Source organism: Periophthalmus magnuspinnatus, chromosome 1, assembly GCF_009829125.3.
Source record: "Periophthalmus magnuspinnatus isolate fPerMag1 chromosome 1, fPerMag1.2.pri, whole genome shotgun sequence".
Classification (NCBI taxonomy): domain Eukaryota; kingdom Metazoa; phylum Chordata; class Actinopteri; order Gobiiformes; family Gobiidae; genus Periophthalmus; species Periophthalmus magnuspinnatus.
Window position 1 is genome coordinate 3,103,066 of NC_047126.1, and position 213,098 is coordinate 3,316,163.

Genomic DNA, 213,098 nt, shown 5'->3' on the forward strand with positions numbered 1-213,098 from the left:
TGATTTTTTTAGATAAAATTGACAGTTTGGCTACATTTTCTGCAATATAATTTTATTTCTTTTGTATTTGTCCATATATATCGAGTGAAGTAACCCTTTTTATAATGAAAACATACATATTTGGAGATAAAATTGTCAGTTTTCAAAATTTTCTGCAGTATAATTTAAATTTTTGAGTGTCTTTTAATATATATCCTACATTTTCAACTGAAGTGACCATTTTTATAATGAAAACACATATATTTTTAGATAAAATTGACAATTTGGCTAAATTTTCTGCAGTATAATTAGAAATTTTTATTGTTTGTTCATATATATTGTGTAATTTCAATTGAAATAACTCTTTTGATAATGAAAACGCAGATATTTTTAAACAAAAATAACTAATAGCCAATAATTTGGCTACATTTATTGCAATTTAATTTGGATTTTGGAGTATTTGTTTGTATATATCCTACATTTTCAAGTGAAGTGACCCTTTTTTGTAATAAAAACACAGATGTTTGGAGATATTTGGAGATATTTGGAGATATTTGAAGCTCTTCTGAAGCTAAAACGTCCCCTGATTCTCTGCAGTATAATTCCCATTCCTCTTGTAGTTCCTGTGTTCGTACTCTGCGTATTCAAAGTATTTTTACTGCATGACGCTGATATCTTTGGGCTTGGTCGAGGTCTCTTTGAGCTTTAGTCTCGGGCCTCGTGTTTTGGCCAGTGGCTCTGCGGCTGCTCCAGGGCCCTGTGCTAAGAAAAGGCTTTTGTTAACACTCGCAATTCTGTTCTGCGTCTGAATAATCGCCCATGTGTTCTGCAGGTTCTGTCTCATTTGGGTCTTTTACGACCTCGTTTTCACTCCGTTTAAACTGGTTTTACTTTTTCTGCTTTTAGTTTGAAGGATTTTCCTGTCACATCCCTCGACTCACAGGCGTTTGGGGTTTTTCTCAGTGCGACACAGGTACGAGAATGTTTTAAATGTTTGTGTAATCCTCAGTGGTCCAGGTGTGCTCCAGAGTCAGAGACAAACTCTGCCAAACTGACCGTCTGACAGAGCCAAGAGTTTAAAATAGAAACAGAAAAAACACCAGATACTTTAGTCCCAGAGGAAATATTTCAGATTATGACCAGCTTCATAGACACAGGCTGAAACGCACTGAAACATAAATGTGTGAGATACAAAATGGACTCTGAGTTTGTTTATTTTAAAATGTTATTTTCATTATTGTGTTTGTGAAAGTGTCGTCTGATAAAAGAAGAGCAGCAGAAACACACACCTCACTCCTGAAAAAATGACAACACTTTTTTTCTTTTTGTTCCTTTTTTCTACAGATTTTATTAATAATGTGAAATGTTTTTATCAAGAAAAGATGGACTTATTTTTTGACATATTTTGAACAGTTTTGTTCAAATAAAATGAGGTCGACTGAGCCTCAGGATCAGAGTCAAGATTCAGTCCAAACACAACGTGTGTGTGTGTGTGTGTGTGTGTGTGTGTGTGTGTGTGTGTGGGGGTGTGTGTGTGTGTGTGTGGAGCTCAAAGCAAACATGTAAAATATATAAAGATCAAACATGTACGAGTCGTGTGTGTGTGTGAGTGTGTATATACACACACACACACACACACACACACTATATATATATATATATATATATATATATATATATATATATATATATATATATATATATATATATATATATATATATATATATATATATATATATATATATATATATATATATATATATATATATATTGCAGTATTTGTAAATCGACCCTTATAATTAAAACTCTTTTATTACATAAATAAAGGTCTGATTTTAGGGGAAAAAAAACAACAGAGAAAAGAACAGTCTGCACATTTATCAACAAACAGTGCATTTTTTCTTTTAACTGAATGAGATTTAATTGAGTATTATATTATTATTATTATTATTATTATTATTATTATTATTATTATTATTATTATTATTATTGTTATTGTTGTTACTTTATTTTATTACTTTATTTTATTTTATTTTAAAAATAGCAGTAGTAGTATTAATAGTAGTATTAATAATAGGCCTAATGTTTTTTTATTATTATATATAATTGTGTTGTTATTTCTGTAGGCTGTAGACCTACATTAATTAATTAATAAAAAAATAATAATAGAGAAAATCTCCTGATTAAAGGTAAAATAGTTCATATTTATTTTCTTAAACTGAGTCGTTTCTGTGGCTCCTCTGTCACATTTAAATCAGAATAAAAGGCTCGTGTCCAGCAGAATCTGAGGCCTCTGCGTTTATTGTGGTTCGTTCAGTGTTTTATTTTGTGACTGAAGCAGGAGCCACGTGTTTGAGCTGAAGCCCCTGAAGCCCCTGAAGCCCCTGAAACCTCGCACTGTGACACATGAAGCAACTCCACAGAGCAGGACAAATGTGCCACAGTCTGATCTTTAAGTGTCCGCGCGCGGGGGTCAGAGGCGCGCGGGGGTCAGAGGCGCGCGGGGGTCAGAGGCGCGCGGGGGTCAGAGGCGCGTTATTCGTGCCCCGCGTTCGGACAGAGACGGGGGCGCGCGCGGAGGCCGGAGGAAACACACAGGGTCAATGTGGAGAGTTCAGAGGCCACGACATTATGTTTATATTTTATTCTGTGAACTATTATAATGACCCTACTTAGAAAATCCAAATTACTTTATTTATTTTATTTTTCTAATGTCTAATTTTAACTTTACGCACGAGTTTAATCCCGCGGCGCGCGCACAGTAAACAGATTAAATCCACCACAGAAATAAAACTCACTGCGAATTAAACTGTAGCAGATTATTCTCCCTCAAGAGACACCTGAGGACCCGAGGACATGAGGACATGAGGACCTGAGGACATGAGGACCTGAGGACCTGAGGACATGAGGACATGAGGACATGAGGACCTGAGGACATGAGGACATGAGGACATGAGGACCTGAGGACATGAGGACATGAGGACCCGAGGACATGAGGACATGAGGACCTGAGGACCCGAGGACATGAGGACATGAGGACATGAGGACATGAGGACCTGAGGCCTGCAGGTGGGCCTAAAGCCTCAGACCCCCCCCCCCCCCACACACACACACACACTCACACACACACACTCTGGAGGTGTGTTACCGCGCGGCTCTGAGGAGAACAGGTAGTTTTTCTCAGAGTTTAATCCTTTTTCCACGGGGCCTGACGCTCCAGAGCCGCAGCTGCCCCGGGGCAGTGACAGGCTGCGCTCCGTGAGACACATTAATATTTCACCTCATCATTCCGGGGCGCGCCCTGTCGTCCTGAGCACGCGCCCTAAATTCTTGTCCCGTTTGAACATTTTGGAGGATCGTGAGGAGCTGCGTGAGGAGCTGCGTGAGGAGCTGCGTGAGGAGCTGCGTGAGGAGCTGCGTGAGGAGCTGCGTGAGGAGCTGCGTGAGGAGCTGCGTGAGGAGCTGCTGTGGAGCCTCCATTACGCGCGTGCTCCGCTGCTCCTCGCGCCTGTGGAGGCATCTGAAGAAGACTCTTTCATCAGCTCCAAAAGGAGGAGGCGACGTGGGACCAGGGGTGTCCCCCCGTTTGTGCGCGTGTGTACAAGAGCGTGCGTCTGTTCTTGTGTTTGCGCCGAACGAGAGAGAGCGGAGTGAGAGGAGTGAGAGGAGAGAGAGGAGAGAGAGATTCAGGCTAAAACAGATCGGAGCGCGGCGCTGGAGGCAGCCGCTTTTGGATAACTCCGCGCGCGGGAATAGAACAAAGACAACTTACGTCCACAGTCTTTCTTTTGGCTCGTGTTTATTTTCTCTGTCGTTATGAATGTCCCTGAACGCTTTCCGTACGACATGGACTCATCTGAGGCCACGCTGCGCTAGACTCCGAGGCTGAGCCGCCGCGCTCCGCGACTCTCCCGCGGCTCTCCAGACTGTCCACTCTGTCCTCTCTGTCCACTCTGTCCACACTTCTCTCTGTGACTGGAGCCACTTTGAGCCACTTCTTTAAACGGGGCTTTTTTTTTGCTTCCGGCAACAGCGGAGCCGCAGAGCCCGTGCGCCGCGGCGCGCGCCACTTCTGGAGCTGAACTTTTAAAGGAAAATGGGGCATTGAGCCTGTGATCCCCGCGACAATGGTACGTGCTGTGACTGTCTCACTTTGTCTCTGTCTTGTCCTACACCTCATCCACGCGCCGTGTTTTACGTCAGATCAGTTTAAATGTGCATAAACAGGCTCGTGCACACTGCGCGTGACTAAGCACCTGCGCGCGCCCGGTGCACGGACCAACTTTGGCAAAAACTTCATTATCCAGAGACAACTTCAGCCTCTTTATGTCTGAGTGACAGCAGAGGAGGGGAATAATGATAATAATAATGATAATAAAAAAAAAAAAAAAATAATAATAATAATAATAACAATAATAATAATAATAATAATAATAATAATAATAACACTGTGCTGCTGTTTGTGGATCAGGGACAAAGACTCATCATAAACACAATAAAACATGTCTCTGTGTCACACACACACACACACACACACACACTTTCTCTTTCACTTTACAGCGCGCGCGCCATCGTGATGAAAATGCACGGTGCGTGCACAGTGTGTGTGTGTGTGTGATTTTATTTATTCAGTGTGTGATATTTATGAGTTTTAAACATGTGTAAAAATGAGCATGATTGATGTTTTTATTAGAGTAAAAACATAATGTGTGTGACTTTAATGTGACATAATTATTAAATAATATCTGATATAATAATTATAATATTTATGATTATTACTGAATTAATAACACGCAATAACTGAAGATATAAATGTTACACAACATGAAACACTAAACACACACACTGTTTATTACACAACATTAAACACACAGTTTATTACACAACATTAAACATTAAACACACACTGTTTATTACACAACATTAAACACACAGTTTATTACACAACATTAAACACACACTGTTTATTACACAACATGAAACACTAAACACACACTGTTTATTACACAACATTAAACACACAGTTTATTACACAACATTAAACATTAAACACACACTGTTTATTACACAACATTAAACACACAGTTTATTACACAACATTAAACACACACTGTTTATTACACAACATTAAACACACACTGTTTATTACACAACATTAAACACACACTGTTTATTACACAACATGAAACATTAAACACACACTGTTTATTACACAACATTAAACACACAGTTTATTACACAACATTAAACATTAAACACACACTGTTTATTACACAACATTAAACACACACTGTTTATTACACAACATTAAACACACACTGTTTATTACACAACATGAAACACTAAACACACACTGTTTATTACACAACATTAAACACACACTGTTTATTACACAACATGAAACACTAAACACACACTGTTTATTACACAACATTAAACATTAAATACACACACTGTTTATTTAAATCAACTCGAGCTTTATACGACACGAGGCTTTGGTTTAATTTATAAATTCTGCTTTTTAAAAATAAATAGAATTATATTTGTATGAGATGAGACTGAAGGAGGAGTGTGTGAAGAGTGTGTTGTGTTGTAGGAGTGTGTGAAGAGTGTGTTGTGTTGTAGGAGTGTGTGAAGAGTGTGTTGTGCTGCAGGAGTGTGTGAAGAGTGTGTTGTGTTGTAGGAGTGTGTGAAGAGTGTGTTGTGTTGTAGGAGTGTGTGAAGAGTGTGTTGTAGGAGTGTGTGAAGAGTGTGTTGTGCTGCAGGAGTGTGTGAAGAGTGTGTTGTGTTGTAGGAGTGTGTGAAGAGTGTGTTGTGTTGTAGGAGTGTGTGAAGAGTGTGTTGTAGGAGTGTGTGAAGAGTGTGTTGTGTTGCAGGAGTGTGTGAAGAGTGTGTTGTGTTGTAGGAGTGTGTGAAGAGTGTGTTGTGTTGCAGGAGTGTGTGAAGAGTGTGTTGTGTTGTAGGAGTGTGTGAAGAGTGTGTTGTGTTGTAGGAGTGTGTGAAGAGTGTGTTGTGTTGCAGGAGTGTGTGAAGAGTGTGTTGTGTTGCAGGAGTGTGTGAAGAGTGTGTTGTGTTGTAGGAGTGTGTGAAGAGTGTGTTGTGTTGCAGGAGTGTGTGAAGAGTGTGTTGTGTTGCAGGAGTGTGTGAAGAGTGTGTTGTGTTGTAGGAGTGTGTGAAGAGTGTGTTGTGTTGTAGGAGTGTGTGAAGAGTGTGTTGTGTTGCAGGAGTGTGTGAAGAGTGTGTTGTGTTGTAGGAGTGTGTGAAGAGTGTGTTGTGTTGTAGGAGTGTGTGAAGAGTGTGTTGTGTTGTAGGAGTGTGTGAAGAGTGTGTTGTGTTGCAGGAGTGTGTGAAGAGTGTGTTGCAGGAGTGTGTGAAGAGTGTGTTGTGTTGCAGGAGTGTGTGAAGAGTGTGTTGTGTTGCAGGAGTGTGTGAAGAGTGTGTTGTGTTGCAGGAGTGTGTGAAGAGTGTGTTGTAGGAGTGTGTGAAGAGTGTGTTGTGTTGTAGGAGTGTCTGAAGAGTGTGTTGTGTTGCAGGAGTGTGTGAAGAGTGTGTTGTGTTGTAGGAGTGTGTGAAGAGTGTGTTGTGTTGTAGGAGTGTCTGAAGAGTGTGTTGTGTTGCAGGAGTGTCTGAAGAGTGTGTTGTGTTGCAGGAGTGTGTGAAGAGTGTGTTGTGTTGTAGGAGTGTGTGAAGAGTGTGTTGTGTTGCAGGAGTGTGTTGTATTGGAGGAGTGTGTGTTTTAGCAGAAGTGTGTTTTTGCAGGAGTGTGTTGTGTTGTATGAGTGTGTGCTTTAGCAGTGTGTTGTGGTGTATGAGTGTGTGTTGTATGAGTGTGTTGTGGTGTATGAGTATGTTGTGTGTTGTGGTGTATTAGTGTGTTGTGGTGTATGAGTATGTTGTGTGTTGTGGTGTATTAGTGTGTTGTGGTGTATGAGTGTGTTGTATGAGTGTGTTTTTGTGTTGTGGTGTATGAGTGTGTTGTATGAGTGTGTTGTGTTGTATGAGTGTGTTGTATTTGTGTGTTGTCTGTTGTGTGTCGTGTGTTGTGCGTTGTGTAACTGCAGGCCTGTGTCTCTGTCCTGGACAAACCTGTTTCTTAAATAATGTGCTGATTTGTGTTGGACCTGATCATTTCTCAGATCTTTCATTTCCGTTGTGTCTTTGTGTCGTTGTCGCCTCCAGAGCCAAACACCAAACACCTCGTTACATAAAACACACATCACAAAATCAGAGACAGTGTGTGTGAAGTTTGGCTTTTCCAGTTGTGTGTCACTGAGAACGACGTCCAGGAACGACCAGAGCAACACACAAACAACACTCTAGTCCTGGTTTAGTCCTGGTTTAGTCCTGCTTTAGTCCTAGTTTAGTCCTGGTTTAGTCCTGTTTTAGTCCTGCTTTAGTCCTGCTTTAGTCTTGGTTTAGTCCTGTTTTAGTGCTGTTTTAGTGCTGCTTTAGTCCTGCTTTAGTCCTGCTTTAGTCCTAGTTTAGTCCTGTTTTAGTCCTGGTTTAGTCCTGTTTTAGTCCTGTTTTAGTCCTCTTTTAGTCCTCTTTTAGTCCTGGTTCAGTGTGTGTTCTTTCTGTGTGGTTTGTGTGTTCTCTTCATGTTTCTCTGTGTTTCTGTTTGTGTAGTTTGACTTTTTTTGACCAGACCCAAAGACCCAAATCACACTTTTTTAGTCCTGTTTTAGTCCTGATCTACTTCTTGATTTAGTCCTGGTTTAGTCCCATTTGAGTCCTGCTTCAGTCCTTTTTGAGTCTTGTTTTACTCCTGGTTTTAGTCCTGGTTTAGTCCCTGTTTAGTCCTCTTTCAGTCCTCTTTTAGTCCTGGTTCAGTCCTGGTTCAGTCCTGTTTTAGTCCTGGATCAGTCCTGTTTTAGTCCTGGTTCAGTCCTCTTTCAGTCCTGGTTCAGTCCTGTTTTAGTCCTGGTCCAGTCCTCTTTTAGTCCTCTTTTTGTCCTGGTTCAGTCTTGTTTCAGTCCTGTTTCAGTCCTGGTTTAGTCCTGTTTCAGTCCTCTTTTAGTCCTGGTTCAGTCCTGTTTTAGTCCTGGTTTAGTCCTGTTTCAGTCCTGGTTTAGTCCTGTTTCAGTCCTCTTTTAGTCCTGGTTCAGTCCTCTTTTAGTCCTGGTTCAGTCTTGTTTCAGTCCTGTTTCAGTCCTGGTTCAGTCCTGGTTCAGTCCTCTTTTAGTCCTGGTTTAGTCGTGGTTCAGTCGTGGTTCAGTCCTCTTTTAGTCCTGGTTCAGTCCTCTTTTAGTCCTGGTTCAGTCCTCTTTTAGTCCTGGTTCAGTCCTCTTTTAGTCCTGGTTTAGTCGTGGTTCAGTCGTGGTTCAGTCCTCTTTTTGTCCTGGTTCAGTCCTGGTTCAGTCTTGTTTCAGTCCTGGTTCAGTCCTCTTTTTGTCCTGGTTCAGTCCTCTTTTAGTCCTGGTTCAGTCCTGTTTTAGTCCTGGTTCAGTCCTGTTTTAGTCCTGGTTCAGTCCTGGTTCAGTCTTGTTTCAGTCCTGGTTCAGTCCTCTTTTAGTCCTGGTTCAGTCTTGTTTCAGTCCTGGTCCAGTCCTCTTTTAGTCCTGGTTCAGTCCTGTTTCAGTCCTGGTTCAGTCCTGTTTTAGTCCTGGTTCAGTCCTCTTTTAGTCCTGGTCCAGTCCCGGTTCAGTGTGTGTCCTTTCTGTGTGGACTTTGCGTGTTCTCTTCGTGTTTGTGTGCATTTGTGTTTGTAAAGTTTATCTTTTTAATCAGCGTAAAAACCCAGATCACACTTTTTTTTTTTTGTAAACACTTGTTGAAAACGCATGGGGCCGTGAGTCAGAGCGTAAACCAGCTTCATTAAGTCCCGTCTCCCTCCGTGTGTTTGTGATACTCATTTACCACCGCTGCTTTTGTGGTAAACTCCAAAACCACAGAACAATCTCCCAGTGGATCAGCTGTAGAGCGAGACAAAGGCCGTTTTGTCCGGGAGCTAACCTTGTTGTTAAATGCACTTGTGTGGCTGCACCGTGGTTTGGACGTGAATGTGGCGCGCACACGAGGAGCTGCCCGTGGCGTTGGATTGGCGTGTGTTCTGGAGTCGGTGGCAAATGGTTTTGGATCTGGCACTTTCGTATCTAAAGGCCACGGTCCGCGGTGCAGCCAGTCGAGCAGGATCAGGGGTGTGTCGACGCCGTGTTTAAACGTGTCTCATCATGACACACTTTTGAGTTCGATGAAAGAAGATATCTAAGTATCTAATAAGCACAGACGCAACCATTCAGTTTAGACTTGTGCAAAAGGTTTAGTCGAGTGTGAAAATGCAGAAATTACTTTGGTTATGAATATTACGAGATTAAACCGAGGTCATACGGGTCTGTTTTTGTTGTGTTTATACAGTTTTTATGCAGGATTATAATGTTTATTAAATCATTTTTAAGAAGAGCGTTTGTGTGTAGAATATAGGATCTTTTCCCTTGTGACATCTGCACTTACTGTCCTGGTTTAGTCCTGGTTTAGTCCTGGTTTAGTCCTGTTTTAGTCCTGTTTTAGTCCTGTTTTAGCCCTGTTTTAGACCTGTTTTAGTCCTGTTTTAGTCCTGGTTTAGTCCTGGTTTAGTCCTGGTTTAGACCTGTTTTAGTCCTGTTTTAGTCCTGTTTTAGTCCTGTTTTAGTCCTGTTTTAGCCCTGTTTTAGTCCTGGTTTAGTCCTGGTTTAGTCCTGGTTTAGTCCTGGTTTAGTCCTGGTTTAGACCTGTTTTAGTCCTGTTTTAGTCCTGTTTTAGCCCTGTTTTAGCCCTGTTTTAGTCCTGTTTTAGTCCTGTTTTAGCCCTGTTTTAGCCCTGTTTTAGTCCTGTTTTAGTCCTGTTTTAGCCCTGTTTTAGACCTGTTTTAGTCCTGTTTTAGTCCAGTTTTAGTCCAGTTTTAGACCTGTTTTAGACCTGTTTTAGACCTGTTTTAGTCCTGTTTTAGTCCTGTTTTAGTCCTGTTTCAGTCCTGTTTCAGTCCTGTTTTAGTCCTGCTTCAGTGCGTGTTCTTTCTGTGTGCAGTTTGCATGTTCTCTTGGTGTCTGTGTGGGTTTAAAGTGGACGTTCCTTCACACTCGTCCCATCTGAAGCTGGGACTCCTCTGTTAAAGCAGCTCTTTATCTGAGCGGGACGTTCCAGGTTAAATGTTTCAGTTTGTGTTGATGAGCAGTCGTCCTGTTTACAGACTAACACACATCCAGTACAGGAGTTCATTCACACGGTGGGAAGTGTCTTGCTCGAGGACACAGTGGTAGCAGAAGGCTGGAGTAGTTCAAACTTTAACCTGTGGGTGAAGTTGTCGCGCCTCCATCGTCTTTCTCTTTGTATTACAGTATTTTTCATGGGGTAAATCAGTTTTTTAGGGAATCGAGAGCCGTTTTAAAGCCTCCAGAGAGTCGCTCAAGTGTTGACTCGTTGTTGCTCATAAACACGGAACATTTAACATAAACAAACTCACTTTAAATCAGATTTTTCTCAAATTCTCCATTGAAATGAATGGGATTCCCTCTTAACCGGAAGTGCAGGTCAAAAGAGGGCGGGTCAGAGTCAGGTCTATACAGGGATTCATTTGTAAAGTGGGAAGTGTCTTGCTCAAGAACACAGTGGTAGTGGGAGGCTGGAACGGTTCAAAAACTGTGGCCTCAAAAAGTAAAGTCCTGGTTTATTCCTGGATTAGTCCTAATTTAGTCCTGGTTGAGGTCTTGTTTTAGTCCTGGTCTAGTCCTGTTTTATTCCTGGTTTAGCCCTGGTCTAGGACTAAACCAGGAGTCCTGTTTTAGTCCTGGTCTAGTCCTGGTCTAGTCCTGGTCTAGTCCTGGTTTAGTCCTGGTCTAGTCCTGGTTTAGTCCTGTTTTATTCCTGGTTATTCCTAGTTTACTCCCGGTTTAGTCTTGTTTTAGTCCTGGTTTAATCCTGGTTTAGTCCATATTTAGTCCTGGTTTAGTCCTGGTTTAGTCCTGGTTTAGTCCATATTTAGTCCTGGTTTAGTCCTGGTTTAGCCCTGGTTTAGCCCTGGTTTAGTCCTGGTTTAGTCCTGCTTTAGTCCTGTTTAATTCCTTGTTTTTTCCTCTTATTCCATAATATCTTTTGTTTCATTTTTCCCTAAATAAACAAAGTGTTTTCTCCCAGACCTCCCGCTGTTCCTCCTCTTTTTCTCTCTCTGAGTTTCACACCGCGCGCTGCTCCTCATCCAAAGCGCACTGTTTACTATTGTACAAAAAAACCGCGCTGCATCTTTGCGCCAAACGCGGTCTTCAGCGCTATATCCTGGCTGCGCTTCTGACCAGAGCCAAACCTTCAGGACTCAGAATCGAAGTCAAATAATTATTTCAACTACTAAGTATTTCCAGAGCTTATCATGTTTCTTCTTCTCCACTTTCCTCGGTGGAGCCTCTCGAGAGCGTTGTGTGAAAATGGTATTTTTTTTTTTGCGCACTTTTTTCCCTGAGGTGTGTTTGGCAGGCGCTCACACGGCGGCCCTCACACACCGCGGAACAGATCGCCGATGCGCACCGTCTTTGAAGCCCCTGCCATTTCTGAGGCAGGTTGGCTGGACCGTCCCCCCCCCTCCCCACACACACACACACGCACCCCCACACACACACACGCACACACACACACACACACACACACACCCGCACGTGCCTATCCTTCAACTTGGCACGGCAAACTTTACGCACGGCATCACAATACGGGTTGATAATAATTATGGTTTTTAAAAATGTGCGCTTGGCTGTGTTTGTGTGTGTGTGTGTGTGTGTTTGGCGAAAGTGAAAGTAAACGAGCAGCGGCGTGTGAACCAGGTGTGCGCGCGCGGGTGAGGAGTGAGGACTGAGGACTGAGTGGGGGGAGTGAGGAGTTTTTTTGGAGTGAGATCCAGCGACGCGCGTCATTGATACTGTGCCATTCCAGTGTCTTTATAACGTCGCCATCCGGGGCTTTTTTACGCACGGAGCTGTGAGCGCGTGAGCAGGTTTGGGGGAGATTTTGGGCATATGGCTGTTGACTCACATGGCAGAGTATGAAGAACCAGCCCCGGAGAAGATTTTAGTCCTTTTGTCCGGCGTTGAAACACTACCTTAAGTCAGATCCCGTCTCCAGCGTCAGTTTAGCGCGTCTCAATTAACACGTTTGCGTCGGGAAAGAGGACGGACTCCAAATAGGTCACTGACTCAATCTCCCGCCTTCGAATCTTCCCTCTAAAATGTTAATTAAGGAGAGCTTTGAGATTCTGTAGCTCAGGGCTGGCCATATGGGCTGGGCATATGCTGTACATATATATAGTTCAATATATAATTCATAGAGTGCTGCAGGAGACGGGGTTTGGGGACATGTGTTTTTTGGGGTGCACTACAAAGACAGGCCTGTGTCTCTCAGGAGCGGAGTGTGTTCATTAGATACATGCTATTCACTGTCGCACAAAGGGACAGAAGTTCATCAGCTCGTGTTTATCAGGAGGTTTAACGGGCTTTTTGTTCAGGTGATTCTAATGGATAGATTTATAATTAAAAAGCTTCACTGATTGAGGTTTGTTCATAAAGTCACATAATGGGGTTTTTCTCTCTTGTATAATTCAATTTTAATGAGTCCCATTTCCAGCTCTCCACCTTCAGCAGAACAAGGCGACACGAGCCAATGGAAAGCACTCGGATTTTTGGGTCTCTGTCAACCAATCACAGATGACCCTCTAATTCACCTGACTCTGTTTCTGGCCCGTTCTGTCCAATCAGAGCGCGTCCAGCACACCTGCTCTAGTGAATTCATTAGGAGACTGTGGCTTTAATGTAGGGGCCACACAGGTGCCGTGGACAGGGTCCATGCTCCTGACCATCGTCCAGTCAGATCCATCGTCCCGCTCTGACCCGGGCTAAGAGCAGGGACACAGTGTGTGTGTAATACTCTGCTCTCTCGCTCCTGCTTCTTTCTCTTGTTACGCTTCAACAATAGGTGCAGTGTTGCCCATAAGAAGCTGGAGGCGAACGCAATAAACAACACTCAAAAACACCGATGTTTACAGTCTAATAAAGATGATTAGAAAGTGCACAACTGCAGAAACACGGAGGGTTGTGAGTGCAGATTATCTGTAATAAAAACAGAATAAACGCAGAGCGCTCGCTCCACAGGCCTCTCCTCACAGGGACATGAATAGTCTTTGTTTTCACCACAACTCAGGGCTGTGTGGTCCAGCGTCTGGCTCCTATTATGAGGCCTGTGTGTGTGTGTGTGAGGGGTGTGCACGTGTGTGAGGGGTGTGCACGTGTGTGAGGGGTGTGCACGTGTGTGAGGGGTGTGCACGTGTGCTGGGAGCATGCATGGAGCAGTGTGTGTACATGTGTGTGTACATGTGTGTGTAGGGGTGTGTACACATGTGTGTATACATGTGTGTACATGTGTGTATACATGTGTGTACATGTGTGTCTACGTGTGTGTACATGTGTGTGTACATGTGTGTGTACATGTGTGTCTACGTGTGTGTACATGTGTGTGTACATGTGTGTGTACATGTGTGTGTGATGCAGGTGATGATACTTTGAAGCTGTCACACTTCTTCTCATTGTCGTCTTCACATGTGCCACACTTCACACTTCACTGTTGTGTGTGTTTCTCTGCAGTGGCGCGCACTCTGCGCACACTCTGCGCACACTCTGCACACACTCTGCACACACTCTGCACACACTCTGCACACACTCTGCACACACTCTGCACACACTCTGCACACACTCTGCGCACACTCTGCACACACTCTGCACACACTCTGCACACACTCTGCACACACTCTGCACACACTCTGCACACACTCTGCACACTCTGTACTTTTTATCCGGTAAAGTTGCAAAATGAAATAGGATTTCACAGAAGTGCACAGTGACTGAGGATTTGAGCTCCTTTCAGCTCGAGCAGAGAAACAGGATGAGCCAATCCACAGAACAGTGAGGAGAGCACATTTCACAGCTCCTGGGCCTGTTAGCACCTGACAGAACGCAGCAGAACCCCATAGAACCCTGCCAGAAGCACGGCAGAACCCTACCAGGACCATACAGAACCCTAGAACCCAGAACCCTAGAACACAAATGATGTAGCTTTTTGTTACTTAGGCACAAACACAGGCTGCTTCATGAGCGTGAACGTTATCTGTTTATGAAGGTGCTGAAGGTCCATCTGAATGTTCCTCATGCTCCTCATGTTCCTCGTGTTCCTCATGCTCCTCATGTTCCTCATGTTCCTCATGCTCCTCATGTTCCTCGTGTTCCTCATGTTCCTCATGTTCCTCATGATCTGAACGATGTTTCTCTGTTTCAGGCTACTGACACCTATCTGGTCAACGACGATCCTGCCCGAGGCCCCGGGATGCCTGAGTGTTTCCTGGTGTCCGACACTTACAGGGTACACACACACGCACAAACACACCCCCACACAAGTGCACCCCCATACACACACACAAACACACACACACTCCCATGTCTCCTTGTCTCTCTGCTCTGTTGTTCACACACTTCTCTTCACACATGAAGCAGACGTGTGTCTGTCTCTGGTCATTGTTGCCGTGTTTGAGAGGCTGACACATGTCCTGATGTCCTGATGTTCTCATGTCCTGATGTTCTTATCTTCTCCTGTGAAGTCCATGTGACATTTTTACTCGGCTTTTCAGGTGGTTTTGTCCAAATCTTAAAATGCAGAAAAATGAGCGACTTCTGTCCCGTGTTTACTGTACGACAGAACTGAGCGTGTGTGTATGTGTGTGTATGTATGTGTACATGTGTGTGTGTACATGTGTACATGTGTGTACATGTGTATGTGTACATGTGTATATGTGTGTAGGGGTGTACGTGTGTGTGTATATGTGTGTATATATATGCATATATACCGTTCACTCACATAAACACATTATTCCCACTTTATTGACTCTGAGGCTGAATAAACTCTACAGTTCCACATCTCTCCACTCACAGGTTTTGTTGTTTGGAGCCTCACACGCCTGTCTCACACACGCCTGTCTCACACACACCTGTCTCACACACGCCTGTGTCACACACGCCTGTGTCACACACGCCTGTGTCACACACGCCTGTCTCACACACGCCTGTCTCACACACACCTGTCTCACACACACCTGTCTCACACACACCTGTCTCACACACGCCTGTCTCACACACACCTGTGTCACACACGCCTGTCTCACACACGCCTGTCTCACACACACCTGTCTCACACACACCTGTCTCACACACGCCTGTGTCACACACGCCTGTCTCACACAAACCTGTCTCACACACGCCTGTATCACACAAACCTATCTCACACACACCTGTCTCACACACGCCTGTGTTACACACGCCTGTCTCACACAAACCTGTCTCACACACGCCTGTCTCACACACACCTGTGTCACACACGCCTATGTCACACACGCTTGTCTCACACACGCCTGTCTCACACACCTGTCTCACACACACCTGTCTCACACACGCCTGTCTCACACACACCTGTGTCACACACGCCTGTGTCACACACGCCTGTCTCACACACGCCTGTCTCACACAAACCTGTCTCACACACACCTATCTCACACACGCCTGTCTCACACACGCTTGTCTCACACACACCTGTCTCACACACGCCTATGTCACACACGCCTGTCTCACACACGCCTGTCTCACACACACCTGTCTCACATGCCTGTCTCACACACACCTGTCTCACACACGCCTGTCTCACACACACCTGTCTCACATGCCTGTCTCACACACACACCTGTCTCACATGCCTGTCTCACACACACACCTGTCTCACATGCCTGTCTCACACACACATCAGTGTGACACATATTCATTATTTAATAGTTTCGTCACAGTCTGATGTTTGTGCAGATCTGTGTCGATGGCAGAGCGTAACATGCTAATGTTAAAGACATGCTAACATTAACATTACAGACATGCTAACACTAAAGACATGCTAACACTAAAGAGATGCTAACACTAAAGAGATGCTAACACTAAATCCGACACATGTTTTTCCGTGTGTTTGGCTGAACGTCTTTAATCGTCTTTAATCCGTCGCACAGGTGATGATCAGGGGCAAGTACAAATACTAAAATACAAAAAAAAAACTTAAGTAAAAGTATCACAGGGATAATCTACTTAAGGAAAAGTATTAAAGTATACATTTAAATATGTATTTAAAGAGTAAAAAGAAAAGGAGTTTGCAGATTTTGAGTCTTTTAAAGCTTCAAATGTGGTGATTTTTATAAAGATTTGAGCTGAATTTTTTTCAACAGAAACAATTGAATAAATCATTTTTTTTCCTGCTGTTTTTTTTATTTGTATATTTTTATTTTACTCAAATTATGAACATGTAAAAATTAAACCTCAGCCTTTTGAGCAGCTCTCAATATTTAATAAAAAATAGTTTTACTTTTCAGTTCAGTTCAAAAAATGTAGTGGAGTAAAAGTAAAAAGTATCCATTTAAACATTGACTAAAAAGTATTTGTACTTCCACCTCTGGTCTGGGGCGACTGTGACGATCGACAAAGTGACAAACAGAAATGGACTAAACCAGTGGTCCCCAACCACCGGGCCGTGGATCAATTGGTACCGGGCCGCGGGCCGTCCAAGAAATAATTAATTATTTCCGTTGTATTTATTATCGGAGTCTTAAAAATCGTTTATTTTGAAAAATCTTTTATTTTGAAAAATGACCGGATTCTCTCGGTTACATTTCCGTCACTTGAGCGCCGACAACTTAACCACTTATCGTTCCGACGGCCCGCGCGCGTTACACGTTACAACTTTACAGCAATGTACGTGTATTTCTGCGTCACCCACACAAACAATCTACACATCAAATGAAAGCTACGACATTCATCTTTCTGAATATGTAAATCATTTACACCTCGAATCACCACAGTGCTGACAGGAAAGACGTTTTTACAGAGAAGTCATAAATGTGGATTTGGACTTCACTTACCATTGAGGCTCTGGTTCTGTCAAACATCAACATATTCACACAAAGTTGGTCTCATTCGTTCCGTAAAGGTCCAGAGAATATAATCCAGTCAAGAAATTATGTCCACAAAGGAAGTTAGAGCCTCCATGTCCAATCTGCTGCAGGAAAGTGAAATCTGTTCCGTCACTTCTCCGCGTAAAAACACGAGACTGGATATAAAGATCCGCGCGTAAAATTACGCGCGCGTATTGCGTAATTTTACGCAGCAGTTTTGCGTTTTAAACATGACGAAACGGACAAAACAAAGGAAGTACGCGACCGAGGACACTGTGGATGTTTGTACAAGTGAAACTAGAGGCATCTGGACCCGGAGCGGTTCGTGGAACCGAGTGAAGATCTCACTGTGGACTCAGGAGCAGAGGACCTGATGTGCTGAGGGACTGGATGCTGTTCCTGGTCGGTGAGTGTGGTTTATTCTGCTATTGTGGGTCAAATGTGTATCATGTGTAATCATTAGCATTAGCATTAGCATTAGCATTAGCATTAGCCCCCCGGTCCGCGGTGATAAAAAGGTTGGGGACCACTGGACTAAACTAAATGAAAATGTTGTTGAGAGACGAGAGCACACACAAGAGAACATGTACACAAACACACACAAGAACACACACAAGAACACACACAAGAACACACACAAGAACACACACAAGAACACACACAAGAGAACATGTACACAAACACACACAAGAACACACACAAGAACACACACAAGAGAACATGTACACAAACACACACACAAGAACACACACAAGAACACACACACAAACACACACAAGAGAACATGTACAAAAACACACACATGAACACACACAAGAGAACATGTACACAAACACACAAGAACACACACAAGAACACACACAAGAACACACACAAGAGAACATGTACACAAACACACACAAGAACACACACAAGAACACACACAAGAGAACATGTACACAAACACACACAAGAACACACACAAGAACACACACAAGAACACACACAAGAGAACATGTACACAAACACACACAAGAACACACACACGAACACACACAAGAGAACATGTACAAAAACACACATGAACACACACAAGAGCACACACAAGAACACACACACGAACACACACAAGAGAACATGTACACAAACACACACAAGAACACACACAAGAACACACACAAGAACACACACAAGAACACACACAAGAACACACACAAGAGAACATGTACACAAACACACACATGAGCACACACATGAACACACACATGAACATGAACACACACAAGAGAACATGTACACAAACACACACAAGAACACACACAAGAACACACACAAGAGAACATGTACACAAACACACACACAAGAACACACACAAGAACACACACACAAACACACACAAGAGAACATGTACAAAAACACACACATGAACACACACAAGAGAACATGTACAAAAACACACATGAGCACACACATGAACACACACACACACACAAGAGAACATGTACACAAACACACAAGAACACACACAAGAACACACACAAGAACACACACAAGAACACACACAAGAGAACATGTACACAAACACACACAAGAACACACACAAGAGAACATGTACAAAAACACACATGAACACACACAAGAGCACACACAAGAACACACACACGAACACACACAAGAGAACATGTACAAAAACACACATGAACACACACAAGAACACACACACACACAAGAGAACATGTACACAAACACACAAGAACACACACACGAACACACACAAGAGAACATGTACACAAACACACACAAGAACACACACAAGAACACACACAAGAACACACACAAGAACACACACAAGAACACACACAAGAACACACACAAGAGAACATGTACACAAACACACACATGAGCACACACATGAACACACACATGAACATGAACACACACAAGAGAACATGTACACAAACACACACAAGAACACACACAAGAACACACACAAGAGAACATGTACACAAACACACACACAAGAACACACACAAGAACACACACACAAACACACACAAGAGAACATGTACAAAAACACACACATGAACACACACAAGAGAACATGTACAAAAACACACATGAGCACACACATGAACACACACACACACACAAGAGAACATGTACACAAACACACAAGAACACACACAAGAACACACACAAGAACACACACAAGAACACACACAAGAGAACATGTACACAAACACACACATGAACACACACGAGCACACACACACGAGCACACACACGAGCACACACACGAGCACACACATGAGCACACAAACATTTCCACACACAGGCTCTGTGTGTGTGTGTGTGGTTTGGAAACAGGAGAAAAGCAGCGAAAAAACGACTGTACCTCAAAGTTTGTGCGTTGTGTTTAAGTTCAGTAATGCGACCAAACGGCTCAGATCACGAGACGGGCTCAGATCACGAGACGGGCTCATCCTTCGCCGCAGAGAGAACGACATTTACACTAAAACTTTTATCGTCACGACTCAACAAAGAGCATTTACCCCCGAACTAGAGTCGAGTGAGGTCCCGCCGCTCAAACCTCTCGCTCACATTTTACATTAAACTAAGACTATCCTCCTGGACATATTTATTTATTTAAAGTGTGTTTTTGTGTGTGTAGTCCTACTGTACACGTGCGCGGTGTGTGTGTGTGTGTAGTCCTACCGTACACGTGTGCTCTTGTGGCTGGAGTGTCTTAAGTAGGAGACACGGGCTGAGGTCTCGTAAACTCAAAAAACTTGGCACCGAACCCCCGGGTGACTTCAACCCCCAAAACCGCACCCTATAGTCCCTGGAAACGCACGCCATAACACACACACACACACACGACTTATGCACATATGGAGCGGCGTTCACACGGTCTCAGTAACACGCGCGCGCCACACACAGGATTATGGGTAATTGGCGGCGCTCTGCCTGCATATATGAGTTTGATTAGGGCCGAGGAGCGAGAGGATAAAGCCGAGCCTGATTAGAAACAGAGAGTATTGCTTCCATACAATCGCCCTCACAATGAAACCGCTATACGCTATTTGTCTACGTTCCACTATTGTTCCGCTCGTATACGCGGCGCACAGCGGGGTTTAGCGCGGATACGAGTTTGGGCAGGTCTCGCGCTCGCTAATCGTCGTTTCTTTGTCTTAAAAATGTAAAGATTTTTTTGGGGGGGGCTGTTTATTAAACCATATGTGGGTCATTATTTTAACGTTTGGTTCATTACAAGAACAGCTGCGTAAAAAAACAGGCCCGGGGACCTCACATTTGACCCCGTCGCTTCACTTCGAGCACGTAGCAACTTTTATTTATGTTTTTTATTGCGGGAAAATTTTGAAAAAGTGGTTGTTTTTTAACGTCCGTGTCGCGCCTCAGTTGTTCGGGTTTGATCCGAAGTAAAAGACGAAGTTAAATCCGTCATTTTAACGTTTTAAAACCAGCACTTTCCGGTCCGATTATGTTAAATTAAAGCTCAGATTGAAGCCTCAGACAGTGCGGTGCCTACAGTTAGCGTCACACCCCCAGAGAATGTTCATCAATATCAATAATAATCCCTCGAAAATTGGCTACAGGTGCTGGGAGTTTGAGTTTTCGCTTCGTAGAAAGTTGTTTTTTTTTAACCTCGTGTCTGAATTGTTTTAAAAACCGAACGTGAAACAGGAGGCGGAGACAGGGGGAAGGTGAAAACGGACATTTTTGGAGCGGTCAGGCGTCGAGCGCGAAGTACACAGTTCGTAAACAAGGAATAAGAAAGAATGAAACATCACGAATTAAAACACAAAGCTCCAAAGTCCTACATATGTCTCCTTTAAAAGACACTGTAAAAGTGCCGTTAGAAAACAGGAGGCACTTTTATATAAAGGCATAGCGCGTGAATCCCATTGTTCCCCGCGCGCTCCAGCCTCACACTCGTCAGGTGAGACAGCTCCAGTGTCTGTGGGCTGCGTGAGCATGAGGACTCGTTCAGATGACACGGCTCTGAACGACCTCAAAAGCTCCGCACAGCCGCAGTGGGAAATCCGTGGCACTTCGTTTTTTTTTTGTTTTTTTTTTTCAGGCCAAACTCGTTAAAAAAAAGCGCAGGGTTGACTTCTTCTGCTACAGTGATATTATAGATACGCGTTGGCGGGGTTTGAAATCAGAACTGGGTGGGAGCGTGAATGCCAGAGCCAGAGAGAAAGAAGAAGAAGAAGTAGAAGAAGAAGGGAGGGAGGAGGGAGGGAGGGAGAGAGAGCGGCAGAAACTTTCTCTAAAGTTCGACTGGAGCGGAGCTTTCACTGTGGAGTGAGGCGGGGTTTCAGCCCGGACTAAGCCACGGCAGCTTTGCAATGCGGCACCGTAGCGATACTCCATCCAACTTTATTATCTTCTTCTCCAAATCTCATCCCTAGACCCGACCATGTACTCTCCTTACTGCTTGACACAGGTACGCACCGCTGCTTCTTTTCGCTGCTCTTTTTCTTTTTTTTTGCTGCATGTGCCTGTTTTCCGGTTTTTGCTCCGCGCGCGCGTTATTTCAGCCCCTGTTTGTGTCGTGTTCGTGGATTCGCTGCTTGTCATTTACTCCAAACTCTCGTGTCTCGTGTCCCCTGCCCCGCGCGCTCTCCTGGTGTGACCTCGCGCACATTTGGAGCCGTGTCTCTGCTTCTTCTTCTTCTTTTTTTTTTTTTTTCTTTCGCAGAGGAAGCCGTGAGCCGCCCTGCAGCTCCTTGCGCGTCTCGTTGCGCACGGTTTAGGAAGAAAATGGCGCTACTCCCAAATCTATTTGATATAAAAGGGGGAGGCTGGGGGTTGGAGCGCGCGCGTGAGGACTCAGTTGAACTTTTAAGAGCTTATTTATTCACGCGCTTTCGACCGAGAAGTGGAAGTTTTTCGCGTCCACAGCCCGAGGACCGAGCTGTGGCGCGACGGGCAGCAGCGGGACACTTGATGTTTGACCAGAGGGGACGGGCTCAGAGGGGACGGGCTCAGAGCAGCGGTGTCCCGGGCTCGAGCCGTGTCCGCGCTGACTGTCCGGGGGCCTTTAAGGACAGAGGACACATTCAGCTGCTGTCCACCATGTTTTCATATATTTCACCGCAGCGCCCGACTCTGAAAACAACATTTGGCCGACGGTTAAAAAGTGGGCGTGTGTTCCAGTGAAGTCACCTCAAAAGACGTTTGACCTTTTAAGAAAACAAACGCTTTAAGTTTTGATTTTAAAGGTTAAGTTTAAGTTGGATTTGAAGGAGACAAACCACAGCGGGGGCGCGCGTAAAAGCGAATTTATAACAGGTCAAAACACGGTTCATATAAAGGCTGCTCACATATTTTAGTATTTTTTTTTTATTGTCTGTTATAAAACCAGCACAAACCACAGGCCTGTACGTCTGTCTTCTATATTACTCTGTGTGTGATTTTATCCAATAAGAAAGAGCTTTAGTGTCGTGCTTTTTTACGCATGGCAGCAGACGTGGGGCCTTTCTGACTTTTACGCACGCACGTCTCCTTGGCACACGTTTGTTTGTTTACACAGTTTGACTTTACCCTTTTCTATGTGTGATATAATATTAATCCAGGCTATTTGTGTAAAATATAACACCTATTTTGCCATTAAAAATCTCAATTTAAAGTCTGTATTTTGAGAGATTGCTGTTGTGGCCTATAGCAAAAAAAAAGAAAAAAGAAAAGAAAAAAAATCTAGTCCATAGCCTATTTTATTTTTATTATCCTATTAACGAATTAAAAAAAATACATAATATTTTTGCAGTAATATATTTTATCTCCTGTGTTGTTTTTACTGGGCCTAAATAATTGTAAACCCTCCAAACTGCAAAGGTCAAGCCCTGCGTGACCTTTCATGCGTAAATTGTACAAACGCGCCGTTTTTCTGCTTTAATGACATAAAAAACTGCGGAATAATAAAAGTGAGCGCTTTTCTTCCTTTTGGACAGTCCGGGCTCAGGCTCAGGGCAGAGCTCCGCGCGCCGAGCCCCGCGTCAGGCCGCGCTGCTGGTCTCTGGAAAGCAGCGGTGCGCAGAGCCGTGTGCGCCAAATTTGTGTATTTTACAGAAGTATTTCGAGTATAAAACAGGTCAACAGTGAGGCCGTTCTTTGGACAAGCACACGCCCCTCTCTGTATGATTTTGTAAAATAAAAGCTGCATTTTTAAATATATTTAAGCGTCAAACAGCTCAGAGTTTTCAGAGTTTTCTCTCAGGACAAAGATTTTCTCTCATGACATTTCATTAGTTTTGGTCACGTGGACAGAAATAAAATAATTTGAACTCTTGGCCTTTGTCAAAATGCTTTTATTCATTTGGAGTCTGTGGACCACGGGCCACGTTGCACATATTGTTTTTATCACTGCTCTGAGCTGCAGTCTGTGTTTCGGCTTCGATAATCAATGGTGTATTTGATTTAGAGCCGCAGAAACGCGTCCATCAGCCTGCTGCATATTTAGAGCAGCGCGTGTTCCAAGCCCAGCGCTATGAGGCACAGGTCCGCATCGAGTTTCCTCTTTCTTTCCATTAATTAAAATTAATTGGCAGCAGATCCTGTCGCACGAGCCTTCATGAGCGCGTGCTTCCCATGTGCGCGGGGGCTGCATACAGGATCTTCTTCTTTAATGGAGCTGCTTTAACGCTGCGTCTCTCTGCGCATAAATGCTCCTTTACGCGCATAAAGGCACTACTTTACGCAAATATATGCGCTCCTTTGCGCACATAAACGCTCCTTGACGCACGCTCACGCACTGCTGTCACTCCTGTGCTGATGAGTGACTGACGTACATGAGGTGAGCTTAAATTAACTCGAGGTGTGATCTGAATTCCTTTTAGTTTCTTGTCTTCGCTCAGTGTCACTTTGTGTCATCGCGCTAATTACACATTATACATATTTACTGCGCGCTGTCATTCACCTGTGTAAGTGACACCATTGTGTTTCTGTTGGAGAGGCCTGGCCCCGCGCGCTCCTGACGCACGTGCCAAACACCTGAAGCTTTGATGCGCCACACAGCGCGTTTCTAGACTCTAGATTTGCGCATTTGCAGAAAGTTTGAATGCGATTTGAAGGTCAGGGAGGCGTCGTTAATTAAAACTTTTATGTGCTGCGTTTTGAAATCAATTACTCCAGTTAAGCCTTCCAGCTGATCCAAATGAGATGTGGGCTGTTAATATAGACTGCACGTCTCTGAGCTCTGCCAACTTTTGAAGCTTTTCTGAAAACTCTGAGATGTTCGACAATCTGCTGCAGATTGTTTAACTATTTGAGTTCAGTTCACACAAAACGCTCTTATTTGCTGTATAAGTGCACAAAGTCCAACAATTTGTGGTTCTAATGTCTTTTAGATTTGGACATCAAGTGCTTTCTTGAAATACACCCAGCCTGGGATTCTGGCAAGACACAGAGCGTCTAATGAAGCTATATGCAGTATACGTCTGCCACATAACCATGGCAACAAGGAAATAAATATGATTTTTGTAGTATCTTTGGTAAAGATAAAGGGTTCAGCTCAACAAAGCGTCTGTGCATATGGAGAAGAAAGAGAAGTCTGGACGACAATATGTGAGAAGCTCACACGTTCCACTTCAGTCTGTTCTAAATGTACTTAAACTGTTCTTTTATTCGACTCGTGCGTGTGGAGTTTGTGTTCATCTGTGCGACGATCTGCGCTGACCTCCGGGGTCAGAAAGACGAGACCGGCGCCGTGTCAGTCACTCCCGGTGGAGGCCAAAGTCGAGTTTCGCATCGTTTTCTTGGTCCACAGTACGACAAAACTAATCACTCTTTTGGCCAGTAAAGAGCCAGCGGAGGGTGAAACGCTCATGTAGTGGTCAGGGGGTAAAATGACAGAGGGTGTAGAGCTGTAGTGGTCAGTTTGGCCTGTTTTGGACCTCAGTATTCATCATGACGACTTTTTCTTTGCAAAAGTGCGGAGATTCGGGGTATTTTTGCTGTAATACGACACTGTTTGAGCTGTAGAGTGAAGAATAAGTCCCTTTTATGGCTCATTATTGGTCCATTCTGCTGTTTGTTTGTCGCAGCTCACGTCTTGTAATGAAACAGTCTATTTACAAACGGTTTACTGGGATTATCTGGCATTATTTCAATCTTAAGTAGTTTAAATATGACCGTTTATCTCAGTATTTCTCTGTAGACGTGTGACGGCGACAGTGTAGACGTGGAGCGGTCAGTGGATAAACCTGCAGAGGGTTGCAGGACGGCGGTGGTCAGTGGGTAAACGCACCGTGCCGCCTGTGCCAGGGCGTCGGGCAGGCCTGGGAGGTACATTGTGTTCTTTTGACTTATTCATCTTTTGTGCTGGAGGCAGACCAAGTCCCTCTTTCTCGGCTTGGCCCAAACCGAGCGCGTTTAAACAGTCAGAATCATTTTTAATTACATTTTGCCGATTTGCCCTGGGAGGTGACCGATCGGGGTTTGCTAGTGCGCAACAAAGTGAATTGAATTAATCCGAGAAATGTAGGAAAAAGCTCACGTTATGCTCCGCGCGCTCTGGAATGAACGCGTTTTTCGTATTATTGCGGTTAAAAGATTTGTCAAAGGGGCCGGTTTGTGCCGTGGGGTCGACGCAGGGGCTTGATTCGTGAACATTTGTGGACGTTTCAGCGTGTTTCCGGCGCCGCTTCGCTCCGCTCGTCCCTTATCTGTGCAGTGTTTCTGGCCACACATGCAAAATGGATTTATCACGCTTAACGAAGGCAGTTGGCGCAGAGGGGTGATAGGTGGTGCTCCCCTGGTTGGATCGCTCCGTGCGTGTGTGTGTGTGTGTGTGTGTGGATTAGGTGGAGTCTGGTCTATGGCCAGTGGAGGCAGCGGTCCTTATATCTCTCCGTGGTGTTGTTGTGTGATATAGTTGTGTTAACCTCTCCATACGGCGCACACATGGACACGGACGCACAGGCGCAATGCTCGTGTGTGGAATCAGACTCGACACCGCGGAGTGTTTCAAACGGGACGAGGACGCGTGTCTGCGGAGAATCACACACACCAGAAAGTGCAGCGTCAAATTAACTGTCACGTAATCGAGTTTATATGAGTTCAGTTTGTTTTAGAGAGAGTTATAGTAACACTTTGAGAGTAAAGAGATTTAACACTTTGTAGAGTTATTCTCATTTAGCCAAAACGACACACACAAGTTTTATTTTTTACTCTTGATTTGAGTTAATTTCCCATTTTTGGACGTGTTAATTCAGTAACACTGGACCAGAAATCAAGAGTTTTATTAACATTTTGAGAGTAAACTGATAACACTTTGTAGAGTTATCCTGATTTAGCCAAACAACACACAGAGGTTTTATTTTTACAGCTAATTTGAGTTATTTTAAGATTTTCGGACACATTAATCAAGTAACACTGGACCGGAGTGTCTGTTTAACCCCGAAATCAAGAGTTTTATTAACATTTTGAGAGTAAACTGATAATAATCTGTAGAGTTATTCTTATTTAGCCAAACAACACACACAGAGGTTTTATTTTTACACTTGATTTGAGTTAATTTAACATTTTCGGACATGTTAATTCAGTAACACTGGACCAGAAATCAAGAGTTTTATTAACATTTTTAGCATAAACTGATAACAATCTGTAGAGTTTTTCTTATTTAGCCAAACAACACACACAGAGGTTTTATTTCTACACTTGATTTGAGTTAATTTAACATTTTTTGGTAATGTTAATTAATTAACTCTCAACCCGAGTGTCTGTTTAACCCCAAAATCAGGCGTTATATTAACATTTTGAGAGTAAACAGTTATAACTTTCTATAGAGTTATCTCGATTTAGCCAAAACGACACACAGAGATTTCTTATTTATACGTTTATGTTTTATTTTTAGACTTAATTTGAGTTAATTTAACATTTTCGATCACGTTTATTAGGTAAAACAGCACCAAAGTGTCTATTTAACCCTGAATTCAAGAGTTTTATCAACATTTTGAGAGTAAACAGATAACACTTTGTGGAGTTATCCTGATTTAGTTACACAACACACAGACATGTTTTATTTCTGTTTACATGTTTTATTTTTACACTTAATCTGAGTTAATTCAACATTTTTGGGGAGTAGTAACTGCACACTGTGAAGTAAAATCACTCCGTACGTCCGTCTGAGCCAAACGTCTCGCGTCGCTCCTGTTTCAAAACACAAACGCGTTCTATTTTTGCCCTGTCATTATCTTTTGGCTGCGGGTAAAGTTGAGGTGAAAAATCTCTGTATGTGATAATTAAATTTTCTGTGTGTGTTGAGACTGTTAATTAAAATGTTCCCCAAATTTAATAATCAAATGTGCAACAAAACGAAACGTCGTCCTGGAAACACTGTCGTTGATCAATGGAAATATAATTTTTTGGGTTTTTTTATTCATCGTGGGGAGTTTTTGTTTGCCGTAGCGGGAAAATTTGGGATATTTTTCCTGTTTGACGATGAGATTTGAGCTGTAGAAGGTTGAATAACGAAGTTCTGTAACTCATTAGATGGTAGAGCGTTTGCCACTGATCTGAAGGTTGGCGGTTTGAACCCCGCTCTTGACATAAACACCATCGGTCGAGCGGAATTCCAGCGATTTGAGCGACTTTGCGCGATATAAAACGTGTCCATTTCCCAATACAGTGGTCCCTCGTTTATCGTGGGGGTTACAGTCGAAAAATAACCAGCAAATCCGCGAAGTAGCTTTATTTTTTACGATTATTCTATAGTTTTTGTCTGTAAAACCCCTCACCACACACTTTATACACTTTTCTCACACAGGCGTTAACATTTTCTCACATTTCTCTCTCGTTTAAACACAAAGTTCAAACCTTCGTAGGCGTCTTTGTCGGTGCAGAACGTTTCATCGACATTGTGGGTTTTGTCGGGGAGGAAACAAATCGCAAACGTACAGCACTTCAGAGTCACACTGCGATCCGACGTTTATGTAAATTTGTCTGAACACATTCTGTACTGGACAGGAGACACGGCACGGAGGAGACTGATGGACAATGGTCTACAGTCCAACAGCCAATCAGGACGCACGACACAATGGTCTACAGTCCAACAGCCAATCAGGACGCATGACACAATGGTCTACAGTCCAACAGCCAATCAGGACGCACGACACAATGGTCTACAGTCCAACAGCCAATCAGGACGCAGAACACAATGCATGCTCAAAATTGCACGAAAAAATCCGCGAAACAGCGACACCACGAAAGGTGAACTGCGTGGACCAACTGTACAAACACAAAGTGACCATTTAAGAGTTACTTTCTGTTATTCATTCATCACATCTTACATTTTTAACCAGTTTTCCGACATTTTCGCTTCACGATTTGGCTTCCACACCACCGCACTCTCAAAATGAGTCACCGTGACAGGCCCGACGACACACAGTTCACCACGGAGAGAGCGTCGAGTGTTGAATTGTGGGTTCTTCATGTGTGAGAAGATCCCGGCAGCTGCCTCGTCCTGGCTCGTCTTCCTCCACCTCTCCACCTCCTCAATTAGCTCCTTCAGGACCAGTAACGGCCGCTGAGAGGAGGCCATTGTGCCGGGATGAGCCTCGCTGGTTGTTGTTGTTTGTCTCAGCTGCTCCCATGCATCCTCGTCCATCCCCCTACGCCGTGTTTTCAGTCTTTTTGATATTCTCAGAGGCTTTTTTGTGCGGATAACCTTGTTGAATGGGACAATGCAGTCTAGCGTGAAATTAAAGCTCTTAGTTAGTTTGGAGTTGCTCAAAAGAGGATTTTACACATGCATGCATTCATACACCCTCCCATACGCTATAGATAGAGCTAATTAGAGGAAGTACACCCTATGTCGACCATCAAGGGCCCAATTAAAAGAAGAAGGGGGACCTCAGACGCCAGATCGAGGCCGAATCAGCTCAGGGAGAGTGTTTTTGTGCAGTGTGTGAACGTAGAACGCGCTGATCGCCGCCGAGGAGGAGACAAAAACAATGGGTTTGATTGTCCCGACGGCCGAGCGCTTCATTAAGAAACAGATTGAGGGGGATTATTTTTTATTTATGTATTTGAAAAAGCGGCGCCGCGCGATAATCGGCGTCGACGAGTGTTGGATAAAGCCGAGTTAGCGAATTTAAACGAAGGTAGACTCTGCAAAATGGACTCTCGTGAGGTTTAAGTCGTGTTTTAATGCCGTTACAGACTCAAAAATAGACCTGGAGTTGTGTTTTGTTTCATTCATTCGCTCTGTTCCACCTTGTGATGTCATCAAGTGGTAGTTTTCAAGTTAACAGCTACATTTTACCTTTTAGTTCAGTAGTACATCGTAAATTCCAGGTCTGAAATGATCCAAATGATTCTAGAAATGAGGGCGTACGGAGTTTAAAAACACAGCGCAGCACTTCCTGTATCACCACACGATGACATCACAAGGTGGAACAGAGTGTTTTCCGTCTGTGCGAAGAACTCAGCCTAAAAATTCATTCCTGTCACTATATTTTACCCAAAACTGACTCTTGTGAGCTTTAAGTCATGTTCTAATGCTGTTACAGACTCAAAAACAGACCTGGAGTTGTGTTTCGGTTCATTCACACATGTTTGCGTAGTCCTCAAAATGCTCTGTTCTACCTTGTGATGTCATCAAGTGGTTGTTTTCAAGTTAATCACAACATTTTACCTTTAGTTTAGTAGAAGATTGTCAATTCCAGAGATTGGCTGAAATGATCCAAATGATTCTAGCGAAGGCGCGCAGAGTTTAAAAACACAGCGCGGCACTTCCTGTATCACCACACGATGACATCACAAGGTGGAACGGCGCGTTTTCCGTCTGCGCCGCGAACTCAGCCTAAAAACGCAGGATTTATGTGTTTAAACGCGTGTGAACGAAACAAAAAAAACACAACTCCAGCTCTGTTTGTGACGAGAAAACGTTAACACACCTCAGAAAACATCGTGACGCGACCTCTTTAAGTTGCGTTCTGCCGTATTACCTCCTCGTATCAGCTTTACCGCAGCGTCGTTCTCTTAAGACGCTAAAATACCTTCGACATAATGAGACCCGAGGAGTTTACGGCAACATTTACACAATAACACGGCGTTAAAAGAAGCGTTACGAGCGAGACGGAAATAGAAAACGCGTTGTACTTACAGGGGGGGAGCTATGTGGCGATGTGAGGTCATTTATTTTAGTGACAGTGACACACACACACACACACCCCGACGGGAGCAGTTGACACAGCCTTTGGGACACACACTTAGATAAGATAAGATCTGCCTGTATTAGTTCCACAGTGGGGAAATTCCAATGTTGCACCGCACAGTTAAAGAACAGAAGGAAAATGGTACATGCGAAAAAACAAGAAAATGGATAAATAGCTTGAAATAATTAAAAAAATAGACTCTAATGTAACATCTTCGTAAAGTAAACACACTTAGACACACACACACACACTTACACACACACACACACACACACTTAGACGCACACACAGAGCTAACAAACATCTAATACCACGGCTACTTCCTCCACTACTACAGGCCCGTCCCAAATACTCCCAGTGTGTCCAGTGTGAAGGACTGGAACAAAGTGTGCTGCTGCTGCTCCGAAAACCCTCCCTCCTCTCTCCCTCCCTCCTCTCCTCTCTCCCTCCCTCTCTCCCCACGTCCTGTTGAGAGTCGTTGGCGGCGTTCCAGCGGTGGAAAAATCTATAAGCCATTGCGTAATATACCATATCTTTACCTTGGCTGAACCCGGTACAAGATCCACAGCTGTGCGCGTTCGCAAACAGAGGGGAGTGTGCGCGGCGGACGGGAGCGGGGAGAGAGTGGAGTCTTTGTGGCCGCTCCGCAGTGCGTCCCCCCCTCGTATAAAAACAGCGGGACGGGGCTTTGATGGAGACCGGCGTGAGATGTGTTTCCGTAGCCGACACGTATTCAAGTTGTAGGATCTGTTTTTTTTTTTGCTAAAATAAAAAGCGGTGTAATGTTTTTAAACCCCTGATCAACTTCTTTTTCTCGTTTTTTTTCGTTTTTTTTTTCGTTTTCTGGGACTTGTTTTGGCGTAGCGGGCTGGCTCGCACTGTCCCCTCCAGCAGCAGTGTTTGAACTCCGGAGGGAAAGAGAGTCATGTTTTTATTGGAAGCTCTTGTTACGGCGTGCTCGCTGACTTTCCAACTTCTCTGGCAAACGCGGTTTCGGTTCTGTTTATTTTCATTATTTCTTATACGTACGACGACAACCGAGTAACATTGTTAAACTTGGGTCTTTTTTTGACTTAAAGTAGAAGAAGTACTCAGCTTTGTTAAGTGGAAGTACAGAACAAATACTCAAGTAAAAGTAAAAGTATCACGTGAGGAAGTCTGTGTTAAAGTCTGTGTTTAAAAATGTGCAGAAAGAGGAAAAAGTTGAAGGATTTCGTGCAGATTTTGAGACTTTAAAGCTTCAAATGTGGTGATTTTCATAAAGATTTGTGCTGAATTTTGTTTAATTTAATCTGTATTTTTTTCTAGCTGTTTTTACTTGTGTATTTTTTTTTCCTCAAACTACAAACATGTTAAAAATAAACTCTCAGACTTTTCAACAGGTCTCAGACGATACTAAAAAATACTTTTACTTTTCAGTCTTGTTCAGAAATGTAGTGGAGTAAAAAGTACAGATACTGCTCTCAAATGTACTCAAGTAAAAGTAAAAAATATCTGCAAATCTACGTAAGTAAAGTACAAATACTGCTCTTTAATGTAGTGAAGTAAAAGTAAAAAGTATCTTCAAATCAACTTAAGTAAAGTACAAATACTGCTCTTTTACTAAAGTAAAAAGTATCTTAAAATCTAAAGGAATAAAGTACAGATACTGCTCTTTGATGTAGTAAAGTAAAAGTAAAGTATCTTCAAATCAACTTAAGTAAAGTACAGATACTGCTCTCAAATTTAGAGAAGTAAAAGTATAAAGTATCTTCAAATCTAAAGGAGTAAAGTACAGATACTGCTCTCAAATTTAGAGAAGTAAAAGTAAAAAGTAACTTCAAATCTAAAGAAGTAAAGTACAGATACTGCTCTTTAATGTAGTAAAGTAAAGTATCTTCAAATCTACCTAAGTAAAGTACAGATCCTTCCGTCAAATGTACTCGAGTAAAAGTAAAAGTAAGTAAAGTCCCGATACTTCAAACTGTGTAAAGTACAGAGCTTTACTGCTTGTACTTTGTTTATAACGTCGCCGAGTGATCGTTGAGCGTCACATTCCCGCCTTTATCTGATTAACGCCATAATTCAAGCCATAAATTTGAAGTTCTGTGTGAGTCTGTGTCGTCTTCAGCAGCAGAACTAAATAAAAATACGTACATGTTCCTCGTATTAGCTGTGATTCCAGTGAAAACACGTCCACCTGAGAGTGCGGACGTGTAAAGAGCGTCCCGCGGCACATGGGGCGCAGATGACGCAGCGTTTGGACGATTCTCTGTGAGACAAAAGTTTAAAACGCGGCACAACAAGAGGCCGTGTTGGTTTAAAGTGTCTGGACGGGTGATAAGTTTGTGTTTATTGACTCTGCGGTCGCTCGCGCTCATAAGAAGCGGTGTACGGGTGGCACGGCTCCAGGCGCGGAGGGAAAAACGGCTGTTTAAAGTACACACAGGCCTAATTATGCTGATTTAAGCATTCTTGTGGTCTTCCCTCTGGCTTGCGGCGAGTTAACTGGCTGTGGGACGAGTGCGAGAGATAAAGAAGCAGGCGGCAGATACAGGCCTGTCGCTTCAGACGTGGGACGAGGAACTTTTACTTTCGGAGGTCGATATTTCAATTTAATTCAGGTTATTTTTGTGAAGTTCTAAAACGCAGCCTTGCCTTGCCTTTTACAGCTGATTTAACCAACAAAAAGTCTGAAAATCAACAGTAAAATGCAAAAAAGACAAACTAATTCACCCACAGAAAACAAGGAAATCGACCCCTGTCCTTAGACCACATATGTCAAACTCAGGCCCAGGGACCAAATCTGGCCCGTGCTGTGATTATATTTGGCCCGTGACATCATAGAAAATGTGCGTTAGAGCTGGCCCGCTGGTGTTTAACGCACGCAGCACTAAAACTACAAATCCCAGAATGCTTTGCTGTCGAGACCAGTGCACAGAGTAAATCAGAGTGGAGTAAATTGAGCGTGAATATATTTTTTATCTTTGTACTTTTTCTACTCAAAGTCTGGACTGTAAATAGTTTAAAAGTTGGATTTTCAGTGAATTAAACTATAATTTTTTAGTTTTTTTTTGTTGTTGGCTTGTTAAGAAAAAATATTTAGTTTAAAAATGAACTTAAAAGGCTTCAGAGCGCGACATAATACATTTTATTTAATTAAGGCACTATCGGTACACAAAATAACTTAAAGAAACGCATTAAAATCACACAAATTAAAACATAAATAATCATAAATAATCACAAATAATCATCATAAAATTAGCATTAAAACAGAAAAGTGCAGAATAAAAACCTTATTATTTATTAAACTTGATTTAAATATGAAATAAATACTATTGATGTGTCTTTTATTTTAAATTTAATCTCTGATATGAAAAGATTAAACATTATATAAAGTAAATATGATGTTTGTCCCATGAATTTGTTTCAGTTTTTAAATTTCAGCACAGTGTGAGTTTGAGTTTGACACTTTTGCCTTAGACCCTCCTTCTCTGCAACGAAAAAAGCGAATATTTTCTTATTTTTTTGTACTTTTCTTGTACTTCGCGCAGTAAAGGTTTGATTAAATAACTTCTATGACTCATTACCCGTCTCATTGATAAATTGCAGCTCGTGGAAAATCCAAATCTGTCAAGTGGACCAAAAGTCGCAGGAGTGAAGACGGATTAAAATGAGGAATTACACCAGTGTTTTCCAACGTTTTTTTTGAGTCGCGGCCCAGTTTTGTTGGTGTAAAGTTGCTTCCGTTCACCGTCCACTGAAACTTTATGAAATGACACGAGTTTGAACGTTTATTTTGTGTTTTTTTTTCTGGAAAACTCCACACAGACAGAGACAGAGACGTTGCAGCTCACGTTCATTCAAATCCTGCACATTTAGGATTGTGTTTTGGGGGAAAAAATCCTGCTTCAGGGTGGTCGTGTCCGTTTATCGTCTATATTTTCTTTTCCAGCAATAAATCGTGCTTCAAAATGTGTTTTCGTGACAGGCGGAGTGTTGTACGAGAGCCACGGGTTTGAGGATAGAGATCAGAACTAAATTAAAGATGTTCCGGAGGTTTCAGTCGCCTTCGAATGTAGTTTTCCCCCGTAGTTTTCCTTCCGATTCGACAGGGGTGCAGTTTAAAGCGTCGCACCGTCACTACAAACCCTCTAAACGAGCGTGCACTAATCACTTTCGCACCCCGTTGAAACTGAAACACCCTCGATCCGATTAATCTAAGGTCCGGCGTATTTATTTTTATGTTCATGTTATGGATCGGTCCGGGAAAAACGACGCCCTCATTCCCAGAAACAGGAATTAATGCTGTTTTCTCCCTGCACCTAAAGGGAAGAATTTGAAATGTTAAATAAGCAAAGCGGGGCTCGTTTCAAAAGTCCCTCTTGTTTGGAGCGATCGCGAACAGTGTGAACAGTGTGTGCACCTGTCCGCTGGCCGTGAGAGCACATCTGTGTGGAAGAGCGTGAAAAAAAGAAGAAAAAAAACCAAAAACGTGCAGATTTAGTCGTAAAGGAGTCGCGATATTCAAAATGCATCTCACGATTACTGATACCGAACCCAAACACAGAAACCAAACACTGAAACTGAAAATTCTGACTTTTCTGTGTCTGATCTGCAGCTTTATGATGTCAGACTTTGTGAACGATAAAGTAAAGTTGATGCGACTTTGACTCCGGATTAAAAAGAAAGTTTAGAGTCGAGGTTTGGAATTAAAGGACCTCATTTTGCTTCTAATTCTCGACTCAAACGATCTTTGTTTCTTATTCTTGTCACGTGAATCTTCAAGTTTCATTAAAAAAAACAACTGTATATTTTGTGTTTAAGTTTAAAATCTATTCTCCTGAGACTCGAGCTCTTGCGTGTCATGGTTTTATTCATTTCTTTTAGCTTTTTGGACTGATAAGAGTAAAAAAAAAACAAATAATTATCAGTTTACATTATGACAAAAAGGATGTCCTCATACATTTGTTCTACGTTTGAATCATTTTGAGAGAACAAAATAAAGTCACATTTGAACTCTGACGGTGTTAAACTCTTCCGTCGCCTTTAAGTGTCAGTTTAATGTCCTCAAATGTGGACACCAGGACCTTATACAGACAAAAAAATAGACATCCCAAAATGTTTTCTCCTCATATGTGCCAGGCGCCAGGTCCTAAAAGGTAAAGTTTTATATTTAAGTCTGTTTTTACTTCATTTTAATTCATGCCCACATATATTTTTACACATATTTTTGTTCTGAAAGTCGCCGTGAGCGCCGCCGTCGTCATTCAGGTTGTTTTATTTTGTTGTGTACAGCGACTAAAGAGACGTTTTAACGCCTCCAGAGAATCAGCGCACTTGTTTGACACATGAACATAGAACATTTTACACAAATAAACCGACTTTATATCAGATTTTAGCGGCGAAACTGAACCCAAATTAACTGGAAAGTATCAACGTTTAGGAACCAAAGTGGGCGGGGTCTATTTTTATGTAAAGTGCAAGTTTTTACCTCATTTTAAAGCATGTCCGTATATATTTTTGCGCATATTTTTATTCTAGGAGTTGCTGTTTGCACCGATATCGTCATTCAGGTTGTTTTATTTTGCATGGAGCTGCTGATTTTGACAGAAAACGTGTTGTATCGAGACTAAAAAGACGTTTTAAAGCCTTTAAAGAGAATCAGCGCAGTGTTGACTTGTTTGACACATGAACATAGAACATTTTACACAAATAAACCGACTTTATATCAGATTTTAGTGGCGAAACTGAACCCAAACCAAAGCGGGCGGGGTCTATTTTAGTTTATACTCTTCCTCATTGTTTTACGTCGCCCCACGATGCCAAAGCAAGTTCTTTCTCTAGTTTCATTCACAATAAAACCGTAAACTGTGCGTCTGAAAACAGTAATTGTGCAAATCCAGACTCGTTCCGTTTCATTCCCGCCGTTATCTGAAGACGCTCACCTTGTGTAAACACTTTTAATGTCTTCCACATAAAAGGCCTGGGTCTGTGCCGGTCTGAGGGACGCTGCGGCGCTCTGGAGATGGATGCTTTGTCTGTGTGTATTTAAAAAGTGACACAACGCCGCTGCAGGGGACGTGAGTTTATTTTCCTGTACGACACCGCGCCGTCCTGAGCGTCTCCGAGTCGATACGTCCGGCTCTTTCTCTCCTGTTGCGGCTCCGTTTTTTACCTGTTTCTCTTCTGTTCTCGTTTGTGCAATCCCTCAGGAAGAGCTGCTGCGGTCTTATCTGGGATATGTTGGATTTGGTGAGCTTAAAAGCCACTTTGCTCGCTCCCCGTGCGCCTCTCACGAGAACAGAGCGGGTTATCTGAACCACTCACATGCCTCGCTTTACTGAAGGGCTGTTCTCAACATTATCTCTGTAATTCTGCTCTTCTCCTTCGTCTTATGTCTCTATTTCGTGAGGTTTCTTCGATTAATTATTGACTTCTTATACGTTTATTTCACCAGGAAGTCCCATTTTTACAAAGCAGACACCGGGACAGACGTCTGAAATGTTCAACTTTTTCATCAAGTTACTGTTTTCAGACGTAGAATCCATTTATTTTGCCGTTGTCAGCGAACGAAAACGACCAAAAGAACTTGTTTTGGCATCACGGTGCAACATTAAACCGTCGAATAAACGTATAAACTATGAGAAAATGCATTAAAATGAGGTAAAAACTGGAAAAATAGACCCTCAACGTCGTATAATCAGCGCAGTGACCACATGTTATTGTTTTTTTCCCCGCATCACGAAGCAAAACGTCTCAAAGTTCAGACGTTCGTTGACTTGTTCGGACACATTTCTCTCCGCTAAAGCTGAACCTGGCCGAGTCCGTGTCGCGTTGTGTTTCTTTGGGGGAGTGTGTCCGAGGATTTGTTGTGTTGAAATGCTGTTGTCACTTCAGTTCCGCATAATGTACGAGGCCGAAAACATGTGTGAATATCGTGGAGTATTTGTATGAGCCGCAGTCACAGTTTGGACGCCACATTCTCCAGTCGCACATGACGGAGACGCCGGTGCCAGCTGTGAAGAGCAAGAACAAAACAAATGACAAGAAGGGAAACGACGAGCTGAATGTAGACAGGTCAGACGGGATGTGACGAGGCAGGGCACGGCCGAGTGTGTGTGTGTGTGTGTGTGTGTGTGTGTGAGGGAATCTAAATGAGTTTATTCTTAGTCCTGTTGGAGCGGCTCCTGCTGTGACTCTGTGATGATGGGACAGAGGTCAGACCTGGTCCTGAGTGTGTGGCTGGAGAGGAGTGTAACAGAGTGTGTGTGTGTGTGTGTGTGGGGTGTGTGTGTGTGTGTCGTCTGAGGCTGTGACGTGGCGCTCTCTGTTCACAGTCCTGCTCTTTTCATAAATGAGGCTGATGTGTTTTTCATAAACATTATTCCTCCGTTAAGTTCTTCAAAAGGAAAAAGAGAAAGAACAAACCACCACTGACGTGAAGGAGGTGAAGAATAGTTCAGCGCACATACACACACACATACACACACACACAAACATACACACACGAACATATAAGTGCACATCGATACACACAAACAAAATGCTTAAATGATAAAAATCTAAGTCTCTGTTGTAGTTGATCTACTTGACCTACTTTTGATTGATTTTGTGTGCGGTCAAAGCCTGATGTGGTCAGAGGGTCAGAGGTCATCAGGGCCTGAGTCGTACCTGGAGACCACTGAGCCACACACACATCGTTCTTTGTGATGAATCTTTTTATATCTGACACACTTTGGTCTTAGTTGTGTTTTTATTGTGCAGGTTCTGGTCAGTCCGTGTGTAGAGCTGTAGTTTTACATGTCTGCGCAGAGCTGTAGTTTAATGTGTCTGCGCAGTAGTCGTGGCTGTCTGCGCAGTAGTCGCGGCTGTGTGCGCAGTAGTCATGGCTGTCTGCGCAGTAGTCGTGGCTGTGTGCGCAGTAGTCGTGGCTGTGTGCGCAGTAGTCGTGGCTGTCTGCGCAGTAGTCGTGGCTGTCTGCGCAGTAGTCGTGGCTGTCTGCGCAGTAGTCGCGGCTGTCTGCGCAGTAGTCGCGGCTGTCTGCGCAGTAGTCGCGGCTGTCTGCTCGGGGGGCTGTGGTGCTCCTCAGGTCAGCACAGGGAGGTGTTTGAGCTCCTCACGCTGACACTCTCTGACACTCTGTCCCTGCAGCTCTGCTTTGAAACCTCACCAAAGAAAGAGGAATATAATAGGACTAAAGTTTCACAATGATTTATCTATTGTGTTGTGGGCTGTGGGGGCTTTTTGTTCTCGCCTCACTTGGGCTTCTTCCGTCCTGGCACGGCACTGGCCCTGCAGGGAATGCCACTCAAAATGGGCAGAGCGACCTAGCCCCGTGATGCCAGCTCAGTGCTAAGTTTCGGGGGAGGCGTTGTGTGTAGTAGAGATTAAGACCCGGCGCTCGGGACGCCATTTGGACGAGACACCTTTCAACCCTGAGGGATCAGGATGGCACTGGGAGCAGACACCCTCGCCTGACCTCTCACATGAGCAGCGCTGCGGAGACAAAGCCGTGTGCACAGGCAAAAGCCCAGCGCCATTAACCCTCGCTGTGCCACACTCACAGGCCAGGCTCTGGTTCACAAGGAGCCACACACTCCACTTCCTCTAGAACAGTCCCCACTCGAGTGGAAAACACACGGTTCTGGATGCACACAATCACAAACTGGCTCTGAGAATTTACTTTCTTCTTTTACAGCAAATAAAAGTGCCAGTGAATTATGAATTGAAGATTACAATAATGTGTTTGGTGAAAGGGTCTGACTTTATGACAGAGTGTCCTTCTGTTCAGAGTGAGGTTTAACGCTCTGGTGTCGTGAAAGACGATGTGTGAATCCACTGCATTATTATGATGTGTTTATAACAGGCTAATAGATAATGTTATAATGTTATAATGTTATAATGTTATAATGTTATAGATAATGTTTATTGAATTATACCAAAGATTGTACGAATCGAGCTGCTGCTGGTGAATGTGAAAAGTTGTGAGTGTGAAAGTCGCTCCATAGAAACACAAGAGAACATTAGTCCTGGGAGTGTTGGTGGAGGGGAGCAGTGAGTTTGGCTGGAGCTGGAGCATTTGCATAAAGGGTGAGGGCAAACTGCCCGACTTTGGGGAGAGGTTGGCACCTCGCCTCGCCGTTGCCGACTGGCAGAATGAGGAGCGGCCGAAATAAAAGAACCAGGGGAGAGAGAGGGAAAGTCTCAATAGTGCACCTCTTGTGTGAGAGAGCGGGCCTTGGCTGCACTCGCGGGGCATGAGGGGTGAGCGTATCTCTGTTCATTATCTGCTCCATTCTGTGTCTTTGTGGAGCAGGAGGTTCACAGGCCTCGCTCTGCTGTGGACGGCCGCTCCGCCGTAGAGTCCGGAGGTGAGTCCAGGACACCAGGACTTCACCAGACTCGCTCCTGATGCTCGTCTGGGACGGCCCCACGGGGTCTGAGCGGGCCGGTCCCACACGCAGCACATGTGTGAAGCATCACTAAAACATCATAATGTAAACACTGGTACAGTGCACTCAGCATCTATTACATTAACTTCTGTCTTCATGAAACTGAACACGGCCGCAGCAGATTCAGGCCATATGCGCAAAACGATTTTCTTAACTCTTTAAAATGTATCCCATAATTCAGTTTGAAAACTTTAATTCCCATCAGCTTTATTTATACAGAGTCTGGATAAAGATTTAACCAGACTCTGCTTTATCAAGATGAGTCGCTTTTGTATTTTATAAACAAATGTCTAAAGTTTCAGTCGAGTCTGTTCCTCCAGGTTCAGAGGATAAAGATCTCACAGAAAAAACACTCGTCCAACTGTATTTTAGGACTAAAGTTCAGCGAAGACGACAGAAGCTTTGTCTCTGCACAAACCCACGAGAGGAGCCAGAACTGTGGCTCTGGAGGTGGCTCTGTCTGTGTCTCTGTCTGTGGCTCTGGAGGTGGCTCTGCTCGTGGCTCTCTATGTGGCTGTCTGTGGCTCTGTCTGTGGCTCTGTCCTTGTCTCTGTCTGTGGCTCTGGAGGTGGCTCTGCTCGTGGCTCTGTCTGTGGCTCTTTCTGTGGCTCTGTCTGTGGCTCTGGTCGTGGCTCTGGTCGTGGCTCTGCTCGTGGCTCTGTCTGTGGCTCTGTCTGTGGCTCTGGAGGTGGCTCTGTCTGTGGCTCTGTCTGTGGCTCTGGTCGTGGCTCTGGTCGTTGCTCTGGTGGTGGCTCTCTATGTGGCTCTGTCTGTGGCTCTGGTCGTGGCTCTGTCTGTGTCTCTATGTGTCTCTGTCTGTGTCTCTCTATGTGTCTCTGTCTGTGTCTCTGTCTGTGGCTCTCTATGTGGCTCTCTATGTGGCTCTATTTGTGGCTCTTCCTGCGCCTCGTGCCACAGATGACTTCCAGACTTTCACACGTTGTCGGGCTTCGGTGTAAACAGCCGTAAACACAAACGATGCTTCGGTGTCACGGGGTGAAGCTCTGGTTTTATGTTGTGGTCAGAGCTGAGTCTGTGTTTGAACAACTCAATGAAAAATGAAAACGCACTTATGTTTTATGAGACGCGGTTTATGACACAGAGAACTCTCCCAACGCACAAGGTTTTATCATTTATTTAACACTTTAATACACGAGCGAGATGATGATAGTAATAATAATAATAATAATAATAATAATAATAATAATAATAATAATAGTCGGGTTAGAACTGAAAAGAACATTGTAAATGGCGTCGTATCCACTGTATAAACCTTAAATCACAGTCTCGGTGGTGTGTTTGGGCTTTTTATTCTTTATTCTTTTATTCTGTTCTACATTCAGGTTAGTGACCTGCAAAAAAATCTAGTAATTTAATCTGATAGAAGAAACGGGGCTGTTTCAAATTGTAGTGTTTAAAAAAATATATTAAATTCAGCGTTGTTTTTTTTCCCAGTTAAAATCCAAGTCTTGTTCGTGAATTTTAATTTCAGGTTGAACATGAGTTTTATTTAATGAGGACAGTTTAATAAATGTGAGGGATTATAATTATACAATTAATAAACATGGTGCATTTTTGAAAAGTAAAGTATTTTTGAGCATGTATTTGTTAAAGAGGCTCACACACACACACACACACACACACACACATTGTTTTTCTACCTGTGTGTTGTTGTTGTTCTTGTCGTTGTGTTTAAATCATATTAAGCCTTTTGGTTTATTTGGTTTATTGGTATTTGTTTGTATAAATGTTACAATTGAAGCTGTGGCAGTGAGCCAAAGAAATGAATCACACACACACACACACACACACACACACACACACACACCACACACACACACACACACACACACACACACAGCTCTGTGCACGTGGATGTTTTTCCACACATTTTTTTAAAACACTTTTTTACCCATTTGAATTGTAGTATTTTATTTTTCTGACCTGTCTGTTCCTCTGGGCCCCTCTGAGCTGCGGCCTGCAGAGGGGCCCCGGACTCTGCGCACACACTCTGCGCACAGAGGGAGCGGCGCAGACTCTGCGCACACACTCTGCGCACAGAGGGAGCGGCGCAGACTCTGCGCACAGACTCTGCGCACAGTTGCGCTGCTCTGGTGAAATGTTCCAGAGGAGTTTTTTTCCTTAATCTCAAACGATGTAAAGATAATTATGTGACGTCAGCGATGAAAAAGCCGCGAGCCACGAGCGCAGCGTCACACGCGGGTTCACGCGGGTTCACGCGGAGGAGGCGCGTGCAGGAGGCGCGTGCAGCGTCACGGCGCACTGACACGAGCACGAGCTTTTCACTGTGAGATGTTTTATATTTTTATTTAGCCTAAATTTACGTCATATTTGTTGTTTTTGTGGAAAAGGAAACGCGCTTCCGTCGCGCGCTGTGGAGACTTCCTCTGGTTATTCTGACGCCTTTAGGACCAGCATGCACCGCGCAGGCCTCTGTCTGTGGACCAGCATGCACCGCGCAGGCCTCTGTCTGTGGACCAGCATGCACCGCGCAGGCCTCCGTCTGTGGATATTTACAGCTTTTTTTTTTTTTTACAACAAAACTTAAACCTGAAAACCTCCTGTTCAATGTGTGGAGAATGTGACTGACAGGGCTGAGTGTAGGCCTGTCTGACTGTAGGCCTCTGTCTGACTGTAGGCCTCTGTCTGACTGTAGGCCTCTGTCTGACTGTAGGCCTCTGTCTGACTGTAGCCTGTCTGACTGTAGGCCTCTGACTGTTGGCCTGTGTCTGAGTGTAGGCCTCTTCTCTGTAGGCCTCTGTCTGACTGTAGGCCTCTGACAGTAGGCCTGTTCTCTGTAGGCCTGTCCTAATCACTCCCTTGATCTCTCTGATCGTCTCAGTCGTGCTGTAAACACCTCGCTCTGCGCTGAACCGTGTCTTGGTCGTTTTTTCCTCGTTCTGAACAAAGGTCAGTGAATGTGGCACAAAGAGATAAGACGGGTCGGGGCTTAGGAGGCCTACGGGCAGAGCTGCGAGTGAAGCTCCTACAGATACAGACAAAAACAACACTTTGAAGTCCACATCCCCGTTTTATTATTTGTTTATTAAAGTGAGTTGTGGTTATTTGGGAAGAAGAGATAAAAGCAGACTGTGCAGAGTTAGCTGTAATAAAGGGTAACATCATTTTGTTTTTGTGATAATCTAAAAAGTAATTCCATGTAAGTCCTTTTTATTTGCCAGATCCTGCTTTATTAAATTCTAGATCCTTTCTTTGTTCTATAGGCTGCACACACACCTGCCATTATTCTGCAAAAACACTAAACAAATGTTCATGCTTTCTTCTTAATTCCTTCTCCTCATGTTCCCTTTGCCCATATTTTTAGGTGACGGCAATCGTCGTCTTCTCCTTTTTCCACATTTCTTCTTCTTGCGTTTGTGTGTGTGCGCGTGTGTGTGTGAGGCGTATGCTAGTCTGAACAATCGGCACTCGGCCCGGCTCGGCTCGGTCCAGATGGGTCTAGCCCCCTCTGCAGCGGCACCGACGAGCCAGCCAGGCGTCCAGGCAGTCGGCTCCCCGTCCGGGTGGCCAACCAGGCGCTCCCTCGTCCAGCTCGCCAGCCCTTACCCCCCCCTCCTCCCTGTCCCGCTCGCCTCGCCAGCCAGTCCCGTAGCCTTTGAGCCAACCTAAAAACAACCTGCCAGTCAGCCGCGGGCCCGTTCCTCCTCCTCCGTCCGTCCGTCCGTCGCAGGCCCGGGGTCGGTGCAAAAGAAAAACACCCCGCGTTACGACCTCAGTTAAACGTGTTTGCTCCCTCGTTTCAGGCTAATAAAACAATGATGGAAGCGTATTACGTTTGCAGCGCTTTGAAACTCGAACTCACCCTCGGTCGGTTTGATCTGCGCCCGGGCCTGGGACGGAGGAGCGGGGCCAGAATCAGCCTAATGGTCAGACAGGAGCCAACGAGAGGAGGGGCCTGTGTGTGGGGTCTGCACAGAGACGTCCAACCAGACCTCCATTTTCTTCAGGTTTTTATTTATACAGCACATTTAAAACAACGTCAGCTCGACAAAGTGCTTCAAATATAAAAAAACAAAATGAAAAAACACACACAAGAACAGTTTTTTCTTCAATATTTGCATTTGGATCGGACAAAAAAAGGGTTGAACTAACATTTTGAGAAGCCGTAGTTCCAAAAATTCAACATTAAAAACAGCAAGAATATTCCATAAAATCAACCAAAAATTATAAAACCCAAAACTGAGCTCAACCACACAATTTAATTATTATAAATCATATAAAAATCTCATTTCGTGGACTGAAACTCACATTTTGTCTCATTTTGTCTCAATGTCTCGCTCATTTCGACCATTTTAAACTTCATTTATTTCCCTCACGTTTTATCACAGACTCTCGTCCTAAAAAAAGACACATCCACCGTCCGGCATTTTCGCTTTTAACCCGCAGAGACCGGCGTAGACACAACCCGATCGTACGTAATAAGCCGAGCGCTATTAGCCATGACTGATCGGGTACAGCTGCTCTATTGTAAACATTAATACGGCATTAGCTTTTTACTGCTGCTTCACTTTAGTCACATTAAACGTCACGACACGAGCTCAGAATCCAGCTTCACCGCGAGGAAACTTTTTAACGTACGCGCGGAGCTATTAAAAGTTACGAATTGAGAAACCGGGGGAAAAAAAACGGGCGATAAATGAGCCAGTTTGGACGTGAAAGAGCGCGTTTTGAAGCGTTTTGAAGCGTTTTGAGCCATTTTGAAGCATTTTTGTGACGGGGAGCGCTTGTTTTTGGATGCTATTATTTCGCCGGGGTTGAAGTTGGGAGGAGAGGGAGATAGAGAGACAGGGTTGGATGGAGGTTGGGTGGATGGCGGATGGGTAGCTGGGTGGCGGAGGGGGCATTTTCTTTCCCCCCCCCCCCTCCTCTCTTTGTTTGTGTGGTAAATCCAGGAGCAGCTGCTGGACCCAGGGTCTAGTGGGATTTTGGGCCTGTTTTCTCATGCCATCCCATGCCAAGGTGGTGTAACGCGAGGAGAGAGAGGGAAAGAGAGGGACAGAGAGTGGCGGATGGGGGGGTGGGGGCACGAGTTGGAGAGGTTTTACTGGGCTCGATTGTGGCTACGCCGGTGACGCGGGCGCTCGGGTGGGGGCTTTAGGAGGCGGGCGCTGTCGGGATTGGACGCATGCAAAATGAATAAATATCCTTTGGACTTTGGAACTTGTCTATTTGGCTAATGATGTACCTTCTGCCCGCGCCGCACACACACAATCCCTGCTCTTTCTCTCTCTCTCTCTGCTCTCTTTTTCTCTCTCTCTACTACCACCACCACCCTCCCTCCCTCCCCCCCTCCTCCCCGCTTCTCGCTCTGCCATGTCTCTCTCATCCCTCCCTTTCGGTGCTTGGAGCGTGCGTATTGGCTGGGCCGGCTGCGACTCGGTGCCAAATAGGTGGGACCTGCGCACGTTGGCACTCACTCACTCAATGGTTAGAGAAGGAAAGTGGAGAGGAAGAGAGAGCCAGAGTTGGAGAGAAAAAGGGGAGAGCGGCATTCGGGTTTGCCAGCGGTCGTACACGCTCGGCCAACATTGATTCGCTCTTCTTGTTTTGCCGTTTTTTTTTTTTTTCCTTCTTCTTCTTCTTCTTCTTCTTCTCTACTCCTCCGTTCGCACCCCCCAAGTCCAGCCCTCTCTCCCTTCACCCGACTCGTACATATTATCGATTTGAAGTGAACTCATAGCATGCGCCGCTTTGACAACAACTTTTTATTCTTTACTATTGTTTTTTTTTTTTTTTTCTTTTCGTTGGGGGCTTCCACTTTCTAATTTAAACGTTTTTCCTAATTTGCACTTTTGACGTTGTTTTTAATGTGTCTTTTTTAAAAACAGATACACTTGCCCTCTTCTTCTGTGCTTTTGAGCAGACTTCTCGTACAACTTCGGCCACAGTACCTCCTGTGTTTCTGAGCTGCTATTACAACGCACCGCCTTCCTCCACCGCCTTCCTCCTCCGCCTTTGCCCCCTGACGCCTCTGAGGGACACTTTCTCAGCTTTTTTTTCTTTTCTTTTTTTTTGATTTTTCATTTTTTCTTTCTGGTATAGCGGTGTGACTTTTGACTTTTTGTACTCGTCGGGTTGAATTTATGATGAGAAAACAAAATGGTAACTACTCTGTGATTTCTTCTTTGTGCGTTTGTGTACACAATGTCATAACTGCAGTACGCAATCATAAGACGTGTAAACAAGTCAACGGCTGCTGTTTGGAGCTAATCTGGACGAGTTACTGTTGTCATGTCGTTTTTTAAAATCAAAATGCAAAGAAATGTAACGTTGCAGTGTTTGGCTTGGATGACTAGAGCTGTTTTTCTGGTTCTTCTCGTTGAAATGTATCAGAGTAAGTGTGTGTTTCATGTTGAAGCGGACAAGTGCCTGTAAGGTGTGTGTCTCCAGCATCCCTCTCTCTCTCCTCTCTTTCTCTCTGTCTGTTTGTCTCTCGCTCTGGCTGCTCAGTCTCTGAGCGAGCGCAGAGCAAGTGGCGCTCCTCCATGCTGCGTGCCGGTGCTAACTGCCTGTCTTCTCTCTTCCCCTCCTCACCCCCCGTGCCTCTCTCCCCATCCTTCTCTCCCCCGTTCTCCCCCTCCCTCTGCTCCTCCACCCTCCCTCCGTCCTCCTCTCTCGTCCAGGATGAATTCCACCCTTTCATCGAGGCCCTGCTGCCCCACGTCCGAGCGTTCGCCTACACCTGGTTCAACCTGCAGGCCCGAAAGCGCAAGTACTTCAAGAAGCACGAGAAGCGCATGTCCAAGGAGGAAGAGCGCGCAGTGAAGGACGAACTGCTGGGGGAGAAGCCAGAGATCAAGCAGAAGTGGGCCTCGCGCCTGCTGGCCAAGCTCCGCAAGGACATCCGGCCCGAGTTCCGTGAGGACTTTGTGCTCACCATCACAGGGAAGAAGCCCCCCTGCTGCGTGCTGTCCAACCCCGACCAGAAGGGCAAGATCCGCCGAATCGACTGCCTGCGCCAGGCCGACAAGGTGTGGCGGCTGGACCTGGTCATGGTCATTCTGTTCAAGGGCAGCCCCCTGGAGAGCACGGACGGGGAGCGACTGGTCAAATCACCACAGTGCACCAACCCGGGCCTGTGTGTGCAGCCGCACCACATCGGAGTCTCCGTCAAAGAACTGGACCTGTATCTGGCCTACTTCGTCCACACGCCAGGTATGTGGCCCCGGGTCAGAGGACCCAGATGCACACACACACAGACACTACACTCACACACACACTCACACACACACTCACACACACACTCACACACACTCACACACTCCAGCACTGACCAAACACACTGTGGTTTCATTTAAATACAGCACAGTAAAATATTATAATTATAGTGAATAATTGTAGCAATGTCTGTTAACATTATTTCACATTTCTTCACAGTATTTCTGTATTTACATTAACACATTTTTAAAAAACAGTAAAGTGTGTGTGAACAGCATGGTGTCGCTTTTTTACGGCTGCACATGAACATGATTTCAGAGTTTTATAGGTTGAAATTTAAAGCCTGTTTTTATGACGAATCAGATTACCCTGTCCAATGGTGTGTTCTGCTGCGATCAGTGAGACTTGCTGTTTATAGGATTGCCGTCAGTCGTCAGAGTGTGTGTGCCATGATAAGGCCATTGTAGCCGGGGATAGTCGCTTGGCCCCGGCCCAGCGCTCGTGTGTGAGGGAGAGTCTTGTGCTCCCAGGCCCCAGGCTGCGACTGCCTTCTCCGTCTGCCTGGATACTACACCACACAGGACCTGTCTGCCAAACGCACAATGCCTCGGACTAACGCACGAAACACAAGAAACTCTCACTCGTACTAATGCACACGTTTAGAATAAGGCGGGAACAAAACTGACACATAGTTTTAGATGCAAAACAGATCAGTCTTTGAGTCACTAATGTACACACTCCCCGAACGGCAAAAACAGCCAGACCAGAGCCGCACTGGAGCCAGACATTGTTGTGTGTGAGCCACCGTCATGGTGCACACGTCTCCCTGGGCCAAACATCACTGTAGTCTTCACATGCAGCCAAACACTGGCTGTGTTGTAGTTTTTGTCACATTAGAAAAAAAACACACACGAGAAACAGCATCACAGCGACCGCTCACACACACACACACCAAACACGTTTCACAGCCAAGTCCTGGAACACACACTGCCTCGCCATTGGCCGGCCACATATACATACAAACACATGCTCATGACCTAATGTTATCTCAGCTGGAATTTTCTGAAATTTCAAACAGTGCAGAACTGCTTCATGCACTTTTTCAGCAGCCGTCACACACACAATCTGCCCGTGCAGAAGTTTGTCCTTATTTATGTGACTCAGTCTCCCTCTTTGTTTTTCTCAACCTCCTGCTCTCCAAGCCAAACAGCGAACACCTCACACGGCCCCGGCCAGAGCCTGGCAGTAACAGCGGCTTAAGCGCGGATCCATCTGTGGCTGAGATAAAGCAGCCGCATTCAGCAGCTCTCACACCTAATCCTGCCAATATTATTACTACATGTGAGCCGCTATTTCAGACGTACATGTGATCACATATATGAAGACATTATATCAGACAATATTTATATTTGGTTTATTTGTAAATTATGCACAAAATGTAGATCTACATCTAAATTCTCTGTATTTACTGGACAGTGTAATTGAAATGTTATTTCTGTGCTTCTGTTGTTCTGACACTGAGACTCTGACCTTTGTGTGGAGAGAGGCCAGTGTCCTGAGTGTGAGTCTGCACCGAGCGGAGCAGCAGGAATGACAATAATAATCGTAATAATAATAATAAGACAGAGTAAAGAGTTTGTTCGGTGCAGTGATTAAAACCAGGAGCTCATTGTATGTTTTGTTTGCGTAGTGTTTTGTTGCTCTTTAGAATCGTTGTCGTCCTGGCTCCTTTTTGATCCCGTACACACTTTTGTTTTGTCTCCTTAAACATGGCCCTTATTGTTGTTCTCACAGAGGTAAAGCCTCTGCTGATCTCTTTTGTTTATATTGTAGTTGGGTGAGAGACAGCGATGGCGGGAGAGAGAGAGTGTTGGAAAGGAGAAGAGGCTGCGATAGTGATTGTTCTGTTTGGCAGCACCGAGCACCGTTGGTGTGGGAAGAAGAGAAAGACGTCTTGTGTTTTGTTTATGACAGAGTAGCAAAAGCTGCCACAGGGAATCTCTGGGCTTGCCGTCAGGCTTTCTCAGGCTGTTCAGCAGCCAGCCTTTGAGCGCGTCTCTCGTAACAGACCGCCACACGTAAACGTACGAGAAAAACTACGGCCACTCAGACCTGGCTCCACTGAACACACTGGCACCGAGAATCATCTGAGAACCATCTATTTTCTGGGGTAAAACTGACAAAAGTTTTCACTTTTAGTCCAGATTCCTCACATTGGCAGCAGATTTGAGCGGGTGTAAAAATACTTTTAGTTATTTTTAGTTTGAGACACTACTGAAGCTTCTTTTTAAAAGAAAAATAAAAGGCTCCATTTTACCTCTCGTCCCTGGACCGACGTCTTACTCAGCACAAATATGATATTTATTTATGATTGGAAAAAGTGAAGACAAAAGCAGCATTCGGTCCCAGGTTAGCCCTGTGCTCTTACTCATACTCTGGCTCTAATTCGTTATTTTCCTTTGTGAACCGTAAGTGTGATCATAAAAAGATGTTTCAAATGTGTTTCTAATCAAAAGTGCAGTACAGGAAATTTGCAGTCACTCCGAGGGAGGTGTGAAATGTGCTCGCCGTGCCATTTCTGCCATGACCGCTCCACACTCCACGCTCCGCGTTGCCAGATCCCTCCTCTTTCGCGCTATAGCAGCAGTCGAGCCTTGGACTGGCTTGTGAGAAAACCCAGAGAAACCTCGAGCAGCTGCCAGCCCGGGCCAATTTACTGACCACAGGAACGAATCACAAATAAAAAGTCCTCTAGTGAATATCACTGAGAAACATCTCTGAATATGAGGATTTATTGGGGGAAAGTGGACATTATGAGGCATCAGTGAGACACGTCCTGGCTGCAGCAGGGACACACTATTCAGACACGACTCAGACACGACTCACACTCATTCTGGGCTTTTTGCTTCTTTCCTCATGTCTGTAGTAAAATGTGTTGTTAACAAATAGATTTTTACCCTCAAGGACAGAACAAAAGTCAAAGTGTTTCACTCTCTTACATTTGTTTTGGATTAAAGTAAATAAAATGTCAGTGTTGAGGCAGCAGGGTCAGAGCTGTGTGGTGCATTGTGGGAACAGGCCCTACATCAGATAACAAAGTAGCGTCAGCACGTGTCTCCTCCAACACTTTTGTCATTTTATTTGAGTGAGAAACATCACGGCGTCCGAACTCCGAGGGGCTAATACGAGCGCTCTTTAAAAACACTGAGCACTATTCTTGGCTTTGGAAAAAAGTCGATGTGTTTGGACGGCTGACGTCGCGCTCCAGCCAAAGCCCTGTTGTGCTGTGAGCTTTTTCCCCTGCAAAAGATACACGCACGTCTGGAAACGAAGGGGACGTTACAGGCTTAAACCGTCCAGCACCACAGGGTCTGCGCTTATCTGAAGACCTAAACCACACCGCGGGCAAACAGAAGCACAGACACACTCTGGTTCACCTTGGGTTTACGTTAACCTGTGGAAAAGCCTTTGCACGAAGCTTTTGTCCTCAAACACCCCACACAAACACTTTTTATAGTCGTACGATTATAGAAATGTTCATATAAATGTAAAGCTGGAGCGAAATAGATGAAAAAAACACACCCGTAAACCAAAAAACACGCAATTTCCGTTTATAAATCCGCTATTTTCATAATATTAACCAAACATAACCTCTTCTCAAAATATAAAATCACGTCCAAAAGCGGCGCGCGGGTGGTAGTTTCTGTTCTGGTTCCATTTTACATTTTATTTGTAGCTGCGCCAACCCCCAAAAAATGTAAGTATTCCAAAAAGACGTATACAAACCCTGTCAGGATTCCCCCGACCTCAGCGCCGGAGCGAGACAGAGCAGGAAAAAAGGAGGAGTAACGCTCACGATCAAACAGGCCAAGAGCCGGGGAACATGGGCTTATTCAAACGTGCGCGTCGTTCACAGCGAGACCCTGGCATCGTCCGGCGAGTCTGGCCAGTCGCTCTGCACCGCACCGCCTCAGTAATGCTACAATTAGACACATAATAGCAGCATTACAGTTTTATTTGGTTTTCCCATACAGATGTTTTGTGCGTGTGCGTTTTTTTTTTTTTTTTTTTTCTCCCGCTGTTCTGGTTCAGCGTTTAGGGTTGATTTATTTCCGTCGCGCTGCGGAGAAATGTCAGAGTCTTTAAAAAAACGAGCGAAGGGTTGCGCGGTACTCGTGTTGGTGGCCGTTTTTTTTGGCTTGATGCTATCTCTGTTTTTTGGAAGACGCCAAATTTTGAGTCCGAGCCTGTGCCAAACGTCCTCCCTCACATCCTGCCGCTCTGCTCTTTTCTTCTCTTTCTTTTACGACTTGTTCTTTTTTCTTTGATTCCTAAACAAATGCCCTCGCTCGGCAGCCTCATTAGCACCTGGGCGTCCGTTTGTGGCGACTGAAAAATCTATAGTAACTTGTAAGCCCAAACATTTTACAGCTCAATAGGACAATTATGTGTGTGGTTTTTTTGTGGGGTTTTTGTGTGTGTTTTTTAAGAGCTGTGCTGGGAGTTGGCTTTCAGTGTTTAGATCTGTGTCTGCTTTACTAAACAAAGCTACTTGGATGAATTAAGCTGTAAAATGCATCGATCTGTTTGGGCGATATGGGGGATATCACCAAAAAAAAATTAATTAATAAAAATAAATAAATAAATAAAAATAGTAATAAAAATAAATAAATACAAAATAAAATAAATAAATACATAAATAATAATAAAATAAATAAATAAAATATAAATGCATACATAAATAAATTAATAAAAATGTAATAACTTTTTTCATATTAATCAATTACGGCTAGATTTTTATTTTTTAAAAACATAAAATAATATACATTTTCTGAACCTAAACTATTTAAACTTGTTATTATTCCCATTTAACACAAAAATCGGTGAAATTCCTCGCTCCATTGTTGGCTTTCTGCTCCATAAACTTTCACTAATGCACAATTGGTTATGTAAAATATCGAATTCCCGAATAGAAATGACAAAATCCCGATTTCGATTTCGATTCTGTTAATTATTCCCATTTAAAACAAAAATCAGTGAATTTCCTCGCTCCATAGTTGGATTTCTGCTCCATAAACTTTCACTAATCCACAATTTGTTATGATATAATATAGAATTCCCAATTATAAATGACACAATCCCGATCCTGATTCACGTTCCATTAATTATTCCCTTTTAACACAAAAATCTAGTAAATTTTTCGCTCCATTGTTGTAATTCTGCTCCATAAACGTTCAGTTGGTTTTGATATAATATAGAATTCCCAATTATAAATGACACAATCCCGATCCTGATTCATATTCCGTTAATTCCGCAGCCTCTCGATCAGTACACACTGATTAGCTCTATCTGTTGATATTAGCGTTAGCAGCATCGTATGGTAAGATAACAATTTATGCTAACTTTACTCATTTGACGAGGGTTTTGTAATGTATTTAGACTCACAACAGACGGCGTTTTTTTTTTTTTTTTTTTTTTTTTTTTTTTAAATACGCCACGAGAGATGCAGTTTGAAGAAGAAGATGGAAAACAGGGCGGGGGGATAGAATAAGTACACATCTGAGCCAGAATGCAGAGAATGAAATTTGGCATGGGTTTGTGTAAAGCGAGTAAGCTTCAAATCAGTTTGGACACAGATCTAGGACGCTAGAAGAAAGCGTGATGAAACGGGATAGGGAACGACATGGGATTGGAGGAGGGTATCGCTCGGCGGAGGGGGGGTACGGTTAAGTACGGAGGAGGAGGAAGAAGAGGAGGAAGAGGAGGGGGGGGTGGGGGGGGAGCATGTGTGAAGTTGAGGAGCCGGGGATTGTGGGGGATTGTAGGGGAGAGTGTCCCTCAATGACGACTTGAAAAGCAGCCGGTAAATAAAATGGAGAGGCGGTAAACAAGGCGCCGCGATTCATCAAAAGAGTTCATTCATGTGAGCGCAGGAGAGAGTCTTTACGAGGAGGACACCCACAAAAGGACTCGGCGAGGCTCAGGCGACACAGTGTTTTAAAGCAAAGGCGTACCGCGATAAACGATAATAATATTGAGACTATTTTACAAGACTGACACAATAATGATGTGTAAGATCATCTCACTGAAGCATTTTTAAATACAGTGTCTTTAAAAGGCCTGAAATGCAACATATGACCTGAAAAAATCAAGCAATAATTAGCCATAGAAGCACGATACAAAGATATACCGCGATAAACGATAACAATATTGAGATTATTTTATGACGCAATAACGATGTGTAAGATCATCCCACTGAAGCATTTTTAAATACAAATACTTTAAAAGGCCTGAGATGCAACATAATGAACCGCAAAATGAAGCAATAGTTAGCCATAGAAGCACGATACAAAGATATACCGCGATAAACGATAATAATATTGAGACTACTTTATGACACTGATGCAATAACGATGTGTAAGATCATTTCAGTGAAGCATTTTTAAATACAGTGTCTTTAAAAGGCCTGAGATGCAACATATGAACTGAAAAAATGAAGCAATAATTAGCCATAGAAGCACAATATATTGCTACAAAGATATACCGCGATAAACGATAATAATATTGAGACTATTTTACAAGACTGATGCAATAACGATGTGTAAGATCATCTCACTGAAGCACTTTTAAATAGACAGGATCATTAAAAACCTGAGCTGCAACTTATTAATAGCAAAATAGAGCAGTAATTGATAGAAACTGAACTGCTAGAAACAAAATTTTAAGTTTGATATATCGCTGAAGTAAATATAGACGATAAACGATAATATTGAAACTAATTTATGCCACTGACACAAACCAGTTTTAAACACAGTATCATTAACAGACCTGAGCTGAAACATATGAACCGCAAAAATGAAGCAATAATTTGTTATGGAAGCCACGATATATTGCTACAAAGGTAAACCGCGATAAACGATAATAATATTGAAAATACTTTACGCCACAGACACAGTAACGATAATGTAAAATAATCCCATTGAAGCATTTTTAAATAGACAGGATCATTAAAAACCTGAGCTGCAACTTATTACGAGCAAAATAGAGCAATATTTAATAGAAGCAGCTCTGTGACGATAACAAAATTTGAAGTACGATATATCACTAAGTAAGTATTGACGATAAACGATAATATTGAAACAAATTTATGCCACTGACACAATAATGATTATGAAAAACCATCCCAGTTAACCATTTTTAAATCGACTGGATCATTAAAAGTAGCAAAGTAATAATTAACCATAGAAGTAGGCCTGTCACGATAGCAAAACTAGAAATTTGATAAGTAAATATAGACGATAAACGATAATATTTAAACTAATTTATGTCACTGACACCATAACGATAATGCAGGATAATACCAGTGAACCATTTTAAAGTAAACAGTATTATTCAAAGGCCTACAACATATTAATGGCATAATGAAGAAATAATTAGCCATAAAAATCAGCCTGTCATAACACATTTTAAAGCACGATATATTGGTATACCGCGATAAACGATAATAACTTTGAAACTACTTCCTGTCATTAACACAAACAGTTTTAAATAGACAGTATGATGAAAAGGCCTGAACTGAAACATATTGATAGCAAAATGGAACAATAATTAACCATCGAAGTAGGACGGTGATAACAAAATATGTCCGATATATCGCTGATGTAAATTTAGACGATAAACGATAATATTGGAACTGACACAAAAACCCAAGAGCAGATTTAAACCACAAAAAACATTTTAAATCTACAATATTGTTAAAAAAAACCCTGAGCTGTAATAAATAAACAGTTTTAGTTGTTAGTTTGCGTCTGTAATGACTCGTGTAAATTATTAATTCAACTTTTTAGCGGCTTAAATCTGATCATAAAGACAAAAATGTTCCAGTAGGTCAAGACCAGCTTTTAAATATAGAATGACACGTGGATATAGTGATTATATGACAGTTACTCAAACCTCTACAGCTCAAATCCTTTCATATCACAACAAAAATACTCAAAATCTTCCAGCTTTTACAAAGAAACTGCGATTATTGTGACAGGCCGACACAAACGGGAAATTTATCTTGTGATCGATTAAGATTCTGAGAGATAAACGGTTTAAGGGAGTATGAAAAGGTGGGAAACTGTTAATAAACTGCACCTTTGCCTTCACGCCGTCGTTTATGGGGGTTTTATACCACAGTTTGAAACACGATATATCGCTACAGATAAACATCACGATAAACGATGATATTGGAACTACCTCAAGCCACAGTAAAGCCGGTTAATCCTGAAGTAAAACAAGAAGTGGACGGCAGTTTCATTAAAAAAACAGCATATAAATAGCAGAAAGAGCTAATATTTCGTTCTGGAAGTCACTTTTTCAACTTTGTGCAGCTCAAACTTTAGCGTATTACATAAAAAAACTGGAAAAACTCCCCATTATTGCAAAGAAATTACATATACTGATCGATAAATTGATTTTCTAATAATAATAGTGTAATATTTTTGGCCATTTCAGAACTATATTTGAACTTTTTGTCTGTGTAAACTCGTCGTCGTCATGCTAACACACACTATTTTATAACAGGTTTTTTACTTTTTATTTGCGGTTTTCCAAAGTTTAACAAACATACATAAGAGAACACATAATCGGCGGGTTCTACAAATAAAATACAGCTGGTTGTACGTTGGAAATAGGGAAATTGTCCATTTTATCCATCGTGTCTCAAATTTAGCAGCTTCCAATCTCAAATAATAAGTCGTTTTTTTCCATTACATACATTTCCTGTTTTATATCTGTCCATTTTTTTCCATTTCAAAGGGTCACTCTTCAACTTATTCCTTACTAAACCTTTCTCGTTCCCCAACAGCATCACTTTAAACAAACAGGCGTCCTCAGTTTGAATATCGTTTTATTTCTAAGTACAAAACGCTCGGATCATTGTGTGTTTTATCGACAAATACCATTTCCATTACTGTTGCAACATTTCTCCCAAAAGATTTCATTTTAAAACACTTCCAAACCACATGAGAACGACTGGCACCGACCTGCGGCCAGTCGGGGAGCGTTTTTGATGTTTAGAGCGATGAAATACCTCAGTAAATTCTCCGCATTGTCTGGAGCAGGTGGAAGTGCGTTTGAAACCGTTTAGCATACGCACACTGAGGTCGAGGTCGCTCTTCTTTTCAACACCGACAGGTAAATTAAACGCAAACATCTAAACGTCTCGATTTAACTCTATTTAGCTGTGGCCTTCCGCGTAAGTGCTAAGTGCTAGGTCCGTTTAAGTGCGATGTAATTCTCCGAGACGTTTGTATTCATCCGAGCGACTGTCAGTGCCAAGAGTTTAATGCGAACGCTTCCTCTTTATGCGCGTTCGGTTCACACAATCGATTTTTTTCACTTAAAGCAGTTAACGTCATCCATATAAACCAGTCCTTACACCTCCGCCGAAGCACTTAGCCTTAGCGTCGCCGCAACACACGGCCGCCGACGCTTCTTCTTGTTTTGTTCTCGTCGCCACCCTGAAACGGTCCCTTCCCGCTGCTCCCCTTCCCTTTTTATTGGACCCAAATTCGGCTGGCACCATGGCAACCAGGGCTCCCATGGAACCCTGCCTGGGACCGGTCCAAGGAGCCTCCAGGGTGGCGCTAGCTCTGCCCTTGTCTACATCAACGGTCGCAGTAGCAGGTTGATATTACAAGCGTTTTTTTGTTTTGTTTCGTTTTTTGTTTTTTTTTGGTTTGGCCCAAGTCGTAACTCTGGCCACAGTGGGAATGCTAGCTCGCTAACCTCCTTTAACTAACTACCAGCTAACATGACCTGCCGTATCCGGTGACATTAGCCACTGCTTCCACTGCTGCATGAGGCAAACGGGGGGGAAACATTTCACCAGCGCGCATATTGATGTGGCGTGGCATGGTGCCCAGTGCTGCCTCCCACAAGAGCGAGCGGGCAGGAGGGAGATGAGAGAACAGAGGAGAGAGACACTGCTATCTATAATAAATGAGACTATATCATTTTTTTGTACCGTTCCCAGTGCTGTGCGTGCGGAGGTAAAGCGAATGTGTGTGTGAGAAATGTGTTTTATCAAATACCGAGGTGTTTGTGAAGCAGAGGAATCAAAATGGAGACGAGAAATCAGACGAAATGTGGGGTTTGGGGTTAAAATAGTTTGGGAAATTGATGAATAATAGTGAAGTTTAAGCCTAAACCTAAACCTAAACGCTAAACCCTTACTCTAAACCTAAACTCTAAATGTAAATCCTAACCCTAAAGCCCAATCCTGACGCTAAAACATAAACCCTTACCCCAAACCCTAACCCTAAACTTAAACTCTGAACTTGAACCCTAACCCCTAAACATTAAACCTAAACCTGAACCCGAAACCCTTATCCTAAATCTTATATTTTAAACTTTTAACCCAATCCTAAACCCTAACCTTAAATCCTTAACCCTAAACTCAAATTCTAACCCTAAACCCTTAGTCTAAACCTGAACCCTTAGCCTAAACTCTAACCCTATACCCTTAACCCTAACTTTAACCTTAAACCGTAATCCTAACCCTAAACCCTTACTCTAAACCCTAACCCCTAAACACTAACCTTAAAGCCTATACCCTAAATTTGTAATCCAATCCTAAACCCTAAACCCTAACCTTAACCTTAAACCCTAATCCTAAACCTCTACTCTAAACCCTAACCCTTAAACACTAACCGTAAACCTAAACCCTTACCCTTAATCTTAACCTTAACCCTAAACTCTAATTCTAACCCTAAACCCTTACTCTAAACCCTAACCCCTAAACATTAACCCTAAAGCCTTAACCCTAACCTGAACCCTAAACTTTAATTCCACCCCTAAACCCTTACCCTAACCTTAAACCGTTAACCCTAAACCCAAACCCTAAACCCTTCTTCTTTTTTCCCATGTGTTGTCCTGGCTTGACTCCTGTGTTTTTTTCATCTCTTGTGACGATAGAGTGTTTAAATTGATTTATTGATCCATGGCTGGCGTCCAGAGCTTTGGTCTGAGCTGTGCAAAAAAACACGAGAGGCAGAAAAAAAAGAAAAAACTTTGGAAATATTCTGCAAAATTGAGTCTTCTTTTCCAGCTCTGGGCTTATCCCAAAATTAAGGGTTGAACAGTGACAGACTAATGAGGCCCCTTTTCCTGCAATTACTCCCGTGCCCCGCTCAGCCGACCCCCGTTCTGTTTCCACTGTGAGCGCCTCGTGCTTTGTACTCGTTTATCCCTCTGTTTTCTCTCTCTCTGTTTGGTTGTCACTTTCTTTGGGATTAGTCGTAAATCAAGGTGGCACTTCACTTTTAAAGAGAACATAACGGCCTATTAAAGAAATCTGTTGCTAATTTGTGTTTGATTGTTATCTGAGACGTTGCGCCGTGTTTGTTTAGGCTCTTTAGGTTTTATCTCCATCTGTGCAGATAAACGGCTGAAGTTGTGACGGTTTTGTGTGTTTTTATTGTTGTGCGTCGCTCTATAGTTATAATCTACGACACCTGTGGATTGTTGTTTTAATCTGCACATTTTAAATCGTGATATTCATCTAAAACAGGGGTGTCAGACTCGTTTTCGGATTAATCGGATGTAAATATAACTAGATGTAATGTAAAATAACTATTATTTAGTCTCGTTATTTAACCGTTTCTGTATTTATTACTTATTCAAGTTACAAATATTGCGTGTGAATTTGCTTAGATATGAAAAAATGGCTGTTTAACTGTGTGTCTCCTGATAAACTGATATTTTAAGGCAGTCGTACCTTTTAATTTACCTTGTCGCGGCCACATAAAATGACGTTGCGGGCCACATTTGGCTCGTGGGCCTTGAGTTTGACGCGTGATCTAAAACGACTTAACAAAAAAGAAACAAATCCGCTGAGTTCTGCTTTAGAAAACTGCGGTGTCCAATGGGAGCTGACGTCGCCGTAAATGTCATCACAACAAAGCGGCGCGTAGCTGTCGGCGCCCCCTATGGATAGCTACACATCACACTAGCGAGCAGCGGATTATTTTTACGCGACGCTGCCGAATCCTACGATTATCACCGGTTAAGAAAATAAAACTGGAGAAGGAAGTGCGTAGGTCACAGTGGGCGTGGTAAAAAACGGGGATTTATCGGCAAAATGGCGTCTTGAAAATAAACGATTAAACGATAAAGAAGCTAGCTGAGAAGAAGAGACAAGTATAACATCGTTTAAATCTCTGGAAAGTCCATTTTATTGAACAGATTTGCGTCAAACCTTTTCTTTTTCACTTTGTTTATGTTTGTTTTGCCTGCTTAAAACTAGCTAACATACCTCCAGTTAGCGCTACCTTTATTTTTGACTTCACAGACACAATCCAGAACATTAACAGGGGTCAAACGTGCCGAACTCTTGCAATAAGTGATAACACAACCCCGTTTAGCGCAGAGACAAAACGCCCGGCGCAGGTGCTAATGGGATGCTACCTTGTGGGCTAGCGCCAACTGTTTTTCACATGTGAGCCCGCAGTCCAGTGCCAAGTAAAAGTCACTCCGAAGGCTAAATCCCTTCCCTGTGCACCATGCTAATAAGTCCCAATCTAGGCTCATCCTTTTTAATACAGAGGCTAACGATCAGCCTGAAAGCCCTCGTGCAGCTGCCCCACGAGTGACCCGGCTCCGTGCGGTCAACCCAATGACACTGGCGCTGGCGGTGCGAGCGCGACCGCAATAGAAATACAGAAGGGTTCTCCATGTTCGTCTCACATGTACAAGCTCACGTTGATTAAAAGTTGTTGTTATAATTGCTGGGCTTAAAATGACAGGTGGCGGATGCGTCCTGCTAATCCCCCGTCTAATTTTGAGGTCCAGGGGTGAAGCTCTTAATCCGAAACATACACATACGCTCAGTCATAGTCTTACAAATGTGAGCGCTGCTAGTCACCGAGGCGCGCGCGACCTCTGCGGACCCTCGGACACTTTCTTTTTTGCAGAAATGTGGTTGTTTCAGAGTGAGCTACGTCGCTAACAGTTAAAAGTTTGGACATACCCTCTTTTTTTACTACTTTTTACATTTATAAACATACAGGAAGCATGAATATATCAAGTTAAATATATGGAGTTACATAGCAAAGAATGAAAAAACAAAGAATTCAACGTGTTTTTTTTATAAATTTATTTCATATTTCAATCCTCAAAGTAGCCACTCTTTTGGTTAGTTGGAAAATATTGAATAGAGTTATTTATAATGTTAAATGGAGGTGAGGTGTGTTAAATTTCTTGCCCAAGGACACGACAACAGCAACGCCAACCTGTGAATCAGTGGATCTCACCGCTCGACCAGTGACGTTCACGTCAAGCTACAAATATTGCATATGAATTCGCACAGAAATGAAAAAACGGCTGTGTAACTGTGTATTTCCTGAAAAACTGACATTTTAAGACAGTCATACCTTTTAATTTACCTTGTCGCGGCCACATAAAATGACGTGGCGGGCCATATTTGGCTCATGGGCCTTGAGTTTGATGCATGATCTGAAACAATTTAATAAAAGAAACAAATCCGCTCAGTTCTGCTATAGAAAACTGCAGTGAACAATGTGAGCAGACGTCACCGTAAACGTCATCACAACAAAGCGGCGTGTAGCTGTCGGCGCCCCCTATGGACGGCTGTAGATCGCGGTAGAGAGCAGCGGTCAAGAGCGGGATTCGAACTCACCCACGTAACTTTTAAACCTTTTCTTTTACTACATAATTCCACGTATCTTACTTCATACATTTGCTGTCTTCTGTGTGGATATAAAACGTAGAAAGTCGTAAAAATAAACCAAAAAACAAAACTCTGAATGAGAGGGTGCGTGCAGACTTTTGACTGGACGTGGACGTTTTATTTTGGTGTAATCACGAGGACATTTCCGCGTAGCTCAGACACCAGCCACGCAATGAAAATATGTCTTAAACGAGCGGCGTCTACAACGTCTCTGTGAAGCTCTTCGCTGTTTAGTTTTTTGTCACCAAACTAAAGCCTCCGAGTCGTTCGATACTGAGGAAAAGACTCGATTCTCAGTGCTCCAAGTCCCATTTGCTTCTGCGCTGCTGCTGCTCCAAGACGACTCTAGAACTGCTCACGAAGCGTCCCACTTTGTCATGTTTATGCCACTTTTGCAGCTTCGACACTTGTGCAACTGCGTATCTATTTCCTAGTATGGATTAGTGTCTGGTTTTGGATCGTTTTGACAACCCTAGAGGCCGGTGTTTATTTTTATGGCTGTGCGCTGAGAGCAGTTGTTGCTGGGGCCATATAAAGGTTCACTTAAGATAGAGGAAAGTGTCAGAGTGTCAGCGAGATAAGACTGGGCTCCACCCTTTACCTCACTTCACCCCTGCTCCGCTGCTGTATGTGGGTCAACCGCACACACATAACTACAGTACGACACCACCAGCCCCCGCGCCGCCCGCTACGACTGCAAACGCGCTCGATCGGTCCCCGCGAAAAAAAAAAACCATCGGCTGAGGTTAGACGACTTTCACGTGATCTTTTATCGTTTCACTTCTCTGTGAATCTGCACATGTAGTTTACAACTTCAACTCAAAAACCGACGAAGGAGAGAGACAGGGCCGAGAGAGGGAGGCGGGACGGCGGTGCATGGCCCACGGGGTCATCTCAGGTGAAATATGTCTCAGAGCCTTTGGGCGGAGCTACGAGCAGAGGGAGGAGCCAGAGGAGTCGAACCCTGCTGACATACTTAATGACTGACGAATTAGTTTCACATAAAGTTATTTTTATTTATAAATGTGAAATGAAGAAGAATGTGGAGATGTTTTTGGAGATGGGTGTTGACTGTTTGAGGCAGAAGTGTTTATGTAAGTCCTCAGTACAAGAATGTCTGTATGAGATGGATTGCGTGAGCCGGGCAGTGGATGTGTTGTGAATTCACTGTGACAGGAGTAAGACAGAGCCAGATCGCTGAGGATTCGAGTCAGGAGAAGAATATAAACCAGGACCAGCTGTGACTGACATGTGATTCCTTGAGTTTTAAATACAAAGGGAGAAGGTTGGAAAGGAAAAAGATGGATGTGCAGACGTGGAGAGTGGAAAGAAGCTGCAGCAGGAGCGAAGCGTCTGCAGGGCGGGTTTCCTGAGGTCACAGCACTGAATATCACACAGGAATGTGGAATGTTGAACCGCTGCCAAAGCAAACTCACCGGCCGAGCCACCGCCGCCTCCAATGACTGTCAGGGACCGGTCCATACACACATGTGTCATGTATGAAGCACACACACACGTCCTAATGCCCCCACCTGTGGATCAGATACATCAGAACACAACTGATCAGAGTTTTGACACCTGTGAACATTACAGCCAGTAACAGAAATGAAAACATCAGTGTCAGTTATGCCTCATGTTTGTATTAGTGCAGAAGGAACATTATAATGAGCCGTGATAGAACAGCTCCAGAGCACGGAGCTGTGAGTTTATGCAGCTGTGACGCACACACAGTGAACACATACACAGTGAACACGCACACACACACATAGTGAACAGGCACACACACACACATAGTGAACATACACACACACATACACACATAGTGAACAGACACATGCACACACAGTGAACAGACACATACACATGCATACACAAATGTGCACATACATGCACACATATGCACACACATGCACACACATGCACACACATGCACACACATGCACACGCTGATACGGTGTGAGTCATTTCGATTAAACATGTAAAAACACTGATCTGTGACTCACTCTCTGTGCACACACATGCACACATGTGCACACACATGCACACATGTGCACACACATGCACACATGTGCACACACATGCACACATGTGCACACATGTGCGCACACATGTGCACACATGTGCGCACACATGCACACACGTGCACACACGTGCACACACAGGCTAAACTGGCTTTTGATGTTTTGTCGGGGACTTAGGTTATATCCGCCAAGGGCTAAAAATAAATATAACCTTAGTGAGGAACTGCTTCTTTAAGAACTTTAGGACGGATTAACAAGAGAAACAAAAAAAATATGTTTAAATTGCTTCAGAAGTCTTCAGTTTGTCCAACATGTGAAGTAGTTTTTTCACCAGGAGCAGACTTCAGTCATGGAGCAGACTTTACTAAATAAACAGGATTAGAGACGGCGTGTGGCTGAGTGGACGAGGAGCAGGAGGAGTCACACGAGGAGCAGGAGGAGTCACACGAGGAGCAGGAGGAGTCACACGAGGAGCAGGAGGAGTCACACGAGGAGCAGGAGGAGTCACACGAGGAGCAGGAGGAGTCACACGAGGAGCAGGAGGAGTCACTGTTTCGACCTGTGTTCTGTTCCCTGTGATTTACTTGTGCGGCCGCGCAGGTCCCTATAAAAGTTAACAAGACAAATTACTGTCTTTATCCATGCCTGTTTTTTTAGCTGTTGTAAATTTGGAGGCCCACCCTTTCCCTTATGTCTGAGTGCGTCTCGGGCTCCTCCTCCAGCAGACTCCCTGTGTCTCGGAGCACGCCGGGGTCAGAGGTCACAACAACTGAGCCCCCGGGTTGTGCTTTGATGTGGTTCACCGCACACATTCATTCACACACACAGCGGCGCAGGTCAAGTCCAGACAAACACTCGAGGCGCTGACAGCTCGTGAGCAGCGCCGAGGCCGGGGTCCACGGGCTTTCGTGTCCCACCACAATAGCCACATTAGCAAATTTAGCTCTAAGCACAGGAAGGAAAACATCTGTAAAACCGTCTAAGGCTGTCGGTGGAAAACATGAGGAGGGGGAGGCGGCTGTTTAGTGAAATACAATCAAACCATGGACTGTGTAAAGACGTGGACCAAGTGTTCAGCTCCAAATGAAGCTCATCGACGCTAGCGGTTATAGCGGCTAATTTGGAGTCGAGTTCCTTATTTGGAATTACGAGCGCAATTGAAGAGCCAATCAGGAGCGAGGTTGTTGCAGATAACGCTCCTTCCTGCCTGCACCTTTACGCTGCGACTCAAACCTGTTGCTAACTCTTTAACGGGAGCGTCTCGGAGCAGGAAGGCGCTTGATTTGACTGTTATTAATGTTCATATCTTGATTTACGGACACAATAAAAAAAAACAGGATCATGTGGAGCGCGTTAATATGAACATTTAAGAGCAGAATAACAAATCTGACAGCAGCAGTTACAGAGAGAGGACACAGTTTTTCAATAGAAAGCGAATCAGTGCCAGAGTCGATGGAGCAGGAAGCGCACCCATGCTCGCTTCCTGTTTGGAACGTGACGGCTAGCAGGTTAGCGATGTCCGCTTTTATGCACAGTCTATGATTCAAACCAGCTAAAACGCACTGGACTTTGCTGATAAATAATAATTCCTGAAACTTTTGAATACTTAAAGCTGCAGGGCTGTGTCACGTGAGTTTCTTTTCTACACAAAGTAAAAAAAAACACACACTATTATCCGCCGCGCTCATTAAACACGTGCGAGTCATGTGCAAACTCAGGATTCCGACGTCCCCAAACGCGTCCTCCTCGCCACGTTTGTTCTGGCCTCACGGCTGTAATTGTGCTCATTTAGTTGTATTTAGACATATGCATTTGTTTATGCGGTCGTACAGCAGGCGTGTGTGTGTGTTTTTCATTCTGTCCACACCCTGTCATCTCCCTCCCCGGCCCGCGCTCGCGTCGGGAGAGGCAGCAGACCCGGAGTCAAAAGTGCAAGAGCGCCGCTGTGTTTGATGAGTCACCGAGAGCCAGATTTTCCCCAACTGTTTGTAAATATGTGGTTAGTCTAATTGAAGGCAGCTCCACTTCCCAACAACTTTCTCCTCTTTGTGCTCGGGTCCACGTGTGTGTGTGTGTGTGTGTGTGTGTGTGTGTGTGACGGGGAGCCGGTCGCAGCTGGTGCACCGGTGGGGGGGGGGGATCACGCGTAACGCCATCGCACACCTCCGAGCTCGGGGCGGCGTTCACAAACAGGGGTGTGTTGTGTCGTGGAGGACGGCGGCGGAGACACACTGAGTCTATCGTGTCTGTGTAATTACAGAGCGGGACATCCCTGTCGAGAGGCTGTGGTTTGGCTCGCCCTCCTCTCCCTCCATTAAGACGCTAAGTTGCGAGTGTCACTCAACAGTTGAACAGCTCTTCCCCGACGGTGACAGCGAAGGGGGCGGGGCAGTAAATGTGTGGTGTTTCTCTCTATCTCCTTCTCTTTCTCTCTCCTCTTTGTCTCTGGCTCTCACCCTCTCTCTCCCTTTCTCTTTCACTCTTTCTCTCTTTCTTCCTTTCTCTCCCTCTCGCACACTGCCCACTCTCTCTCTTTCCCTTTCCCTCTCTCTCTCCTCCCTCCTTCTCTCTGTCCCTCTCCCTCTTGTCTTCTCCCTCTCTTTCCCTCTCTCACACTCCGTCTCTCCCTCTCTCTCCCTCCTTCTCTCTCTCTCTTGTCCTCTCCCCCTCTCTCTCTCCCTCTCTTGTCTTCTCCCTCTCTTTCCATCTCTCACACTCCGTCTCTCCCTCTCTCTCTCTTGTCCTCTCCCTCCTTCTCTCTGTCCCTCTCCCTCTTGTCTTCTCCCTCTCTGTCTCTTGTCCTCTCCCCCTCTCTCTGTCTCCCTCTCTCTCCCTCTTTCATCCGTCGCTTTGTGGACGTGTTATCGAGGGGTCAGTAAATGTTTTCTCTTGATCGCCCTGACTGAGTGACACTCGTGATGAGGTGCCAAACCAAACCACTCCAGAGCTGTGTGTCCCTCTGCGTGTCTCTGTGTGTCTCTGCTTGTCTCTGTGTGTCCCTCTGCTTGTCTCTGTGTGTCTCTGTGTCCCCGTGCGTGTCTCTGTGTATCTCTTGTGTGTCTCTGTCTGTCTCTGTGTATCTCTGTGTCCCTCTGCGTGTCTCTATGTCTCTGTGTGACTCTGCGTGTCTCTGTCTGTCTCTGCGTGTCTCTATGTGTCCCTATGTGTGTCTGCGTGGCTCCCTATGGCTCTACGTGTCTCTGTGTGTCTCTGTGTGACTTTGCGTGGCTCCCTGTGGCTCCCCGTGGCTCCCTGTGGCTCCCCGTGGCTCCCCGTGGCTCCCCGTGTCCCTGTCACAGCTCCAGTAGAGGTGTTCCAGGTGCTCTCTGTAGATAAAAGTCTATTTGTGTTGACCGTGTTTCTCCGGTTTAATAATAACCTGAACATGAGCGGATATTTAAACACACACATATTTAAACACACACATATTTAAACACACACATTTTGTGCAGCGCGTGGGATTTAAGGTCGAGTTTTACAACATGTGGGATGTGGCTCGTGTGGGATCCAGAACACACACTTCTTTACGTCTTTAGAAGATGTGAGTCTGGTCAACGGTGAATCTCCCAGAGTTCAAATGGACGTGATTGACAGGTGGATTAGCCAATCAGGGACGCACATGATCCGTCCTTATGGGGAAAAAAACAAAAAAAACATGACAGGAGGCTGAAAAACATCACAGATTTCTGCAGAATCAATGAGCAACGCACTAAACTCTGAGGTTAATCCGAGGTGAGAGAAATGTAGTTTTATTTGTAAATCATAGACGACCAATCTGAGTCACAGCAGAGGACGAGGACACCAGACTCATATCAATCTGTGTCAAAAATACAGACGGACATCTTTGTGGATTTTACAGGCAAAGATCTGTCATCGTTTTGGCACAAACACCGGGAGTAGGTCTTTTCCAAAGTTCACAAAGCGTCCCCCGGCACGTCCCGCTTGGAAGAAAGACGACCAAGAGACTGAGACATAAAGTCAGAAGGGTTTTTACTGAGTTCCAAAGAAGCAACGGATTCTAAGGAAAGAACAGAAGAGAGTTTTTATAGCGTCTCTCACAGCGGGGGGGTCACATATTCCTTAGATAAGAAGTGTCCTTAATCAAAATGAGCAGAACATACCGTCGCTGTTCTCTTATTGTCCACGCGTCCCCATAAACCTCCACGCTGCTCTGCATTTGACAGAAAACACCTTAAACCAGAGCTGCTGAATTGGACGTTTTACTGCAAATTCATGTAATTCCACCGCGATAAACTCAGTGACTTTACAGTTTCGGGCCTAATTAAAGGTGCACCCGTGTTAAAGACGCACTGAAGTCATCTGTCTGTGGCTCTTACGCTTCAAATATGTTTAATGTTTAATTTATGACCCCAAAAAATAACTCACTCGCAGCAGAACTTTGACATTTCTGCATCAAACAGGTTGAAAATTGGGCCACTTGAAAAAATGTTGATTGTACAATGAGAACTGTCTGATAAACAAGTTACAAGTTACGTTAAAAGTTCAATTTGTCCCCAGTTTGTTTCTCTTATAACTCAGATCGACTTTATTTCCACCTCTGCACTCGACAAACACAGGACGGTGATGGAAATTAAGAGTTGCAGGAGAGTTTCAGGTCCAAAAAAAACGCACAATCTTTACTAAAATGTGGCCGACTAACCAAAAAAAAGAAAAGAAGTATGTTATTTTATGGCTGAGTTATACGAAAAATAAACTGGGGTCAAATTGAGCCCAGAGGAACGTCAACGTAACTCAACTGGGAGGAGCACGCAAGGGTTAAATGTCTGGCCCTCGGTGGAAGACGTTTGCACATCTTTGCTCCTCTACGTCTCTGTTCCTACGTTAAACTCGCCCCGTTACCTCGTCCTCGGGGTGAGCCTCGGTGCGCGTCCAGCAGGGGTCTGATCTCCGGTTGACCTGGCACTCCGCTCCCGTCCTGGGCGTATGTGGCAGACCCATATTAGCATTAGGCCTCCAGCTTGTGTTAGTAATGGGCGATTAATCGGCTGGTGACTGTATCAGAACGCGCTCAGCCCCAAAGCAGCTTAGCCTCCAAAACACCCTGTCTTTGTGCGGAACTCAGCTTAAGTCTAATTCTACAAAAAAAAAAAAACATGACATAAACATATAAACATACAAATAGTGCAAAAAAAAACCCAAAACAACCCTGTGCATCGTGGAGTGAAACGTGACGACGCTTCACAGAGGAACAGAGGCCAAACGTTAGCGCGCGGGACAGCTGCTCGGACACTGAGCACGACCACGCTCCGACTGTGACAGTAAACACTGAAAAAATCTACTCGGGGATTACAAATCCACTTACTCTGCAGATTGTGGGTCAACTTAACCCTGTCAGCTGCACACGGCTCACTCAGCTCCCGTAAGCTTCTAAAATTTATATTATTACCGCGCGGTCACTGCTGTGCAAATCCGCGCACGGACCCTGAACCAAATACTGTTTTTCGATTCCGAGCCGCGGTTTATATTCTTTCGTGACGGTTTTATCCATCTGTAATTTGAACTTCTTCTGATCTGCGCTGGCTCCACCGACGTTCCCTCGTTTTTGCTTTTCCTGGGAGATAAATTGTGAGCGTAGTTCGTCGAAATAGAAAACTCCAAAGGTAAAAAAAAAAGAAAAAAAGGGCCCCTAAGAGCTGTCAGCGCCGCCTCAGCGTCTCCCGCGCCGATGATGGAGTAGCTCTTCTCAATGAATAATACCACATATGATATTGACTTTAATCACATCTGTTTGGGAGATTTAATCCGTCTTCATTCCCACTAGACCTCCCCTAGTTCTTGGACCGGTCTGCCGCTCGCTCTGCCAAAAATAATGTCTTGTTTTCTGCTATTTACTTCAAACTGTCAAGGAGGCAGTGTGGGAGCCCGCGCCGTTACGCTTGTGTCTTCTGCTCACCCTTGTTTATGGATCTCCGCAGACTAAGCAGCGACGTGCCAATGTGTCTAATGTTCTATACCGTTCTGTCAGCCGCGTGTGAGACTCGGCCGTAACCGGGCGTCGGGAGCCAGTGCACACAGGAGCAGGAGCCAGCGCCAGTGCGAGAGACGCCATCGCATCTCTCACTCAGGAGCGAGCTGGCATCGGCAGCCGGGTTCATCTCCACGTGTCTCTATGTAAAGCCGCGCGCGTGAAAAAGTACCTGTCAGAGCGAGCGCGGAGACAGAGACGCGCTGCGAGGCTGGGAGACGGGGAGGCAGACGGCGGCGTCCAGTGCGGTTTGGACCGGGGGGGCGGAGCCAGACGTTTTGGGTTTGAGGAGTTAAGGTGGTGCTGAAGTCTTCTATGTTCATTTAGAGGCTTTTAAGGATGGAACGTACCTTCAAACCCGATGTTTTAGTCGCTGTTTTGAACAAATTTAAATGTAGTTTCCCCCTGTAGCGATTTAAAACTTTTTTTTAAATTGTAATCTAATTTTTAAGACTCTGTGGTGGCCATTTTCAATCAAAACTGGACTGAATGTTCTTCGAAAATGGGGTAAAACTCTTTGCGGGGCCTATGGGGAGGCACTGGCCCCCCTCACGTTCCCCCTCAAGCCCCTTCCCCGACACCGCCCCTGGTTTGGACGTTTGCCTTGTTTATAGGACCTTTAAGTACATTTTACAGTGGATACTTTTTACTTTTACTTCACTACATTTGAGAGCAGTATCTGTACTTTCTACTTCGCTACGTTTTTTAAACTCGTCTGAAAAGTAAAAAGTACTTTTCATCTGATTTGAGGGGTTATTTTTGTCATGTTCGTGGCAACATCTTGACTAAAGTTCTTGAGTTCAAGTTTTGACTTTGACCAAAACAAAATAAAGACACAAAATTCATGAGAAAAATAAGAAACAGACTTGTATTGTTACTGTTAACCAAAATATGCCTCATTTTTGACACACACTCAAATAAATGAACAACACTTGCGCAAAATACTTTTACTTTTTACTCTTTAAATATATTTTTAAAGAGGTTATTTAACACTTTAACATATTTTTTTCATGTGATACTTACAATATTCAAATTTTGTGTGACCAAAATAATTGTGATTAACAATTACATCACGATAATGATAAAAGTTGTTATGAATATGAATAATTATAACTTTAACAGAGAATATTACGGACGAGCAGGGCCGTCAACTGAAATTTGGAGGCCCAGGGCAATAAGCCTCACATGGGCCCCCTGTAATACAAATTAATAGGAAGAGGGTTCAATTCTGGGCCCCCTAAGACGGAGGGGCCCCGGACAACAGCCCCCTTTGTCCCCCCCACTGTTGACTCCCCTGCGGATAAATAAATAAGTTAATAAGTTGTTTTTTTCTGCACATTCTGGCAATTATCTTTGTCGCCGATTATCACGATTATATAAAACGTCTCACGAACGATTACTGTCGACCCTTTACATCACGATAAACGATATTTTTGTTTATCGTCCCATCCTTAGTGGTACTTTTACTTTTACACGAGTAACTTTTCACCTCCGTAGCTGTACTTTTTTAACTTTTTTTTTTTTTTTGCGCGTTCGCTCGTTTTGTGAAATACCCGGGAGCAGACAGAGCGGTCCGAAAGCGCTTCCCAAATCCGACCTCGCCGCCCTCTTCTTCGTCGTCTCCCGCCTTCGTCGATCCGGTGTCCGACCCTCCTCATCCTCACCCCCGCAGAGGTACGCGAGTCCGCTCCCAGCTGGCCCCCGAAAAGGATCCAGGGATGTATCAGTTATTATTAAAATAGCTCTCCCAGTGCCAAATACCTCATTAGTCATGTGCGTTTGTGCGTTTGTGTGTCCGTGTGTGCGTGTGCGTGTACTCCGGCTCAAAAAACATATGCAGACGTACACACACACACACACACACACACACACACACACACACACACACCACCTGGCAGAGTGAAGTAACGCTTTTTCTAACATAAGACAGACATTAAAAACAGAGGTACAAAAATATACCCTTGTGATTAAACGCGGAGGAGATTGTCGTAAATCCTCGCGCGTGTGATGGCGAAATGGCGAGCACATGTCGAAGTCGTCGTCGTCTCTAAGACAAGCGGCGTTTTCAAAGGTTTAGTTTTACTTCCAGACTTTTTAAACATTTTTTTTTTTTTACAATCGTTCTTTCAAATGCAAATATACGACTGATTATCGAGTTCGTCCGCGTTTGTCATTGGAGCGAATCAAAATGGAGGTTTGAGTTTGATGAGGTTCACGGCGTTTCGTTTTATATTCAGACGTTTTACTCTTTTACAGCGGCGGCGGTGGATGAAGTACTGCATTTTAGTACTTAAGTAGAAGTACAGATGCAGAGGTTAGAAGTTACTCGTGTTAAAGTAAAAGTATCGCATGAGAAAATCGACTAAAAGTGTTTAAAAATGTACTTTAAGAGCAAAAAGTAAAAGTACTTCACATAAGTGTTGTTCATGTAGTAATATAAATAAAAAAATGACACATATTTTGTTCAACAGTAACAAAACAAATCAATTTCTTAACTTTTCGTATGATTTTGTGTATTTATTTTTATTTTGCTCAAAGTCGACGCTTGAACTCGCAAACTTTAGTCAGGAAGTTTCCACGAACATGGTAAAAATAACCCCTCAAATCAGATGAAAAGTACTTTTTACTTTTCAGTCCTGTTCAAAAACGTAGTGAAGTAGAAAGTACAGATACTGCTCTCAAATGTAGTGAAGTAAAAGTAAAAAGTATCCACTGTAAAATGTACTTAAAGGTCCTATATGACACAAAACTGACTGTTGTGAGCGTTAATCCGTGTTATAATGTCGTTAAATCATCAAAAACAAACGTGGAGTTGTGTTTTGTTTCATTCACACATGTGCTCTGTTCCACCTTGTGATGTCATCAAGTGGTAGTTTTTTTCAAGTTAACATCTCCTTTTTACCTTTAGATTGGCAATTCCAGGTCTGAAATGATCCAAATAATTATAGAAATGAAGGTGTGTGGAGTTTAAAAACACAACGGAGCACTTCCTGTATCACCACACGATGACATCACGAGGTGGAACAGCGCGTTTTCAGTTTGAGAAAAGAGCCGTTTTGTGTTTTAAACATGTGTGAATGAAACAAAACACAACTCCAGGTCTGTTTGTGACGAGGAAACGACATTAGAACAGATCAGGAAACAGCGTAACGTGGGCCATTTCACTAAAGTACAGATACTTTACGACTTTTAAGACTTAATTCTTAACAAAAACACATCGTTTTTCTACATATAGCACAGATTTAACATCCTGACAGCACTTTGGAACATTTTTTTCCTGACACAAACACACTTCCCTCATTGTACCGTATCTCTACCCCATTTTTTTTAACCGTTTTACTTCCAAACCGATCCTTGAACTTGAACTTGTGAGTACTCCGTGGTCGGGGGTCGGTCAGGAGGCTGGAGGCTGTCCCCCCCCCGTCCGCTCTTCCCCTCCTCCCGCCCGTTCCTCCCTCCTCTTTACCCTCTGCGGTGGGATTAAGGGGTCCTGGTGCCATCAAAGGCCTGTCACCACTAGAGTTAATGGAGCATCGCACATGTGCTCTGCCGTAGACACGCACGCACGCGCACACACCGACGGGGAGACAGCCCGGCAACTCGAGACGGGAGGTATTCGGAGATTTGGGACTGGGGGGGTATTAAGGGTGTTGAAGAATGCTACAGTACGGGATGTGGCGAGCGGGTGAAAGTGGCGTTAGGAGGACGTCTTTTTTCTGGGGGGAGTTTAAGTCGTCTTTGGGGCGCGCGGTGGCGGCGGTGGGGGGTGGAGTTTGTCGTCTTAAGGAGGAGTGAAGAGGGCACTTGTTCGTCACAAAGCCTGATGTCACGGCTGCTTACACTTCAAACAGACGAGCAGGCGGACGGATCGTAATGTACACTGTTATCGCACACACGCATAACGCAAACAGCCATACATTACGCACACAATGGCACGCTCCCTGTGTGTACGCGGGCACACAAACGCAGACAGCGCGGGGTTAACCGGGTACAGTTCCCGCGGCTTCCCTCATCAAACAATAGTCGCTCTATTACAGGCCCGACAAGCCGGTGTGTGCCAAGGGAAAGAGAGAGAGAGAGGAGAGCGAAACGGAGTGAAACAGAGCAGCGAGAGAGAGAGAGAGAGAGCGGCGGGCTTCAGGAAAACGCAGACAACAAAACACACTTGGACCGCGAACGCTCCCAGATCCCTTTACAAACAAGAAAAGTATAACGTTTGTTTCCAGGAAATTAAGTTTACAAAAAGTGTGTTTGATTGCGTCCACCTGCCCACGTCCCGTCATGTCTGTCTGTCGGAAAAAATGGCGTCGTGGTTCAAAGAAGGAGCGTGATTTTACATTTGTGGAGCGGAAACGGGGGGAGAACACCTCGTTTTGTGGCAGTTGCTTCACCGCTGTGCCACTCTATATCTGTCTAAAGCGTAGAATAGATGCAGTGGTCCCTCGTTTATCGCGTACACAACCCGTGCTGTATTAGCTTTATTTTTTACATTATTCTCTGTTTTTGTCTGTAAAACCCCTCACCACACACTTTATACACTTTTCTCTCACAGGCGTTAACATTTTCTCACATTTCTCTCTCGTTTAAACACAAAGTTCAAACCTTCGTAGGCGTCTTTGTCGGTGCAGAACGTTTCATCGACATTGTGGGTTTTGTCGGGGAGAAAACAAAACGCAAACGTACAGCACTTCAGAGTCACACTGAGATCCAACATTTACTGTGTTTTCCGGAGTATAAATCAAAAAAATGTGTAATAATGAAGAAAAAAACCTGGACGAACTATGAAAAGAAAGAAAAGTGCGAGTTATAATCCAGAAAATGACACGGCACGGAGGAGACGGATGGACAATGGTGTACAGTCCAACAGCCAATCAGGACGCAGAACACAATGCTCGTTCATACGCTGTTAAAAAGCATGTAAAACGACGCTAAAAAACCCCACGAAACAGCAAAACCGCAAAAGATCAACCGCGATATAACAACGAACAACTGTAAATCCCTCGGTGTTCCCTTTTGGTTCATCGCAGCGTTTTGTTCGTCCCTGACTCTAAAATCTGTCACAAAAACCACTATTTCCACGTCTCTTTTAACACATTTCGTGCAGAACAATCTTTTTTTTCCATCACTTTTTCTTCGCCGTCGTTGGAAAAGTTCATTATAAACACAAACTAACTACGCACGTGTCTTAATTCCGTTATGTATCTTTTATATCATCGTTCATCGTGACACGCGGGGCGACGGTGGCTCAGTCGGTAGAGCGTTTGCCCGCGGATCTGAACGAATGTGTGCGTTGAACGAGTAAGTGTAAAATCTCGTCGAAGGAGCAGAAACGCGTCATAAAAACGTGATTATTTGCCGTTTCGCCGTCCGAAAAAAAAAAAGGTTTAACTACTGTACGACGGCGGCGTTTAAGAGTCCAGGTCGACTTCTGCTGTACATCCTGTGGGCCAGTCTCTGCAGGAAACACTCCTCCTCCCTCCCTTCCTTCCTCCCTCCTTCCCCCACTCGCCCTTTACTGCTGTCTGGGCCTTTATCGCTCTCTGCCTCCTTCCTCTCTATCTATCTGTGGGATGAAAGGGGGGGAGCGCGCACCCGTCTCTTTCACCTAAGAGTCTTTTTGTGTACATGCCTTTGTCTGAGCAAGTGTGTCTTTGTGTTGTGATTAAAATTCTGTTGACTTGTACAAGCGAGCCGTGTGAGGGCGCCCATTGAGCCCGAGCAGGTGGGCCATGGTTACTACAGTCCGGCTAATCACTCCTTCCTGCGGGTGAGCGAGTGGGTCACGCTCGGGGCAGGGGAGGTACAGACGGCCCACTGTTAAAGCCGCTATAGGGGAGCGTAAATGAAGGGATCGGCTCTTCGGGGGAACACAGATATCGTTTGAGCTGCTCCCGTTCGACCTGATATGACGCGGTGATAGAAAATACCATGATAAACCGGGGAAAGACCGATATTCTGTGAGTAATGTGCCGATACTTTGGGTTTAAGCGTCTGCCGAGCCCCGATATCGACCGATAGTAGAACAGAGAGAAAAAATATAAGTTATTCTGGTAAAAAAATAAAATCCAGATGTGTTTTGTATGTGTTATTTATTTACATTGTCCAGTGAATAATCAAAATGTTCAATATTTGCACCGATACTTTGGCTTTAAGTGTGTGTCGATCCCAGAATCAACCGATACTAGAACACACACACACAAAAAAAAGTTATTCTGGTAAAAAAAATAAAATCCAGATGTGTTTTGTATCTGTTATTTATTTACATTGTCCAGTAAATAATCAAAATGTTCAATATTTGCACCGATACTTTGGCTTTAAGTGTGTGTCGATCCCAGATTTAACCGATACTAGAGCAGAGAGAGAAACTACGGTAGAGAAATTATCCAAATGTGTTTTGTATCTGTAATTTATCAAGTTGGGCCACATATTTGGGCCAATATTGTTCAGTAAATAATCAAAATGTTCAATATTTGCACCGATACTTTGGGTTTAAGCATCTGCTGAGCCCCGATATCAACCGATACTAGAACAGAGACAGGAAATATAAACTAATCTGCTAAAAAGAAATATCCAAATGTGTTTCGTATGTTATTCATCAAGTTGGGCCAAATGTTTGGGCCGACATTGTCCAGTAAATAATCAAAATGTTTAATATTTGCACCGATACTTTGGCTTTAAGTGTGTGCCGATCTCCCGATATCAACTGATACTAGGACAGAGACAGGAAATATGGTAGAAAAGATATCGAAATGTGTTTTGTATCTGTTATTTATCAAGTAACACATGTCTTAATGTCTTTCTTATCCTGTAAAACACTTTGATTCACTTTGTGTACAAATTGTGCGATACTTTGGACCAGTATATAATCAAAATTTTCAATATTGGCACCAATACTTTGGCTTTAAGTGTTTGCCGAGCCCCGATATCGACCGATACTAGAGCGGAGACAGGAAATATAAGTTATTCTGGCAAAAAAATATCCAAATTTGTTTTGTAACTGTTATTTATTAAGTCGGGCCAAATGTTTGAGCCGACATTGTCCAGTAAATAATCAAAATGTTCAGTAGCGGCGATACTTTGGCTTTAAGTGTTTGCCGAGCCCCGATATCAACCGATACTAGAGCAGAGACAGGAAATATAAGTTATTCTGTTTAAAAAGAAAAAAAAAAAAAAAAAAAGTTTTGCAACTGTGATTTATCAAGAAACTACAGAACAACTTAGAAAAAAATACTATAAGGGCCAACGTAGAAAGTCTAAATATCGTTTTATTACAACTGTTTATAAAATAGGGTATCGACTAAACCGATATTGACTAAACCGATATCTGATCCATCAAACTTTTCTAAATTGGCGCCAGTATTCGTCGTCTTGCATCCCTAAATGTAACGGCATTGTCCTTTCGTAAATGCTCAAAGCGCCGTCACGAGTCAGAGCGTCGTCACGAGTCAGAGCGTCCTAACGAGTCAGAGCGTCGTCACGAGTCGGAGCGCCGTCACGAGTCGGAGCGCCGTCACGAGTCAGAGCGTCCTAACGAGTCAGAGCGCCGTCACGAGTCAGAGCGTCGTCACGAGTCAGAGCGCCCTAACGAGTCAGAGCGCGGTCACGAGTCGGAGCGCCGTCACGAGTCGGAGCGCCGTCACGAGTCAGAGCGCCCTAACGAGTCAGAGCGCTGCAGAGGTGATGACACTGAGGTAAAACTATGGCTGTATGTCTTAAGTTATTAAGCGTCTTCAATAAAAATGACACAGTCATACACAGTTACTTCTGTAACTGTACTACAGTTACAGAAGTATTGCAGTATTTGTACGTGTCTTTCTCTCTGGCCCATATTTGAAAGACACTGTGATAATTCTGTGATAATTCAGTGTAGAAATATTAAAAGTCCTACATCAAAACTGACTCTTGTAGCTTTAAGTCGTGTCCTAACGCTGTTCCCTCCTCAAAAACAGACCTGGAGTTGTGTTTTTATTTCATTCACACATGTTTGAGTCACATCTCCAAAGCTCCAAACTCTCTGTTCCACCTTGTGATGTCATCAAGTGGTAGTTTTCACGTTGACGGCTGCTTTTAGTTTTTGTTTTCTGTAGATATAGGAAAGGATTTTACTACAAAAATGGTAAAAAATAACCCCTCAAATCACATGAAAAGTACTTTTTTACTTTTCAGACGAGTTTAAAAACGTAGTGAAGTAGAAAGTACAGATACTGCTCTCAAATGTAGTGAAGTAAAAGTAAAAAGTATCTACTGTAAAAATGTACTTAAAGGTCCTATATGACACAAAACTGACTGTTGTGAGCGTTAATCCGTGTTATAATGTTGTTAAATCATCACAAACAAACCTGGAGTTGTGTTTTGTTTCATTCACACATGTTTGAGTCACATCTCCAAACCTCAAAACACTCTGTTCCACCTTGTGATGTCATCAAGTGGTAGTTTTCACGTTGACAGCTGCTTTTTACCTTTAGTTTCAGTACAGGATTGACAATTCCAGGACTGAAACGATTCTAGAAATGAAGGTGTGTGGAGTTTAAAAACACAGCGGAGCACTTCCTGTATCGCCACACGATGACATCACAAAGTAGAACAGAGCGTTTATAGTCCGAGAGAAGAACTCAGCCTAAATATCCAAGGTTTTTTTGTGCGTTAAACATGTGTGAATGAAACAAAAACACAAAAAAACACAACCCCAGGTCTGTTTGTGATGAGAAAACAACATTATAACATCAGAAAATCAGAAAATATAAAAAAAAACATAAAAAAAATAACGTAACACGGGCCGTTTAAAGCTTTTCATCGAGTTCTCATAATTAAAGCTGCACTGTGTAACACTTTCCATGACTAACTGGCGCTTTTCCTTCAAACCGACTCAAAAGAATGAGTTTGTTCTGGTCATTTCTCAGAGTTCGTGGTATAAATCTTTGAAATACGTTTTTTGGACCGAGCTCTCCAGTCGTACATTATCGCCGCCCGCCGCCCGCTGTTGCCCTGCTCCACTTTTCCTGGCGGCGGTCCAGTCCAAACTACACATGCACTATTCAGAATGGCTGAAGCATTACCAGTGAAAGGAGATCACCTCTAATCTGTGACTTAAAAGAGGAAAAAAAAAAAGTTACATACAGGACCGAGAGGAGCTGCGGAGTATTATTTCAGATACCCCTGGCCCGTCACCAAGAGCGTCTTAAGTCTGGCAGGGTTTGCAGTTCTTTTTTGTGCTCGTCCCCCTGGTGTAGCAGCACAGAGGGGGCATTGTGTCGTCTTTTTTTTTCGTTGGGGGGGGGTGGGTGTGCGAGCAAAAAGAGTACGCACAAATCAGAACGCCTCTACCTTTTTTTTTTGTTGAAATCCCCCTGTTTAAGTATGTTGTAAAGATGAAAGGAAGTCGACGCTAAAAAGAAACCTCCCCTCCCGCTCGGTTCTTCTTCCTCTCGTCCTCGTTGTCGTCTCTCTCGTTCGCTCTCTCTCTCCATCCGTCTATCGGTATTTTCTGCTTTTTCTCCCGTCGGGCTTAATGCCTGCTTACAGCTCCATTTAGGCTGCATGCGTGAAAATTGGTAAGGGAATCGTGTGGGTTTTGTGTCCTTGGAGATAACCGCTGTGTGGGAGGTGACAAAGGTAGTGTAAGCTGTGGAGTGTTTGCTTGCGCGGCTGCCGGGCTGTGTACGGCGGGAGTCTGTCGGGTGTAAAAATGGATCTGCGTCTCGTGTCAAACGCATCCCTGTCCAGCCGCGGTCTCACGCTCCCAACGGCCTAAATCGCACGTGTCAAACTCAAGGCCCGGGGGGTCAAATGCGGCCCGCCACGTCATTTTATGTGGCCCGTGAGAAGGTAAATTAAGGCTTGACTGTCGTTTTAAAATAAGTCTGTGCTGCTTTAATGTTTGCACTGACAATAAACTAATGAGATTTTCCCGACAAGTGACACTGAGAAATATTTGAAAATAATCATCCCAAATTGTTCGGGAAGAGGAAAATTGTCGGCGTGGAAGGAAGTTTCAAGAAAGACGCTAAAGGTGAATACAAGTTTGTGCTTTAAGGAGAAAATCTGTATGTTTTTTGTGTTATGAGGCGGCGTCGGTACAATCTACGTTGACATTTTGACACCAAACACAGAGCTAAGTATGAAAATGTTAGACTGCAAGAAAAACAACTAATCGTCCAATAATAAAAAGGGTAAAAAAGGCTTTATCAGGAAATACACAGTTACACAGACACGTAATATTTGCAACTTGAATAAGTGATAAATACAGAAACAGTTATTTAACAAGTTTAAAAGTAGTTGCATTTATTTCACGTGACATTTGTTTACATTTAGTGACATTTATCCTGCCGCACAGTCACATCTGGCCCTTGATGGCGGCCATTTTGCTGACGTGGCCCTCGGTGAAAATGAGTTTGACGCCTCTGGCCTAAATCAAGGGTCACGTCAAGGGTTTAGGTTCGTGCATTTGCTTTTCCTGCTGCCAAACGCCATTTTCTTTTACGTTGGAAGTCGAGATGTCTGCGTAATCTGTCCGTCGTCCAGGTATGAGCCGAAGTAAAACTAAAATTTAAACGTGCAAACTGGACAAAAAGTTGTGGGAGTGTCCTCTTCACAGATTCGATTTCTTCTTTTATTATCGGAAATCAACAAATTCCCACTTTGGCGTTTGATGGATTCATGAAGTTATGGTAAAATGTCGCATTTTTACGCAGCGCTTTTCCACCGTTAAGTCGCTCAAATCGCTTTACCGTTGGTTTAAGTGTCTTGCCCAAGGACACGCCGACAGTATTCATGTGTGAGAGCTGGAATCGCACCGCCAACTGATGATTTTTATGTCGAGAGCGAGATTCAAACTGTTGAACTCCAAATCCAAATGATTCTAGTGAAGGTTTGTGGAGTTTAAACTACTTCCTGTATCAAAACATGACATCACAAGGTGGAGTGGAGTGTTTTGGGAGAAGAACTCAGCTTAAATATGCAGGTTTTGTGCGTTAAACGTGCGTGAATGAAAAAAAAAACACAACTCCAGGTCTGTTTGTGACGAGGAAACATTAGAACAGCTCAGAAAACGGCGTCACACGAGCCTTTTAAAGCAGACGCCATTATTTTGAAATTTTGTTTGCGTTTTTTGGAGTCGTAATTATGTCGTTATGTAATTTTTATGTATGTTTTAGTCCTGTTTTAGTTCTGGTTTAGTCCTGTTTTAGTCCTGGTTTAGTCCTGGTTTAGTCCTGATTTAGTCCTGGTTTAGTCCTGATTTAGTCCTGGTTTAGTCCTGTTTAGTCCTGTTTTAGTCCTGGTTTAGTCCTGTTTTAGTCCTGGTTTAGTCCTGGTTTAGTCCTGTTTTAGTCCTGGTTTAGTCCTGGTTTAGTCCTGTTTTAGTCCTGTTTTAGTCCTGGTTTAGTCCTGTTTTAGTCCTGTTTTAGTCCTGGTTTAGTCCTGGTTTAGTCCTGGTTTAGTCCTGATTTAGACCTGGTTTAGTCCTGTTTTAGTCCTGGTTTAGTCCTGATTTAGACCCAGTTTAATCCCGGTTTAGGTCTTGTTTTAGTCCTCAGAGCGTGAGATGGTTGGCGAATTGAAAACACTCTGTTCCACCTTGTGATGTCATCATGTGGTGATACAGGAAGTGCTCCACTGTGTTTTTAAACTCCACACACCTCATCTTAAATATGCAGGTTTTGTGCGTTAAACGTGTGTGAATGAAACACAAAAACACAACTCCAGGTCTGTTTTTGACGAGGAAACAACATTAGAACAGCTCAGAAAACAGCGTCACACGAGCCTTTTAAAGCAGACGCCATTATTTTGAAATTTAGTTTGCGTTTTTTGGAGTCGTAATTACGTCATTATGTAATTTTCCCTCCAATCCTCTTCCAACAATCCCGATACCCCTGATCCATCATAAGTCTGTCAGTAAAACCCACAGCAGCCCCTAAGAAGATGTGCAGCTGTTAGCTTGACCGCGCGGCTAATCGTTATAGCAGCGATCAGGCTGTGCATCTGCTAAAGCGACGCGCCCGGGGCTTATCAATCACGCACATCGATCCACATGGGCACACGGAACGCCGCGCCGTGACGCAACTGAAGGAGACGGAACGGTGGCTCAGTTGGTAGAGCGTTTGCCCACTGGACCGAGTTAGCTAAGCGGTTTGAATCCCGTCATCGCTCTCGGCATAAACGTCATCGGTTGAGCGGTCACATCCACAGATCCGTAGCGACCCGTAGGTTTAAACGGCGCGATTCCAGCTCCTACAAACGAACGCTGTTGTTGTGTCCTTGGGCAAGACACTTAACCCACCTCCACCCCAGTTTTTCCGCGTAAACTTCTGTATCTCGTATCTGTATTCGCCTTGACGTAAAGCGATTGAGTGTTTTGAAAGTGGAAATGCGCTGTATAAAACATGACCAATTACCATTTTTATTGTTAATTTATGCGTAAAAATTGGAAAAAAACGCAAAATTCCGACATGAATCTGAATATCTGAGTTAATATTTGAGTAAACTAGATATGTCCCACCTGGAGGGACATCTTAGGACTTAGGACCGGAGGGACGGTGTCTCTCGATTGGCCTGGGAACGTCTTGAGGTCCCAACGGAGGCGCTGGAGGGAGGAGGAGGTGTCTGGGGTGAGGGAAGTCTAGACTGTTGACCCCGTGACCTCGGATAAGCAGAAGAATACGGATGACAGAAAGTAGAAAATTGATGTTGACATTAGACATAAACCGATATACGGGGTGGTCGATAAATCCGGACGATATTTGTAGTTTTTAGCGTATCTGTTATCGGCCAGCAGAGGGCGATATTTTGTTTACTGCCTCCAAAATAAAAAGCATAAAGATTAGACGTGTAACAAAGCAAATATAGACAATAAACAATAATATTTAAACTCATTTACGCCACTTGACACAAAAAACGAGCAGATTTAAACCACAAAAAAAAACAAAAACACGATCTACAATAAATAAACAGCAAAACGAAACAGTTTAGTCGTTATTTATTCAACTTTTTACAGCTAAATCTGATCATACAGTCAAAAAATAACTAAAAATCTCCCAGTTAGGCAAAAGAAAAAGTACCGAGGATGAGAATTGATGCCAAAAATATGTTATTCCAGCTCCAAATATTGAACGATAAGTTGATATTGTAGTAAAAACAGGGCTGAGGATGAGTTTGTAGTGAATTTAAAACACAGAATTTGGAGAAAATGATCAAAATCGGTCCTAGAAAAATATCGGCAGAGCTTATCGGTTTATTTTCTCTGGAGGCTGAATAATCGTATCGGCATCGGTCACGAAAAACCCATATCGTTCGTATTTTTCCGCGAAACATGTCACATAAAAAAGTCTGATGTGATTCTCAGTCCCTGTGTAAGAAAACTGCACATCGAGAAAACACAAAATAATTTACAGCGTCCCGTAAAATCTGTAAACAAACCGGTAAAAAAAAAACGTCTCGTCCGTGTCGTCGTCTTAAATAACAACGTCTATAAAACACGTCCCAGAGTTTGGACTTAGCATTAACCATATGGCCCCGTGTCCGTCCCGCGGGGGAGGTAATCAGTGCAGGCGTCCAGAGTTTCACCAGCGAGACCCCGGCGCATTACATCACCAGAGCTGTCCGTCAAAAGCTATCAGCCCAATGAGACATAGGCCCCGCCCCCCGGACAGACGCGCAGGAGACACCCCGACAACTTAAAGACCTTTACACTGGTTTAGGCCTGGTTTAGTCCTGGTTTAGTCCTGGTTTAGTCTCGGTTTAGCCCTGGTTTAGTCTCGGTTTAGTCCTGGTTTAGTCCTGGTTTAGTTCTGGTTTAGTCCTGGTTTAGTCCAGTTTTAGTCCTGGTTTAGTCCTGTTTTAGTCCTGGTTTAGTCTCGGTTTAGTCCTGGTTTAGTCCAGTTTTAGTCCTGGTTTAGTCCTGTTTTAGTCCTGGTTTAGACCTGTTTTAGTCCTGTTTTAGTCCCGGTTTAGTCTCGATTTCGTCCTGTTTTAGTCCTGGCTTAGTCCTGGCTTAGTCCTGGCTTAGTCCTGGCTTAGTCCTGGCTTAGTCCTGTTTTAGTCCCGGTTTAGTCTCGGTTTAGTCTTGGTTTACTCCTGGTTTCGTCCTGTCTTAGTCCCGGTTTAGGTCTTGTTTTAGTCCTGACTTAGTCCTCAGAGTGTGAGATGGTTCATATGGCTTTGGTGCTGAATTGAAAACACTCTGTTCCACCTTGTGATGTCATCGTGTGGCGACACAGGAAGTGCTCCTCTGTGTTTTTAAACTCCACACACCTTCATTTCTAGAATCATTTGGATCATTTCAGCCTCTGGATTTGTCACTTATCTCAACTGAACTAAAGGTAAAAGTCGCTGTTAACTTGAAAACTACCACTTGATGACATCACAAGGTGGAATGTCGCATTTTGAGCTTTGGAGATGTAACAGACTGATAATAAAGTGTGACTCAAACATGTGAATGAAACAAAACACAACTCCAGGTCTGTTTTTGAGGTTTTAGAACATGACTTAACGCTCACACGAGTTCATTTTGTGTAATATCGACATTTTTAACTTACATTTCTTCTTCTTCTTCTTCACTTTCTCGTGTTTGTGATGAACTGTACTGTGTTTTCCTTGTTTCCATACGACTAAATCCACTCCTCTCAATGGGACTTTGCTGGTTGATTAAAAGTTAAGTAAACATGATCCCCTCACATCTGCAGGGTTATGTTCCCCCATGTCACTATTTTCCCCGTTCAAAACAATTAAAATGATGGAAAAGTCTAAATGCTTCGTGTTTGTGATGAATCTGTGGGTTAAAGTTGCACAACACACAGTTTTCTACAGAGGACACGAGAGTTTTATTAGACTTCCTTCAAATTAATCCTAAAAATAAAACTCTTGGAATGTTTTTATTCAACTTTTACCAGCGAGTTTTAAAACAAATCCCTGTGAGTAAAACAGACCTGGAGTTGTGTTTTGTTTCATTCACATGTTTGAGTCACTATTATTACTCTGTCTTCATCTCCAAAGCTCAAAACGCGACGTTCCACCTTGTGATGTCATCAAGTGGTAGTTTTTTAATTTAACAACTCCTTTTTACCTTTAGTTAAATAGAAAAAAATAGGCAATTCCAGGTCTGAAATCATCCAAATGATTCTAGAAATGAAGGTGTGTGGAGTTTAAAAACACTTCCTGTATCACCACACGATGACATCACAAGGTGGAACAGAGTGTTTTTAGTTTGAGAGAAGAACTCAGCCTAAATATGCAGGATCTCCATGTCTGTTTGTGACGAGGAAACAACATTAGAACAGATCAGAAAATAGTGTAATATGGGACTTTTAACTGTGACATGGGATTGTGAAAAAATAAAATAAAAATAATAAAATAAAATAAATTATATAAATAAAATAAATATATTAAATTAAATAAATAAAAATAAATAGAATAAATAATTAAAATAAAATAATAAATTAATTAATAAAATGAATAAATTTAAATAAATAATAATAAATATCTCACGAATAGAAGTTGTTCATTTTTAGATATGGTTTAAATCGGAGCATTAGTCATGACAGTGGCTCTGTGATGTGAGTGACAGAACAGAGAATGGAGAGAAAAACAAAGACGAGGAGGGACTGGGATAATTACAGGAAAAAGTGATGGTTCGCACGTCACTATCTCCACCAAAAGACCCTCAGAGCAGAGCTGTGGATAAGTGAACTCAGATGCCTCGTCCTCACAGACAGAGGACGAGAGCTGGGGCCCAAACCTCCGGAAGTCCATTTTCCACGTGTTTTTCTCATAGACTTTACAAAAAATTACAACATTAAGAGTTCAAAGGCATCGCAGAAGCTAACGAGCTATGTGCTAACCAGCTACGTGCTAATGAGCTACGTGCTAATGAGCTACGTGCTAACCAGCTACATGCTAATGAGCTACGTGCTAACCAGCTACATGCTAACCAGCTACGTGCTAACCAGCTACGTGCGAACCAGCTACGTGCTAACTAACTACGTGCTAACTAATATCCATAATGTGGTTGTTTTAAGTCCAAAAAACATTTAAAAACACAAGTTTCGATTTAAAAAAAAAAAAAAAAAAAAATAAATTTATTGCAAGACAGACAAGTGGAAATAAGACAAACTAAGATGGACCGAGACGAACCGAGACAGACTAAGAAATAACATGGTTTTTAATTTGGTGAAATGTTTTAATAATGTTTTTTATAAACCGATTCAGAAACAGATTTAAATAAACTCTGGGTCGTTGTCATTAGTGACTCAGAGCTGATTATCTCTGAACTTTACAACTTTAATATTCTTTTTTTTCAGAAAGTTTATGAGAAAAATGTGAAATTTAGTTTTGGAACCACAGGGAGGCTCATTAAAACGGCTCCTCTTCATTCTACGGCTCATGTGGCTGCGTGTGGCTCGTATGTGGCTCGTACGGCTGTGTGTGGCTCGTATGTGGCTCGTACGGCTGTATGTGGCTCGTACGGCTGTGTGTGGCTCGTATGTGGCTCATGTGACTGTGTGTGGCTCATATAATTGTATGTGGCCTATGTGGCTCATATGTGGCCTGTACGACTGTGTGGCTCATGTGGCTTGTATGTGGCTCATATGTGTTTCTGATGGCTCTGTGTGGCTCATGTGGCTGTGTGTGGCTCGTATGTGGCTTGTATGGTTGTGTGTGGCTCGTATGTGGCTCTTATGGCTGTGTGTGACTCATATGGTTGTATGCGGCTCGTATGTGGCTCGTATGTGGATGTTATGGCTGTGTGTGGCTCATATGTGGCTCTTACGGCCATGTGTGGCTCGTATGTGGCTCTTCCGGCTGTGTGTGGCTCGTATTTGGCTCGTACGGCCATGTGTGGCTCATACGGTCGTACACATGTGCCTCCTAACATCTCTAATGCATTTTATTCTGTCTCTTTCTCGTGTGGCTGTGTGTGGCTCGTGCGGGGGTGTGTGTGTGGCTCATATGGCTCCTAACATCTCTCTAATGCACATTATTCTGCCTGTTTCTCTTTCGCACACGCTGTTATCGAAATTAAATCTTTTAGAGTGGGGTCTGTGTAATTGTTTAAAGCTCGAGAATCTCACTGCCAAACGTAAAATAGAACAGGAAAGATTTCTCGGTGAAAAAAAATTCTGGCAGATCATATTTACTCGTTTAAACGTCTTTTTAAAACAAATTAACGACGTGTGATGTGATCCTGACTGTGTGCCTTTTTATCTGTCATAACGTCAGGCCCGTCTACAGAAACATGGAGCCGTGGGGGCGAGGGGCCTCACGTGGGGCCCCCTCTGATATAAATAAATAGAAAGACAGTTCATTTCTGGGGCCCCGGGGACATCGGGCCCCTTCGCCCCCCTCTGGCGACGCCCCTGCACATAGTGACTCTGTGTTTCTCTGTTTAACGCGGCTCTGCGCTCAAACCCAGACACTTCCTCCTCACGCTCTTCTCCTATTGGTCAGCTCCTGTCATGTTCTGTGTGAGTGACAGGTGGATTCAGCCAATCACGGTGAAGTGTGGTGTGAACGCGCAGGAAAAGATGATTAGTTGCCCCATAATGGCAAATGTAAAGATACTAACTTGTTTGTGGCTCGTATGTGGCTCGTACGGCTGTGTGTGGCTCATATGTAGCTTCTATGGCTCTATGTGGCTCATGTGGCTGTATGTGGCTCATGTGGCTGTATGTGGCTCTTATGGTTGTGTGTGGCTCGTATGTAGCTTCTATGGCTCTATGTGGCTCATGTGACTGTGTGTGACTCATATGTGGTTCTGATGGCTCTGTGTGGCTCATGTGGCAGTGTGTGGCTCGTATGGCTGCGTGTGGCTTGTATGTGGCTCGTATGGCTGTGTGTCGCTCGTATGGTTGTGTGTGGCTCGTATGTGGCTCTTATGGCTGTGTGTGGCTCGTATGGCTTTGTGTGGCTTGTATGTGGCTTGTATGGTTGTGTGTGGCTCATATGTGGCTCTTATGGCTGTGTGTGACTCATATGGTTGTATGTGGCTCGTATGTGGCTCGTACGGCTGTGTGTGTCTCGTATGTGGCTCTTATGTCTGTGTGTGGCTCATATGTGGCTCTTAGGGCTGTGTGTGGCTCGTATTTGGCTCTTATGACTGTGTGTGGCTCATATGTGGCTCTACGGGACATGATCACACAAATTTAGGCGTCAAACTGCACAGAATCAGTGAGAAAAACCTTCACCAATTTGTGATAAACACCAAACAAATGAGGAAACACAAAATACTATAATTTAAATTCAACTCAATATAAAAGTATTCTAAGTATTCGGATTACAGTTCTGACTGGACCAGGCAACATAATCATAGACTGTTTATATAAATAGACGTCGCTAACCTGCTAGCCACCGCGTTACAAATAGAAAGTGATCATGGGCGCACTTCCGGCTCCGTCAATTCTGGCTCTAATTCAGTTTCTATTGAAAAACTGCTGCTGTCGGACTTGTCATTTTGGTCTTAAATGTTCGTATTAACTCGCTCTACATGATCCTGGGGTTTTTATTTCACTATTGCAGGTTTGTCAAACACATTTTCACCAAGGGCCACATCAGAAAATGGTCACTCTCAAAGGGCCACACGTAAAATAAACGCAACAACTTTTTTAACTTGTTCATTAACCGTCTCTGTATTTATTTCTTATTTGAGTTACAAATACTGCATATACATTTCCATAGATATAAAAATACGGCTGTATAACTGTATCTCGTGATAAACTGACATTTTAAGACAGTCAAACCTTTTAATTTATCTTGTTGTGGGCCACATAAAAAGACGTGGGGGGCCGCATTTAGCCCGGGGGCCTTGAGTTTGCCACATGTGCACTATTGTGTCTGTAAATCAAGATATGAACATTGATAACGGACAAATCAGGCGCCTTCTTTCACCGAGGTCACTCCCGCTAACGTTAGCAACAGGTTTATATTGACAGCGTTGCTAAACACTTCACAAATCACATTTTAATTCGGGTTTTCATTAACCTGTAACTGCGTTTTCAAAGTATTCTTCCCATCACTGTCCGCACGTCCTTTGTTTCACCTCGCACCAGTCACTTACCTTGAATATTTACAGTTTCCCCGAGAACGCGCCGCTTGAGAGCGACACTCGAGCTCCACAAAGGGTTGAATAGAGAAGAGTGATGATGTGTGCATTAGCGATAGCAGCAGACATCGCAGGCCTTTGAGCTAGCGTCTGATACAGGGCTGTAAACTCCACATCGCAGCTTGACTTATTAAGTGTTTGCATTGATTCAGATAAGCAAAGAAAATGCACATACGAGGACACGACGGCGGAGCGCTGCCAACTCCTGCCACACATTTACCCGTCTGTAAAGTGCTTTTCCACGTTCTACTGGTTAAAATAAGGTGTTAATACTGAAACTGTTTACCATAGTGACATAGAGTACTTCAGAGTACTTCAGAGATCCACTTTTATGTTGTTTTTTTTCATGGCTGATGCCGATATCCAAGGAAAAAGTGTCGATACGTTGGCCCGGTTTAGCTTATTTCCCCCAAATTGTAAATGTAACGTAACTAAAACTATTATTTTTTTTAGTCCTGCCACAATAATCACTACATCTTTATCTAATTTCATCTAATTTCTTTGCAAAAGTGGTTAGATTTTTGTTATTTTCATGCGATATGATCAGATTTGAGCTGTTGAGGGTTGAATAAGTCACTTCTACGACTAAATTTTGGTTGTTTTTGCTGTTGCTCAGGTTTTATAATGATTTTTGTTTGTTCAAAAAGGGTTCACTGGTGATTATTTAGCTTTATTTTAGCGTACTCGGTGTAGATTAAAACTCGTTCAAGTTTGTTTGTTATCGTGACAGGCCTAACTTTTAACCGCAGACCTATAATAGAGCTGTGTTGTCACGTTTTGTGCAGCAATCTTAGTATTAAAGTGTTAAAATAAAGCTTTATGTGCGTCTTTTAAACAGCAGATCGAACAAAAACAAAATATCAGACCGCGCTGGAGATTTAACGCGCTAAAAAGTCCAAATATCGGCCGTATACATCGTTATTTGTTTTGGGGTTTACCGATTTGGCGCAACATGAAAACGCCACACTAACATTAAAGTTTCATATTGTCCCGCGGGCCACAAAATATCATCTCGTGGGCCGCAATTGGCACCCGGGCCACAAGTTTGAGACTCCTGCTCTAAAGTATTTGCGGCTCAACTGGACAAAATACATGTTTGGTGTTGTGTTCTTACTACGATGCTTTATTTAATTTGTTGTAAGTGAATAAAAATTTTAATTTCGTTTGGTGCAATTATGACATCAGCTGAAAATGTTTATAAAACGTCCTGTGCAAAACAAAATACAGTACGTTTATTTCTTTGTGTAGAAAGAGCTTGTTACCTGTAGATTTAGATTCCATTTTCTTCTGCCTATCCTAGACTTCCCACACCCCAGACACCTCCCCCAGCTCCTCTGTCATTCATGTATAAGTTCATCAGTCCAATAAACTTCATCTGATCTGATTCTCATAATTCATTTTCATCCATCTTTTAATCCCTTTTTAGACCAAAGTTTAGTTCGTTTTCCTTCACCGTTTCGACTGCTCACTAGCGCCTCACAGTGGTCACGGGATGTTGTTGCGACTTGTCCGATCAGCTGGTTTAAACAGGTATTGCCGCTGTCTTCCTACCGGTTTAGGCGGGACGACAGCGCCATCTGCGGTGCGACAGTTTCCCGGCAGGTGTGTGAGAGTAAAAAGGCCCCCTTGTCCCGGTTTAACGTCTCGTCGGCACGTTTTTTGTATTTCAATCGCCTCTTTAAACCAGCGCCGATGTGGTTCTTTCTTTCACAATAATCCAAAATGTCCGGTTAGATTCAGTTGCTCGTGTGCCTCATTCCGTCCTATGTCCGTCCTATTTTTTTCCGTGTGCTGGATGCCCTCCCTGTTTCCCTGACGTATGTTTTATTGCGGGACATGCAGAGTATTTTGTATATGACATTATTATTTGTGCTTGGGGACTATTTTATCTTTCACGTGGACGAGTTTTCCGTGGAGTTTTACCTGCGTGTCTCTCGAGCGTTAATACCCTTGGAGTTGTTTACATTACGCAATCCGTTCCACCTTGTGATGTCATCATGTGGCGATACAGGAAGTGCTCCACTGTGTTTTTAAACTCCACACGCCTTCATTTCTAGAATCATTTGGATCATTTCAGCGCTGGAATTGTCAATCTCTACTGAAAAAACTGGTTTACGACTACCACTTTATGACATCACAAGGTGGAACGGAGCATTTTTGAGCTTTGTAGATGTGGACGGACTAATAATAAAGTGTTAGAATGAAACAAAACGCAACCCCAACTCTGTTTTCGATGATTTAACAGCATTACAACGCAGTTTCAAGCTCATGAGAGTCAGTTTTGCGTAATATATTTTGCGTTATTTAACACTTCTCTTTGACTTCACCACATGTCCCGTTCGTCAACATTCATCTCTTTTGGGACGTATCCGACTGTCTCTCTCAGATTTGTCCTCGCTGACCCTAACCGCGTGTTTTTTTTGAGTATTTTAGGCGCAGACATGACGAGTGATGAGCGTTCAAATGTTCAAATGAATCAAATCCTGCCAAAGCTGATCGACGGGGCTTATGTGTTCCAATGAGATCAACGGGGGAGTCTGGGGGAGCGTGTTTATTAAGGATTTCTCAGTGCAGAATTCAAATAAAAACACGCTCTTTGCTATTCTGTGTAAATTACTTTTTATAAAAATGTTTAGAATTTTGAAAAAGCAACAAAATAATGACGACAAATCCATCCGAGAAGCACAGACTTAGTTCTAAATCTAACTTAAAGCTCCTATATTACACAAAATTGACTCTCGTGCGCTTTAACCTCCTGAGACCCGAGCTCTTGCAGGACTTTATTTGCAAAACTATTAAGTGGTTGAACACATATATTGTAAAAAGCAAAATGACAATAACAATATAAAAAATACAAAATAATAATAATAAATATACAAAAAAAATACAAAAATATAAAATCAAATAAAAATAAATAAATAAAATAAGATAAATAAATTAAAATACAATAAAAAATAAAATAAAAAATAATAAAACAAATAAAAACACAAAAATATCAAATCAAATAAAAATAAATAAATAAATTAAAATAAAATAAAATAAATAAATAAAAAAAACAATTAAAAAATCGAATCAAATAAATAATAATAATTTAAAAAAAATCAAATCAAATAAAAATAAATTAAAAATAAAAATAAATATTCTAAACCCCTAGAAATATTCAAAATTGAACATGTTCTTGTTGCTGTTCTTCTAAAAATTTGCACTGTGGCCTAAACAACCCAAAAGGTGTTGTCCACAGATGAGGACGCCAGGTCTCAGGAGGTTAAGTTGTGTTATAATGTTATTTCCTCGTCACAAACTCTGCATTTTTTAGGCTGAGTTCTTCTCTCAAACTGAAAACACTCCGTTCCACCCTGTGATGTCATCAAGTGGTAATACAGGAAGTGTTTCTCCAGATATGTTTTTGATGAGGTAACAGCATTAGAACGTGGCTTAGAGTAACACTTAATTATCAGTCTGTCTACATCTCCAAAGCTCAAAATGCTCTGTTCCACCTTATGATGTCACAAAGTGGTAGTCTTTAAGTTAACACCTACTTTTTACAACTTTTTTTTTCAGTAGAGGTTTGAAATTCCAGCACTAAAATCATCCACATGATTCTAGTGAAGGTGTGTGGAGTTTAAAAACACAGTGGAGCACTTCCTGTATTACCACATGATGACATCACAAGGTGGAACAGCGTGTTTTCTGTTTGTTAACTCAGCCTAAATATGCAGCATTTGTGTTTTAAACATGTGTGAATGAAACAAAACACAACTCCAGGTCTGTTTGTGACGAGGAAACGTTATAACATAGATCAGAAAATAGTGTAATAAGCTCGTTTAAACGTTCTCTCGTTCAGGGGAGTGTAATAAGTTCGTTTAAACGTTCTCGTGTTCATGGGAGTGTAATAAACGTTCTCTCGTTCAGGGGAGTGTAATAAGCTCGTTTAAACGTTCTCTCGTTCAGGGGAGTGTAATAAGCTCGTTTAAACGTTCTCTCGTTCATGGGGAGTGTAATAAGCTCGTTTAAACGTTCTCTCGTTCGGGGGAGTGTAATAAGCTCGTTTAAACGTTCTCTCGTTCATGGGAGTGTAATAAGCTCGTTTAAACGTTCTCTCGTTCAGGGGAGTGTAATAACCTCGTTTAAACGTTCTCTCGTTCAGGGGAGTGTAATAAGCTCGTTTAAACGTTCTCTCGTTCAGGGGAGTGTAATAAGCTCGTTTAAACGTTCTCTCGTTCGGGGGAGTGTAATAAGCTCGTTTAAACGTTCTCTCGTTCATGGGAGTGTAATAAGCTCGTTTAAACGTTCTCTCGTTCAGGGGAGTGTAATAACCTCGTTTAAACGTTCTCTCGTTCAGGGGAGTGTAATAAGCTCGTTTAAACATTCTCTCGTTTTGGGCAGTGTAATAACCTCGTTTAAACGTTCTCTCGTTCAGGTGTTCATCGCTCTCATCGTTACCTCGCATCACTCAATGGAAAAGTGTCTCAAACGGAGAGTAAATCCTGTAAGACATTTCTAATCTAAGTCTGTAGTGTTTTTGTAAAGTCTTTTAGGAGACCCATGCGAGGCCGCGGCGAGCCCGAGTGGGAGTCGCTATAAAAACACGCTCGTTAACCATTTTTCCATGAACTTTAATGCTTAAAATTTGCCTATACTTTAGCCCTTGAACAACAGTGCAGATTTTTATCCACAAATGAAAAGCACATTTGAATTCTTTGCTTTGGCCACTTTCTGTCCCGCTCCGTCCCTCTCCACGCTCCAGCTCCTCGCTCTGTTTATTTTCTCTCCTTCCAACTTCCTTCGCTCGTCCATCCATCTCTGCCCCCTCTCCCTCTGTCAATTAGCTCATGTAAACTTTGCCTTCCCTTATTGTTTTTCCAGGGAAAGAGACTTCTGCGTTTGATTAAAGCCCCTGCCTCGCCGTAATACCGTAAAGCCCCCTCTTACCTTTCACGTACAAATCAAACCTCACGTCTTTTGAAACCAAACGCTCGCACTCTCCTTTCTCCGACGCTCAAACCCTCGGAGATCGTTTGCAGTTCTTCCTCGTGACGGGCACAGACGCTCGTACGCAGGTGCCGCGCGGGGAGTGGACAGGGAGCCGCACCTGCCCGCCAGCTGTCGGAGGTCCCCGGGGGCCGTTCAGACGCCTGACTGACAGGTGAAGGGGCACTCCACAGCTGGACCAGATGCAAACAAGGCTGTCTGCACCTCTGCTTCTGCTGTGTTTGAATAAGGACCGTGAACAAGTGTAAATGATGGATTTGACTGAAAGGCAAAGCGGGCGGATTTGTGCGGGAAAGTTCACGCGCAAAGTGATTTCAAGTGTTTTACGGAATAAGAAAGACGTTTAAAATCACAATACGACAAGTCAAGAGTCTGTTTTACGCTGTTTTCTGATCTATTTTCTAATGGTTCCTCGTCACAAACAGACCTGGAGTTGTGTTTTGTTTAACACACAAACCCTGTAGATTTAGGCTGAGTTCTTCTCTCAAACTGAAAACACTCTGTTCCACCTTGTGATGTCATCAAGTGGTAATACAGGAAGTAGAAAAGTTAATAGTCGGAACAGAAAAAGTATTACATAGGAATGCAGTGAAAAAAAAACAACATTAAAAATAAATAATAATAAAATAAATAAATAATAAAAATAATAATAAAAATAAATAAATTAATAAATAATAATAATAATAATAATAATAATAATAATAATAATAAATACTAGAGGTTGTCCATAAGCTTTAGGTCATCTATTACATTTTTAAGTTTTATAGCATCTTTCTTTTCCATAAAACTCACAGATTTATGAAATGTGAGGAGGGATGCTTTGGTTTTTAAGAATCTTCACTTGTGGATAAAGAATTTACCCATAACAAAGATTAGATTTAACATTTCACATTTTTTTTGTCATGCATAAGAGAAAAATTATACCCTTATTAGTGAAGTCTTTTAAAGGTCCGCAGTGTTTTTAAACTCGATTCACCCACACAAACTCTGAACATTTAGGCTGAGTTCTTTAGAAAATACTCTGTTCCACCTTGTGATGTCATCAAGTGGTAATACAGGAAGTGCTCCACTGTGTTTTTAAACTCCACACACCTTCATTTCTAGAATCATTTGGATCATTTCAGCCTCTGGAACTGCAAATCTCGACTGAACTAGAGGTAAAAGGAGCTGCTAACTACCACTTGATGACATCACAAGGTGGAACAGAGCGTTTTCAGCTTTGGAGATGTAGACGATAATAATAAAAGGTCACTTAAACATGTGTGAATGAAACAAAACACAACTCCAGGTCTGTTTTTGAGGAGAAACAGCATTAGAACATGACTTAAAGCTCATATTAGCGTAACATATGACCTTTAACCTTTATTTTAAGATCATAACCTGCTTTTGTTGCGATTTTTAGGTCAATTATTCACAATTCAGAACTCGGAAGAAGTTATATATTTTTTGTTTAAGCTTGGTTCGAAAGTGTCACAGTTACTTCTCTATATCCTGACACCTCTCTCTGTCTTACTCGTCTTCCTCTGTCTCCTTCCCTCGTCCCTCGCTCCCCCTGTTCCTTTCCTTGTTGCCTCTCTTTCTCCGGTTCCCTCCATCTCCCCTTTTCCACATAAAGCTGTTTTTCATAGAAGCCTCTGCAGCCTGGAATAGCATTCCCCCGGGCGCTGCAGGGTGAAACACTAGACTTTTCTGAGCTCCAGCCAAACAGATGCTGCTCTTGGAGTCCCACCAGAAACAAGTCTTCATGCTCCTCTGCTTTACTCTCTTTCTCCAACTCTTCCACACTCACTTACTTTTTTTTTATTCATCTGACATGCGCTCTGTCTCGTCTTTGTCCAGGCGTTTTCTCATATTTGTTTGAAGAAGAGGGGCGCAGGTTTTGTAACAGGTGTCATGAGGGCTCCACTGCACACGTGCGTTGCTATGTGGTCACCGCTGCGCTCTGATTGGTCAAAAATCAAATATGTATGCGCTCTTCACTTTTCTTCTCCTCCTCCTCTCTTTTGGCTGCCTCCTCTGCCCCCTCCTTCCCTCGTCCCTGTATAGCTTCTTCTCCTACAACTTTTTCCTTCTGCCTTTTCTAGTTCAGTCTTTAAATTTGCTTGAACCCAAAGACCCCGTCTGTTACGTAAATGGGTTAAGCGGAGCCACACATGTGCGTACAGTAACACACCGACGTATGGACGCAGAAACCACACACTCGCTCTCCACTCCTCCTCCTCTCTCTCTGTCTCCCTCCCTTTCTCTCTCTTCTCTCTCTCCTCTCCTTTCCCCCTCAATCTCTACTTTCTTCTCCCCTCCTTCTCTCTCTTCTCCCCCCCTTCCTCTGTCTCTCCTCTCCTCCTTCTCTCTTTCTCTCTCTCCCTGTCTCCCCGTCCCACTCCCCTCTCTTCCTCCTCTTTCCCCTGGTCTCTCCCTCTCTTTCTCTCCCCTCCGTCCCTCTCCCCTCCCCCTCCCTCTCTCTCCTCGTCTTCCTCCTTTTTCTCTCTATATGTCTCTCTTCTCACCTCCAGTCTCTTCTCTCTCTTCTCTCCCCCTCCCTCTATCTCTCTCCTCCTCCTCTCTTTCTCTCTCTCTCTATCTTCCTGTCCCTCTCTCTCTCTCTCCTCCTCTCTGTCTTTTCCTCCCCTCCTCCTCTTTCTCTCTCTCACACACACATGCTGAGAGCTATAGGGCCAAACGTGGCTCCTCCTGTCTCTCTCTCTCTTCTCTCTCTGTCTGTCTCCCTCTCTCCTCTCTCTCTCCCCTCCTCCTCCTCCCCCCCCCCTCCTCCTCCTCCTCTCTTTCTCTCTCTCACACACACATGCTGAGAGCTATAGGGCCAAACGTGGCTCCTCCTGTCTCTCTCTCTTTCTCTCTCTCTCTGTCTCCCTCCCCTCCCCTCCTCCTCCTCCTCCTCCTCTCTTTCTCTCTCTCACACACACATGCTGAGAGCTATAGGGCCAAACGTGGCTCCTCCTGTCTCTCTCTCTCTTCTCTCTCTCTGTCTCCCCCCCCCCCTCCTCCCCTCCTCCTCCTACTCCTCCTCCTCCTCCTCTCTTTCTCTCTCTCACACACACATGCTGAGAGCTATAGGGCCAAACGTGGCTCCTCCTGTCTCTCTCTCTTCTCTCTCTGTCTCCCTCCCCTCCCCTCCCCTCCTCCTCCTCCTCCTCCTCTCTTTCTCTCTCTCACACACACATGCTGAGAGCTATAGGACCAAACGTGGCTCCTCCTGTCTCTCTCTCTTCTCTCTCTCTCTCTCTGTCTCCCCCCTCCTCCTCCTCCTCCTCCTCCTCTCTCTTTCTCTCTCTCACACACACATGCTGAGAGCTATAGGGCCAAACTTGGCTCTGCAGCTCTTGGCCGCCGTTCAGCTTTTCTCTGCGTCTCCACAATTGCTCGCTCGCTGATGCAGTGTTTACATGAGCTGCCAGTCACAACCAAATCAAAAGCTTCGCCCCGTGAGCCGTGAGCCGTCAGGGGCCGAGGAGGTACTGTACACTTCTGCACGAGTATGTCAATGTTTCATGTTACTCTTTAACCGCAAATATTTATACAAACGTAGAAACTAAATATTTTTCGTGAAATCCACAAACCGAGGTGAAAGTATCTCGGGCGGGAGAGCGTTTGTCCACCGATCTGAAGGTTAGCGGACATTTTTTTGAGCGCTGACCCACAGGTTGGCGGTGCGATTCCAGCTCCCTCACATGAATACTGTTGTTGTGTCGTTGAGCGAGACACTTAACCCCGCCGTAAAGTGTGTAAAGAAGTGACTGAGTGAGTGACGAATGATATAGATAGAGGTGAATATGGAGCTCGTGAGTATCGTAGCAACCGAAGAGCCAATCAGGAGCGAGTCTGTTGAAGGTAACGCCCCTTAGCAACGCTGTCAGTCAGACCTGTTGCTAAGGCTAGCTGGGGGAAAGAAGGCGCCTCATTTGTCTGTTTTTAATGTTCGTATGTTGAAAATATAGTGAAATAAAAACCCGAGGATCATGTGTGTGTGTGTGTGTGTGAGTGTGTGTGAGTGTGTGTGTGTGTGTTTTCTTGATGTAAACAATTTAAAATTGGAAAAACGCTGCAAAAACATGAGCATTTACCATTTACCGAGGAGCTGCTGTACGCTTCTGCATGAATATGTCAACGTTGAGTTTAATCTTGACCATTTAAGGAGTAAATATTGACGTAAACGTAGAAAATCGTCAGATCAGAGCGTCCTACTCGATGATTCCGTTGTGTTTGTAAAGTCCTCGGTGTCGGAGCAGAGGAGACGGTTCTGTGTGACTCCGAGCGCTCGTCAGTGACAGCGGGGTGCACAGTTTGCCTCAGGATGGCCGTGGTCTCTCAGAGTTTGTCGTGTGGTCTTGTACTCGCTGCGATGTGGCTCTGGTCGGTTCCGAGGTTTTGGCCTGTTCGCAAGATTGGTTTTCGGCATCGGGATGTGTGTTGACGTGTTTTTCTGGACTTATTTACTTCATTTACTCACGTTTCTTGTCTGTGTGTGTTTATTCATGATTTTTTAAACCTTAAAGCTCCTTTATTACTCTAAATTGACTCTTGTGGGGTTTTACGTCATGTTTTAATGCTGTTTCGGTCTCAAAAACAGACCCGGAGTTGTGTTTTGTTTACACTTTACAGCTCAAAACGCTCTGTTCCACCTTGTGATGTCATGAAGTGGTGGTTTTCACGTTAGCAGGTCCTTTTACCTTTAGTTCAAGAGTAAAATGGACAATTCCAGGGCTGAAATTAACCAAATGATTCTAAAAATGAAGGTGCGTGGGGTTTAAAAACACACCGAAGCACTTCCTGTATCACCACCTGATGACATCACAAGGTGGAACAGAGTGTTTTCAGTTTGAGAGAAGAACTCAGCCTTAATATTTAGCCTTAAACCACAACTCCAGGTTTGTTTGTGAGGAGAAAACGACATTATAACAGATCAGAAAGCAGCGTAATATGAGCAACTTTAAAAATCAATCAAAAATAATAATAATTTGGCTGTTGAAGGTGTTTGTGCGACGTGTTTCGACAAAACACCGAGCTCAGTGTGAACTCAGTCAACTCCTGGGTCTGACCTGTTTGACGTTACATCACACAGAGCCGTGGCTGCTGTTGTTCGGGATTGCGCCTCCACTCGGCCTCAGTGGGATCAGGTTCTGTCCGTTTTACTCTCGGTGACACTGATTATTCCCTAAACGGACTCACGTCTGATTATCTGACACCTGCTCCATGTGAAAACTGGAGATTTTTGACTGGGCAAAGTTCTCCTAAAAGTATGTGAGGGTGTTTTTGGTAATAAAGATGTGAAATAGTCATGGAGGAAGTGATGAGCGTGATCTGTGGAGAGAGGAGCGGCTTCGGAAAACAAGGAAAAGTTGTAGAAATTGGAAATGCGCAAATGTGTTAATGTTAATCCCATTTAATCCATTTGTTTTTTTGTGAACAAACGTGACAAGTCCAGATATAACAGGCCGATATCGGGTTTAAATCTCCAGCACAGATCGATATTTTTCCTAAAAACTAAACACAAAGCTTTAAATTAACCCTTAAATATGAAGAGAAAGCTGCACAAACGTGACTCCACAGCTCTTATAGTGTAGATCTGTGGTAAAAAAAAAGGAAAAAAGAAAGAAAAAACTCAATAACTCAAAAAGAAAAAAAAACAAAACTCAAAATTACTCAAAAAAAATGAACCCCAGGATCATGTAGAGGGTTAATACGAACATTTAAGTCCAAATTGACGAGTCTGACAGCAGCAGATACAGAGACATGATCACTTCCTGTTTGGAACGCAGCGGCTAGCTACCTGATTGGTTCACCTGTGTCACTCTGCCTCCTGATTGGCTCACGTGTGTCACTCTTCCTCCTGATTGGCTCACGTGTGTCACTCTGCCTCCTGATTGGCTCACGTGTGTCACTCTGCCTCCTGATTGGTTCACGTGTGTCACTCTGCCTCCTGATTGGTTCACATGTGTCTCTCTGCCTCCTGATTGGCTCACGTGTGTCTCTCTGCCTCCTGATTGGCTCATCCGTGTGCCCGTGCCTCACTCGTTTTACTCTCGCCGCGGGCTGTGCAGTTCTCTCCTCGCTGTGAGCGTTGATAATGACGGCCATTTGTTCCATTCGCTCTTTGACCTTGTGCTTTTTGGACACGATATCGTCTTTACCGCAGCGTAAATGTGATAAATACTCACCTCTCCTCTAAATTCATCACCACGTCTTGTTTTTGAAGCACGTTTAGTCCGTGCCGGGCCGTTGAGACAGCGTCCAGTGTCCATCTCTAGCGCTAATAAGAGTCGCGCCTGGCTCCAGCTCCCTCACATGACCTCACTCTGCCATACTGCTCTCCCCATGTGTCCTTGTGAGCTGCACAATGAACAAAAGGGCCTTGGAAATGTGTCCACAGGCTCTGAGCGAGAATCTAGTCCAGATTTTGTCCTTAAAAACTGGAATCGTATCCCAGGTAACCCACTCCTTCACGTCAGCGCTGAGAGCCTTATCCGGCCCCGCACTTTTTCCATAAAAGCAGCTACAGTTTATCGTTTATCGCGGGGGTTACGTGCTAAAAATAACCAGCTTTATTTATTTTTTTACAACTTTTCTCTCTGTTTTTGTCTGTAAAACCCCTCACCACACACTTTATACACTTTTCTCACACAGGCGTTAACATTTTCTCACGTTTCTCTCTCGTTTAAACACAAAGTTCAAACCTTCGTAGGCGTCTTTGTCGGTGCAGAACGTTTCATCGACATTGTGGGTTTTGTCGGGGAGAAAACAAATTGCAAACGTACAGCACTTCAGAGTCACACTGAGATCCGATGTTTGAGGATGAAAAATTGCATTAAACAAATCCACGAAACGAGTCAGCGAAAAGTGAACTGTGATAAACTTTGTGACACACTGATCTAAAGTCCTGTGTTTGAGGTCTCTTTTCTGCACAGACCTCACACACACGTCCTCACACACACGTCCTCACACACACGTCCACACACACGTCCACACACACACGTCCTCACACACGTCCACACACTGATCTAAAGTCCTGTGTTTAAGGTCTCTTTTCTGCACAGACCTCACACACACGTCCTCACTCACACGTCCTCACTCACACGTCCTCACACACACGTCCACACACACGTCCTCACACACACGTCCACACACACGTCCTCACACACACGTCCTCACTCACACGTCCTCACTCACACGTCCTCACACACACGTCCACACACACGTCCTCACACACACGTCCTCACACACACGTCCACACACACACGTCCTCACACACACGTCCTCACACACACGTCCTCACACACACGTCCACACACACACGTCCTCACACACACGTCCTCACACACACGTCCACACACACACGTCCTCACACACACGTCCTCACACACACGTCCTCACACACGTCCTCACACACGTCCTCACACACACGTCCACACACACGTCCTCACACACACGTCCACACACACGTCCTCACACACACGTCCTCACACACACGTCCTCACACACACGTCCTCACACACACGTCCACACACACGTCCACACACACGTCCTCACACACACGTCCTCACACTGATCTAAAGTCCTGTGTTTGATTGACTGCTGCAGACTGATTTCATATTTGTGATTGGACGCCTCGTGCCCACACCCCTGACTCGCCGTCCCGTCCGCGCATGCGTCAGCTTAATGTTTGCTCTGCTTCTTGTGCTGAGCTGTCTGGCTGGCACCGGCCCTAAGCCCTGTGCCAGCGGGTCGAAGGTCACCGGCACTTGGCAGCGCTGCACCCGTGTCCTTCCGCTCTTCTGCGGCTCACTGTGGCTCTCCGTGGATGTTTGTATGTGAAGTTGTCAACGTGACAGTGTGACCTCTTTGAACAGCCCCTGCCTCCTGCTGTTTTTCCATACACTACAATGTACTCATCCCACCGCACGGAGCCCGCGCCGCCGTCAGCTTTACGCGCAGTGACAGGTTTTTCCAGCACTGTGCGTTTTCTTTATTTTAAACCCTATACGCAGCTTTCATTTTGCGATACTACCCCTGCGAGGCTTGGCACGTACCGACTGAATGAAGTTACTTTGACTGTACTTCACACAGGCGTATTGTGCGTGTTGTGTGTGTATCCACTTTGTGTTTGTGTAAGACCCAGCAGGGAACCGCGGCGGCTATAAAACACAAAAATAACAGTAACACAACGAGCGGCAAACAAAACCAAGAAAAACCTTAGTTAATAAAGCTTTCTCATGAGTTCACACGCGACTGAAGTAACTCTCGCCCCGCCCTCCGTCCTCCTCGTTCTATATTAGACTTTCAATCACGCTTTCCCCCGAGGAACGCTCATTACTTCCTTACGCGCTAAAATGACCCTCTTACGCCGCGCCGTTTCTCCAGAGCGCACGTGCGTAATTGGGTGCGTCGCCGCCTGTGCCGAGCGGTGCCCCCGTCCCTCTGACATATAAAAGTATTGTTATATTCATAAAGCGCCACATTCGCTGTAAATTTTCATTGAAGTGTTTCTCAGGAGGACGGGACTTGGCGGAGGCAGAATGTTTGTTATCGGTGTTATCTCAGCGGTGCGTTTGGAGGAGTTGGCAGCGGCTCGCGGTATCAGTGGTGCTCTGTGTGTTCACGGGCTGATTGTGGGGATGTTTTTTGCTCTTATCACCACGTCCTTGGCCAAGCAACTGCACGAGCCTCCTATTAGTGTAAATGCGTCGAGTTTCTTTTCGTAAATGCGTCGTAGACTAAGAAAGAAACGTACTACGCTCACCCCAAATAAAGAAATACAAACTGAGAGCAGATGGTATGGACAAGGAAGTATTTAATGAGGAAGACACGGTTTAATGTAAGTGTGCAAGCTAAAAATAAGTTTAAAAAAAGGAGGGAGAGTTTTGGAGGAGCTTACCTTAAAGCACCCCGCTCCGGCCAGACAGGAAGTGAGCGCTCAGCCTGTGCACAAAGAGCCACAGTGTGCGAGCCAGCAGCGAGAAGGACTCACTGCAGCCCGGCTCGACACACCAACACCCACAAACTTTGGTCTTTTTTAAACCTTTTCGCAGCACGTTTCGCCGTCAAATTCAGTGTTTCCGTGTGAGATTTAGCGTTTTGTTAACACTCAGCCGCGCGAATCGGCTCCATCTCTATCCAGAATGATCATATTATTTCATTTTGGTTGAATAAAAACATCTCAGACTGACACGATCCAACCTGCAGCGCACTCAGGGCCTTTCTCATTTCACTCTGATTTTCCCCACATCACTCTTTCATGTCGTCGTGTTCCGCGGTTTGGTTCTCGTCTGTCTGTGCCTTAAGAATGAGGACTGAGCCGGAGGAGATGCTTGGCTCAAGGCCTTGTTGCTTTATTTGCATTTCATCATAGTGCGTTTGTGCCAGGAAATAGCCACCTGGTGGTGAAAGCCCCTCACTGCAGCCTTCCCTCAGAGCGTGTGTGTTCCTGTGTGTGTTTCTGTGTGTGTGTGTGTGTGCGCGCTGCTTTGATGTGCGTCTCTTATAGGAGCTGTTCGTGCCCCCAGCCCCTCCTCTCCCTCCTTCCTCTGCCCTCCCCGTGTTCCCTTTCTCCTTCCCTTTCCGGCCTTTGTGCAGATGTATTTATTTGGGCTGAAGCAGAGACACTGGCCCTTAACACGCCGGGGCCCCCACCCCTGTTGACTCCTTTAAGCTGAGTGGAGATGAAGGTTGACAGGATAATAATGGTGATGTCAACACCACTTACAGGACAGTTATATCAGTATCAGCTCAGTGGGGGGACGTTCACACTCTGTTAGAGCGGCCTGTGAACTGTGCTGGGGGCCCCAACACACTCGCTCTGCCTCCTCTGTGCACCGGCCCACGGCAAAACACCAGCGCACGGTTTAATATTTTACACAAACGTAGAATGTAAAATAACACTTTGACTGAATCTATATGTAATCCATGTTTTAAAAGCGTTGAACTTTTTAAAGCGTCGCACATAAATAAACCTGCACACATGGATTTAAAACTCCACTATGAGAAAATAAGTGCGAGTGACAGTAGGCCACCACATTGTACCGCTCCCGTCCTGCACCCGCTCCCTGCTCCCTCCCTCTTATTCTCTCCGTCTCTCCACATCCCTCTCTCCTGGGTCTTCTTGCTGTGGTGCGGCGCTGTTGGCAAAGCGTGGGCGCAGGCGGCACACAGACGGGAGCACAGATGGGCAGCAAGCTGCGCAGGGCGGCTCTGCACACCTGCTCCATGCAAACACACACACACACACACACACACACACACTGAGAGCTGCCACCTCGCCACACAACCACGATGGCACCATGGCACTATGGCACCGCAACACAGAGACAAACAAATACGTAGGAGACTTACACATTCATACAGATATACGTCCACCGCGTTTAACTCAACACAAACATCAGACGCACAAACATCAGACGCACAAACATCAGACGCACAATCAAACTTTTATACTGGATTTTCAGGACTATAAGTGGCACTTTTTTTATAGTTTGTCCAGAGGTGCGACTTATACTCAGATTTTATTTATTTATTCTTTTTTATTTACATTTATTGTGCATTTTGTTGCTGGTGTATTGATGCGTCTTGTAGTGATGGGACGTTTGGCTCTTTTTTAGGATCTGAATCTTCGTATAAAAGAGCCGCTCGACAGACTGGCTCTTTTTATATTTACCCTATTTTCCAGATTATAAGTGGCACTTCTTTTCCATAGATGTGACTCAGACTCAGATGCAATTTATATGTGAAATATATGTTTTTTTCTTCATTATTATGCATTTTTTATACTTTTATACTCCAGAAAATACGGTATATTGAGCCGTTTTGTAGTGATGGGACTTTTGGCTCTTTCATAGGATCTGAATCTTTTTTTTTTATACTTGAAGTCGATGTGAAAAATCATTTTAACAACAGAATAACCACAGAGAGAAACGGTCAACACGTTTAAAAAATGGTTCAAACTCAGAATAATTGTGGAATCGTTTAAATAAAACACAGACCTACATTAATAATTTAAAATATAACTGTACATACAACATAATTATGATTTTTATTATGGTATTTATTTATTTTTTTGTGCATTAAGCTGTCACTCATGTCTCTTGCTCTGCTTTTGTGTTGGTTCTGTGTTGATCTAATAAAAACGTATAAAAATGAAAAAGGAAAAGATCCGGTTCGATTCGTTTACGTTAATGAGCCGTTCAAAAGAGCCGTTCAAAAGACTGGCTCTTTCTATATTTATTTAAATGACAGAAGTCGATGTGGAAACTCATTTTAACAACAGACTAAAATAATTAACACGTTTAAAATAATTCAAAATGTGTTTAAAATGGTTCAAACTAAGAGTCACTTTGGAATTATTTAAATAAAACCCAGACGTACAATAATAATCATTTTAAAACAAACCCTTACATAAAAAATACCGGTAATTATGATTTTTATGATGCATTTTTGTGCATTAAGCTGTCACTCGTGTTGCTTGCTCTGCTTCTGTGTTGGTTCTGCGTTGATCAGAATAAAAACGCATAAAAACGAGTAAGGAAAAGATCCGGTTCGTTGCGTTTACGTTAAGGAGCCGTTGAAAAGAGCCGTTTGAAAGACTGGCTCTTTTTATATTCATTTAAATGACAGAAGTTGATGTGAAAACTCATTTTAACAACAGACTAATCACAGAGAGACACGGTCAACGCGTTTAAAATGTGTTTAAAATGTGTTTAAAATGGTTCAAACTGAGATTCACTTTGGAATTATTTAAATAAAACACAGACGCACAATAATAATTTAAAACATACAACATAATTATGATTTTTATTGTTTTTTTGTGCATTAAGCTGTCACTCGTGTTGCTTGCTCTGCTTCTGTGTTGGTTCTGCGTTGATCAGAATAAAAACGCATAAAAACTAATAAGGAAAAGATTCGTCTCTTTTCAAAAAAACGAGATCCGGTTCGATCCGTTTCCGTTAAGGAGCCGTTGAAAAGAGCCGGCTCGTTGGCGTATCGTCACCTCTGCACTGGTAAAAGTGGAGTGTTTGATGTCCCCACGTACACAGAAAATATTAAAATTGAAAATGTTCACATATATTTAAATAAAAATAATAATGAAATAACATCCAATAAAAGAGCGGAGTGAACATCTGTGTGGGATCGTCAGGGGATTAGGAGGGTTTGGAACATTTTAAGCGCATTAAGGATTAAAAAAAGGTCAGAATGTTTAGCAACACACTGATAAACCTCTTAAGCGAAACCCAATTGGGAGGATGTACTGAGTTATCCTGTGTTTTGGGGAGGAGAAGAAGAAGAGGGGATGGAGAGGGGGAGGAGAGGAGGGGGAGGAGGACAAGGAGGAGGAGAGGGGATGGAGGAAAAGGAGAGGGAGAAGAAGAAGAAGGGATGGAGAGGGGGAGGAGAGGAGGGGGAGGAGGAGAGGGGGAGGAGAAGAGGGGATGGAGTAAAAGGAGGAGGAGAAGAAAAGGGGATCGAAGATAAGGAGAGGGAGAAGAAGAGGGGATGGGGGAGAAGGAGAAGAGGGAGAAGAAGAAGAGGGAATGGAGAGAAGGAGGAGAAGAAGAGGGGAAGGAGGAGGTGAGGGGATGGAGGACGAGGAGGAGAAGGAGAAGAGGGGCTGGAGGAGAAGGAGGAGAAGAAGAGAGGAGGGGGAGGAGGAGAAGAAGAGGGGATGGAGAGGAGGAGGAGAAGAAGAGGGGATGGAGGACGAAGAGGGGGAGAAGGGAAGGAGGAGGAGGAGAAAAAGGGGTGGAGGAGGAGGAGAAGGTGAGGGGAAGGTAAGGAGAGAGCAGAGGGGAAGGAAGAGGAGAAGACGGGAAGAAGGAGGAGGAGAAAGGAAGAAGAAGAGGGGATGAAGAAGGAGGATGAGAGCAGAGGGGAAGGAGGAGGAGAAGAAGAGGGGATGGAGGAAGAGCAGGAGAAGAAGAGGGGCTGGAGGATGAAAAGAGGGAGAAGGGAAGGAGAAGAAGAGTGGATGGAGGAGGCAAGGGGAAGGAGGAGGAGGAGAAGAAGGGATGGAGGAGGAGGAGAGGGTAAGGAGAGAGCAGAGGGGAACCAGGAGGAGAAGACAGGAAGAAGGAGGAGGAGAAAGGAAGTAGAAGAGGGGATGAAGAAGGAGGATGAGAGTACAGAGGGAGGAGGAGAAGAAGAACAGGGGATGGAGGAGGAGAAAAAGAAGAGAGCAGAGGGGATGGAGGAGGAGAGAGCAGAGGAGGAAGAGGAGAGGGAAGGAGGAGGAGAAGATGAGAAGGTGGAGGAGGAGGAGGACCACAGTGACATTTGCTCCGAGGAGGAAGGGGAGAAGAGGGGAGAGAGGAGGAAGAGGAGGATGAGGAGGAGGTGAACCCATGAGTGTGTGAGCGTACATGTAGCTGCACACTCGCGGGGACACTTACACACACACACACATGTAGTCGCACACTCGCGGGGACACTCCGCTGTTTAATCAGGTTTGACCTTTTAGAGCAACTTTTCCAGAGGCTTAGAATCATAATCCCGCCGTCTTCCACATTCTAAAGGCGAGTTCAACCAAAACATACAGGATATAAATAGTCCTTTTCCCAGGGCAGCATCACAGGGACTGGAGAGATGTTTCCTCTGTCGAAACGAGGACACGAGAACATACAAACATGTGATTTTATTTTACTTTAACGGAAATAAATGTTGTTTTCACTCCAGTCCAGTTGATTACATTTCGACGCCTTTATTACCATCGAACGCACCTGGATTACTGAGGAATAGGAAGGAAATCTACAGGGACGATATTGAAATTTCACCAAAATAACTGCGATTAACGATTATATCACGATAACAACTTTGATATAATTGTACTTTGTTATCAGTGAAAGTAACTAGGATCTAACGGAGAACATTTTGGAGAAAACTGTGCAATCGACACATATTTTTGGGATGTTAATTCAATTCTGGGGCCCCCTAAGACCCTGGGACCCCGGACAACAGACCCGTTTGTCCCCCCCGTATCGACGCCCCTGTGGTTAAATTGTTTTTTCTGCACATTCTGGCGATTATCTTGTGATTAAATGATTATTGTCCACCCTTTTATCACGATAAACGATATTATTGCTCTATATAATTACACTTCCACGCTTGTAAATGGAGCAGTCTGGGGTTGGAGCTGGGTGGTGGTGGTGGTGGTGGAGGCTGGTTGGAGGTAGAGGGGCATTCCAGAGGCTTTAGGGGAGTGCTGTTGGAAGATAAGGCCTGGATGTGTGCTTCAGAGACCAGGGGAGGCCGTGCGGGGAGCTGGCACCACCGTGATAACCAACAAACAAGCCTCCACCGGCACCACCACCTCCACCAGCACCACCAGCACCACCACACTGCCCATCCTGGTCATACAAAGGACCAAACGGAAATGTAATCTCCTTAGTCTTGATCTCATCTCATCAAACCGTTAATAAAACAGGCTGATAATTGGTTTAAAAATATTTGAATTATATTTTGTAGCAGTTTTGACACCAGGAAATTGAGCATTTAATTATAACTTTTATTTTTTAACTTTTAACTGTCATCGATATCAAATAAACGACTAGGACACAGCATCTTATTTATTTTTTAATTTTTTTTAAATTACAAATATATGAAGCAAAATATGTGGAATTATTTAGCAAAAAAAAAACCACTACTAAATATTTTTCGATAAAGCAAACAGTGGCTACTTTGAAAATACGGATATAAAAATTAAACATAAAAAAATAGTAGGCTTATTTCCCTTTTTTTCTTTACTACATAATTCCGTATATGTTACTTTATATTTTTGATGATTTCTGTGGGGATATAAAATGTAGAAAGCAGTAAAAAAAATAAAAATTTGAGGGAGAGGGCGTGTCCAAACGTTTGATTGACAGTGTTACATATTGATCACAGACTGAACGTTTCCCTCATGGTGACGTTTACAGCAGCAATAATTAACAGACTGGCTGAATATAAAAAATAATCATATTTTAATAATCCTGTGCTAATTGTTATGTGAACCATACAGACTAAACAAAACACAAATAACGACGACTGTGGCATTAAGACGTTAAAATGTGGGAAAAAACACATTTTTACCATCAGATTTTCATCCTTAAAACACTTTACTTATAAAACTTTGTGCTTTTCACTATATTTCTTTAGTTTATTATGTATTTAACTGTGAATTAGATGAAATACTTAAAGAATTGCAGTTGCAGCCAGTGATAAAAGAAGTAAAACTGCAAAAATCTGCTTAAGTAAAAGTATTAAAGTACTCGTTTAAAAATGTACTTAAAGAGTAAAAAGTACAGTATTTCATGCAGATGTTGAGGTCTTATGAAGTACTCCATTTTGTTACTTAAGTAAAAACGCAAATATCGAGGCAAGTAAAGTATCACATGCAAAAATCTGCTTAAGTGAAAGTATTAAAGTACTTGTTTAAAAATGTACTTAAAGTTTAAAAAGTAAAAGTATTTCACACAGATTTTGAGTCTCATGTCTCTTGTGTAGGATTTTATTCAACAGAAACAACTGAATTTTTATTTGTAGATTTTATTTTGCTCAAACTATGAACATGTTAAAAATAAACCCACAATAATAAAAAATACTTTTACTTTTCAGTCTTGTTCAGAAATGTACTAGAGTAGAAAGTACAGATACTGCTCTCAAATGTGGCGAAGTAAAAGTAGAAGTATCACATGCTAAAATCTGCTTAAGTAAAGTATTAAAGTACTTGTTTAAAAATGTACTTAAAGAGTAAAAAGTAAAAGTATTTTGTGCAGATTTTAAGCCTTTTAAAGCTTCAAATTTACTGATTTTGATAAAGATTTCTGCTGGATTTTGTTTCGTAGTGGAGTCGATAAGTACGAACAGATACCGCTCTCAAATGTAGTGAAGTAAAAGTAAAAAGTACCAACGTTTAAATGCACAGATACCTACATTTCCGATAGTATTTGTGTAGTACTTTTACTTGCTTCCATCCTCTTCGCTCTCTCTGCGTCTGTAAAATGAACAAAATACAGTTGTGGATTGGATTATGCAGAGAGCAACATTTGACGTGCTTAGTGTCATCGTCCTGTCAACCAAAAATGTCCCTACGGTTTTACAAATCTGGCTCCGGGCCCGCGCTCCGCAGTGAACCGCTGTTTCGTTTCTTTGTTTATTTTTCGGTGGGTTTGGTTTGGATGTCAGAGAGAGAGGGAGAGCTGAACAGTCAGGTCACGCTGGGGCAACGTTAAGAAGATTAAGAAGAAGAAGTAGTAAGTGTAGACGTGAGCGTACCAAACCAACTTACAGTACGCAGAAGGTCCGACCGTGTGACCCCCGAACGTCAACATCCCCCGAACGAATGAAACCTCGTGCGATCCCGGAGTGACCACGGCAGAGCTAAAAACCCTCGTGAAGTCCAGTTTTTTTTGACCCCACAGCTTCGGTTGGCCATCATATACATGTACGCCCCCCCCCCACCTTAACCCTAACCCCCCGTGCGTAGCGAGTGTCTGGGTGCGCGCGCGGCGGGGTGTAGCCTCATATGTTTGGAGCGAGTAGCGTCAGTTAGCTGGAATGCGACGCTACAGCCAAAACTAAGATGGCTGCCAAGCTCTAAGATGGCTGCCAGGATTACAGTCGGTGAGAGAGAGACGGAGAAAGGGAGACATTCAGGAGGAAAATAGAAGGCAATGGGAACCTCTCTTTTATATTTGTAAGCTGGTTCAGTGGCCGCGTGTCTCCTGTCCCGTCTCTCTCTCTCTCTGGATAAGCACTTCTTCTTCTTCTCCTTCTTGTTCTTCTTCTTCGTAGGCAGAGAGACAGGTCTGGTATTGTTTCTGCTCAGTAATCTGTGGCTTACTGTGGCTGCGAGGCAAGTGCTGCTGGCATGGGCCCGCGCGCCGTGTTACCCACAAACCGGAGGTAAACACCTGCTTTAGCTCGCTTAGCTTCGAGTTAGCCTTCGTCTGCGCAGGCCAAGCGGAGTTACGCGCGAGCTCCGGGGCCAAAACGGGATGAATTGCACCGTTTCTCCTCCGTTACGAGCTGTGTTTTTTGATCGTACTGGGCCTGGAAAGCAAGTAGTCAAGTTTGAACATATTGAGCTTGTAAAAAAAGAGACTAAAACTGATAAGTAAACACTGTTCTTTATCAAAAAAAATCCTACGGGGCTTTGCGGTTCAGCTGCTCGCGAGGCCTCCGTTGTGTTACATGTATTTGTGTGTCCATGCCGGGATTACATCATGTATTAAGTATGACACCGAATTTACAGGAGAAAACAGATTGAGTGCGGTTGTGTGGGTGTGCGTTCATATGTGTGTCGATGCGTAAGGTGCTCTGTTTACAAGGACTAAATCCCTACCAGCAAGAAGGTATTAAACGGGATTAGCGAGAGGGATATGATGCGTGGTGAGATACTAAATGGCAAAGCGGCACTCTGTAAATCAAGACACCTCAAGTCAGGAAGGACAGGGAGTGATGAAGATAACATTCTTGGATACATGCTGTCACAGAAAAACGTGCGAATTCACACACGACACTCGCAAGATGTACGCCATACAGCGGCACATACTGCAGGGGCTTCATATACTCGCCAACGCCTCCCATATCACGAGCAAACACTGTCACATTGTCTCCCGCTTTTTAACACGCAACCGCTCATGTTCTTCGCTTTACCTTTCCGCAGAATCCGGACAATCGGACAGCTCCAGTCAACAAGGAGACACAGACATCAAACCGCCGCCTAACGGTAAGCTCGCCCGCCTCGCCGTGTCCAAACACTGTCAAATCAACGCACCTGAACTGCCTCCCGTCACGCTCATCGTCCAATTATAGATCCAATTAGCAAACACGTCCACCCAGATGTTGATCCACAAATATAGTTGCAGATGGTCCAAATCTCACGGGGGGTTTGATTTCAGGGTTACGTTTAATCTCAGGCTTTGAATCTGGGATGTGACGGTTTTGGTTTGTTTTGCGTTTTGTCTGATCATTTGTGTGTTTTCTCTACCAGGACACCTTAGTTTCCAGGATTGTTTCGTCACTTCAGGGGTGTGGAACGTGGCAGAGCTCGTCAGAGTGTCGCAAAGTAAGTGCCGCACGCTCATTACGCTCGGTGAAGGGACGTCTCGGTGATACGTGTGTGTTTGTTTTACCCGCAGCTCCTGTCGCCACAGCATCAGGTCCTAACTTCTCGCTGGCCGACCTGGATAGTAGTCCCAGTTACTACAACATCAACCAAGTGGCTCTGGGCCGTCGCTCCCTGACCTCCCCTCCCTCAACCAGGTATTTTAATCTGACCGTTTACGCACCACTTTGAACGTAAGCGACTATGTAAAGGAAATAGCTGTAAGACACTGCAGCGTTTGTGTTGTTTGTGCTGAAGTCACCATGTGGCAGTAGCCGTGCTATCCAAATGTGCTTCTCTGTGAAGCCAAGGGCATACGAGAGGAAAGTGTGAAATCACAGTCATATCTGCCAACAGTATATTGGTTCTTAGTGGAAGAATGAGTTTTCTGGCAAAGAATGTTGTTTCAGTGAGGTTTGTTACTATGAATGGCATCTGGTACTAAAGTTCATCTGCATACTTGGAGCCTGTCCTACACTTGTACATGTTTGTGTGCGTCCTCTTGTGTTCTCATTTATCAACGTTCTCTTGGCTCTTTTTTTTTTTAGTTTCTCTGTTTCCTAACTTTCTCTCTTTCTTCACTTCTGTCGTCTGCTGCCGCTGTAGGTCTGAGGTGGAATTATACGCAAATCTTCCCCGGAGGTAGTTACCAACACAAAAACACAAAAACACAAATCTATCCAGACACACAACACTGTACGATGTTTACTGCGGCAATCCTCCTGTTCTGTCTGCTCTACCTCCGTCTGACGCTCCACTTCTCACTGTTCTTTGTTTATTACGTCTGAATTGTGTCGGTATTTGAAAGATAAACATTTTTTTCTTTCTCTTTATGGCATTAGCTCCACCAAGAGAAAGTCTTTAGACGACAGTGAGATGGAAAGTCCCACAGACGACGTCTTTTACCCCGGACGCTCCCCGGCCGCCAGCTCCTCCCAGTCCAGCGTGTGGCCCAATGACATGGATGCAGGTACTCCCCCTCCCCGTGTCCCCAGCCCCACCGCACCTGTGGGCCTGTTAACGTGCTTATTTTAACTCTCATTAACCATCCTCCTGTGTTTGCTCTGCCTTTTCCCTCCACACTCACTCGCTGTGACTAAAGCTACGTACGCACAGAGCCCTACACGCGTCTGACACTCAGCGAACGCTATTAGTTTGAATATTTAACCAAATTCGGGTCCAAATTTATCTATTTTCAGTGGATAATCAGCACTTTAAAGGTCCTTTACTAGAAAAAATTGACTCTTGTGAGCTTTAAGTCGTGTTATAAAGCTGTTAATGCCTCAAAAACACACTCAAAGTCGCGTTTTGTTTCATTCACACATGTTTGAGTAACACTTTATTATCTCCAAAGCTCAAAACGCTCTGTTCCACCTTGTGATGTCATGAAGTTTTTTGGGTTTTTTTCCAAGTTAACAGCTCATTTTACCTTTAGTTCAGTAGAAATGGGCAATTCCACGGCTGAAATGATCCAAATGATTCTAGAAATGAAGGTGTGTGGAGTTTAAAAACACAGCGGGGCACTTCCTGTATCACCACACGATGACATCACAAGGTGGAAAGGAGTGTTTTCAGTTTGAGACAAGAACTCAGCCAACGTTATTTATACAGGGAGAGCACTTGGGCTTACTTTTTCATGAGCGCCCTGTTTAAAATACAATACTAACAGGAAATAACCCAAAACAATCCCAAATAAAACATTAAAAACTTGAGCCGGCGTGTTTAAAAGTTTGTTATCACATTATTAAACTCTGATTGTGTCTCCAACGACTCTAGTTTTGCCTTCGTCTCTAGCATATTCCATTTTTGTGAAGTAAAACAGTGAAAAAGCCTGTTTCTCGTCTCAGTTCTGGTGCAGCTCGTCCTTATACAGTGTTGTGATTTTAAACGGTGTTAAATGTTTCAGTATCAGAGATTAACAAACAGGTGAGAGATTCTGCAGCGTTTTGTGAGTTTTACCATCACTTTACTAATAAAAACTTTGTGCTTTTCACTATATTTCTTTAGTTTATTATGTATTTAACTGTGAATTAGATGAAATACTTAAAGAATTGCAGTTGCAGCCAGTGATAAAAGAAGTAAAACTGCAAAAATCTGCTTAAGTAAAAGTATTAAAGTACTCGTTTAAAAATGTACTTAAAGAGTAAAAAGTACAGTATTTCATGCAGATGTTGAGGTCTTATGAAGTACTCCATTTTGTTACTTAAGTAAAAACGCAGATATCGAGGCAAGTAAAGTAAAAGTATCACATGCAAAAATCTGCTTAAGTGAAAGTATTAAAGTACTTGTTTAAAAATGTACTTAAAGTTTAAAAATTAAAAGTATTTCACGCAGATTTTGAGTCTTATGAAGCTGCAAATGAAGTGATTTTGGTAAAGATTTGTGTAGGATTTTATTCAACAGAAACAACTGAATTTTTATTTGTAGATTTTATTTTGCTCAAACTATGAACATGTTAAAAATAAACCCACAATAATAAAAAATACTTTTACTTTTCAGTCTTGTTCAGAAATGTAGTAGAGTAGAAAGTACAGATACTGCTCTCAAATGTGGCGAAGTAAAAGTAGAAGTATCACATGCTAAAATCTAAATAGTCAAGTCAAAACAAACAGGTGAGAGATTCTGCAGGGTTTTGTGAGTTAAACATGTGTGAAAGAAACAAAAAAACACAAATCCAGGTCTGTTTTTGACGAGGAAACAACCGTAGAACAACAGGAAACAGTTTAAAATGGACCTTCACATTACCGCACGGAAACTAAACTGTTATTTATTTGAATTATGAAGTCGTGAATGTGTTTTTTACTGCTTAGCGTGATTATTTATACAGTTATATCCACAGAAGACGGCGTCACGTCACTTCACCGTGGGCCAATCTGACTCCCGAACGATCTCAGAAACACACCGTCACTCTCAAACTCCTTTTCTACCTGTTCATTTCTTTCTGTTTCACACTCTACACCTCCGCCCTGACCCTGTCTCATTGTTAACAATACCCTTCTTGACTTGCAGTGCAGCACCATTTGGCGAGTGTGCAAGAGAGGAAGATAAAACATGAAAACGATGGCGTGCAGTTTCCTTACCATGGTTAGAGCATTGATTACACTCATATCTCTCAACACATCATGACAAAGTGCAGTCATTTCACTGTTTGTGCACAACCATGTACCATATTAACCTGTAAAACTCAGCAGAAAGACGTATTTCCTCCACCTAAACTGTGCAGAAACGTGTGCTAGACTTCACTCCGCGCGGCGCATTTATGGAATTTGTCATAAGTGTGTGCGGATCCCGGCGTCGCAAGTCGATAGCTTAGCGTTCATTCCGTATCTTTTGTTTTCTTGAGTCATTTTCCCGGCGTTTACTTTAACAGACAGATGTCACAGAGCTAACGCTGACGACACCAGCAGGCAGATTCACATGCTGTTTGCGTTCTGCCTTTCTCCACGCACACACACACGCACACATCTCACTCACACAGACCACCAGGCGATTCATTTACCCGGGCCTCGTGTCGATACACCCGCACTCGTGATGACAGCACCTGATATGCAGACGTTCGCACGAGAAAACACACTTAGCGCGCTCCCACCCCTGCAGGTGTTTAGGTGCTGCCCCTGCGCTTCAAATCCCTCATTAAGATGCTCGCCGTCTGCGGATCAAAGGTGTAAAAACCCCGCTCCTACCTCTACCGTTCAGGCCCCCGCCCCTGTCTCCCCCCGTCTGTCTAATTGAAAACATGTACAGCGGGAAGGACCTCAGGGAGGGACCGGTCCTGTCAGCGAGGAGGTAAATGAGGGAAGAGGGAAGAGGCCTAAGTGATGTGCGCTGGCGAGGGCTAATGGAAGAAGCGTTAGCTGGTTTGGATGCTCCTTCACTTAGCTGTAAATGTAATTAAGAGGCTGCTCGTTAGAGGGTCTCGTCTGGGTACGGCTCCACGGTCGCTCCGCGGTCGACTTAATCTCACTGCGAGGAGGGTTTTTTATATAACACGCGCTTTAGAAAACAGTATAGCGTCATATGTTTAGATTATAGCGTAAAATCAAGGACATTTTAAAGCGTTTTTAATCAGATTTCAGGATGATTTCGCCCACCGTTTTCAAATTAAACCATTGTATTCCAGCCCTACAACAAGTTTAAGACAAAAATATGGATTCTTTTGGGCGTAGAAGTGCGTTAAGTGTTTTTAAAAGTCCTGGAAAGTCCCGTTTTTTTCGTTTTTCAAAGGCCAGAATGTGTGAATGTGACGTTAGTGCGGTGTGTGTGTGTGTGTGCGTTCTGAAGGATCCCACCTGCCACAGACAAAGCTCAGGAGGGAATTCCCTGTCCAGGTGGGCGGCCAGGCGCACACACACCGACCAAAAGAGCGTACGCAGGTGGTCACAACGCACACACGCACGCACGGATACACACGGGTACGCAAGCATACACACACACGCTAACCAAATGAGCGTACGTAGGTGGGCACAGCACACGCACGCAAGCATACGGCAACCGAAAGACATCGTACACACATAAATACACACACACTGACTAAAAGAGCATACACAAGTGGTCACAACACACACACGCACGCACAAATACACACGTATACGCAAGCATACACACACAAACCAACCAAAAGACATCGTACACACATAAATACACACACACTGACTAAAAGAGTGTACACAGGTGGTCACAACACACACACATACACACACACACACACCAACCAAAAGACCATACATAGGTGTGCCCGGTGTGTTTGGTTACAACACACAGACACACACGTATACACACACATACACAAGCACATACACCCCCGCACACTTACACCAACCGAATAACGTACACAGGTGGTCAAAACACACACACCAACCAAAAGACAATACACAGGTATGCCCAGTCTGTTCAATCACAACACACACACGCACACACACAAGTATACACACACACGTATACACACACACACATGTATACACACACGTATACACACACACTAACCAAGAGCCATTCTACAAAGGTGCGCCTGGTCTGTGCGGTCACAACACACACACTTATACAGAGACACACACATGAATACAGCACACACTCACACACACACACACTAGTGTACAGTATTAAGATGCATTCATACATATGAATCACATAAACAGTCCACACACACGTCCACAGCTGAAGCATGGTCCCAGATGGTGTTTCTGTGTGTGAGTAGCCTTGGGATCCACCAGGATGCAGGAGACATCTGCTCCACAGGGGCTGCAGAAGGGGTGGGGGAGGTTAGTGGAGGCAAGTAAAAGACCCATGATTTCATATTAGTTCCAAATGATTGTGAAATTTCCTGAGACACGGGGGACTTGTGCTGTTGGGGGACACGCTTAGTGCTTTGAGTTAAATGTTACAGGCCCGTGGAGGTTTATGGCTGCGCTTCCATATGTGGTTTCAATCAGTTCAGGCAGGACGACTCCCCGACTTCTCCTCGCCGGTTCAGACCCTCTCCACTGTCTTTCTCCGGTTGTGTGTGTGTGTGTGAGCTTCTGCTTCAGAGGCGCATCTGGTGGTAGGCCTGTTAGTGCAAAGAGACAGAAGGGTCATCAAGGGAGTGCTTGATTGGTTGCCAGTGAAAGACGGAGGCTTTGCCAGAAGAGGAAACAGTGCAGTTGTGACACAAACACACACATTCACTGACTCCTCGACCCTTTCTCGCGCTTTCAGATATTGTCTTACACATTCCCATAGTGAGAGTTACAGCGTGCGTTCACTAACAGATGTCCAAATGTGATATTTATTGTTTCCTGATTGGAGCACTTGACCACATTGCATCATGTAATAAGTATTCAAAGATTATGAGACAAATATTGCTTCCAGTTTTTTGTTTTTTTCATTAAACCGTGGGCGATATTCGTGTCTCAACCACAGACTGTGTAAAGACGTGGACTGAGGGAGTGTGAGGTCATCCACAGCGTTCAGCTCCGGTCACACGAGTTTAGGAGCAGCGCAGTCAATTTAATCTATAAGAAAACACCTGATTTGTCTGTTATTAATGTTCATATCTTGATTTACGGACACTATAGTGGGATAAAAACAGCAGGATCAGGTAGAGCGGGTTGATATGAACATTTTAAGACCAAAATGACGAGTCTGACAGCAGCAGTTACAGAGAGAGGAGCCACAGTTTTTCAATAGAAAGTGAATTGGAGCCAGAGTCGACGTAGCCGGAAGCGTGCACATGCTCACTTACGCTAGCAGGTTAGCTTTGTCCATTTATATAAACAGTCTATGGTCTGAAATAAGCCAAAATGTCAGTAAGAAACAATTGAATTCTCCAATAATTTGTAGAAGTAAACCCACTAGCATATTTAGCATATTTTGACAAATGCTAATGATGTAAATAGCAGCTAATCCCTGTCCTGACCCTGTGTGAACGTTTCCCTCCAGCCCTTTCCTCATTTAAAGTCACAGCACACCAGTCTCATCCCCTGTTAGCGTCTGGTGTGACGATGTCAACGATCAGCGCTAACTCTTGGTGTCACAAGTGGGATCGGGGTTGTCTTCATGCTTGGAATCTGTCTGACAGTACAATACGCCCCCAGACTCTCGCTACAGTGGGGGGAAAATGGAATATATGTCTGCTAAAGACATAAATGGTTCACACATATTCACTCCCACCTGCTGGAGACTTAACTCTTTCACACAGAGAAGGGAGCTTTTACACGCCCACACACTCCCATAGACTTTCACACATCTCCAGCTGGAGAACTGAGCACCAATCGTATTTAATGCCTTGTTTGATGTGGAGGGGGGGCCAGAAATAGAGTACTAAACAACGGTCTAAAAAAGTTTCCAAGGCAAACATGATCAAATCGCTCAAAGATTAAAGACGAACTCAATGGAGCGAAAAAGTCAATTGTTTTATTAGTGAAACGTTGCCATGTTGGGAGCGCTTTATCTTCGTGATTAAATGTGCGCTTGTGCTTTGAGTGCGCTCCGACATGAAGCGTGTGAGAGTGAGAGATAATAACCATATTTAACATCTTATGACATCCCAATTTCATACAAGTCATCAAAGCAACGCATCGAAAACAACACGCTGCTGCATTTTTCACAGGTTCTGCTTTGCTCCCTCGCCTGCTCGCATATTTTCATGTCTCCCACGTTGTTCTCGCCTCTCTCGTTCCCTCTCTCCCTCTGTCTCCTCTCTCTGTCCGTCTGCTTGTCTTTCGCACTCAGCAGCTGCCGTGTCCATACTGTACAAAGTGTGCTATTTGTGAATGAAGCCTTCTTCTTGTACAGCCAGCCCGACAGCCTTTTGCTGAGACCAGACCACAAGTAGCTGACTGTGGCTGTGTGGTGCGGCGCTTGTACACACAGGGCCCCGAGCTGGCACCTGAAAGAGAGAGAGAAACCGAGATGAGATTCAAAACATACTGTGGCACAGGAAGGGGACTGTAGTCAGGCTAGAATGCAGCAAATTGAGCGGTGCATGTTTATTTACAGTGGTGGTATTGTCTACGTTCAGGGGGGGGACAAACGGGGCTGTTGTCCGCTGCCCCAGGGTCTTACGGGGCCCAGATTTGGACCTTTTTCCTATTCATTTATATTGAAACGGGGGGCCCACGTGAGGCTTTTTGCCCCGTGCCCCCCCGCATTTCTGTCGACAGGCCTGTTTACGTCAACTTTACAACTATAACGAGAGTACTGCCGCCAACCTCTCAAGAAAAGTCCAATCAGAATCCGTGTTTGTCCCTTGATTCAATTCATTTTTTTTAAAACAATTTGTTAATTAAATCCCCCTCTCTCTTCTCCTCCCTCTCCCTCCACTTTTTTGTTGATCCCATTTTTTTCGCCAGGATTGTCCTCGCCCGGTTCACTTAAGAAGCCGGGGAAGTTTGATTTCAACGCCCTGGGCTCCCAGACGAGGTCCCCCCGCATGGCGTTCACACACCACCCGCTGCCTGTGCTGGCGGGAGTGAGACCAGGTGAGACCCTGCGACCCAAACGCACGACGAACGACCCCGAGCCTCTATGGAGAGACTTTGAAAAAGAGAGAGAAGAAAAGGGAGTGTCAAACATGATCTCAAATTGAGTCTTTTACAAAAAAAAAACGACAAAGCATTGCCCTAAAATGTCTTAAAATGACCGAGTGAACGGCGGCGTTGGAGTCCCGCTGAGGACGCCGGAAGTGCTTCACCCGTCCAGCGTTCAGGACGACCATCATGGCTTTGGCAAAGTTTTCTCTCTCTCTCTTTCAGCTTTTTCCATTCGTCTGTGTGCTCTTAGTGTTAATATTATCATTGCATGGTTTCATCGCTGCATCATGTCTTTGTGAATGATTCAATTTCATGCTTTTTGTTGTGTTGTCCTGAAAAAAAAACACATTTTAGCTTCACGTCTGGAGTCAGCGTCGCACATTTACACCAAGGCGGGGGCTGTAGAGACGGTGCAAATCAGCTCCTAATGTACATTTTCATAAGCTGTCATCCTCGGACTTAGACGGCGCAATAGGAAACTCATCGCCGTCTCACGATCTGCAGTCAGGGCATTCCCAGAGTCTCAGACATGTTAACTTTGCCAATGCGTCCCTCTGGGCTGGTCTCACTTTTCAAACCCATAAAGTGCCCTCTCTCTTTACCCGTCTCCCTCTAATTCCATTTGTCTCTCTACGGGATCGTTTGGTCCGGAGCCAGACGGGGGCCGGACACAAAGGTCACTCAGACTGATAACTCCCTGTGTCCAAATTTACAGAGTTTAACCTCGAGTTTAACCCGCTCAGACCAGATTTTTGCCTCATCTCACCACCATTCACAGCAGATTTACAAAACAAACTTTTTTGTTTCATGTTGAGTTTAAAGGGTTCATATTACGCTGTTTTCTGACCCGTTATAATGTCGTTTCCTCATCAAAAACACACCCGGAGTTGTGTTTTGTTTCATTCACACACGTTTAACACACAAACCCTGCACCGAAAACACTCAGTGATCACCTTGTGATGTCATAAAGTGGTGATACAGGAAGTGCTCTGCTGTGTTTTTAAACTCCACACACCCTCACTAGAATCATTTGTGTAATTTCAGCTGTGGAATTGCCAATATCTTTTGAATAAACGGTAAAAGTAGCTTGAAAACCACCACTTGATGACATCACAAGGTGGAACGTCGCATTTTGAGCTTTGGAGATGTAACAGACTAATAACAAAGTGTGACTCAAACATGTGTGAATGAAATAAAACACAACTCCAGGTCTGTTTTTGAGAAGCTAACAGCATTATAACATGACTTAAACCTCACAAGCGTTAATTTTGCATAAATATATGACCTTTTAAATGGTTTTAAAGCTAACGCAAACTATTAAAGTAACAACATTTTGAGACTATATCAAGATTTTCAGACAAAAGTGGCCCGTATTAAACAATATAAAAGTGCAGTGCCTTCTGTAATAAAGGAGTATTTATATAATCATTCGGTGGGACTCGGGTTTGTAACTTCGCCCATTTTGACATTATTAACTACGCAGCACATTCCGCCAACGTTTGAACTCCACCCTCAAAGAGCTACCTGTGCGTCCATTTTAAAGATATTTTTCATGACCCAGTGAAGCTCCACCTCTGCTCTTTCTGATATAATAAGATATAATAAAACAAACAGGAACAAAGAGAACAGTAGGCGGCCGTCACAGGTTGAATAGGGTCGTTAAGGCTGAAACTGGAGACAATCGCTGTTCACGTTTTACAGTTTCAGTGTCGTTAGCTTCTCCCTTCAGACAGATATAAGTCAGTGTCCAGCAGAAATCTGACCAGAACTGAAGAAGCAGCGAAACGTCTTCAGTCCTACAGCGATTTGTCCAGTTGACTGATTTAAACTTTGTGTTTTGCTATAATAAGATGTAGTTTGCGCGTGTGGAGTCGTCTCGTAGCTAAGACGGCTGCTGCTCAAACGATCGATTTACTGACTCAATACGATACTGGAGGATGATGGAGAGAAGTTAAAAGAAAGATGGAGGTAGAGGTAAACCCATAAACTGTATAAAGAAGTGGACTTAAGTGAGCGTAACGTCGCCCACAGCGTTCGATTCCAGTCAAATGAAGCTCAACCAAAACCTGTTGCTAACGCTAACGGGGAAAGAAGGCGCCTGATTCGTCTGTTATTAATGTTCAAATCCTGATTTTTTGGACACAATAGTGAAATAAAGACCCTAGGATCACGTCGAGCGGGTTAATACGAACATTTGAGACAATTTCCGGAGTCGATGGAGCCTGTTTAGAACGCGCCGGCTAGCAGGTTAGCTAAGTCCATTTATATAAACCGTCTATGGGTAAATCATGTCTCCCCCTCAGGCTGTGGCTCGTAGGTTTGTCCGGCCTTTTGGAGTTGAACGTTTCAGAGTGTTTTATGGTGTGTTGTTGGCTGCGGATCAGTGTGGAGAGCTGCCAAAATGACTGTTGTCTGATTCTTCTTGTCTGAAGAGTCCACCATTGTGGCCGCATTTGTGCACACACACAAAGACAACAGCACATTCACATGGATATAGGACAAAACACTCAAGAATGTATTTATTTATGTTTCTTTACACAGGGAGAGCGCTCGGACTCTGCTTTCCACGGGGGTTCTGTTCAAATACAAAGAAAAAAACGCATATAAGTCAATTTAAAACATTAAAAACAGGAGCAGGCGTGAGTATAAATATTTATCACCTGAGTATTACACGGCATCGGCGGCACAGAAGTATCCAATTTAGCGTTTCCTTTTGACCGTTTCTTCCAGTATTCATTTGCAGTATCAGCGAGACATTTGCAGAGATGCTTGTTTGCTAGCTTCTCCTCACCTAGCAGCGTAGCGTTTTTTGTTCGCTGCACCAAATTACCCAGACCGCAGAGATATGCCAAAGTCTTTCACCGTGTCAGGGAGGCGTTCTGCGGTCGAACTGCGATTATTCTACATGTTTTTTGTCTGTAAAACCCCTCACCACACACTTTATACACTTTTCTCACACAGGCGTTAACATTTTCTCACATTTCTCTCGTTTAAACACAAATCGACATTGTGGGTGTTGTTGGGGGAGAAAACAAATTGCAAACGTACAGCACTTCAGAGTCACACTGCGATCCAACGTTTACTGGAGTATAAGTCGCTCTGGAGTATAAGTAAAAAAATGCGTAATAATGAAGAAAAAAACGTGGTTGTCATGTTGTCAGTGTGACCTTAACGAAGATGTGAAGTTATATACTCAGATGCGACTTATTTCCCACATATAAGTCGCATCTGAGTATAAGTCGCACCCCCGGACAAACTATGAAAAGAAAGAAAAGAGCGAGTTATAGTCTGGAAAATGACACGGCACGGAGGAGACGGATGGACAATGGTCTACAGTCCAACAGCCAATCAGGACGCAGAACACAATGCACGTTCATACACTGTGAAAAAAACATGAAAATTGAACTACAAAAATAAGCAAAACCGTGAAAGTTGAACCGCGATACAGCGAGGGACAGTAACACAAAGGCGGCTCAGTTGGTAGAGTATTTGTCCTCTGATCCGAAGGTTTCGACTTAAACATAACTGGCTGAGCGGGCAGATACACTGACCCACAGGTTGGCGGTGTGACTCCAGCTCCCGCAGATGAACGCTGTCGTTGAGACGCTGCTTAACCCACCTCGTGATTGTGTGTGTGTGAATTGTGTGTGTGTGAATGTGTGAGTGGTTCCTTGATGCAAAGCGCTTTGAGAGACTTGAAGGTAGAAAAAGCGCTGTATAAAAATGTGACCGTGACCATTTACACGTAGAAATGTGTGCGTGTAAACTCCCATCATCTGTACTTAACATTACCCGTGGTGTTTTAGGTTTAGTTCAGTGCGTACTCGTGTTTATTTTTATATTATACACGTATTAACTCATTTTGTAATCATATTGTAATGCTGTTCACGTGTGCGGTCAGTAGTACCGCACCGCACCCTCCTCATTCTGTCTCGTTTTCTTTGCCCGGTCCGATCAGGAAGTCCCCGTGCCTCAGCCTCCACTCTGCACTTCCCCTCCTCCTCCATCATCCAGCAGTCCAGCCCGTACTTCACCCACCCCACCATACGCTACCACCACCACCAGGACCCACTTAAGGAATTCGTGCAGTTCGTGTGCACCGACAGCCCCGGTCAGCCCGGCGCACAGGTAAGCCCCCTCACCGCCATTACTCTTAAACGCAGAAATACACTCCAGAACTGTGCAGCACTGTGAACGCAAACGCTGTCATCTGCTGTTTTTTTTTTGTTTGTTTTGTTTGTTTTTTTTGAAGCACTGATTACTGCCATGAGTTTTTTTTTCAGCGATCTCTCTGGAGACGATGTTGCGTTTTAAAACAATCTTTTTCATTTAGTGTTGACGAAACCTCACAGACACATTCGTTTAGGTGGCAGCTGCAAGACCACTGTAAACCTATACTGAAACCACAGACGTTTCATCCTCGTCTTCCTCGTTCACTTTCCATCCCCACAAGTTATTTTGGGACACTGCGCAACAAGCTCCCATCATCCTTTCCCTTTTACCCTCTCTGTTTTGAAATAGTACGCTGTGTTTAATAATGTTTTTGTACGCTTGGCTACTACTACTTGTGTCTTGTGTTTGAACATACGGATGTATTTACAGCTCGTGCATGTGACTCTGTTGGTTCCTCTCTTTTGTGTATGATCTTGGGGGGGTGCCATGTTCACCCCTGTCTGTATGATCCATCTGCAGCCTAATGGAGGAGGCCAGAGCAAAATGCCGGGCTCCTTCCTGTTGCCCCCGCCGCCCCCTGTGGCGCGCCCTGTGCCCCTCCCCATGCCCGACTCTAAAAGCCTCAGCACGCACTCTGACGGTGGACTCAGCTCACCCGCATCTCCGTGTAAGTCACCCCGGCTTCCCCCCCTCTCCACAAACCCACCCTGTGACTGCCCCAGGTCCCCCCTCCTTCCCCTCATAGACTTTGTAGAGGTGCTCTCTCAACCCCGGGTAGGATATTTTAGCGTAACAGTCCAAAAATAACGCACACCACCACCCTTAAATATGTTCATCGGAGTTTATCGGAGTTAGAAAACACACGAATCAAGGCAGAAACCACGCCTACGCCAAACCAGAGATCCACATTCACTCTTTCTCTGTCTGCTTCTATCACTCTTTTCTCCTTCAGAACATCTATACCAGCCAGCCCCACCTCTTTAATACCTCTTTTCATTTTGTCACTTTCTCTGGTGTTCGGTTTCCTCGTAGGTTTTTTTTTTTTTTGCATTATCGTTCGACTGGAGCACAGCAGGGCCTGAGCATGTTGCCTCTTTAGCTGCAAATCTTCTGTTTATCATTGCACAATCTATCCCTTATTTCCAAACCTACTGGATGTTTGTAGTCTCATCTCCTCCCTCTTTGTTCCCTTGTCTATATTTGTTTTGTTTTTTTTCCAAGGAACAAAATTAGGGCAGTTGGCGTGGACTCCAAAAAAGAAAAAAAAAAAGAAAAAACTTGCTCCACTTTATCGATTTCCCCCTTGTCCCCGTCACGCAGGTCGCACCACAATGAAATATTAACGACGTAACACATAAACACAAGTCAAACACTGCTTAAAGTTTAATTTAATCTGATCAAAAGTGTAAATATAGCGTGGAAGTGAGAGAGGGGGGTGTTTGAAGGAGCGGCGAGGCTTTGGTTCAACCCAGACAGGTGCCGTGCGAGAGTCGGGTCCTGGGAGAGGCACACCGCCGCGGGGCACTGGACGGAGCCAGCGGGTCACTTCTCCTTTTGGTTTTGACTTTTTCTGCTCTTCCTGTCCTGTCACGCTTTCCACCTCTCCCCCTTCCAACAATATCAGATTAACTTGTCACTTGCTACCAGCTATCTGATGATACTTTTATTTTTATTTTATTTTATTCGTGGCTATGGCTGTTACCACCACTCTCCTTTATAAATCATGTTGTTTTTTTTTATTTTTTTTTATTTCAAGCACACATTTATTTAGACACGTGTATGTATATTTCAGTGACAACTCATCAGTTTTTTTATTTGTTTGATTTTCGTTCTTTTCGTGCATACCATCCACCAAACATGACTATTCTCAGCCGCCATCTTGGAGTCCAGACAGCGCAACTGCCCTAAATTTGATCATCACTAAACGCTCACAAAGGCAACATGTCCGCCGCCCCGCCCCCCTTCGCATAAGAATTAGTTTTTTTTCCGGACGAAAGTTTAGTTTGTTTCCAGTTTCGACTGCTCTTTAGCGCCTCAGAGTGGTCACGTGAAGTCACTGCGACGTGTCCGATCAGCTGGTTTAAAGAGGTTTCGGCGCTGATTTAGTTTTTACCGGACGATCTGGACAGCGCCATCCACAGTCCGACGAAATATCGCAGGTGTGTGACAGTAAAAACAGCCCCTTCGTCCCGGTTTATCGCCCACAGAGCTTCAAAAACCTGTTTAAACCAGCTGACCGGACACGTTACCTTGACGAACAAATTGGATTATAGTAAATTTAACGCAAAATCAATACTCAATCGTCCAAATCTGCTCTTAAACTCGAGCATATTATGATTATTTTGATTATTATGATTATTCCGGGGCCTTCAGTGCCGCTCGATCTGACATTGAGCCGAGTCAAAGTAGAAAACGTGGCTCTGAGCTCGGTGTGTATCCGTGTGTGTAAAAGCATGTACACACTTCTGTCTTTGTTTGTAGCATACTCCACGCCAGGCTCCACAGCTCCCAACCGGTTTGTCGGCATCGGAACACGGGACAACTTTCTGAATATCCCCCAGCAGACTCAGGTACACCGTCAAGCACCCACATTTGAGTAACACCACCCATCATCCACCCATCCATCCATGTGACCCGCCTGCCATTTTTTTTTGTCTTTTATTCCCAGTTTTTCATCTTCCACCGCACAACACGCCCATGTACATACAACACACTGCCTGTTTGGAGGGACGAGCATGTTGTGATACAGTGGCAACACTACACTCGATTCGACGTGTGCGACTCCAGCGATCACAAAAATATGAACGTTATTTGTTTTTCGTTTAGTAAAAAGTGAATAAGAAAGTTTTGAATTTGATCGAAATCGTCCAAAAGCAATCTTCCTGGCTACGGTAACGTCAGTCTTCACCATAGACTGTATATAAATGGACAAAGGTAACGCGCTAGCCGACTCCAATTCGCTTTCTATTGAAAAAACGTGGCTCCTCTCGCCGTAACTGCTGCTATCAGACTCGTCATTTTGGTCTTAAAATGTTCGTATTAACCCGCTCTACATGATCCTCGTATTTTTATTCCGCTACTGTGTCCGTAAATTAAAATATGAACATTAATAACAGACAAATCCATCGCTTTCTTTCCCCGAAGTCGCTCCAGCTAGCGTTAACAACAGATTTAACTGACAGCGTTGCTAATAATACAGCGACGCAGGCGGGAAGAGGCGGGAAGGGGCGTTACTTTCAACATCCTCGCTCCTGATTGGCTCTTTGGTCGCTATGATACTCGTGGGCAGAATTCCAAATATGAAACTCGGCTCCAAATTTGCCGCTTTAACTCCTCAACGAGCTTCATTTGGCCGGAGCTGAACGTCTTTACACAGTTTATGGTCCACTCCAATCAACTTTAACTCGAATTTGGTGTTGTTTAAAGTAACTCCAGGCTCCTTTTTCCCGCTAAAACTGTCATAATCAGCTTAAAACTAAAGAAGATGCTCGGATGTGTCTTCCTCATGGTCCTCTCTGTGGTGGTGTTGCCAGTGTATTGTGGTTGTTAGTTTCAGTATTGGTTTACAGTGTCTGTTCTTCAGCAGTTGCTCCGAATGAATGTTAGCGTTGCCAGTTTGTTTTAGCTACAACACTGATTTATCTGCGAGGCCCCACAGTGTGTCTCTGTGGTTCGCTACACTGTGGTTACAGCTTTGACTCTGGCCTGCAATATCTTGGGCCTTCTCCATCACCAACACAACTTTTCTCATTAGGGGCTAACCGCACCTGCCTGAAGCCAACTCGGCTCCTCTGTCCTCCCCACACATGGAAGCAATCTGCATTCCTCCTCAGATCAGCCCCGCCCTCGCTTCTCTCCGCTGCGTCTCTCGGGCATTAGTCCCGCTTCTCCATCTCGTATTTTTTTGGGCTCCCACCTGTACCACTCAGCGCAGATCTAGGCCTGGCATCCAAACGGCGTCCAGAAAAGACAAACACACACACACACACACACACTCTGTCGGACATTATAAAAGAAGACTGCTGATAATAAAACAGCAGCTGTGTACAGGTGAACGTTCGGCGTGTCTGTGAGCAGAGCCTAGTAGGTCAGTCAAAGCCGCAGTGGGTAACCGAGGTCTTTTCTTATCCTGCTGTTCTCTGGCATATGGAGGGTTCAGACGGAGGCCTCGCCAGTCGCCAAGCCCACAGAGAAAGAGAGTTTGAAGAGCAGAGACGCGCAAAAGCTGGAGTGAGGGTCCCTCTGCTGGCGAGATGTTGTCCCTGCAGGCGAGTCCAGGGAGACAGTGGAGTTCCTCGGTCAAAAGTGTGGAGGACTGGATGGAAAGAGAGAGAAAAGAGGGAATTGGTCTAAGCTTGCTGCCCTCCACAGTCACGTCCAGGCTGTCTGGTTGCTGTGGGTAACCAGACATGATGTCAGAGGCAGTTGAACTTGGACTTGAAGCGGATGTGTGTGTGTGTGTGTGCGTGTGTGTGTGAGTGTGCGTGTGTGTGTGGGGTGGGGGGGTCACTTTCCTCTGCCAAGGATTATATTGAAAGAGTCAAGAGTAAGATAGGGGATAGAAAAGAGAGCTGGGTTAAGAAAAGTCAAACCAGGAGGAGGAGCAGTTATCTGAAAGAGGAATTATGGGTAAGAAGGAGGATCTACTTGAGTGTGGGACTGTTAAAAGTGGTGATGTGCTGCATTCCCTCAGCCGTGGCCTGTGGAATGTCAGCACGCAGCAGCCAAAAACCATCTGGGCCCGTGCCAGCGACTTCTCTCTGCCTCTTATCACCGAGAAATGAGATCCCGGGAGTAGCCGCTCTCAATGGCTGCACAGTGTAGCCTGAGCCCATTCGGACTCGCAGCACTGACATATTAGAGCGATCACCTTACATACAAAAAGGCAGAGCGTGTGACAGAGGAGTTCGAATCTACGGTTTGGTAAATAGAAAACGGCTTCATCGCAAACAAACAGCTGCTTCCTGTGTGCGTCTTGGAAATAACAAGTTTATGTGGCAGTTAAACCTGAGTTAGCAACTTTTGAGACTCTAAAACATGGAGTACGAGGCCATCTAGTGGACGTTTGTATATTACACTTCGATTACAAATTCTGATGTTTTCTTCCCTTTTTCTTTTTCTTCACAGTCCTGGTTCCTCTGACAAGGCATCACTGAAAACACAGCTTATATAGAAAATATTTCAAGAAAATTGGGATAACAAAAATCACAGCTAAAAACAGACTGTAAACACTAAAGTATTTTTCCTCTCCATCAATAACGAAAACACATCTGCACAACCTGAAGAACCCACCATCCCCCCTGAGGATGCCCTTATCTGCACTCATCCCCTTTATGTCAGAAGCATCTAACTGAGTGAACCGGATCATTACGAAGACGAAGGAGGCGGACGATGAGGAACTGTCTTTCAAACACTAAGTATCAAAAAACCAAGTAGGGCAAATTAATAATGACCAATATGCATTTTTTATCATTTGTATTTTTCATATGTTGTATCCATAATGAAACTCCATTCATTGGCTACGAGATCTAAATATACACAATTTGGAAATGGTCAGATTTGCTTATTATGTTTTGTTTTGTTTTTTTCCTAACCGCTAAACCGCTAAAACCGCTCGCTGCACAACACCTCCGCCGCCACAGCCCCTCCCCTCCACCTCCGCCTCTTTCTCCCGCTCACGTTTGACCAGCTACGGTGACATCATGAAATGGTGTGACCTAAATGCACTATGGGGCTAGTAGTCGTTGTTTACCTGTCGAAAAAAGTACCGGGGGGGGGGGGGGTGATAGCCATGAAGCCAACGTGGGAGATTGAACGCGCATCAGTCAGAACACTAACTCTACACACGCTCTTTTTTTTTCGTCCCGTCACCTATGCACTATTACGTCGAATTAGGGATGAAATATATTGCACATTAAGGTCAAACGAGCGAGCAACGAGGCGGTTAAGTCGGACCGGGCCGGCGCTGTGGCAACGTGGGCCCTTGGGATTTGCTATCACATACAATACACGTCACATACTACCAGCTACAGCTTTATATATTTTGATTTGTTATGATTTTTTTTCGCTTTTCTGTGCGTGGGGGCAGGCTGCCTTTTGGTCTTTCTTTCAGTCTCGGGCTTGCGTGTTCATTTTTAGCTGTAGAATACTCAAGGTACAGGCAAGGTTCACTCATGCGCTCGGTCAGACAATAAAAAATACTTCTCTGGTTCATTTCGGATAGCTCACGAAAGCAGCTGCTCGTTAATATCACTTACTGCAGTACTCTCCATCACCACCAGGGACCCAGCAATGCACCGTTTGAATTGTTTTTTTAGTTTTTTTTAACAAACAGAATCCATCACATGACAACCGCGACTGAAGGGAAGAAGCCTTTATATTTGGCTCTCAAAACTGCCTTTGTTAATGGTTTTTCATTACTTGTATTTTAGTTACATGTAAATGAAATGTTAACGTTGGAGTTTATATTGGTTCTTAATCACTGATTTGGTTCGTGAAGTCACTGGGCCGTCTGTCGGTGGAGGTTTTGGGGACACGGTTGAGAGTTTATGTTCGTACTAAAAAACAAATTTGATTATGAAGTGCCTCTGTGAACTCGACGTGTATTTGGTTTAATATAAATATAAATTATTTTCCTCTTCTCTTGTAGGTTTATAAAGACAATTGGGAAAGTAATAAAATCATAATATCCATTTTATTTATGAAGTATGCCCTTGTTTACGTTAGAGATTGACTGATTTATTGGGTCGAAATTTGGAATTTTTAGCCTTAAACTCCAGCACGGCACGATATTTTGTTTTGGTCGATCTGCTGCCTAAAAAAAATCCACTTTAATACAAAGAATATGGGAAAAATAATCAAAATTGGCTCAACATATCAGCCTAAAAACATCGACAGAGGCCCAAAAATATTGACCCATAAATACTGACGGAGCTTATCGGGCCAAAAAATATCGGCCCAAAAAATATGGACAGAGCTTTTTGACCCAAAAATATCAACAAATCTTATTGGCCCAAATATATCGACTCAAAAATATGGACAGAGCTTATTGGCCCAAATATAAAGGCCCATAAATCTTGACAGAGCTTATTGGCCCAAAAATGTTGACCCAGAAATATTGGCAAAGCTTATTGGCAGAAAAATATTGGCCCAAAAATATGGACAGAGCTTAATGGCCCAAAATATCGACCCAAAAATATGGAAAAATCTTAGTGGCCCAAAAATATCAGCCCAAAAGAAATATTGGCAGAGCTTATTGGCCCAAAAATATTAGCAAAGCTTATTGGTGCAAAAATATTGGCCCAAAAATATGGACAGAGCTTAGTGGCCCAAAAATATCAGCCCAAAAATATCAACAGAGCTTATTGTCTAAAAATATTGACACTGTTTATTGGCCCAAAAGTATCGACCCAGAAATATTGGCAAAGCTTATTGGCCCAAAAATATCAAAAAAGCTTATTGGCCCAAATATATCGGCCCAAAAATATCAAAAAAGCTTATTGGCCCAAATATATCGGCCCAAAAATCTTGACATAGGTTATTGGCCGAAAAATATCGGCCCAAAAGTATCAACAGAGCTCATCAACCACCATTTTCTCTGGAATCTAAACAATCAGTATCGGTATCGCCGGTGAAAAACCCATTTGATCCGATCTCCAGTTCACTCCTTCCACCTGTGAATGGCCCAGTTTCTTTCTGAACGTCACTTTTCCAAACACGAAAACGCCACATAACTGTTACCAACGAACTCCCCCCCTTTCCCCTCGTCACGACCCTCTGTAGTGCAGCACCCAAACCCCACAACCCCACCCCTACCACCACCACCCCCACAAACCCCCACTCCCCCTGTAGGTTTGAAGAAAAACGTCTTTTTGATGGAAAGTATTATTATTGAAAATGTGTTGATTGAGCCACGTGCAATGCATTGGGTAGATCATTGTGTTTGTCTGTTAGAGGTTTTTAAGAAAGCTACATGAAAAGAGAAAAAAAATGTATTTGTTTCAAGTCCATAAGCTCCAGGACTCTAAACCAGAGGGCCATGAAAAAAATCTTTGTAACTTGGGGTATTTTGTTTTTATTTCTCTTGTCTTTTTTTAATGTTTTATGTGTAATCATTTGTTTATAAAAATGTGGGAGGGCTGAAGGACACAAATCTACACAACTTCTACAGAGAATGGTATTTTATCAGATAAACCTGGTGCTTAGACACGATTAAATACTTTCAGAACTATTGTAAATGAAAGGTAAATGAACAAAACAGACGAGAAAACAGCGTTACTCCTCTCTATGTGTACTCTTCTGTTGTACGAGCGGGGGAGAGGTTCCTGATCTTCTAAGGTTGTGACGCAAAACGAATCCAGGATCAACCTTGAGAATAATCCTGCCTAGTCCCGTTTATTCTGACCCGCTTGTTTTCCTGGCATCAGTGGTGGAACAAAACAAAGTAAAAGTAGTGAAGTACTTAAGAATCTGTACTTTTAAGTCCATTTTACAGTGGATACTTTTTACTTCAGTATATTTGAGAGCAGTATCTGTACTTTTTTACTCCCAATAGGACTGAAAAGTAAAAGTATTTCTTATTGTTTGACGTACTGAGGGTTTAGTTTTAACATCTTCATAATTTGAGAAAACAGCAAACAAAAATGTACAAATAAAACCAGCGAGAAAAAAGATTTTCTGTTGAACAAATCTGTATCAAAATCAGTACATTTGGTGTTTTATTAGACCTCAAAATCTGCGTGAAATACTTTTACTTTTTCCTCTTTAAGTACATTTTTAAACAGGTACTTTAATACTTTTACTTACAGTATTTTCCGGAGTATAAGTCGCACCTGAATATAAGTCGCACCAGCCAAAAAATGCATAAAAATTAAGAAAAAAAAGAGCGAGAAAAGGATTGTTTCTGTTGAACAAAATCTAACACAAATCTGTATCGAAATCACTTCATTTGACACTTTTTAAGACCTAAAAATCTGCATGGAATACTTTTAATTTTTACTATTTAAGGACATTTTTAATGCTTTTACTTCCTGTATTTTCCGGAATATAAGTCACACCTGAGTATAAGTCGCACCAGCTAAAAAAATGCACAATAAGGAAGAAAAAAACTGCGAGAAAAAGATTATTTCTATTGAACAAAATCCAGCTCAAATCTGTATCAAAATCACTACATTCGGCACTTCATAAGACCTCAAAATCTGCGTGAAATACTTTTACTTTTTCCTCTTTAAGTACATTTTTAAACAGGTGCTTTAATACTTCTACTTACCAAATTTTCAGGCGTATAAGTCACACCTGAGTATAAGTCGCACCAGCCAAAAAACGCATAATAATGAAGAAAAAAAACTATATTTCACATATAAGTCGCATCTGAGTATAAGTCCCTGGCCAATCTATGAAAAAAAGTGTGTCTTATACTCTGGAAAATACTGAAAGCAGGTTTTTTCATGTGATACTTTTACCTGAGTGACAAAAACACAGTACTTCTTCCACCACTGCCTGGCGTCTCCTCCTTTTTCGAGGCGGCGTACGGCGTCCAGGACCCTCTTAGTCGATCTGACCGTGAGCAGGTTGCACGTTTTGTCCTGCAGAAGCGAAACACCTTTGGACTGCGAGTGAACCTCTCCCCTGTTCCGCTCCCTCTCTGTAAATTACTCTTAGTGCTTGTGCTGTAGTGTATAGATTCCCAGCAGTTAAAGGTTGTCCCTTAAAAGTGCCTTTTGTTCACAGACTCCATTTTGTAAACCCACATCGCCCTTCTCAAAATGGCTGGAGGTAGCAGGTTGTCCCCAAGTGCTGCAATGAGGAAAAAAATCTGCACCGTTTTAGCGACCGAGGTCAACTTTTACCTTTTGGCTTGTAAAAAAAAAAAAAAAAAAACACTTTCCATTTGACCCCATTAGCCTCTCTTCCTTTTTAAAGCCGTATATATATATCTACAGTATATATATATAGTACAAAAGGAAAATGGTGTGAATTAGTTCTTTACTTTTTATTGATAAATAAAAGGGGGGGGCAATGTTTGAAGTAAAAAATCTTCTTGTTCAGCTAATTTTTCTTGCCCCCTGTCTCCACTGTCTGTTTTTCTCTAGACACTGGAGTAGTCTGTAACTGTGTGTCTGTCGCTCGGCATCTTTCTCGCACATAAAACACACACAAACACACACAAACACACACACTCTCCTTCACTGTCCAGCTATTCCGCCCTCTGCTGTTGAGGAGGGGATAAAAATATTGCCGGCAAAAACCTTTGTCTGAGCAGAATGCAGTTAGCTCACATGTTATTCTTGTCTATATGCTTCACATTGTATTACCATACCCATCTCTTCAGCTTCTCCATTCAACAGCTAATGTAAGTGAACAAATTACACTGACGGGCTGTTGGGGGTGTCCCGAGTGGGAGACGAGGCCGGGATTCAGGGGGGTGTGTGTGCTGATGAAACTGGGAGGCTGCTTTGACTAGTTTATAGACAATGCGCTTTTAAATTTCTTGTATTTATATTTTTACTTAGTTTTATTCCCCCATTTGTTCTGTTTTCTTTTTTCTTTTTTTAGATTTTTTTTGCATAATATCAGGGTATGTCGTCATCGAGGCTGCCTTTGAGGAAGCCGAGGACTGTAAATTGAAGCTATAGCGTAAGCACCTTATAACCGAAAGCGTCTAACGTGGGGTCAAAGGAAGGGTCAACTCGGACATATCCCAGATGCGAATGAATGTGGAGAAAAGTGTTATTCCAGATGGATGGTTAACAGTATTTTCAAAAGATAAAGCTGAATCTGATTTCTCTGAACAGGTGAGAATACGGGGACGTCCCTCCATTCTCCCCTCTCCTTTTGGCTCAAGTTGGACTGCTTTGTGTCTTTTTGTTGTTTATTTTTGTTTTATTTTGAAAGTATTTGGCAGTTTGTGAAAAGCAGCTCCTGTGGCCCCTGACTCCCACCTCTGCACCTCCTATCCATGCCCTCAGTGCACTTTTTGTGTGAGAACACCCCCAGAGCTCTAGGTGAAATGCATGTGTTAATTACAGTTTCTTTTCCATAAGAAGAAAAACACAGTTTGAAAAGAGCAGCACCTGATTGAATAAAAGGATGTTCTTGACTGTACCTCAGTGTTGTGTGTTTTTTTCTTACTCATCGTTACGACTGAAACAGAAAGGGATTCTGTTAAATCAAATTATTGTCTTTACTGTAACAAAAATCAGTACATTTAGTAAACACAGCTTTTGTTTTAGTCTTTATTTTGCTGTTTATATGTTTATACGTTTAAAGCCCCAAATTTAAACACAAAATATAGTACTAAAGTGTACTAGTGTTCAGTTTTGGGGTTGGGTTTTTTTTTTGTTTTTTTTAGAGGATAGTGTTCTGTTTTTAGGACAGTGTCCATTTATTTATTTATTTTTTTAATTATTTTTAGTGTTCATTTATTTATTTATTTTTTGAGGACAGTGTTCATTTATATAATTATTTATTTTGAGGACAGTGTTCATTTATTTATTTATTTGAGGACAGTGTTCATTAATTAATTTATTTATTTATTTATCTATTTGAAGACATTGTTCATTTATTTATTTATTTATTTGAGGACAGTGTTAATTATTTTTTGAGGACATTGTTCTTTTATTAATTAATTAATTAATCTATTTGAGGACAGTGTTCATTTATTTATTTATTTATCTATTTGAGGACAGTGTTCATTTATTTATTTATTTATTTATTAATCTATTTGAGGACATTGTTCATTTATTTATTTATTTTTCTATTTGAGGACAGTGTTCATTTATTTATTTATTTATGTATTTGAGGACAGTGTTCATTGAGGTCAGCTGACAGCTCGCTGTGACGACACTTCCGGTCTACATTTAGTAAACACTGCTGCTCAGATTCTAAACTGTCGTGTTTTTGTGATTCAAACGTGTCATTTCCTGGTTGTTTTTCGGTCTCTCTGTGTCGTTCTTGTTTCCCTCCAGAGCCGTTCATGTTTCTTGTTTTGTGGCTCTTAAATGTCGTTCTGATTCTGATTCTTTAATGGGCTAGCAGATGTGTTAGCTAAAAACAAACACTTGTCTCTTCGCGTTAGCTAAAGGCTAAAGGCTAAAGGCTAGTTCTACTTTGACGCTGTTTCTCAGTTCGTCTGAGACTCTGATGGTGGTGGAACTTCAATGGGGAACTGTCTTTTTTCTCAAGGAGCAGACGACGTTTCTCTGCTGAACGAATCTGAGGGAGGAAGTCTGCCCGGAGAGCCTCCTCCACCAGACCAGGTGTGTGTGTCACTCAGACTCCACTACACCACCACCACCACAACACCACCACAGAGCATTAAACTCCACCAGACCAGGTGTGTGTGTCACTCAGACTCCACTACACCACCACAACAACACCACCAGACCAGGTGTGTGTGTCACTCAGACTCCACTACACCACCACCACAACAACACCACCACAGAGCATTAAACTCCACCAGACCAGGTGTGTGTGTCACTCAGACTCCACTACACCACCACAACACCACCAGACCAGGTGTGTGTGTCACTCACAGACTCTAGTACACCACCACAGAGCATTAAACTCCACCAGACCAGGTGTGTGTCTGTCAGGGAGCATTGACTCAACTGAGGCAGGTTTATTTGTGCAGCACAGTTCATACACAAGGTAATTCAAAGTGTTTTAGAGAATAAGAAGGACATTAAAATCACAAAACAACAAATCAAAACAAATAATCTTCATAGAATTAACATTAAAGGAGAAAAGTGCAGAATAAAACCCTCAGAGAAACAGAACCGTTTGAGTCTGGATTTAAACATCGTCAAAGTCGAGGCCTGAGTCACATCTTCAGGAAGAATGATCCAGGTTTTAACTGCACAAAACTGAAACACTGAATCCCCATATTTAGTCCTGGTTTAGTCCTGGTTTAGTCCTGGTTTAGTTCTGGTTTAGTCCTGGGAGCCACAGGAGCCAGTGCAGAGACCTGAGCACAGGACACATGTGTGAAGTACTTCCTGGTTCTAGACCTGAGCACAGGACACATGTGTGAAGTACTTCCTGGTTCTAGACCTGACCCGAGCAGCAGTGTTCTGGATGTTCTGGATGTTCTGTTCTGTCTTAAGGCTCGTTTGGAGAGGACAGTGAACAGGACGTTACAGTCGTCTGATCTACTGGACACAAACGCAGGATAAGTCTCTCTAAGTCTGGTTTTGACAGACTGATCCTGGTGTACTAGTGTACAGTGCATTAAAGCCGCAGTATGGAACTGTCTTCATGTGGCACCTGTATGATTCAATGGAAACAGACAGTTAAAACCATACTCTGGAACATTTTGGACTTTAACATACTAAGCATCTTTATTCATTCTCCATGTCTGAAAGTGCAGTTCCTCTCCTGTGTAAACACTAACTTGAAGCTCATTTTCTAGGAGCGTCCACAGCCGGTGTATCATCCCAGACCAGGTGAGAGACGCCTGGCGAGTCAGCTGACTGAAGAAGAGCAGATCCGCATCGCCCAGCGCATCGGCCTCATCCAACACCTGCCCAAAGGCCTCTTTGACCCCGGATCTGACCCGTCTGATAAGAAAGTCAAAGAGTATGGACCGTCTCTCAGAATCTCATCTCTCTCTGTCAGTATCAAAGTTAACGTGTGTTTGTTTTTCTCTAGGTGTGTCATCTGTATGATGGATTTTGAATATGGCGACCCCGTCCGATTCTTGCCCTGCCTACACATTTACCACGTGGATTGCATTGACCCGTGGCTGATGCGCTCCTTCACCTGCCCCTCCTGCATGGAGCCAGTGGACGCTGCTCTGTTGTCGTCTTATGAGGCCAACTAACGGCTCACGTCTGACCGCGTCTTATCACGAAGCACCTTAGCTGTTCTACCCGGTGTAGCCCAGGTAAAGAACACGTATCAGCACAGCATTTAAAGACGAAGTGAAACCTTTTTGCCTTTTCTCATTGGGCAGTGTGCCATATGATGCATAACGATGACTATTAGATTTTTTAGGTAGAAAATTAGTAATGCAATGTAATCAAAGTATTTTTTATGATGTTCCGTGTGTTCTGGTTTAGTGAAGCGTGTCCTTTTCATAGTTTGACACATTGTGCAATAGCAAAGTATAAAAGAGTAGCTGGAGATGACTGGAAAACCTTATGACCAGGGCGAGCCTGAAGTGACTGAAGTAGAGCTGCCTTGTATCAGTCATGATTTTTGTTTTTTTTTTCTAAATAAATATGACTCTTATTATTATTAATTATAAACCTAGAAACAACAGACTCGACTGAACGGTGAAGCGCCTCAGCTGAAGTGCACCTCTGTATTTGAGTCGACCTAACGACGCTTTGGGTCTGTGTAATCTGTTAATAATATTGTAGTAATAATAAAATGTGGTGTTGTATTCTGGCGTTCCAGTCAGCGGCGCACTGTCCGACGGCCCTTAAACAGCTGATGTCGATGTGATGATGTTTACCACACTGAGCAGTCACTTTTAAAACACATACAGTAACATTCTGCACTAGTCATGTGGTATGATCATTGAATGTAAATAAATATTTTGAATATTTTGCCAGTGCTTCTGTGTTTCTGTGCATGAAGTACATTCACAGTTCACCTCTGTGTCCACTAGGGGGAGACAGCACCGTTTCTTTTGGTGGTACTTTTATTTTTTTTTAGGAATATTTAAGTTTTAATTTCAAATGTAAACCACAATTAACAAGCGTGATTTATTTATTTTACAGTCAGGACACATTAATAAAACTGCTCTAATCAAAACCTTAATTCCTAAATCTTAACCTAAAACCTGGGAAGATTTGCAAATGTAAATATTTCTCTCCTGTCGATTGGAACTGGATTTCAAAGTAGAGCTTCAGGATGCAAAAAGACGAAAGAGCTTTAGTTTTAAAAGTGAAAAACAGAACTTCATGGCTGATTCTAGTCCAGAATGTGTTTGACAGAAGTATTTCCAGTCGGCCACAAGGGGGCGATGAAGGACAAATCTGCAGATAAAGTCATGACTAAGACCATTTCTCTTTTTCTCCTGAGGACTCTCATCAGGGCGAGCAGCTTTAGACTTACAGATATGACATTTAACTGCTAAGAGCAAACAGCCAGGGACGACACTCGGCCTGATCCTGTGACAGTTTTATTTAAAGGAAATGACAAAAAGGAAGGACAGAAGGACAGTTTTGTTGCCTGAAGAACAAAACATATTTAACTTTTACATTAACTCAGATGTTTCTAAATGCAATTACTCTCAGTTTGAACAGAACACGAGGCAGAGAACGATAAAAAGGCAATAGTTTTTTAATTAAATTCTATAAAACACTAAAATCCTACAGACAAATGTTTCTTTTTGCATTTATGTTCAGTTATTTACACTTACACAGAGTTTGCAAAGAGTCTGAAAAAACACTTTAATTGAATATTCACATCGTATTGCACAAGGAACATATTGCACGTGGTTTTCATTCGTTACAAAAGTGATATTTTACAAAAACATTTACATTTTTAAACAGGTGCATAGATTTACAGACACAAAACGACACGAGGGCGAAATCTAAAAGGCATAAACTCCCATCGTGACAGTGACCAACGCCAAGAAGAAACCCACAAACATCCGGAAGAGCGGGAAAACGCTGACGACGGACGGCTGCGTTTGCTTCGCCCGAGTCGACTCTGACCTTCGACCCTCGTCTTGGGGTTGACTTAGCATGGATTGTAAACCGTCAAACACCTGCGGAACGGAACAGAACGTACAGAATGAGTAAGAACGTGGTGATAAGTAAACCGCCGAGATCACTGGGACAAACATTTACCTGGATGTTTAACTCGAACGCGGTGGCGGCCTCCTGCAGGACGCTCTCCCGCTCCTCCTGCGCGAGCTCGATGCTGTTCATGCGACTGCGGTACAGCTGCTTGAACAGGTTGGGGCTGGACACTCCGGGGAAAGCGAAGAACGAGAGGCCTTCAGAACCTTTGAGCCCCATCGACTTCTGCGCAATCCGACCGAGCACCTGCCCCCCGGACAAGTCGCCGAGGTACCGAGTGTAAGCGTGGGCCACCAACAACTCGGGGTTTTCTCTCCCGATCTGCTCAAACGGATGAAACGTGCGTTAGTCGAGTCGTTTTAACGTTCGATTTGAAGGTTTTGAGGGAGATGTTTCACCTGTCTGAGTCTGTGGGCGTATCTCTTCGTCGCGGCGGGAGTTCGGATCTGCTCTCTCCACTCGGGTCCGTAGAAAAACGCCAAATCCTTCTCGATCGACTCCAGACGGGACAGTTCCTGAGGGAAGTAAATGGGAGCGACGGCGGGATGGTCGCGGTTTCGATCCATTTCTTCCTCCAGAGCCGTGTAGATTTCATGCAGGGAGCACAGGAGCAGCTGGAAACACAAGTCCGAGTTAACACGCCGGGTTGTTTTTGTTGATTTATTCGTTAATTTGATGGAAAAGTACCACACACAGCAGCTCTGGAGTATGGGATCTACACTTTATTTAACCTCCTAGGACCACATTTTGGGTTGTCAAGGCCACAACGCAAATTTTTAGAAGAAGAAGAAACAGCAACGATGCAAAAATGTTCAGTTTAGAATATTTTTAAGAGTTTAGAATGTTCTGTTTTTTGTGTAAAGGCAGATGTCTTCCTGCAGCAAGAGGCGCAAATATCGTTTCTCATTTTGTTTTCACTCAGGACAAATGTTGCGATGGATAGTTTGTGCAAATTATTCTTCAAATGTTCTCTCAAAATGATTAAAACGAATGTCCTCCTATGTTTTTCACACTCATCAGGTCCAATCAGCCCAAAAAAAAACAAAGAGAAATGAATAAAACATGAAAGAGCTCGAGTCTCAGGAGGTTAAGTACATTTTACAGTGGATACTTTTTGGTTTTACTTCACTACTTTTGAGAGCAGTATCTGTACTTCCTACTCATTATATTTTGAGACCTGCTGAAAAGTCTGAGGGTTTATTTTAACATGTTTATAATTTAAGAAAACTGTCACTACATTTGCTTTTCTACACCTCAAAATCTGCACAAAATACTTATACTTACTTATTTTTTTACTCTTTAAGTACATTTTACAGCGGATACTTTTTACTTTTCCTTGAGTACATTTGAGAGCAGTATCTGTACTTTATACTCCACTACATTTTTGAACAAGACTGAAAAGTAAAAGTATTTTTCATTATAGTTTGACCTGCTGAAAAATCTGAGCGTTTATTTTAACACGTTCATAATTTGAGCAAAAATAAAAACAGATTCAGTTGTTTCTGTCTCTACATTTGCTTTGCTACACCTCAAAATCTACTACTACTACTAATAATACTACATTTTATTTATAATTTACTCTTCATTCCACAGAATCTCAGAGCGCTACAATAAAACGAGAACTTCAAACCAACACTAAACCGCTAAATGTTAAAAAAACGCATAAAAAATGAGCTTTTCTAAATAAAAAGATCTTTAAATTTGCTAAAAGTCCAGGGTCTGTGCGGCTCTGGACACGGAGGCGAAATCTGCGTGAAATACTTGTACTTTTTACTCTTTAAATCTGTGTTTAAACAGATACTTTCATACGTTTTACTCATGCGCATCTTTTATGTTTCTGTGGGTTCGTTTGACTGAAGTAACCGCACGGAAACTGACAAATACAAAGACTCTGTTCAGTCACATCCTGACGCCGACGCAGCTGAGGTGTTTTGCACAAAGACACAACAACAACGACGTTCAACACTTTTATGAAGAGACACAAACCTTAAACTGTGGTAACGTGACCTGTCCTCTCTGGAAGCTCAGCATCAGCTCCGTGTTCTCCGCTCTGACGTGACTCTCCTTCGTCGCTGTTTTTATTTGTTCAGACAGATCCCTGAAAAAATGAGAGAAAACAGAGATATAATCAGGTTTGCACGCATGATTTTTTTTAATTTTTTATCACATTTTTATTAATTTTTGGCGTGATAATTAAACTATAGACGGACAAACATCAACAGAACATCACAAGTCCAGGAAAAAATGAGTAAAATAAAAGGATTTGTGCGTCTGTATTAAACTTAGACGTGGATAAACTAAATAATAAAATAAAATAAAATTACTAAACTTAAGATCAGACACTGTTTGGCTGCAGAAATTAACAGTTTTCTCTTTCTGTGGACGATTTTAAATAAGAAAAATGAATAAATAACAGCACGGATTGACAGTGAGATGAGGAATGACGGGGTTTCTGTGTGACTGCAACTTTTTTTTTTTGCACGATTTTTAAGAATTTGAGTAAAACAAATGACAGGAGTTAAACCAAACTTAAATCTGACCTGTCCGTTGTCGACTCACTGGACGTCCCGAGCTTCTTATCCGTCTCCATTGTTCCCTGTGTGTGAAAATGAACATTACTGAAGCTGTAAAACGATGCATTTGTCCCAAAAAAGCCTCAAATCCTCACCAGTTGTAGTGCAGTCTCTTCGTTTGTCCTGTCTCTTGTGTGCTCAGCTGCTCGGCCTCAGTGTCCCGTACAGGCTGTGCTTTTGTGTCTTTATACGCACCTCCCCAGGCTCCTCCTCCTCCTCTTCCTCCTCCTCCTCCTCGGCCTGAGAGGGAGAAAACAGGAAATCAGAGCCACCACAAGCTTCAGCTAAACATGAATCAGCTCCTCTGGCTTTAACATGAGACGGCAGGTTTGGGGAGAGAGAGCGGGACGGGCCCGAGTTAACGTGAGTCAGGAAGTTTAGTCTGGGAAAGTAAAGAGAGGAGGAGGAGGAGGAGGAGGAGGAGGAGGAGGAGCCCAGAGGAGGGGGAGGAGGAGCAGCTGGGACTTAACATGACTCTGGATTTTCAAGTGCAAAAGGGGAAACGTTGAAAGCCTGACTAAGCAAACACAGATCACATGGTTAAAGACACGTCCTGTGAGTAAAACACCAGGACATGAGCTGATCTCAACTGAAGAAGAAGAAGAAGAAGGTTTTTTTTTTGCATTTTTGTCTTAAGTCTGGTCCAGATTTGGTTTGGTGAAAATGTGTGAGGCCTTGATCTTTCCTTCGAACCATTAATATCAAACGCAAACGAACTATTTAATCGTTTTTGACTTTTTATCGCACATGGATTTCACCTTTTATAACCAAAATGAATCATACACAGATTATAAATGTGGAAAAGTGAACATTTACAGGTTTTTATTCCGCACTTTTCACGTTTTAATGTTAATTTTATGATGATTATTTGTGATTATTTATGTTTTAATGTCTTTCTTATTCCGTAAAACACTTTGAATTACTTCGTGTACAGACTGTGCTGTGTAAATAAACTTGCGTCGCCGTTTAAACTGTGGTTTTGATCATCGCAATAAAATAAATTCAACCAAAAAATAAAAATAAAATAAATTGAACCAAACAAACTCAGCATTTTCGTAGCAAAGGTTCAAACGTCTTTAAACCTTTAATCTTTATCCGTTTAACCATAAAACTCACAGAGGTCGTGGCCTCGGAGCTGCTGCCATCTACTGGTGAAATATAATATCTCTTGTACGAGGCCACACAGAAGTATTTTTACTCCAGATGCCGTGGACCCGTGGAGGTTTGTACACGGGCCGCACTTTGCCCCCGGGCCGGACTTTGGGTGTGCTTTATTTCTACACCCTGGAGCTTTGTAAACAGGTGTAGGGGTCAAGGGTCATCCAGGGCTCGTCAGTGTCAAGAGAAAGATTTTACATAACAACAAATACTTAGATTAAATGTAGCAGGGCCCAGACTGAAGCCGTTTTACACGATAAAAAAACACTTAAGAGACTTTGTTCAAAATGTTTAAAATAAAGTGATTTTCTGGGTAAAAACAGACAAACCTGAGGATATTTGGGAGATTAAAACAGAAAAGAGTCTGTTCTTTGTGTAAATGCACAGAGAGGATTATTGTTTTTATCCAGTGTTTCAAATAAATCTAAAGAAAACAAAAAACAAAACATAAAATCTGAACAACAGAAGTTTGACCTGAAGTGTCTCCAGTGTCACTGAGGGAACAGAAAGTTTAAGGTCATTGTATAAGAAAGTACAACAAGTACTGCCCCACCACAGAGCCTACAGCCTATACACTACAGCCTACACCACAGAGCCTACAGCCTACTGACTATACACTACAGCCTACACCACAGAGCCTACAGCCTACACACTACAGTCTACACACTACAGCCTACACACTACAGTCTGCACACTACAGCCTACACCCTACAGTCTACAGCCTACACACTACAGCCTACACACTACAGCCTACAGATTAGTCTACACACTACAGCCTATACACTACAGCCTACACCACAGAGCCTACAGCCTACACACTACAGCCTACACCCTACAGTCTACACACTACAGCCTACAGATTAGTCTACACACTACAGCCTATACACTACAGCCTACACCACAGAGCCTACAGTCTACACACTACAGCCTACACACTACAGCCTACACCCTACAGTCTACACACTACAGCCTACACCCTACAGTCTGCACACTACAGCCTACACACTACAGCCTACACCCTACAGTCTACACACTACAGCCTACACCCTACACACTACAGTCTACAGACTACAGCCTACAGATTAGTCTACACACTACAGCCTATACACTACAGCCTACACCACAGAGCCTACAGCCTACACACTACAGCCTACACACTACAGCCTACACCCTACAGTCTACACACTACAGCCTACACACTACAGTCTACACACTACAGCCTACAGATTAGTCTACACACTACAGCCTACACACTACAGCCTACAGTCTACACCTCAGAGCCTAGTCTACACACTACACCCTACAGACTACACACTACAGTCCACACACTACAGCCTACACACTACACCACAGAGCCTAGTCTACACACTACACACTACAGCCTACATGCTACAGCCTACACACTACAGCCTACACACTACACCCTACACACTACACCCTACAGCCTACACACTACAGTCTACACCCTACGCCCTACAGCCTACATGGTACACTCTACAGTCTACGCACTACAGCCTACACAGTACAGCATACACCCTACAGCCTACACACTACAGCCTACAGTCTCCTGACAGTGAGGACACATGTTTCAGTGTAAAGTTCAGAACAGAGTGAACCTGAAACAGCTGATGTCGAACATAAACAGAAAAAAGCGCCACGACAAAAACAAACAGGTGGCGCCGATTAATCATTAACGAGACTGTGAGCGCGCGCGCTGTGTGGACGCGCGCACGGTGTGACCGCGCGCACTTTAATAAACTCGTGTTTTTCTCGGTCGCTGGTCCCGGGGTCAGTCAGAGTCTGATCTGATGCAGAAATAAAAGTTTAAAGAAACATGGAGAAGAAAAGACGCGTCTGTGTGGAGCGAGACACGAGAGGAGAGGTAAAAATACACACAGTACTGCGTCTGAAATACACACACTACAGCGTCTGAAATACACACAGTACTGCGTCTGAAATACACACAGTACTGCGTCTGAAATACACACACTACAGCGTCTGAAATACACACACTACACACACTACTGCGTCTGAAATACACACACTACACACACTACTGCGTCTGAAATACACACACTACTGCGTCTGAAATACACACACTACTGCGTCTGAAATACACACACTACACACACTACTGAGTCTGAAATACACACTACACACACTACTGCGTCTGAAATACACACACTACTGCGTCTGAAATACACACACTACTGCGTCTGAAATACACACACTACACACACTACTGCGTCTGAAATACACACACTACACACACTACTGCGTCTGAAATACACACACTACACACACTACTGCGTCTGAAATACACACACTACACACACTACTGCGTCTGAAATACACACACTACTGCGTCTGAAATACACACACTACACACACTACTGCGTCTGAAATACACACACTACTGCGTCTGAAATACACACACTACACACACTACTGCGTCTGAAATACACACACTACTGCGTCTGAAATACACACACTACTGCGTCTGAAATACACACACTACTGCGTCTGAAATACACACACTACACACACTACTGCGTCTGAAATACACACACTACTGCGTCTGAAATACACACACTACACACACTACTGCGTCTGAAATACACACAGTACTGCGTCTGAAATACACACACTACTGCGTCTGAAATACACACAGTACTGCGTCTGAAATACACACACTACTGCGTCTGAAATACACACACTACTGCGTCTGAAATACACACAGTACTGCGTCTGAAATACACTATTTATTATTATTTTTCTTAATTTTTTTCATGTTTTCTTTTCTGCTAAATCAAAGTTCTGTGACTCTGACCTGGTGCTGGACTCGTCTCTAAAGACTCGCGCAGAACAGGTCAGGTTTTCCTAAACAGCGCCCCCTCGTGGCCATTCACGTCGCAGCCTAAGACCTGAACTTGAACCATTTTCTGGTGGCTTTTCCAGAGGGACGTCCCGCTGTTGGACACTGCACTGACCTGCTCCGTGTCTCGGGCGGCTCTCGTCTGGTCAGAGCTGGACGGTCGCTCTGCTCTCGTGTCGTCCCATGAGCCTTTGCCCGCTCTGGAGGTCAGTGTGTGTCCGTGCTCGTCTTTACCCGGACTCTGTGACCACGCCCCCGTGACCGCGGCCGCTCACCTGCACCTGCTCGGAGAAGCTCTGTCCCTGATCGGACTTTACCTCCAGGACACGGACGTGAGTGTCCTGCTCTGAACTCTGTGGTTTTAGTGTTTGACGAGGCTCTTTGGTGTCGATCATGTGTCACTTTAAACACTGAGCGCAGTTTGTCTTTGTCTTCTGTGTTTGCAGAGGCGGGTGTCCGTGTCCACTGCTCTGTCCGTCCTGCTGGACTCTCTGCTGTGCACTTTGGCTCCTCTGGTGTCCCTCAGCTCTCAGGTCCCAGAGCTGCAGGGCTGTGTCCAACACTCTGTGGTAAGTCACATGTTTAACGACACGTCCACAGCCCTGATGCAAAATGGAGATGTTACATTAGAGTCTATTTTTACTTTATTTTTAAGTCTATTTTTTACATTATTTTAAACTATTTATCTATTATCTTGTTTTCTTGCATGTACCATTTTCCTTCTGTTCTTTAACTGTGCGGTGCAACACTGGAATTTCCCCACTGTGGGACTAATAAAGTTATATCTGATCTTATCTTAAAATACTAAATGTTTTTAAGGACCTCACTCTGGAAAATGTGTCCTACCTGATGCCAGGGCTGTGAGGAAAAGGATCAGAGACAAAATGTGGCGTCGTCGTGTTTCTTTGTCACTATTAACTCATTTCATTTTGCATTATTTGAAAAAAAAATTGAACATATCTAATTTATAAAAGTCTTTGTATCACCTCTCCACCAGCTCCTTTCATTTTTTTATTTCCTTATTTTTATAGAACGCTCTGAATCGTCCATAGATGGCGCTACTTTTACAAACCACAGACCAGCGTAACACTGCTGCACCTGTAAATAAAACACATAACTCATTTCTTTTTGCATTATTTGTCTAAAAAAATAAAGGAAAACTCCCGCACTCTCTCACTCTTAATGCAATTTATTCCATACAACGTTTCGGTGGCTCTGACCTTCTTCAGGTGCGAGGACAGCCCCTTCCGCACACCTTATGTAAATCAAGGGACCGCCCCCTTTAGTTTAATCAACCAATAGTCGTAAGAGACGTATTCACAATCAGACCCAAAAAACACCCGCAAGATTGTGCAGAATTCCCTCTACAAACGGGAATTCTGCACAATCTTGTATGGAATAAATTGCATTAAGAGTGAGACGGCGTGCGGGAGTTTTCCTTTATTTTTTTTTAGACAAATGCTCCGCCTCCTGCGCACCTGTCGCCCAGTCAGGTGAGCAGAGTTTACACAGAAACACAGAACTTTTGCATTATTTGAACAACTATTGAATACATATAATTTATAAAAGTCTTTGCATCACCTCTGGACCCGCTCCTTTCATTTTTTATTTCCTCATTTCTATAGAACGCTCTGAATCGTCCATAGATGGCGCTACTTTTACTGTCGCACCTGTAAATAAAACACACGCTGAGTCTAATAACGACAGGAGCAGGAACAGTTTGACTCATTCACATTCCTCCCGGAGTTTCACTGTTCCTTTTAATGACTTGACTTAAACCTGAGTGATGTCATTATCTGCTCTGTCACACGGCGCGCGGCTTTTGTCCCGCCTCCTCGTCTTGACACTTCTGGCACAGTTGGAGGGCGTGCGTGGAGGCGAGGTCGGGGGTTGAAATGATTCACCGTTGCCTCTGGATACACCTGCTCCACCCTTTTTGGGAATGCTCCGGCAAAAACTCCAAAACCTGTTGTGCGAAAATGAAGCCGGACTGAACTGGGCGTGGTCAGACCCGTCCTGTCGTCTCACTGCGTCTCAGAGGAGTCATTTGTTCTCCGGGAGTCCAACGCCGCGCCGGGTAACGAGGCTGAACGCACACACAGGTCACAGGTGAGTACGATTCACCTTTTTTACGACACCGGATTTATTCGAAAACGAGACTTTAGATCAAGGTTATTCAAACTTTTCTCAATAACGGCCACGTATAAAAACACAAACAAAGCCGAGGGACGATTTAGGGACATAAACTCGTCGCCGACGCAGTGAAAACTTCAGATTTGCGTGTTTATTTCAAGTTAGACTGAACCTTTAGACCTTTATTCACGCTTACGTCCTCAATGGGACACGTGAAATATTAAATTTTCAGGAATATACAGTAAAAAAGTTCAGTTTAAAATAAAATAACATGGGACGATTCACCTGGAAGCTCGAGGTCACATGTCCAACTTAAGGCCCACGGGCTAAATGTGGCCCTCTACGTCATTTTCCATGGCCTTTGACGGGGGAAATTATAAGATATGATGGTTTAAAATGTCACTTTATTACATCTTTCCAAAAGCGTGTGTAATATTTGTAACTTGAGTAAGTAATAAATACAGGAACAGTTGATTAACAATTTAATCAAATCTATTTTTCATTTGGCCCTTTGACAGCAGATATTTCCTGATGTGGCCCTCAGTGAAAATATGTTTGACACACCTGATTTAGGGCCAAGAAAAATTGGTCTGAGGGCCACGTTTAGCCCCCGGGCCACAGTTTGGACACATCTGATTCACACTGAGGAGTTGAAAAGTTTCTCATAGGGATTAAAGACGATCTCCACACTGCGCTCAACGTTTTGTGTTCAGTTCTGACAGTTTGCAGCTTTTAAATACATGAATGGGGATTATGCGACAGTTTAAACTCAAAAATGATCCTTTTATTAGAGAAACAAACTTGTATCGCATTGAATTATGGAAAAGAAATGGCTCAAACTGCTTTTCTTTCTATATTAGATCGTGCAGATTTAATAAACGTGCAAACTTCAGCCTCGACTTTAAACTCGAGGCTGTTCGTTTCATAACAGACGATGAGTTTAAACCGTCGCTGCGTGACTTTGACGACAGACTCAATATTTCACCTGTTCGTTCAACTTTCGCACCAAAAACGAGCTGGAAAAAAAGAGCTTTGGGCTGTTTTTACTTCACAAAAATGGAAAACATTTAAACGACAAGCAAAACTGGAAACACTGGTGCCACCAACGCACTTTAAAAATGTGGAGATGAACATTAATAATCACAGCTGCTCCTGTTTTAATGTTTTAAATCGACTCGTGCGGTTGTTGTTTTGTTTGTTTTTGGACGTTTTTGAAAAATAGAGTCTTGTGGTGTCGAGATAAATGAAAAAATTGGTTCACTTTTTGTTCTATAGTTTGCTTTTCTTAAGTTTTTTTTTTTTTAATATAGCTCTGTTCCAAACAATGTTGTTGAACTGGACGGGTGAGGTGCGGTTTATCTTTTTATCAGACTAAACTAATTATTAATCGAATCAAATAAGCGCAGACGATGAAAGCTTTAGTGTAAATACTATAAATATCTGAATAAATGTGTCTTTGTTCAGTTATGAGCTTCAGCGGGACCAATCCACTTTATTTATACAGCACATTTCACAATAATAATACATTTTATTTATATAGCGCTTTTCAACACACTCAAAGTCGCTTCACAATACATAAAAGAATAAAATATCACAGAATTTACAACATAAAATCAAACATTAAAAGCGATTTTGAACAGGTGAGACAAACAAATACATTATAAATAAAAACAATTAAGTAATTCAACATTTAGACTAGAATAAAATAGCAAAAATAAAAAAATATGTATATAAAACAATTACCAATAAAACAATAAAATCAAATAAAACAAGCAAGTAAAATCAATAGGAGCAAATCAATAAAAGACGACAGACGCAGAGACGCAGACGCAGAGACACAGACACAGACGACTCATGAGTTAAAAGCCACAGAGTAAAAGTCTTAAGACGAGACTTAAAACTCCACAGTGGAGCCGTTTGGACGTGACGAGGCAGAACATTCCAGAGCTTTGGACCAGAAACAGAAAAGGCTCCGTCTCCTCTGGTTTTAAGTCTCGTCTTAGGCCCCACGAGCTGGACCTGGACCTGGCCCTCGGACCTCGGACCTCAGAGCGCCGGAGTTTAAATTTGGATGAGGTCCGAGATGTGATCTGAGGCCAGTCCATTCAAAGCTTTAAAAACAAACAATAAAACCTTAAAATCAATTCTAAAATGAACAGGGAGCCGGTGCAAAGACGCAAGAACTGGAGCGATGTGTTCATGTTTTTTATTTCCTGTTAAAAGTCGGGCAGCGGCGTTTTGGACAAACTGCGAGGGATAAAGTGCATTTTGGTTGAATAAACGTGTCTTTGTTCAGTTATGAGCTTCAGCGGGAGCGATGGCGACTCCTCCTCCGCAGACCTCAGGCTTCTTCTCCTGGGAAACATCGGCTGCGGAAAGACCTGCTCCGCGGACACCATCCTGAACGAGAAGGCGCCGCTGTCCGCGAGCGCGTCCAGGGGGAGCGTCCAGCGGCGGGGCTTCGTCGAGGGCAGGAGGGTCACGGTGGTGGAGGCTCCGCGGTGGTACTGGAGCGGCGGGGAAATGGACGAGAGCATCCGGAAAGAGACGGAGAAGGCGATGACGCTGCTGGCTCCGGGACCGCACGCCATTCTCCTGCTCATCCCCGTGTTTCAGTTCACAGAGGTGGGTAAAAAGTACAGATACTGGAGCGGAAAGTACACACGTAAAAGTAAAAGTATCACATGAAAAAATCTACTAAACCACTTGTTTGAAAATGTACTTAAAGAGGAAAAAGTTAAAGTGTTTTGTGCAGTTTTTGAGTCTAAAAAAGCTTCAAATGTGGTGATTTTGATAAAAATTTGAGGTGAATTTTGATCAACCACGGCGCCGTATAATCCCAAAGTGTTTTTATTTGTGTATTTGTACAAACGTGTTAAAAATAAACTCCTCAGACTTTAATAAAAACAATACTTTTACTTTTCAGGCCAGTTCAGAAACGCAGTGAAGTAGAAAGTACAGATACTGCTCTCAGGTGTCGTAAAGTAAAAAGTATCCTGTTTCAGATTTATTAAGTACATAAAAGTAAAAGGACAATGAACGGGAAAAAGTACAGATACCGGAGCAAGAAATACACACGTAAAAGTAAAAGTATCACATGAAAAAATCTACTAAAGCACCGGTTTAACTTTTTACTCTTTAAGTACATTTTTAAAGTGTTTTGTGCAGATTTTGAGTCTAAAAAAGCTTCAAATGTGGTGATTTTGATAAAGATTTGTGCTGAATTTTGATCAACAGAAGCAATACCACAGCGCCGTATACTTCTAAACAGTTTTTATTTGTGTATTTTTGCAAACGTGTTAAACATAAACTCCTCAGAATTTGCAGCAAGTCTCAGATAATGATAAAAAAACACTTTTACTTTTCAATCCTGGAGTGGAAAGTACAGATACTGCTCTCAGGTGTCGTGAAGTAAAAGTCAAAAGTATCCAGTTTCAGACGTACTTAAGTACACATTGTTGGCATCAGTACTTTACTTAAGCGCAGTACTTTTATTTGACTACTTTTAACTGATCAAGCGCAGCAAAACGTGTTCACTCCAACAACGATTTGACAGATTTAAACTTCGTCTTTCGTTTACTGCTTGTACTTTTATGTTCCGTTACGGGTCATTTGAGTTTTTTTTAATAATTCTCTTGAGTTTTTATGATTTACTTTGTGTTTCTGTTGCGTCAGATGGAAAGTCTTGTCCCTGCGGAGCTCGAGCGTCTGTTCGGGGAGGATGTTCTGAATCACACTCTGATCCTGTTCACGTGTGGGGATTATCTGATCGGACGGACTCTGGAGGTACAGCCCTGCGCTCCAGTGTTTTTACACAAATACAAAGCTACACACTGTGCTAAAAAAAAAAACGTTTTCTGTAGGAATACCTGAAGAAGGAGCCCGCCGCCCTGACGCAGATACTCGACAGGTGTAACGGCGGATGTCACGTGATCAATAACCGACACAGAGAGGACAGGATGCAGGTCCAGCAGCTCCTGGAAAAGGCGAGAAAATAAACACGCTACATTATTTATACGGAGCCCCGCATAGGACATTTGTGAAATATAATATTAACGCGTGGCCACGAGAGAATATCACGTTCCCACACGATATTATCTTGAGGGAACGAGTTAATTATCACGAGGGAACGACTCAAGACATGCGCAGATATCCTCATGAAAAGTCTTAAAATATAACCGTCCAAAGCGTCGCTAATACGTCATTGTAGCTCATCCCCAGCATAAAATAATGTTTGATTTTGAGGTCCCGACTTTCCCAAGCCTCTCTTCTTCTTTTTACCACGCTTCCTTTTCTACCTGTACTTCTAGCTCATGTGCGCCGCCAAGAGGTCGCCTGCTGCACCTGCTTGTCAAAAATATGTAATAATAATTTCTATACATATATTTTCACGGACGCACGAGATATTTAACTTAAAAAATAAAAATGCGCACGTCTTAATTAAGTCGTTCCCTCAAGATAATATAATGTGGGAACGTGATATTATCTCGTGGCCACGCGTTAATATTATATTTCACAAATGTCCTATGCGGGGCTCTGTAATTTTACACTTTAAACACATATTTTTTAAGCTGCGTTTCTCTCCTGATCAGCTCCAGTTCACACAAAGATCATATAAACACATAAATCACAGGTACAACAAGAGTTTTTTTATTTTTCTTCTCTCTCCGCTCTTCTGTTTTATGATGTTTACGCCCACACGGCCACCGACACAGAACTGGTTTAGACGTAAAAATAAAAGGAGACACAGATTTATCAGCCCGAAGTGGAAAAGTTAAAGACAAATGAGATAAAAACACACAAGGTTTAAAAAGTTTGTACATGTGACAAAGAAATGGATCAAATCAAAGAAGGTTTGGACCAATGTGTGAGAAAGAGATTTATATGTGTGTGTGTGTGTGTGGATAAATTGGTGTGTGTGTGTGTATAGATTGGTATGATTTTGTGTCTGTGAATAAATTGGTATAGTTTGTGTATCTGTATAAATTAGTTTGTGTGTGTGCATAAACTAATATGGTTGTGTGTGTGGATAAATTGGTGTGTGTGTATCTGTGTAAATTGGTGTGTGTGTGCATAAACTAATATGGTTTTGTGTGTATCTGTGTAAATTAGTGTGTGTGTGTGTGTGTGTGTGTAAACTGAATGTGTTTATAAAAGTCGTATTTGTGTGTGAGTTGTGTTGTTTTTGACGTATGTACCACACGTTTTCAGTCTTTCACCTTCACCAAACTGTTCTTCTGACTTAACCCCCGTCTGTCCAGGGGCGACACGTGGAAATTAGTTTTTTTTTCTATAACCTGACACCAAACATCTGCAAACGTCTTTACTGTTTATGTTTTTAACGTCAGTGTTTTGTTGTGCACTGTCCAAATAAAACTGTACCATAAAGTCTCCAGCAGAGGCCGATATTTTCTTTTTCCCGACCTATAAAAAACACACAAAACGTGACTACACAGGCGTCTTACGGGCTCGTGGTAAAATAAAAGTGTGTGGGTGAGTTTATGATCAATTTTAAATAACAGAATTTGGAGAAAATAATCAAAATCGGTCCTACATATGTCGCTTTCTGTGCCATTTGTGAATTTGTAATGAGACTCTGGTAAAGTTATGTAGGTTCTGTCAGTTTATGATGATTTAAAAGCTCGTTCTCCTCTTTTAATGTTAATTTTATTTATGTTTTCTTCCTCAGGTTGACGCCGTCGTCCAGAGAAACGGCATCCACGCCCTGAAGACGGCAGAGGAGCGCGAACTCGACAAAAGGATCCAAGAACGAAAACGAGAGCTGATGGAAAACTACAGAGCTCAAAGGGAAGCGCGGAGACAGAGCTTCAACACGGAGTTTGGGACCAACGCGGAAACCAAAAGCTTCACGAGCCGGGTCAGCGAGAGGGGGAGCGGCGGACGGGACGACGTCGAGGGTCGAGTGGAAATTAGACAAGTGTCCAACGGGCTCCGCTCCAGTCAAACGCAAGAACAAGAGCCAACGGCGAGGACGACGGGCCTTAAATTCAACTCGGGTGACTGTGAAAGTGTTAAGACTCAGAGCAGTGACGGGAAGAACCTGGAGAACAGAGGTCCCTCGTTTATCGTGGGGGTTATGTTTGAAAAATAACCCGAAATACGTGAAATCCGCTAAGTGTCAGCTGTGAACCCCCTCACCACACACTTTATACACTTTTCTCACACAGGCGTTAACATTTTTGGACTAAACCAGGACTAAAAAACTGGACTAAACCAGGACTAAAAAACTGGACTAAACCAGGACTAAAAAACTGGACTAAACCAGGACTAAAAAACTGGACTAAACCAGGACTAAAAAACTGGACTAAACCAGGACTAAAAAACTGGACTAAACCAGGACTAAAAAACTGGACTAAACCAGGACTAAAAAACTGGACTAAACCAGGACTAAAAAACTGGACTAAACCAGGACTAAAAAACTGGACTAAACCTGGACTAAAAAACTGGACTAAAACTGAACTAAAACTGGACTGAGACGGGACTAAGAACCAGGATTCAACAAGTCACATTTCTCTCTCGTTTAAACACAAAGTTCAAACCTTCGTAGGCGTCTTTGTCGGTGCAGAACGTTTCATCGACATTGTGGGTTTTGTCGGGGAGGAAACAAATCGCAAACATACAGCACTTCAGAGTCACACTGAGATCCAACGTTTATGTAAATTTGTCTGAACACATTCTGTACTGGACAGGAGACACGGCACGGAGGAGACTGATGGACAATGGTCTACAGTCCAACAGCCAATCAAGATCATGTTCTGAATAAAGTTGTCCCTCATGGATTTTTTTGTGCAATTTTAACAGCATATAAACATGCATTGTGTTCTGCGTCCTGATTGGCTGTTGGACTTATTTTCTGAACTCAAACTTAAAACACGCCAAAACAACAGCGGTCCCCCAAAACAGACTAGTAACCTTGTCGGCATAGCAACCAAATGTCACCAACAAAAGCAGCTAAGTTAATGACGACACATAAAAAAGAACAAACAAAGGCGGCTCTGGCTCAGTTCTGTGTGGGGGAGGACGGGGTTAAATCTAGAGCCAAAATGGTGGCCGAAAGTGCAGAAAGATGTGGTCAGGGGTCAAAATCGTAGCCGAAAGTCCTATTTGTGGGAGAAAATAGGTGAAACTAAACTGCCAAACAGGTTCCGAAAGGTGTTATCTCAGAACTATAACGAGAGACGGAGTTTAAATCTGTCAACTGGACAAGTCATGGAGCGAGGACGTCTTCAGTCCAACGACGATTTGTCCAGTTGACAGATTTAAACTGCGTCTTTTGCTTTGGATCAGACTTTGACGACTGAGGGACACGGACAACTCTGAAGTGAACACAAAATATCACATCACTACAACACAATACTAATTTTGCGTAACTGTATTCTGGTACTTTTAGTTACTACTTTTCACTTGGTGGTATTCGTACAATTACTTTTCTAAACTCAAAGAAACGCACAGCAGAACACGATCGCACAATTTGGCTTCAAACTGCACAGAATCAGTGACGGAAAAACACAAAACCTGCTCTTTTGGTGCGTACGTGTGTGATTTTAGTTTGTACAGTCAGCGATACGACGTGCATCAAGCTGTTTTTAATCTTACGTTGCGTTTTTTTTCTATAACTTATGTGCAACTTGATATAAAAGTACTCGCAGTATTCAGCAGTACTGTACTCCGTATCAGAATTCATTACAAAACACATTTTAATCCAAATATTCAGTATTGTGTAACCGAAAAACACACTTCCCATCACTGCTTCTGACTGTAAATTATTCTTAAAACTAACTCTAAATGTCCTAACTGGCATTTCTCTCTTTTGTCTACAGAGGGCGCCGTTTCCTCACAAACGTCTCACGCTGCATCTATCCCCAAAATCACCAGCACTTGTAAGTTTCAGCTTTTCTCATTCAGTTTTTTGTCACACTTTATACGTGCAGACTACATAACTGCACCGTTTGATCTAAATTCTGTTATTTCCAGTTTACGACGGAGAAAACGGCGTTGAAGAAACATCTCCCACAATTCCCACAACTCCCCCCCGCTCGTCTTTTTTGTCCTCATCCCATTCTTCATCCTCTGCATCTGCGTTCACTTCACCTTCTGCGTCTGCGTTTTCTTCACCCTCTGCTTCGGCGTTTTCCTCCGACTCGCCTCGCTCGTCCTCACAGTCTTCCGAACTCCGCCTGGTTCTGGTGGGGCGGTCCCGGGCGGGGAAGAGCGAGGTGGGGAACTGTATCCTGGGCCTCGGCGCGTTCAGATCAGACCTGGTGACTCAGGACTGCGAGAAGAAACGGGCAGAAGTCTGTGGGAGAAAGGTTTGTTATTTTAAACTTGACCAGCAGTGGCATTACAAGTTCTTTCTGTAAATATTTGTATTGGCAAGTAGCGCGTATTTCCATTTGGCGTACTGGTACACAAGTTTAGAGTATCCTCAGTGTGAAATAACGAAGATGTGAGGTTATGTATTTGAATAATTTCACGTATAAGTCGCATCTGAGTATAAGTCGCCCCCCCCGGACAAAAAAGTGACACTTATAGTCCGGAAAATACAGTAAACATGGATTTCAGAGATGTATAAAATATGATACATAGCGACGGACAGTTCAAATACTGTTGATACTTTACAGCTCATGTGGGTGTGATGCTAACTGGAGGCACTGCTCTGTCTGTTACTCAAATTAGACGTTAATCTGAGTTTTGTTTTAACATAATCGGACCAGGAAGAGCCAACTTGGCACACATGAAATCATCTGTTAGTTTTTTTTAACAGCTGAAACTACCTCACATGTAAAATTATACTCACAAGCTAGCTAGCGTTAGCCAACAGTTTTTCCATTAGTCACTCTCACCGTTTTTATTGAAAATCGAACTCCTAAACGGGACTATTAATGCTCGGATTGATCACGGGCTTCTGAAAACATGTAGTTTGAATCCATTTTGTGTTTTTTTTTGTTGAGTTTTCAGACCATTTTAAAACTTTTTTGATGGCGTTTGCTAATGCGTCACCATGGTAACCAACGAACACAGCCCAAGGTGACGTCATTACAAAGTGTCAATACATTCTGAGCGGCGAAAAGTTAAAATTAATCAAAGGTGAACGCCGTGTGAAACCCATGGATATTTAAAGTTGCACTATAGGAGTTTTCTGATGGAAGGGCATCAGCTTTGCCATAAAAATGTTACACAGTAGTTTTCAGACACTTCAGGAACAAAACGTAGTGCCTTTTTTTAATGAAACTGAACCGTCCCGCCCACTTTAAGTCCGCTCCACTTCCGGAAGTAAAAATTCCCTTAATTTTCCCCTTAGACTTTTGTAAAAATTAAAATATTAAGAGTAGACCTGTCACGATAATCACTATATCGACTTCGATCGTTTAATACGTTAAATCGAACAGTACTTTTTGGGGGTAAATATTTATACTGGAGACTTTTTCTTTGTACTTGTACTAACGTTTACTGTTTTATGACACGATTTGAGCCGTAGAGGGATGAGAAAATAACTTCTATGACTCGTTATATACACAAACTAATTACAAAGTGAGTTTAGCTATAGATTTATTATTGAGTTAATGTTTTTTAATGATATTGTACATTTAGAGTACTTTTAAAACATGATCCTGCTGTAGAGTCAGTGGAATATTGCATTTTCAATATTATCGTTCAATATTATCGTCTATATTTCCTTCAAGTAGCTCCGTGGTGACGATTATCCATAACACGCCTGTTTTAAAGTCCAAAAAGCTTGTTTAAAACACAAAATTGGGCAAAATGTTTGAATAACTTTGCGGTTTTTAAGGATTCAGAGACAGATTTGTGGTCATCGATTGTCATGTAGCTGGAAAAACCTGAGCAAACTTTCAAACTTTCCATTTTTTTTCCGTAAAGTCTGAGAAAAATTAGCTTCTAGAACCAGGGGAAAAGGCCTGTTACTGTTGACCTCCATCGCTCTTTTTCCATTCCAGTTCTTTCGTATTTACTTACCTGTGTCTTACCTGTAGGTGGCAGTGGTGGACACCCCGGACTGGTTTACCACGGAGAAGTCTCCAGACGACGTACGAGCTCAGATCACGTCCTGCGTCGCCCTCTCCAGCCCCGGACCGCACGCCTTCCTCTTGTGTATCCCCGTGGACCAACCTGCCAACATGGAAGTGCAGGCGCTCCAAGCTCTGGCCAGCATTTTCGGCACCGACGCCGTCCAGAAACATGCCATCGCGATCTTTACGTTCTCGGACCGACTCAGGGACAGCGGGAAAGCCAAGGGTAAAAGTATTGAAGCGTACATTTCTAGCGAGAGGCCGGATCTTTTAAAAGTGGTGGAGAAGTGTAGGGACAGGTTTCACATCATGGAACGAGACGGAGGTGCGGGGAACGTGGCCGAGCTGCTGGAGATGGTCGACCAGACGGTGAAGGAAGCAGGAGGACAATGCTACTCTTCGCCGGCGTTTCAGGAGGCGGAGAACAAAGTGAGGCAAAAGCAAATGGAGATCGCCCGGGAGCAGAAAGGTTTCAAGCCGGAAGCCCAAAAACAAGAAGACCTGAGGCTGCTGAACTCCGAAAGACGACGCAACTTCTCGTACATGCAGCCCCTTGAAGAGGACGTCGTTACTGAAGAGATGGAGAAGCTAAGGGACGAAGCGGAGATGAGCGTCAGCGCAATGGACATCGAAAGCCTCCCTCCGGTTGTACTTTCTAACTTCTCACCGTCGTTGCTGCAAACCGTCAAGGACAAGATGGAGGCGGGCATGAAGACGTTGCCCGGTTTGTTGTCAGACGGCTCGACGTGGGTCACCAAAGGAGCCGAGTCCCTGAGAAAGAGTCCCGTGTGGGGGAAGGCCGGCAGCGGTGCTCAAAGTGTCCAGAAGATGATTAAGGACAGTGCTGTTTGGGAACAGGTCGCAGCGAGAAAACAACAGATTTCCAAAGCTGTTGGAGGTAAAATTCCCAAAGTGGTCGTAGATGCCTCCGCCAGTCCAGTTTGGGGCAAAGTAGGTTCTGGAGCCAAATCCGGGGCAGATTTATTAGCAAAGACCTCGGTACAACTTGGATCTGGAGCAAAGAACCTGGCGCAAAGTCCTGTATGGGGGAAGATGGGTTCAGGGGCTAAATCTGGTGCCAAAATGGTGGCCGAAAGTCCCGTGTGGGGAAAGATGGGGTCAGGAGCCAAAGCAGGGGCCAAAATGGTAGCCGAAAGTCCAATGTGGGAGAAAATAGGCCAAACTGCCAAACAAGTGCCAAAGGTGGTCATTGCCGGAGCGGTGCTTGGACTAGTGCTCGGTGTGTTCCTCGGTGGTCTGTTAGGGGGCGCTATAGGGGCAGGGGTTGGATCTGCACTGAGTGAAGTGGGCAGACGCAAGTTCGGAAATAAAAGAACACTGGAAAATTCACAAGTTGGAAACGTGGATAGAAATGTGAGCAGCACTGTGGAATCTGTGGTCAAAAGTGGTGAGAAAGTTTTCAAACGAGAATAATCTGTAAAAGTACGACCGCCGTGGGTGTTTTTATGAGGATATTGATCTGCACAAAATCTATTTATATCATTAAATAACTTGTAAATATTCCTCTCTGTTGCACAACAGCTTTACCTGAAATAAAGAACTGTACCACATTTACCACTGTGTCACATTTCGTAATAATTCAGAACTCTTAATGAAACTCGTTAGTGTCAACACATTTTGATTGCTTAACTTAACTGATGACTCTGTGTGTTTGTGTGTGTGCTTGTGTGCGTGCATGTTTTTGTGCGTGTTTGCCAGTGGGCACGTTGTGGCAAAGACCTGCCACAGAATCTGGCGTGAGGTCCAAGTGTTTGGCGAGGCTTTATCTCGGGGTCTCAGGCTGGTCACCGTTGGCCCGTTTGGCGTCTTTTATTATGTGACAAATGGGTGAAACACTCTGGCCACATAATCTTTTTGTAGTATTTTCTGACCCGCTTTTCAATTAAATTGAGCCATTATTTGCACAATTTGATGACCCCCGTCCTTGTGTAATCTGCGGTTTACTGAGCACATCGAGCGGACAGTCGTGGAGACATTGTGAAACTCCTCTTCCTGTTTTGTGGTGAGGAGGTTTTGGGTGCATCCTGGTGCCTTGTCTTCATTCCTCCTGATTCTGTTGGCCGTCAGTGAGACGCAGCAACCGTAAAGTTTGCACCTCACCCCAAACCCCTCCAGCCCTGTACACGCTGCACAACCACATCCACCAGGCCAACCACACACAGTTACATAAATCATCACATCCACACAAACCTCCCACAGTTGGGGGCATTTTCAGTCCTGGTCAATGTTATTCCGTTTCATTTATTTGTTCTCATGTTGGAATTTTCCTGTTATAAATCTGTCATTAGTTGTTTTGCCAACAGTAAGTCATTGTGTCAGAGCGTTCAGGTATTAAGAAATGTACTTTTAGTTTTCTTAACCAAACATTATTCAGCGTTGCTTAATAGCGAAACTGCAAACTCGTGCTCTTAGACTTAAGGGGGATTGCTGACGGAGGCATTCTGACTGGAGCAGAGTAAGAGGATGTCAAATGAGGAACAGCAAACTCGAACATTTTATTTCTGGTGCAGGTTTGAGAGAGTTTGAAAAGCCACATACAGATTTCTCTCGGTTGATAATGTCACACATGCATTCCAACGTTAATAAAATAGTATCCACCACAAAGCCAAAACTCACTTTCTTACTTTGTATCATTCACAAAATCGGAAACATGAACCCCGTCAGAGGTTTGAGTACAGCTGATTTTCCCATCATGCTGTGCTACTCCTAAAAGTTACAAATTACTATCAAATATTTGTATCACATGCTTAAATTATTGCACTGTTTTAAACCCCAGTGGCGTTTGTCATTAAGGTTCCGGTTCCGTCCATCCCGTGTCCTGTCATCGCTCATCATTCGCAGACGGCACCAGTCTAATCTGACCTTTAACCTTTGTCAAAACGCTATGGTTCACTAAAGAGCTTTTACCCCCGAAGCTTTCCTCGCTGTCCGTGTCTCCGTAGCAACTGGAGGACGTCGGGGAGTTGGCCAGCCCGAGGACCGAGTCCGTGGAGTCCCTGTGAGCCGCGGTTAAGGCGGGCGGGTCCGAGGGCAGAGAGGCCGAGTGAGGAGTGGACGGACTGCTCGTTTTGTTAGAGTCCCGTCCTAGTACCACTGTCCCGTCCTCCGCCCCGCCCCCCTCGACCTCTCGCCCCCCCTCGCCCCCGTCCTGAGCCTGGTCGTTGAGCAGAGCGACCAGGAAGTGGATGTATTTGACGGCCAGTCGCAGGATCTCGTTCTTGCTGAGCTTCTTGTCAGGAGGATGAGTCGGGATGAGTTTTCGCAGCTCGGAAAAGGCCCCGTTGACATTTTGCTGCCTCCAACGTTCCCGGCTGTTGGTGAAGACACGGCGGGCTAGCTTCTGTGGCGGGCCTGCTAAAGCACAGAGGGAAAACAGTCAGTGTCCATGATTCCAGAGGCAGTTTAATGATCACTGTAAAGACATAAATAAATCACTTTAATCTCTGTGTTGTGTTTGGTTTCATTCATATATGTACAGATCTATTCACATCACACTGATACTAACATTCACTTATTTCGACCTCGTAGTGTGAGGATGGCCTTCTCCTCCGGCTGCTGGCGATGACCCCAAAGCTTCCTCCTGAGGGCCCAAAGTAAGTGCTGGACAAGAGAATGAGCAAAATGTTACACAAGAGCATCTGGTACAATGAACACAGTTTAAAATCATCACTTGACAACGTGAACATGGTGTAGTATTTAAGAATTTACACGATAAAAGGTCAAGTCTGGACACACCCTCTCATTCTATGTTTATGTTTACTACTTTTTACATTTTAGGCACAGGAGACATCAAATATATGAAGTAAGATATATGGAATTACGTAGGAAAGAAAAATAACTTATATTTTATATTACTTTGTTTTGCTGACAGTGCCTTCTCTCAAAAAAAAACCCCTCCTGAAATGGTTTTCACTTCACAGCTGTGCCTTATTTGGGTAAAAAAAAATCTAAAAAATGCAAACCAGGGTTCAAAGCAAAGGTTAAGAGCTATTTTTAAAACAAGCTTTGAGTCATTTTGAGTTTATCTTTGTTTACTACATCATTATGTGTCCATTCATGGAAATAAAGAAGAAAAACACAAGGAAGAGTGTGTCCAAACCTTTGACTGAGCCTGCATTTTATTAATTTATTCACTTTTATTTATTTATTTATTTATTATTATTACTACATTTTAACTTTAACTTCTTTCCTTTTTTTTTTTACCCTAACGTCTGAACGCCTAAACTCTAACCCTGGGTGACAGTTCCACCGTCACCACTCACATCCTGCTACAATTCCCAGGGAAATTATTCAAACCTCAGGCATGCGAGGTTTGATTTTCCGCACAGCTCTGCCACAAGATACATACTTTCACTTCTGAGTAAAAACAAGACGTGGTATTTTAATTGACATGTAATGAAACGTTTTTATATGAACAACACTAAGGTAAAAGATAAATCAGTATTTTTTCTTCAGTTTTTTCCTTCTCTTTGCTTTAATGCCTCGACATTAAACTAATAAATGCCATAACATAACTTAAATGTGGCCTATTTCAGTACAAAAATGAGATAATACTGTGTAGCATATTTCATTCATGTTTATTTATACAGAGACAGACCACACTGAGACACTGAGCATCCACGTTTCAACACTCTTCTGTGCTCTTTCTTTACGTCTCATTATTTTACCTGCCTAAAACGAGGGCATTCTATTCAGTACAACGCAAAAACACGAAGAAAACAAACAAATCAAACTGTGTCGGTCCATTTAAAACATTACAAACAGATACAGGTGTCATATCTCTGTGTATTAAATAAAGACGAGGGTTTACCTGGTGAAGAAGCTGTGCACAGGTGTGTACTGCTGCGGCATCAAAGCCCCGGACGACACACCCGGACCCCCCATACTGACCCCGGGCCCCTGTGCTCGCCGAGGGTCCGGGTGCAGGCCTGGGAGCAGGTTGGGGATCGGGTGCAGAGTCGTCAGAGGAAGAGGCGGCTTACTGTGTCCCAGGCTGATCACTGGGATGTGAGGAGGAAGAGGAGACGAGGATGATGAAGGCAGCTCCGGCCGCAGTGGGGACGTTTTCATCGGAGCGGGGAGCAGGGGCGGCGGAGAGGATCGCGTCCCGTTAGGAGTGTCTCGAGAGTTCGTCCCTGACCCCGGCTTCTCCTCGTCTTTAGCCTCCATGACGGCGTCCGCGTGCCTGTCGGTAGACACTTTATCTTGACGTGGCGTGCCGTCCGCAGGTTGATGGGGGCTGACGGGGTCTGGCTGAGTTGGCGTGTCGTTGGGGGATGGACTACGCCCCCCTGGTGTTGGCGAGGGGCAGGGCAGGTCTGGGGGAGATGCAAGATGTTGTTTCTCCATCATGTTTCGTCACATACGCAGGGTCAGTGTGTGTTACGCCTTTGCCAGTCGCTGAAAACCACCAGAGCTACCATGACGCCCGCAGTGTCTGTGTTATTCAGTAAAATACACGATCACGCCCACCTGATTTCAAAATGAACTTCACCCACTGGTCTAAACGGGATCAAATCATACTGTCAACACATTATCGTCTTCCATGAACAGTGGACAGGACGGATCCCATGTTTTTGTTGAGTTATTTTTTCCAAATGGATTTTTTTTTTTAATGGAGTCCAGAGCCTGTTATCCTCCAGTACTGGTTATACGTCTGAATCTGGGCAATAATTCCTCAAAAATTCCCCAAAATTCCAAAGATGTTCATCAAAGTATCTGTAAAAAACAAGAAAAAAAAATCAGATTAGATGCATTTACAAGACGAACATGGAAGTACACAAGTTTATTTGAATTGTGTCCCAAGAGAATCCTGAATTAAATAGTTAAACAATGAGTTAAACGATGTTCTCCAGTATTTCTTACCCCTTTTACTAAAACTAAACACTATATATATAATTATTTTAATACTCTTCCAGCAGCCATTGTAATTATCTCATGGAACATCTCGGTCATATCAGGTTTTGCAATCCTCATTGTTCTTGTTCTGTCTTTTCTGTCTTAGCTTTATTTTCAATACTTCCTCCTTTCGTCAGTAAATGGTGTCGTCTTATAAAAACAGCAAATCGAATTATAATTAAAATAGAAAATACGCTGTGTGATTCCATGCAGCACTTTTGTTGTCTTTGTTGTTAAATCTTATAAATATAATGTCGTATATTTTGTATCTTTGACTTGTTTTTAGTGCGTTCTATGTGATAAAAAACAGATTGTGAGAATAATTCTGAAATAATCTGAGTGTAAATGTGACGGGTCGTTATGTGAAGGGCATTTCAAACACCAGTCTGTGCCATTGGTGGATTTAAAGAAAAAAAAAACATGCACTTACTTCATCGTGGTGGTATCCAGTGTAGTTTGTATCAGGTCTCAGGTCTTGTTTTCACTCGTGGCGTTCGCCGTTGTCCTCGGGTCGTCCCCTCTCCTCTGCAGCTTGTCCCATCTGACGCTCTCTGAGGTCACGGGCGAGCCACAGTCCCCCGCCGCGAACGACGCTCTCAAATGTGTTTTACTGCGAGACTGAGTGACACCACGACTCAAACGCCGGAGCTTTTGGGGTTGTGAAGTTGCCCGTTTGACCAGACTCGCGGAGTAACAGCCGTACCATCCCTTCGCTTCACATGTCATCTTCACCTCTCTTCCTCTAACTCTCTGTTTTTACTTTCCTGTCTGCCTTGTGCCACTCTGCCGGCCAGAACGGCACCAGGCTTTACAGGAGTGCCAGTCGTTCGGCTCGGCTCTGGCAAACGCGAGGCTGGAGAGAGTGCGGAGTGGGAGGGAAGGGGCTGTGGGGAGAGTTTTCCGCTCCTGCTGGACAAGAGGATGTGCTCGTACAATGTGGTGGCTGCTGATAAGAGCCTCAAAAGCTGCCTGTGGGCCGCAGATAAGCAACCTGCACCCCCCTCCTCCCCCCCCTCCGCCAATACCAGCACACACACAGGTTCATATACGTGCACTTCATACATCACACACCAGGTTGGTGGTCACTCACTCCAAAAGGATCTGGACTCTTTCCAAAAAATATTTACTAATTTGAAAATACAGAAGGCTGAGTGAGCACCGGCCGACTGCGCATGTCCACACAAACACAATGGCTCCAAACATAATCCACTCAATGATGCCTACATTACTCCTTGTGTAAGATCGTGTTATAGTCATTTCCTATTTGTGTCTATGAAAAACAACTCTAGGTTTCACTAACAATTACAATAATATGGTTTTACATTTGTATTGAGTTGAACGGGTTTGACGAGCCTCTCAAAGCACTGCACCATTCTGTAGCCACAGCTGCCCTGGGGACGGCAAAGTGGCACCATCGGCCACCACCAGTCACTCTCATACACCACAGTATGTCAAAGGTCAGAGGGTAAATGACCGCGTCTCACTAGGGCTGGTGGATGAACTCACAGTTAAAACAATTTGATGTGGGATTATTTCTTATACTACACTTTGTTTTCTTTATTGACTCATGATTAAGGTGAACATGACGTCACTTTTGAAGCTTAAGCCCATATTTTTACTGTAAAAATCCTTGGTGTTTGCTCCTCTTAAAGGCCTGAGTGGTCTCGCTCTTCACTGTGGGACACCTGTGCCACAGTTGGCCCCGTCTCCCCTGGAGCGGCTGTAACTGTGGTAACTTTCCTCAACAGGAGCCCTGTCCTTCCTTCCCTGTGCTCATGGATGAGTGTCTATCTTTCCTTCTTTCTCCGTCGTTGTGTCAGTGGTCAGGGTCACCTCTTATGCCTCTCTTAGTCATTTCCCTCTTAGACAGTCTCGAATACAAACATGCGACCTACAGGCGTGTGACCTTCAGGGTCCTGGGAAAGATCGAAAGCAAAGCGCTTCACCGCTGCTCAACAAATCCGTCAGCACCTTCATCATCACATATCATCAGACTCCTGCCCCTGTCACTGATTGTCTATAGAAACAATGAGCCGTGCCGAGGTGTAGTGAGCTGTGATGTGCAGCTGTGGTCACACATGATCACACAGTGGCACCGCGGGGCCCGCACACCTGCTGTCATTTGCCTGTAGCATTTACAGAGCGACACAAGGGACTGATAAATCCTTCAGAGGTTTGGGTCACCATCAATATCTGACGATCAGCTATTTCTACGATATGAACCAGAACACAGTCCACGACGAGAGTTTATTACACAACTGTTTTCTGAAATGAGCTGAGTGCACACAGGGCCGTGTCAAATGCACTGTCATGATGCAGGAGATTTCAAACGTCTTAAGAGGCCCTGTGGCTAACTTCCTTCAGCTCATATAAACACTATTGTTTTCAGGCCGATAGACATCAATGCAACCTAATTGTTTAAGACAATATTTGCAGTTTATATAATGGAGAAAGTGACAAACAAGGCAGCGAGCGGCGGCCAGAGCGAGCGCTTTATGAGGGACATGTCCTGTGGGAGTCTAAACCTACTTTTGTCATTTTTCTAACATTTTGATAATTGAGATCATTATCCTTGTTCTGTTTATTTCACATTTACTGAAAAAACATGATTCTTACTAAATCATTCCATTTACTTTTGTTCAGCTGTTACTATTATTGCCAGTGTGAATCATAAGCTTTGCCTCGGTAATGTTTATTTTGCTTTTTTTTTTGGTCTATGGCTCCTTATTTAAGACGCGTACAGGTGCATCATGGGTAACGAGGAGTGCAGCCAAACAGTCTGTCGCCCTTTAACAGTAAATCCCCCTTGTCTGTGTGTCTTTGTGTGTCCTAAATAATGTGAGAACTCAGTGACGTGTTTTTAAAGACACTGGGATCACTCTCTGTGGGGATTCGTTTCATTTTTGGGGCATTTTAAAACTGAAACTTCATAAATGTTTGGACTTTACATGAGTGAATCGGTGGCGTGTGTGACAGATTATATGCTCCCCAAAATCAGAAACATCAGCAACATCAGAAATACACTTTATGTTATTTTAAAACACGTTCATCTTATCAGTGCGTAAAGCTCACGGTGGTCCAGATTACTGTAACACCAATGTACAGTGTCAAATGCACAGTATGGCCGCGCATAGCTTCATTCCCAGGATGCACCTGGGCTGGGGCGAGTGGCCGGATACTGGGGACAGCTGCTTCCTGCGCACACTTCCTGGTTTGGCAGAAGAGAGTTGGGAGGGTTTAAAGGGGGAAAGTGGTGGGCCATGGATGGATCATCAGACCTATGTGATTTTCCAAACGAGATAATGTTCAGTGCACCACAGAAACAGGTGTGACGGCGCCGATCGTCAGCTTAACGTCTAGGACTGAACAATATCATATTTGAAATGCACAGGAATGACTAAATCCAGCAGTTCAGAATGAAAATAACCAAAAACCAAGTAAAAATATGAATAAAGAAAAGAGGGGGTTAAAGATGGGGAAGTGACCACAGGAGCAAACCAGAATGATCTAGTGTTTTTTTGTAGAAACCACCAAGACAAACTCTAGAGCTGAGGATACTGCCATGTTTTTAAATGAGTTCGTGATTATTTCTGGGTAAATTGCAGTAGCGTGCGGTGACTTTTAAAGGTAGAAAAGCAGACGTCAATATTTAGTCGATAACGATTTAATAACGCCGCTTTTTACACAAGTATATTTATTTTTACTGACGTTAAATGCAAATATACTGGGCCATTTTGGAGTCGAGTCAGTAGACGTACATAGTTTATTAATATTTGTATATACTGGACTGTATTTGACCTCCTGCGCTGGTCAGTGGTCAGTGTTTCTTCACATGTGTCCCACACCACTAAAGTTTTCTATGTGATCATCATTAAACATCTGGACACCACATGAGCGACATGTGACACAACATGTATATTTATAAAGACACGCAAACAACAGCGCACAGGTCAGACAGGTGCACAGGTCAGACAGGTGCACAGGTCAGACAGGTGCACAGGTCAGACAGGTGCACAGGTCAGACAGGTGCACTGGTCAGACAGGTGATAGATGCTCTTATAAAACCTCCTCATGTGTCAAAAACATTCCCTGCGTTAGAACACGACGCTCACTCACCGGTCACAGATGTAGACCACGTTTTCTGAAGCGGATCCTGTACAGAGAAATATTCCCGTTATTCCTCTGGACGTCTCTGGTTCAATTTTCCCGTTATTCCTCTGGACGTCTCTGGTTCCATCAAGGCCCTAATAGAGCAGTGAGTGCGTAAAGATTAGGGTTAGTTGTAATTTCTTGCAGAAGTTAAAAATATTTCATTTAAATGTAGAGTAAAGGTAGTTTTTTTTTTAATTTTAGCTGAAGATCACCTAAACAGATTTATCAGAGGAAGTGGACCATGGTAATGTTACAGTCACAGAAAATAGATTTGTACTTGACATTTGACGTGTGACCAGAAAATGAATGTTTTAAAGATCAAAACACAACTTGTCCAGATTGACCAGTTGATAATTCGTGTTTTAATTATGTTTCTCTCTATAATGACTTTAGATTTACTGTGAGATGTTTTATGTATTTGATGTCTCTTTTAAATAACTAATTAATTTACATGAACTAAGGAATATTTAAGCCGTAGTAATCTACCTGTTTGATTTATAAACATAAAGAGTTTGTTTTGGACTGTCACAATTCAGTAAAAAGGAACACAATTTAAGAGTATATTGACATGCAAGGTTTTTTTTTCTAGTTTTCTAATGTGTGTAAAGGCTTTAATATTTGTCTATTCACATTATTAACAAAGCAATTACAGTTCTGTCTTATTCTCTAATAAATTTGAAGAGATATTTCTTTATAAACTGACATAAAACACCTTTACCATTTAACTATTCCCTTGTCAATATTAAAATCCAACTTTAAGAATTCAAACAGACCTAATTTAGTTGAAAGTTTTTTAGGGTCGTTTTATTACAAGGACATTGTCAAACTGATCATATTTATAGAAGTTACACTAGTTTTAATGTTTATGTTTTCAGTCATAAGATTTGGATGAGATTTATTATAATTTCATGGGCTCATGGTCCGACTGTTTGATCACGAGAGCTAATGCTGCGCGTGGTTAGCATTAGCATTAGCATTAGCATTAGCAGTGTGTCTGTTGCTGGGTGACAGGAGCGGCTCTTAGCATTAGCGTTAGCATTAGCATTAGCAGTGTGTCTGTTGCTGGGTGACAGGAGCGGCTTTTAGCATTAGCGTTAGCATTAGCATTAGCAGTGTGTCTGTTGCTGGGTGACAGGAGCGGCTTTTAGCATTAGCATTAGCATTAGCAGTGTGTCTGTTGCTGGGTGACAGGAGCGGCTCGGGGGCTGGTCCTGTCTCATTTCGGCGGGTCTTTGTGGTCCACAGACGCCACAGAGGAGCGGTCTTCGTGGGCGGCTCCTTGGAGGATGGAGTCGTTGAATTGTGGCTCTTAAACCGCTGTCACTCCACGGCTCTGTCCGGATCATCATTTCACACAAACTAGCGGTGAAGCTAGCTCACTGTTTGATTAAATAACTGTATTACTAACGAACATCTAATTATTACAAACTCGAAATTACAAACAAAGTCTTGCCACTAAAAGCGCAACTTTAAACTTGTGTTGAAAGTTTGTGCTGTCGTCTCCTGCTGCACATGCGCACATCGTCCTCTGATTCCTCTGTGGGGTTTATTCAGCTGTTTTTATTATCATCTTCTTCAGTTGTAGAAGCGGCTCGGCCTCTGTAGCAGAAATCAACAACACACAGACTGTCGAAACTGTAATAAACACTAAACTGTGACTGGCCCTGACCACAGGCCACACGACAATAAACAGTGAACCAACTGAATAAAAACAGAGTCTGAGTGGAGAACACTCTCGACTCCTGTGCGCTCTGTAGGCCCTTCAGCTCTGTAGGCCCTTCAGCCCTCTAGGTCCCTCCAGCTCTGTAGGTCCCTCCCTCCAGTTTAGACGCTCTGTAGGTCGCTCCAGCTCTGTAGGTCGCTCCAGCTCTGTAGGTCGCTCCAGCTCTGTAGGTCGCTCCAGCTCTGTAGGTCCCCGGCCTCTGTAGGTCCCCAGCCTCTGTAGGCCCTTCAGCTCTGTAGGTCCCTCCCTCCAGTTTAGACGCTCTGTAGGTCCCCAGGCCCTGTAGGCCCTTCAGCTCTGTAGGTCCCCGGCCTCTGTACTGTCACACTCTGCTCCAGGCGGTTGTTCCAGGTGTTGATGGGGATTGTGTCTGTTCTGTTTAGATTTATATGTCATATATTTTTCTTTTGCCGTGTAAATGCATCTGTGCTTCAAGGTCACAGTGTGGAACAGTGTTGTGTCTCCCACTCATATTTCTCATCGGTTCTGCTCGTCCACATCCCCTCATGTGTGTGTGTTGGGGTGTGTGTGGGTGTGTGTGTGTGTTTATGTGTGTGTTCAGGCTGCTGTCATCCCTCACTGTCGTAATAGGAAACTAAGCATCACTTTTCCCTCTGAGCCCATGTTAAAATAAGACAGTGCTGTTTGTAACTCACATCATTATTCAATATGAACCATAAACATTTGGCTTTGAAGAAAGTAATGGAAAAAAAATCATATTATTCTGGCAATTAGCAAACAGAAATAATTTTGGTAAATTTGATTTCATGTCAAACAGTGAGGGAAAAAAAGCGCATGTCTTTTTAAATAGTGTAGGTGAACTTGTCGTTTCAGCTGTGTGATCTCATGTCGGTTTGAGTTAAGTCCATTTTCTATTAGCCCTGATTTCAAAACGAAAACAAAACTAAACTGGTGACATCTGCGTAATCCCTCAGTCGTCCAGGTCTGATTCATCGCAAAAGCAAAATATAAAACTGGACAAAACGATGTAGGAGTGAAGACGTTTTGCCGCTTCTTCAGTTCTGGTCAGATCACTGCTGGACACTAACTTATCTCTGTCTGAAGGGAGTTTAAGAAGCACTTTTTGTTCGGAAAGACGCTCTAGACGATGCAGGATGTTGTTGCTCAAGCTCATACGCTGATGTTCAAGTTTGGTTCATGCTCTGATGTCTCTGTCCACCTCTGGACTCGTCACAAAAGAGTCTTCAGAGGCTGCAGGTGGATTATAACGACGTTTTACGGCTGCTCAAGGAGGATGGACTAGAGCGACTGAGGTGACACTTTGCTGCACTAAGAACTTTACTGTACAGTTTTATTTGCAGCTGAATAAGTCAGAAAATGAAATAATGTCACTCACAAACATAAAGAGTCAGTGCAGTCCACGTCAGTCCAAGATGGAGACACTGGTGCGGCTCTTTTTAAAACGTAAAAGTGACCGTTTGTGTGGTCACTGTCCTGGTCCGTTTTGAAAATGGACCATGATTTCAGAATAAAGATGATTTAAATTGAATTGAATCCTTTCTTGAACTGGAGTGGGTGTTTCAGACATGATCCATCCTCAAACCCAAAGCATAAAAGAATAACAGGGCTAGTCAGGACGCTAATGGGTGTGAAATCACTCATTAGGGGCTTGAATGACTCTGCTAAGTAGGACACAGGCGCAGCGCACACTTAGAATCGCACAATAAAACGAAACTACAAACAGAAACTGAAAACAAATGGGGGGGTTTGAGTTTCAGTGTCGTTAGCTCCTCCCTTCAGACTGATATAAGGCGGCGTCCAGCAGAAATCTGACCAGAACGGAAGAAGCGGCGACTTGGACGAGCAGCAAAACGTCTTGTCCAGTTGACACATTTTATATTTTTCTTTTGCTATAAACAGGTGACCCCAAAAAGTCCTTGGACGCGTTACAATCTTCACAGGTTCATTTAGAAAAAGCTTTAGTTTTCTTCCTGTAGATCATATTTGTCACTAAACACATGTCACTTTTTGGTCATAACATAATAAACAAAAACTGTACAGAAACAAGACAAATATTTAATTTGAAATACATGCAACAAGCCTCTTCAAGTGTCTCTTCAAAACAGCTCAGTCCCTTCACAAATACACAAACCAAACTTCTATTTCAAGATCAAACATGCAAAATAAAACACACAAGTCAAACTTCAGTCCAAAGCAAAAATAACTTATTATAATAGGGTTAATGCAATACAGTCACTGAACACCAGAGGGAGCTGTTCTTTAAACACATTCACAAAACATCGTGAGAAACTGATTTCACTTCCATCTTTTACAATTCAATAAAACACATTTTAGATAAATATTAAAGTAACTAGTACTTACTGTTCCTTGCATATAATCTGTAGTATTAGTGTGTATTTTAACAGTAGAATAAATAGTTTCATGGCTCTGTGTGTGTGTGTGTGTGTGTGTGTGTGTGTCAGACGGTGGGTCGTCTCTGCGCAGACGTCAGCCTCACAAAGTGTCCACATCGGCTGCAACGCGAGACCGAGTTTCCATCTTTCTTTGGGATATTCCAGCAGTTTATGCAACGCACTCTGTACTTCTTATACCTGAGGAAAACAAAGCTACTGTTAGACAATTTTATATACGCAAAAATATCCAATTAAAGCAGAACGAGCTTCACGCGGTTTTCGTTTGCATCGCCAGTTTTAATTCTGACCTATTCCGCAAAATGAACTTTTCAGAGCTTTGTTGTAGTCGTTTGCTTCTCATTTACCCTCTCAGAGTTGTATTTGGAGTGATTCACGTCGGAGTAATCTTTAATCGCTTATTTTCAAGACGCCATTTTGCCGATTAATCCCCGTTTTCACCTCCACCTGCACACGCCCACTTTGACGCACTTTGTTCAATTTTATTTTCTTATTTTCTTACTTTCTATTTTCTCTCAGCTACACGGCTCTTTGTTGTGAAGACGTTTACGGCGGCTCCATCGGACACCGCAGTTTTTTATTATGTCGTTTTAGATGAATATTGTGATTTAACGCTCCACAGTGTCACAGATTATAACTATAGAGCCGCACAAACACCACACGTCTGATTTAAAGATGAAATCGAGTTGGTGAAGGCACTTTGGTCCCCTGAAGCGGTTTATAAATGTGCTGCTATATGAATTTTACGTATTTATTTATATTGAGCACATATATCAGATACGCTTAAAGCACATTTCACAAATTAATCCTAATAGAAGCTCAAAAACGAACGGAAGAAGAAGAAAACTGAACTGTATTAAAGTGATTCCGCTGGACAATATCATCTTGATGGAGTAAACTGACCATATTTTTGCTTTTTTCAATAAACTAAACATTCACTAAACGGTCGTTACTGCTCTGGCTCAACACATTTTCTGTTTCGGTTCAGATAAACATTATTGCATCACTAAATATAAACATAATTTGGCTTAATATACGATTGTTTTAGCCCTAAACAGACTCATGAAATGTAATAAATGGGTCAAAATGGTTTAAACATTTTAGCGCAGACTCCAGACAGATCATAAAGAGGAAGAGACTCGAGACAGACACTTTTTTGCATATCTGCCATCAGCCTTAACTCTCCTCCTCGGCCGATATTTGGTTTGTGTTCACTAATTACTGCATAAAGCTTTATTTTATCACTTTAGTGCGATGACGGCATTCACAAAGTTAAACTACACAGCTCCATTATGGGTTTTTTTTCCTTATTATATAGCAAATAAAAAGCATAGACCGTATTTATGTTTGTTCATTTTTACCTTAAACTGAAATGGAATTAAAACCAAGTCAGCCCTACATATCATTGCTCTGGATTCTAAACAATAAAAAAAACAAAAAAACGCCGTATCCGTCCATCTCTACACGAGCGTTTTACCTGATCCCACAGGCGTTGCACAGCGGCGTCCCGTCCTCAGCATCTCGCCACATGGGGGTTTTCTTTGTGCAGCAGGACGCACACACTTTGTCCTCTAACAACACAAAAAATCCACACTTCAATATTCATAAACACTTGTGTAATGTCGCCCTCTAGTGGAGAAAACGTGGTGCTTCAGAGTAGAATAATCGTGTATGTTCTGGGAGTTTAGTCAACTCATTTAATACATGATTTTACTGCCAAAATCGCGAAAAAGTTCCTTAAGATGTCTCCTTTTTGGCATTGAAGATGTAGAAATTAATCCATTATTACAGCAACAATTGGGTATTACATCAGATTTATCCAAAAAATGCATTTTATTTAATTGAAATAAAGATGACCCTCCATGTTTAAGCAGCTGCTACAAGATATTCTACTCCAAAAGAAGGTCGTTAGAATAGTTCAAATCCTATTTTTGTCAAGTTAAAACTAGTTAAATTTGCCGCAATGATGCATAAGGCAGATAATTATAAGCTCCTCCTCGTTTACAGAGAGTCAATATCATCTTAGACGAACAGGTTTATTCAAAAAACGTGAGACTAGAACCAGCAAAAACCGTCATTGTGTTTGTGTTGGAGGGGTTAGTGATAAATTAAAAAGCTCCTACACAACAGAAGCATTTAAAAACCGTTATAAAACACATTGCTTTTTGAAAATTACAGGACTCGGGAATGATTCACGGTTTGTAGTTTTTCTTTTGTATAATATTGAGTCATTTGTTGTAGAAATGATGCTCCTTTTCTTGGATTTCTCGTGCGTTATTATTAAATACGGTTATGCAATAAGTCATTTTTCAGCCTAAACCCTTTCGAAATGTTACGTACAACCTGATAAAAGTTGAATAACGTAACAACCGAACACATTTCCTTCTGCTTTATCAAACTTTAAAACATAGGACGGACCTGTGTAATGATTTATGGCGACGCCTTATTCACCTTTGACATTTCAAACGGGGAAGAAGGTCAAAGTCCAGACCAGAAATCAACGTAATAAAATAAAAATTGTGAAGATCATACTGCGGATAACAGGAGTAATATTATATAAACTAGAGAATTATTAATAACTTACAATGAAAACTACTATAACAGAAGTAAAGTATAAATAATGTCTAATCTGGAGCGTGGATTAAATATTTTTAGTGACGACTGTTTTGTGGAGACGGGGAAGATGGAGAGCAACAGAGAGCTACAAAAAAAAAAAAAAAAAAAGGAAATATTTATGTATTTTATATTTTTTTATTTTACGAGGGTCATATTTCTTATTGTTTATTGGTTTGTACTTATCTGTGTGTGTGTGTGTGTGTGTGTGTGTGAGAGGATGTATGAATGTATAAAAATGTGTTAATTCTAGTGTATTTGTGTAACAGTTGTGTTTTGTTCCTGTGCTCGCCTGGCGCCACCTGTAGGGGGGAGGAGGGTTGGTGCGAGGGGTTGTGATATGTTAAAATGTACTTAAAAATATTAATAAAAAAATAATTAAAAAAAATATAAATAAATAAAATTAAAACATAAAATAAAGGAATAAAAACAAAAATAAAAATAGTGTGCATATTTCCCCATTGTTTTGGGCCCGTTTGGATGTTTATGTTTCTCTTACTGGCTTCACTAGAGGCAGAGTCACTGTCGTCATCAGAGCTGGTTTTCAGAGACTTCTGGGACGTCCTTGTTCTCAGCCTCGTCCTCTTTAGACTCTTGGGGAGATCTGTGCTGTGGAAAACATAAACATGAACATCATTTCTGTGTTTCAGATGAAATCACAATATTCTATAAGCCAAAAGTGTTAAAATGGAGGATATTGTTGAAATAAACTTAATATCAGGTTCAACATTTGTGAATTTATCTTAAATTTTTCTTACAAACATCTTTAAAACGACGTTGCCCTTGGCCGCTCTCATCTGGGACCACGGCATCATCACTTTCTATAATCTAAAACCACAGTTAAATACAGACCAGAGCACGCGTCCGGCTCCTGTGCTGGTACCTGTATTGTGAAGTGATGCGGAGCCGGCACTGCCCCTCGGCGTCGTCCAGCTCCGTGTCCATCCGAAATGTGACGCCCTGGAAGTCCGGGTCCTGCACTGAGGCGCTGCGACTGGGCCGAGGCTGTTTCCTCCTCTTTGACCTCCAGAGGGCGCACTGCTCCTCACACGATGCACTTGTGCGTTTCTCTGCAGACGTGAGCTCAGCAGAGGCTTCGTCTCCTCCTCCCACAGTCTGAGGCGTCGGGACGTCCTCTGACGAGTCGTCACACGCAGAGCCAGGGGTCACTTTAATATTCTGTGGTTTCTGTTCAGATGGGCTACATGACCGAGGGTAAAACTGAGAGTCCGCTGACTCTACAGGGCCTTTATGAGGCTCATCTGGACTCAAACATATGTTTGCATTATGATCTAGGGGCAGCGATGTCTCTGAAGCACACAGAGCTTCATCTGGACTCAAACATATGTTTGCATTATGATCTAGGGGCAGCGATGTCTCTGAAGCACACAGAGCTTCATCTGGACTCAAACATATGTTTGCATTATGATCTAGGGGCAGCGATGTCTCTGAAGCACACAGAGCTTCATCTGGACTCAAACATATGTTTGCATTATGATCTTGGGGCAGCGACGTCTCTGAAGCACACAGAGCTTCATCTGGACTGAAGCTCAGATGTTCGTCAGTGCAAAGAGCCTCAGGTAAAAAGTCATAAAATGTGTGTTGTGTGGAGAGACTCTCCTCTGTCCAGTCACTGCTCAGGTCCAGACCAACAGTGAACCGCAGCTCTGGAGTCTGAGGTGTGTCTGCGGTGCTTTTAGCTCCTTCTGCTTTAACAGGGAAACTCACGGGACATTTCTTTGTCTCAGAATCTTCTGGACTACAACCTTTTTTAAGACGACTGTCTGATTGTCTGAGAGAGTTACTCTCACAGTTTAAGGGCTGTGCAGTGTCCGGTAAATCCTCCGCTGGCTTTGAGAAGCCAAAATCTGAGAAAAACAGCAGAGAGCTGTGGTCAGCGTCGTCTTCACTTTGGTGCAGGAGCCGCTCACACTGTAGATTTATCAGACTCAGGACTTTTAAGGGGCTTTGGACATTTTTGACCAGAGTAGAGAGCGGTTTGTGAGGGACACTCTCAGGACATAAGACGTCCTCTGTGTGGCCCGTCTCTATGAAGCTGCTGTGGATGGGAGAGGTCAGCTTAGACACTTCCTGGAACAGATAGTGCAGCGCTGACGAGGAAGAGGAGGAGGAGGAAGAGGAGGCATCTTGTTTTGGACTTTCCTGAAGTAAACTGGACTGTGTGGCTGCTCCTGTGCTCATCCTTCAGCCAGAAAACAACAGAGTTTTAGTGTGGCTCATTATATAGAGACAAATTCAACGACAATATCACTCAAAACAACAAGAAACCCAGAGTAGAGCTCAAATCCATCACAGAACTGCACAGTCTTCATCTTTTCATAATAAAATAACAACAGCAGCATTAAACAGGGAGTTTTGTAAAACTACAGATTTAAAACTAAAATGTCCAAACTTGCTGGTCCATGTTGCCTAATTAACCCACCTGACCAAATGTGGCAGCTCTTTAAAGCGGCGTTTTTACAGAAATATCAAACGTTTTATCATTTAAAATGTATCGACTTTTTTAAAATTTTCGCGCTCATCAAAAACGTCACGTGCGTCAACAGGAAACTTTGTGTCTGTGGGAAACTTTAAACTTTAAACTAAACTATACATGTCTAAAATGAGAAAAATATATATATATATAAAAATAAAACAGGCTAATTGCCCCTGCACAGCCTCATAAAGTTGATCTAATGTTAAAGTCACAGTTTGACTCCGCCCTGGACAAAACCAAACAACTTTAAATCTAAAAATATACATTTATTTTGTTATTTGACTGTGTTTTTTGGGGTAAATTTCTCACCTTGGACTGACAGGATGATCTGAGAGTCATGAGGAGTCTGAGGGACAGGGGCGCGTGCAGGCGTCATGTTGGGCCTCTGCGCACGTGCGGCCACTTTGCGCAATTTCACTGACGAATCTGCGGCAGCGTGAAAAAACAACAACTCCTCTGATATTTTAGATTTATTTTATTTTACTTTTTAAAAATCTATTATTATTATTATTTTTTTTTAAGTAATAATAATAAAGGTTTACAGACATTTGAGGCAGAGTTGAAAAGTTACACAATTAATAGTCAGAAGAGACAAAAATGATAGAGAAATGCTGAAAAATAAATAAATAAATAATAATAATAATAATAATAATAATAAATACAAATAATAATAATAAATAATAATAAATAAATAAATACAAATAATAATAATAATAATAATAATAATAATAATAATAATAATAATAATAATAATAATTAATAAATAAATAAATAAATAAAAATCCTCTGAAAATAAACTCTGAAATCCATGTTATTCCTTTGTTTTTGGAGCACGTGACACATGGTTGGGTAGGGAAAGTACTGTACTCAAGTATAGGCCTACACTTTAGGTATCTGTACTGTACAGTTTACAGTGGATACTTTTACTTGAGTACATTTGAGAGCAGTATCTGTACTTTCTACTTCACTACATTTTGAACAGGACTGAAAAGTAAAAGTATTTTTCATTATAGTCTGAGACCTGCTGAAAAGGCTGAGGGTTTATTTTTAACACGTTCGTGGTCTGAGCAAACAATAAATATACAAATAAAAACAGCTGGAAAAAAAAACTATTTATTCATTTATTCGTGTTGAACAAAATTCAGCACAAACTTTATCAAAATCACCACATTTGAAGCTTTAAAAGACTCAAAATCTGCGTGAAAGACTTTTACTTTTTACTCTTTAAGTTCATTTTTAAACAGGTGCTTTAATACTTTTACTTAAGTAGTTTTTTCATGTGATACTTTTACTTTTACTTGAGTATTTCTGTATCTGTACTTTTACTCAAGTGTCCCCTGTCCCAGCAGATTTATACAAAAACAAGTGATTTGTCCCAGTTTTGTAAAAGAAATGTCTCAGGTGTCCAGATATTTGACCAATTTGACACTCGCCAAAAACAAAGATGGTCATTAGTTTAACCAAAACACACAAAGATGAATCAAACTGTTCTGTCTGGAGTCTCTGAAAAACTGACTCGGAGACACCAGAGTTTCAGAGTTCAGACCTGAGACACACCGGAGTTTGACGTTCGGTCCACACGTCTGCAAACATTTAACAGCCAAAGAGCCACACGTTTCAAACCAAATGAATGAAAGAAAGAGCCATGTTTTTACAAATAATGAGATGAAGTGGTTGAAAAAAATAATTTAAAAGAAGTAAGTCAAGTGTTTGCAGCTTTTAACACACTGTGGATTTATTTATTTATTTATTTTATTTGTTTTGAGGAGGTCTGGCGGAAGAAAATGATGTAATTTCCCACATCCTCGTGCAGTTTATGTGAAATATTTACTTTACAAAATGATTAATTCTGATTTTATGCCTGGGATTTGTTCAGACAAACAGTAAAAATATATAAATAAATACAAATTATTTCAATAGAATGAACTTTTATGCTAAAAACACTGTCAAATACAAACTTAATAAAGTAAACTCAAAATGATTTGTATCAATCAAACTGCAAAGAGCCGCTCTGGAGGCTTTAAGGAGCCGCACTGGGGGCACTAAAGAGCCGTATGTGGCTCTTTAGAGAGTGGCTGCAGACTCCTGGTACAGACTGAATAAAATTGTGAACAGATTGTGTAACTTTGTTGATTCTGGACTCATTTGTGGGTCAGTTTCTTAGATAAGAGACTGAGGGACGTCTGACGGTGCATTTTTTTGCCATTTCTTGCCATTTTCAAGCAGCTTTTCCTTTATTATAGTTAAACAAATGACAATATAATCCAGTGATGGGACTTTTGGCTCTTTTATGGGATCCAAATTTTTTGATTCTGAGCCGTTCAAAAGACTGGCTCTTTTTATTTTTATTTATATGAGAGAAACCAATGTGAGAACTTTATTTAACAACAAACTTATCCAAGAGAAATGACTAGGCCTGTTATTACGATCACAAATGGTTTTTTTTGTGCTCGTTTCACTCACTTGTGTCGCTTGTTCTGCTTCTGAGACGATTCTTGTGTCGGTTCAGTGTTAATCAAGTGTAAAAACGCATAAAAATCAACAAGAAAAAGACTAGAGTAGATTCAGTATGTGATGAAGATCTGTGCAGACTTTATGAATGGACTGTGTGATTAATAATATTCTTAATTACTCTTTTCACAGTTTTATTATTACCAAACAATTATTACCCAACACCTAAACCCGAGTGTGTCTCTGTTTTTGAAAATCTGGAAAACCCATCCAATAATTCACTTGAAGGTCCCAGATTACACCATTTTCCTCGTCACAAACCTGTAGATTTAGGAAACAAAACACAACTCCAGGTCTGTTTTTGAGGAGTTAACATCATTATAACGCGACTTAAAGCTACAAGAGTCAGTTTTGTGTAATATAGGACCTTTAAAACATCCAAGAAACACTTTTTATCACACATTTCTTTCCAGACAGTTTAATATTTGTGCGTAAATGCGACTGAGCGATAAAAACGACCACTTCATACAGATCCTATGTTATGCAATGTCTGAACAGCTTATCAAAACCCACTTGTATAATTTAAATAAAAGCGTTAAAGGCCATTTAACGGTACAAAATGCAAGCAGAGGGCGCAAGGACCTGCTACGTAACACTACTCGAATGAAACACTAACAGATATTTGGTGAGGAGACGTTAAAAAAGGCTCATGTTACGCCGTTTTCTGATGTTATTATGTTGTTTCCTCGTCACAAACAGACCTGGAGTCGTGTTTTTGTTTCATTCACACACGTTTAACACACAAAACGTGCAGATTTAGGCTGAAAACACTCTGTTCCACCTTGTGATGTCATGTAGTGATACAAAAACAGGAAGTACTCCATTGTGTTTTAACCCTATCGCGTCGTAAAATGGCTGCCCTCAAATTTGCATAGATGTAAAAAAATATGACTGTAACTGCGAATCTCCTGATAAACTGACATTTTAAGACAGTCATACATTTTATTTACCTCATCGTGGGCCACATAAAATTACATTGCGAGCCAGATTTGGCCCCTGGGCCTTGAGTTTGACACAGACCATTATCGCTCGCCTAGACTTTTTATTTCTTTTTCTAGCCATAAAAATCATGTTAAAGGAAGTATCAGCTTGTACTTTTGCCTTTTTCTCATAACTACCTCTATTTTACAAATCCATCCTTATTTCGTCTCTGCTGCGCTCTGATTGGTCGTCTTCGAGGGACGACGTGAGCACATGACCGTAGTGACAGTGACATATTTAAAGAGCCTCATGCCTCTGCTTTGAGACGCCGTTTGAATTTACATGATCGCACAAACCGGGAGTCTATCGGCGGAGAGTAAAACGGAGCTGTTAACTTGAAAACTACCATTTCATGACATCACAAGGAGGAACATTGAGCTTTGGAGATGTTACAGAATAATATTAAAGTGTTACTCGAACACGTGTGAATGAAACAAAACACAACTCCAAGTCTGTTTTTGAGGAGGTAACGACATTAGAACGTGGTTTAAAGCTCACAAAAGAGTCACTTTTGCGTAACATAGGACCTTAAAACCCAGCGATTGCATAAAAACGAATGACTTCTGGACCACTTCTTTAGACGATATGGCTTCAGTGATGTAAAGTTTATGCAGTAGACTGGCCACAGTGAGGTTAGTACGTGTAGTAGCTGTAACACGGAATGTTCAAAGTCAAAGTTGTACACAGATGTTGGCTTAAGAACATGTCCAAAGAAACGGAAAAGTATTTTAAGTAACCATTTATGTGCGACACCAGCTGAATCTCTGTTAACCGCTGAAACGGGGAAACATCTTTGATCTGGCAACTCGCTCCCCATCTCCTCTCATGGCCCCGTCAAACCCGTGAAACAGCAGGACGAGGACGCCGCCGTGGGGTTTTTTGTCAGTTCTTCTTCTTCGTGCAGAAATGGCGGCTGTCAGTGAGGTTTAGGAACGTGCCCGTCGACGTAAAAGTTTCTGGTGACTTTGGGTAAAGTTAATTCAATACCGTCCAACTCCGGGGTGATGATTATCTGGCAACCGAGACGGGAGTTCTGCTGAAGCAACGGCGCCATATCCAGCATGTCATCCTCCCTGAAGTGGTAAAATGTGGCTTAGATGAATATAATGAAGTAAACGTAGTATTGTATTTAAGTAAAGTACAGATACACACAATCTGTACTTCAGTAGAATTTAAAGTGGATTCTTTTTTACTTTTACTTGACTACATTTGAGAGCAGTATCTGAACTTTCTACTCCACTAAACTTCTGAACAGGACTGAAACGTAAAAGTATTTTTTATTATTGTCTGAGACCTAGAGGTTTATTTTAACATGTTTTTTAATTTGAGGAAAACAAAAATATACAAATAAAAACAGGTAGAACAACCCCAATTGTTCTTATTGAAGAAAATTCTGCAAAAATCTGTAATAAGACTCAAAATCTACGTGAAATACTGCATTTTTAAACAAGTAAAATACCTTTTTCACGTGGTACTTTTACTTTTATTTGAGTATTTTTGGCTTCAGTATCTGTACTTTTCCCTAAGTAACAAAACAGAGTACCTCTTCCACCGCCGTGCACACAATTGTTTGCTTTAATAAACTCGTTAAATGAGCGTCTTACCTCTCTTCAGGTTCCGGCAGTTTGTCATAATAATCTGCATTTACATAAACGTGGCAGGTGGAGCAGGCCAGAGACGCCTCACACGCTCCTTAAAACAAACAAAAATAAAACAAGCAAATATGAAATTAAGTTTATCCCAGAACAACACTGTGTAAAATGAATGTACAATATCTTATTTGTTTGTTGAACTTTGATGTGGGAACTTTTAATACAACTTTAATACATCACACCTGCTCCTTTTTGACGTACCTTCTAGATCAACACCGTTTTTATGAGCGAGATAAAGAACATTATCTCCTACTTTGGCCTTCACTGGAATCCTCTGTCCAGATCGATCTACGTACACCACATTCACCCTGGAAATAAAAGAACAGAACAATAACGTCACTGATTTAAGACGCAGGTTTAGGTCAAACTCAGACTCTGTTAACCCTGAAAAACGGTCAACTCGCTCAAGAGTTTTCAGTTTCACAGAGTTAAACTAAACCCTGAGTCTGTCACTGTGGCAACTGTGTGAACCTAAACTGGTCCAGAGCAGGTTTTATTCCTCAGACCCAGAGTTTAACCAGAGTCTGCCCCTGAAGGAGAGCTCTGATTGGACAGTTCACCTGAAGGAGAGCTCTGATTGGACAGTTCACTTGATGGAGAGCTCTGATTGGACAGTTCCCCTGAAGGAGAACTCTGATTGGACAGTTCACTTCCTCATTCACAGGTTTAATGAGAAGGATTTAACCATAAGAATCTATTTAGTTTCATTGTGTCATTTATAACACCTCATGTTTTCTGTATCATTCACCACCCAGGGCCTTTCTGTCTGATTTTACACATCTGTGACCATATAACTGTAAATATGTGTCGGTCAGGCCTCTGTGATGTGTTTACGCTGCATTTCCCATCAGACATTTGGCCTTTGTAGTGAAGGCAGCTGGAGCCTTCAAGCGCCTGTAGCCTCCTTAATTTCACGATCTCGCTGGTGCGTAAATGACGATGCCGTGGGGCTGTCTGCCTTCACCGTCTTGCTCATCTTAAACCTAATATCAAACCTGAACCTGTCCACAGTTACATGACTTCCTGTCTCTCTAAAATGGACGCCTCTGGTTCACTGTTGCCGCGGTGAATTGTCTTTTATGGGTAAAAACAGATCATGACTTTTCTCTTCAGCTAAACTCAAACACTGAACACTAACTCTAACTCTGCCCCAAACCTGTTTACTGAGACAGAAAAGTTGTCTGAGTTTGACAGTTTGATAACTCTGCTTTGTGAATCAGGGCCATTGTGCTCCAGTAGAGTCCTGACTTTACACAAATAACTGCATATTTTTTGTTTTTGGATGAATAAAAGTGTGATATTTACTCCTCCTGAGGCTGTTCTGTGCTGGAGCTCGCCTCGTCACTTCGATAAAGACCTGCAAGAAAATGAAAATATGTTAAGTATGTTTGCACAGGCTGGAACTGGCCACAAGGAGCAGTAAAGACGGAGAAATAAGACAAATAAATGAGATTATAACACAACATTTAAACAGAACAAGCACTTTCAGCCTTTATTTTTGTCTCCTCATCATGACTGGCACAAACCCAAACGCTGCTTTGACACAGACAGATAAAGCTAAGAGTTCAGAGTTAGCTTTACGCACCTAAACTTGTCCTTAAATGTCTGTTTCCTGTCCCGGGCCGGTCCACAGAGCCCGTCCTGTCCCCGCTCCTGTTCAGCGTGTACAGAGGACACGTGCTGCACACAGGAAGTCCCCGGGACAGTCTCAAAGTCAGGCCCATGCTCGTCCGGACAGCTGCACAGGCCGCCATCATAGTGTTATTGTCACGTGACCAAAGCGCCCAATCAGACACGTGACCGAAGCGACCAATCAGCGGCCGGCCCGGGTTTTAACGGCTTTACCTCAGACGACCACCAGAGGGAGACATAGCACAGTGTTTTCTATAGGAGACAGAGGTAAATGACACTTTTGACACATTTATCTGTTAAAATAACTCTTTAAACGGAGAATATGTGTGTTTTATCTGATTAAGTGTAACTGGAGATAAGGTAAGACATGAAAACAACAACAACAGCCACTAAACACTCCTATTTCTTCTTTATTTTTGCACTATTTTCTACATTTTATATGCATACAAAAGACATAAACATGTGAAGTTAGAAAAAAACTAATTACAAACTACTGTCTGTGTAATCCCTGAGTCGTCCAGGTCTGATCCATAATAAAAGCCAAAAGTAAAATCTGCCAACTGGACAGAAAGTTGTAGGAGTGAAGACGTTTCGCTGCTCGTCCAAGGCGCTTCTTCAGTTTCGGGTCGAATTACCATTTTTCAGATATTCGCCAGAGAAAAGAAATAGTTTGAGAGGCCATTTTTCTTTGGAAAGACAATCATTCTTTGCACAGGAATGGGAGCCTCAGATATCATCTGTCTCCTCAGACCCAAAGCAAACAAACGAAACAAAGAGAACAGTATTGTGAGCCAGGATGTCAATAGGTGTGAAAAAGCACCCAGTAAGAGCTGAAGAAGCGGCTTGGATGAGCAGCCAAACATCTTTACTCCTACAACATTTTGTCCAGTTGACAGATTTCATTTTTGGCTTTTACAACAGACAAAATGAATTCTTGTAATAACATCTTTTCTGGTAATAAACCTCTCGTATCGTAAAAAATAAAGATAAATGAAATAGAACAGGCCCATATTGTCTTGTCACACTGGTGTAGTGCAGTGATTTGTAGGTCGGCTGCATGGCCTAATCCAGGGGTCTCCAACCTTTACATATTGTGCTGAATAACAAAAATTTGATGAATGACCATTGCAAACATGTAATTTTGATGCCTGAGTTTCTGCACTAATAAATGGATAATGGTTTATGCTTTATAGACATCTAACTGTGTCCCATCTAATATCAGAGACATCTTGCCGTGGCTCTTATACAAAAGTCACTGACAGTTGAAAAAAACTCATAACTCTTTTGTTTCTAAATATTTTTATTTTATTTTTTCAGAGCGTTTAGAACGACCCTTCCCACATTAATCTGAGCAAATCTAGCACCGAGGAACGAACCCTCATTGTACAGCGGCACTTTGAGTCACACGGGTCAAATTCGACATTTTAATCCCAGAGATGCCCCGAGCGTAAACGCCATTAAAGGAATAATAAGTGTTTTTCACAGACAGGGGGCAGTATGTGATCTCCACAGACCTGACTAGTCCTGATTTCTTCCTGTGGGATGATCTTAAAGAAAAGGTGTTTGTGAAAAAAACTCAGACGAGAAATGACTTAAAACGTAACATCGAGGATCAAATAAGAGACATAAGCCCAGAAATGCTTTAAAATGTGACGTAAAGTGTGTAGGATCGGGCTGTTCAGTGTGAAACCGAACATTATTTTTTAAAAAGTAGGTCATTTTTACTTCCCCTAGTTTAAGAAGTGATCAGTTCAAGTGTAAGTGACAATTATAACCGTATATATTGCCAAAAATCTCAGAAGGTTCAGTCATAACTTGAAGATTTAAAAGTGTCAGTGACTTTTTGGGCATATTGTCAATTTTAAAATGTGTAGCTTCCGGACAATCCTGTTCTGCAAAAGGAAACTCAAGGCAAAAACGTTGCAGAATCCTGACCTTTAAGAGCCTTTTCTTTTCTTTAATCTCTGGACTGTGCGGGTTTTTGGATAATAATGTCTTTTTGTGGGTTTGCTGACCATCCTCGGCGTATAAACCTCCTTGGGAAGTAACTGAATACACGTACTGAGAAGGCGTATTTGAGTAACAGTTACTTTACTAAGAACAGAAGCATACATGGCACGACTTTATCACACAGTTTAGACTTCAAACTGTGCAAAAATCAGTGAGAAAAACAGAAAACGCCGCTTTTATGGTGAGACGTGTGATTTTAACTTCTCCAATTAGTGCCAGGAAATGCGGAACAAACAGAGAAACAAACATAAAGCTGTTTTTACGCCTGTGGTCAGTGTTTTGTCACTGAATACAGAACATTTTCAAAGTATTCTGCTTATAATAATGTTAGTATGTTGTGTGTTAAAGGTCCTATTGTAGCTTTAAGTCATGTTCTAATGGTCAAAGTAGGAAGCAGACAGAAAAATTCCCAATTAATTACATTTATTACAGCTCACAGTGGTTTAAAGTGGAAAAATAATACATATTTACAACAATTAACTGGGTTCAACTAAAGAAAAAAACAACAAGAAACTAAGAAACTAAGGAAAAAACCCACATGTATCTGATTCTTCCTCTGTGTCAAATATAATATCTTTAAAGTAACAGGTGTGTGTGGTGTTTAAATTAAAGGTAAATTAACTGAAACACTAAACAAAACAAACCCCGGATAGTTATGATTAGTTGGATATTGATAAATTATTGGGAATTAACAAATGTGTGAAAAAAAACAACAAATCACGGTGATATTAAAAGGGAAAAAGGCACAATTTGTCACACTGTTCGGTCAAAAACAGACCTGAAGTTGTGTTTTTCATTCACACATGTTTGAGTAACTTTTTATTATTAGTCTGTTACATCCCCAAAGCTCAAAACGCTCTGTTACACCTTGTGATGTCATCAAGTGGTATTTTTTTTCCAAGTTAACAGCTCCTTTTAACTTTAGTTCAGTTGAGATTGACAATTCCAGTGGCTGAAATCATCCAAATAAGTTTAAAAACACAGTGGAGCACTTCCTGACTTCCTGTATCACCACTTGATGACATCACAAGGTGGAACAGAGTGTCAGCCTAAATCTGCAGGGTTTGTGCGTTTAAACATGTGTGAATGAAACAAAACACAACTCCAGGTTTGTTTGTGACGCAGAAACAACATTATAACGTAAAAAAATGGCGTGACACTGTCTTTTCCGTTATTTTTTAGTTTTTTTACTTCATCTAGACTATTCTTTTCCGTCGATGCACTTGTGCTCGCTCTTGCGGCCAATCTGCGCGGCGCAAACCTCGTCAGAACCATTCACTTTTGGAAACGCACTCGGTCGGAAACAGGAAGCCCCGACAGCCCGTGAGTCTTGTGAGAATTTTTGTTTCCCCTCCAGACAAAGAGAAAAAACGTCACCGGTGAGAATAAACACGACAGTCTGGGAGCTGCTTTACCACATCTCAGTTTCTCTCCGTCGTTAATCCTTTGGTATTTGAACCTTTACGCCGGAGCCGCTTTAACTTTGTGAATCACTTCTGTAAACACCACCACCGTCGCTTTGTTTCATGTTCTCTGTTTGTTCTATGCGTCGTCGTCTGCAGTGAGCGACCGCTGTCTCGTCTGTGATTAAAACAGTGAGAGCGCCTGGCCGTTGACCTTTGAACTCTGGTTTAAATGGAAGCTGTAGATCACATATGTCAACCTCAGGCCCGGAGACCGAATCTGGCCCGCGGGGTGATTATATTTGGCCCGTGAGATCATATCAAATGTGAGTTACAGCTGGTCCGTGGGTGTATAGCTCGTGCACAACTAATACTACAAATCCCAGAATGCTTTGCTGGTTCACACAGTGGACACAGTGGAGTAAATCTGAATGTAGAAAATTGAGCTTGAATATGTTTCTCTGTGCACTTTTTCTACTCCAAGGCTGGACTGTTAATAGTTTAAAAGTCAAATTTTCAGTGAACAAAATGATTATTATTATTTTTTATTATTTTTTTTCGATTGTGAAAAAAAAATACTTGAAAGGCGACAGAGAGAGACATCATTTATTTCATTTAAATAAGAAAATACGACTAATGTGTCTTTTATTTCATATTTAATTTCTCACGTGTTTGTAATATCAAACTTGAATTGTTCCAGATTTTGTGTTTAAGCGAAACTAAAGTTCATTTCTGTATGAAAAGGTTAAACGTCACACATCAGGTGCAGTCAGTTTTTCAATAAATACTGAGTTTGGCCCGTGAATTTGTCTCAGTTTTAAATTTTGGCCCAGTGTGAATTTGAGTTTGACATTTCTGCTGTAGACAGAGAGGTCAAGAGGTCACTCCCGTACAATTTATCATGCAAAAAGATATTAATAAAACAAGGAATCAACTCAAAACATTTATAGCGTCGAATTTGGAGCCGACACACACAGCGCTGTCAATCAAACCTGTTGCTAAGGCTACGGGAGTGACCTCGTTAAAAGAAGGCGCCTGATTTGTCTGTTATTAATGTTCATATCTTGATTTACAGACACAATAGTGAAATAAAAAACGCAGGATCATGTAGAGGGTTAATACGAATATTTAAGACCAGAATGACGAGTCTGACAACAGCAGAGACAGAGAGAGGACACTGTTTTTCAACGTAAAGTGAATTTGAGTGAATTTGAGTCGATGCTCATGCTCCTATTTGGAACGCGGCACGTAGCAGGTTAGTCCATTTATATATACAGTTGTCCCTCGCTATATCGCGGTTCACCTTTCGCGGTCATGCTGAATTTTTTTAGTCCGATTTTTCATGGGACTGTAGACCGTCGTGTTCTGCGTCCTGATTGGCTGTTGGACTGTAGACCATTGTCCATCAGTCTCCTCCGTGCCGTGTCTCCTGTCCAGTACAGAATGTGTTCAGACAAATTTACATAAACGTTGGATCGCAGTGTGACTCTGAAGTGCTGTACGTTTGCAATTTGTTTTCTCCCCGACAAAACCCACAATGTCGATGAAACGTTCTGCACCGACAAAGACGCCTACGAAGGTTTGAACTTTGTGTTTAAATGAGAGAGAAATGTGAGAAAATGTTAACGCCTGTGTGAGAAAAGTGTATAAAGTGTGTGGTGAGGAGTTTTACAACAAAAACATAGAGAATAATTGTACAAAATAAAGCTGATACTTCACGGATTTCATCTATTGCGGGTTATTTTTAGAACATAAACCAGGGAACACTGACGTAAAGCGTTTTCGGTGCCTTACGAGGTCAGTTCAATACAATTTATCACGACAACAGACATTAACTCACCAAAGAATCAAATAAAAATATCACCGCGAGGATTAAGCATTTGAAAATATAGCTGTCCATTTATCATCGTACGAACTCACAGAGACTTGTTCTTTTAAAGTCGTGGCAGTTCTGTGATGGATCGACTCCTCGGGGACAAAGGAAAAGCACATGGCTCCATCAGCGTCGACAGAATTACAAATGGACTTCGCTCGAGGAGAAAATGGAGTGTATTTGCTCTAAAAATAAACCATTAAAGCAATCTGTCCATATCCTCCCTCTAAACTTTTAAACTTAAACAATTAGCTACCAGAGTGTTAGCGTAGCAGCGTGTTAGTGAAGTAGCGTGTTAGCTTAGCCGCGCCTTCTCTTCAGGGGGTTTGGGTAAGATTTATGCGACTGTCAGTGATGGAAAGAATAGTCAGAAAACCCCGGAGTTGAGTTACATGGGTCAAAGTACTGCTGTCTGAATACTCTGAATACTCCGAGTACTTTTACACAGAGTTACATTGTATTATAGTGTAAAAATCATGAGATAAGTACAGCTTGTCATAGCCTGGATAGCAACGTTAGCGGTTTTGACGGGGAACAAACCAAAGTTGAGACGATTTGTCCAATACAGACCCAAAAGTATTTATTTTCAAACTCCAAAAATATTCACAAAAATAGTAAATCAATCAATCAATCAAGGTTTATTTATAGAGCGCGTTACAACACTCAAGGTGACCAAAGTGCTTTCCAGTAAAATCTAATTAAAACAAGTTAAAATCAAACTAAAACAGTAAAATAGGAGAATAAAATAAAATAAAATACATTAATACAACAAAATATAAATAATGATAATGTTAAAGCCAGTCTGAATAAATATGTTTTAAGTTGGATTTATACCTTTTACCTTTTATACAGCACCTCCCTAATTGGTTGAGTCCACTCTGCAGCACAGGGGAGTTCTCATAATCTTGTTAAAAGTTATCGCAAACAAAACAGTGTCAAACTTTATTCAATCAAATCTGGTGTTAAAAATCGAGCTCTGCATTAATTTATCCGTTTTAACTGTGAGAAACCAAACAAGATAAAACAAATTAAAATGTTTGGACCCCCCCCCTCCTCCTCAGCTCACAGTGGTCTGCCCCCCGGGAACCTTCTCCATGTGCTCCGGCTCCAGGGGGACTTATTTAGCCGGAACACATAAGATGGCAGACGACACAGGTAAGAAGATATTCAACAATTTAACTGCAGTTAGTTTATACGCAGCCACTCCAATCAATAAAACATTTGAAACACTTTGAGCAGTGTCTTTTTTTTCCTGTTCGCGTTAAGGTTAAGCCCCCGGACGAGCGACTTTACAACGAGAGACAGAGCGGAGACGAAAAAGAGAATGTTTACAAAAATATAGATCTGTTTAACGTTTACAAAAATATAGCTCTCCTCCCTTAATCGGTCACTCCCTCTGCAGCACAGGCAGTTTCAGCAAATCCAATCATATCGTTAAAAAGTTACTGTTAGCAAAAAAGGTGCTAAACAGAGCTCCGCCTCCTCAGGGACTCATTTGGCTGGAACACGTAGGACGGCACACGACATGGGTAAGTAAAAATTAAATTAGCCAATGCACCTACTCACGTCTTTTTTTACGCTTTAACTGCAAGACCGTTTCAATTAATAAACATTTTAAACTTTTTTTTTGCGTGTTGTCGTTAGCTTTAAGTTTTGACCTGTGTAATAGTCCAGCACATTTTTCTAATGAGGTTCGTCGAGGTTCTAATACAGGCATGCCCAAACTGTGGCCCGGGGGCTAAACGCGGCCCTCAGACCAGTTTTTCTTGGCCCTCAAGCTTCCAGGTGATTGGCCCATGTTACTTTAAACAGTACTTTTTACTGTATATTTCTGAAAATCTACTTTAAAACGCCCATATCAAATATTAAATGTGTCTCGTTGAGGATGTAGCGTGAATAAAGGTCTAGTGGTTCAGTCTAACTTGTAATAATTTTGAAGTATTCAGTGTTTTGGCGACCAGTCTTTGTGTTTTTATACGTGGCCCTTAATGAGAAAAGTTCTAATAGATTCTTTTTCCAGACCAAGATTTAGTTTGTTTTCATATCTGCTCATTTGCACTGCTCTTTCTCAGTGCGGTCACGTGCTACTGCGGCGACGGAGGCAACTCGACAGCGCCACCTGCCGCCACGGGACTTTATTTAAACTGGGACGAGGGGGCTTTTTTACTTTGACACACTTAGGATACTGCCCTGAAGAAGTCAGACTGTAGATGGCGCTGTCGTCCTGGGAGGAAAACGACTCCACAACGTGTTTAAATCAGCTGAAAGGGCACGCCGCAGTAACATCATGTGACCACTGTGAGGAAGAGCGCTAGTGAGCAGTCGAAACAAACGCCCATGTATTCTTTTTTTTTTTTTTTTATGAAAGTAACTGTAACTGTACCAGAAGAAGTAGCACATGTGTTCAGTTACTTCCCGACACGGTTCACTGCAGAGAGCGACGTCCCGCTGAGACCCAGACACGGCCGCAGTGAAACATACAGTCTTGAGTTTGACCGCTCCCCAGGGTCCAGGAGGTGCTAACTCCGCCACAAACTGGACTTTGTCTGACGCCGCGTGGGCCAAACGCAGCTATTTAGTGCGGCAGTAAATATCGTGCGTGTCGTCGGCGTTGTACATGAGAAGAAGCCTGTCGCGCATGTCCAGTCTGCGGTCACACATAAACGCTCTCGTCCATGTGGTTTTCTGGGAAGGAAATCAAACGCGACGCCGCTTTGTCATGCGCTCGCGATGTTTGTTTGCTTCTGTGACTATATTTATTATCAAAGACTCCTTATTTTCTGTTCAAAAACTGGGTCAAGTCGGAGTTTTTTTGCCAATAAAACAGGGTAAATGTTGAATTGTGTTATATCATGATACATCCAAGTCAGAGGTGTACACAGGGGGGGGACAAAGGGGGCTGTTGTTTGGGGCCTCAGAGTTTTAGGGGCCCAGAATTGGAATCACAGCCTATTATTTTATATTAAGGGCCAGTGAAATGTTTGTAAACTGTGTGAGATCCTGTGTTTTCACAATGAGATACTGCATTTATTAGTTTTTTTTGTTGTTTTTTTACTTGCAATCTTCCTCCGAGGGATCGTGTGACCACTCTGAGGCGCTAGTGAGCAGTCAAAACTGTCAGATATGGAAACAAACTAAACTCTGGTCTGGAGAAAGGATCTATTAAAAAAAAAAAAGTAAATGAACGGAAAACCAGATGAACCTCGTGGACTGTTACATGTGTTTGTTTATGTGTCGAGCCGCAAATTTGAATAATCAGGTCATGTTTGTTCATTAATATGCACTGTCCCAATCAAATAAATAAATAATAAATAAATAAATAAATTCAAGCTCTAGTCTGTCCTGTAAAAAAGTTCTGTCAGATTCACCTCTAAAATGTGGAGACTGTTGTTTGTGTCTGTAAATATTATAACGTGCAATGTGTTTTTGATTTTTATTATCGTTGTTTTTTCAGATATTCTATGTTTTTAATAAAGATTGATTTGAATTAAAGGGGCCCCATGTGAAGCTTCTTGCCCCAGCCCCTAAAATTTCTGTCAACGGACCTGATCCCACTAAACTGAGGCACAATCGTGTTAAACTTTTACGATTCCAAAGATACAAGAGAGTCTTTTCTGTGACTAATGTGTCTCTGCGGACGACATCAGGTTTTCATTAGTCACAAATACTCCCGGTCTGAGCAGAGTTAGAGTCACAGACGTGTAAAGAAGTGACTGAGTGAGCGTGACGTCAGCTCCAAATGAAGCTCGTCGAGGCCGGAGCAGTTATAGCGGCGAATTTGGAGTCGATTTCCGTATTTGGAAGTCCGACTGCGAGTATCATAGCAACCAAAGAGCCAATCAGGAGCGAGGTTTAGCAGGGAGCGGGCGCTTACGAACACGGTCAGTCAAACTAGTTGCTAACGCTAGCGGGAGCGACCTTGGGGAAAGAAGACATCTGTTTTGTCTGTTATTAATGTTCATATCTTGATTTACAGACACAATAGTGAAATAAAAACCCCAGGATCATGTAGAGGGTTAATACGAACATTTAAGACCATTTTAATATATTTTATTTAGTATTTGAGTAAAAATTTGCTGAAAAAATCATATTTTGCCTAATTTTCAAAGTCAGACTTGAAATTAGATATAAAAAAAAATCCTTGTGTAAGTTTTTAGGCATGTACACAGAATAGAAAAATAAATAAAATATGAATAAAAAATAAATAAAAAATCATATAGAAATAATACAATGTAGTAGTAGTAGTAATAATAATAATAATAATAATAATAATAATAATAATAGTGAATAGTATAAAAAATGTAATAATGTAAGTAATCCCGTCCAGATTGTTTACATTTTGACAAATCATGCGCCTCATTTGTTTGTTATTAATGTTCATATCTTGATTTATGGACAAAATAATGAAATAAAAACCTCAGGATCATGTAGAGGGTTAATACGAACATTTAAGACCAAAATGACGAGTCTGACAGCGGCAGGTACGGAGAGAGGGGACGGGCGGCTAGCAGGTTAGCTATGTCCATTTATATTTACAGTCTATGGTTATAGGCTTTTATTTTATTCTTTTCTCCGATAACTATATACTTCCCCGTGTCCATTAAGTTTTATCACATCATTAAACCCGTGTTTGCTGTAACGATCACATTTTTAAACAGCGCTTTTCCACTTTCACCTTCTCTGCCCATGATGTTTATGTCAAGAGTGAGATTCCTTCAGAACATTGGGTATTCGCTCCGCAAACTGAGCTCCCGTCGGCGCGTAGGGTAAGTCCCATGAGCTTTAAATACAGTTGTTCTCCTTTTCTGTGTGTCGGACTTTTTCTGAACCCTCATCCCCCCGACTAGACCAGGTATTTTGAGCCCAGTCTAAATAAACTTATCAGCAGATGCACGGAGCCTGACGGCACAAAGAGAATTCAGATAAGTCACCGGTTCAGTCTGTTCACTGTAAAACACAAAATGGCTACACGATAATGAGAAGAATACTGTATTTTCCAGATTTTAAGTCGCACCAGTCAAAAAAATCTTAATAACGAAAAAAAATATAAAGAAAAATAAAGAAAAAAACATATATATACTATGAAACTATGAAAAAAGTGCGACTTACATGCCAGAAAATACAGTACTTTGTAAATGTATTTAGTTACAGAGTACTTTCACTGTCTGGTCCTGCGTTCTCTGTTGCGTCTCAAGCCCGATCAAACATAATCGTCCAATCATACCGTGTTTTTCAGCCCCTGTGATATTTTTTTCCTTTAGTTTTTCCAGTACAGTTGACCGTACGTGCCCTCAATTGGCTCATCCGCTTGAGAAAACGGGTAAGAGGGTCCCAGGACACGCTAGCACGGGCGTCAAACTCAATTTCACCAAGCGCCACATCAGCAAAATGGTTCCTCTCAAATTTGCAAAGATATAAAAAAATATGTCTGACATTTTAAGACAGTCATACATTTAAATTTACTTCGTCGCGGGCCGCATAAAATGACATGGCGGGACGCATTTGGCCCCCGGGCCTTGAGTTTGACACATGTGCGGGAGGGACTGTGACATGGGAACGCCTTGGGGTCCCACCGGAGGAGCTGGAGGACGTGTCTGGGGTGAGGGAAGTCTGGGAGTCGCTGCTTAGACTGTTGCCCCGGATACGCAAAAGAAAATGGATGGATGGAGATTCGGCGCTGACCAGACTCACATTTTCGTAAAATACTGAAGTTAAAATGTAGTTTGTAATATTTTCTGTTACATGGACCTACATAGTGTACTGTTTGTGAATACTTAGAATACTTATACACAGAGTTGCATTGTATTATAGTGAAAAAACATGGAGTGTAATTTGAAACAGCTTTATTTCCGTTGCTCTATTTGTTATGCAGTAATTTCTGTCTAATTAGAAACACAAATCACACGTCTGTTTTTTATTCTCACTAATACTGTGCAGTTCAAAGTCAGTATTACACGATGAAGTACTGTCGTGTACTCATTTAAAAGGAGTGAAGTTGTCCCTCACTATATTGTGGTTCACCTTTTGCTGTTTTGTGGATTTTTTTGTGCAATTTTCCATGATTTTTTACACAGTATGAACGTGCATTGTGTCCTGCATCCTGATTGGCTGTTGGACTGTAGACCATTGTGTCCTGCGTCCTGATTGGCTGTTGGACTGTAGACCATTGTGTCGTGCGTCCTGATTGGCTGTTGGACTGTAGACCATTGTCCATCAGTCTCCTCCGTGCCGTGTCTCCTGTCCAGTACAGAATGTGTTCAGACAAATTTACATAAACGTTGGATCTCAGTGTGACTCTGAAGTGCTGTACGTTTGCAATTTGTTTTCTCCCCGACAAAACCCACAATGTCGATGAAACGTTCTGCACCGACAAAGACGCCTACGAAGGTTTGAACTTTGTGTTTAAACGAGAGAGAAATGTGAGAAAATGTTAACACCCGTGTGAGAAAAGTGTATAAAGTGTGTGGTGAGGGGTTTTACAGACAAAAACATAGAGAATAATGTAAAAAATAAAGCTGATACTTCACGGAATTTGCCTTTTGTGGGTTATTTTTAGAACATAACTTAAACTAAACCAGGGACCACTGCACTACACAACTGTTCTGGTCAAGAGTCTGCGCCAGGAATGTTCCACAGTACGACACAGACGGCGTCCATCTTGTATTTATTCATTTACAACCATTGTGTCGCTCAAACAAACCCGAAAAAACACTGTTGTTACTGTGCGCTCCTCTCCTCTCCACAGATATGACCTGTAACTTGTGCAGCTTGGTCAGGTGGTGTAGCCGGCTCGTTTTCATGGGTTTGGATAAGTACAGCAACTAAAAATTAGTACTCAGACTGTGTATTTTCAGTACTCAGATACTTCCCGACGCATTTCAACCCGTGCTCTTAAACGTGTGTATTTATTAGGCACTTTACTCGTTTTACGACGTACCGCACGCTGCCCGTTAAAAGCTTTTCCTTGGGCTAATGTGCGACAAGACTTGCGCTCAAAGACGGATTTGTTCTATGGAATGTGTAAAATAATTATAATTGTCAGACTCGCGGCGTTAACCTCGATTTGCTCTCGTCTGCGTGTCGTGTAAGAGACGTCTAACTGTGACGAATTACGCCGTTTCCTCTGTTCTAATGTCGTTTCCTCGTCACAAACAGACCTGGAGTTGTGTTTTTTTTTGTTTTGTTTCATTCGCACATGTTTAACGCACACACACAAAAAAAAACTCTACATATTTAGGATGAGTTCTTCTCTCAAACTGAAAACACTCCGTTCCACCTTGTGATGTCATCATGTGGTGATACAAAAACAGGAAGTGCTCCGTTGTGTTTTTAAACTCCAGACCATTGTCCATCAGTCTCCTCCGTGCCGAGTCTCCTGTCCAGTACAGAATGTGTTCAGACAAATTTACATAAACGTTGGATCTCAGTGTGACTCTGAAGTGCTGTACGTTTGCAATTTGTTTTCTCCCCGACAAAACCCACAATGTCGATGAAACGTTCCGCACCGACAAAGACGCCGACGAAGGTTTGAACTTTGTGTTTAAACGAGAGAGAAATGTGAGAAAATGTTAACGCCTGTGTGAGAAAAGTGTATAAAGTGTGTGGTGAGGGGTTTTACAGACAAAAACATAGAGAATAATGTAAAAAATAAAGCTGATACTTTATGGATTTCACCTATTGCGGGTTATTTTTAGAACGTGACCGCGGCGATAAACGAGGGATCTCTGTAAAATAAAATTACAGATGTAAAGAGATTACAACAGAAGACTGACCTATTCCCAAAACTGGATTTACAAAAAGGACGAGGCAGCGTCATACTCTGAATTTATACTAAGAGCAAGGTCAAAGGTCACATGAAGAAGACACAAAAACACAGAAGAAGAGGCTGGAGGACCAAGGCCGCACAATAAGTGAAGAAGAAGTAAATAAAGTGAAGAAGTAAGTAAATGATGAAGAAGAAGAGGCAGGAGGACCAAGGCTGAACAGTAAATGAGCAAAACTGTGATAAACAAAAGCATCATTTTGTGTAATTATACAGATATATATGAGCTAACACTCAGTCAAAACACAGCCTTCATTCTCCTGACGACAGTTTGGTACAAAAAGAAACGTTAAAACTTACGTCGTTTGGGAGGAAACTCTGCTCATTCTGATCTTCGTCTTCTCCTGTAATGTGTTTTATTGTTGTTTTGAGATACAGACAGTAATCTGGTAAATGGTCATGTTTTTATATAACGCTTTTCGCCATCTTGAAGGATTTACGTCAAGAAAACACTCACCGTTTCACACACAGACACTGAGGTGAGGTGGGTTAAGTGTCTTGCTCAAGGACACAACAGCAGCGTTCATCTGCGGGAGCTGGAATCGCACCGTCAACCCTTCGTATCCGTGGAAAAACACACTCAGTTTTTTTCAGTTTTAGTGCAGAAGTGCGTTCCTGCTTCACCCTGACTCATTACAGCGATAAGACCAGTTCGTGACCTTTGACCCCGCGTCACAGAGGTCACGCAGACGGGCGCGGCGATAACGGCTCGGCGGGTGGCGGTTGAACGGAAGAGGCAGCTGCGGTCGCGACCACATGCGCCTGGGTCGTTGACGGGGCATCGCGGGTGACAGGAGCGATCTGAGTTATTACACTGAGGTTTCCTGCTGATAGCGCCGCGTGTTTCACTGTTCGTTGGACCAGAATCGGAAATGCGGCGACGCCATACGGGTTAATCTGCTCGAAATATCCTGATTGGACGTTTACGATGATGTAATAAGACGATTCACTGTCGAATAATGTTTGAACTTTTATTTATACGAAGTTTTTCTGAGGTTAAAAGTACAAAGTGTAAGTTTTTTGACTCATCTTCACGGAAATGTTATTGCGTTGTGTGGAATGTTCCGTAGTGACGCATTAAAATTCAAGTGGAGACAAGCCAACGCCAGCCCCAGGTCACGTTACAAGTCAGATCTGTGAATAGAAGGTGATCCTGGCCGTGTTAAAAGGTTTTTCCAAGACATTTATGTGCAATTAAAACACATGTAATTAGTAAACGTGAGCTAAATAGCATAGACTGTATATGTAAATGGACAAAGCTAACGTGCTAGCAGCCGCGTTTCAAACAGGAAGTGATCGATCCTGTCTCCAATTCACTTTCTATTGAAAAACTGTGGCCCTTCTCTCCGTAACTGCTGCTGTCAGACTCATCATTTTGGTCTTAAATGTTTGTATTAACCCTCTACATGATCCTGAGGTTTTTATTTCATTATTTTGTTCGTAAATCAAGATATGAACATTAAAAACAGACATATTAATGAATGAATGCCAAACTGTGGAACATTATAGGCAAATCTGTAACATCTCCATGGTATTTGCTCCTCACTAGAAAAGTTGCATGGTGCAGCTTTACAGATCAAGACACATGTAAAGAATAATTTTCATTTTCCTTCTTTCACTGACAAACCCATCGCGAGCGCGTCGTCCCATCGCGAGCGCGTCGTCCCATCGCGAGCGCGTCGTCCCATCGCGAGCGCGTCGTCCCATCGCGAGCGCGTCGTCCCATCGCGAGCACGTCGTCCCATCGCGAGCGCGTCGTCCCATCGTGAGTGTATCGTCCCATCGTGAGTGTATCGTCCCATCGCGAGCGCGTCGTCCCATGAGCAGACTCCAGATCAGGAGCTGTGAGCCGGAGTCTACAGTAAAATGAGTCAGTAAACTGCAGTTTGAGTCACTCACATTCCCCGACGTGAACAGTCATAACCACATGTAAAAGAGCTACAAACATACACACACATACACACACATATACACACATATACATACATGTATACACACATATACACAGATAGACACACATACAAACACACACATATACATAGAAAGACATGTACACACATACATATATACATACACACGCACATACACACACACATACAGAGACATATACACACATACACACACACAGACACCCCCACACACAGACATACACACGCATACACAGACAAATACACACACATACACAGACAAATACACCCCCTCACTCACACACACACACACACACACACACAATTACAAATATTGAATAATCCTGTTTAAGACAAAATCCACAACTACCCCAGAGTTACTCCCACCAGAGTAAATCACAGGTTAGATCTGTGGAGAGTCGGGATGGGACCATATTAAAATTTAGACTCACAATTATTTTGACCAAAATAATTGCGATTAACGACATCACCACAACAAAGTTTACAGTTTGTTTTTTTAAGTCACTAAAACATCAATGCAGGTGTCTGAGTGATCACCGCCATTGTTTTTTTTTGCTGCAAGTGAAATTATCAATGAATTGAGAACATATCTGTAGACAAATGAGTCCAGATGCATTATTGTGTTAATAAATGTGTCAATTATACAACTCTTTACTATAAAAAAAACACATGAACCGACCTGAGAACGCCCCAGAAAAAAGATATGATAAATGATTATGATAAAGATATGATAAATGATTACGCTGCATCATCCATCAGCAAAATGCGATCGACACAAACATGTAACATTATTCAAACAAATCTAAACACAAACTACATTCGATCGTTTATTTCTCACAGTGTAGATATTTTCGGCTCAGGTTTGTCAAACGATGCAGGATGTTTGTGTCGTAAATGTGTAAGCGACTGAGCGGCTGTTGCCAGGTAAAAAACAGTAAGAATGCACGTTTTTCCAGGCATCTTTGAACAATAAACTTATTTTTTTCATTTTTTAATTTCATTTCTCTCTTTATTTACACAGGGAGAGCCCAATGAGAACAACACACTCTTAAATACAAAACAATACAAACAAAAACAAAGAAAACACAAACGCGTAGATCCATTTAAAACATTAAAAACAGGTGTAACTTAAACATGCAACATTTATACTGTTGTTTATTCCAGGCACGCGACATCATCTCCATGGAAACGAGCGTGAAAAGTTACACAGGGCTCATCTGAGGAACATTTAGACACAATGGTAAAAAAATAAATCTAAAGGTTTTTTGACAGTTTTATAGTGTTTTGGGTGGGCTGCTGCGTGAACAAAGAGGTCTGAGAGCGTCTTTGTTGATAGCGGCGGCGGTTGATGTCGACGCGGCGCAGATAACATCAGCTCTGTACGGCGGAAGACGAGTCCGAGCGAGATGGGAGTCCAGAGATACTGTTTACGAGCGACTCCTGCTCCTTACATGGGGCTTTCCAACCAACCTGCCTCTCTGTAGCAACGCAAAACACATGTCGCTATGAAAGAGCGGGGAGCAGAAGTCATTATTGGCGAAGTGCGAGTCACGAGGGAGTGTGTGAGCGTAACCTCCAGTGCCTCCTCCGCTATGTTCCCTCATGAATCTTTACCAGCTGTTCACAGGGGAATTTAAACTCTGTCTTAAAGCGAATGACTCACGTACGACTGAATTAGCTGGAAAATGTATAAACGGACAAAGCTAACCCGCTAGCTGCTGCGTTACAAAGAGGAAGTGATCACGGGCGCACTCGACTCTGGCTCCAATTCACTTGCTATTGAAAAACTGTCACTCTGAACTCTCTTCTTCTTTGGAAAATTATGAACAGTGCATTAAATTACTGCTATAAGTGTTTTATTTTAACCCTTTATTCCCTAATTTAGGATCAGAGTCACTAATTTATCCAAAAAGAATATAAAACGTACTTCTAGACATTCTGCAAGATATTACTAAAAAGAGTAACAGAAAAAACAACACAATTTTACCCACCGCTGGTTCGTTGAGGTAGTTTTCCAGTTCAACTAAACATCATGTGTCGTCCATCTTGTCACTATCTCTACGGCTCGTTTTAGTTCATTATTCATCCACTAGGAGTCGCTATGCAGGGGCCAGAAGTGGCACTCTGGGCTTTTGAAGTTAAATTTGACTTTTTTTTTTGTTTGTTCATTTTGGGAGCAGCAATTAACTGTGGCTAAATTTGACTCCGTGGGTTTTCCGTGGTTAATTAACCCGCTCTACATGTTTATTTCGCTTTTCTGTCCGTAAATCGAGATATGAACATTAATAACAGACAAAATCACGCGCCTTCTTTCCCTGAGGTCACTCCCGCTAGCGTTAGCAACAGGTTTGGTTGACAGTGTTGCTAAGCGCCCGCTCTACTGCCAAAGGAGCGTTGCTTTTGTTAGGTTCCGGCACCTTTTTATTTCCTCCCGTGTTTCCCAATTTCCTACTTTTTCCAGTTTTAATTCATAAGAAGTTATTCCTACTTTTTCCTGTATATTTTTGTTAGTTTAAGAGAATTTTTGCCTATTTTTCTAAGTATATTTTTTGGTCCTGGTCGTTTTGTTTCAACGCTGCCCTCTGCTGGTGTCTCCATGACGGATCCGTAGCTGTTGTTAGCCTAGCTTCTTTTGTTAGCCTAGCTTCTTTTGTTTGCGCTGGTGACTCCAGACGTCATGTTTTCGTTCTTTATTTTGTATTGGGGAAGTTCACGGGTTGTTTTTTTCCGTTAGCGTGTGGACGGCGGCTCGCGGGCAGCTCCTACGGCTCGGTATCGGGTTGTCCTGCCCAGTTTGTCGTCCTTTTTTTATGTCGGCTCACCTTGGTCTTTTTCCTGTTACTTTGTTGTTGTTTTTTATGCACAGGGTTTGATAAGGGTTTTTTCTTCCAGCAGCTTTCCAACTTTTGTGTGTTTTTTCTTTCTTTTTTCCGCCGTCAGAGCTGGAATGTTCATTTTTCTTTCACATTCCACACATACATAAAATACAAACTTGCTAAATTTTCAAGGACAAGGTCGTACGGGGAAGAATGCGTCATAAAAATGTAGCTTTCCCAAACAGTTTTCTACCTGCCCAGATTCTGCAGGACATAGGTTTGATTGACAGATCACGACCTCACACTTGTGTTTAACCCAGAGCGGCTAAACTACGACTACCAAACTACTTTTCTACGTTTTTGACTCTTTAGCCGCTGAAGAGTCAAAAACGTAGAAAAGTAGTTTGGTGTAAAATGTGTTTATAAAATGTGTTTATAAAATGTGTTTATGGGACGACAACGAAAAACTGACTCCATATCTCACCTGTTTGTTGAACTTTGGGATGTGAACTTTGAATACAAGATCTCATGATGGTCTATGGCTAAAAACTGAGTAACAGAGAGAAGGAGAGAGGGAGGGAGGAGGAGAGCGGAGAGGAGGAGACAGAGAAAGAGGAGGAGCAGAGAGAAAGAGGAGGAGGAGGAAAGAGAGGGAGGGAGGAGGAGAGAGGAGACAGAGAAAGGAGAGGAGCAGAGAGAAAGAGGAGGAGGAGGAAAGAGAGGGAGGGAGGAAGAGAGAGGAAGAAGGGGAGGAGACAGAGAGGAGAGGAGCAGAGAGAAAGAGGAGGAGGAAAGAGAGGGAGGAGGAGAGAGGAAGAAGCGGAGGAGACAGAGAAGAGAGGAGGAGAGAAAGAGGAGGAGGAAAGAGAGGGAGGGAGGAGGAGAGAGGAAGAAGGGGAGGAGACAGAGAAAGGAGAGGAGGAGAGAAAGAGGAGGAGGAAAGAGAGGGAGGGAGTAGGAGAGAGGGGAGGGAGGGTGAGAGAGAAAGAAGAAGAGGAGACAGAGAGGAGGAGAGAGAAAGAGGAGAGTAAGAGAAAAGAAAGGAGGGGAGAGGGAGGAGGAAAGAGGGAGAGAGGAGGAGGGAGGGTGAGAGTGGAAGAAGGGGAGGAGACAGAGAGGAGATGAGGAGAGAGAAAGAGGAGGAGGAGGAAAGAGAGGGAGGGAGGAGGAGAGAGGAAGAAGGGGAGGAGACAGAGAGGAGAGGAGGGGAGAGAGAAAGGAGATGAAGAGAGAAAAGAAAGGAGGAGGAGAGGGTGGGAAGGAGGAGGAGAGAGGGAGAAGGGGAAGAGGAGAGAGGGAGGGAGGAGAAGGGAGGGTGAGAACGAAAGAGGAGAACATGAGACAGAGGAGGAGAGAAAGAGGAGAGGAAGAGAGAAAAGAAAGGAGGAGGAGGAAAGAGAGGGAGAGGACAAGAGGGAGGGAGTAGGAGAGAGGGGAGGGAGGGTGAGAGAGAGAAGAAGAGGAGACAGAGAGGAGGAGAGAGAAAGAGGAGAGGAAGAGAGAGAGGGAGGGAGGGGGAGGGGGAGAGAAAAAGAGAAGAAGAGGAGGAAACAGAGAGGGTAGGGAGAGAGAGGAGAGCAGGAGAGAGAAAGAGGAGAGAGGGAGAGAGGAGAGGAACAGAGAAAAAGAGAAGAGAGGGAGATGAGTGGAAAAGAGGGGGAAGAGAAGAGGTGGAGAAGAACCTGCTCCTGTTTTTTTGGATCTGTGCAGTTGCAGTTTGTGTTTTGTCTGTTTTTTTTGTTTTGTTTGTCTTGTTCTGTATTTTAACACAAAAAGAGAGTGTGGTGTTTTCTTTCTCTCTGTATAAACAAAGAAAAGTGAATAAAAATCAAACATTATTAAAATCAGACGAGGTTCAGCTCAAACACACACAGAGGAAAAAAAACCCTCAACATTTATCTCACAGTTTTTTTCCTTGCAGGGAATTTCCAAAAGGCCTGCAGTAAATACTAAATTGCATATCTGTGTGTCAGTGGAATGTAGCCCCGCCCCCAGCAGAAGTGCGCCCCCTGGTGGTGCAGTACTGCGGTTGGAGTCTCCATTAAAATCGACTTAATGGTCAAAGAGGGTGTGACCACATAATCGCTCACACAGTCTTTGCTCTTAATTCTCCGCCACTAAATACCATAATAAGTTACTCCACACATTCTCCGAGCCAACGCGTCTAATTTAAAACAGATTTATTCTTCAAAACGGACTTTTCCAGAGAAGTTTAATCGCGTCGCAGCTGCTCCTGACGCCGTTTTACTCACCTGAAGTTGTTTTTGGAGTGATTCGTGCAGGTTTGACCAATGTTTAATGTTGTTTCCTCATCAAAAACAGACATGGAGTTGTGTTTTTTTCCCATTCACACATGCACAAACACTCAGTTCCACCTTGTGATGTCATCATGTGGTAATACAGGAAGTGCTTCGCTGTGTTTTTAAACTCCATACACCTTCACTTTTATCATTTTTGGATCATTTCAGCTCCTGGAATTGACAATCTACTACTGAACTAAAGGGTCAAAGGTCGCTGTTAACTGGAAAACTACAACTTCATGACATCACAAGGTGGAACGTCGCATTTTGAGCTTTGGAGATGTAACAGACTAATAATAAAGTGTGACTCAAACATGTGAATGAAACAAAACACAACTCCAGGTCTGTTTTTGACTCAGAACATGTATTTTCAGTATATCTATTCAGTTACTTCCCAACACTGTGCATTTACTTAATAAAAACACTAAAATATAAAGTATGTTTTGTGTAATTGGCCTTTACAGAATCTATAAATAAAATCCCAGACTGTTTGTGTGTATTTAAGTCTGGTGTTTGTGTGTATTTAAGTCTGATGAGGTCATGAGGCAGGTGTAGTTGTACAGGTGTAGATACGATGAGTAACTGTGTAATTAGAGGTGATGTACTCTGTGTATTCTGTATGGTAGTAGTTAGAGTGTCTGTGTGTGTGTGTGTGGGGGTGTATATGTCTGTGTGTGTATATGTCTGTGTATGTGTGTGTATTTGTCTGTGTACGTGTGTGTGTATGTCTGTGGGGGTGTGTATGTCTGTGTATGTGTGTGTATATGTCTGTGTATGTGTGTGTATATGGCTGTGTGTGTGTATATGTCTGTGTATGTGTGTGTATATGCCTGTGTGTGTGTATATGTCGGGGTGTGTGTGTGTGGGGGTGTGTGTGAGTGTGTAAGAGAGTGGGGTGTTATGTCCCCATTGAGTGTGTGTGTCCCAGTTGAGTGTGTGTGTCCCAGCTGAGTGTGTGTGTGTCCCAGTTGAGTGTGTGTGTGTCCCCACTGAGTGTGTGTGTCCCAGCTGAGTGTGTGTGTCCCATCCAGTACTTATACCCAAGAAAGACACTATTAATTGACGCCTGGTCCTATAACGACTTAAACTAAATGTACGTTCTGTCCGTACGAGGTCATAAAAGGACAGACCATTCACTTTTCACGCAGAGGTAAAACACGTCGCTAACAGATGCTCGGAGTCGCTGAAAAGATGTATTACGGCACATCTTGTCAACCGAAAGATGAATACAAGAAATAAGTTCACCTCAACGTTTAAGACACAATATTCAACACAGGGTTTAAGAGTAAAGTAGTAAAACAAATAAAAAATCACGCTTATTAAACCACTGGCAGAGCGCAAACATCAGTCACACACGTACTTCCGATTTGGAATACTTTAGGGATAAAACTTGAGAAAAAGAAAGAAAAAAATTAAAATATCTGGATCAGACTGTCAACTACTACCATTATGATGATCACCATAGGATTCATGGTTCAATTCTGTTCAACTCAAGTTTATTTACATAGTACATTTAAAACAACTTCAGCGGACCAAAGTGCTTCCGAATACTACACTTCCTTTTTCTGATTTGACTATGGAAGTAAACAGGCTTCGTGTCCATCCCTATAATAATTGTACACATTATTTTTTATATTTGTTGCTGCTCGTGGGACACATTAACCGGCCGAGCAGCAGCATGTACAGATTGAACAACAGGGGTCCCAGGTTTGACCCCTGGGGCACCCCACAGGTCAAGTTACAGGTTCATTTTTTTACATTTATTGTTCTCAAATCGATGTCTGGAAACGTTGCATATTCCTCGGCTGCACTCTACCTTATGTAAAAGTCCAGCCCTGGGAGCCCATGTGTGTTCTGCAGGTTCAGTTTCACTCTGTGTGTGGTAAATCACATCTTTTCTCAGTAAAAAACCAGGCACCGCACCCACAAAACCACACGCTCCCGTCTGGTTTTTACAGGGGTACGGCCTCATTGGACTCCACACTGCTCCAAATTCCTGTCTTTTCTTTCAAACCAAACTTTTCTTTCTCATTCTCATTGTTCCTCGGGTAAATACGGCGAGCTCTGTTTACTTTTCAAATGGGTAAAAATAAAAAAAAGAGAGGGAGATCGAAAGAGAAGAGACTTAACACAGGGCCAATTTGAATGACGCATGCAATCAGTGAAGTCAAAGCCTCAGAGAGCGAGGGAGAGGGGTTACGCGGCGGCAGAAGAAGCACAGGGGCTTATGGGTAAAACGTTTTGGGTTTCTGCGGCGGTTGGTAATGGCTCCAGTTGTCTCGGAAAGCGAACGCAGCGTGTTTACTCAGTACAAGCAGACACAGCTAATGTCATTATGGGAAAAAACAACATGTACTGGCTCCGTAAACTGCACTGTGAAAAATATGAGTCTGTGTGCGCTTTGTGTTTGTCCTCTGCCTGGATAACGACGCGTGAGGAAGGGCATCTGGCATACTAAAAAAGAAAAACAAACTCCAAATTAGAGATAAGCTGATATAGGCAAGGTAAAGTAAGTTTATTTGTACTGCACAACTGGTACACAAAGTCATTTAAAGTGCTTTACAGAATAAGAAAGACATTAAAATTATGTTTTAGTCCTGGTTTAGTCCTGGTTTAGTCCTGGTTTAGTCCTGGTTTAGTCTTGGTTTAGTCTTGGTTTAGTCCTGGTTTAGTCCTGGTTTAGTCCTGGTTTAGTCCTGGTTTAGTCCTGGTTTAGTCCTGGTTTAGCACTGGTTTAGTCCTGGTTTAGTCCTGATTTAGTCATGGTTTAGTCGGGGTTTAGCTTTGGTTTAGCTCTGGTTTAGCCCTGGTTTAGCCCTGGTTTAGCCCTGGTTTAGTCCTGGTTTAGCCCTGGTTTAGCCCTGGTTTAGTCCTGGTTTAGTCCTGGTTTAGCCCTGGTTTAGCCCTGGTTTAGCCCTGGTTTAGTCCTGGTTTAGCCCTGGTTTAGCCCTGGTTTAGCCCTGGTTTAGCCCTGGTTTAGTCCTGGTTTAGTCCTGGTTTAGTCCTGGTTCAGTCCTAGTTCAGTCCTGGTTTAGTCCCGATTTAGTCCCGATTTAGTCCCGATTTAGTCCCGATTTAGTCCTGGTTCAGTCCTGGTTTAGTCCTCAGAGTGTGAGATGGTTCATGTGGCTCTAACATGGCATGTGTGAAGTACTTCCTGGTTCTAGACCTGAGCACAGGACACATGTGTGAAGTACTTCCTGGTTCTAGACCTCGTAGGACTTCACCTGCTGCAGTGAGACAGATCTGAGTGTCGTCTGCTGGTACGACACATTATTGCTGCAGATTAACTGGCCTAACAGCAGCATGTAGAGATTAAACTACAGGGGTCCCGGGATTGACCCTTGGGGCACCCCACAGGTCAGGTCTTATTGGTTGGCCGATATCTCTTATAGAAAAGGACTTGGGAGGAGTTTGTAGTGAATTTAGATGGTATAATTTGGGAAAGCCAAAGTTAAATCTGTCAACTTTGGCTTTTATGATGGATCAGACCAACAAGGATTACGCAGACGACGTAATTTGGGGGAAAAAATCATGAAAATGGTCATATATATCCACCCAAAAATATGGTTTCTAAAAATATGGTTATACGGTTTCTCTGAATTCTAAGCAATCCGTATTATCTCTACTTCCAAAAATGCATATACAACGAAAAGCAGATAAGAACACGACCCTGCGACGGTAAAATTCCTCATTGAAAAACCATAGAGTCGATGCGTCCAAAAGGGGAACTATATCACTATAAGATATTCAGTGTGCAACAGAAGACGAGGTTTTGTGAGGTCAAATGCAAAGTAGGAATCCATTGTTTTCAGTTCCGATACGATACTGATCCTTTAGCGTATAACATGTAGCTCTGCCGATACTCGATACCAACCGGACAGCACTTATTTCTTTCAAAACGGAAGACAAAACTGATCCTAATGTGTTACGTAGCTGTTATTTATCTCAAGTAACGACAAAACAGCTTTGTGTAAATACAAGTTCAAACATTATGAGATTCCTGAGCCAAATACGACCTGTAAAAAAGTCATTACATCATCGTTTATGTCCGACCGGGATATCAAATGAACCGATATCCGATCCAGGACATCATTGCAAAGTGCTGCCGTCATTGTTATCTGTAAAAACACTGTGGGATCTATATTTTCTTAGGTTTTTTTATCATTTGGAACAGTTATCTCCCCCCGTTTTGCATGTTCGAACACGTCGGCATGTCGCTTTGCCCTAATAAAAGACTTTTATTCTAAGTAAAATGTCTACGTTGAACAGTTTCCTCACTTTCGATTCAACGTATTTTTGTAAAGTCCAAACGCACGGGGAGCAGTCGCCTCTTAGGGTTTAACGAGATCATTGATTTAACTAAGAGAAAATTCAATAAAGAAACAGACGCTGGTCGATAACAGACAAACAGATTAACATTCTAAGGAAACAAGCAAATGGGGAAGTGTCCCAGAGCGCCCCCTGTGTTTAGACACTTCTCGGCAAAAAAGAACAAGAAAATACACTAATGGGGAAACTTTATGGTCAAGTTTGTCCCAGAATACTGTCTCTAATTAGAAAGGCTGAAACGCTCCTCTTGTATTCTCACATAACACCACTAGAGGCTGTCTATGTTACTTCCTCTCGACTGTGCGCTGTACTGTACACATAAAGTTACAGATGTTAGCTTTAAATCTGGAATGTGTGTAAGTCTAATTAGTAACACACGTGACAAGTCAAACTCTGTTAAATCAGACGTATTCTGCAAAATGGACTTTACATTTAGGACCCTCTGTTGTTTTTGGATTGATCGTGCATGTTTTTCTTTAATCAATCATTTTCCAGACGATTATCTCCAGTTTTCACCTCCACCTCCACACGCTCACGCCGACATATTTATGTAACACTTGTGGTGAGATAAAGAGGCTTCAGAGTGTGTGTGTTTTTTCCATTTACTGTCACATGCACTGAAATAAAAGAAACAGTATCTCGTGTCTCAAATCTCGTCTAATTCTTGTACACATTCATATGAAAAATAAATAAAATGCCTCAAAATAATGAAAAACATAAAGTGGGTGGTGCTTTAGAATCTACGACGGAGTAAAACGGCAAAAAAAAAAATTCTGGCGCAACGAGAATAAAGTCATAACATTTTGACATTAAAGTTGTAATTTAAGGAGAATTAAGTCAAAGCCAGAAAAATTTGTAAATTTATGAGAAAAAGTCATAATTTAATCAGAATAAAGTCATAATTTAATGAGAATAAAGTCATAATTTAATGAGAATAAAGTCATAATTTTAGGGGAATAAAGTCATAATTTAATAAGAATAAAGTAATAATTTAATGAGAATAAAGTCATAATTTAATGAGAATAAAGTTATAATTTAATGAGAATAAAGCCATAATTTAATGAGAATAAAGTCATAATTTAATGAGAATAAAGTCATAATTTAATGAGAATAAAGTAATAATTTAATGAGAATAAAGTTATAATTTAATGAGAATAAAGTCATAATTTAATGAGAATAAAGTTATAATTTAATGAGAATAAAGCCATAATTTAATGAGAATAAAGTCATAATTTAATGAGAATAAAGTCATAATTTAATGAGAATAAAGTAATAATTTAATGAGAATAAAGTTATAATTTAATGAGAATAAAGTCATAATTTAATGAGAATAAAGTTATAATTTAATGAGAATAAAGCCATAATTTAATGAGAATAAAGTCATAATTTAATGAGAATAAAGTCATAATTTAATGAGAATAAAGTAATAATTTAATGAGAATAAAGTTATAATTTAATGAGAATAAAGTAATAATTTAATGAGAATAAAGTTATAATTTAATGAGAATAAAGTAATAATTTAATGAGAATAAAGTCATAATTTAATGAGAATAAAGTCATAATTTAATGAGAATAAAGCCATAATTTAATGAGAATAAAGTCATAATTTAATGAGAATAAAGTCATAATTTAATGAGAATAAAGTCATAATTTTAGGGGAATAAAGTAATAATTTAATAAGAATAAAGTAATAATTTAATGAGAATAAAGTAATAATTTAATGAGAATAAAGTTATAATTTAATGAGAATAAAGTAATAATTTAATGAGAATAAAGTCATAATTTAATGAGAATAAAGTCATAATTTAATGAGAATAAAGCCATAATTTAATGAGAATAAAGTCATAATTTAATGAGAATAAAGTCATAATTTCATGAGAATAAAGTCATAATTTTAGGGGAATAAAGTCATAATTTAATAAGAATAAAGTAATAATTTAATGAGAATAAAGTTATAATTTAATGAGAATAAAGTCATAATTTAATGAGAATAAAGTCATAATTTAATGAGAATAAAGTTATAATTTAATGAGAATAAAGTTATAATTTAATGAGAATAAAGTTATAATTTAATGAGAATAAAGTCATAATTTTAGCGGAATAAAGTTGTAGCCAAAAAAAGTCGACATTTAACGATTTAGGGCTCGACGCCAAATCAAAATGAAGCAAACTACAAAAGAAGAAGATTCAACAGTTGTTCTCGGTGGAAGTTCCAGATAAACTGTTAAAGTGTGGCTGTCCTGCCCAGGCGCGCTCAGCTGCACAGAGGCACGTGGGAGTCGTTTCTGTGGAAATTTATTCATGTTTAGAAAAGCAGAGAAGCAGAGTGTGGGCAAAGATCACACCGACACTCACTCCACCTGTTTCACGGCTCGGAGCTCAGCCTGTGTCCTGCCCCATGAGCCTCAGAGAGCGGCTCACTCTGCAGGGAGGAGCCTACCCGGCCTACCTCATTGATTGACTGACTGATTGTGATTGATGTGTACGAGTGGAAAGGTGGCAGCTAAAGTGATGCAGCTCTGTCTAATGATTTACAAACTCATCAGCCGTGTAAAATGTCAGTATTTCAAAGTTTGATATCCTTAATGGACGTTTATGTGAGCTTTAACTCATCCAGTCTTTTGCAGTCTGCTTCATTTTGATTCACCGTCGAGCTCTAAATCATGAAATGTCGACTTTTGTGGCTACAACCAACCAACATTATTCTCGTAAAATCATGACTTTTTCTGGCTTTGACTTTATTCTCGTTAAATTACAACTTTAATGTCAGATTTATATTTTTAAGAGACCCTAAATCTGTCGTAAGAATCTATAACAATTGTCTTACAGCATTACATTATTACATTATTAACTGTGTCCGTCTCTCAGTATTGGTCCCACACTTACTTCACTCTCCAGTTTTATTTTCTTAATTTGTGATTCACGTCAGATTTGGCCGTGTCCCGTAGTCATTTTAGTACAAAAAAAATCCGCTGCTGTCCATCGGAGCTGCCAACTCTTTTCTTGCGCTGACGTTTCTGCCGACATCAACTTGTTTCTTTTGCCCTTGTGTCGTCCTGGGGTAATTTATGACCCCAAAAAATAACTCACTCACAGCAGAACTTGGACATTTCTTTATCAAATAGGTTGAAAAATTTAATGAGAATAAAGTCATAATTTAATCTGATGCATGAATTATGAAAGCCTTGGTCAAGATTTTTTTCTGAAGTGTTTTTATTCTTCTCAGGACATTAAACAACATTGTGAACTGCCTGTAAAAATGAGTTAACTTGGTGCAATGTTTAGGCCTGCATAAGAAAACCAATCAGTGGAAATTTACTTGCAGTTACACCGACTGACCACTGAACTGACCTCAATGGAGTGTGGCAGCAGAGAGCACAATTTTTTGATTTCCTCAACACAGTCTCTGAGTGTTTCGGCACTGTAGGAATTATCCTGCATAAGTGGCATGTAAATTTGTTTATCACCTGCATAAAAATGAAATGAAATGCCATGTTTGTGAAAAATTTACCCGGGAGGAAGGAGATACAAAGATAAGAGAAGTGGCCCAAGAATGGAACAACTCAAAAGTGACCTTAAATGTGTTAAAGATTTCTCTCAGTGATCTGTCGTGGCTCCGTGTAGAAGCAGAGAGTGTCACAGATAGTGTCAAGATATACAAAATTTGATCGGGTCACAGTTGTTATTTCTGCAGCGTGTTTGTGGAAACCGCCGTGTTCATGCGCTCGCGTAATCACACATCGCTAATGGCGCTTGCGTATGTGCTACAGACCAGCGCCGTTATGAGCTGTTGCATTAACTCAGACTCCCCCCCCCCCCCCAGTTCCTCACAATCGTTTCCATTACCCAGCTCTTTATCTGTGATGTGGCACCGGGCCCTCTCTGGATGCTCTCGCTCTGTTCACGAGCTCGCTGCCCACAGACGGAGGAGAGAAGAGGAGCAGAGCCAACCCCCACGCCACAAGAAAGCGAGCGCGTAAACCAGGTCCAGATGACGACTCGTAAAAACATAGTGTGCACGCTACAGTAAAACAGAACAGTGAGAGTGTGCCAGCGCCGGGAGGACACTCAGGTTTGATAGTAACTCCTGATAATCACCAATAATAATAATAATAATAATGCATTTTATTTATAAGCGCCTTTCAAAACACCCAAGACAAAAATCAGATAAAGCTCTCCACAACCTGGCCCCCTCCTCACAGATCTGCTCCGTCACCACGTTCCCTCTCGCTCCCTCCGCTCCTCAAACGCAAACCTCCTCCCCCTCCCCTGTAGGACCAAGCTCCGAACCTGGGGAGACAGAGCCTTCTCCATCTCTGCCCCCACCCTCTGGAACACTCCACCACACATGTGTCAAACTCAAGGCCCGGGGGTCAAATGCGGCCCGCCACGTCATTTTATGTGGCCCGTGAGAAGGTAAATTAAGGCTTGACTGTCGTTTTAAAATAAGTCTGTGCTGCTTTAATGTTTGCACTGACAATAAACTAATGAGATTTTCCCAACAAGTGACACTGAGAAATATTTGAAAATAATCATCACAAATTGTTCGGGAAGAGGGAAATTGTCGGCGTGGAAGGAAGTTTCAAGAAAGACGCTAAAGGTGAATACAAGTTTGTGCTTTAAGGAGAAAATCTGTATGTTTTTTGTGTTATGAGGCGGCGTCGGTACAATCTACGTCGACATTTTGACACCAAACACGGAGCTAAGTATGAAAATGTTAGCCTTCAAGAAAAACAACGAATTGTCCAAAAATTCAAAGGGTAAAAAAGGCTTTGGAGACAAAACCTAAGCCGTCCAGAAGCCAAAGCCCAAAACTTGTGAGCCCTAGTGGAACAGAAGCGAAAGAGTAAATCCTGATAATCATTGTGAAGAACCAAAGATTATCTCCAAGGTTCCAGGAGATGATGGACAAAAAGTGGATGAAACTGAAAGTCTCCACACAAAATTCAAGACCAGATGTTCCAGAAGGTTTTGAAGGTCCCGCAGTTAAACCAGCAAGACCAGATGTTCCAGAAGGTTTTGAAGGTCTTGCTGGTTTAACTGTGGGACCTTCAAGACCAGACGTTCCAGAAGGTTTTGAAGGTCTCGCTGGTTTAACTGTGGGACCTTCAAGACCAGACGTTCCAGAAGGTTTTGAAGGTCTCGCTGGTTT

The 213,098-nt window shown here is 42.7% G+C and overlaps 8 protein-coding genes across 35 annotated transcripts; 4 read left to right on the forward strand and 4 right to left on the reverse strand.

Moving 5' to 3' along the window:
• The first annotated feature begins 3,434 nt into the window (after window positions 1–3,434).
• Window positions 3,435–133,952, forward strand: LOC117376736 (nuclear factor 1 X-type). 27 transcript variants are annotated; one of them, XM_033973269.2, is made up of 14 exons: window positions 3,614–4,110; window positions 14,261–14,344; window positions 46,221–46,752; window positions 110,227–110,289; window positions 110,554–110,628; window positions 110,702–110,825; window positions 111,274–111,309; window positions 111,510–111,637; window positions 113,677–113,751; window positions 118,497–118,625; window positions 122,635–122,804; window positions 123,369–123,516; window positions 125,331–125,419; window positions 127,977–133,952. In XM_033973269.2, the coding sequence occupies exons 1-14, from the start codon at window positions 4,108–4,110 to the stop codon at window positions 127,989–127,991; spliced, it is 1,671 nt and encodes a 556-aa protein (XP_033829160.1). In that variant the 5' UTR covers window positions 3,614–4,107; the 3' UTR covers window positions 127,992–133,952. The 27 variants fall into 27 exon arrangements, with proteins under 27 accessions (XP_055079320.1, XP_033829160.1, XP_033829215.1 ...); XM_033973324.2 differs by lacking the exon at window positions 123,369–123,516; XM_033973315.2 differs by lacking the exon at window positions 118,497–118,625.
• A 725-nt stretch (window positions 133,953–134,677) lies between these two features.
• On the forward strand, window positions 134,678–137,401 carry rnf11a (ring finger protein 11a). Its single transcript, XM_033967966.2, has 3 exons — window positions 134,678–135,106; window positions 136,258–136,424; window positions 136,497–137,401. Exons 1-3 carry the CDS (start codon window positions 135,008–135,010, stop codon window positions 136,666–136,668), a joined length of 438 nt encoding a protein of 145 aa, XP_033823857.1. The 5' UTR covers window positions 134,678–135,007; the 3' UTR covers window positions 136,669–137,401.
• A 555-nt stretch (window positions 137,402–137,956) lies between these two features.
• On the reverse strand, window positions 137,957–141,336 carry LOC117378019 (heme oxygenase-like). Its single transcript, XM_033974563.2, has 6 exons — window positions 141,270–141,336; window positions 141,142–141,197; window positions 140,588–140,699; window positions 139,000–139,215; window positions 138,650–138,922; window positions 137,957–138,567 (listed from the first exon to the last, which is right to left on the reverse strand). Exons 2-6 carry the CDS (start codon window positions 141,189–141,191, stop codon window positions 138,391–138,393), a joined length of 828 nt encoding a protein of 275 aa, XP_033830454.2. The 5' UTR covers window positions 141,192–141,197; window positions 141,270–141,336; the 3' UTR covers window positions 137,957–138,390.
• A 2,731-nt stretch (window positions 141,337–144,067) lies between these two features.
• LOC129456430 (HMG box-containing protein 4-like) lies at window positions 144,068–146,196 on the forward strand. The gene is made up of 5 exons (XM_055223484.1): window positions 144,068–144,214; window positions 145,148–145,201; window positions 145,291–145,539; window positions 145,654–145,776; window positions 146,027–146,196. Exons 1-5 carry the CDS (start codon window positions 144,167–144,169, stop codon window positions 146,069–146,071), a joined length of 519 nt encoding a protein of 172 aa, XP_055079459.1. The 5' UTR covers window positions 144,068–144,166; the 3' UTR covers window positions 146,072–146,196.
• A 913-nt stretch (window positions 146,197–147,109) lies between these two features.
• On the forward strand, window positions 147,110–158,963 carry LOC117379355 (uncharacterized). The gene is made up of 8 exons (XM_033976056.2): window positions 147,110–147,316; window positions 149,637–149,965; window positions 151,016–151,126; window positions 151,204–151,326; window positions 153,030–153,357; window positions 155,182–155,241; window positions 155,336–155,670; window positions 157,354–158,963. The coding sequence occupies exons 2-8, from the start codon at window positions 149,639–149,641 to the stop codon at window positions 158,821–158,823; spliced, it is 2,754 nt and encodes a 917-aa protein (XP_033831947.1). The 5' UTR covers window positions 147,110–147,316; window positions 149,637–149,638; the 3' UTR covers window positions 158,824–158,963.
• Window positions 158,964–159,885: 922 nt separating this feature from the next.
• lyl1 (LYL1 basic helix-loop-helix family member) lies at window positions 159,886–164,281 on the reverse strand. 2 transcript variants are annotated; one of them, XM_033972380.2, is made up of 4 exons: window positions 163,739–164,281; window positions 162,221–163,128; window positions 160,916–161,010; window positions 159,886–160,761 (listed from the first exon to the last, which is right to left on the reverse strand). In XM_033972380.2, the coding sequence occupies exons 2-4, from the start codon at window positions 162,760–162,762 to the stop codon at window positions 160,232–160,234; spliced, it is 1,167 nt and encodes a 388-aa protein (XP_033828271.1). In that variant the 5' UTR covers window positions 162,763–163,128; window positions 163,739–164,281; the 3' UTR covers window positions 159,886–160,231. The 2 variants fall into 2 exon arrangements, with proteins under 2 accessions (XP_033828271.1, XP_033828262.1); XM_033972371.2 differs by having other exon boundaries at window positions 159,886–160,764.
• A 7,098-nt stretch (window positions 164,282–171,379) lies between these two features.
• On the reverse strand, window positions 171,380–177,062 carry zglp1 (zinc finger GATA like protein 1). Its single transcript, XM_055225797.1, has 5 exons — window positions 177,007–177,062; window positions 175,073–176,392; window positions 174,689–174,798; window positions 173,054–173,147; window positions 171,380–171,756 (listed from the first exon to the last, which is right to left on the reverse strand). Exons 1-5 carry the CDS (start codon window positions 177,060–177,062, stop codon window positions 171,624–171,626), a joined length of 1,713 nt encoding a protein of 570 aa, XP_055081772.1. The 3' UTR covers window positions 171,380–171,623.
• Window positions 177,063–177,784: 722 nt separating this feature from the next.
• fdx2 (ferredoxin 2) lies at window positions 177,785–183,610 on the reverse strand. Its single transcript, XM_033972450.2, has 5 exons — window positions 183,416–183,610; window positions 183,136–183,187; window positions 182,032–182,138; window positions 181,783–181,870; window positions 177,785–181,251 (listed from the first exon to the last, which is right to left on the reverse strand). The coding sequence occupies exons 1-5, from the start codon at window positions 183,585–183,587 to the stop codon at window positions 181,095–181,097; spliced, it is 576 nt and encodes a 191-aa protein (XP_033828341.1). The 5' UTR covers window positions 183,588–183,610; the 3' UTR covers window positions 177,785–181,094.
• Window positions 183,611–213,098: the final 29,488 nt, after the last annotated feature.

What these genes read in the sequence shown, in the direction of transcription:
- LOC117376736 (XM_055223283.1), top strand. Translation starts at nt 46,083, where the DNA reads ATGCTGCGTGCCGGTGCTAACTGCCTGTCTTCTCTCTTCCCCTCCTCA. An exon ending in TACGCAAATCTTCCCCGGAG is followed by an intron (nt 111,310 to 111,509) that starts GTAGTTACCAAC and finishes TTATGGCATTAG; the next exon opens with CTCCACCAAGAGAAAGTCTT. An exon ending in CCGGTCAGCCCGGCGCACAG is followed by an intron (nt 122,805 to 123,368) that starts GTAAGCCCCCTC and finishes ATCCATCTGCAG; the next exon opens with CCTAATGGAGGAGGCCAGAG.
- rnf11a (XM_033967966.2), top strand. Translation starts at nt 135,008, where the DNA reads ATGGGGAACTGTCTTTTTTCTCAAGGAGCAGACGACGTTTCTCTGCTG. An exon ending in AGCCTCCTCCACCAGACCAG is followed by an intron (nt 135,107 to 136,257) that starts GTGTGTGTGTCA and finishes CTCATTTTCTAG; the next exon opens with GAGCGTCCACAGCCGGTGTA. An exon ending in TCTGATAAGAAAGTCAAAGA is followed by an intron (nt 136,425 to 136,496) that starts GTATGGACCGTC and finishes GTTTTTCTCTAG; the next exon opens with GTGTGTCATCTGTATGATGG.
- LOC117378019 (XM_033974563.2), bottom strand. Translation starts at nt 141,191, where the DNA reads ATGGAGACGGATAAGAAGCTCGGGACGTCCAGTGAGTCGACAACGGAC. An exon ending in TCACGTTACCACAGTTTAAG is followed by an intron (nt 139,216 to 140,587) that starts GTTTGTGTCTCT and finishes TTGTGTTTCCAG; the next exon opens with CTGCTCCTGTGCTCCCTGCA. An exon ending in ACGCCCACAGACTCAGACAG is followed by an intron (nt 138,923 to 138,999) that starts GTGAAACATCTC and finishes CCGTTTGAGCAG; the next exon opens with ATCGGGAGAGAAAACCCCGA.
- LOC129456430 (XM_055223484.1), top strand. Translation starts at nt 144,167, where the DNA reads ATGGAGAAGAAAAGACGCGTCTGTGTGGAGCGAGACACGAGAGGAGAG. An exon ending in AGCGAGACACGAGAGGAGAG is followed by an intron (nt 144,215 to 145,147) that starts GTAAAAATACAC and finishes GCTAAATCAAAG; the next exon opens with TTCTGTGACTCTGACCTGGT. An exon ending in TAAAGACTCGCGCAGAACAG is followed by an intron (nt 145,202 to 145,290) that starts GTCAGGTTTTCC and finishes TGGCTTTTCCAG; the next exon opens with AGGGACGTCCCGCTGTTGGA.
- LOC117379355 (XM_033976056.2), top strand. Translation starts at nt 149,639, where the DNA reads ATGAGCTTCAGCGGGAGCGATGGCGACTCCTCCTCCGCAGACCTCAGG. An exon ending in TCCAGCAGCTCCTGGAAAAG is followed by an intron (nt 151,327 to 153,029) that starts GCGAGAAAATAA and finishes TTTCTTCCTCAG; the next exon opens with GTTGACGCCGTCGTCCAGAG. An exon ending in CAGAAGTCTGTGGGAGAAAG is followed by an intron (nt 155,671 to 157,353) that starts GTTTGTTATTTT and finishes TCTTACCTGTAG; the next exon opens with GTGGCAGTGGTGGACACCCC.
- lyl1 (XM_033972371.2), bottom strand. Translation starts at nt 162,762, where the DNA reads ATGATGGAGAAACAACATCTTGCATCTCCCCCAGACCTGCCCTGCCCC. An exon ending in GTGCACAGCTTCTTCACCAG is followed by an intron (nt 161,011 to 162,220) that starts GTAAACCCTCGT and finishes TCTCTTGTCCAG; the next exon opens with CACTTACTTTGGGCCCTCAG. An exon ending in CGAGGTCGAAATAAGTGAAT is followed by an intron (nt 160,765 to 160,915) that starts GTTAGTATCAGT and finishes TCTGTGCTTTAG; the next exon opens with CAGGCCCGCCACAGAAGCTA.
- zglp1 (XM_055225797.1), bottom strand. Translation starts at nt 177,062, where the DNA reads ATGACGCCTGCACGCGCCCCTGTCCCTCAGACTCCTCATGACTCTCAG. An exon ending in CATGACTCTCAGATCATCCT is followed by an intron (nt 176,393 to 177,006) that starts GTCAGTCCAAGG and finishes TTCTGGCTGAAG; the next exon opens with GATGAGCACAGGAGCAGCCA. An exon ending in TGCAACGCCTGTGGGATCAG is followed by an intron (nt 171,757 to 173,053) that starts GTAAAACGCTCG and finishes TGTTTTCCTCAG; the next exon opens with GTATAAGAAGTACAGAGTGC.
- fdx2 (XM_033972450.2), bottom strand. Translation starts at nt 183,587, where the DNA reads ATGATGGCGGCCTGTGCAGCTGTCCGGACGAGCATGGGCCTGACTTTG. An exon ending in ACAGAACAGCCTCAGGAGGA is followed by an intron (nt 182,139 to 183,135) that starts GTAAATATCACA and finishes TTTTATTTCCAG; the next exon opens with GGTGAATGTGGTGTACGTAG. An exon ending in CTGCCGGAACCTGAAGAGAG is followed by an intron (nt 181,252 to 181,782) that starts GTAAGACGCTCA and finishes TTACCACTTCAG; the next exon opens with GGAGGATGACATGCTGGATA.